The 276,798-nt window shown below is 41.7% G+C and overlaps 2 protein-coding genes, 1 long non-coding RNA gene and 1 pseudogene across 9 annotated transcripts; 1 reads left to right on the forward strand and 3 right to left on the reverse strand.

Moving 5' to 3' along the window:
* Positions 1-33,833: 33,833 nt before the first annotated feature.
* Positions 33,834-34,178, reverse strand: LOC102536771 (probable protein BRICK1 pseudogene; annotated as a pseudogene).
* Positions 34,179-96,226: 62,048 nt separating this feature from the next.
* Positions 96,227-122,623, forward strand: LOC140700254 (uncharacterized). 3 transcript variants are annotated; one of them, XR_012078622.1, is made up of 3 exons: positions 96,227-96,810; positions 100,848-100,933; positions 122,416-122,623. It is a non-coding gene; the product is annotated as an uncharacterized lncRNA (long non-coding RNA). The 3 variants fall into 3 exon arrangements; XR_012078621.1 differs by lacking the exon at positions 122,416-122,623 and adding an exon at positions 116,467-118,160; XR_012078620.1 differs by lacking the exon at positions 122,416-122,623 and adding an exon at positions 104,140-108,373.
* MYRFL (myelin regulatory factor like) lies at positions 109,514-215,781 on the reverse strand. The gene is made up of 25 exons (XM_072973403.1): positions 215,534-215,781; positions 186,985-187,075; positions 173,515-173,582; positions 173,154-173,412; positions 172,226-172,317; positions 165,924-166,074; positions 162,244-162,439; positions 160,043-160,119; positions 158,535-158,645; positions 156,746-156,836; positions 150,094-150,294; positions 143,735-143,843; positions 142,898-143,007; positions 130,689-130,852; positions 129,992-130,055; positions 126,459-126,544; positions 123,851-123,892; positions 123,710-123,762; positions 123,411-123,590; positions 116,252-116,311; positions 115,513-115,600; positions 113,347-113,421; positions 110,712-110,832; positions 110,313-110,387; positions 109,514-110,181 (listed from the first exon to the last, which is right to left on the reverse strand). The coding sequence occupies exons 1-25, from the start codon at positions 215,577-215,579 to the stop codon at positions 110,095-110,097; spliced, it is 2,697 nt and encodes an 898-aa protein (XP_072829504.1). The 5' UTR covers positions 215,580-215,781; the 3' UTR covers positions 109,514-110,094.
* A 10,462-nt stretch (positions 215,782-226,243) lies between these two features.
* RAB3IP (RAB3A interacting protein) lies at positions 226,244-270,372 on the reverse strand. Of its 5 annotated transcripts, none has more exons than XM_072973406.1 (11): positions 270,193-270,372; positions 256,630-256,905; positions 255,066-255,324; positions 243,414-243,509; positions 237,665-237,742; positions 236,816-237,019; positions 233,903-234,031; positions 232,569-232,681; positions 229,014-229,113; positions 228,856-228,925; positions 226,244-226,596 (listed from the first exon to the last, which is right to left on the reverse strand). In XM_072973406.1, the coding sequence occupies exons 2-11, from the start codon at positions 256,878-256,880 to the stop codon at positions 226,514-226,516; spliced, it is 1,383 nt and encodes a 460-aa protein (XP_072829507.1). In that variant the 5' UTR covers positions 256,881-256,905; positions 270,193-270,372; the 3' UTR covers positions 226,244-226,513. The 5 variants fall into 5 exon arrangements, with proteins under 5 accessions (XP_072829507.1, XP_072829506.1, XP_015103242.2 ...); XM_072973405.1 differs by lacking the exon at positions 270,193-270,372 and adding an exon at positions 269,785-270,040; XM_015247756.3 differs by lacking the exon at positions 270,193-270,372 and adding an exon at positions 269,202-269,383.
* Positions 270,373-276,798: the final 6,426 nt, after the last annotated feature.

Genomic DNA, 276,798 nt, shown 5'->3' on the forward strand with positions numbered 1-276,798 from the left:
TTCTCTAATTTGGAACCTGCATTTAGTTACCAGTTTGTTACATAGAAACAAGAGGTCCCTTAGCAGCTCTTAATTTACCTTTAAAAATAGACTTTGAAAATAATTATCTTGCAGATTTTATTTTTGGAGCTTAAATTTGGCATTTTACATTTGCCCCCCGCCCAGTCCCACTCCCTCTCACTCACTCTATTGAACCAATCTTTGCTCACCTTCAAGTGTAAACCAAAAGCCCCCTCAACCACCCAAATCCACAGGACATGTCCAAATAAGAAGAGATAGCTGATAATCACTGAACACACGTGGCACGTACCTTACCAATGGTTGGTTTTCTGTGGATCGTCTCAGTCCTCACAAAGCCTTATGATAAAGACATTATTTATGTGCTCATTTTACTGATGAGGGAACTAAATCTCAGGGAAATTAAATGACTTGCTCAAGATGGTCATAAACTAGTTACTGGAAAAGCTGACATTTCCGCTTAGATCTACCTGATCCTAAAGCCACTGTGCTGCTGTAGTCTATGAGGGCAAAGAAAAAGCCATGCCTGGATAAAAGTCAGTGTTTAGTGCATTCCCATCCACAAGGAGCCCTTTTTGAAAGTAGTGTTTGTTGGGGAAAAGGGTATTCATTAAGGGCTTTCTGTATTGAGGTGGGTGAGATACTTTGAACATTACGGTGTTCCTAGGGAACACTGACCTCTAGAACATCAGAGCTGGCAGCTATACTAAGTATATCTAGCATCACTAAGTATGATCTCGTTTAACTCCTTCAGTTTACAGATAAAAAACAGAGGCCTGGAGAGGTGACATTATAATTTCTTGGCAACAATGAGAGTATGGCCTAGAATCCGCGTTTCTTAATTCTCTCAATCTAGAGCTTTCTGATCGAACCGAGGCTTCTTGGTTTCATAATGTAGATGAATCTGATGAAACAAAATGATTTTGAATGGATGTAGCAGAGCACTGCCTTTCCACGTACTAGGGGATTTTCCCTAGGTTCATTTTTTTTTTAGGCCAAGGCCACATAGTGGCTAATACTTACTTTGAAGGTTTTATTTCTTTCTGATTTTGTCAGCAGAATCATAGGAGATTCAGCCAATTCATATCTCTAAGTTTTAAAATCCCCACGTGCAACTTTTTTTCTGTACCATCTGTCCTATGTGTTGTTTTAATTTATGTGGAACCACATAAGCCAGAAGTTATGTCTGAAATAGTTTCATGTTGCAATGCATGTCCCTTTTCTCCTTTCGGCTCTTTGTTGTAATTTTTAAAATGGAAAAACATGTCAAACACAGAGAGTAACCAAACGAAGCAAAAGTATAAAACACAGTCCTTTCATGTAGTTTAACAGAAAAAGTAGTTTAGAAAATAGAAGGATAAATCAGTGTATATAAATTTATATCTGTTTGAATTCCTATGATTGGGCTCAAGTCTATTTACCTCGGAAGAGTTCATTCTAAATTTTTCCATCATGAAGTTCAGTGCTTCTCTTCAGTCCAGAACTCAAGGCCACTACTGAAGCCACTTTACCTTTGGTTTGGAAGGCACTTTCTCTCCCATTGGTTTTGAGCTTAAGCTTGATCTTGAGCCTCTGAGTTTGACTATTTAAAATAATTAGGTTACAGAAATAACAAAAACATTTCTCATTAGATAGAAATGATGAGAACAGAATGTCCATTTAATTTTATTCTGATAAATCGAGCTGGAATTCCCAGAAGACTGAATAAGAATAGACGGTGAAGGCAGATGTTATCAGACATGTAGACTTATGGAGTAATTCTGTGAAATGTCATTTGACTAAGTACATGATTTGCAAAACTAAGCTCTGTCAGCGCCACACCCAGGACATGAACTATAGTGTGCATTTCAAATAAGCACATGTGAATTTTCTATATTGATGCTTTTTCTTTGAGTTTGCTAAAGGCTTGAGTTATGTTAAATGAAAGGCGGAGAAGGATATCTACATGCTGGGTGATGAGTGAGAGTGATGGATACCTATAATTTATACATCTAGAAATCTAATCTATCATTACTTTTGGAAGAAAAGCATTATATGTATGTGAAAGGAGTGACTATCTTTGTAACTCTCTTGCCTTTAATAATTCTCATAAGTTAAATAAATCTAGTTTCATTTATATTTAGGTATGTAATAAAAAATGAATACTTGCACATTTTTAATTGAAATATATTTGACATATAACGTTGTATAAATTTAAGGAATACTGTATACTGACTTTGATACATTTACATACTGTAATATGATTGCCATTGTATCGATAATTAGCACCGCTATCACTTTACATAATTATCATTTCTTTTTAGTGGCTGGAATAGTTAAGCGCTAGTCTCTTAGCAAGTTTGATGGTTATAATACAATATTGTTGTCTGTATTCACCATGCTGCACATTATTAGATTTCTAGGGCTTTTTAACTCTTCGTTGCAAGTTTGTACCCTTAAATAGTGTGTCCTATCCTGTCACTCCTCACCCCATCCCTTGGTAACCAGCATTTTCCTCTCTGTTTCTACAAGTTTGTTTTTTTTAGATTCCACATATGAGTGAGTCATATAGTATTTGTCTTTCTCGGTCTGACTTACCTCACTTAGCGTAATGTTCTCAGGGAACATCCAGGTTGTCACAAATGGCAGGATGTCCTTCTTTCTCATGACTGAATAATATTCCATTGTGTATATATCCTGCAGCTTCTGAACTATGTATGTATTTGTGGGCACTTAGGTTGTTTTCCTATCCTGGCTATTGCGTATAATGTTGCAGTAAACATGGGAGTACATACATCTCTTAAACATCCTGTTTTCATTTCCTTTAGGTGTATACCCAGAAGTAGAATTGCTGGATTATATGGTACATCTATTTTAAATTTTTTGAGGAATTTCTGTATTGTTTTCCATAATGGCCGAACCAGTTTACATTCCCACTAACAATGTACAAGATTTCGCTTTTCTCCACATCCTCACCAACACTTGTTATCGATTGCCCTTTTTTTTTTTTTATTGTGGAGGGAGGTAATAAGATTTATTTATTTACTTACTTATGTTTATCTATCTATCTATCTATCTATCTATCTATCTATCTATCTATCTATCTAAAGTGGTGATACAGGGGATTGAACCCAGGACCTAGTCCATGCTAAGCAGGCCCTCTACCACTAAGCTATACCCCACCAATTGTCTTCATAATGATAACCATTTAACAGGTGTGAGGTCATATCTCATTGTGATATTGATTTGCATTCCCCTGACAACTAGTGATATTGAGCATCTTTTCATGTACCTGTTAACCATTTGGATGTCTTTGGGAAAATGTCTATTCAGTTCTTCTGCCCATTTTTAAATTGAATTATTTGGGTTTCTGTTATTGAGTTGTATAACTTTGTACATTTTGATATTTAATTTAATATAATTACACAATATTCAAAAATATCCTATATCCTTTGGCACATGACAAAAAAATTTATGCATCCAAAATTCCACATTTTTTATGAGAAACCCTATTGTAGGATGTTGGCTAATGCTCTCCTGTGTGGGGCTTAGATTCATTTATTATCAAATATTTTCTAAATATCCACTATATGCCAGGCACTGGGCTAGGTTCTGGGTATACAATGGTGAATGAGATATACATTACTGTTGCTTCCTGAAGCTTCCAGTCCCATGGGCAAGATAAATAAATAATTACAAACTGCAAAAAGGCTATAAAAGAAACAAACAAGGAGCTCTGGTAGGGGATATCTGGGGTGAAGGAGATAGGCAAGGAAGTCCTCCATGATGAGATGACGTTTAAATGGAATGTATGATGAAGAGAGGTTGGGGGGAGGTGTCGCTTTTGGTTGTGCTACCATTTTTTGAGCCATAGGTCTGAGCTTAATTTTTAAATATATTCTCTAGCATCTCTATAATATGATGCCTGTATTACAGATGAGCAAACCTAGGATTTAGTTACCAAGGCCACAAAGCTAGTAATAAGCTGGAGGGAGGTAGGAGGAAGGAACATAATCCTGGATCTGACTCCAGAGTTCACAGCCTGTGAAACTGTAATTCCATTTCTAGAAAAACTATCATAAAGGAATAATTAGAAATTCAAATACAAATTTAGCTAAAAGGATGAGTCTCTCAACTCATTGTTTTTCAAATTCCCACTAGTCTTTTATTTGGGGGATGAGGAGGGACTTCAGATTGAATTATAGTTTCATTTAATCATGCTCCTTCCATTTTTAAATGATTTCTGTATTAGAGGTAACCATCACAATTCTAGAAAAGATTTAATCAGGTTATACTTGGAAAAAGGCAAAGAAATAGAGAAGGAAGGGAATATATAATGCGAAAAGGCAAGAAGTAACCACAGAGGAGATGGAGTTTAAGTCATTTAGTGTTTTGCCTAAATAAGACAGTGTTTTCTCTCTACTACCTAAAGCTAATGAGAACTCTAGGATTACCTCAAATACAATTTACAGGAGGAATTCTCAGATATTTTTTTCAGGAAGCTTTAACAAAGAGTGTTCACATAGGCACATCTCCAGTATTTCCTTAATTCCATAGATATGTAGAAAATTAAGTAGAAACAGAAAACCTAGGGCAATAGAAAATATAATTGATGACATTTATATAGTTGGGTTTGAAAGTTACTGTACTTCTAATGATCAAGTACTAAATAAAGTAAGCAGAGAGAATATGAACTCTTGGTCAATTAGAATGTTTATCCTAATCCATGAGCTGGTTTGGACCCACCTAGAGTATGGTCCTGTAGAAGTGAGTAATGAAAAAAAAAAAAAAACAGCCAAAAGATTACCCAAAACTTGGAAATAAGGCCAGGAGAAAAAAAAAAAAAAAGGGTGGGCAGCTTATCTTTCAATATAAAGCAGGGGCAAAAGTCAGCCAAGGGATGTGTAGGGAATACACTTACTTCATTCATAGCAACACTTACTATTGATTAAAAGCCTAGACTCAGTGACACAGCTCACTACCTCAGAGGCATTGTCAGGAAGAGATGGTGGTGGAGCCTGGTAGAACAGATAACCCCAGAGATTTATGGCCCATTGGTCATTACCAGTTTATGTCTTAACCCAGCAATCTTCTTCTAATATTTCTTTGTTACATTTCCTATAAATACTCCAGCTTCTTAAATTCTTTTTGAACTTGTCATCACGTCTTACTGGCTCTCCCATTAATTAATGAGTTAAAGAAAATCTGTTACATGTGTTAATTTTATATTTGCTGAGAGTCATGGTTTTACTTTTTGAAAATTATTTTAACATGGAAGATAAAGAGTATGTTCATTGCTCAGTTTTATTGTGTTTTATTGATACTCCGTGAAATGGGGTTATTTGTAATTTGCTATGAGTATTCACTCCTATTATTTGATTTATAATTCACTATGTATATTTATGCCTGTTAAACCTCCACAGAAGTTTTATTCTTTTAAATTAGTGTTTCTGCAAGCAAATCCGCAAAAATTTTTAATTAAGTGAAATATCCAAATTCAATGGACCCAATTAACGTTTGCAGTCAGGACCCTAAATGCCCAGAATATACAAAGTAAGCAGAGGCCAATTTGGTGCTACAGCGAAAGTAGTGCCAACATCATCACAGATCCCTCTGTACCTGATTTCTTCCTTTGCTTCATTCTCCTTTCATCCTCCTGTATATAATTTTCAGAATATTCTGAGACAGGTATTTTAAAGAGCAACTGAGTGGCCCAGTACTTCATATCTGTTTGCATGCCTTTGTTATTTGCTATTCGGTAAGGTGAATGGATACCCACTTGCAAACAGCATCACCTATGCTTGGGTTCTATGCCTACAGTGTTCCCCTGATTTAAAAGAATATAGATTCCAATTTGACATGCAATGCTCATTAATAAATAGCCTTCTCCATTTCCTTCATTGGAAGTTAATGACGGTTAAGATTGCTTTCAATATGAGGAAACTCTTTGATGTGAATAAAGTGGACTGATAACGAAGCATTTGCTTACTGATCACATCTCATTTGTCTACATATATACACACATATGTAATGCAATGCTAATTGACTTAAGGTATTTTGTGTTTGTTATGCTAATGTGCTGTGGAAATAACCTTTAGGAGTCCCAGCCCTAAAGTATCCTGCTTAACAGAAAGTGGTAACTTGAGCTTTGTGGGAGGTGGGTGCTGTGTCAACACCATCAATACTTTTTCACTTTTGTAAAAACAAACAAACAAACAAAGTAGTTGAAATGTAAATGCTCCCACTTTGCCTGATCATTGTCAAGTGATTTCCATTACTCATAGCTGCTATGTATAAACCCGTAGGGAATCGCTGCATTATTGAAAAAGAAACTAGAAGTTTCCTTTGTGTTTTTTTTTGTTTATCTGCTGTACACAAGATAAACCATTGTTAGGTCCTGGATGCTAAAGTTCAAGAAAGGTCTCAACACTTCTCACTGTGTCCTGAAACTTGAAACTTTTCTAAAACAATTATCTTGCTTTGACACCAACTGGAAGTGAAGTGATGTTTGGCGAGTCAGTTGACCTCTCCCTTCAAGGTTTCCTTATCTTGAAGAGGTGGTTATTGAAGGAGGTGATGGGGAGGATTTCTTTTCAGTAAGCATTTTTCAGTCTTTAATCTGAGCCTTCATCTAATGATACCCAGAGATTTATAGGCTATAACTAATTTGTGAATTTTCTTTAAAATAATGACACTTTACATCAGTGTTTACAGTTTACAGATTACTCCCAGAAACAGGTTTGTTCCCTTGTAACTAACAGCTTTTGTTATGTAGTAAGTGCTCAGTGTATGTTGTGAATTAATACATGCTACTACAAATTTTTAAACCCTCCTTGTTCAGGGTTGTCTTTTTTCCAAATATTACAATAATAGATGAGAAAAACATTTGGCCTTTCCTCATTTTCTTGAGACAGAAGCAAAGAGGGAAGGGCACAGCCTTTAAAAGAATGACATCCTTGAGGGTATGACAAAGCTGGTTGGAACCTAGTAGGCCCCGGATGGCAGAATTTTTTTTTTTTTTTTCCTGTGACGCCAAGGACCCTCACTTGGCGGGGCATATCCCGAGGACTCTCTGGAAACCTGGGACGTGACTATCCTCTTGCGTGCCCGATTTTCCTGCAGCATTCTTAATGGAGGTGAGTTAACTGTGTGCATTATAATGGAAGGTAAATATTTTCTTGAGTGATTTGCAATAGGTAAAATGTGGAAAGAGCACTGGATTTGGAGATTATTTCTAGTCTGGCTCTGTAACTCACTCGGACGATTCATATCTCTTATCTGTAAAGTGGGAATAATATCTCATAGTTGTGATATATATGAGAGCACTTTGTCATCTGTGAAGTGATTTACCAGTGTGAGATAGTCTCATTCTTTCATTAACTTATACAACTCTAATACTGTATTAAGATCTCTTAATTCTTTTCCCCCAGGATTGAAATGTAAAACTGGAAAGGTTGATGAACTTATGCTCACAAAACCAAGTCAGAAGGCCAGGGCAGCTATGGCAAGGTTGAAGTTATCCATCAGAAGTGAATGAAACAGAAGGATCAAACTTCCTAATCATTTTGATTACCTGTATAATGATAATAACTGACCAACTAGACATCAGCTAGTCATTCATATCCAGCATAAGATGACCATAACAGATATAATCTTCTCCATTATAGATAATTTAATGGAAAACAGCAACTGTTAACAACACAGGATTAGAAGTAAGGAAACCTGGATTTAGCCTTCTGCTGATGACAAGGAATATGATCTAAAATTAATCACACAATCTTTCTGAGCTCCAGTTTCCACTTCTGTGGAATTACGGTTGGGAATAAATGACTTTCATGTTTCCTTTTCGGCATCATTGCTGATTCCTGTTCCAGGCATGTGCCTTCCAGTGATGGAGCTGAGGTAGATATTTTCTTTTTGTTGCATTTTTATGTCTTCTCAAATTTATCTGGAATGGCATTTTAAACTGCTCTTTATTTTGTGCCTACCTACCATTGCATTTTAGGTTAGCCAAAACATCAGTCTTGGTTTTTATGATTTGAAGTTTGACAGGATGTTTCCAAAGGAAATTTAAATAGACTGATAATTAAATTTATTTTTTCACAATTCAGAGACTGAATTAAGTAGTTTCTTTTAAGAGCACAAATGATTTTCTCAACACAATCCAAATTAATAATAATAAAAATGATTGTACTCTTAGATTATGTATACCTAAGTCATAAAACGGGACTTCTGATTTTATTAAATCAGATCAAATAAGATTCTTCTTCAACAGCACATTATCACTCAAGCTTAAAAATATTTTGAAAGTGGGTAAAGCAATACTCTAAGCTCATTTTTACAGAGAGGAATTCTGCTCGGGAAAACTAAACAAGTACATTACATCCTGACATTAAGAGTGGTAAGGCTGGTGAGCTGTCTTTCAAGGAAACTAGAGAAAATAGTTTCCCTTGAGACATATAAATGTGAATCAGCCTGGTGAGCAATTCATAAATCAACCTTCAATAGCTAATATGAATCAAGACCTCCCTATGATATCACATACTTTGTCACCATTTATTCATTTACCTGTTAACCTTATTTGTCAGTTATAAAGGCCAAATAAGTAAGATGTGAGAACTCAGAGAAATGCCTCAGGACTGTGAAATGTTCTTGAGGTAGGATCAAGCAAGATGGGGGCTAAGCACTGGGTGTCTGCAGCTGGCAACTCTTTGCAGCTTTGTCAGTGTCTGCCACATGGGGTACATTGCTATGGTACCAAATCAGGGCTCTGTGCAGCAAAGAGGAAATGGCTGTTGGTAAAGCAACACTGTCCTCCAGCATACTATCCAGCACTCATATCTGATTGATTTCCTCTGAGCGAGTGCTTGCTCAAGGATGATTTCCAACTTTTACTCCCTTGCTTTTAAGCTCCAGAGCTGCTAGAAAAGAAAAAAAGAAATCCATGCAAAATAGAAAAACAAAACAAAGCTAACACCTTCTTTCACATGAGCATTACTGAGGGAACTGCCATGAACGGTAGAACGCCGAAGAACAGTTTGTAAGGCACTGTTTGAGTTTGTCAAGTTTTAAAACGTTGTGTCTTCCAAAAATAAAGACATAATTTGGGATTAGTCTGGCGTGCACAAAATTGACCTGTCAACTCGCTTGTTTATATCTGTTACGTGTTTTTTTAAAATCCATTTCCTGTCTACCTATATACCTGATTAACTAAAATTTTCCATTCTCTCAGTAAAACTTGCCCATTGAAGCTTACAATGCTGAAGACTCAAGGCTAGGGAGGCTGTTCTCTAGGACACTCTGCACGTCCTCTCTCCCAGTTGTGTAGTACACTTAGCAGGACTCAGTGGTGCTTTTCTAAGCTGTTCGTAATGGTTGTACTCATTACTGTAATAATGTCAATTGAGTATTAGATTACCAAAGAAATACGAATATCAAAATAAAAATGCTGTCTTGTGAGAACTAGGTTGACAAAAAGTAATTCAAGTAGATCATTTGACTAAAGCTAAAACTATAAAACATTTAGAAGAAAACATGGGAGACAATCTTTTTTTTTTTTTTTTGGTTTACAATGTTGTGTTAGTTTCTGCTATACAGCAGTTATTCAGTTATACATATATATGCTTTTTAATATTCTTTTCCATTATGGTTTATTAAAAGATATTGAAGATAATTTCCTGCGCTATACAGTAAGACCTTGTTGTTTATCTGTTTTATATATAGTAGTTTGTACCTGCTAATTCCAAGTTCCTAATTTATCCCTCCTTTCCCCTTCCCCTTTGGTAACCATGTTTGTTTTCTATGTCTGTGAGTCTATTTCTGTTTTATAAATAAGTTCATTTGTATTAAAGTTTAGATTCCACATATAAGTCATATTGTATGATATTTGTCTTTCTCTGTCTGACTTACTTCACTTAGTATGACAATCTCTAGGTCCATCTATGTCACTGCAGATGGCATTTCATTCTTTTTTATGGCTGAATAACATTCCATTTTATATATTTACCACATCTTCTTTACCCATTTTTTCCATCAGTGGACATTTAGGTTGCTTCCATGTCTTGGCTATTGCAAATAGTGCCTCTGTGAATATTGGAGTGCATGTATCTTTTCAGATTAGAGTTTTCTCTGAATATGTGCCCAGGAGTGGGATTGTTGGATCATATGGTAACTCTGTTTTTAGTTTTTTAAGGAACTTCCATACTGTTTTCCCTAGTGGCTGCACCAATTTATATTCCCACCAACAGTGTAGGAGGAATTCACAGGAGACAATCTTTGAGAACTTGGCTTAAGCTAAATTTTTTTAAATGAAACACAAAAAGCACAAACTATAAAAGAAAAAAAATCAATAAAATGGACTTTATTGAAATGAAAACCTTTTGATCTTTGAAAGAAAATGAAAAGGCAAGCCTGAACTGGGAGAAAATATTTGCAACGTATATACTTGATAAAAGACATATCCACAATAATAAATAAGTAGAAGACTATGTAATTCAGTAAGATTATATATCTAATCATAAATAACCTAATTAAAAATGATCAAAATGGTTGAACAAACAAGTAAATTGATGGTGTATGACAGGAGCCAGATTTTTCCCTGTTGCAGAGGGAAGTGATGGAAGAACCAAAAGAGAAGCCTAGAACGAACCCTACGGTACTGGATTAGAGTCGGAGACATCTTATGCATTCACTTAGTACACACACAAATAGATAGATAAGAAACAATGATAGATCTGTATGTATACATGAGTTACTGCTCGCAATAACCTAGTTCTTTCTGCTAAGAGAGCATAGGGGATTTCAAGCGCAGCTGGGCCTCATGAGAACGGGGAAGTGGTCTATACACTCCAGCCTCCTGAGCACTCATCAGGTAGCTTCTCTCCTCTGATGTGCTCTGTGGTCACGTGGTGTCTTGATTCTCTCACCTAATGCTGCAACATCCTCCAATTTTTCTTACAGCTGGCTTTTTCTGCTTATGGAACTCCACGTGCACGATTGCAAATAGCCACATGCTTGAAGTCCACATTACCTAAGAGCTCAGCGCCCACCACCGTCTAACCCATTTAATCTCTCTGCCTCTTAGATCTAGTTCTTCAGGGAGGATATCATTGAGCCGGCTTGGGTCGGCTGTGTCTGGGGAGCACGGTTACTTGTGTAAACACGGCTGCAGGGCAGCAGCTTCATGGGTGTGCAACCTGTGCGACCACGTGGTGTCCTGGGCTCAGAAGGGCTCTGCATACTCGCTTTAACGTGCCACTGTCACTGTCATGAAATTCTTAATTTTTCAAATGAGCGCCTTATAAATGATGTAGCCAGTCCTGTTGCTGGGCTGAGCTGTGGGGCAAGACTTGGTGGCATGGACAGCTTCTCTTATAAGGAGATGCTAGCAGATAGGGAATATTTGGTGTATTTAGAGTCTTGATTTTCAAAACGAGGCTTCTTCCTTCTTTGTAGTCATATCTCTGTTTAGTGCTTCATTCATCTTATCAGGAAGTATCTGTTCCTAATTGGTGCTAAGTTCTGTGCTAGGCATGGAACACACTCGGTGAACAAGACAGATTTAGTTGTTTTCGTCGTGGAACTCAGTATCAAGCCAAGTTTACCCCAGTCCTAGAGTGACTGCCTTATTCAGTTCTTTCTCAAGGAACTGACATTCTGTTGGGAAGGGATCTCTGATGCTTCTGTCCTGAAGCTTCCTGTCTGCTCTGGTCGTAGCTCAGGCAAGTATAACAGAAAGACATGCTGAGACCTCAGTGGCAGAGACTGGTAGGGAAAAGAAGCCAGTAATAGGATTTGTAGATTTGCCAGGATCAGGTCTCCTTTATTGCCCCACTTCAAGCACACTGAGTCCTGGAAGGCTGATAATCAGCAATCCAACATGGCAGGTCCAAGGGGCATAGCAAGCTTGCTTCCAGCTGTCATTGACACCCAAGTTAGTTTTATTCTATAGGAAGTAGGGGTGCAAGGCATCGGGGAGTAGTAAACCTCAGATGGGTAGCAACATTGTGGTCTTTTTAAGTCCTGGATTTATTTTGTATCAAGATCCCTAGCTAACCGCTGGGAATATAAGGAAAGTGCTAGAAGGAGAAATGAGGAGATATGACATTAGTCAAGTATATAGATGCTCAGAAATTAATTAAAAAAAAATAGAAGCCAATGCAGAAGACGTAGAAGACCTTAAGAGAAGGCTGAGCTCCCTGGACTCCCCTCAAATCATGGTCAACACAACACCATGATGATTTTCAGACCCAACGAGCTGCTGATGGTTCCTTGTATTGCTCAGAAGCAGCTCGGGAACCCAGTGCGGCTGAGTCCGCTGGTTGAAGATACCAGGATCTACAACTGATCTAATTTGCTTAAATGCATTAATTTGTGAATATTGTTTAGCTCTGCAGTTATTCACTGCCGAATGTGAATCACCTTTCAAGATACTCATCTACTTCGTGGTATACTTTCCATTTTCTGACAACTTCACTAGAGTATCCTTTATGATCTGTTTCCTGCAGTGAAGCCAACTTGCTGTGGCAGAAACTGCTAACCCTTCTTGCTGAATAAGAGAATGCCTCAATTTGGCTTGATCACATGGCTGCCCAACTTTATTTCTCAGCATCGCCTGCAGCAAGATGCGGCGTATGGAAGATTAAGTTTTGCCGGTGTGATGTGACTGGAAATGCCGTGCGCAACTTCAGCATCATTTCCTTAAGAATAAAGCCGCTTGCCCGGGACTCTTAGTTTCTCTCTTTTCACTGGCTGAATAATGGTTACAACTGCAGCAACGTTCCTGACCTGAAGAGTGGCAGACGCAAGAATCGAGGTCCCAGGATGATGTCACCAAATTGAGCCCACCCACCAGTTTGGGACTGTTAAGTGAGAGAAAAACAACCACTTTTAACCCACTGCTTTTGGGGTCTCTTCCTTACAGTGCTGCAGCCTATGCTCCAATTCACCCATTTGTTGAGGACTGCCGTGTAAGAGGCACTGTGCTCTAAGCGTTTGTACATATTATCTCATTCACTTCTCTCAACCACACTGTCAACACAGATCTAACATCCCTATTTTATAGGTTGCTAAATTGAGGCTCAGAGAAGTTAAGAAACTCACTCAACATTTCACAGCTGCTACATGGCATAAGCCTTCAAATTCAGGGCTGCTGGACTGCGTAGTTCTTGTTTTATCTCCCACATTTTGCTACTGAGCCTTTCAGGAGTTTTGTTTCTCCTGCTAGTGTGGCCTTACAGAAATGTCAGTTGCACTTGGTAAAACACTCCCCTCCCTCTATCCCACTTTCCTCATGGAAAAAGTGGGAGGAAAAAAAAAAAGCAGAGAGTTTAATACACATTACTATTAAAGGTAATAAAACAAGTGGGATGGGCCATTTCCAGTTACCCTGTTTACCCCTTTGATTCTATGTGCACTTTCTTCTTGTAACATTATTAATGAGGTTATAACTCTGTGTACCCAAGGAGCCATTTTCTATAATAAGTTTCCTTTTCTGATTTATAACTGAAGGGAAGCTCTGAGACTGTTAGAAAAATTAACCTTTCAACTATATAAGATTCTTATTGCTTGTGTATATTTTTTAACTACAGGAGAATGTCATCAGTAGATATAAATATAATCTTTACCTACCCGCACAACAGAATGACTGATTAACTGCTTTTTTTTTTAATCTGGGGAAGCCTCAGAAGCAGGAAGGGTACGAGTCAGGTAGACTTGAACTCTGACAAATTCATACTTTACTGTTTAAAGCCAGGAAGTGCTGAGATTAAAAACACACCAATATCGTCAGGAAACAGTTGTGACTGTGTGGGACTGGGAGAGAGGATGTGGTCTAAGTCATATAAATAACAAATATTTGAGCTCACTAATTGTCAGACACTATAGGGACACACAATTTTACTGCATTTCACTTTAGTGTGCCTCCCAGACATTGTGTTTTATTACAAGTCAAAGATTTGTGGCAACCCTGTGTTGAGCAAGTCTATCAGTGTAATTTTCCAACAGCATTTGCTCACTTTGTGTCCCTGTGTCACTGTTTGGTAAGTCTTGTAATATTTCAAACTTTTTCATTATTATTATATTTTGTATGGGGACCTGTGATCAGTGATCTTTGATGTTATTATTGTAATTATTTTGGGGTGCCATGAACTTGATGGTAAAAGACAGTGAACTCAGTACATAAATGTTGTGTGTGTTCTCACTGCTCCACTGACTGACCATTCCCTCCCTTGTCTCTCTCTCTCTCTCTCTCTCTCTGTCTTTGGACCTCCCTATTCCCTGAGACACATCAATATTAAAATTAGACCAATTAATAACCGTACAATATCCTCTAAGTATTCAAATGAAAGGAAGAGTCGCACGTCTCTCACTTTAAAACAAACGCTAGAAAGGACTAAGCGTAGTGAGGAAGGCATGCTGAAAGCAGAGATAGATAAAAAACAAACGAGGCCTCTTGCACCGAACAGTTAGCCAAGCTCTGAGTGCAACAGAACAGTTTTGAAGGAAATTAAAAGTGCTCCTCCAGTGAACACACGAATGATAGGAAAGTAATTGCTGTTAAGGAGAAAGTTTGGTCAGGATAGAAGATCAAACCAGCTACAAAATCCTCCTTAAACCAAAGCCTAATCCAGAGGAAGTAAGACCCTAAGCCCTTCAGTCTGTGAAGGCTAAGAGAGGTGAGGAAACTGCAGAAGAAAAGCATGAAGCCAGCAGATTGATTGGTTCAGGAGGTTTAAGGGAAAAGCCATCTCCATCACGTAAGAGTGCAACATGAAGCCGCCAGTTTTGATGTAGAAGCTGTAGCAAATTATCCAGAGGATCTGGCTCAGATCATTAATGAAGGTGGCTACACTAAGCAACAGATTCTCAGTGTGGAAGAAACAGCCTCCTATTGGAGGATGATGCTATTTAGGGCTTTCACGGAGAAGTCAGAGTCTTTCATGGAGACGTCAGTGAAGCTTCAAAGCTTCAAAGGACAGGCTGACTCTCTTGTTAGGGGCTAATGAGCTGGTGACTTCAGGTTGAAGCCAATGCTCATTTAGCATTTGGAAAATCCTAGGGCCCTTAAGAATTATGAAAAATCTACTCTGCCTGTGCTCTGTCAGTGGACGACAAAGCCTGGATGACAGCACATCTGTTACAACATGGTTTATTAAATCTTTTCAGCCCACTGTTGAGAACTACTGTTCAGAGAGACTTCTTTTAAAATATGACTGGGAAACTGTGTTTCTAGGAATTTATCCATTTCTTTTGAGTTGTCTATTTCACTGGCCTATAGTTGTTTGTAGTAATCTCTTATGATCCATTGCATTTCTGTGACATCAGCCGTAACTTCGCTTTCATTTTTGTTTATTTTGGTTCTCTCCCTTTTTTTCTTGATGGATCTGGCTAAAGGTTTATCAGTGTTGTTTATCTTTTCAAAGAACCAGCTCTTAGCTTTATTAATCTTTTCTATTGTTTTTGTTTTTTTGGTCCCTATTTCATTTATTTCTACTCTGATTTTTATTTTTTCTTTCCTTCTACCAACTTTGAGTTTTATGTGTTTTTCTAGTTCCTTTACCTGTAATTATTTATTTGAGATTTTAAAAAATTTCCTGAAGTAGGTTTATATTATTATAAACTTCCTGCTTACAACTGCCTTTGCTGCATCCAGAGATTGTGAATCATTGTGCTTCCATTTTCATTTGTCTCCAGGTATTTTTAAAATTTCCTCATTTATTTCTTCAGTGACTCCTTGATTGTTTGGCAGCATGTTGTTCAGGCTCCATGTTTTTGTGATTTTTGTAGTTTTCTTTTTTTCTTGTACTTTATTCTAGTCTCATAATACTGTGGTAAGAAAAGATGCTTGATATAATTTCAATTTTCTTAAATTACTGCGACTTGTTTTGTGGCCTAGCATGTGATCTATCCTGGAGAACATTACATATGCATTTTAAAAGAATATATATTCTGCTGTTTTTGGATGAAATGTCCTGTATGTATCTGTTAAAGCCATTTGATATAGTATGTTATTTAAGGCCAGTATTTCTTCATTGATGTTCTGTCTGAGTGAGCTATCCCTTGATGTAAATAGATGTTAAATTCCCTTCCTATTATTGTACTACTTTCAATTTCTCCCTTTATGTTTGTTAATTTTTTTCAATGTATTTATGTGCTTTTATGTTGGGTGCATGTATATTTATAATGACTATATATCCTTATTGAATTGATCCCCTTATGATTACCTAACGTTTTTCTTTGTCTCGTGCTACAGTCTATGTTTTTAATTCTATTTTGTCTGATATAAGTATTGCTACTCCTGCTTTCTTTTTGTTTCCGTTTACATGGAATGCCTTTTTCCTTCTTTTAATTTTTATTCTGTATGTGTCTTTAGATCTCAAGTGAGTAGGTAGCATATAGATGAGTCTTGTTTTTGAATCCATTCTGCCACTCTGTCTTTTGATTGAAGCATTTATTCCATTCGCATTTAAAGTAATTATTGGTAGATATGTACTCATTGCCATTTTGCTGACTGTGTTCAGGTTGTTTGTGTAGGTCTTTTTTATTCTTTTCTTCTTCTTTTGCTCTCTTCCCTTCTGACTTGATGATAATCTTTATTGTTATGTTTTAATGCCTCTTGTTTTTTGTGTATCTGTAATAGGCTTTGGGTTTGTTGTTGCCTTTATCTGTCTGTCTGTCTGTCTGTCTGTCTGTCTATCTATCTAGTTGATGATCTCTTAAGTTAAATGCCTTCTAACCACCCTACATTTATACTTCTTCCCAGTGTTTAATGTTTTTGACACCTTATTTACATCTTTTTGTTTCATGTCTCACTTAACTACTTATTGTAGATATAGACGATTTTACTACTTTGGTTTTTTAACCTTCCTACTATCTCTATAAGTGGTTGATCTATTACCTTTATTGTATGTTTGCCTTTACCTGCTGGTGTGCAGGGCTGTGTCCCAGGACTAATAGGTTAGAAGGAAAATATTTAAATGTTGTTCACCAGTGCCAGTGTGAACAATGCCTGTTGCCACTGTCTCTGTTCCCAAGGGGGTCCTGGTTAGTTCCTGCCTTTCCAAGAGGCTCTCCAAAATCAGTAAGTGGGTCTTATCCAGGCTTCTTTCAAACGACTGCCTCTGTGCTGGGACTCAGAACGTGTGACACTTTGTGCATGACCTTTAGGAGCAGTCTCTGTTACCTATGGTCCTCCAGCTCTCTTCAACACAAACCCCATGGGTTTTCAAAGCCAAATGTTCTGAGGGCTTATTTTCCCAGTCAGGGCTCCTGGTTGAGAGATCCTAGTGTGGGTTCAGACACCTCACTCCCCGGGGAAGACTTTATTTTTGTCATATTCCTCCCATTTGTGGGTCACTTGCCCAAGGATGTAAGTCCTGACTGTACTGCTTCTCTACCCCCTATACTGATCAACTGGTGGTTCCCTCTTTATGTCTTTAGCTGTGGAAACTCTTTTCTGCTAGTCTTCACATCATTCTCATAGATGGTTGCTCTGTAAGTAGTTAGAATTTTCATGTTGTTCGTGGGAGGAGGTGAGTTCAGGGTGTTTTTACTTCTCCATCTTGGCCACCTCTTGTCTTAGTTTTCTTCACAAGTTAAAAATAGCTATTTAGGTAAGATATTCATGGAGGAGAATATGAATCAATACTTTACTCACTTGAAAATTCTCCTTGAAAACTTGAAACTCTCATGTAAATCTCTTGTATTTACCATCTATATCCTCTTTTCTCAAAAGGAACAATAGAAAACACAGAATATTGCTCCCTAATGATAGTTTATGTTAGATGTTTATTTAGTCACTCCTCAGAATGAAAGTTTGTAGTGGGGATTGAGTGCACAGGACTTTCCAACAGAGGAAAACAAAGTCACTTAAGCTCTTTAAATTTTTCATTCACTTCATAGTACATTATTTTTTGTTATCTCTCTCTCTCTGTCTCTCTCACACACACACACACACATATACACAGACACACAACACAGAGAGAAACTAAAATACTCCACAGAGTGTTTTAATAGTAAGATTAAATCTATGTCCTTTTTCTGGTCAGTCCTCTTTCATGTGCATAATTACTTCCAAGGACAAAAAAAAAAAAAAAAGAAGTCTCATCTCAAACATCTGTATATTTAACATATAATCCTCCTGCTAGATTTACTTTGGATTTAGTTCTCAAAGATAGACTCTAATATCTTTAACTGAAGCTTTAAAAAATAGATTTTACATACCCAGCCTCTATTCTGAATTCTAGGGATACCTCCTCACTATGTTTTAAATTTTAACAAGAACTGTCTTATCTTCCAATATCCACTTTAAAAAATATTTTCCATACTCTTTCTGACTGTTATCTGCTTACAAAATATAGAAATGGTTTTTCTAATGTTATTTGCAAAGGAGCGACTTCCTAGGGCTCTCAGTAACTATACTATGTATGCCTCCCCCAAATCCCAAGATAATCCCCTCTGAAGGTCTGACAGACTTTATAGAATTATTATGACATTCAGAGTGCTCTCAGGGCTCTGAGCCACAGAAAGTATTTTTCCAATATTATAATTTATCTGTGATCTTTTGACTGCCATGTCCTCTAAAATACTTAGGAAGACAAAGTCAACATGGCTTATTCTTGAGTACTGTTTTGTTTGTTTGGGAAGACAGTTTTTGAATTTGAGAGGTGAGAGGTGTACACCCACAGTTTCCACTTTGAAAGTGGAAAGTATCGCCTTTTTTCACCAAAGGGATTGATGGCTTCAGATATACCTAGCTTAGCTGATCCTCTGTCACTCTCACAGCAACATCTACGCATTTCCCAGTAATTGGGGCTCCAATATCTAGGTGTATTAGCAGGGTAACCATCACACTCAGGCTCTTAGCTCTGAGTTTAGTTCTGAAGTTGCTTTGTAACCCAGTAACCTCCCAAGTCCCTGAACTGATCTGCTTATCAGGAGAGGTGGAGTGTGTAAGCAGGCCCAGAGAGCAAGCAGAGGAGCCCTAGGCAGCTTTATAGTACTGTCTACTGTAAGCAGACGCATATGGAGTCAAGCCCAATCATTAGCAATTTAATGAGGAACTATCATCTCAGAGCTCAGCATTGGATTTGATGTGGAGGAAACAGGATTCTGATGTGGAGGAGGTAGGAAGTACCATTCCGGAGCTCTGGGCGTTGCCCAAGTCTATATAGAACACTATGAAGGGCGGTGCTGGATGCCATGAAAATCTGGCTTACAAGAGAATAGGAGAGAGGAAAAAGGCACAGAAAAGAGGTGGAAGGGTGTGGAATTCAGATATGTTTGTCTGTCTCACTTTTGCCAAATGGTGGCTCTGTTTCAGAGCTAAACCCGTGAGTAAAGGGCTAGGGAGAAACAAACACTTTGAATTTATTCTCCGCCCCACTTTGAGCCTTGTTTTGAATATTTCTTCTTTGTGGTCACATCTGAATTTTCCTGACTTCTACATGCACAGAAGCTATTTCATGCTGAGAGTTGTTACAAAGCAGATCAGTGAATAAAAAATAAGCCAAAATGTTCGCATTTTAGGTCAAAACATTTTTACTGCTCTGACGAAGTAATTTTCTCCTTACTTAAATGGAACATTTATCTATAAGACATTCCAAAGAGCAGTCTTCCTTGTAGCTACAGATAAAGGATTTCTTTGACTGCTAGCTCTCTACCAAGCCTTTATTAGCAGAGCACAAAGTAATTATATTGTCTGATTGGCTGCTATTATTTGGAAAAAGTAATTATCTAAAAAAAGAGAATATGCAGACAGACTGATTTAATAATTTGTATATCAATTTTTGCCCTTTGGGTGGTTGTTATTAACATATAAATTATCTTATAAAGCATATTCTGAACAATGCATAAACTCTGGAACAATGAGATAAAATTAAAACCAGGTTCAAAAAATCTCCCTCCACACACTAGAATTTCCCGTAATTTAAAACGGAGAAATAACTCAAGATGCTGAAAGCATGTGCAACTGCCTCACTGTGCCGTAGAATTTTGAATCACTTCCAGTAAAAAGCTTTCTTTAATGTTTAGGCATACATCTCTTGCCAAATAGGTCAGCAGAAGGTAGAAAATGCAAGCTTTGGAAGACCTTCCTGCATGTCCAGGCATGCCAAGTCCTGCTCAGCTATTTAATGCTCACACTCCGCTTGTACCTTCAAAGACCAGGGCACAGATTCTGCCAGAAGCCCACTTGAGAATAGTCTTTTTAAATCCACTCTAATAAAGCCTAGGAGTCATTGCAGCAGTTTGTGTCATCTGGTCTCAGAGGTTTTGAAGCCTGGGAAGTGAATCATGCCTAAAAGGCCTAGGATGCAGTAGTGAAGGATATTGTAGTATTTCTAAAAATATTTATACATGGCCATGTGCACGAAATGCTCATTGATTCAGTAATCAATGAAGACATCTTTCTTAATTTTTTTTTTTTACAAGATTCTTCTTTCTGATCAGTGAGACCCTTCTCTACATGTATTTATACTTGGCGGGAAGTCTCAATATATAGAATATGCAATAAACATCTATGATCAATATTCACCACCAAATAGAACAAATATTATTCCCTTCAGATGTTTTTCCTTGTTTAAATAAAGCTTTAAAATCTTTATGTTTTCTTTGTCAAGCCCATTCTCTTCTCTTCCCCGAAGGTCAGCATTATCTGGTGCACGTATCCCGATTATATTTTTGTTTTTGTACTATATTTTTTTTATGTCCCTTAACATAGTTTTGTAATATTCTACATACATGTCTTAACCAAAATTCTTTTAAAAATTAAATTATATTTCTTAAATGTTACTGATAGTACTTAAGTATGGTATTGCTCTTTGCCTATCAATCTCAAGTCGGGTAATCCGAATGCTCTTAATTTTAAAAGTTATCTGAAGGTTTTTTTGAATCTAGGAAGGTAATCATATAGTCTACAAGTAAAAATTTTGCCTCTTCCTTTACAATCCTCATACCTCTTTTTTCTTAAATTATTCCTTTGGTTAGGAAATCCAGTTCAATATTGCAAGCATCCTTATCTTCTTATGTTACTGGAAATGCTTCTAAACTTTTACCATTTAGACTAATATTTGTTGTTAATGTTTGATAGATTCACTTGGGTAGGTAGGAGAAGTTGCCTTTTTGCAATTTTTTGAGGGTTTTTTTTTTCTGCTTCATTGAGAGGAATATATGGCATTTCTCTATTGAATTCTTAATGCAATAAATGTGATTTAATTTGATAGGTTTTTCTGATGTTAAATCATCCTTACCATCCTAATCTTAATCCATTTAGTCATGATTTATATATATCAAATATATATATATCTTTATGTGTATATGTGTATATAGACACGCACATATCTATTCAATATGGCAATTTGGGGACTTTTTAACTTATTAGTTGCATCATTCATTTAACAAATATTAATTGGGTTAATTAATTTGTTAATTACATTTAGGGAAGCAGTCAATAAGCAAGATTAGTAAGTAAAATACGTAATATGTTCATAGTATGTTAGATAATGATTGCTTTAAAAGGAAAGAACAAGGAGAGAAAAGGGATGTGAAATCTGTGCAAAGGGTTGGACTTTAAATTGAGTGTCATAAAGGTCTTCACGAAAGTGTAAATTTGATGATAAGCCTGTCAGAAGCGAGAAGATCTAGCTTTGCAGCTAAGTAGATGAGAAATGGTCTAAGCAGAGGAAGCAGAAATTAAACAGTCCTAAAGTAGGAACATTTCTGACATGCTTGAAAAATAATTTGGTAATTTTTTTCTAGAAAATTGCCAATTTCAGTGAAATTTTCCAATTTATTGGCATAAAATTACTTATATAATGCTTCATTATTTAGAAAAACAATTACATTTGCAATTCCTAATATTGGTTTTTTGTCACTTTTGGGGGGTCGGTCTATCTAGAAATTTATCTATTTCATTATTATTCTCAATATTATTATTACCAATTTTTCTCTGTATATTGGAATTGACAGTTTATACACTGCATCTTAGATGTGCAAAAAAGTCACATCATACTACTTTACCCCAGGGGACAGCCTCCCTCTTACTCTCGTAGAAAGCATTAGTACACTTCCGGATCTCTTCCATGTCCGGCAGACGCTGATAAAAATTCAGACACTGCCTGAACACACCACACTGCCATTTGACTCTCCTGCAACCGAGTGCAGTTGGCGTGAAAGCATTCTACGAAGTAGCCCCCTCAGTGCTCCCACAAAGGCACAAATTACCCTCTTTTGCCATCGCTCGCAACACTTTCACTAACCACCTGCATAAGCTTAGGGTTGCACAAGGCTTGCTGTTAAATCTTAAAGAACCATCAGCGCAAAGGAGAACAGAGATTGAGTCTGACCAGTCAGGGAGAAGGCTGAGCTCTCCTGAGTAAGCTCCTCGCTTGTGTCAGGCCAAGGTGCCATGAGTTACAGATGCCTCAGGACTAGTAGTAAGGACCGAGGGCAATTAGATAAATGGAATGAGATTCTTCAACTAGACTATATTAATCATAGTTTAAATTTTTTTGTATTTTATGATGTTTTGACATTTTGGGGCCTCACTTACAAGGGAGAGACTGTCCCTCCTAGGGTTAGCTAATTCCCAGAGATAAACACTTGTCTGAGAGCACAATCTTCAAATGCATATCAGTCCAATCCAGAGCCCATACCCTCAACTACTTCCTTTACTGGGAGCTACTATTCCCCTGTTTTAATCTTTTCAAAGCGTGGTATCAGGCAACTAGGGGCAGTTGCTAAGCCTCAGAGCCCACCAGAATTATTCAACCCTAGATCTGTCTATCCTGTTTGCCCTGCCTTCCCATTTTTTTCCCCACAAAAAAATACAGTGAAGGCTCTTGCCATGCTTTCCCCTCACTCCCACTGACTCCTCCCTAAGCCTGGTGCTTCCCCGTGTGGCCCTGCTGGCATGCCATGCCTCCTATTTCTAGAATCCGTGAGTATAAACTTCTTCCTTGATAACAGTCATTTCCGTGTCTGCATGTCTCACCACACCTGATTAACAGAAATCCTGAGTACATTTTAAAATGCAAAGGGCCACATGTAGATCATAGGCTTGTGTACCCAATGCCATTAGGATGTGTAAAGTTCCTTTGCAACCAGACACCATCCTAAGAAGGAAGAAATTGGGGAGGAGAGAGAGGATTAGAGTCTTTGAATGGGGATTTAAGCAGTTCATAATCCTAGTCTCACAGAAAGTAAACTCATTTCTGCTCTTTTTAAAAAAATTTTTTTATGGAGGAGAGGGCATGGTAATTTAGGTTTATTTATTTAATTTATTATTATTTTTAAACAGAGGTACTGGAAATTGAACCCAGGACCTTGTGCATGCTAGGCATGCACTCTACCACTGAGCTGTACCCTCCCAAATCACTGCTGCTCTTGATGGAAGATCTTTTGGTCAAACTCTACCATCCCAAGGAGATGGCAACTGATTATGGATGACATTCCTCGAGCTGCTTAGTCCTAGTTTTTAGCACCATTAAATGGCTTCTAAGTTTAGTTATTCTGAGTGAGGAATTTCTGCTTGAATGTTCAGTGCTTTTACCTGCTTGCAAGAACCACAGAGGTAGCATCATATTTTGCTACTGATTATAATTTATTTAACAGAACACCACGGTACAGTGTGGTCAGATTGCCTGAGTTTGAATCTAGGCTCCACCACACAGGCTGTGTGACCTTGGCCAGGTTGCTTAACTTCTCTTCACCATAATTTTCTCACCTATAAAATGAAAATAATTATAATCATGTCTACTTCATGGAGTGGTTGTGAGGGGTAAATAAGCCAATCCAGAGAATTTGTTAGTGTAATGTCTGGCACTTACTGAGCATTCAACAAATGTCCATTTTGATTACAGTGAGAACGTCTTTGTGGAGGGACTCTGCTAAGTGATCCCCTGTTTCCTGTTTTCCCAGCTCCCCAGGTGGTAGTTTTATTAACAGAATGGTGGAGCGGTGCGTGGATCCTCTGACTCTAACACCCATGCTCTTCATCACCATCTCCCTGTGAATGAAGGTTTAAGAGAGGATGAAGCAAAGAAAGAGTTCAGACTTTCTAGCATCAGTTTACTACGTCAGGCATCCAAGAGCGAAAAACAAGAGAACTTAGGAAGCCTTGTGACATTTCTTCTGTTGTCAACAGTGTTGCTGGCATTCAGACCACTCAACCCAAACTGCAGTCTACAAGACATCCCACAGGCCTCTCTGAAAACACTTCAAGAATGTCATGCTTTTTTCTTTTCCACGAAAAAGCCAACATTACTGAAACATTTCATTTTTTGTTTGGAGAAAAGATGTTCTTTGGCATTGAACTATCTCGCATGAGGTTATTTTCTGGAACATCAGACGATCATCGATAGCTAACAAGGCTGGTTTTGCTTAAATGAAAACCAGCATGAAGCAACCAGATGGTTGCATCTAGCCAAGAGCCACAGGACTCATTAAGTTATGGGGTCCCCAGTATCAAAGGGAAAGATTTTTTTTTTAAGCTAGTACTTAACCTAAATGCTAATCTCTTTTAAAAAAGAAAAAGGCAAAGTTGAGGGACAGCAAGTTAAAAAGAGAGAAAGAAAAAAAGGGAGTTCTGGTTATTTGGTATTTAAAGAGCACGCACTACTGAAAAAACAAACTACTCCAATGTCTTCATTTCATAAATAGTGATTAGAAGTAGCACTGCTTAGAGGAATGAAATAGCATTGATAAATATTTTGTAATTGAAGTTTAAACTTTGAGCAGTTGCATTTAATAAGTAATAGTGTGTAAGTCACACTCCAGTAGGGAATGGAAAGTTCCAAAGAGGACCACCAAGCAAAGAAGAATAACATGAAAAAGAGTCTCAAGACAGGAGAGGGCAGGGGATCTCACTTTGGTCCTCCCAGCTCAGGATTCACCTGTCCCTTAACAAGGAAGGATGGGAGCAAATACCACAAGCATCCCATATATTATTTGTAGTTGGTTGTGTTGTGAGTGGTTCTTAGATTCATAGCAGAGAAACAATATGCAGTACAGCATTTGTCCTTTTGTCATCAATATGAAGTCCTGAGTAGAAGACCTCTTTGAGATGTTGTGCATGGAAGGGTAAGAATTCAGTTTGATCATTGCGGTGTGGGCTTGTTACCCACGCAACTTTCTCAAGGGAGAGGAAAAGACAAAGACAGAAGTAAGAAAAAAGAGGAGGAGGGGGAGGGGAGAGAAAGAGAGAGAGACTGAGAAATAAGCCCCAGTGCCCTAAGGCACCCATTGTATGTAATGAATAACTTCTCGCCTTTGCATGTGGAGTCTTCCTAGTTGTTATCTGCCATCATCCTTGGAAGAAAAGAGAAGATAACTTTCAAATCATTTTTTGGTAGACTTTAATTTCCTTGTGCTCGCTACACTGAGAAAGGCTGCTAAAAAATGTTTTCAAAGGAGGCCTTGTCTCATCTGGATGGGTCGTAGATTTCACTGATGTATTGAGATGTGTTAAACTCTTGGTACTGACGCTTCACCCAACGACATTAAAACAGCCTTTAAGATACCGACGTTAGAGCCTAACAGGCATTGATTCAGATTCTAGTTCTGCCACCTCCGATGACTTGATGAGACGATGCGTGTAGAATGGACTTTAGCACACCGTGAACATGCAACACGTTATTATTAATCACTGAGTATCCCCACTGCATAGCTTTCCTCTTGGGGGAGACTGAGAACAGCACAGAACCATTAGACCTGTCTCCTACGGAGCCATCTGGCATTGATTCTTCAGCTGCACATCTAGGGGCAAGCTGCACATCACTAAGGCCATAAAATAAAGGAAGCAGTAATTCTCCTCTGACCATTCAACTGCTAAGATGAAGAGACCTGGAACTTTACATTCTCTAGGATAACACAGAGAAAGCCTTCTAATAGGATACCCTGTTGCTGGTGTCAAGACTGTTAGCTAAGGGGGAAGGGATGTTTTGTATGCTAGAAGGTTTTCCATTATCCATTAGGGTTGTGGTCTCTTTGAGCTCTTGTCATAACCTGCAGCTGTGTTTTATGAAAGAATTAACCCCAGGTAGCTTTTGCAGCAATAAAATAATATTCTGTAGATGGCTTGTTCATTTTCTGCATGTATTTTACTGCTGTGTAAGACATGGGGAGTGAGAAAACGGGAGAGAAAAAGCATGAGGCAAGGCAGAGAGATGTGCAGAGAAGAGGAAGACGTATATATGGCTACTATTCTTTGTCACTTAAACTAAATATGTATTTTCTAAGTCTCTTTTTCAGGCCATAAAAAAAAAGGAGAGCCAAGTTTTATTACTTTTAAAATTAAATACCATGTGCTGCTTTTCTTTCTGGTTATAAATATGCATTATAGACAATATAAAAAGCGTACTGAAAATTATTTTTTTAATGTCCCATAATGCTGTTAACCAGATGTAAATATTTATAGCATTCTGGTGCCTTTCCTTTCTAATATGTTTTCCATGTATATTTTTATGTGGTTCATATTAAATGTGTAAGTTTGTAGCTCTTTTTGTGGGTGTTTTGAGTTATCAAGTACATTTTTCCACATCATTAAAAAATCTTTTAAAGATAAAATGTGATCAATTCGTTCCATACACAAGAATAAACTCTAAATAAATCAGAGATCTAAATGTTAAGAAACGGAGCTGTATAATGTTAGAAGAAAACATAATGACTTTCCATATAGCCTCGGTGGAGGAAGAGCTATCAAAATATGACATCGAATTCAGATGCAATAAAAGAAATCGATAAGTTTGACTACAAGAAGATTAAAAACCTTTTGCATGGCAAAAAAAAGCACCATGAGTAAAGTCAGAGGACAAACAACAAATTGAGAATATCTGTATGTGACATAAATCACAGATAAAGCACTAATTTCCCTAATATGTAAAAACTTTTAAGGATTGCAGAAAAAAGGACCAAAAGTCCTATAGAAAAAAATAGACATGAGATATAAACAGAAAATTTATATTTATACATTTATATATGTGTATATATATATGTCCCTTAAATATACGAAGAAATGTTGAATTTTTATTCATAACAAGAGAAATGGAAATTGAAAAGAAATCGAAATACTACATCCAAACATCAGATTGGCAAAAATTTTAAAGCTTAGTAAGGCTGAGAAGAAGAAACTGGGCACTCTTACACAATGTTGGTGGGAAAGTAAGATGGTACAATCCCTAGAGAAGGGTGTGGTATGATAATAAATTCATTTCTTTTTTGTCTTAGATTCCTGACACAGAGCTCCTAAAACCCTTGGAATTTCTTGAGTGACTGGAGTGTCTTTTGTTACTCACAAGTCCCTGTAGAGCACACCTAAATTTATGCTAATGAAGTAACTTAGTTTGTGGCCTGTGGTTTCAGGGTGAGGCTGGTTACCCAAAAGACCAAGTTATTAGGAGGTAGGGGACTTTCAGCCTCACTTCTGACATTTGGGGAGGGGCGGGAGGAGGGACTGGAGATGAAGTTCTAGAAAAACTCTTGAACAGCGAATTTTGATACGCTTCTGGGTCGGTGAATGTGCTGGGAGGGTGAAGCCCTGGAGAGGACTCAGAAGCTCCATGACCCTCTCCCCATTCCTTGCCTTATGATCTCTTCCATCCGGCCGTTCCTAAGTTGTACCTTTTATATAAATTGGTAAGTGCAAATAAAGTGCTCTCCTGAGTTCATGAGCCATTCTAGCAAATTATCAAACCTGAGGAGGCAGTTGTGAGAACCCCCAATTCATAGCCGGTAGGTCGGAAGGTGGCCCGGGACTTTGAACTAGTATCTGAAATGAAAGTAGTCTTATGGGACTGAGTCCTTAACCTGTGGGGTCTGTGCCACCTGCAGGTAGTTACTGTCAAAACCTAAATGAATTGTTGGACACCCAGGTGGTCTCCGGAGAATCAGGAGATTGGTTGTTGGTGCCAGGGAACACCCCAAGGAGGATATGACAATATCTAACAATACCACATATGCCTGCATCCTTTGACTCAGCAAAACCACTTCTAGGAACTGACCCTGAGGATGATCCCCAGGAATGCGAAAATACATATGCAGAAGGTTACTCTTGGCAACATTATTTGTAATTGCTAAATATTGCAGACCATCTAAATGCTTCAGTATGGGAAATTGGTGGAACAAACTAAGACACATAGTTTCATACAACTATCTATTTTCAAAAGACGAGTATCTCTACTAATCGATTTCTAGGATATGTTATGTACAAAACAGTATCTACAGTGTACTCTTTAACCTTTACTGTAAGAAATGAATAGGAAAACCTCCTACATTTATTTTTTAAAAATTAATTTTGCAAAAATAACAAGAAGGATAAACCAGAAACTAAAATTTGTTGCCTATTAGGAGAGGGGGAAATGGGGTGGGATACGGGAATGAGTAACACTTCTTTGAGTGTATAGTTTTGTATAGTTTTGACTTTTGGAAACATGCTAATGTTATACATTTTAAAAAGTCAAGAATGATGGGGAAAAGCCCCTAAAATTGAATGCAAACAGAAACAAATGAACCAAATGAATTTTAAATGAATAACATAACCAGAGAGACAGGGGCACTGGTGAAAATAGAACAAATTCAAGTTACTTTCGACCAGTGTACTTTTTATTAAAATTACTTACTAATATTGTGATAAGCAGAATTATACGATGGCCCTGAAGATTCCTGCCTTGTGGCATTTAAACTCTATAAAAAGCCCTCCCCTTGAGCATTGTAGGAACCGATGAGAAAATAATAAGGTAGTTGCTCCCTCTTTAGGCTGTGTTATAGGAGCAAGGTGATGGAGAGCTGCTGTTGTGCTATGTGAGACGTCGTCAGAGCCGACGAGGAGAGGAGAGGGCATATGGCAGAGAGCTGCAGGTCATTTCTGGGGAGCTGAAAATGGCCCCCAGTTGGACAACCAGCAAAAATGTAAAGATTTCAGTCTTAAAACTACATTGAACTGAATTCAGCCAATATCAGTGAGTTTGGAAGAGGACCCCAGGCTCTGGATGTGAACCACAGCACACGTGACACCTTGATTTCAGCCTTGGGAGACTATGAGCAGACAACCCAGATGCTCTGTGCTCAGACTTCTAATCTAGAGAACTCTGGGAGAATAAATGGGTATTACTGAATAAGGGAGAAGAGAAAGATCCTTCTTACAGTAAAAGGCTCACCAAAAAATATAGAAAGACTATAGATGAAATGATGAAGTCAGAAAACCTCCATTTTGCAATCATAATAGTAAAAAGTGATTCAGGCAAGCATCTTCGAAGGGAGAAAGGTTTGCTTGTAAATAGGATATTTACAACATCTCAGAGTATTTCCCTACAAATTACGTATTAAGTTCAAAAGGAAAAAAAGTAAACATGGTAATGACTCCTTAACCAAATAATCAAAATAATGTCAACAATAAGGAAAAATTACCTGAAAAGGATGCATCATTATAATGTGGTATTTCAGCCAAAAATGCATAATCTGAATCTAATTATAAGAAAACATTGGAGAGACACAAACTGAGAAACATTCAACAAAATAATCTTTTGTATTCTTCAGAAATATGAATGTCATAAAAGACAAAGAAAGGCTGAAGAATCCTCCATATTTTAAAAATCTAGAGAGATGTGACAACTAAATGCAATATGTCAGCCTAGACTGGGGGAAAAAGCTACTACAGAGGACATTATTGGGACAATGGACAATATTGCTATATGGACCGTAGGTTAGATAAAAAATATTGTATCAATGTTAAATTTCCTGAATTTGATAACCGTACTGTGGTTATGTAAGAGAATGTTCCTGGTCTCAGAAAAGACACTGAAGTTTTAGAGGGTAACAAGGCATGATCAATGCAACCTAGTCTCAAATGGTTCTGGTAGGGAGAAATACTTTATACACACACACAAGCATGCACACAGAATAATAAAGACAAAATGATAAAATTTAGACAAATGTTTAAAATTTTAAAATCTGGGTAAATGGTTTACGAGTGTTCTTTGTCCTATTGTTACAGTTTTTCTGTAAGTTAAAATTGTTTCAAAATAAAAAGTAAAAATCATATTTTTTCAAATTAAAAAGTTTTATATGCCTTTTAAACTGGTTACAAAATACTCCATCTTATGAAGGTACTACAACTTATTAACTTCTTATTTTGCTTCTAGTTTATTATTTGTTTTTAATCATTATAAATTATATTGTGATGAGCATCTTTATTCATAATTCTCTGGTGTATATTCCTAGAAGTTGAATTCCTGGGACAACGCATTGAAACTTTTAAAACCCTGTTGATATATATTGTCAAAACACTTTGGGGAAGCTCCTATACAGTCATTCAGTTATTCCTTTATTTTACTTATCCATTCATACCAATTTATAGTGTTTTACATGCTCATGTCCCTCCTCAACACTGAAAATGAATTTTCTTAATATTTCTAAATGTATAGGCAAATTTTATTATATTTTTGTTATTTTATACATTGTATTAGAAACAAATATTTTAATATGCTTACTAGCCATTTATTTGTTCTAGGAATTTTCTATCTGTGTTTTCTGCCTATTTTTAAGGATGCTGTGTATTGTTTTAAATTGATAAGTGTTATTTCTTTATGTAGACGCTATCTTAACCCTTTGCCAGATTTATTGCAAAGGAGGGATCAATGGCTTAGCTGCTCGACTTTTAACTACACAGCACTGGCTCTTATGTACAAACTCAGTCTTAGCAGGAAACACTGAAGATGCTGGGAGGCTGTAAAAGGCTTCGTACGCAGGGCCAGCTTAGTGAAGAATTAGGTTATAGAGAAAAAAACAAACGTGGGGATAAGGGAGAAACTTCCCAAGGAGATGTAGTTCACAGGTCTAGTTAATTTTATGGCAAGAGGCCGTGGGAACAGCCCCTGGCATACTGGGCTGAAAAAAACTCCCTCCCAAAAGATAGTGCAAGCCCTGTATCTAGGAGACTCCTTTCCTTATCGCATGCTGGTGCCATGCCGCATGTGCGGGCATGGAGAGGCTCTGAATATGCAAAGTGGCAGATTTTATCAGTGATGAAAGTAAGAAGACAGCAGTATCTCAAAGGCCACTCTCTGAGAAAGGAGACAGTTTGCATAGGTAAATTCCACCCTTCACCCCATCTCCTGTCCCAGCAGGTGTGCTGTTTGAGCAGGTAACAGACAACCAAGTCTGCCTGGCATTCTGGTGAGATTGAAGTCAGGGTTCCTTCTAAAGCCTGTTCCACCTCTGATGATACTGCTAAGGGTCTGCTGTGATCTTTGGCCACGTCAAATCCTGGGATTTTTCTTTTCTCTGGCATAATAGCTTTAGGTACTGGGTGTTGACCTTTTTTTTTTAAATTGGGTTCTGGGAGGTTCTGTGTCAGTCCATTATGTCCCGTTTACTCTTTGGGAGGCTCTTGATAAGGGTGTGTCCCACAATAGACTTCCCCAGTCTACTTCTGAAGCCCTGAAGGAAACAGCCCCATCCCAGGAGAGATAGCCGAGGCTGCAGCAAACCAGGAAACATCAGTTCTGTCTCGTTGCAAGTGTTGGGCTGAGCAGAATGCGAAATTAGAGCGGAATTTAGATTCTTTGAACTTTAACTCACAAGAATAAGAGAATCTGATTTCAGACTTCAAATCCTCCAGATCTTTACATCTCTGGATTCTAATATGCAAAGAATTTTAATCTTTAGACTTAATTTTCTCCCCCAGGAATTTGATAGTGGGATGTTAGTTTATATGAGAATATTGGGCACCTCCAAATGGGTATTTAATTACTGGAGTACTTCCAGTTGGCTAATCTCATTGCAAAGTCTCTTCTAGGCTGTGATGGGCAACGTGGCTGGATATAATTTGGAAAAGGAAATAAAATGAGAATCTTCCTCTTATGGTCTCTGAACCAATCAGTTCATGAAAAGTCACAATGCCCAGAAAGAGCTTTACAGGGTTCTCCCCATCTCTTCCTCCCCCTGTACCACAGTCTAGGTTAGGCTATAGTGCAGTAAAAATTGGCCTTAAAAACTCAGTGGTTTAACACGACAGAAGTTTTTTTTTTTTCCTCGCTCATTCTACATGTCTGTGTCGGTCAGTGAGCTCTGCTTGGCAAACTTATTCAGAGACCCAGGCTGATGAAGGCTCCTTCTTAACCTGAACTTCCTTCAGCACCGTGGCCGACGGAAGGCAACGCGGTGAACCCTACACTGGCTTTCACAGCTTCCACCCGACGTGACACACATCCCCTCTGCTTGCGCCTCGTTGACCAGGAAGGCTGCCCTCCAAGAGGTGGGACAGTGCAGTCCTGTCACGCACCCAGGACGAAAGCACTAGACTAGTCAGCAGCCCCCCACAGACGCCATGAAAAACCCACCTGCGAGTCTGGAATGTACCGCTGCTGACTCCTCCCACTTAACTTGTGCCGTTACCTTCAAGAAATTCAATTTCCGAACGGATGTGGAAAGCTAGACACTAATTTGGACAAGAGAATGGTGAATAATAATCTGGACATGGTAAAAAGCATGGCCTGTGGCTACACACCTTTCCTACAGGCAAAGACCCTGAGTTTAATAGCTGGAGACAGTCACAGAGGGGAAATGAAGGATCTTGTCACCTGTGTTCAGGCCAACAGTTTCCTCGGTGTCAGAAAGGAACCCATGTATAGACCTCGGAAAATGGATTCTCCATCCGGTTGCATCAACTTGTGGTTTGTGTATTTCCTCGATTTTCGCAAAAGGTTGATCGCCAGTCTTAGATTTTCGTATTGTTGTTATTGTCTTATTTTTTTCTGTATTGTTTCTTACTATTTTAATGCAGAATTGGTCAAAGTTGCATCAGAAGCCATATAAAAACGTTAACTACTTAATTTTTATAGTGTTGTTCTATGAAGTCTCATAAGGGATTCATTTGTCATTTATGTACTTTATCTTTACTTAACTCTTCTATGGATAAACTGTTGACCTCCCTTGATTTTGATGGGAGAATTTACTTTTTTAAATAAGTAAAAGTTTAATAAGTATAAAATCTAAAACCTCCAAGCTAAACATTTCAGAGAACGCTCTGGCCCTCACTGTTTTCTGTATTTGTTAGCTCGGGTTACTGTGACAAAGTACCAAAAACTGGGTGGCTTAAAGAACAGAAATTTATGTCTCACAGTTCTGGAGGCTGGAAGTCCAAATTCAAGGTGTTAGCAGGGGAGCTTCTTGCTGGGGACTGTTAGAGAAAATCTGTTTTATGCTTCCCGTCTAGCCTCTGGTGGTTGCTGGCAATGTCTGACATTCTTCGTCTTGTAGAAGCCTCATTGCAGTTTCTGAATTAATCTTCACGTGATGCATGTCTGTGTCCAGACTCTCCCTTTTCATAAGGATACTGGTCCTGTTGGATTAGGGACCCACCCTACTCCAGTATGAATTCTTTTTTTTTTTTTTAAAGTTGAGGAGTTTATTAGGGAAATAAGAGAGGCAAAGACACCCCAAATGACAGAAAGAAAACTCTGAAAACTTTTCAAGCCAAGTGGGGGCCTGGACTTGACCTCCCCCAAAGGACAAGAAACTGGTGTGTTAGCAACAACATTCTCTGGCAGCCACCTTGCTGGGGTGTGACGATCTCAGCCAAGACTGCTTCCCATCCCCGGCCAAAGGTGGGGAGGAGACAAAGACTGTAGAATTAATGCAGAGGCGATGAGAGCTGCGAAGAAAGGCTGAGAGAGGGAGAGAGAGAGGTGGGGAGGACCGTGACAGTCTCAGGCTTTTGGCTCTTAGCGCCTCAAATACGTTGACAAGTAGTTCTGCAAAATGTTTCCAAAAAGGTAAAAACGACTAACGTTGTTGCCAAGAGCTCCCCTGGCTCCCTCCCAACGTGCCACCTAAAACAAGAAGAAGCCCTGTTGTTCTGTAAGGAGAGAGGAAGGAGCTGAAGGCTGCTGGGGCTTTTCCTACGTGGGCCTGTGTTCTGTGGAAGCAACTTCCCAGCAGCAATGTGGCACGATTCTAGGCGAGGGTCTCACCTTTCGTCACCCTGGCTTCAATGTACTCTATTCTCCGTTCAAGAGCTGCCAATGTCTCGTTTAGTGTTGCGAGTCTTGAACGGCAAGACGTATCGAACGAGTTGAGAAAGTCTGCGATTTTCTTGATGCTGCTGGTGATGACCTCAATGTACTCCCGGTTCGCCCAGTCCTGGTGAATCTCCCGCTGCACCCGGTCCTCTTGTCCCGCCATGGCTGCTGCCTTCCAGTATGAATTCTTAACTACAGGAGTGCGCCCTTACCTGTGAATGCCTGAAGCCACAAATAGCACCAAACCCTGTCTACCCTGTGTTTTTTCCTATGCACACATACCTGTGATAAAGTTTATAAATTAGGCACAGTAAGAGGTTAACAACAATAGCAGATAATAAAATAGAACAATTATAACAATATACTGTAATGAAAGTTACGTGAATGTGCGCTCTCTCTCAAAATATCTTATACAAGTGTAATGCCTTCTCCATCTTAACTAAGCACCTTTGGTACTGTGGCTGTAACTTTTGCAGTTCGAGGTGCAGCAGCAAAGCTAGCACAAATTTCTTTTCCTTCTTCTTGGTTCATTTTTATAGCAGATCTTAGCAACCTCAGCATACCATTTTTTCTTTCCTTATTAAGTCAAGAACTTTCTCCTTCTCACTTAAAGGAAGCACTTTAGCGCTTCTCTTTGATATATCCAAATTGCCAGCATCACTTAACTTATGCTTTGGAGCCGTTATTAAATAAAATAAGGGTCACTTGAACACAAGGACTGCAGCACCACGACAGTCAATCTTGTAACACAGACAGCTACTAAGTGACTACTGGGCAAGGGACGCTGGACAAAGAGGTGATTTATGTCCTGGGCAGGGCAGAGTGGGGTGGCGTGAGATTTCATCATGCTACTCAGAACCATGTGCAATTTAAAACTTGTGAGTTGTTTATTTCTGAAATTTTCCATGTAATAATTTTGGACCATGGTTTACCGTGAGTGACTAAAACTGCAGGATGTCTCACTGTGGCTAAGGAAGGACTGTTGTAAATACATTTTCAACAACCCTATTTCCAGATAAGGTCACATTCTCAGGTATAGGACATTAACATGTGAATTTGGGGGGATAGAAATTAATCCACAACATTTACTATATAACAAAGATCTCAAAGGATAAAAATACCCCCTACCAATTTCAAATGGCTACATTTCTAAAGTAATGGTAATTGGAAAGGACAAATAGAAAGAATGCGGAGGTAAAAAAGTGAAATGCCTTTCACTGAACTCTTACAGTGTGTCAGTAAATAGGCATTTGAAGCATGTTTTATCATTTAATCTGGTATCGATCGTAGCAAGAAGGTAGGCACAAACGACAAAAACTGTGACTCCGTAACTAAGTTACTTTCCAAGGATCTGGATTAGAAACTGGATTCAGACTTGGTTAAGTCTGACTGCGAAGCCCAGACACTTGCTTCTACTGTCTCCTTGGCGCTCTGCAAAGCCAAAATGTTAATAATGATGATGTAATAATAATCACAACAACAACAACACATGAATATGTTTCATTAAAATAATTGCTTTTTCTAGCATAGAGCAAAACAAGCAAATTAAAATAATCAGTGATATATATCTGACAGGATGATAAACTCAAAGCTTCCATTCTCCCTAACCATTCACAGCAGGGTTTTCCTTCTTACAGTGGAAGAGAAGCTAGTTTCTAAGAGACAGAGGGGAAGGAGAAACGAAAGAACGCGATTCAGTATTTACGAATGCCCAAAATAAAAACGCATTTTTTTTTACATTTGATTTTAAATCTTCAGGCTAATCATGAAGATAGTAGCATCCTGAGAATTTCACGACAGCAATAGCTAACAGTTATTAAAACTTCCCGGGTGCCAAGCACTGTGCCCAATGCTTGTCATGTATTAACTCATTTAAACCTCACAGCAGTCTTGTGGTTTCAGGCTAATATTGTCTCCATTTTACAGGTAATGGAGCAGAGGGACACAGCCCAAGTTCAAAGCCTGGTTTGCAAACATTACGCCCAGATGTTTCTCATTGAATAGAAAAGTTAAACTATAAATGAGAGTTCTGTGTGATCAAAATTCTGTTTTGTAGCCAAATATTTTCTAATGGCGGAATTACAATGATTAGAGCAAGAGGTTTGGAGTCAGTCAGACCTGAATTTGAATACTGGGCCACCTTTCATTAGGTACGTGACCCCAGGCAAGTTGCTCCGCCCTCTTGGTCCTCATTTATCATTTTCAAAAGTGGAGTAACACTACTTTTCCTACGAGGTTATTATGAAAATTAAATGAGATAATATATGCAAAGCACAGTCACTGGAGCATAGGTAATAACTATCAAATTTATGATTATTATTATACATATGCTTTTGAATTATATTCAGTTACATTTCCATATCTTACACAGCTTGTTAACTGGCAACTTCTTACCCTATATAGAAGGGAATTCAAATGCTCCAGGAGAAAGATAGACACCTACTAGAACAAAGAGATTGTTACTTAACTATTTGCTTGAGATCGAAACAGGGCAATAGGCTCAAAGCCACGTTTTGCTGAGAAAGAAATAATTTGTAAATTTCTCTTAGACTTTATTAAGATACTGAAAATTGAGCCCGAATGTCTAAAATGTAAACTTAGTCCTTTGAGCAGGGAAGAGACTTCTGAGATCTCCGTTGGCTGGCTTTCTGTCTAGACTAGATGAGAGCATGACACAGAGGAAGTAGGAATTATAGGAAGACGCATTCCAAAAGGAGATTAAGGAAGTCAGCTAGCAGAGTCCCGTAGCTGCCCTTTCTCGTTAGGACTGGGAGCACCAGAAGCATCTCAAGAAAGCAGGGAGAAGGGAGCACTTTCAGAAGAAACACCCAGAGAGGTTTGGAAGCACCTAGAAACATCAAGGCTTATGGCCAGCTTCTCTGGTCTGGGCATAACGTGGGGAGGCTGTGGGCCCCTGGGAGAAGCCCAGTCTGGGGCTAATTGTCATACCTGCGTGGTATGGGAGCAAGAGCATGGAGGTGGTGGTAAGGGAAGACCAGGTCAACGAGCCTTAGCACTTCTGGGTTCCTGGAGCTCAGGGGTGGCAGATGCATGCAGGAAAGTGAGCCGCAGCACTAAGGAGACGGAGACCAGCAGAAGCCTAGGGTTAGAGTGAAGGGCAAAGACTCCCGCTCTAGAAACTGGTAACAGAAAATACAGATTCCAGTGGTGGGTGCTGGTATGTCTCCTTACAAACTGTGACAGTTCTAGCTACACTTCAGTGACCACCCGGCCAAAGGCAATCCAAACCAGTAAGCGCCCAGCAGCGATCAGCAAGGGCTTTCCAGCTGTCTTTCCTGTAGACCCCTTTCCCCTCAACCACCGTTTTTTTCCCCACTTTCTCTTAGTAGCTGCTTGGAGAGGAGCAAGGAAAAGGAGCAAAACTGAACGGCTAAAAATTTTCCTGAGCCATCCAGGCAGAGATTGTAGAGATTAAACCATAGGCCAGAATGATATCATTGGATTGTACCAAAATATAGCATATTTTCTTTGGCTGCCTGGTGGGTTGGGCTAAGATAAGATACAGGAAATATGAAGTACAGCTCCTTTGCACATCTTGCCTCATGTAACAGCCTTGAGGGATGCTTAAAAATCAGTGCGTAGCGTGTATTTACACCAAGGACTGGTTACAACCCCTACTAAAGTTAGAAATAAAAGTTGTCTTGGCAGGGGTGGGGGTATAGCTCGGTGGCAGAGTGCATGCTTAGCATGCATGAGGTCCTGGGTTCAACCCCCAGTACCTCAACTAAAAAAAAAAAAAAAAGCCTTGAGGGCAGAGTCCTGAACCTATGAGAAAAACAGGGAAGGAATTCAAATTGTCATACAGAAATGTAGAGAGAAAGACCTGGTATGTAGTTTCTGGCATTCAATATAGGCTTTCTGGATATGCAATAAGACAGTGAATTTGAAAATCAGACTTTGGAAATAGTCTACTCAAAGCTAATACCCATGTTGTAAAGGGATGGCATTGAAGGTGGTGGTAGAAGACGGATGAAAGGATGATTCTCTTAAGTCGGCATCTCTGGCAGTACGTGTTGAGACAGAGTTTGGGATGGAAGATGTTCATGATGGATCAGTACCTGTGAAAAAGTGGGGGGGGAGGAAGCAGGATTGGACAGAAGGAGAAATTGATGAGAGTGTGATGAGACCCAGCAGAGCCTCAGCCAACCCCAAGGGAACTGCCCCTTCACGATGTTTTGCAATCTGCTGAATCGGCCAGGTCTTTATATCCCTACCTCACTTAAGGTTGCCCTGAGAAGGGCATGACCTTGGGTGAGATGCCTTTCTATAGCTGAAGCGGGTCCTGAAGGAGCTGTAAGCCAGACACTATCTGCTGACCACTCTCTTAGCTGCCAAGGCAGCAGATCTTTCCTTGAAGGGGGGCCTAGGCAGTGATCCTTATGTGTCCCACATTGAGTTGGAGACAAAGTTCCCAGTTCCCCTTACCTGAAGAATGCTAAAGTACCTGGTAGCCACAAAAAGGCACATTCTGAGTACTGAGAGGGAGGTGATAAAGTCCTGAGATTAAGATGGAGAGGTTGCTGGGTAGATTTGCAGACACTTAGGGCCAGGAGCCTCTTGGTGAATGCCGTTTGAGGAAGCATCTCTTTCCAGCCACTGTACATCTAAGACCAGGAGGATTCTGAGACCAATACAGATGTGAGGACCCCCATCTTACCACCTAAACCACACCTAAATTAGTCCCCACACCCAGACACCACCTTGGAGCAGAGCAAAAGGAGCAACGAAGCATTTAGCATTTACTAGAGTTAACTGACCAGAAACTGAATTCCCTAAAGAGATTTCAAATGACACTGGACCAGACTGAGGTTCCATATTTAGACTAAAACTTGGTTTTCAATTTTCCATTATCTAGCAGGCTGAGAGACCCATCAGGGAGAGAATGTCTAGTTAAGAGGCACTCAAGGAAACCACATCTGTGTGTGGTATGAGGGACATTTTGCATTTGCTGCATCGCCAAAGGAAAGCAAGCACCAGAAGTTCATTCCAGACTAGGAGGACGAAAATGAGGTTGCAGGAGGGGTCAGGACTACATTTTCTGAGAAGATACATTATGCATTTGCTGGGTTTGGTGAGCAGACAGTGTGGTTTTTCATTCTGGCTCACTTCCTATATGAAATTCTGAAATATTAGGGTCTTACTCATCCTCACTGGCCATAAAAATTATATGTTAAACAAACCCAAGATTTAGTAACCTACAAATCACGTCTGACCTTCTGCTTCTGTGACAGCCTACACTGAGCACACACACACACAAAAACGGTTGTAGTTGATCTAGTTGCCTATGAATATTGCAAACACCAAAATCTTTGGCAGCCAGAGACTAAAGAAAATTAAATCCACATAAATCTCTTCATCAGCAAGTAAAAGCCAAAAACGACACAACTGAACTCGGGGATCAAAGGATAACTAGACGTGAGAGGCAGGCCATTGACTGTCAGGAACCCCAGACACAGCTCAGAATCGAAGGACAGAGCTTCAGATGGGAGATGTGCCAGCCCCTTGAGAGGGAAGCCACGGAGGAAACTGTCAAACAAAGCCTGGGGCCACTGTGGTCCTCATTGTGCTGAAACTTACTAAGCCGTTCAAACTGGTCAAAAGCTCAAAATGATCACTTGTACCATGGCCACGAAAGTCTAAGCTCTGGAAGGAGTTTTAGCTCCATTTCCAAATCAGTTTTTCTTTGGAGGATGGAATGGAACCTAGAGGAATTATTGCGTAACATTATCACATGTACTCGTAGATATGCCAATGTATCTTTCCAGCCTCCTTAAAGTGTCTGTAAATGAACCCTCTTTCCTTTTTCCATCTCCCCTAGAGCTCCATCATGTTGCAAATCAGACTTGATTTTTATAATAACAACAACTGACATTTACTGAGCATGCACTATATACGCCAAGCACTTCACTGAGCGATTATAGTCATTTTCAAATTTTAATTCCTCCAGCTCTTCATGTATGACTGAACATTATACTGTACACCAGAAATTGACACAACATTGTGAACTTACTCTATATCTATATCTATATCTATATCTGGTTTGTTTGTTTTGGACTCAGCAAGATAGTAACAGCTATAAGCTGACCTGGAGCCTGTGACAGCTGAAATTAGTTCTGGTTAAAATGAAAATGTAGGGCTTCAGTTAAAATTAATGGTAAAAGCTCTGGATAGATAACTCTCCTTAGACTTGAAACCAATTCCCGCAGTTCTAAGGAAAGTGGACCCTGATAAGGAAGGTACTTCCGACTGCTGGAGCCTAAGCCACCTGCCTGTACCCGCGCTGCAAGGGCAACTGGGAAAGTATCTGTCAATTTCAGCTAATAGAGTGGATGCCAATCTTCGCCTCACAAATTAGAAAAATTACCCAAACATAGGAAGGGGGCTCAGATTCTAGGTAGCCAACAGGAATGTCAGATGCCCATTTTTGCCCCCCATTCCCTTCCCTGTTAACTGATTCTTTGCCTGATACCAACGTTCTCCTTGTAGGTAGAGCCCCGGTCTTTCCTGCTCAACTTCTTTGATAGCTGGCCAAATCAAAAAAACAAAGTCATGCCATACATAACCTTGCAGGTCCGTGCACCATCCCTTGCCTGGCCTCCCTTGGTTTGGCTGGTTCAACAGCTACCCAAGCCCAGAATATAATGATCTGCTTTACCAATATGCAAACCAGCTTGCCACATGGAATCTGAATATTGGAATCACAAGCAGAAACGACCATGTCACATACAGTAATCCAACTCCCCAGTAGAGTTAAGGCTAATTTATTGTGATGTAGGGGACCTGGGTCGCAGCCCTTTTTCTCACATTAACCAAATGTGTGACCTTGAGGACGTGACTTAATTACTTTGTACTTGATTTCCTAATCTTTAAAAAATTATTTTTTCTTTAAAGAAAAGGAAGGAAGGAAGGAGGGAAGGATGGAAGGAAGGAAGAAATAGCCACTGGACTTGGGATAGAGGAAAGAAAACTAACACATGGGAGTGCTGATAATGTATAAGGAATTTCACTTTCAGTCTTTACAAGTCTCCTTGGATGACCTCCTCCCTTCTCATGTCACCATGTACAACCACTCTTCCCATTTTAGTGTGTATCCTGCCGGAGTTTTCCCACGCATGCATGCATTCTGCATGTATCCACAGAAAGCACATAATATGGTTTGTATATGTATGTGTGTGTGCGTGTGTATACTTTTTTGCAGAACATGATGGTTTCACTCTGCAAGTATCTTTGTGCGGCTTGTTTATTCCTTTTAACAACAGGCCTGGGTGATCTAGGTAAGTTAGTGCACAGAGAGCTAACTCATTCCTGTTAGCCACTGCAGAGTATTTCACAGCATAGAGATGCAACTTTATCCATTTCCCTGCTGATGGATATTTAGCTGATTTGCTCTTAGCCCATGTTTTTATTCCCAGCTTCTGCCGATGAGCTCTGTAGCCTCTTTTAGCTCCACAATTCTGTGACACGGAGGAAATGAAATGAGTCTGAGGACGCAATAGGTCACTTCCAAACAATTCATTTATTAGGCAATGAATGAACCCCAAATTGTGAAATATGTATGTTACCATTTAAATAAAAGCCAAAGAGACCAAACAATGGGTCCAAATGGGTCCAGGCAAGGATAATGTCTCTTTGGTAACGAGAGACAAACCAGAGTCAACTTTATATCCACTTAACCATGTGACTCAAAGCTTTGCGTGGGTAGTTTATTCCATAATAGTTGAGGTTTAAGATAATACCATTCAATATACTGGATACTATAGATATTATATTATTTAATCCTAATAATTATCCTTTAGAGAAGACATAATTATCTCCATTTTATTGATGAAACCACTGAGGCTTTGTGAGGCTAAGTAATTTTGCCCAAAGTCACAAACTAGCGACAGGGCCAAGTTTCAAATTCAAATTGCCTGACTCCAAAAGTCTGCCTTCTTTTCACTGTCTGTCATCAATTCCTTGTAACCAGAGTTAACCCAGAAAGATCCGCTGGTAAAGAATGAGTTTTCACCTGATGTAAAACGTGCCAACGCCTCGCCCTGTGCGTGCCTTCTCAGCTCATCTCCCATTTCCTTCCCTGCCCTGGCCCTGAATTACTGACAGTTCCTCCAAACACACTGCTGTGAACTTCTGCACATACTGTCTCTCTTTTCCTGGAACGTGCTTCTACTCTTCGTCCAGGCAACTCCTACTTATCTTTCAGCTCAAGCATCACTTCCTCCAAGAAGCATTTGTTCTAGCATCCCCACCTCACACTTGCCCGAGAATGAGTTAAGTTTTCCTAAGAATCTTTTCTTTCCCAGGTTCTTAGGTTTTTAGGACCTGTGCTTTGTGTTTACTTTCCTTGGAGCGCCTGACAGAACAAATAAATATGTGTTACCTGCCTGCCTCCCTATCCCTGTACCACACAGTGAGCTCTTTGAGAACAGAAACCATGGCTTATTCGTAATTAATCTCTAACTCTGGCACAGTGTATAATATACGATTGCGTTCAATAATTGTTTGAAGACTAAATCTTAGAGTCATAATAAAAATGAACCTGGAAGTGGACGCTCCATCTCCGTATGTGCTGATTGCCCCAAGACGGTCACCTTAGTCTCCCCAATGCCAGCCTGTTGACCTTCCTCACTCCTCACCTCCTGAGCTCGCAGAATTCTTTTCTGCACGTGATAACCCATGAGCTTTGGCAGATGGGATCAGGAAGCCTGGGGTTAGGAAAGCCTGGGAGCCTCGGAGATAAAATCTCTAAAGACAAAGCAGTCCTTCCTTATGTGGAGTCCAGAGTTATTTTATCCACAAAGGATGGAACATTCCTCTGCTCCGCGTGAAGTAGATAAAATAAAATGCTAAGAAAGAAAAGGGAGCTGAATTTTATCGGGGGAAAAAAAATCTATTGTAGAAGAAAAATAATGAAGATCTCCTGGGAAATGTCAAGGAAAATGTATCATTCAGTAGTTTTAAAGAACAGAAATCAAAAGATCCAAAACCAGAATGTGTGAAACATAAACAGATTTTGCAGATGATAAATCGCTCTCCTGTACACATTTTTCTCTTTTCAGTTACAGATCATTTGATGGAAAGAATTTGTTTAGTCCAAGTTTGCCAACATAGTTTTTGTTTTGACAGTTCAGGGAATGTATCAACTTTCTGTAATGATCTTTGAAGCCTCGAGATGTAGGAATTTGGTATTCTAGACACTGTTTAAAAAAGTATTCACAGAACTGGAACTTACAACTTGTGTTAAATAAATATTAGGAAAAAGGAAACAGTAGGTGGTGTCAGAAAGAAATTAACACACAGAAATTAACTCCAGAAAGGGTTGGCATCTCCATCTGATTATTCGATATCATTAGAAGTAATAGATAGTAATAATTATGGTACTTTCTACTGAGGGCTGACTATATGCTAGGCACTGTGCTAAATTCTGGCAACACATTAGGAGCAAAACAGGTATGCCTTGCCCCTGGATAAGTAGATATTAAACAGATAATTGCACAGATAGGTATATAATCATAGAGGTTAGTAAGAAGTGTGTTTTAAAAAAGGAATAATGGGGGAGACCTCCTCTGTGCTGATAATCAGGGGAGACCACTTTGAGGAAATGATATTTAAGCTGGGATATGGAGAATGTGAGAGTCAACTAGGTGAATAGCTGTGGGAAAAGAATTGTAGGCAGAGGCCGAAGAGTATGTTGGCATCTTGACATTGGGAAGAGCTTGGCCTTTCCAAGGAACTGAAAGAAGACTGTCTGTTGTTTTCTTGTTCGTCCTCAGATCAGTTCCTGCCCCCTGGAATGCTGGCATTAATTCCCGGTTCTGCAGGGCCTTTCAGGCTCTCTTGTCTGGTGGGAGACTGGTAGGAGATGAGAAGTTGGGCAAAAGGGAGGAGAGGAATATTTCTACCTCTTTGTTTCTTGTCTTAAGAAAGCAGTGGTGATGTTCTCTCTGTGGCTTTAGAGTCTTTTGGCTTTGGGGACAACGCAGTGATAACTCCTTTCCTTTGTTTTGGGACTAGGATGATTGGCTGGGGACCCAACTTTACAGTTTAATGATACCTCTTCGGGCACAGGGGTGTGGTTATGGTTACAATCACCTAGTTGCTTCCTTCTAGAAGGTAATAAGTTTATAAGAAACAAAAAGGCTAACTCATTGCAGCATTCGCACATGACAACCCCATCCTTCTATCTTCCCACTAAAAGAGAGAAAGAAATACTGTGACCCATTTTTGGAACAGCTTGCAAAGCTATCAGAGTTTTGGTCAGGGCAGCCAAGGTTTTTAACAGTGACTCACATGATCAGAAATCCACATGGAAGCAGCTGTCTGAATTTTTTTTCTTTTCTTTTTTGGCTAATGGTAGCGAGGAGAGAAGTCTACCCTTGCTTAGGAAAGTTGCATGTGACCCACAGTGAGCTGAGGGTATGTTACTTATCCATTTATAGTAGAAGTTATCATTAATGGAGCACTAATTCTGTCCTAGATCTATAATATGATAGATCAACTTTATCCTCGAGACTGTATTATTGTCTCCATTCTGGAGAAGAGAAATTGAAGCTTGAGAATGTTATGAAACTTACTTGAAGGTCAGAGAGATGGTAATTTGATACAAATTCACATCTGTTTGACTTTAAAATCCACAGTCCCACACTACACTATACTGTCTCCTTTTTGTCAATAATCTCATATTAGCTCAGTTTCATGGTGGAATTAAGCCTATAAAGACTATGGCTTGAATTATATTCGGCTTTGAATATCACCAGTAACTGAGCCAAGACTGCTAGCATGTGACTGGTGGCAACGAGGTAGAAGCGAAAAGGCCGTTAGATCCTATTGGTCTGTGCATTTATCGGGGAAGTGAATAGATCTTCAGGATATTTTTGTTGTAGTTGTTGTTTGAAATAAAGATTTCAGCTGTGTTGCACTGGCTCCCAGCCAGTGTTGGATGCCCAAGGTTCATCCTTCTCTGAGTATTATGAGCAAAGCTTTCTTTATCACGGAAGGCACATACGAGAATGTTCGGTACTAACTCCAGCTAACTGCAGTGGTTCTCTGGAGCACTGTGCAAAAATCCCTCTTGGAGTGAGTCAGCAGAAAAGAGCGCCATCTTTGGAGGACTCTGGAGTCCGATGGATACATGGAGAAATTGATAGCTATCATTTCTGCCTTTGCAACCCACTGCTGGTAGTGCAGAATGCCTTCACGCTTTGTTTCTTCCACTGGACTTCAGGCCAGTTCCTCAGACTTTTACAAAACCAGTCTTTATAATACATGATACTGGATGTATGGTTAGGGAAAAATATATTCTTTTTTTTTTCTTTTTGTTCTTGAAACATAAAGCTTGGAAACAGAAAAGAGGGCTGTTTGATCATGTTTGCTGATAGATCACACCCAGGATGAATGTCCTGAATTCACACATGCTGGACCTGGGATAGCATTTTTTTCAGAGAAACTTCCAGAAGCAGGAAGAGGAGCAGATGTGCAGTTGCTCATCTGCCAGTTGGTCTCTGGGACAGACAAACTGATCAACAAGACTGCAGTCTAAGCTTTAGGCTAATAAGCTACGTGCTCAAGATAGAGCAGGTTATCAACTCCGAGGTTCTGAGGGCCTGGGGTCCAAGCCTTGTCGGACTTCCTCCATTCTGCCATCTTGGCATGCACGGCTGGGGCAGTACCAGATCCTCCTTGGCGTGAACAAGAGCTCAGGTTCAGGTCTTGAGTTTCAGATGTCTGTGTGTGGAACCTTGGCCTCCAGTTCTGTTGCTCCACCTCAGTATTCCCTCAGGACATTTGCCAAAGGGTCCCGCCCTGCAGGAAGCCAAGTCTTACTCTGGGAGGCCTGCCGGGGGTAGTCTCTGATAAATTAACCTTTACTTTTTGCTGCAGCATAAGCCTGGGGCCCCTAAGGCCCTTGAGTCCCAGCCGGAATTGAGAGCATCTTGTTAGGATGTTGTGCTGGGTCTTTCCCAACACATCAAGCACTTGTCATCCTATTGATCAAAAGAAATCGATCAAATCAAAGGCCTTCATTTCATGGCTCAGAGTCATTCTCTCCAACCCTTCTTTTGCCTCAGTTATTGCTAGGTTAAGCAAATAGGAGTTTTCCAATGGACTGATCGCTCAGTGCCCTTGAATTCTGTTCCTCTGGTGATTTCGCCCTCCACCCTACCTCAGCCACTCACTCCCACAGCGATACTGTAAATCTCATTATTTATTACCAGCAACGGCCACTCCTTCCTTATCTCAATTTCACATCCCCACCTCTTATCTTTCCAGTTCACTGCCTTTAAAGTTCAACTTTCACCATCCTTGGACCTCATAACGACTTCCAGTCCACTGATCCTGGTACCTTTTTCCTGTCCCTCACTCCCCATTCACATTCCTCCTTCCCCCTCTTAAAATCTGTGGCAACCACTGCCATCATGTCTGTGTCTGCACTGCCCCTTTGCCTCTCCCTCATTTTAACTTGTAAAATCACAACCCTGATTAAATCTAACTTTCCACCTACTTGGTACAGTAAACGGCTGAAGAAAGCCACTCTACCCTTTGATTCGCCCAGTTTAAATTCATAACTACCAACATCAAATGGGCCTAATGCTGCCTGGCAACATCGCTGTGTTTCCCAGGTCTCCTTACCATTCAACTTTCCTAAACGACTATTTTCCACCTTCTCCTTAAACTCTTAATAAACTCCCTCCTCCATCTTTGCCCTCAGATGATAGCCTTCCTTCCTACTTCCCTAAGAAAATTAAAGCGCTCAGAGAGCATTTCTTCAGACCCTTGCTATGCACTGACCCCGTAGTAGCATCTGTACCCTGTACATCACCTTTCTGCCTCTTTCCAGAGATTGCTGTCCGTGCACCTGTTGTGGGCCAGCACCTCCAGTCCCTTTCACACGTACGCAGAGACATCACTCCGATAATTTTCTTCCTCTCTGGATTGCTCCCACAAGATGCTAAACATTATATTATTTTTCTAACTGAAAACAAACAACTCTCTTGGTCCCAGACCCGCCTACAGCTACTGTCCCTTTTCTGTTACTCTGAACAACAAAATTCCTCAAAACAATTGTCTCCACTTGCTCTCTCCAGTTCCCCTCCTTCCCTTCTGTCTTGAATAACCCCCTGCTGTCAGGCTGTTGCCCCCATGACTCCAGTGTAACTGCTCTTATCCACTTTACCAATGGCTTTCACATTATTAAATTTGGTGGACAGCCTCAGGAGCATTTGCCATAATTATTCTCATTCGTCTCCCTGATATACACTCTTCGCTTAACTTCCAGGACATTATGTATTCCTGGTTTTCTTCACACCTCACTGGTAACTTCTTATTTTCCTCCACTGATCCATCTTTTTTCCCCAGACTTCTTAACTTTGGTGGCTCCAGGGCTCAGTCTTTGGGGCAATTCTCTTTTCCATCTACATTTCCATCACATTTCCATCTCATTTACATCTACATTTACCCTGGTGATCTCATCTAGTCTCTGTAAGCTTTGTTAGCGTAGGTCTGGGTTGACCTACACTCTAAGGCTAGTTTAGTCCTTCAAAAAAAGACATCATGGAGTCTCCAGGTATCTACTGAATTCTTCAGGTGTCTCTGCCTCTCTGCCTAGGTTAATTGGAGCTTGAACATCTCCCATCCAAATGCAAGCTCTGATAATTGTTTAGTTTACTCTCCCGTAATTAGGGTTGCCAGGTAAAATATAGTAGGTACATGTTGATACTAAACACTTATATGTTGTTCATCTGAAACTCAAATTTAACTGGGCATCCTATGTTTATACTTGTTAAATCTCACAGCTCTATTGGTATTTGGTTTCTGTCCATCCTTGTGGATTCTTACCTACAAATGCACAACTTAGAATTCTCCCCAGGGGGTCCCTCTGCAGATTTTTGGGGATCTAGTTCTCTAAGTAATTTTTCACCTGCAGTACCCTGTCCTACCAGTTCTGCCATAGCCTCCTTGAACTCCAGCCTCTACCCCTTCAATTCACTGGGAAGACTGTGCTCTGTCTGGGCACCCTCACCCTTTACCACAGTCCAGAAAGGGGGTCTCTGAGCAGAAAGCTGGGAGAATTAACGGGCTCATTTCATTTGTTTTCTTTCTCCCAGGGATTACAGTTCTGGGCTGCCTATTGTCCAACGTCTGAAGACAATTGTTTATTTTGGCGGTGACAGTGTGGTGCCATTTACTCTGTCACGGACAGAAGCAGAAATCCATCCTTTGTCTTTTGAGTTTTCTGGTGTTATTTTTCTTTCTTCGCTGCCTAGAAGTTTAAGAATTTTATAAAAAGTCAACTTTAGCAAACTTTTTGGTTTCCTTTAAAGCTGTGAAAGACCTTTCCCAATAAGTTACTATTAAAATGTCATCCATTTTCTTTTAGTAATTGGTTTACTTTTCTACATTTAAATCTTTGATTTCTCCAAATTTATTTTGGTATAAGGAGTGAAGACCGTATACAGATTTTGTTGTGGTGGTGTTATTTTCAGCTAACTAGTGTAGAAGATTAAAGACACTCAAATTGTGTATTCCGGATGACGGGTGGGTTCTAATTCCCCTCCTCTTGAATCTGATCTGTCTGAGTGATTGCCGTGGCCAGTTGAGAACAGCAGAAATAATGCTTGTCAGTTTCTGGACTTAGCACTTGATGGCAGTGATAACGTCCACCTTAGTTTCTTAGACCGCTACGTTGTCATGTCATTGGCCACCCTGCTGGAGAAGTTGTGTGGAGAAGCCCTGAGGCTGCCTGGAGAGAGAGAGGGGCCCGGAGGAACAGTCTTCTAGCTGTTTCTGCCCAAGTGCCAAGCATGTGAGCAATATTCTCTTGGACATTCTAGACTAGCTCAGCTGCTAACTGAATATCACAAAGTGACACTGCCACCACCATGAGAAGCAAAGTAATCACCCAGCCAGATCCTACCCCAATTCCTGACCCATAAAAAGCATAAGATATAATCAATGGTGTTGTTTTAGCTGCTAGTTTTAGGGTAGTTTGTTACGTAACAGTTATCCAGTTGTACCAACAAGATTTTTGATTAATCTATTTTTTCCTATTCATTTGAATTGTCATCTTTAGCAAACATTAAATTTTCTTTTGGAGGCCTATTTCTCAACTTTCTATTATGTTTCAACGATGTCCTCTTTATTATTCCTTTACCAGGTCCAAAGTGGTTTATTATAGTAGCGTGACAATATAGTTACTATCTGGTAAAGCTAATTCTCCCTCATCTCTCTTATTGTTCAGAATGCCTCTGCCAATTTGTGCATTTTGGGATGAGGTTTTATATAATTTTGAGATGTAACAGAAAGTCTACTCTTAGCAGTTTGATTAGGACTAAATTAAACTTCAATCTAAATTTAGAAAAAAATTAATATGAAATTTAGAGATGATTTTCAGTTTATGAACCTCATTGGTTTAAAAAATTTTATGTCTGTAAGCCCCCTGTATATCCTGGGAAATTCTTACAAGACTATTTTATCACTTTTGCTATCATAAATGGAGATTAATATTCTATAATTTTCCCGTTTGTTATTGTTTGAATGTAGGAAAAGTTGATTTCTATATTAATTAGAAAGTATTCAGTGGCTTAGAGTTCTTGCTTCTTATAATTATACATTTGAAATTTGCGGGTTTTCTATGTATACAGTAATATCATCCATGTAAAATAAGAATTTTGCTTTTCTCTCCAAAAATCAACCTTTTGGGGTTTTATTTCTATACTGTAAGCTCCAGGAGGGCAGAGGTTTTTGCCTCTTTCATGTACTGCTCTCTCTCTCACGGCCATAGGCCTGACATATGGTAGACAGTCAACGCTCATTTGTTCATTAAATTAATACAGTGCAGAAATTGAGAACTGGAGTCAGAGTGCCTGGCTTTGGATGCTGGCTCTACTGCTTGTTGGTATTAATCAAAATTTCAGAAATGGCAACTTAATTAAAATAGAAAGATGTTTAACTGGGGTTTGCTAAGACTGCAGCCTGGGAGACACAGATTCAAGAAACACTTGAGTCGTGTTCCACTGGTCTGCAAAATGGAGGAAGCTTACAAAGGCAAAAAGCTGCAAGGCCACAGCTAGTTACTTAAGTTCTTTGTCAAGAATTATAACTGGAGCTGGTGACGGTGCTTGTTAAGTAAGGATTGGTTGGGGTCTGACTGGTTGCGTAGTTACAGGGGAGACCTTGAGACCATAAAGTTTCAGCTGGCAGGTGTTGTTCTGAATACGCCTGGTGATGTCCTTGGGTCCGGTACAGTGCAAAGAAAGTTCAGGTTCTCAGGGTGCAGGGATGTGTCTGAGAGCAGATCCTCAATGCCGACCAGCTCCATTTTTGTATGTCTGAACTGTGATTACTCCATTATCACGTCAGCTTGTCATCATTTATGTTACTACGTCTGAGTCAACATCCCTGAGTTTCCTTTTTTATCAGTAATTTGGTATTGCAATCGTCTCTGCCTCGTGAAGTTGTGAAGATTAAAAGAATAATCCATAAAAAAATCTTAGTGATATACTTGACACATAGTAGGTTCTTGATATATTTTTATCTTCCCCATTATTTCTCATGTGTAACTACTCTTAGTTGTAGAATACAATAAAATAATAATGATAATGGTAAATCGCCTTTGCATAATTAGGGGTCCTTATAGAATTTCGCCATTAAGCATAGTGTCAGCTGTTAGTTTGAGACAGAGATGTTTAAAATATGTTGAGGAAGATTAGATACACAAAGTCCTATTATTAAGATTTTGATTTAGAATATGTATACGATTTGGTTAAATTATTTACTGAGATAATCATGTTATTTCTTCTTTAACCATTTGATAGAGTATATCACTATAGTTTTTTTTAACTGAAGTATAGTTGGTTTGCAATGTTGTGTCCATTTCCGATGAACAGTATGTTTTTAATGTTGAAAAAGTATGTTGCTTAGGTATTAGGAATCCCAGAGACATTTTCAGGATTAGGGTTTTTTAAAATATGCTTATCACAAAAACACAATTCTATATGCTTCCTTCAAAAGTAATAATCAGTTCTCATGATAACATGATCTTTGAACTGGGTTAATTTGTGGTGCATCTGGGAGAGTTCAGAGCTGGTGCAGATTTGCAGTTCGTATGAAGAACCTGAAATTATCACAACGTTTATCTGAAAGGGGAGCTTTTCAGAGGCAGGACCTTAGACTTTCTGCATTTCCACAACCACAGAACTGGCCGTAGAGTTTACTCTTTGTTTCGGGTATTTCATATACCCTTCTCTGTTTTTTTCGCCCCAACAAGAACAAACTGAATATTTCATTTTGAAAAAAAATCAAAGTTATAAATATTTTGAAAATCCTTTCAAAAATTGTATAGCAACAACATATATTTAATGCATGATGAGTGTGCACTTTATGTTTTGAGAAGTTTTCCGGTTTTATTGAGATATAATTGACATATGACATTGTGTAAGTTTTAGGTGAGCAACATAATGATTTGATACATGTAAATATTGCAAAATGATTGCCACAATGAGTTTGGTTAACATATATCAGCTCACATATTTATACTTTGAAGATCTACTCTTTTAGCTACTTTCAAATACACAATGCAACGTTGTTGTGTATTACACCTCCGAACTTGCCTTATATTCCTGGAAGTTTGTACATTTCGACCACCTTCACATAAATCCATAAGTCCTTCTCTTGTGTAGACCTTTCCTCCTTGGCACTTTTGCCTGCTATGTACTTTACTTTCCAACCCAAACAGCTAGTGTCAGCCTGCCCATCCCATGAAAGCATTCATGGTAAAGGATCAACATTTATAGCATGCAGAGGACTTTAAAACGTCTTCTTGTTTATCTGGGTTCTGGCTGCTGTGGCTCCTGAAAGAAGGAAATCAAACAGCCACATTTCCTCAAATCCCAACCTTTAGTCTGATAAAAGAATTTCCCCCTAAATTGGTGAATTTACTTATTATAAGCAGTCCCATAAAAATCAAATCATATTATTGCACTTTTCATAGATCACCTTTGCCAAAAAGAGGAAACTACATGAAATTGGGACTATCTCAGGAAATTTCCAGTCCTCGAACTGAAGTTTGAAATATGCTTTTTCAATTCATTCTTGGTTTAATTTCCATGTCCATACTGGCCTTTTATACTTTTGACTATGTTGAAATTTTTATTTATACCTTAAATATAGATATTTCCCAGTGCACTTGGATTTGGGATTTCAGACATCCTTTTCATCCCCCATGGACTTCCTTACGTTTATGAGTTTTTTCACCTGGATATAGTGGGTGCTTGGTCTCTTTGTGGATACTTGCCCCGGTTTTTAAAATGTGCATTCCAAGATCCGAGGCGATTGCTCTCCCATATTCCTGAAGCCAGAGCTCCAAACCGGTTAGGAGGTAATTCTGAGGACCAGTACATTATTTCACCAGAACTCCATGTCCTGTGACGGTTACTGCCCATCTGCTAGGGGCATCGAAGCTGTCAGTGTTTTCCCCAGACGATCTGAAGCTACACTCCAGAAAGCAGCAATAAAAGCCAGGTAGTTTATGGGCCTGTATATTTGCTTTGGAAGTGTTCCCCAGTGCTGCATTTCTGGGCTAGTAATTTCCAAACATTTATTTGTTGCTGTAGTATAAGAGTGTCTTCAAATATAATCTTACGTGGTAGCCCAAAAGGTAAACTAGATAAAACGGTGGTTGTTCTGGTTGATGGAGTGGGAGGGCCTGGAGCTCTGTGTGCTCCGTGCTCCTCATCACTTCCTCGCTCGCCTGGAACAGCACCCAAAGGTCTTGGTGGAAGCCCTAGTGTGAAGGTCTCAAGACAGTGAAGTCACAAGTAACAGACCTCAAGTTCAATGGTTCTGTTACTGTATTTTGCTTGGTCTTCACGGTGTTCTTCTTCACTGCATTTTCTTTCCCAACTGCTTTATTTTCAAAATAACCACAATGAACTCTTTCAGCTGCTTAACCTGATATTTACCTCCACACTTCTTAATACTATGTGTTTACTGCCATCTTGGGTTTGTTGGCCTTTACCAGTTACCTATGAATTTCCTACCACGGAAGATGAAGACTAAACTCTTTTTCTTTTCCTCCCCAAATCTTTCCCTCCTATCTTCACAGCATACTTATAACTTTGATGCAATCAATATTTAGCATAGAAACTTATTATGACAACATGCATTTTGTTTGCTTCTGAATCAAGCAGTGTGTTAGTTTTGGTACAACTTTTAATTTTTTTGAAAGTTAATGTTTCATAAATTCATTTGATTCGCTTTTTTTGTACCTTAATTTTTCCACAGAGTCAAACATCTGTTGTCAACTTGACTATATAATTTCTCAAATGCTCAAGCATGCCAGAAAATATCGCTTTCATTTCCCTTTCACTCCCAAGTTCCCCCTCCTGCTCCAGTCTGGGCTGCCTACCCCCAGGTCTGCTGCCCAGCTAATGTGGTGGGCTTCATATCTTCCATATATTTGGGAATCCTGTGTCCTGGGTGACACATATTCTTACTTCTTCATTTATATCCTCTTTTTGCTGGAGCACATGCTCTGATCAGCCTCTTGCGAAATGTTGCAGGGAAGGTAAATACCGAATCTTTGCTATATGAAAATGTCTTATGAGACCCTGACACCCATTATAAGAGTTCTCGCTTGTAAATAATTTTTGATCAGAAATTTTGAGGCCTTCTTTTGCTGTCTTCTGGCTTTATCTCTTCATAAAGGTGTATATTGCTGTATGTCTTTTTTCATTCTCTGCACTGGGTGTTCAGGTGGCCCTTTTAATCTGGAAACTCAAATTCCTTTAGTTCTGAGAGATGCCCTTGTATTGGATGTTTGAGTAAGACATTTTTAAAGTATTAATTGAGTGTCAAAGAGAAAACAGTAACTAAGGACGAGATAGAGGACTGATTAAATTGCCTACAGATAATGACAATGGGTAGAATCAGCAAGTTAAAATATTAATAAATTTCCTGAAGTGGTCCAAACATCACATGCTTTGGCTATTTAATTTTTAAAAAGAATCCATCTGTGGAATTATATATTGTGCTATTAAGGGGCTAACCAACTCTCTCTCGCCTAATTTTCCCAGCCAGAGTAATACTCCTGGACTCTCTTTTCACTGCTTACTTATTCCTTCCCTTAGATGGAAGATCAATTGTGTAATTGGTGGATTTTATGAGTAGGAACTGAGCATGCTCAGCTTTACACATTCTGTTATCTCCCTTTATATGCATCCAGCCTGGACACAAGAGCCATGGATTAACATCCTCTGCCTCATATCTAAGGGCTTATTCCTGTGGGAAGGACTACAATTGTCCATCCTGCTTGATGGGGTGTGAACATTGTCTAATTATGCGGAATGCCTTAGGAAGTCCATTGTAACCACGTACCCTCGCTGCGTTTTCAAGTATCTGTTCAGTAATAAGGTAATGTTCCATCTCCACCTAAGGGGCTATGTCTCTCAATTGGCTCTGAAGTCAGGAGAGGAAAGGAAACGTTCCCTAAAATCCTATGTATGTTACTATGCATAGATATTTAAGTACATATATAATGGTAGAGGATTCCTTAGCCAAAATCATAGTGGTTTAAGGGATTTAAGAACAATTTTGATATTGCTTTGTTTTCCCTTTCTCAGTGACTTTGAAACCCAACACCCACATCATTTTGCAAAACTACCATATATTGTCCCCAGCAACAACTGAGAAAAGCAAAACTTACATTTGCCAGCCTGTTCTTATAGCCTTGTAGAGAGGGTCCTATCAAAGCCAACAGTGACCCTTCTTGATAATCACATAAGGAACATCTGAAGCTGTTCTCGCTGAGATGCATTCCCACAGGATCCAGTTTAATGAAGACATTCGCCTCAGCGCACTTGTGTGGCAGTCACGTATTTCTAAAATAAAATCTGATTTGCTGCTATTAGTCCAGACAGGGCTCAGATCTACCAGCCTTTTCGAAGTCTCACGTTTGTTAGAAAGGTTTATGACTCCATTACCTTTTTAGTTTGGCAAATTTTCCTCTGTTAACAAATATATAGATAATCCCAGCCCTTGCAGATCTGCTGCATGACCAGATCACAAAATGGAAACACTTTTTCTTCAACCCTATTATTTATTCACTGAACAGATACCATGTGTTTAATAGATGTCAAGCACTATGCTAGATACTGGGAGATAAAAGGGTCGTTAAGGGGAAGACTGACATAGAAAATAATTACAGTAATATAGCATAATAAAAGTTGTATAGAGATAGGAGAAGATTGCTTTGGGAACTCAGAGGAGCGGGTGATCTTCTTTGGCCAGAGGAGCCTGAAAAAGATTTCAAAAACAGGCAAATTGTGATATCCTCCTGAGCTCAGCAATCTCACAAGTAAGCTTTCATATCAATCAGATTTTGACCAAAGGGCAATTATATGAACAGATACACTAGTGAAGACTTTTATGAAACTTTGATCATGTTAAATTTATTTATATTAAATATCAGGATAAATATAATTTAAAAAAAGAGTTACTGAAAAAACAGTGGGGAATGGAACTCAGACTAGCTTTTCTGTTCCATTTAATAAGGCGTTTGGTCCCCACAAATGTGACTTGGAAATGACCACAGAAAAAGTAGAAGTTGCTTACTTCTTGGCAATGCAGAAAAATATGATCTGGAAGCAATTTCTTCCAGAACTCCAAGTCTAATTTACATATTTGAATAGAAAAATGAGTTTGTGAGCCATTCTATTTGAAAATAGTGATCAGCTAGTTTACTTAATTAATTTATCCATTTAACATTTATGAAACCCTCTCAACATACTCTAGATGAAATAATGCACTAGATTCAGGCAGTGGTGGAAAAATAAAATTCTCACAGAGATAAGGCCAGTAACATAAATCGATGAATCAGGCTGGCTGTAAAACAATAGAGAGCAGTGAACCCCACTCTGTAAAGTGCAGAGTGCATCCCTCACCCAAAGAAATTAAAATTGAAACTTAAAAAAATAGGCAGGTCAAATAAAACATGCTTGTTAAGCAAAGCTGGCCCTTCAATTACTTTAAGTCTCTTCGATTCAGAGGATTCAAGTACTAATATGACCACCACTATCCAGGGAGCTCCCAGACCACTGGCGGAGAGGCAGCTGTAAATGACTCTACTGCCACCAGGTTTTGTGTTAGGGAGTCGCTTAGCAGTGCTGTGAGAGGACAGTTCATCACCTAGTCAAGGTGGCTGAGCACCGAAATGGGCATTACACAACCGCCCAGTCAGAATTCTACCTGTTACCATGTAAATTACCCCCTGTAAGTATATTTCAAGTTTTCCCCCCAATATTTTCATTTTATTGGCCACAGCTTTATTTCTTTTATTACATATTCTATTATCATTAGCATATACTGAAGATCTACTAATTTTCTGTAATAATTTCAATTGAATAAATTTAGGTTTTTCAGTTAGACAAATAAACATCACACATATGGACCACTTTGCCAACTTCCTTTTCTTCTTCTCCAGTATTCGTACTGGAAGATTTGCACCTTCCTTTTCTTTTTTGATCTAAATGCCTCGGCGGGGGCTTTTAGAACAATAATGATTGAAAAGTTTGATTGTGCCCACCTTTTGGTTGCTCCAGCTTTAACAAGAATTCTTCAGGTATTTTGCAAGGCTTTGGCTTTAAAATATATTTAAGACTAATTTGGAGGGTATATACTCAAAAGAATTGAAAGCAGGGATCCAGGTGGATATTTATACATCAACGTTCATAGCAGCATTATTCACAGTAGCCAAAAGGTAGGAACAACCCAAATGTCCACTGATGGATGGAGGGATAAACAAAATTATTTTGGTGTATAATTATTCAGCCTTAAGAAGGAATGAAATTCTGCCACATGACAAGGTCGATGAACCTTGAAGGCACCATGCTAAGTGAAATAAGTCAGACATAAAACAAATATTGTGTGATTCCACTTATACGAAGTACCTAGAATACTTAAATTCATGGAGACAGAAAGTAGAATGTGGATTACCAGGGGCTAGGAGGAAGGGGAAATGAGAAATTATTGTTTAATGGGTACAGAGTTTCAGTTTGGGAAGACGAACAAGTTCTGGAGATGGATGCTGGTGATAATTGCCCAACAATGAGAAGGTACTTAATGCCATTGACCTGTACACTTAAAATAGTAAATTTTATATTATGTACATTTTACCACACACACACAAAAACAGTTTAAAGTATTTATAGCATTCCTTATATTTGGAGTAGTTAAAATGATGTGAGGATTAAAGTGGTATCTATTCCCTGAAGGTTAAAAACAGTTCACCTGTGAAACACTCTGAGGCTGAATGTCAATTTTTTCTTGACATCTGAAAAAAATTTTTTTTGGATCTGAAGCAATTGTCAATTTTTTTCTGTGGTTATTGGTCTCGTTTCTATCTATTTTTACAAGAAAATGTTGGTAATTTGTATTTTCCTGGGAACAAAACCTATTTTATCTAGGTTTTGTGCTACCAAAGTGTCCCTTATAATTCTTTCAATTGCCCTGGTACATCTTGTTGTTTCTCCATTATCTCTTAGTATTTTGTGTATTGGTGAATTCTGCACGTACTCAGTTAAAAAAAAAAATAGGCTTGCTATTCTCTCTCTCACACACACACACACACCCCAGTTGTGTTCTCCAGTTCTAAAGCTTCCATTTTATTCTTCGTTGTATCTTCTATTTTTATTCTGAAATTTTTTATTTTTTTATTTTATTTTATTTTTTAACATTTTTTATTGATTTATAATCATTTTACAATGTTGTGTCTCGATAAGAAAAAAATAAACAACCCAATCCAAAAATGGGCAGAAGACCTAAACAAGCAACTCTCCAAGGAAGACATACAAATGATCAAAAAGCACATGAAAAAATGCTCAATATCACTAATTATCAGAGAAATGCAAATCAAAACTACAATGAGGTATCACCTCACACCAGTCAGAATGAAATTTTTTATTTTTTAAACTTTGTTTCAGGTATGTTCACAATCGTTTCTTAACGTGTTTTTACGACGGCTGTTTTAAAATCCTATCAGATGACTCCGAAGTCTGCATCGTCTCCTTGTTGGCATTTGTTGATCATCTTTTCTAATTCAAGTTGAGATTCTCCTGGTTCTTTGTAGGGCAGGTGATTTTATTTGTATCCTGGAGTTTACGCTGTTCCCTCTTTAATCTTTGTGCAGGTAGTCATCCTGTTTAGCTGTGCCTTTGCTAGATGTAGACAATTACAACACATTACACTTTTTGAAATGCTATTTTGGCATTTCACTTTTTTGCACAAAGAGACTCTCTGAGAAGCTCCACATAATTTCACAACTTCACTGTCCAGTTTATAACTACAATTTTTTCCTTACTGCTCATATTTAACTTTTATCATCTCTTTGTCCTTTAAGACCTACCAGTGTTTTATTATTTATCTTATCCCACTGAGGGTTGCCCCAGGCCATTTTCACCTCTCCCACCTAGGCTGGCTATGTTCTCAGCAGCTAATTAGAATATAGCTATTGAGGTTTTTAATTCGCAAATCCTTCTGAGATGTGAACTCTTGCAGGGGCTTTTAGGCCCTCTCACCCATAGACAGCCTGGGATTCTAACCTCCTTTCCTGGTCAATCCTTTCCCATAGCCCCACCTTCCTTCCTCCCCTCGGGCCCCTGAGCTGCCTTCCAGAGAGGATATTTGTACCTACACTCAGTTTAACAACAGCTGTTACTAATTAGAGTATTCAGATTGCTTCTTCTAGAAGAGTGTTGTAATGACTTCTAAATATTGGACACAACTTCTCCTTTTGAGCATTGTGAAATTATTCAGCTGGCAAAGCAAGCAGTACAATCAAAGTTAAATCACTTTCTTACCTACACTGAGGCCAGTAAGGCTGAGGGAAAAGAGGAACAGGGAGAGAGACTTAGGACCCCAGACAGTCCATGGAGTGAGAGCCTGAAGACCCATGAAAATCTCCACACCTCAGAGAGATTTGAAGAGTATTAAAAAGTAAGTTAAATGCATACATTCTAGTCAGCAACTGAACACAGCTGGATTCAGTGGGATGTGAAAATGGCCTGGAAGGGTTGTAGGTGGGGAAAAAAATAGTAAAACAATTATAGAACTTGAAAAAAAAAAAAAGGAGAGATGTTAAAAATTCAGGGATAAGAATAGTAAGCAAATGGCCAATGTGTGCTTCCCTAATTTAAAAATGAACCATGAACTAGACTTATTAGTGTGTTCATTTTGCAATTTACACAAATACTGAATTATCATGTTGCACAGCTAAAGCTCATATAATGTTATATGTCCATTATACCTCAATAAAAAAAATTGAGAATCAAAAAAAAAAAAAAGTGAGCAGCAAAGTTAGCCCAGTATGGGCTGGGCTTCTCAGAGAGCCTCTTTGCATTAAAAAATGAAAAAAATGTCCAAACAGGATTTTTTTATAGCATGGCACATTATAATTGTTTACTTTAACACATTAATGCTTTTAAGCATAAAGAAGGAACAGTATGATGGTGACCTTTATGAGAAAATTCTAGATTTTATTAAAAAAAATTCATACTCCGGGTATAATCTCGTTTTCAAGGGTGTGATGAGCATTCTCTCCTTTCAGACCTGACGGCGGAGTCTTTGGACTTGAACGTGTAACCTCAATGGGAGGTGGAGGCCTCTTACGTGGGAACCTTGCGCCAGAGAGGGCCTCCTCCCACCCAGCCGGCCTGGTGAGTAACGCGCTGGGCGGGCGAGGGAGCCTGCTCCCCGCTGATGCTCATGCGGGGACTTGTTCCCACCGCGCTTCCCTCATTAGGCAGATCAGTGGCCTGCGGGTGGCTGGGTGCGTGGGGAACCAGGACTGCTGCCTGGGACCTGGCCTGCTGCCTCACATCTTTTTTTCAGGCTGACGGGAGGGCAGCAGGAATGGCAGGAGAGGGAAATATTTTTCTGGGAGGAGGAAATGAGGTCCCTAAGGAGTGAAGAGAATGAGGCCTCTGCTCTGTACTCGGATGGGTTGCTCTGCTGGGTTTGTGCCTCAGAGATGGACGTGCAATTGCGTGTGTGTGTATGTGTGTGTGTGTGTGTGTGTGTGTGTGTGTGTGGTTCCACTGCAGCGATCCGTGTGTCTCTGTCCATGTGCCTTCAGCTGCTTGTCTGTTCCACAGGGCATCTCAGCGTCTGGCCTCTGCCCAGCCCCCTTCCCGCTCTTCCATCTTGTTTCTGCTATTGTGCATGGATATTTGATTAAAGAGCGCTGAGAAAAAATCCATTTCTTTATCCATCAACCCCCTCAAATTCCTCTGACCGTCTCTGTCCTTCTTATCAAACCTGGTTCCCAGAAGGCCTGATACGCTGGCTTGCACGGAGGAGGCACAGTCCCAAAGTGTTTGCATTTTAAGACGCAACAAAGTATCGTGTCAAACAAAGCAATCTCTAATTGTACAGCTTTCCGTCTCAGGAGAAAGAGAGACTGTCTTTGGAGAAGTTTGCAGGGAGAGATTCCGTGGGTGTTTAGAATTTTAATTTAATAAAGAAATCATCATTTTCTATCTCTAAAAGACAGATTATAAGAATATCTCCACAAAAGAATGTTTGAGGTTTGAAGTGAAATAGGGCCTTTATCTAGCCCTGCACCACACACAAAAGGGCGGGTTTGATAAATGTCTGCCGCTGCTGTTCAGCTCTGCCTGTGCCCCAGGCACTGGGCCAGGCCATGGGGAGCCCACCAAATACAGTAATGACAGAATCGTTCTCCAGACCCCCAGGAGCTCGCCTAAGCAGACAGCATTTGCACTTGGACAGCTTAGTTCTCTCGCCCCAAAAATGTCCTCTGACACATTCCCTCACTTAACTCGCTCATGTTTGCCAGGTGTGTGGCATTTTCTTAAGTCGCCAAGAGACTGGGAGATGCCAAACGACTTGCCCAAGGTCCACGCCCAACCTGGAAAAGAAGTTTTTTTTTTAAGTGAACATGAGTCAGCAGTATATATATCACAGTTAAGTACAGTAATTACAAATAATTGTTACTACAGTACTGTGCTTAGGGCCATGGGAGGGGAGGACCAATGAAACCAAGAGAAAATTTCTCAACCTTTTTGACTCAAAGCGCGCATCTGAGTTAGGCTTCACCACGTGTGGTCCGTGTAAACGTCACACGGTAACAGGAAGTCATCAAAAATCCTTCTGAAAACTGAGATTTTATTCATGCTGTCACATTGGAAGAGCCACGTTCCAATTGCTCTCTCTCTTTGTCCCCTCCTCACCTTCTCTGTGTGTGTGTGTGTGTGTGTGTGTAAGTAGAGGGACACCCAGCATGAATAGTCAGACAGCAAAACGGGCTCCATGTTGCAGTGTATCCTTCATAAAAGCGAGCCCTTCACTAATTGAAGAGCACACCTGTCGTTTTCATTATGATTCTGGCAATAAATTTTAGTGCCTCTGAGAGGTGCTGAAGTGGAATTACATTTCACCTTTCCTGGCACAATAACGAAGGAGGAAGAACTCCGCAGGCACTGACTCTCTCCCGCCTCCCTCCATGTGGGACCTGGGTACCAGAAGCCAGGATCTGATTAAATCACATGGTTTGTTCCTACATATTTCTCGGCTTTTGTTGCTGTTGTGTACGAGATGTATTTTTCTATTTAACGGTTAACTGGTTCTTGCTAAGACATACCACTACATGTTCATGGCTCGTTTTGGCAACCTGAGATGTGATCTTCTCTTAAAGGATTGCTTTATGGCTCAGTCCCCTTGAGGATGGGGAGGTGGACATGATGGAGGAGGAGGCTGCTGGGGGGAAAGCGGCTCTCCAGCGAGGGTAGGGTAGAGGCATCTGGGTCCTCAGTGCGGCGGTGGAGGATCTCTGGGAGCCCAGCCCTGAGCACCACTGGGCTGGGAAGTGGTGGCAGTGAGATCTCCGCTACAGAACCCCTCCAAGCACTCACACATGTAATGTGGTTGGGCATTCCTGGTGGCGTGGCTTCAGGCTCTGTTCTCCCCACTCCCACAAATTCTGTGAACTGCCCAACATCCTTTAATATGCTCCTTTCTTATTTAAACCAAGCCTAGACCCATACCTACGATCTGTGGATTGCTCTGTAGCAGTTAAAAAGAATTTAATAGGTTACACACACTGACATGGAATTCCCAAAGCAATGTTACATAATAAGAGCAGAATGCAGTATCGCCAAACAAAATGGCGTGTTTCTTCATGCAGGTATATATTTGTTAACGTGTAGAGAACCTCTGAGAGACTAGACCCCAGGGGTAATCGTGGCCACCTCTGGGGGAGGGAGTGGGAATGGGGATGAAGATGGGGGAAATAAATGTAGACTTGTGTCTTTTACCCTGTACACGTTTTCTTGAACTTTTTGCGAAGAGAATGCTTTCAAGTGTTAGCGTGTGTGCTCAACACAGCAAAAGAAACAGAAAAAGAAAAAAAATAAAAGGAAACCAGTGGGCCTGAGTGCAGCAAATAGAAAACAGGAATCTTTAGCTCGTTATCAGCTTGATTCCACTGAGCGCATATTATGAGCATCGTACCACGTGCTAAATCCAGCACAGATGAAGGTAAATAGGAGAAGACCCCTGTGCTGGCAGCAAGTCAGACGCGCACACACAGATAAATACTATATGGTGTCGTAAGTGGGAGGAGGGCAATGCAAAGAGGGTTTGGGGGGAGCCCCTGCTATCCCGCCCCAGGAAGCACAAAAGGGGCACAGCAAAGATCTCCTTGAGAAGGTGACACCAGCCTCCAAGAGTAAGATGAAAGAAGAGAAGGAAGAGGGGAAGGTGTAGCTCAGGGGTAGAGTGCCTGCTTAGCATGCACAAGGTCCTGGGTTCAATACTGGGGGGATTCATTCATTTATAAATGAATAAACCTAATTACCTCCTGCCAAAAACAGAACAAAAAAAAAAAAAAAGGAGAGAGAGAGAGAAGGAAGGATTAAGGGTGCGATGGGCATTCTATGAAGTGCAAGCAGCATTCTAAGTCTCCTCCAGCTCATCCTCAGTGAAGCCGTGTGCACCCTCCCCGTGAACAAGACGGCCAAAGCGGACCACATCAGAGGGAAATGTAAGTGACTGGAGGCACAGCAGAGCGTTCAGTCTGAGCCTAAACAGCCTTGGGGTTGCACAGGCAGGTCCCAAGGCTGCCTCGGGGACGGCTGTCTCCATCACTGGGAGTAAGGCAGAAACCAAGAGGCTCCTTTGGGGCAGCACTGTCATTACTACCACCCGCATCTTTTCCAGGCAACATGTGGGCATTAACTAAGAGTTTCCTGTGTTATGAGCTATTTTACAAAGATCACAAGGTCAGGTTGCACAAGCTCTGATGGGTAACCCAGCTAATGATTGTCCTCCCTGCCCTGCACCCCAAACCTGACCTTGTCCCACCTTCTCGGTACTGTCTGCCTCATTTCCTCCTCCTTTCCCTCATGGTTCCTACTCAGGGCCTTCACCGTGCCTTTCAGAGGTCAGGACCTCCCAAAGCCTTCCCTCTAACCCTACTTCCCAGCTTCTATTTGAACGTCTGGACTTTTCCTTTGTCTCAGAAGCCAGTCTTTGACACTACAAGTCTGACTTATCTCGGCCTAGCTAAGTCTTGGAGCCAGTCTGATAAATTCAAGCTTCCAATGTGACGATGGAAGATGATGGCTTGATGAGTTACTCCCTCCACGTAAAAGGTTCATGTTTTGATGAAATCTCCAGGGCAAGCAATCTCTGACCCCAAGGAGGGACACCAGTCTCTGGGAAATTTAATCACCATCTGCTCCCCCTGCCCCACCATCCTGGTCAGAACCAATCACCTGGGCTGTGTACCTGCTGTTCTAGGCCATCCTCTTGTCCAGTCCAGCTGGGTGCCTGCACCATCCCCATCCCAGGGTGCGAACTCCTCGAGGGCAGCCCTCAGCGTGAGCCCCCAGTAGTAGAGCTCAGCCAGAGTCGGCTTCAGCTTGCTCATCCCCCCAGTTTTTGAACTCCAGCTGTGGGCAAGATACTGCCAGTTCTGGGGACAAAAAGAGGGCTCAGTCTGAAGGAGCCAGCCCACTGTGTGCGAAAGCTTCTGCTTCCTGCCTTGAAGGGTTTATGTGCAATGGGAGAGAAGAGATGGTCCAGACATAAATAAACCCACCGCCAGGCCAGACATATATAAATAACCGTGCTGCTCTCATCACAGCAACCACTCAGCTGAGTGAAATACATGGATGAGTTCCAGGTCTCTGGTATTGGAAGCAGAATGGTCATATTCAAATAGAATGGTGTTTTTTTTCTCTTAGTTTTCTACTTTATTATGAAGCATTTTGAACAGTAAAGATACCAATATAGGAAATATCTTTATTCATACCACCTAGATCTAGTGATTATTAAACATTTTGGCATATTTGCTTCATTCCTTTGTTTTGTGTTTTGTTTTGTTTTGTGTGGGGTAATTAGGTTTATTTATTTATTTGTTTGTTTGTTTAATGGAGGTACTGGGGATTGAACCCAGTACCTTCTGCATGCTAAGCATGTACTCTACCACTGAGCTATACCCTCCCCCCTTTTTTAAATTGAAGTATTGTCAGTTACAATGTGTCAACCTCTGGTGCACAACATAATGTCCCAGTCATACATACATATATATATATTCATTTTCATTAAAAGATTATTATAAGATACAGAATATAGTTCCCTGTGCTATACAGAAAAAACTTGTTTTTTATCTGTTTTTTTATATATGGTTGTTAATATTTGCAAATCTTGAACTCCCAAATTTATCCCTTCCCATCCCCTTTCCCCCGATAACCATAAAATTGTTTACTATGTCTGCAAGTCTGTTTCTGTTTTGGAGATGAGTTCATTAGTATACTATTTTTTCTTTTCTTTTTTTTCAGATTCCACATATGAGTCATATCATATGGAATTTTTCTTTCTCTTTCTGACTTACTTCACTTAGTATGATAATCTCCAGGTCCATCCATGTTGCTGCAAATGGCATTATTTTATTCTTTTTTATGGCTGAGTAGTATTCCATTGTATAAATAGTCTCCCATATTAAGAGAGTGCATTGACAAAAATGTCTATGATTTATGTTTCTTAACATAAATTTCAAAATTTAGAAACTATACATCCCAAAGCACAGTTGGATAGAGGCTACGCCAGCACCTCAGAACACTACCATTGCACAAAACAATTCTTCAAAACCAATTTTCAGTTTTTGCAATACTAGCCTATTTCATAGTCATTTGATATTTAAAATAAAAATGGTGAAGCACTTTTTAGTGGTTAGGCACTGTTTTAGGTTCTTTAAATTCGTTCAATCTCTTTACTAAAGTCTTTACTATAGACTTTAGAGGTAGATAATAATTCCAGCCTGAGGCTATGGATGCGGGGCTGTAAATATCCTGCCCAAACTGACCCAGCCAAGAGATGGCAGAGGCAGGATTTCAAACCAAATCTCATGGGGCTCCAGAGCCCAGGGTGTTTTGTGAAGAGAGATGACAGATTTTCACCCTCATAAAAACCCTGTAAGACTCACTGCTGCCTAAAGGGGTAACTTGAATCTAATCAAGAGAAAACAAACCAAATTGAGGGACATCCTTCAAAACAACTGACACATACTCTTCAAAAATGTCAGTGTCACGAAAGACAAGAGCTGAGGAAATGTTCCAGATAAAAGGAGGCTAAAGAGACGTGACAGAGAAATTCAGTGTGTTATACTGGCAGGGAAGGATGTATATAAAAATGTTACTGGGACAACCGGCAAAGTTACACACACAGTGTATTTTAGATGGTAATGTTAAGTCCACGTTAAGTTTCCTGAATTTAATCTTAGTCATTATGATTAGGAAGGAAAATACCCTTTCACTTTGGAGAAACATTTCTTTCATTATTTAGAAGACTGATGACTTTGAACATACCTATTGGCTGCCTTGTAATTCTTTTATGAAGATCCTACTGTTATCTTTGGCCAATTTAAAAATGAGGGTATGGAATGACTAGATTGATTTCAATTTGGTTTCATGTATTTTTTAATGGAATTTATTGCATGTATATTGAGTGGCTCATGGAATCAAGAAAAGAACTGGAACAACCAGGCTGGAGGAAAAAGGACCTGGAATTTGACAATACCATGTTTAGAGATTTGGTGGGTTTCTTCAGTATGAACCCCCCCGTCGTTTAATCATTAACTGTTCTCCATAAGGGCTATAACTACATTCTACCTCATTAAATACCATTTGCACTCTTAGTTTTTTTATTATTATTATTGAAGTCTAATCAGTTACAATGTTGTGTTAGTTTCTGATGCACAGCATAGTGATTCAGTTATATATGTATGTGTGTGTGTATATATATATTCCTTTTCATATTCTTTTTCATTATAGGTTATTACAAGATACTGAATATAGTTTCCTGGGCTAAACAGTAAAAACTTGTTGTTTAACTACTTTATACATAGTAGTTAGTATCTACAAACCCTGAACTCTCAATTTACCCCTCCCCACCCTTCCCCCCTGGTAAGCATAAGTTTGTTTTCTATGTCTGTGAGTCTGTTTCTGTTTGGTAATAAACTCATTTATGTCATTTTTTTAAGATTCCACATGTAAGTGATATCATATGGTATTTTTCTTTCTCTTTCTGACTTGCTTCACTTGGTATGATAATCTCTAGGTCCATCCATGTTGCTGCAGATGGCTTTATTTCATTCCTTTTTATGGCTGAGTAGTATTCCAGTGTGTGTGTGTGTGTGTGTGTGTGTGTGTTTGTGTATACACACACACACATATATACCACATCTTCTTTATCCAACCGTCTGCTGATGGACGTTTACACTCTTAGTTTTTAAACATGACATTTGTGCCTAAATTCAAACTGTCAAGTTATATTAAAAATGCATAAATTTGCTTCTAATTCAAAGCCTACAGACTTCAACTAATTTAGGGGTGAAAGAGAAAATCCCATTATAAAATTACAAATTAAATGGCTGTGGGAGGGAAGGTGAGGAGGACCCACAGGTCCTGTAAATATATCCTTTTGAGACTCACCTTGAGGAAGACTTCTCCACAAGGCCAGACCTGGCCAAGGCCCCTCCTTGGTAGACCAGCAGCACTTGCTTATAACACGTGATTATCTTGTCAGGGGCCATCATGGCTGTCTGTGTCCCCCATGAAATGTACGTGTCGCAAGGAAAAATACTGGGACATACTTCCTTTGAACTTGTGTCTAACCTAACCTAGTGCCTGACATACAGAAGAAAGTCCATAAATATTTAATGAATTAACCTAAATTTCTTTAAAAAAAAAAAAGTTGATGTGCATTTATGCATGTCTCTGTCTCCATATCGAAAAGTCAGGGTCTGAGGACTCCAGTGGCCATCCCGCTCACCGCTTTATTTTAGATGGAATTCTAATAAGCTCGTCTAGTTTCCTGCCTACAGTAAGAACAAAAAATTGGAACGAAAAAGAAGGGAATGTGGTCTGCTTTTAGAAGAGAGCATTCAGAGCAGCAATAAGTAAAACCAGAGCAGAGATGAGAGAAAGAAATTTAGGGGAAATGTGAGTCTGGAGATATTTACTGTAACTGCTGTCTATAAAGACAAAGCTGAATCACCGAGAGATGATCAGATTGTATGCCGTTGTACTGGTTCAGCAGGCAGTGAAATATACGCTGTTTTTAAAAGTGAAAAGAAAAATGTTATGGAACATTTGAATCGGGTTTTTTGGGACGACATGTCATCCCGTCCAAAGTTTAATAGGTGAGGAATGACCGTATATGCTTTTTATTACTTTTTACTGAACTCTCATATGCTCCCTGCTTTTAATTTTAAAGTAGATGCATTAGAACATTTTGTATCTCTCCAGTCCAGAAAGATCCCACCAAAAATGAATTTCTTTTGTGGCCCTCGACCAAGTTTTGTCAGAAATAAAGCATGACTTCCCTCGGGCACCTTTGCAACCTTCCAGAGAAGGGACGAGGAGGGTGAGCGAGCTCCCTCCCCTCCTCCCACACAGGCCTGGGCTGTAAACACTGTGGCAGCCTGCCGGGCAGAGGCAGGGCAGAAATCAGGGCTCTCTAGCCCTCTGTCCTCTTCCTACACTGCTAGCTCCTGGCCTCCCGACTTCCTGAAGGGTGACATTCGGGGTGCAAGCAGCCTTTGTCAGTCTCCACCCTCACAGGAAGTAAACGCCTCGAGTCACTGGGGTAACAGACACGTGGCCGAGGACCAGTTCATCCAAACAGCCTCCCGGGGCTCAGTGGGAGCCCCTGCCCGCGTTTCCAGCACAGCACACCATCACGTCCTTGGCCATGCCTAAGTTCTCAGAGCTCAGTAACAGCTGTCCTGGCCACCCAGTTCCCAATTCCTCTGGCCAGAGGCCTTATACAGAACTCCCTGCCCCTGGCATCCAAGGCTGCCAGCGTTCCAGGACCAGGTGCTGCTGCCCCCAGCCCAGCTGCCCCTGTTGGCTGCTTCACTAACCCCCCTCAGCTCTCAGAGCCCCAAGGGGGAAACGGGGGGCTGACAGGCTCTTTCGGTTCTGCCCAGTTTCTCAGTGCAGGGCCCCACTCTGACGAATCCAACCCCATCCTTCCCAGCCTGTCCACCTCTCTCCTTTGCCAGAGATCCGTGCACCGCGGTCAGGGAGCTGCTGGGCTGTTGCTCAGGCCTTGGGATCAGACTGTGTCACTGAAGACCACGAGGAGAACAGAGAACAAGAAACCATCATGTGTCCCACAGGAGACACCTCCAAATTCTAAGCAGCCCCTTAGGGTTAGAAACACACTAGTGGCCTGTTCGTTAACTTCTCTGGATGTTTTTGAGAACTCCCAACTGTGTGACTAGATACTTGTGTTCTAACCCTGCCCTTTAATAACTACTTTTTAAAACAAAAAATTGACACCACTTAAGCACATCCAAAGCCTGTACGCAGCTTTAGAAATCTAAGCCATTTAATATAATTTTTCCATATTGCTTAACTCAGTGACTTAAAGAGGTAGAAACTAGAATAGAGCTTCGGAAAATATGTTCAGCAGAGGTCCAGCATCTGCTTTACCAGAAAAGAGTTCAGATAAAAGGCAGGATGGCAGATATGAGGTATGAGGAGAGGGAATAAATGGGCAGAAATGGAATATGATGTTAGCTGACGCTACAATTGGAATTGGGAGAAAAGTGCCCTGATGCCTGCTCGTTTCTTCCCCCCACCCTGCCCCACACGCCTTTCTTATCCAGTGCGGCTCTAAGGAGCCTTCTTTAGAATGCAGGCAGCATTAGGCGGGTGCACCTCGGTCCCCTGTGGTCGGGTCATGGCGAGGGCCGAATAAACAGACCAGTACTGGGACTGCTGGGTTGTCACAGCCAGTCACCAAGAGCCCTGTGTGTATGATGACACCCGAGCCCACCTGAAAGAAATGGTGAAGAAGACATTTTCTGTCGGGGCCAGGACACTCATATTAACATTGCAGACAAACAGAAGGGACCAAGGCTGTCCTAATCCCCAGGGATAGAGTCACCCAGAGGGCAGGGGTTCCCTAGGGGAGACTGCAGCTTGAGATTCTCAGAGACTCCCTGTAGAGGAATGCTTCTGAGTGTGACATTACAAGGCACCTGGAAGGATGAAAGCAGGGGTTGCCAGACAACATCATTGTCACCACCTGGAGAATGCTTCCCTGAGAATGAAGAGAGGCCTTGGGAGGCCAATACTGTTGTCCCCATTTTGCAAATGTGGGAAGTAGAGGCATGGCGCAGTTCCCTCACCGTGGTGCACAGATCTCTGGCAAAGGAGAGAGATGAACAGGCTGGGAAGGATGAAGTTGGAATCGTCAGAGTGGGGCCATGCACTGAGAAACTGGACAGAACCCAAAGAGCCTGTCAACCCCCTGTTTTCTCCGTGGGGCTCCGAGAGCTGAGGAGAGTTCGTGAAGGTAGCAGAGAATGAAGCCAGTGGAAACCAAGGTGAGAGACCAACATGGGGCAACCCCCAGGGGTCTTACTGGAAACCCTTATTGTGAGTTATTATAAAACTCTTTTTGGTTAAGCTGGGTTGAGTTGATTTTCTAATCATCTGAAACCAGAATGCACTGACAAACTCAGTCGCTTTTTGACATTATGTATTTCCTCAGTATTTATGTGAGAGGAACCACAGAAAGGAGATTTCATGACTCAGAAATGCTGGAGAACAGTAATCTAGAATAAAGGATTGGTTGGGGTAAGGGACATTGTTTTCATGATATAATTTGTGTTATAAATAATAACGTTAGCTAATTACATCCATTACAATCATGGTACTCTTCTGAATGCCTTCATATATTGCACTTATCTTCCCCCCAAAAACCAAAGAGGTGGGTGCCGATATTATTGTCCCCATTTTGCAGATGCGGAAAATAGAGGCATGGCGAGGCTGAGTACCTTGCCTGAGGCTACACAGCTAGAAAATGGAAGACCAGGGGTTCAAACCCAAGGTGGTCATTCTTTAAACAGAAAGGAATTTGCTGTCATGACTGGTATGTTGGAAATCTTGCTTATCCAAACTGTGATAAATTCTGTGCTTCCTTTGATCTATTGCTTTAGTTTCTCAATAACTGACTCCCTTGGAGAGGCTAGCCACGAAAGAATGCCGAAGGCCAATAAGCAAAAGCCTGCTGAGTTAGATATATTTGTCTGTGTTTTAAGATCGAGAACCATAAACTGTTTCACTCATTCACTTAGAAACTTTGAAGAACAAAGCTTGTGAAACCTGTGGAAAGAGAAAACACAAACAGAGCCTCCGTTCGTGTCCACATTTTGACCATTGATATGAAGAGAAATAGGAGGAAGGAAAAAGAAGGAAACATAAGAAGAGAAAGGGACCAGGGCAGATGAAAAAGATGGGAGGCGATTAAGGCAGCAAGGCAGAGAAGAGCAGACATTAAATAATTGAAAAAGAAAGCGCTCAGCAGCACCTGCAGAGCAGACACACACTGACAAAAGGAGGCCGTCGGAGAGAGACAAGGCCACGGAAAAACAAAATGGTAGCCACGGAAATAGACAGGGCTGGGTTGCAGGTCCCCGAGGACAAGTACTGGGTCTGTTGGCTGCTGTTTTCCCCAGAGCCACGCACAGCACCTGAGACAGACGCTCAAGAAATGTGCTTGACTGGGTACATGTGAAAGGAGACAGAGAAATGCACAGAGGGCAACAGACAGGAAGGAAGTCTGTGTGGTCTTCAGCACAGGGGGACCTGGTTCAGATCTTGGCTTTGTATCCCCAGATTCGTGTGATTTCGGGGAATGTACTCACTACTTTGAATATCTTTGTGTCTCAATATTTTAATATGTCAAAGCAAGACTACGTTCCGGATTTTTAGCTCTATTTTTCCAAGCCTCCCGTCCACACTCTGCTTTGTGTCGCTGGGGCTGTGACTCGGCGGACCACGTTCTGTCTTTGCGAACTGGCTGAAAGGAAGGAGGGATTTGTTCCTCCCCCTGCTTCCTGTCCTGAGCATCACTTCCCGCCCCAAGCCCCTTCACCGCAGCATGAGCAGTTCTTCTCTACAGTGACCACGGAACGCCGTTTGCAGTCTTCCCAGCTCCCAGCAGAGGCCTGAGGTTCGGGTCTGGAGCTGCCTTCTCTACGTTTCTGAGTTTTGATAACTCCTCCCTCTTCCTTTTGTTCCCCCAGCCCCAGGGTGGTAGCTGCTTCCGACAGTTGCTGCCTCCTAGGTACCTTAGCGCCCTCTTTCCCTCCTCTTAGTTGCTAGTTAGCAATTTTATTCCTTGTCAGCAATTCTTCCTAATCCATCTCCTCTGTTTAAATGACTCGTACTGTTTCTGTCTCCTGTCTGGATTCTGATTGAAACAGGATAACAACACTTCATGGAGTTGTGAGGCTCGGTTTGTAAAGTGCTTAGAATACGGCCTGGCTGTCATAAGAACCCAGTAAGTGTCAGCTGTGTGATACAGAGAGCCAGCAGCACATTTAGATAGGAGGTGGCACAGACGGGCTTTCCTGAAGCAACACCTTGACTTTATGACCTTAGAAGGCTGACAGGTGTGCTCTGCCTTGATAAAGCTCCGGGCACAGATAAAATATCCAAGTCAGATATCACATGTCATTGAACCTAAGACACCATTGATTGCCAAACACACCAATTCTGCGTATCACTAAGAAAATAAAAAATCACTACCAATTAGGGGGGATGGTATAGCTCAAGTGGTAGAGCACATGCTTAGCATGTACGAGGTCCTGGGTTCAATCCCCTGAACCTCCTCTAAAAAACATTAAATAAATAAATGAACCTAATTAACCTTCCCCCCAAATCACTACCAATTAAACTATGGTATACCTCAGATCATGAGGCTCATTCTGATATTAGAAATACTAAAATGTGAAAAGAAATGTGGACCTTAGAATTGATGACACATTAGCAGAGTGAGCTCTCTGTATCTGTGGGCACTGCATCCACTGATTCAGCCAATTGTGGATCAAAACTATTTTTTAAAAAATTCTTTGAAAGATTCATAAAGCAAAAATGGCATTTGCTGTGGGCGGGCAACTATATACACAGCATTTACATTGTGTTTACAACTATTCACATACCATTTACATTGTATTAAGTATTATAAGTGATTTAGAGATGACAAAGTAGATGGGGGATGTGCATCGGTTTTATGCAACTTGACTATTTTCTATAAAGGACTTGAGAATTCATGGATTTTGGTATCTGTGGAGGGTCCAGGAGCCAATCCTCTGTGGATAACAAGGGACAACCGTATGTACATCAAAGTGTGGTGAATTTTAGGTAATCCTTGGATGGCTCTAGACTTATTCTTTATCCCTTCTTCTAGACCAACGTTAAAAATACACACACACACTTAGGGAAGGTGAAGAAGAAGAAAAGCAGTCCCTGGCCCTGCATGGGTCCTTATTCGAGGGTCCCTGAGGAAGCCAACAATGGGGAATTGGCCCCAACAAACTAGATTTTCCATTTGATTTAGCCTGCCTGCTTTAACCAGGGGCTTACCTCCCTCACCCAGCAAAGATTTCCAGTTTTCTGAGCAAAATAACCTAGCACGCAAACCACAGACAAATTAGAAGTTTGTTTTCGGCTCAGACTGAGAAGGAAGGAGAAACTGAAGTGGGAAGTGTCCTTGCTTGTTAGCATGACCGGTGGTCGGAGCTAAAATTACCCTGCGTTCAGAACGCTTTGTGGGCCTTTCTGCGTCATGCTTAAGCTTCAGTCCAAGTGTGTTTCTGGAGTATGGTTATAATCAGAAAAACAAGGAATGCAAAAATAACACCTTATGAGTCAATGGATTTCCTTCCCCAAATAAATTCTTTCTATAGCTGGCCCTGCACAGCCCTGATCACACTGGGAAAAGAGCCTGGAATCGAGCCCACATCACACAGATTCAAAACCAACTCCTCAATATAAAGTCACGGACCACATAAAAAGTACTGAATTGTTGGGACGCAGGGAAGGAGTGAGGAAGCAAGAGAGAAGGCTGAGTGTGAAGCTGACAGACAGCCAATCTGAAGAAGAAAGAAGTAAATGAAAGCGCTTCAGACAGTTTTCATCCACCAGACTTGATGTTCTTTACTTTCACAGACTGGTCACGCAGGGGAAGTGCAGTCCTTCTCTTTCCCCGCCTCCATCCTCTGACTTGATCTGAAGGTGGAAAATCACAGTAGAGCCTTGAGCTCTTCTAAAGCTCTGTCCACTCTGCTGGCAACACTTGTTAAAGAACCCTTGCTGTGCTTCTCTGTCTCAACTTTCAAATTTTTTTCCTGGCACGTGTAAAGAAGAAAATTCAGCCCCAACATGCACAGATATTGGAAAGGGGAGGGTGTGGGCTGCATAAAGAGGAAACCCAGCCAGACAGCATGGAAGTGCTTGTCTCATGGAGATAAGATTCTCTCTCAGAATCTTATTGCTGGGAGAATGCAGAGGGGAGGCATGGAGAGGGAGGTAGATGAGTCAGGGCTTGTATGCTGTGTCTTGTTCATCACACATTTACTATGTGATCAGCATTGTGCTGGGCACTGGGAAGCAAAAAGAAACAAGATGATTGTAGCCTCTAGAAGCTCACAGTCTAATCAATGGGTAAACCATCAACTCAATACTTTCCAAAAGTAAAAGCAGATTTGATGAGTCAGGGCCCACAGGGGGTTAATTAAGAGGCAGTCACCCCAGGACCTTTGCACTTGCTATTCTCACTGGCCGGAAACCCTCTCCTGAGATATCTTTGTGGCTCACCACATCAGCCATGCTCAGAACAGGGCCAGCATCAGGGAGACAAGGATAAGATGGGTGAATCTATAGGGTCTGTGGCATCCCTAAGATCCTCCAACCAAAGACCAAAGCTACCAAATCTCTTATCATATTATTCAACAACTTCCTCGCTCACAGCACTTTCTCTCCCCACATGTGTGTCAGCTTTCCTCTGTGCTAAATCTCTCATAGGTGGTCTGTATTTCTGATCATGCCTTCTGAGATAAGCCCCTAACAGAAAGGTAGGTCGAGTCCCCTCTTTTGTGACACAATAAGAATCATGGTCCCTCTGGGTGGTAAGACACGGTTCCCAGAGCTCCAGGCTGCAGGGCAGTAGTGAGGCTCTCAGTGGAGGTCAAGGGCAATGGCATGCTGGTGCTGGCCGGCATGGCTCACAAGAACCAATAGTTAAAGTCTTAAAAATCGTGCCAGCCAGTTGATGACATGTTTGTAGCTTGAAACCAGCCGTGGTATGAGTATTGAGACCACGGAACTTAGCCAACAGGACACATCAGGTGTTCTTTTCCTTCTGTTTGTTTCCTTCTGGTTGTTACGTACACATTTACTAGCACACCATTGCTAAGGATGAACCTTCAGGGTTGCAGGGAACAGCTTTGACCAATGGCTTCTTCAGCACAAACAAGACCAAACTTGTGTAAGGGGACAGACAGCAGTATCCTTCTTGACCCTGAGCAAGGACGAGCATCCTTACATGCTCCATGCTCAACAACTCCCCAAAGCAGGGATTGGCAAACTTTGTAAAAGGACCAGAGAGTCAAGATTTCAGCTTTGCGGGTCATCTGATCACTGCTGCTACTATTCAATTCTGTCTTTTGTAGCACAAGAGCAACCAAAGCCAATACATAGCTGTGGGGTGTGGCTGTGTTCCAACAGACTTTTATTTATGGACACTGAATTTTGAATTTCATATCATTTTCACGTGTCATAAAATATTCTTCTTCTTTTGATCTCCTTTCAATCATTTATAAATGCAAAGTCCATTCTTTGCTCACCAGCTATACAAAATCAGGTGGCGGGCTGGATTTGACCTGTGCGCTGTACTTTGCCTAAATGTACAAAGTATAGCCCGGGGCTGTACTTTGCCTTGAAGCACAGTATACTGACTAGTGTGCAAGAAGAAGAGGTGATGGCGTGTCTCAATGACGAGTAACAACTGTTATTACTGAGTAGTGTATGTACCAAGTGCTAGCCCAAGAGATTTCTATACATTCACTCATTTACTCCTGAAAATGATCCCCAGATAAACACCATTATCAAGGCTTAGGGAAGAAAAATGCCACAGCCACATGTCCCACGGTGGGAACATGGCAGAGCTGGCCAGGATTTAGACTCATTTTTCCCCTCATTTGAAACTTGTAATTTTAACCTATGCCAACCCAGTTTGGAATCCTGGGTCTCGTATTCAGGGAATCGTCTTGAGTGTTGGCTACCAACTCACACATTTACCCTCCTTTGGCCGGTCCCTTGCAACCTGTCCCTTGTTCCTTCTTTCCTCCCCATCCCCTGGCCCTCGAAGCCATCCAGCCATCCAGCAAACTCACCCCAGAAGAACAAGATGGGCAACATCACTTGTAAGTTTATCTTTTTTTTCCAAGAACTCCATAAAATTTGGAAATAGGTTGAGTAACGCTTGTAGTGTATTTCCAAAAATCAAGCTAAAAAGAGGCATCTGGGTCACATAAGGATCGACACAGAGTCCCTGGCTGGACTTCACCCTGAGATTAACACAAGGGCAAGTCCGAGCTAACATTTGGGGAGCTTGGCAGGACAAAGCTAGGAGCTTTGCTTCACACCATTTCAAAAACAAGGCAAAGGAAAATAATTCTTGAGAGGAGAGTGGCTCCTGGCCGGGAAAAAATTATTTAGGGTGTGTGTGTGTTTATGGAAGTAACATTCAGAAATAGGGAAAAAACACAAACTTTAAGGTTAAATTATTCCTAGGAGATTAAATGTCATAATCTGTGTGATTATCTTAACCAGTATAGTAAAAAAAATTCGGAAAAAGCAAATTTAGAATGTTAATGTTGTTAGATCTACAGGTGATATTTCATTATTAACAAATATTTTTAAATGCCTAAAACAAATAGTATGACTGATCAAAAGACAGATTTTTATGTAGAACATAAATAACTGTTTAGCTTGTGTTCTAAGATAAATCAGAGGCATAGTGACTTGGTGCCACTGAGTGGTGTCCTGACAATGATTTTCCAGTTTAGGTTGGCCCTGACCACAGATGATCCTTCTCTTGGCCATTAATTTTACTCAGCTTTGAAATATGCCCAGTCTGTCCTTGCCAGTAAAACTCAGAAATCCAGGCACGCAGTTAAAGGAAAGTTTGGTTCAACTTTGAAGACCAGGATAAACAGTCACTGGCTTATGGAGAAAGCTGATTTGTCTCCTTGAGCAGCCAGCTCTTTAGATAATGAAATGCCACGCCTGCTTAACCTTGCAAAAGGTCAAGCTACTGGTGACAGAGTCCAGGCTTCAAAAGAAGAACCAGATGTCAGAATGGGAATGATCAAGTAGATGGATGGGATCTGGTGCTGGTGAGGATTTGGGGAAACAGGCACACCGTGCACTTTTGGTAGGAGTGGAAATTGGTGCAGCCTTTCTGGAGGAAAATTTGGTGACAGGTGGAAAAGCCTTTTTCACAAGTCTTTGACTTAGAAATCTCACCTCTAGAAATTTACCCCAAGCTAATAGGATGAATGTGTTAGGATGAACAAACAGGATGTTAATTCCTGGAGAGTTTACAGTGTTGATGCATTTGAAATGACCCAAACATAATAGGAATTTGCTTAAATAATTATGGCATATTTACACAGTGAAAACTTTGAAGCCATGAACTAGAATGATATGGATATACAGATGTGAAAAGATAGGCGTTTATGTATATGTTGCCAAGTGGGGAAAAAACTGTGTGTCCCCTGATTCTGTGTGGGGTGTGTGTTTGTGTGAGTGTGCAAGTACACTCTGAACCACACCATTCTTACAGTAATTATTTCTCAGCTTAACGTTAAGCTTTAAATTTCTCTGTACTTTCTGAATTTTCAGGAATGAGCATGTATTATTTTTTTAGGAAAAAGTTTGCATAAGAAAGAATTCTTCTAGGACCAGCTCGTGATGTGTTTGTCTTTTTCTTTTACTTTTAACCCTCTGTCTAGTTAGCAGTTAATTCTGACCCTGCTTTTTTCGTGACATCTGCTGGTTGGTCCTCTACCACGGGCTTCTCAGAGGTTGAGATATCCAAGCCACTTCCATTTATTGATGCAGGCTCTTGGCATATACAATATGCTGTATTTGTGTAGAATATACAAGCTTCACGGTGCAGTCCTGTCATTGGCCACAAGTTTAGAGTGGTAGGAAGTTCTTCCTTCCAACCCCATCAGAGCATCTCTAGGCCGGGGGATGATATCAAATGATGAAATCAAAATGTCCAGAATCAAAATTTGAGGTCTTTGGGGACCCAGCCTTGAGTCACGTGGCCCTCCTGCCCCTCTTGTAGTAGGCTCTCCCTGTGTCCCAGGTGACTGGCTCAGGACACCAGCACCCTCCAGTCTGTGCAGCCCCGACTTGTCCCTCATTCTGGCTTTTCTAGGCTGTGATCTGAGTCTCTGGGATTACAGCTCCCAAAGTATATTCTCAGCGCGCTCCTCGGGGTACCTCAAACCAATGGCTTTTCCACTGGAGAGTCTGGCCTCCGTCAACCCCCCCCCATGTGAGATGCTTGCCTGCCAGTGGCTACACAGTAAGGGTCCAGCCACCTCCTGTGCTGCAGTTTCCCTGTTGCCCGAGGCACCAAAGCTCTAGAAATAGAGATTTAGTCACTGTAGAAGGGCGTCGATGTCAGTGATGGGGAACACAGTGCTGAGCGTACCAAGGAGCCCTGGACACCTGCCCGTGTTCAGAAAAACATTCAGACGCAGATACAGCCCAAGACCACAGCCGCACCAACATGGCATCCAGCTCCAGACTAAAAGCAGGAGGCGTGTCAACATTTCCACATGACGGACTGGGAGACGGGGCCCTGCCCGGATGCCACGTGGGAATGACTGAGCAGGCAAGGCTTCGGCGTCCTCAGCCAGACAGAGATGGATCGCTGGCGGTGACTTCCTGGAGCAGAACCAGCCGAGCCACCTGCAAGGACTTACCTTGTTTTGCCAAATTCCCCTGTAAGCTGGACAGGAGTGGACACGGGGAACTCAGAGTACTCAGGCAGTTACCATGGGGAAAACTGAGCAAGGGAGACCACCATGGAAGGAGGAACAAACTTCTTAAGATCCTCCAAGGGACCTCCGTAAGCCATGTGACCGACAGGTGGCATCAGGAATGGACGCGGCAGAGACAGATCTGACAAGTGATGCCCCAAACAGGGCAAATGCTCTGGAAAAGACTGTTTTTATTTGTTTGCTTTTGAACTTTCTGTTCAATGACATCAATAGTCCATGCAAGGCCTCGCCCTTATTTTACTTATAAATCCATTTATGTGATAAATTACATTATTAAATAATTAAGACATAAGTTAATTTCCGTTTATCCCCCCCCCCATGCCTCTTTCACCACAGGCAGTCATTTTATTGTGTTTAGTGTGGATATTTTTGATTTGTGTGTGTTTCTGCAAAACACATCCTGTTTTGTGTTCATGGATTTTTAACTTACCTAAGTGGTTATGGTAAACATCTCACTCTGTTTCCTACCTTTTCCACTCAACCTTAGCAAGGCTGTATGTTGCGAGTTTCCGTACTGCTGTATGTGTATCTAACCCGTTGTTCCCAACTGCCACCCAACGCCCAATCGCATGCCTCCGCAGCGTTTCACCCGTCTGCTTTCCCAGTGCTAGACAGACACTCACAAACAACAGTGCAACTCACACGGTTGTGTATGTCCTCTACGGACCTGCGGACACCCTCTGCGAGGGCATCCCTGGGTTATGTAGCTGGAGCTGTATTGCTGAAACACTGGATGTGTAGATACTTAATTTGAGTAAATTCTGCAAGGTTGCTTCCCAGAATGGCTGCGCCAGTCTCTACTTGTATTAACACGGTGTAAAAATTCCTCTGTCTCCACATCCGCAGGGCGGGAACCATTGACAAGAGCTAGGTCACCGTATGGAGCCCTTCCCTTTTAGATTATGAACTTGGGGATTTAGGAATTAGTGGAGAAGCATGACATTAATTCAGATTGCTGCAAATAAAACTTGCAGGAGCATGAGTGCTACGAATGAGGCTTTCAGGATGCCGTGGGGAGCCTTACCCAAGCAAGAACGGAAGAGGCACGAGCGAGGGAGTTTTCAGTACTTTATGCTAGCTTCTGGAAAAGTACCTGACACCTGGTTGGCCCTCATTAAATAGCTGCTGAATAAATGACTAAAAGAATAGAAGGTCAAGGTTAAGGTAGCCCCCTTCCCCAAGAACATGATGTTTGGACCAAGCCTTGGAAGGTGAGCAAGGGTTAGTCATGGAAGGTGATGGTGTTGATGGTGGTGGTGGTGGTGGTACCAGGGGCTCTCCCAGGTAGGGAGCTGGGGGTGAGGGGATGATGACAGAACAGTTGAACCCACCTGTGGAAATAACCCTGCCTGCCACCTCAGGCACGTGTGTTCTGAAATGCCAGTCCCTCTTCTCAACAAAGCTGTTGGGACCAAGTTCAGACCTGTGAGCCAGGTCATAGGCAATAAGAAACTTCGCACCACAGGGCAGAAGACAACGTTTCCATATAAGGAACTGGTGAATTTTTTTGCAACGTAGTGAAAGGAGAACAAGTTTGGAATCAGATAGACCCGAATTTAAATTTTCCTTCTCTGTCTCTTGGTAGCTAAGCAAACATGTGCAGGTCACCTAGCCCCCTGCAGTTTCCTGTGAGTAAACAATTGACGTGATGGCACCCATTGTATGGGACTTGGAGGAACTTAACTGGGATATGTTGTATCTATAAGATGCATAATAATAATGGGTATATTATTATAATGATAATATCTAACTATTACTGAACAGTTATTTGCTGAGCTCTTTATGTAAATTCTCTTTTTTTTTTTAATCTGTGGTACCTCCCTCTAGGGTTTTGTGCACACAGAAGCAAGCACTTTGAAAAGTGCTAGATGTTATCACGTAAATATTCCCACTTTACAGATGAGGAAGCTGGGGCTTAGAGAGGTTAAATCATTTGCCCAAATTCACATATCTCATAAGTGACAGAACTCACTAATGTGTCCAGGATCAAACACAATCTGAGCATCATTTATGCCAAGGGTAGTGTTGGCATAGGATGGGTCTCAAAATACATGTTAGCCTCTCTCTTCACCCACCCATCTTCCCAGCCACCTCCCAGCCTTCCTTCCTCCATTTTCCTCCCTTGAGGACTAGTTAGCGGTGAGGAACTCCGTAAAGGTCTTCAAGTGTGGACAGAACTATTAGTGAGGCCATAGGGCATCAAAGTGTTCCTGTGTACACACACACACACGCACACACAGAACTTACAGAGAGTTCTCCCAAGTGGAGGGTGGCCATAGGTGTTGTAACTGATCCTAAACAGGCACAACAAAATGTGTCCAGCTCACCTCTGGGCACCCTGAACCTTTCTGAGAAATAACAGTGGATTTCATAAGGCTTGTTTAAAACTGGGGGTAATTTAAGTTAGGAGATACCAAGTCCCTTTCTCACTTTCCCTTGAAGAAATAGGAAACTTGCATTATGGTGCCTGGCAGTTACCACCTATTTAATTTCTAAAGGGATCCCAAATAGGGCAGAATCTCGGTTGCTGAATTCCAGGTAATCACTGGAATTTTATTTAACACAGAATAAATAAACCCATGGTATGAAGAAGCTCATGTATTCTGGAGAGAGAATAAATCACTTGAAATAGACATATGGGGCCCTGAAACATTCTTTTCTCTCTCTCTCTGCAATTTATCTTCCAAGGAAGATTTCATTTAGATGGAGTAATCTGTTTCCTCAGAGAGTCCAGGAATTCCCTTGGGGTCTCTGGAGGGTCTGGTTGAAGGTACAGTGATTCAGTAACTCAGACCAGATGAAGAGCCAAAAGTTTTCAACCTCCTTTTCCCAGGCTCCCGTCTCTTTCTCTCCCTGTCCCTCAGTTCTTTGGGTTTCTCACCCTGTGATCTCTTCCCAGCACGTGAATTTTCAAGAAGTACACTAAACAGAGATGAAAAGGATTTATTTTACAAGATAGTCTAAATATCTTGGACTTTCAGCCAGGCACAGAAATGACTTCTAGCAGCATGGGAACTTGCAGACCCAGGGAAAGAAAAGAAATTCTCAGACACAATATGGAGTGATTCCGACCAGATCTGTGGAGCCTTCACACATGCTCAGGAAAAGGGCTATGGCTGAATGTCTAACAAAGGCTGCTGCTGGAGGAAAATTGCTGAAAACACTCACACACGGAATGGGAGGAAAGAAGATGGAGGGAAAAAATGTAGATGACTTCAACTGGGTGCAGTTCATGTTAATGAGATGCTAGTCAGGACTTGAGGGAATTGCATGACAAGTTATGAAAATAAAATAAAAAATAAAATAAATCTGTTTTTTCAGGGTAGGTATAAAAACTAAGGAGTTTGTGTTTCATTATGAATAAAAATGTATTTCCAGCTGGGAACAGTTCTTTAGAACAACGTGTAAAATGAATCTTTTCCATCTCTGGTTAGGACATTCCCTTTTCTCCTGAACTGAGGTTCCACAAACAGTGAAAAGTGTTTGTGAGCGAGTGGTGAGAGAGAGAGAGAGAGAGAGTGTGTGTGTGTGTGTTTGTGTGTGTGTGTGTGTGTTGAATTACTATCTAGATAAATGTGCACTACGTGTCATACTGATTTTCTGGTAATTCAGCACTAATTCCTAGCAAGGCATCCTGGGAAATTCCAGACTTATGAATGCTTTTCTGGAAGGTCACCATCAAGATGTGTAGGAATCCAACTGTATTTCAAACAGTCTGTGGATTCTTTTTAAAAATCAGGAAACAGTGCCCCTGAGTTGCTTTTTCTCCTCTTCGAGTAAGCGCCTTTCGTGGAATTGCTAGTATTTTAAGAATTTGACCTAATCCTCAGAATACCTCAATAGGAAATGTGACGAGTGTTACCGCTTACAGTTCTCCAGAGATTAAAGAGAATGCACTTAACTGGTCAGTGATGGAAATGAACATAAACACCGAATTTCATGACTCACAGTTAGAAATCCATGACACCTGGTCATTTTCTTTCTTCTAGAAATCAGAAATAAACTGTGCTTCACTTCACTTCAAAACCTAAGTTTTCTTTAGAAAAAATAAAAAGAAGCTACATTATTAATTTTTCCATTCAGTATCAAATCATTTGATCAATTTAGTGAAGAAAAAAAAATCTCATTCAGCTGGCATTAGATAAATAAAAATAACCTAAATTTGGTTCAGTGAGCTGCAGTGAGAGAAAGATGTGCTGAATAAATTCTTTCCCACAGGGTGACTTCTCCAACTCCATGCATTTTATTTCTGTTCTTTTAAGCTAAAGCTAATGAATATGAGTACTGTGAATACTGCTACTGAAAAAATGGTAATAGTAAAAATAGTAAAAAAAATGGACAGAAGACCCGAATAGACATTTTTCCAAAGAAGACATACAGATGACCAACAGGCACATGAAAAAAATGCTCAGTGTCATTAATTATCAGGAAAATGTAAATTAAAACCACAATGTGATATCACCTCACACTTACCAGAATGGCTGTCATCTAAAAGAACATAAATAAAACATGTTGGTGAGGATGTGGAGAAAAGTGAACCCTAGTACACTGTGGGTGGGAGTGTCACTGTGGAAAATAAGAGGGAGGCTTCTCAAAAAGCTACAAAATAGAACTACACTATGACCTAGCAATTTCACTTCCAGGTATATATTGCCCCCCTCTAAAACCCCAAACATTAATTGGAAAATATATATGCACCCCACTGTTCATAGCAGCATTAATCACAATAGCCAAGGTATGGATGCAACCTGTGTCCATCAACAGATGACTGGATAAAGAAGATGTGGTATGTGTACACACAGTGGAATACTACTCAGCCACAAAAAAGAACGAAACTTTCCCATCTGCAACAACATGGATGGACTTGGAGGGTATTATGCTGAGTGAAATAAGTCAGACAGAGAAAGACATACTGTATGATATCACTTATATGTGGAATCTAAAAAATGAAACTAACTAGTGAGTACAAAAAAGAAACAGACTCATAGATGTGAAGAACAAACTAGTGGTTACCAATGGGGAGAGGGACGAGGGGAGAAGCAAGATAGGGGTAAGGGCTTAAGAAGTACAAACGACTGTGATTAAAACAAATAAACGACTATGGTTAAAACAATAAACGACATGGATATATTGTACAACACAGGGAAGAGAGCCAATATTTCCTAGTAACTATAAATGGGGTATAACCTTAAAAAATTGTGAATCACTGTGTTGTACACCTGTCCCTTATATACTGTTGTACATCAACTAACTATATCTCAATAAAAAATAGTAATAGGGAGCATGAGGATGTGCCCATCTAGGCTTTTTGCCTCTAGAAATGGGTATTATTATTGTTCCCATTTTACAGATGAGGAAATAGGCTTAGAGCGTGTTAAGTAAATTGCCGGACGTCACAGGCTAGTAATAGTGGGAGAGCAGTGTCCACGCCCATGGCTCTGCCAAGTTCCCATCTTTTTGGCAGACTCCAAAGCTGATCATCTGCTAACCCTTCCCTATAATGAAACTGTTCATCAAAATAGGACCCCTCCCATGCTTCTCTGCACATCAGTAAGAACTTTAGCAGAATGTCAGCCATCAGGGAAGGGACTTGCTCTGTTTTGATCATAACCACATCCGTGCTTAGTAGATGTTCCAGAATCAGGGCCCCTCCACACGTGGTTAACCTTCTGTAGTCGCCACCTTGAAATGCTTAATAATCTTACCTTTGAATTTGTGTTTTGTGGGTGAAGTCTAGGGAGACAACGAAACTGGGGCAGGACACTTGGCATCTGGACTCACATGTGAACACACCTCCAGTGCCACCTGTGCACCTCCTTGCTTCCTTGGGGTCTTGGCTGCCCACTCTCCACCCTTCCTGCCCTGGGTGGTGACTGGTTACGTGGTGGGGGTGAGCGGAGCCCTCTGACTCAGGCCAGGGTCTAAGCGTGGCATGGAAGGGTCCAGGCTGGGTGTGAGTGCCTGTGGTGTCTCCATCAGGGGCTTGGGAGCAGGCTGTCTCCCCCGGACCAGCAGCCCCACGGTACATTCTGGGGGCGACTCCCATGGCAAGCCTCTCGTCCACACCTGATCCAGGTGCCAAGTGCAAGTTGGTGTGGAGGTTACAGGACCTTGGAGGACTTACCTGTCCCCACCCAGGGCACGACACGTCAGGCACCATGCCGCCCAGCACGTCTTGGATTGGGACCCTACCTCCTGTGAGCATGCCCATTTTCCCAAGAGCACCCCTGTGCCCGAGGGAGCACGCGTTCAAAGGCAAAATTAAATTAAATACACGTTAAATTAAAAACACCATGACAGATCAGGAGAGAAACCACCAAAGAGGGGAAAGTTTAATGGGCTGGTGCCTTTAACGGGCATGTTTCCCTGCGTTTTGAATGGGGCCACACATTTTCATTTTGCAAAAGGCCCCACAGATTATGCCACTGGTCCTGTCAATAATCATGTATTAGGTTAATGACTTGGACTCTTGGAGATCAAAACTTTCCAGTCTCAAAGGGAAAAGGCATTAAGAGCCAGAAACAGTAGCATCTCGCACTGGGAAGTTTGCCTTCAGATGATATTGTCAAGGTAAAATGGATAAGAAAATTTTATACACCCGAGAACTTCCTGACAACCTCAGCTGGAAGGGGCCACTCAGGGACATCCAGGTGACGTCTTCCACATGAGAACTGTAGCTTCAGTGGACACATTTACTTGTAAATGTTTACTATTTCGCCAATAGAGGTTTTAAGTCAGTTCAGTCGCTTCTTGGTGTGGCTGTGCCATTTTCTGGTTTGAGCCCATTTCCCTCGCCTCCCTCCTGTCCCCACGTGGCTGCGTTCACACCGTCTGTCACGCTCCCGCACGTGAGGCCTGGCCCCTGAAACACTTGTGTGCGCGTCTCTCCTGTCTCGACTATCACGCAGGGAAAGATCCATCCTGTTCCCTTTTAGGGCTGAAATTCTGTGAATCTGATACTGAAGAGAGTTGATAATTACCATGACGTCTCCGAGAGGAGTAATTATTATAGAATGTGATATTTTTACATTTTTATCTCCCTTACTGGACTAGGGACCTTTTTTTTTTTTTTTTAAGGACACGGTGTAGTCATAGTAGCCTGACTGTTGAAACAAATTAGCCTCAACAATCAGTGGCTTAATGCAATAATGTGTGTTTGGTTTTGGCTTTTTTTGCACTCAGGGCAGAGTTGAGCATGATTTACTCCACACAGCCATTCAGGGTCCCGGGTTCTTCCATCTGGTCATTTCTTTATTCTCTGGGCTCATCGGAATCCGAGTTTAGCAGTATTTGGCTGGCAGGTGGGGAAAACAGCGCCCCCTAAGGGATTATGAGAAAAGTGTTTAGGTGTCAGGCCCGGAAGGACCAGGAAGAGAAAGAAACAGGGTCTGGTGCTGCCCTGGGCTTGTGTTTGCTATTACGGTGAAGTTCTTGTGCTGTTTTCTTTGTATACATGATGCTTGGCACCTCGCAAGTATTCAGTAAATATTTTCCAGTTGAAGAAAGTAAACGAGGTGGGGTTAAATAGGAGGGGTGCATTCCTATAGCAAAAGGTAAGTTCTGATCTGGGTAAATTTAGACAGAGGAGGTATTCCGTATAAAATAAGCTGCAAGGATGTATTGTTCAACACGGGGAATATAGCCAATATTTTATAATAACTATAAATGGAGTGTAAACTTTAAAAACGGGGAATCACTATAGTGTACATTTGTAACATTTAATATTGAACATCAGCTATTCTGCAATAAGAACAGAATAAAATGAGAGGAGGGTGCTATTTAAAGAAAATGAGAATTCAGAGTTGACTGGAACTGTTGATTTGTGTTTGTCCTCGGGTCCAATGACTAAGTGAAAGCTGTGTGTACAGAGTTAGACTCTTCTACCCCATTTGCTTTTCCTCTTTTAGTGATTGCTTTTTCTGCTATTAGATTCCTTGCTGCTCCAAAGAATATGCCAAAGGTTTTCCAAATTCTGATCCTGTCCTTTTCTGTGGTGTCATCGATTGCCTTAAAAACACTTGCGCTCTGCAAGACACTAGTGGCTCAGCAGAGCATAATAAACTTCAACTTGGCTTTAGGACAAAGCAAATGCCACACAGATATACACTTCAATGACGTAGCTTTCCTGAAACGAGCAGGACCCTAAGCGGCGGGGGACAATACAAACGCAGTACCTTTGCTGTAGTAGCAGAAACTCGTCTTCATTCACAAGCTCAGGTGTGCCGGAATTACTCCCTCTGCATTTCCCCAGGCCCTTTAAATCAATGTCATTTTCTCCTCTGAGTGCTCGTCCTATCTGTCTGGTGCAAAGTTTCATTTTGGGCATCACTGGAGCCTGAAACTACTTCCGAGATAAGACCAGAAAGCAGGAGAATTCTTGGGACCCAGAACCAGGAGACGGTCCTCTAATTTTAGTTTATCCCAGCTCCCCCTGAGCTCCTTTTTGCTCAAACCAAAGCCCGGATGCTCTCGGCTCCCCTGTGACGCCTGTGCATCGTGCATGTTTTCCTGTGCTGAACGCCTCAGTGGTCCAGCCTCCCAAAGACACTATGTGGCCATCTCATGCGAAGTCTTGCCTACGTGGAGGTGTTCAGGGAGTTGAGGCTGGGAGTTGCTGGTGGTGAGGAAGACAATCAACGACTATTAGTCAGGTTTGGTGTTGCTGCCTTGATTGGTGCTAAGGCACCGTCAGTTTCCCCCGAATTGCTTTTGCAACATCCGTGCAAATGTCACTGTGGTGACTGCGCACAGGCAGACATCAGCTAAATTGGTCTTGCTAAGGAGTAGTTTAGGGAGACAAATTTCGTAGTACCTAAGAATCTAAGTTCCCAGAACGGTAGAAGAAGTCTGAGTCTAAGCTGTGTGATATTGAAGCAGGGAAAGCCAGTGTTGACTGGGGTAGGGTAAGTCCAAGCTCCGTATAAGCAAGGAGCCTGAAGATCCTTTGACCCAACACCCAAACTTGGATTCCTCCAGCTCGGTTCTCCCACTTGCCTTTTCTGCTCCATTTCGTTCACCCGTCACAAGAATGATAATTATGTAGTTATATTACATTATAATTACCTAATCTAATTTTAGTTGTCAGCTCTGAACACGAAAGTAGCAGGAACAGACTTCAGAAGCTCAGACATTGCTTTCTTTACCCACAAAATAATCGTGGTCACTTCATAAGGACTCAAGCTTGCATTTCGCAAGGATGTTGGATGCCGAACATTACCAAACGTTTAAAAGCCTCACTAAGAAATTAGATTTCACACGTTGGCTCACTTGGTAATAGTAATGAAAACAACAATATCTCGTACCTGTAGCAAGACAATGATACACCAGCCAGTTTGGTCATCATCACAGCTCAGTGTAATAGGGAGAAAATAGCTTATTATTAATCCCATTTTGTGGAAGGGTAGACTGAAAAATGATGTGATCTGCCCACCGCCATCTGTTTATTCAGTGGCAGAAATGGAACCACAGTCCAGGCCATTGTCTAAAAGCCTTTAATCCTTTCTGTTCTCTGTTTAGATGCATTTTGAGTCTATTAAATTGTATTGTCTTTATTTTCCCATTAGCTCAAGGACAACATCTTAGCCGAACATCTGGATTTAATATTCTTTCCACAAACTCTTTAGAGTCTGTTCATTTGGATAAAGGGTTTTGTCAACAGCTAACCCTTCAGACTGCCTCTCAGGAAAACAAAGACAAGACAGTACAGACCTTTTTTTTTTTTTTTTTAAGTAGCCAAGGAATCTAAGTTATGTTGTGTTTCTGCGGAATGAATCACCTGCAGTCAAGACAGACCACTGGAGCAACCTCTATGTCGTTAAGCACTGGCCATTTCCAGATTCAGAAAGGAGAAGGAGTCAGTCACTGAGATTGTGTGTTCATGTCATAACCCTGATCAGGCATCAATAGAACAGAGAAGGTTTCAGGAGGTCTGGGATTTCAACGTGTTTTCAGGGCCAGGCAAAGATCTGAAGTCTGAACATCGTGGGAAGACCAAGAGAAGCTGTCTCCTGATGGAGGAGGAGGGTGGAGGGCAATGCACGGAGTCACATGTAGGTCTACCAGCAGGCGCTGTTCACGGGGCCAGGAGAGCAAGCTGGGCAGCACGACAGTGAAATGGCTTGAGCCACGATCTCTGACTTGAGCCCCTTACATTTACTTGGGAAGGTATGACGCAGCAAGTCGGTGTTACAGCCAGGACTGCAACCTGGGCAGTCCGGCTCCGGACTTCCAGGCACTTAATGGCCCCTGGCATAATTGGTAAGGGCGTTAAGGGAGGTGGTAATTGAGTACCACCCCGGAGCAGGAAGAGGGAGAGAGGCAGGCAGATGCCCTTCTGCCTGCAGGGAATAAGGAAGGTGTCATTGAGAGGTACGTTTGGACTGGGCTTGGGTCCCAGGAAAATTCTGATAGATGGAGAATAGAATGCGAACGATGGGAAAACCCCACCTGAAATGGGGTTTTGGCGTACATGTCTGAAACATCGAGGGAGACTTCTGGCTCTGAGCTCAGCTGGATCAGGGCTCTCTTGCAGCACTGTAAGGGAGGAAAAGGAAACTTTTTCCTCTACCCTCCTAGGTTCTCCAGCTGGAGCCCTACAAATTAGACTGACAAAAACAGATTAACAAGAGAAAAATAGAGTGTGTTAATATGTGCAGTGTGCATACGCTTGGCGAAACTCAGTGATGAGTAACTCAAAGGGGTGATTAGAACTTGGGGCTCATACAGCATCTTAACAAAGAGCAATACATTTGTGGAGAAGTGACAAGACAAGGGAAAAGGCTTTAGACTTCCAAGGGCAGCAAACTCCGGGCAGGAAAATATAGGAAAACTAATGGAAGAAGGTGTGTTTGTGCAGGTCCAGCTCAGTGCCAACTTTTCATCTTTTTCATAGCCATAAAACTTCCCCAGAAGAGGAGATTTATGGCAGTCCTCATTTCTCAGAAGTTTCTGCTTTTTAGCCAGATAAGGGAAGCTCCAAGAAGGCTTCTTTCTGCATCTGTTGATGTTCATTTTCCTCCAACTCAAAATAATCCTTATGCCAGAATGGCATATTCGGGGATAGCATATGTCCCCACAGCATCTTCAGGTCCTGAGTTCTTACTCTCTCTTAGCTCTGTTTTTGGCCATGTTGCCCCCCAGGCAGACCCTCTCCTCCCAGCAGCAAGAGGATTGCAGCAGACCGTCTCCAGGACTGCATTCTTAACCACTGCATCAGACTTCCTCTTGTGTAAAAGAGCCTAGAATTTATCCTGAGAAGAGAAGGTTTTGTGTGGAAATAATAAGTCAATTGTCTGTATGTTTCTGTACCCCAACATGAGAATATCTGTATTCAGTAGTCTGAATCTACCTTCATACTTGCTCCAGCCTTAAGCTACTCTGGACTATGTGAGTGTGTAGGTGGGACTCCAAGAGGGGACACATTCAGAGCCATTCGATGGGAAACCAAATGACCTGTCCATGCATTCTGGAGGTCCTCTAGTAGCAAGGCAGACCAAGTAATCAAGACTTGTGATAAACTTGCAGGCAAACAATAGAGCCAATTGCTGGAGAATTGAGTTTGATGAGTTGAAGTTAGGCTTTGAGAATTTCCATTTGTGGAGTTCAAACAAACAAACAAAACCCTGTGCATGGCAGGATTCTGTAACTAGCTTCCATTTGCTCATTTTATACGCACTGATTATGCAAGAAAGCCAGGTTAGTCCACCCTGAAGATTTTTTAATGGCCAATTAACTTGGTTTTCTCCAGTTGCGTAGTAGTTTTCGTCTCATCTGCAGAGAGGGGCACCACTCTACCGAAATGTTCTCATCCCACAAACAGGGAGCCACTTAAATGCACGCGGATTCCACCAAGCACCAAAGACACGGTTTCTGACCCTCAGTAGGGGCAAACCAGGGAGGAAGGAATGACTGGTCACTGTGGAATCACGGTTGAGAGTCAGTTCAGAGGCTGAATTCAGAATTTCAGAACATGCCTTCCTTCTGACTGTCGTCTGGCATTAGATGATGAATTCCTTTAAACGATGACAAAACAGAGTCCAGGGCCCAGCTCCTGAGCAAACAATTTTCTCCCTCATCTAGTAGTTAGAACTGGGATTTATTTGCAATCCTGGCTGTTTCAGGATCTCTGCTGCTGCTGTGTCCACAGAGAGTTTCAGGGAGGGTGATGGCCGAGGGTGCTGGTTCTGGATTCACAAGGCCTGGGATGATTTCCAATTCCACCACATAACCAGCTGTACCAGTATGGCAAGTATCTTACCTTCCTAAACCTCCATTTACCCAAATATAAAACGGAGACTACAACAGTACCACGTTTATCAGGTCATTAAATAATATAAAAGGGATAAGACCACAGCACCTCAGGTATGCCATGTTGGCATAAGGATTACTTTGAGCTGAAGGCAACTGAGAAGCAGACAGCTTTGTCCTAAGCCCAGGGCATAAATTTCCCTTTGTGAAGGTGGCCCCCTGCCCAACACTCTCATACCAAGAGGGTGACTCTTAATCACTGGAGACAACTCTAGACTCTTAGCCCTGAGATGGCACCAAAGGGAATCTGTCTTATAAACTTGACTTAAATGAGCAACACTTATCTTCCATTCGTTTTCTCACCTTCCCACAGGTCACCACTCCTGGAAGCTCAAATCCTTTTCCTTTTGTTTTGTCATGTCTCGGCATTTATCACTCTTTGTTAAAATGGTGTATAAGCCTCCAGGTTTGACTGCCTCTTTGGAGTTTTTACTTCATTTCTGTAAGACCTCCTCTGGTCGTAGGAAATAAATCTTTTTCTCCTCTTGCTAATCTGTCTTTTATCCACTTCTTTTCCAGAGTCTCAGCCTCTGAACCTAAGAGGGTAGAGGAAAAGGTGTTTTTCTCCTCCTCGATATCACATAATCATAAAGTTTTATCCCCTAGAATGGTACATGCTCTCAGTTCATATGGGTGGTTTCTTCTTGCTCAGGGAATACACAACACTGGAAGTTACAAACATTATCCTTGATTCATTTCTGGCCAATTCTACTTTTTTCCTAAAGGTGGCCTCTAAATTAGCTTCAGCAGCCTGTGCAGCAAGTTATCATTATCTTTTCCATAACATTATTCATGTTTAACATTTATTGGGACTTACATACAGCCATCCAGGGATTCCAACACCACTTGCTGAAGAGACTGTCTTTACTCCACTGCATATTCTTGCCTCCTTAGTCAAAGATTCATGAAGCTAGAACACTCCCTCACACCATACACAAAAATAAACTCAAAATGGCTTAAAGGCTTAAACATAAGACAAGACACTATAAGCCTCTTAGAAGAAAACATAGGCAAACCATTCTCTGACATACATCTCAGCAATGTTCTCCCAGGGCTGTCCACCCAGGCAACAGAAATAAAATCAAAAATAAACAAATGGACCCTAATTAAACTTACAAGCTTTTGCACAGCAAAGGACAAACAAAAGGACAGCCTATGGAATGGGAGAAAATATTTGCAAAAGATGAGACTGACAAGGGCTTAATTTCCAGAATATATAAACAGCTCAGACAACTTAATAATAAAAAAACAAACAACCCAATCCAAAACTGGGCAGAAGATGTAAACAAGCAATTCTCCAATGAAGACATACAAATGGCCAAGAGGCACATGAAAAAATGCTCAATGACGTTTACTGGGAGCTTAGCGTGTGCTGAGCCACCAGTGAAAGGCAAGCCCTGTCACTGTCCCGATTTACAGATGAGGAAACCAAGACTCAAGAGATGCGAAACAGCTTCTTCAAGGTTGCATGGCCTGCATGGCTAATTAGTATGTTATACCACCTCCCTAGTGATGGAGTAAAGACAGAAAGCAGAAGGAAAGATAAGAAAGGAGGCAAAGGAAAAAACTCTATAGAAATGCTCTCTTGTTGAACTATGCCCTTGCATTTGGTTAGTACTTAAATATTTGCTAAATGAATGATTGACGTGAAATAAAATTACATGAACAGCCAATGAGGCCAGTCCTTCTCCTGGCTCTTCAGCTATATCAATAGTATGAGAAAGGGCCACCCCGAACGTTGTCAATATTGATTGCCATCCATTTATCTTTAAGGCATCGTCTATCAGGCAATCACATGAAATTACTCTGTGTGTCACATTATGTTTACATCTTTCGCCCCCTGTAATCTAGATGATAGACCAGCTGGCTGAGTAGATTAAAATCCTCTTCTGCTCCACTCTTAATGCAGCTCTGTGATTTCATTCTATAAGCAAGGTTGGATGGAGTGTTTATGAAAACGCAGTGAAATCTCTTGGAACAAAATGTGATCGCTTTTGCAGTCATTCTGCCCCAAAGCACATTTATAAGCCAGTAAGTTCCATGTTGTTCCTTTGAAATTCTTGTTTCCATCAGCCACGCACAGAGCTCTGGAAGATGAGATTATTTGAATAACTACTTGAAAGTCATCTGCTGACACTCTGTGCTGATTTTCCCTGGGCCTAGCGGTTCGAGTTTATTCAGATTAAAGATTTCCATTAGCGATTAAGTACAGCCTTCCGTCCCTGACCTTGAAATGAAAAGAGATGAGGCTGTGACCCTGGGCCGCGTTTCTACATAGGTCAGAATTCAGTCTGATTGCCTGCGGGACCTCTCTATGTTACTAGAGAGCCCACGTTTACACTGTGGTAGGATTTCACTATAACCGGCAGCAAAAGATCTCAGGAAACCCTTCCTAGACAACTCCATGCCGAAGATCGCCTCTTGCCTTTGTTTATATTGCTCTCTCTTCTTGCCGACTGAGGAACCTTAGGCCATCGTGAGGCGTCACATTTTCGCTGCTCAGTGAAGTTGGGCAGAAGCCAGAGGGAATCAATGCAGAGAAACACGCTGTCAGAAGAGGTGCTGGTCCTCGAGAGATCTGTCAACCACAAGATCCGGCAAATTCTGCTCGCTGGGCTCACAAAGCAAGGGGAGGGTGTGTTTGAGGAAAAAATGTCCCAACAGCCGCAGGAAACTGAGCCCAGGAGACAGCAACAGTAAAGACAAACGTTTACAGAAAATATAACCATGCTCCTAGGCTCAGCAATCAATGGCATTTCCATTCAGAATAATGGAAACACAGACTCTGAATGGTTATTCAGCTTTGATATCAACACGCTGCAGGATGGGGTAGAAGGTAAGAAGGCTAGAATCCTTGGACACTTTATAGCCTAACACTGATGAAAGAGAGCAGCAGATGCGTATTATTTAGGGAAAAAAAAAAAAAGAACCCAGTTCAAGAATAAAGAGCTTAAAGAATAGAAAATCGTTGCCTCTGGAGAGTGAAATGGGTGTGCGTGAGAGAACCCTAGCTTCAGCGATAAATTGAGTTCCACTCAACTTCTGAAATCACCTTCATGTACTACTGTGATAAAACAACATTTAAAAAAATTAAACACTGTTCAGTTCCTTAAATCGGCACATTGGGAAGTCAGCACTACGAGCTTCTCACTCCCCGGCCACAGCAGCACCCCGCCTGCACGCTCCACGCTGGGGAGCCCTTGGCACCGTGCAACCTGAAAACCGCGTAACTGGGGCGGCGGGTTCCCCTGGGCGGACGTGACCATGGAGGTCTGTTTTCAGCATTTCTTGGGTTTCTGCACACACAGGCGTCACAGACAGGCGATCGTGGATAGTTTTGTTGAAGGAGGAATTATTTGGTAACATTGAAATAGTTTGCAATAAGAGACAAATATTTGCAACAAGAGGCTTAGTTGTTAAGGGAAGGTGGCCCTTTCAATTGCCACCTGTGACCGTAAATTTGCATTCTAAGTGCAGGGGAAAACGAACTAGTGAAATGTGAACCGACTTCTGGTTTGAAGAGATGGGTAACAGCTCCCCTGCGGGAGCTGATAAAATTCCTCTCTTGAATTCGGTTGCACTTCTTCGTTGTTTCTTTGCACATACCCCGTTTCACAGAAGTAATGAAAGATTTTTATTTCTCTCTGTGCTTATTCCTTAGTTACATACCAGAGGCCTTACCTGAAACTGGAACACCTGGGGAGAGGCTGTTCCAAACAAAAAGACCAAAGCTCAGAGCCAGAGATTCCCTGATGACAAAGGCTTTTAAAGCCAGTGAAACAGAGAACTGTGTAAAACGGCCGAAGGGTCAGCTGCAAGCAGGTGCCCTGCCCTCCAGCCCGGGGTAGCCGATTCCTTACCGTCCATGGGGAGAGAGACACAGCTAGCACTAACTGCAGCCAGGTAAACGATGCCGATTCTCAACCCAACAGTCTGGGGGTGGGGTTGGGAAGTTAGGCCTGGGCTGCAGGAGCACACCTGACCTGCATGCCAGGCCTCCCCATGGCTTAGCTCGGGGTGGAGGGGCAGTTGTTCAGTCCACGCTCCCAGTCTCCTCCACGTCAGGAGGACAGATAGGGATGGAAGATACAGTTCGCTGGGTACTGCAGTCACTCTGCTCGTGGAACTTATATCAAAGAACCAACGCAGCCCCTGGGTGGCAGAGGGTGCGGGGGAACATTCACATTCCTCACCACAGAGCAGAAATCAGTTGGTCTGTGTTCAGTTATCACCTCCACTCCTTCCCCTCTTATAACATCAGTCTAGTCATCGCTAGTAAATGTCTGCTATGAAGCAAAAGCTCCGTAATTGTTAGCAAATGTTGGAGTCACTGAAGCTCTGGGGGCCTCTGTGGCTCTATATTAAAAAGAAGGAGGTTGATGTCTTGGTCATAATGTTGCCTGCTGTTATTTATTGAGCAATTACTATGCGCTGGGCACGTTGCGAGTCAATTAAATCTTTTAGTCGGCACAAAAACCGTATCTCCTTTAACATACAAGGAAATCGAAGCTGAGAGAGGTTAAGTAACTGGCTGAAAGTTTATTACCCGGTCAGACGCAGAACCAGGATTCAAAACTTCAAAGCCTATGCGTCTACCCACTTTGCTTTTGTCAGCATCTAGCTTACATTATTACCACGAGCATTCTCGTTTTGCCAATTATCATCGATGGGAAGCCATTTAATCTCTTCTTCCAATTGTATGAATACCGCCCACGTTAACTTCTCACAGATTCTCAATGTATCCGTCAGTACTTAAACCTCCAAACACCGCCGAAGCCAAACACGAGAAATCAGGAATTTTGTACCTACCTGTGGATAGAGTATAAAGTGGGGACGGATAGCAAGTGAGTTGGATGACAGAATCACCAACCCAAACACGCCAACGGGCGTCACTACGGAGCAGACCTAACAGGACACAAGGACTGGGCACACGCAGCTGGGCACCACAGGGCCAGCGCTCTGAAATGGACAGACCGGACATGCAACGTCCCTGAGCGACGGCCCGGGCGAGAGCGGATACGTGCAGACGAGCTCCCATCGGGCGGGAAGGAAAGCACAGGACTTGGACTTAGAGGACCGAATGGGGGTCTTTCTGGCTGTGCAACCCAGGGCAAGTCTGTTTTCCTCACTGAACCACCTGCCTCCCCTTCTGCAGAGTCGGGATGTGTCGAGGACCTCACGGGCTTGTGCTGAGGATTGAAGGGCATGACAAGAAAAGTATCTGGCATACTCTAAAGGCCTGCTGCTCAGAGTGACTCCGCCCACCAGCCGCTCCAGCATCGCTCAGGAGTTTGTGAGAAAGGCTGAGCTCAGGCCTCACCCCAGACCTACGAGTCAGGTTTCAACAGGAGCCCCATGTGAGTCACATGCACATTAAATTTGAGGAGCCCTGCTCCGAGGCAGTGAGTGCATGCAGCCTGTTGTTATGTGGGGCTCTGCTTTCCTTACATGTGCTGCCAATGAAATACGAGATGGCTGAAGTGACAGGACTGGGCCTTCTCAAAGGTTTCAACACCCTCCTTCCCTGGGTCCTGATGAGGGTGCCAGGAGTGGGGCCACAGTCACCACCGTGTGGCCAAGCAGCTTATTCCTGGAGAGCAGTTCCGCTGGCTCTGGAAGGGACCACCTGAGAGAGGCACTGCCTTGTAAAATCCTTGGCCCTTTTTGGGCTGGGAGAACCAATAAACCGCAAACCTGCGTATGCAAAGCTCTCTCAGCCCCGGGAAAGGTTGTTAAATACGAGTCTGGGCATGAGTAGCAGTCAAATTGGAGTTGAAGTGGGTTTTAATCTTTCCTGCTCGGAGTCCCCGAGAGCAGCAGCTACAGGAAGGAACTCAGGCTGGGAGGGCTCCGTGCCCTCAGTGCCTCCTGTTACGTCCTTGTTGTGCATGGAGACATGTGACAGGGGCTTCACGGATGCCTGCCAAACTGGGTTGACTGTCTATCAGCTTCCTAACCGGAAGAAGATCTTTAATACAACCATGAACCTGCCAGGACAAGAGAGGCTGGATGGATAGTAAGGTAAGAACTCCTTGACATCTGGCTAATTAGGGGGTTCAGGACATGCTCCCCCGAAACACAGCACCTTGGGATATTGAATATTTTAAACTGAAGGAGTTTCTGGAAAAACAGGTCTTGTTAAGTCTCCCCCAGTTGGCTACGCTGACCTGACACTCTTTGACCTACCATATTTCTACACGACTGTCCGCTCTTCATCAAAACCAGCATAAAAATACTCAGGTGTTCATTGCCTTATGCAAGCCCCCGTATCATGTAAAATTTATACAAAATACATTTGTTCACTTTTTTCCGCTTTACCTGTCTTTGTCGGTTTAATTTTCAGACCCAGCCAGGGACCCCAAAAGTGTCAAGGAAAACTGTTTTTCCCTCCCTTTCAGTAGCTTAACTCCGTTTTATGTGTATAAATGCACCTATGTCAGTGTTCCTTCCTTTCACCCCTGTTATCTTTTCCTCCATCTTCCATTCCGCTGGTCAAAGATTAACCAAGTGAACACATGCATTTTAATAACCTGTCAAAATGTCATAATGGAAACAGGACGATTCCATTTGTAAATCACTACTGACAAAAAAAAAAAATTCTTTGCATTTCAAACATGTTTCAAATAGATGTCCTCAACTTGGTTTGTTTGAGATATACTCTGTTCCAGAAAGTCTGTAACTAAGACGTGAATGACAAACTAAAACACATTAATGATTAGTGCACAGACTTAAACAACTGTGCATTGTTCCAAAACTTCAAGGGTCAGAGAACTGTGCCGTGCAGAAATGCGCCAGGGAGGGGACCGTCTCCCAGGTGGAGAAAGAGACTATCCCAGGTGGGATGATGTCTTGCTCAGGAGTCCTGCTAGTCTGAATTGTTTGTTTTTGCTCTTGCTGCAAAAGAAAGTGAAGCAAGTGCATGGAAGGGCCAGTCTTGCCCTCTCCTCGGGCACCGATTATGTGGCGTCAGGCTTAGAGTTGTCTGGGAGGACGTGGTTGTCAAGATAACTTCCGGGTGCAGAGAGTGGGAGCTTAGGTAGAGCTGTGTGTGTCCGGGGATCCATCTGCTCTTTCAGGAAGGTACATGAATTGATCTCACTCTCCCTCAGAAGCAGGAATATGTAAAGTACTACTCGAGAACAGTGCAAAGTTTGTCAGAAGGTGCCCATTTATTTACATTTTGTTATGAATCTATATTCACCTATGAGTCAAGCATCTCTGGCCGTGGGGTGAGTCCCCAGGGTCTTTTAAATGAGAGACAAAGGGGCTCGTTCTAGGGGAAGCAAGTACAGATCCACAAGTTTGGTTCTAGGACAGAAAGCAGCCCACTCAGAAGTGTTTTAATGAAGTCATCCCCTGATCCAAGTGATTCAATCAAGGCTGACTCCTTGGAAGAGGAGGCTGCCCCCTCCGCCAAAAGCTGCCTCAAGCACAGGTTTCATAAAGGACAAATGGTGGCAGACAGAGCTCTCGGCACAGGCTTGGCAGAGGCTGTCAAGGGGCAGAGGCTGATGGCCAGTGGTCTCGTCGGCCTCGGTGGGTGAGCCACAGACCTTGGCAGTGGTAGTGACAAGGATAACTCACCAAGGAGCCACAAAAGAGAAAAGGAGAGTGGCAGCTGTTACATCACAATCAAGGATGAATGACATACCCTTGGAGACTCGGAGAACTAGTTAAGGTAGAATTTAACCAGGGTGGGACCAGGGGTGGGGATGGGGTAGGGGCGGTGTGTCCAGCACAGCAGGTTGCAGCAGAGACAGAGAAATACAATGAACTTTTGCTTCCCTCTCCCCAGCCCAAGACTGGAGGGATGTGGGAACAAAGCATAGAGTAAGTTTGTAGAAGTATGAGCTGTAAATCTGAGACTCAGCCATCCGTGCTCACAGAAGGCCCAGAGGGGGTCCTTTTAGCAAGACACCACCATTCAGTTGGCCGCGCTTACTACTCCAGCTTACAAATCATACCTTTCATTGTCATTGTTGGATTCGCTTTTATTTTTAATCCTCTCTTCTCCTCCAGACACGATGGCACTGCTTATTTCTGGTAAAATAGTATACGCCAATTCTAGCACAGCTAAAATTAATAATAAAACAATGAATTTAATAAAAATGGATAGTACAGAAAAGATAATACTATAGTACTATCGTTTGAAGGGAAAAAAAAAATCAAATTTTCAAGCCACCTCGGCTACTGGCAAAGCTTGTGCAACTGATAAGCCACACAGATGCCCGGAGCTCCGGGTCTACTGGTCTTCAACTGTATTTTCCATTGAACTTTTCCCAATAGAATTCTCACCCCTGCTCACTTCTTCATTAATGGCCAGCAGTGCGTTATCCAAGATCCATAGTTACGTGCAATGGGATGATAATCATTTCTATCTCTCAGAAATGTTAGGGATCATATGAGACAGAGAGGTTGTACTGAGGATAGTTACCATTTCTTTCCCTCCCACGTCCCCTGCTTAGAGAATCTATCCACCCCTAACCCCAGCCTAAAAGGGCAGCCCTGCAAGCCACACGGCCCTCTTGCCTGGCCCCAGCGGATTCAGTGCCAGGGGAACAGCTGAGCCCGGCTGGACCAGTCAGATTCCCTTTCGCAGAAATTTGAAATTTGAGAGCCTGAGTCATTTTGCCCTGGAGAACGAAGCTGGAAGGTGATGGAGTCTTGGGGTCTGAGACTACATTTGGGGGTAGACATGATGGGTGGTAGCAAATGCATGGACGGAGAAGCTGGTCTGCAGAAAGAATGAAGTGGCCTTTCAGAGAGAAACAGGTGAGACATTGTGTATTCCCCCAAAGAGAAGGACAGATGGTGCGAGAAACTTCTAGCAACTGTCTAGTTTTCGGAAAGCTCAGCTCAAACGTACTCCCTACATTTGGTGTGTAATTCCTCTACATTCTGATATAACAAACTCACTGTTCTATACTTACTTTAAGGAAATTTTTGTTGTTTGCAAAAAAAAAAAAAGAGCAGAGAAATATGTGTAAGATCATAAAATGGAAACACCATAAAAAAAGGAGATTAGTTTTGTCCTTGATTGTTGCCTAGAACATAAGGAAAACTAGGGAAAGGAGGCCGCCAGCCAAGAGCAGCTCCGGGTCCATCCTCCCACCCCTGAAGGTGACCAACACTTCATAAATAAGGCACCAGGCTCTGGAGTTAGCTGATAGAACACCCTGTGTAGAAAAATGTTCAGCAATTCTCTGTAAGGGCTGGTGGTCATCACAGCTCTTTCGGCTCTGTGGCAGAATCCACATTTAACCCAGCTAAAGCAAGGCGGAAATGCATTAGATCACCTCATTGCCAAGTCAGTGGGAGGGGGCGGACGGGAGGGGAGCAGACACCAGGCGTGGGAATCTGTCCTCCTCTCTCGGCTCCACTCTCCTTTGCGTTAGCTGCATTCCCAGGCACGCAGTCCACCCGGAGGATAAGACGGCCCAGCAACTCCAGGCCCTCTCCCACCGGCTCAAGGACGCCCACGGAGTCTCGCTCTGTGCTCACAATTCCAGCCAAACTCCCAGGGATGGTTCTGATGGGCTTGACCGGGTCACGTGCTCACACTCAGCCAATCACTGTTGACGAGGGGATGCGCTATTTTCCTTGCTCAGGCCTGGTTCTCCTCTGGAGTGAGGGAGGGAAGGTGGGAGTGGTACCGCCTCACTTGATTCATGGGGATTGAGAGCTGGGCAAGATGGTCTCCAAAAGACAATCAGCAGGTGCTGTCACCAAAATAAGAAGGATGGCGTCCCGGGAGAACTTTTAAGGGATACCATGAGCCTCGGCCCCTGAGACTTAAAAATGAGAAGTAAGCTTTCTTTAGCAAGGAGAACGTCTTTATTTGAAAATGGGCAGAGTGACCAAGAGACTTGCGGGTGCATGCTTCACACAGCCCAGCCCTTGCCCGCTGCACAAATATTTATCAAGCCCCTACCGTGGAGAGACGGCAGTACCTGCCGATGAGTCAGTCCCTGTCCTGGGCTCAGCCGCCCCACCCCGTCTCACTGCCAGTTCCCTGAGTCATCCCAGGACTCACCCAACGTGTTTTGTCTTTCCCACAGGTTCCTTGAATCCCCTGGGACAGATGGGCAGCCTTGGAGCTGAGAAAAGGAAGGAGTGTCTCAGAAGGAGGAGTGCCTGCCTTCCTGTAAGCAAAGCTGCAGGGGAGCTGGCGCAAGTGGGTAGGGGGTGGTCGCTCATTATTCACCTTGCAGTTCCTGGTGCATTTAAAATCAGATGCTTTCTTATACAAAATTCATTCATATGTAATTTCTCTCTTTTTCCCTTTTTTCTGTTTAAACACACACACACACACACACACACGCACGCACACGCACACGCACACACACACAAAACACTTAGCATCCTTCTAGATCCAAATAGCTCAGATGTCTCGTCCTGCTTGGAGTCTTCCCTTTCCCCACCTACTGGGAGTGGCAGGCTTTACCACCCGTCCCCGCCCTCTCCCAGCCCAGTATCAGTGTCACAGTTACAGCGCATCTCATACTGGGTGATGGCTAACGGTGTGGCCGTCGGGCTAGTCCACCAGACAGCGGATGCTTCAGGATGGTGAGGAAAGAGGCCGTTGGTCTCTGGTGCCCTAGGACCGAATTCAGAGTCCGGCACATAGACAGTCCTCCACACGATGTGTGAGTGAGTGAACGAGCGAGCACGTGAAAATGAACAGTTACACTCAGGGGTTGGGTGTGTGAAAGATCATCTATATAGGAGTGTGCTCTTAGAGGTAAATGGCCCTCCACGGCGTAACTGAGAACCTTCTCCTTCTTAACATAATCTTGGATAGCTTCTCTCCAGGAGATAATTCCAGAGACGAATTCTGAGAGCCAAGAAGAACCACCTTAAAAGGAAACGTTTTTCAGTAACAATATAGGATGGGAAGGTCGAGATCTTACAGCTCACTTCGGGGAAGACTACAGCAGCGTGACTACTGTCCTAACGCAGTCAATGTTTGGGTACAATGTGAGACCCTCATTACATGCTTTACAGTTAACCTGCAATTGACTTGGATACTTACGCAGTTGTGCTGTACAGAATAAAAGGCAGCAGTATAAAAGTGATGAATAATAAACCATAACTGACCATCAGGGTCTGGAAACCTCTAACAGACAATAAGCCATTTGACTTTCTCATTTCTATTGGAAGTCGTTGAGGGATGTTTGAAATGTGCTTGGAGAAGAAGATAATAACATTCCATTATTCCAAATAATAGCACACACAACAAAAGCTCACAGTGAAAGAGAAGAGTTCAAATCCGCTTTAGTAGGTCATCTTGCCATACTCCCTGGTAAATAAGAGGAAATTCTTCTATTTACCCACCTTTCATTTAATAAATATTGATCAGACATCTAGTGTGTCCTACACGGTTCCCAGGTGAAGGAGATGGTGGATGGAAATACGAAGAACGCCCTAGAGGCACTGAAACTCACTAAAAGAAAGGAGAATTTCTGACTCCTTATTTGCTTGTTCAAAACAGTGTCTTCCCAAGGACCATCCTTAATGATTCTTGTATTCGAACACCTGCCACTTCGCAAAGAGGTTTCACGTAAATATCCACAGTAGTGTCCACAGTTACCCTTAGTGTAGGCAGGACGATTATGGATACAGTTTTGCAACCGGGAAAGTGAAATAAAATATCCAAGATAACACCAGTGGCAACTTTTGGGGCCAGGGCCAGGACCAGGATCAAGTTTCCTGGCTCTGAGTCTAGTTCTTTTTCCAGTTATTCTACATTTAAATAGGAGGTCAGACTGGTACCGCTAAAAATAGCTTGAGAACTCAACTCTGGCAAAGACATGTTATCAAGAGTCTTTCTAAAATGTCATCTCATTTCTATTTGTATGGGGCCATGAAGAAACTGAAGGATTGAGATTGTGATCTTTGGCATCCATCCCTTCTTCCAATACTATGTCTTTAAGAATTGACAGACTTTCCCCAATAACAGAATCCAGCCGAGAAAAGATGGGGCCGTACGCAGAACACTTGTTGGTGAATTGGAAGTCTCTGAAGCTGAGTTTCTGCAAGCTTTAAACAACCACTCATCAAAAATGCACTAGATTTTAAATCCTTGGATGCTTCTTAAGAGCTCAACTGGCTCTTTAGAATCAGGCACAAAAATCAATGACATATGTCCTTGAAGAAATGAAAACCAAAACACTTTTAGCTTTGCCAAGTGGTTTTTCCTGAAGTGTTCCTCATAGTGAGGTTGGTATTTAGCATTCTTAAGTAAGCTGTTAGAGCCTGGTGCAATATAAATAGATTTAACTTAGTGGCTGGTGACAGGGGATTCTGCTCATGCCTGTCCCACTGCCCCCTCTCCATTCTGTTTATGACTAAATGGATGCTAACAAATCCTACCAGCCTTCCAGACCTGACCAGACACTTACCAGAGTTCTTAACATGTTAGTGCCTTTTGGTGGGCCTTTTTCTGTGTTGGTGGTCTCTTGCAAACTTCTAAGAGTTGTGAAGGAAAGAAAAAAATTCCAAAGGGTAAGTAATGGAATGCTATGGACTGATCTGTCTCACTATTGAATTGGTATGCTTGTTACTGAACTGAACTTGGCTCTGTTCACCTGACGTGCGGCAAAGCCAAGCTACTGACACCGGGTTGTGGTGAAGGGAAGTGCAGCATTTATTGCAGGGCACCAAGCGAGGAGAACAGGCAGCTCATGCGCAAAAGACTCAAACTCCCTAATGGCTTTTATGGGAGGGTTTTTAAAGACAGTGCAAGGGAGAGGGCTGCAGGGTGCTTGATCAACTTATGTACTCTGATTGGTTGATGGTGAGGTAGTACAGTAATATTTTGGGAATCTCAGCCATCAACTCTGGTTCCAAATGGTCTGGGTCTACGTGCTGGTGGTCAGCATACAGTTAAGTTCTTCCCCGTTTTGGGGGTTTTGCTATCTGCAAAGCAGCTCAAGAATATGGCTCAGGATACAATCTATGGAGAAACTAAAGGTCCTTGACTTTGTTTTTGACTGAATTATTATTTTGCGTTGCTTGACTGTTTTCCTTTATTTCTGCATTTTCTCATTTCTCTGATTAAATTTGCTCTTTGGAAGGCCTAGGAGGCTAAAGCTTTTCTACAAACAAGAGGTGGGGTTATAGGCGTGGCCTTTCCCCAGGAAGGCCCCCACAAGGTCCTACTTGGTTTTATGTTGAAGCCTAATTCCCAGCGTGATGGTATTTGGAGATCTGGTTTGGGGGAGGCAATTAGGTTTAGACAAGGTCATGAATATAGGACCCTCATGATGGAATTAGTGCCCTTATAAAAAGAGACACCAAAGAACTTGATTTTTCTATCTCTCTCCCCTCCCTACGTGTACACGCACTAAGGGAAGATCATGTGAGGACACGGCGAGAAGGCAGCCCAAGGATAGAGCCCTTACCAGACCCTGCACCTGCTGGCACCTTGATCCTAGACTATCTAGTCTCCAGAACTGTGAGAGATAAATTCCTGTTGTTTAAGCCACCCAGCCTGAAATTTTGTATGGCAGCCTGAGCTGAACAAGATATGGAGTATAGTGGAAGTGGGTTAGCTTTAAGACCAGGAGACCTGGCTCACCTCTTATCCTTGCTTAACCTCTTTGTGCCTCAGTCTCCTTATCTGTAGAATGGGGAGGTATGAATCACTCCCCTCACTGTCAACATCACAAAGTTCTTGTCAGAATCCAGTGAAAGGAGGTTTGTGAAATTGCCTTGAAGACTGCCAACAGAATAGCTTTTTTTTTTCTTTTGAATACCTTTAGTTTCATAACTCAAATGAGGTGCTGTTAGGAATCTGCCACTGAAGTTGAAATCCAAAAATTATATAGGAAAAATAAATAAGAATGAAAATGGAAAAAGAGGTAGATTAAGAGCACTCTAAAATGTTTTTATTTTTTAAATGCTAGAAGTTTGAACCCATGCATGCTAATTGTTTTAGGTGAAAATTTATGGTTTGGTTGTTTAAAAAAAAATCTGACATAGCTTGTTTGAACTCCTGTATCAGAACTCAAGAAAAATTATTGTAATTCTGTTTGTTATATTATATGATTATTTCATATTTCATAGTATTTATATTATGTAGTATTCTACATGCTACATTCTACATTTGGAGGCTCATTAAATTGATGCGCAGACCTGCACTCATCTCATGTTCTCACACATGGCAACTTGGGGCAGCATTGTGATATTTTAGCCCAGCTGTTGTGGATTTCATTTCTTACTTTTTTAAAAAATAATTTTGTCTATTTTGGAACAGATTTAGATTTATTAAAAAATTGTGAAACTAGTGCACGGGGTTCCCATAAACCCCACATTTAGTTTCCCTATTATCAGTGTTCTAACATTAATCTGGTGTATCTGTCACAGTAAATGAACCAGTATTGACATATTATCACTAACTAAAGTCCATACTTTATTCAACTCTCCTTAGTTTGTATCTAAGATCATTTATTTTTTTTAATTTTATTTTTATTTTTATTTTTTTCATTTTGGGGGAAGGTAATTGGGTTTTTATTTATTTAACTTATTTTAATGGAGGTACTGGGGATTGAACCCAGGACCTTTTGCATACTAAGCAGACACTCTACCACTGAGATGTACCCTCCCCTCTAATGTTATTTCTTGGTTCCAGGGTCCCATCTAGGATTCCTCATGACCTTTAGTTATCATGTCTTTTTTTTTCCTTTTTTTCCACTGACATACAGTCAGTTTACAATGTTGTGTTAATTTCTGGCATACACCACAGTGATTCATTTATACATATACATTCCTTTTCATATTCTTTTTCATTATAGGCCACTACAAGGTATTGAATACAGTTCCCTGTACCAAACACTAGGATCTTGTTGTTTGTCTATTTTTTATGTAGTAGTTAGTATCTGCAAACCCCTAACTCCCCATTCATCCCTCCACCCCTCACCTTTCCCGCCTGGTAACCACAAGTTTATTTTCTATGTCTGTCTGTTTCTGTTTTGTAAATAAGTTTATTTGTCTCATTTTTTTAAGATTCTGCATATAAGTGAAATTACATGGTATTTTTCTTTCTCTTTCTGGCTTACTTCACTTAGTATGACAGTCTCCAGGTCCATCCATGTTGCTGCAAATGCATTGTTTTATTATTTTTATGGCAGAGTAGTATTCCATTGTATAAATATACTACATCTTCTTATCCAATCATTTGTCAATGGACATTTAGGTTGTTTCCATGCCACAGCTATTGTAAATAGTGCTGCTATGAAAATTGGGGTGCATGTGTCTTTTCAAATCAGAGTTTTCTCCAGATATATGCCCAGGAGTGGGATTGCTGGATCATATGGTAAGCCTATTTTTAGTTTTTCAAGAAATCTCCATTCTTTTTTCCATAATGGCTGCACCAAACTACATTCCCACCAGCACTGTAGGAGGGTTCCCTTTTCTCCACACCCTCTCCAGGATTTATCATTTGTGAACTTTTTAATATCATGCCTTCTTAAGCTCCTCTTGGCTGTGACCATTTCCCAGACTTCCTTTGTTTCTGATAACCTTGTTTGGTTAGCCCTGTCAAGTTCTTTGTCAAGTGCCCCTCCGTTGGGATTTGTCTGATGTTCTGCTCATGATTAGACTGGGTTTATAAGCTTCTGAGAGGAATAGTCTTACAGACACGTGAATTAATCACTTGAATTTGGAGATATTCCAATAGAGTCAGATAATTCTCTGGCATAAGGAAGAGTCTTTTGGCTGAAGCAGCATGGTCCACAGTGGACATCTAACAACTGGAGAGGTGCTGTAAATACAAGAGAAAAGCACAGCAAAGTCTATTCTCCTAATAGGCTTAACTGATCCCAAGATGCCAGATTGCCACAAATCTGTTCACTATCTTAAATCCTTTCATTCTGAAGGCTTTCAACACATCTCCTGTAGTAAGTTTTCTGTGGGGAAAGGACCTTCCATTTTTTGATGGAATTCAATGGGAAAATGGTATTCATTTTACAGAAGTCCCTTTATAGGCAACATTGCTCAGTTACATTAGGTATCTGAAACCCCCATGTTATCCTGAACATAAGTGAGTGAATAAGAACGTGGGATTTATGTGCTGAAAAAAGAACTCATATAACTTTGCTGCTGACAAGCATGCCTTTACCAGTAGAGGAGTCAGATTCCTGGAGTCTCTCCCACACCAAGCACCTGGGATGTTATTTTTAAAATGGAGTTGCAGCTACAGTATCTAGACCTGGGTCATGCTGGGACGGGCTAATACTACGGTTTGGAGAACAAGTTTGAATTTGAATCTAAGAAATTGGAAGAATCCCAAATTCCCAAGAATTAACTACCATATTTAATTTTCCACAAAGGCTATGCTGTTAGCAAAAGGGGAAAACGATTTTCCAGACATAGAAAAAAATATAAATATTATGTAATGCACATGCATATGCTCCATCTGCAGCTGGGTTTTCACAGTTGACAGAATGCCTCCCTGAACGTCTGCGTGTTCAGTTACTCAATCCCTTTATAATCCCACTGTGATCTCTACAATGATGCTCTTCCATGCAACAATGACAGCTTATATTTATTTACAGCCTATCTGTGCTTTATATATTTTATCTCACTTAATCCTATCTGTTGCAGATACTCACCGGCCTCTTCTATAAATGAGGAAATCGAGGCTGAGAGAAGTTAGGTAACTTAACCAAGGACAAAGAGTCAGGATTCAGGACTAAGGCAAGGACTGTTTGGCTCCAAATTCTCAGCTCCTACTGGGTTACACTACCTTTGTGTCTGTAAGTTTATTTCAAAACATCTTCTGTGTAAGCAAGGTGCATGTCTTTTATTAATAGTTCTCATGATTTTCCTCCACATGGCACGTGTTTAATACTATTTGAAAATAAAGGGAAAGGGATGTATCATTGCTACTGATTATCACTGTCAAGTTCAAAAGAATCCAATTGTCTCATCCTAATTGACTCATAGGCTAAAAAGGATTCTGCGACCCCAATTCCACTGTGTGTGTGTGTGTCGGGAGGGTCTTACCCCCGTACTACCAAATAATTCTCAGACGCTAGCTGGGTGTCTGACAAGTCAGCTCAACTCTGATACTCTCTACCAGGAAATAGGTACAAACTCTACAGGCTGGGGGCTCAGCCCTATAGGACGGCCACCCACCACCTCACATGCCAATCGCAAGCCCGGGTTATTGCCTGTGCTTCTGAGCTACCAGCTATAGACTGGAGGTTCCCCTGACCCCATTCCTTGGGTTCCGTTCATTTGCTAGAGTGGCTCACAGAACTCAGAGAAACAGTTTACTCACTAGATTATGGGTTTATTATAAAAGAATATAACTCAGGAATAGCCAGATGGAAGAGATACTTAGGGCAAGATACCGGGAAAGGGTGCAGAACCTCCGTGTTCTCTCTGATGGCCACCAGTCTCCCAGAACTGCCACATGTTCACCAACCCACTTGCTCTCTGAACTCTGTCCTTTCGGCTTTTTTTAGAGGCTTCATTACATAGGCATGATTGAGTAAATCGTTGGCCACTGGTGACTGACTGAAATCAACCCCCAGCACCTCTTCCCTCCCCAGAGATCACGGGTGGGACTGAAACTCCAAATCCTAATCACGTAGTTGGTTGTCCTGGCAACCAGTCCCCAACCTTTGGTGCCAACCACTGTCACCTCATTGATATAACAAAAGGCACTTTTATTTCTCTCAGCACTTAGGGAATTCCAAAAGCTCCTAAAAACAAATATACATTTCTTACTGTAAATTACAGCATCACACATGCCAACGATAAGATAAGGGAAGGCCAGCCATTCAACAGCCCTGCTATGAGGCTTGAGCTGGGGCGGCTTGGCTCTCCATGTCCTAACATATAGTGTATCAATAAAAAATCTGAGCTATAGGATGGCCAACAGCTCAGAAGATGATCGCCATTGAAAAGATACTAACTCACAGTTCCTAAGAGGAGGGGACATGCCTGCCTTGGGGCACCACACTGGGAAACACCAGGGTTGGTCAGGAGGGAGAGGGAGAGGAAGGAACCATGGGCAAAAGCTTTTACTGTGGTTTCCGCGGGAGGAATGGGTGAGGCAGGGGAAACAGACTTAGGACTGGCCAGCGTGAGGGATGTCAGCAGGCTCTGGGATGTGGGGGCTGCCCCGAATTTTCTGGTACATGGCCCTGGGGCAGTTAGGGCAGGTGGATAGTGGCACCGAGTACAAGAACTTGATAAAGGAGGTGGCTTGGCTGAGAGCTATGGATCGGTTGGTTTGTATTTGAATAGCACTCATGCGCAGGTTGTTCCCTATCTCTGGGAACTGGCAGACCCTGGGAGCTGGAGTCTCACCAGAGTCAGCGAGACCCCAGGATGTCAAATATCAGAACAGAGAAAATGAAAGATAGAGTTGGTACACTCCAGCTAGAGGATTTCTGGCCCTTCTAAGTTGGGAAAGACATACAAATCTACCCATTAGCCAGGTAGACATATCCAAAGCTAAGTCGGCTGTAAACAATGGAGATGAGTCTTAATGCCCTGTAAGAGGACCCCTTACGTGCAGAGGAAGAAGACGACAACCACCACAGAACAACAGAATCAGAGCGATGGCACCTGCAAGGTCAGATGCAACTCTCTGAGCCCAGGCTGTCTGGGTACCTTAAAGGGCTGGTCGCAAGCTAGTGCCTCCCCAGAGCACACAGAAAGTTTAGCATCCATCAGACATCACACAGTAGAATTGCAGCTATTTTTCTTAAATCCAATTTATTAGCAAGCTGCATTCCACACTAGTGTGCACAGTGCACAAGCATGCACATGCACACACACACACACACACACACTCATAGCAATAGTTTGCCTAAATGTGAGCTCGGACACCACCCCCCACCCCCCAAACACACACCGTATCACACATTCTCAAGAGTCTATATTTGGTGGATCCAAGTTGATATGGCTGAAACGGACCTTTATGTTTTTCTCCAAAGCTTTGCGGTACATTAAGACAAAGTAAAGTTAAATAGACCTGTCCGTTTTGACCTCCCCGCCTCCTTCATCACAGAAGCAGTATTTTCAGATCTGACAGCGCTGTTTACTCCAGGAAATCTTTTCCTCATAGTCACGGCAAAAATCAAACACCAGGTTATCTCAAGTTCCAGCAAACACTTTATTTTCCTCATTAACGTCTCAAAACTGTTGGAAGCCAAAGCCTGTGAAAAGTTTGCCCAAAAAAGGTGCATGTTCTACAAAGAAAGAAAGAAGTTGTAAGAGGACGTGAGTTTCCGTTAACCATATTTGAGTATTTTTCTTTGGTCAAGTCCCCCAACAAACTTGAATAAATTAGGCACAATGTCGATAGAAGTAAAAGAAGTAGTCTGTGAAGAATATCCCGGCAAAATAAGGGTCCGTGGAGCAGTCAGCCAAGTCCTGTCAGAACAGGGGGCAAGAGAGAGAGAGAACGATTAATGCAAAAATTAACTGCAGTTAGTTACCTATCTATCTATTTAATCGTCCATTTCTTTCTCACTGGAGAGAGAGAGAAAAAAAAAAGAGCTTACCGGTGCAGCTACCCGGAAATGGTATGAGCTGTCAAAGAGTGGGGCGACAGGGAGGTTCCAGATGTGCTGATATCCCTAAATCATGAAGGAAAGGGAGACCCGTTTCATCACTGCGTTTTACACTCAGCTGGAAGGAGTGCAGGCTGCAGCAGCCCCTTGACGGCTGCAGGAGAGGGATCTATGACAACGGCTTTTGACGGCATCGCTGGAAGAGTCTGCAGCTTCAGAAGGACTCACAGGAGAAGCTGAGCAAAGCCCTGAGGCCAGGGCCAGCCAAGGGAGACGCGGGCATGTGGCTCATGGCATCCGTCTCTTAGGGAGGAACAGAGGATGTGCCACCACGGTAGACACACGTCTTCTGGAACGGGGACAGAATGCCACGGGGCTGGAAAACATTACCTGTGTCATCTCCTGGGAGACTTCTTGGTGGCTTTGCACCCCTTTGGCTTCCCCTTGACTCTGGAAACACACATTTCCAAGGGTGAACGTGCACTGGAAGACTATCAGGGGCTCCGTGGTGCTTCAAGGGACAAAGGAAAGAAAGGGCGAATGGAAAAGCAGTTGCCAGCTCCCGCTGGGCTCCACCCCAGCAAGAGGAGGGGCTCATGGAAACATACCAGGACATTCACGCAAAGTTCCAAATCGGCACGTCATTACACAAAGCTTGCTGATGCCAGTATACTAGCTAACATCTCATTATAACGGAGAGGAACCCCATCTCAGATAGCTATTGTTATGGACTGAATGTTTGCGTCCCTTCCAAATTCATGTGTTGAAATCCTAACCCCTGATGTGGTGGTGTTAGGGGGTAGGGCATTTGGGAAGTGACTAAGTGATGAGGGTGGAGCCCTCATGAGTGAGACTGTACCCTTATAAAAGGCACTCCAGAGCGCTCTCTCACCCCTTCTGCTGCGTGAGGACAGAGAAGACAGCTACCTATGAACCAGGAAGTAGGCTCTCACCAGACACTGAATCGGCCAGTGCCTTCATCTCAGACTTCCCACCCTCCAGAACTGTGAGCGATGGACGTGCGTGGTTTAAGCCACTCAAGTCTCCAGCATTCTTGTCATAGCAGCCTGAACTGACTACAACTAAAACTGAGATAACAGTTGATAGTCTCCCAACACCTAATCTCATGACTTAAATCACCTCAACATCAGAACTTCTTATCTCCATGGATTTAAAAATAATTCTTGGATCCATCCCTTCTCTTTTCACTGGCAACTGAATTTGCATCCATCTGGAGTTTCCGGGATTTCAAATTCTGCAAACTCCTGGTCTGGGTAGGTTATTGTTCAAATCAGGGAGGCAAACAACATGGGTAGGGATGTGGGGGTGGGCCCCAGTCGGAATTAGAGTGGGAGGTCTTTCAGAAAGAGCTGTTCTTCTCTGGAGGTTGACCCAAGAATCACCATCAAGAGGGTGAGATCCATCCGTCTTCGAAAACAATCTTTTCACGCAAGTGGGAAAACCTACACTCTCAGCTGGGTTTGAGTGTTACTTTAAGATGACCCAGGTTAGAAAAAAATGGTTCTTAAACTAAAAAACTTGATTTAGTAGCTCAAGATGACCTTCTGACACTTCAGGGGATATATCACTTCAACTTATTTCCCCCCATGGAAGCAGGGAACAAATAAAGAAATGCTGTTCTGGGTCTCTCCAGGAGTGCTAGAGAATAGTACATTTAGCTTTTCTCTGGCTTGAAATATGGTGGGTTCTGAGTCACGAAATTTTCCCTGCTTGAAATAAACCTTTCCAAGGCAAGCAGTTGGCTTGTGTCATTAGCTCACGGTAGAAGCAAGGTTGAGGAGAGAAGGGGCATGTGGTCTGAGTGAAATAGAGGACGAGGCACAGCAGGGGGAAATGATGGAGGAGGAATAACAGAGCTGGGGAAGCAGAGGGAGAGAGGGGAGGAGGAGGAAAGGGAAAGAGACGGAGGGGCGGGGAGAAGAGAGGAAGTGTGGAAGGGACCAAGGAGAGACCAAAATCAAGATACACAAAATAAACACCATCTATCTTCATGGTGAGTAGCTCATTGCATAACTGCTGCGAAAGCCTTAAAGTACCATAATTATTTAAGATATCTGATAAAGTGGATTAAATCTGAGCTTTGCAGTTTTGGAGGAAAGGCAGTCCTGATCACAGCTACCATGTATGGAGTGCCTGCTGTGTGCCGGGAGGGGCAGTGTTCTTACTGATCGCATCTCACTTGCGGAGGCAGGAAAGTGATGGGCTGATCTGAAGCCCAGCTCCACCACTACCTCGCTGGGAGTTTCGGGACCGGCTTTGTGACCTCGCTAAACCTTAGTGTTCCCATCTGAAAAATGTAAACTAGGGAGAAAGATACCAACCTCAGAGGGCTGTTGTGAGGATGTATGACCCGGTAGTGAAGGGTAGGGAGTCTGGCAGACAGCTTGTGCTCAGCAAAGCGTAGTTACTAATTTCACCGTTGTTGCCAGTGATTCCCACTGCAGCCCTCCTTGTTGTGGTTTAATGTCAAAGTCATTGCATAGATGAATCAACAGTAGCTCAGAAAGGGTAAGTGGTTTCTCCAAGATGACGGAATTAGTAAATGACAGAGACGAAGGTGGAACCCTGGTCTACCCATCTCCACACTATGACTCCTTTTCTGAACTCCCCTGGGTATTCAGAAGAGGGTGGTGATGCAGTAGCCTTTGCTCCCAGGCGCTCACAAAAATGTGCAGCACTCCCATCCAGGGGCCAGGCTGTTCCTTTAGTTCCCACCCCAATTCAGGGGCAGTTGGCAGCCTGCAAGCATCAAACCCAAGGTCACTCCCACTTCACAGGCGTGAGTATATGGCCCAGATCCCTTCCATTCTGCGGGGCGAGCCCAGAAGGTCCCAGCCTTCATTTGGAAAACCTGTCCCTCCAGCCGGACCACCTCTCAGCCCAACCATCATTAGTTATCTGAGAACTTCCACTTCCTAACATACTGATCGATTGTGAAGGAAATTCAGGCTTACTATTCCAATAATGATAAAACCGGGATTGTTCTTTACAGCTATGCACTTACTTGATTTCCAGAGAGAATTTGACATTGGTGGGTGTGTACTTATTAACAGGAATATAGTAATTGTAATTTCCAGACCTAATTATGGAAAAAAAATAAAACCATAAATCAAAATATGGAGGAAAGGGTTCCAGAGGCTTTTTGCTCCTCATTGTATACTATGTAAATGGTGAGATATTCGATAATAAATAATAGACACAGAAAATCAAGTTTAACATGGGTATAGTTTCATGTTTTTCAGAGACATACCTGTCAAATGACTCTTTCAGATCTTACTATACATAAAAGAGCCCACGAAGATTTATGGTTTATTAGAACACACAGAAGAAATGATGGAAAGTCACATCACAGGCCAAATGGACAAAACTAAACGCACAGAAAGTGACTTCAGTTCCCCTTAAGGAGATACAGATTTCAGAAGACAAATGAGGTCAAAGGCCTCAAACTCACAATCCTTCTGGAAAGGAGAACTGGAAATAATAAATACCAGCTTTTCTACTGTAAATCATTCCCTTTTAGGCAACATTAGTAGGAAATATCATGCACTTTCAGAACTTGAATCAACTAAAATTATTATAGTCCTAATTACCATTGAGTAATGGAGAAAATTGCAAGACAGAAATGCTTATACAGACGCCTCCCGCCTTCCCCTTTAAGAGAGATACTTGAGGGAAAGGTGGGGGGTGGGGGCAGTTCCTTTGATTCATATTGAAATGAAAACTCCAGCAAAAAGGCATATGGTATCTAACCCAAGTTCCTATGACTTGGCCATTCCTTGAATTATATGGAGAAATAACTTAAAATTAGATAAATGGGGAAAAGAGTCAGTCATTTTAAATTCTCTTGAATGAATACTAAACTGAGTTGTTACAAATGAAAGTGCAGGAGAGGGTAATAGCTCAGTGGTAGGGCGCATGCTTAGCATGCACGAGGTCCTGGGTTCAACCCCCAGTACCTCCATTTAAAAAAAAAAGAATGAGAAAGCAGAAACAAAAGAAACAGATCTGAATTGGGAGATCAGGAGGGCTTTGTCCCACCGGAGAAAGATTAGGTGAGTGGAGTTCATTTCCCACTATGTGCTTCCCGACATAGTGTGCGTCCCAGCACCCCAAATCCTTAGTAAGTGTCCTCATCTTACAGATGAGACACTGGTACTCAGGGAGAAGAAACATCTTATCGAAATACTGGATTTGAACCGACATCACCTCACCCTCCTGCACGATGTCACTACCACACCAATCAGTGCCTCTCTCTGATTTTTTCAAGATTAGTCTCAGGCTCCTTCATGGCAAAATGGTGATAAAGATGACCAACCTCAAGGGATTTTGTGAGAATTCAATGAGATAATGAATGAAAAAGTCATAAACAAATTGTGAAGCACCATGCAGGTTATTTTCAAAACTCAAGACCATCAACCTGGAAGCCTAAGCTTTATCAGGCTGAAAAAGACATAAGGCTGAGAATCCATAGGATTTGTGACATTATTTCAAAACACAGAGCCCTGCCTCTAACCTGCAGGCTTAAACGTCAGCAGGCTTAACTAAACCAGTAAATACGTATCAAATAAAGCAAGGTAATTCTCCATTCTTAAAGCCTGCAACTTGCATATCGTGTTGGCTGAAGCTTCTGAGCTTGCCCTCCGTGCTTCTAGATGCATCCTTACCTTGGTGCAGGGGACGCACCAGAGATGGACATTGCTGATCACTTCGGCACTACCTAGACTTTTTCCTCTAAACCAAAAAGGCTAAGAGAAACTCTATTTTTCCAGCAATTAAAATAATGATATCCTTTGTTATTAAACTATAGAAATGTCAGCTCATTCATAGCTTGGAGCCATCGGTAATAATGCCTTTCTTGCCAATAAGATGAACTAGTAACCTCTGCAAAGCTGCCTGCCCTCTAAGCCTTTGGTTTGGACCTGCCCATGAAACCGGGAGACTACAATCTTCACAGCCGTGGTTTATTGACATTTGCTAACACCAACCGTTTTATTTATGACTCCCTCGTCCACCACCACCACAACGTAGCAAATGCATTTTCACTTAAGGAGCCGAGGAAGCACACATTGATTTTTACCATGTAGCTTTAGCTTTCATTCCAGTCTCGAAAACCCAGAGCCCTGAGTAAATTCCAGGAGCAATCGGGAGATAACAGGGGGGGCTTACCCACCCGCACTGGAGACTTCTACTGCAAAACCGACGATCTATTGTTTGCTGGATTTCCATGATCTGAATAGAACTGATGGTTGTATCAATCCCTGAATTGAGAGGAAATAAATAAAATAAACTCCTCTGCAGAGGAAAAGAGCATTGTGCCCCAGTACCATCTCCAAATTGCAGGTTGTGAAATAAGTTTCCTAGATAAACAGGTTCTATTTTCATTCAAATGGCAAAAAGAGAGAGAGAGCGAAGAAAGGGGAGAAAGCTTTTTTGGTTGTTACAGTAAATTTTAAGAAAACTAAAAAAAATAAAATAAAAAATATAAAAATCCAGCTCCAATAACATCCAAAAGAATTTCTAGATTGTGGAAGTCTTATTACACTGAAATTTATTAGAAACGGAGAATGCAATGTGACATGCAATCTGGCCAATAAAGCAAGCTTTAAAAAAAAAATCAGAAAACAGAAAACTAACTAAAAATTTATCAGGAAAATAGACGAAGTGGGCAGGAAGTTCAAATACATTATTAAAATCCACGGAGATCAACCACAAATGTCTAGCAGTGAGCGACCACCTCCAAGGCCTCCCTCATGGTGAGGCTGGCATCAGTTATGAAAACACACTCCCCTGGGTGTTCGCGGATTTTAAAGTGTGGCCTCCGTCCCTGCGCCTCCCTCAGCCATGCTTTTGCAGCTTGTTGTCACTCTGCCGGACTCCACAAAGCCAAAGTCACTGATACGTAAACTTACAGTCACTCCCCCAGTCAAGGCTGCCTTGCGTCTCTGCTGCCACGAACGATGTGCTCCTGTCTCCTGAAGACAGAAAAAGCCCGTCAGTCCTGAAGCTGGTTCAGGATGAATAGAAACCCAGCGTGTGCCCCAATTTCTCCTTTCCATTGAATGTTTCCCCTACCTTTCTCCCTCCCACCTTTCAACTCATCACATCCCTACCTCATTTCTTACAGATCCAGTTTATTCTCACGCTTCTCCAAGGAACCACCTGCTTGGGGCTGAACTGATTCCTCTTATGTATGAAGTCCTAACCGTTAGTACCTCAGAATGTGACTGTGTTCGGAGATGGGCCTTCAGCGAGACAATTAAATTAAAATGAGGCTGTTAGGGTGTCTAACAGGTCTAGTCCAATCTGACTGGCATTTTTATAAGAAGAGGAGATTAGGACACCAAAGAGGCCCGCGGGCCTGGTGGAAAGAACTTGCAAGGACACAGAGAGAAGGTGGCCATCTTTGAACCACCGAGTGAGACCTCGAGAAACCAGACCTGTTAACACCTTAATCTCAGACCTTAAGCCTCCAGAACTGGGAGAAAATAAATTTCCATTGTTTAAGTCACCTAGTCTGTGGCATTTGGTTAGGACAACCCCAGCCGACTAAGACATCACCCCGGACTAGGACGCTGTAGCTCACAGCTCCCTCCGTCACCACTGAATCCCATAGGAGGTGATCAGTCAGTGACATCACTATACCAAAGGGATATTTCTGTATTGTGACCCAACCTTTCATGTATTTTTGCCCCTTCTCGACACCTCCAGAATAGGGAACCTCTCTTCATGTTCTTTGAACCATCTATAACTCCAAGCATAATGTGATCCACACAGGAAAAAAAGCAAGTTTAAGATAAAAATTGAGCTGCAACCACCTGAAGAGACGAATCACATCCCTGGTGTGGGACCAGAGCCTGCTCGTGGGGAAGGAAACCAGGGCAGTGCTTATGATCCATCAGAGCCGAAAAGCCATTTTAAAAGCAATTTTGGAAAGCTCACCATTCGGATGATTGTTAAGGCTGTGAAATCAAATGTATCTTTTCTGAAGTGGATAGTAAAAGCAATCATCAAGTGAGTTGCTAAGCAAACCTGACAAACCTAAAAAAAGGATTTTAAAGTTTTTGCATTTTTTTAATTTGCAGATTTTTTTCAAGTATATGTGTTCTTGATTACATTCCTTCATTGGCACTGAACAATATCTGTATTTTTCAATAAGTTTTGGGAAAAACACAAATTCATCAACGTCACTTAGCAAGAGACGGAAGTTAATACAATATGTGCTGCTTTCATGGGAAGGAAAAAGAGGTACACTCTAAAACAAGTTTCTGGTCAAGCTTCTGTACGAAAGTTCAGGACAGAAAGCAAAGCAACAGGGCTCACTACTTGGGGGCAAGCACCCCAAAGTATCTCTGTCCTGGTTAGTGCTTCTCACACTCAGTGGAAGAGCTGGTTTACTTGTCCAGTCACCTAGCTGAGCTTCTGGGAGACTGACTATTGTTCACTCTTATATCCCCACATAAGGTGAGGTCAACCTCAACTGTAGTGCTCAGTATATATTTGTAAAAGGATGGAAGGAGGAGCGTTAGGGAAAGAAGGAAGAGCAGCAGGAAAGCCAATTGTGTATCTTCTAGAAAAATGTTTGCTCTTACACACTCAAAGGGGAAATCCCTAGGGATGGGAGCAGAGGGATGCTGGGAATGGATGTGGGACATGGGGCTTCTTTATCCCAATAGCCAACAAGAGTGAGACAGAACTTAAAGGCAAGGCAAGTTTCCCAAGACTTGGAGGAAATGCTCTCTTCCAAGAAGAAATGGACCTTGATAAAGGAGGATTTTCTAGAAATTGAATATTTATTTGTCTTTACAAATAAATATACGTGCTGTCTAACAGGCCTCCGGATTTCTTGGGGTCCAGCTATTCAAATAATAATCTTCAAGCACACATCTCCTGCTATGAGTTCTGCTTAAGACTGCTTCCATAGAAGGCTATATTACAAGGCAAATGAGGTATAAAGAGAAGGGGAAACCAGACTTCCCTCTCCCTCCTGTCTGTTTTCTTTCCTTACCTTTTGTTCTACTTTCCTGCTGAGTTTGCAGGAAAAGAGCTCATTATAAATTCTGGCAATAGAACTACAGAGTTGCCTTACTTCTGCAGAGGTGTGTTTTCAGGTTCCCGCAGACATAGAACCCTATAATAGGACTTAGCGTCTAAATGGAATAAAGTCTTCTTAACAGTATAAAAAAGTGAAGTTGCAGAAACATAATCTTACAGCTTAGAATTCTGAAAATGGTTTTCAAAAGCAGAATTGCAAATAACAAATTTGAAATCTCCTGTAAAACACCTTCACTTTGTCACTTCTCTGAAGCAGTAGTATGCAGTTCCGAAAAGCTGGTTATTGGAAAACCACACATTCTCCTGTAGTCCTATAGGGGGTGGCTCTCATTTTACAAATGCCTTCCAGCAATATTCCCTATAAACTTAATATACATTCCCAATGGTTTTCATCGTAAAGTTGGAGACATATTTCACAATCAGCAGATGAGATCTCCCAATAAACTAAATTAGAAACTTCTGGAAAGGAAAGATTTAAGATGGAGTCCAACCAAAGCATATCCTGTCGTGGTATAATGTGTATATTGCGCTACTTGTAAAACTGTGCTGATGGCTGAGTCCCAATACAGCATCTTAAATACCTTTTTCTTTCCTGATTGAAACATACCCAGGCCAAGAAAAAGTCAACGAGCCCAACCAATTGGTGACTGAGTCCTTTAACACAGGGAAACATTTTCTTTTGGTCATTGGCTCTTCTCAGAGTTCTGGTCTCCAAAACAAAGTGAGCTTTTGTTTTGTGAATTTTAAAAAATCTTTACCAAATCTCTTAAAATCCATAGAATTCCATTAATTTTTTTCTCACATGCTCCTTAACTTTGTAACATCTAACTCTGCTGCCATTTTAAATCTTTATTGGTTCCACAGATTAAAATATAATCCATCACACTCAGTTGGTTCCTCAGAGCAGAAGCTGAATATTCTGAAATATCCACTTTCCATTTCCTGTTAGTCTTACTCAAACCTTTTATTAAGTGTGGGAGAGAGGACAAACTTTCTGAAAGACACTTCCTGCAATCAACTCAGGCCCAAAGGAAGAATAATGACTTGAGCTCAGCATGACACAAAAATGCTGATTTCCCTTCACTTATTTTACTAGTAGGCTTAATCCTCAGGACAGAAGCTCATAAATGTGTTCTGGGACTGGGTAAACTATTAAATATTACTCCACATTCCACTGAGAGTTGTTCTAAGGGTTTTTTTTTAATTAATTACAAAATTTTTTATTCCTTAACTTGTAACTAATCTTCAATGCCTCAGAAACATCTGGTTGAAAAGAATATTTGCCTTGCTTTCAACTCCTTTGGATATAGGAACCCTGATGTTCCTGGTGCCCTGGACAGAGGGGAAAGATGAAGCAGCAGCAGAAGAGAAGTGCTTTCCTCAGACCCCTGGGAATATCCCACACTGGGGGTAGTTCAATGGCTTCAGACAAAGGGGAGGGGCAGAGAGTGCTGAAAGGGCTTTCTAGAACTGTAAGTGGAAACTTGCTGCATCTTCCAGAGTTGAGCCCAGGTACATGCACACATCAGCCCAAATAAATGAAGGCAGAATGGTCAATGGGAAGGAACCAAGAACAGGGAGCCTGGGGACCCAGATTTTAACTTCAACTTTGCTCATAATTCACTGCAGGATCTTAAGCAAGGTCCTGAGCCTCTGTTTCATCAGCTGTAAAATGGGTAAACTGGCATAAATCAGGGGTTCTCCTGACCTGGAGACTTTGGAACCTCAGATGATTGCATGAAGGAGTCTGTGGTGTTGGCTGTGAACTTGAAAAGTAACATCTCTCCCATAGATTTGTACCACTTTTCAAATGCTGCTGTTGGATTAACAAAAATAATTCAGTTAAAAGCTTAGCTGAATTTAGAGTCACATCCTTCCTCGATACCTTCTCTGTCAAATCATTGTCAAAGTATAATGGATTAATAACCTCAGGGTCAAAGGTCAAGGTGACACTGATGTCTGTGTTCTGTGACATTCTCTGCTTCTAAATCCCCCAAAGTGGTGAAGTTTCCTGAAGGTGATAGTAAATGGAACATCTAAGACCTTCCCATTTCTTCTCCAATTGAACGAGGGAAGGGGGAACAACTTTCCCTGTGTGTCAGAGAGCCTGGGAAAGCAGAACCTAAGTTCCACTTTGAGCCAGAGAAGCCGATGCGTGTAGGAGGGCACAGCCAGGCACCTTGCAGCAGACTTTCTTTCTTTGGGAGTCTCCTCCGTGCCTCCCATAGTTACAGAACATAAGATGAACAGACACTTGTTGTCCCAGGGAACAGAGCTGCCAAACTTCATCTGGTTTGATAAGCTCTTCCTAATGTGAAGAGAGCTGGTTGCTATAGGAGTGCACTTGCTCAAGGGTCAAAAAATTTTTTTGAAAACAAAGATCGGGCCAGTCTCCAACCTCTGCCTTTTCAGGATCCATGGCTATCCATCTCACCTCTGTGTCTCATCTGAGGACTGCTCTCAGAAAAGGACACCAAGCGTCCCCAAGGTGGACCCCCAAAGTTAGGAAAGGGTTTACCAGCCATGAGGTTCCATGCTCTTTAAACAAAGGATGATGGTTCTGGGGGATGTTTGTTACAATAATGGATTTTTCCGTATTTAAAACTATTGAGGACATGATGACTGAAACGAATTCTTTCCTTCAGATCGAACTTCTATCCTCACCCTATAGAGATGCATCTGTTCCCAAGTTCAATCAAAAATTGCTTTCTTGAGGAAAACAATACAAGCATTGCCTCCTACAGGTGTGGGGAAAACTCTCTGTGCCTCAGGTTCCTCACTGGAAATAAATGGGGATAAACACAGTGTAAGAGAGCAGGACCCAGTGGCCCCCCTACCCCTGCCTCTTGTTTACAGAAAAGCTGGTTCCCCAAGCCTCCGGGAGTCACAGAAGAACAGGTTCAAGCAGTTCATTAGGACAAGCCTGCAGGCACTGGGGGACGGCAATGACTCTGGCCACCTACCTCAACTATTGACTGAGATTATTCCTTCATTTCCTTTTAAAACTTTCATGGCTGAACAGAATCTTATGGAAAAAAAAAATTCTGAGTGGGGATGCTGGGTCCACTAGATTGCAGGCATTCTGATTAAAAGCAACTTTCCTTTTTGTTACCAAGGCTGTTGCCCCCAGGGTCATACCCTTGCCCCCTCCCTGGAATAGAAACCAATTATTCTATCAGGAGGCAGATGCAGAGAAGAAGTAGGAACTGGTTAGAACCCACCCAGTCCAAGATGGTGGAGGACTGGACTTCTAGGGGAACCTGAGCCTCATTCTGTGCTCATTGTAATGTATTAGCCTGCTAAGTGACACACCCACCGGCGCCATGACAGTTGACGGTTGCCAGGACAACAACCGGAAAAGTCCATACAAGGACTGAAAAACTCTTAACAAGGCCTGATTGGCTCCATCACACCTGAACAAGGACATGGTGGCAGGAGCTTCCTGTAAAAGTCCACGTGGCCTGACTCAGGCCAGAGCTGTCCCTGCCGCCCATCTTGGCTGATGGCTCCCCGCTCGAGTGCCTCTTTCTTACTTGAGCATCTTCCTTCCTTCTCCCTTTCTGAGTAATAAAGCGGCTGTTTCCTTCGCCCCTCTGTTGTGCGAATTCTTTCACAGCCGGTGGCAAGTACCCACACTTTGGTGGGCCTCCTAATTTAGGGGTCCTTCTATCCGCTGACAACAGTGACTATCTTTTAAGCTTGTGAGGACAAGATAACTTACTCGTGTAGCCCACTTAGGACAGGACCTTGCCTGCAGTAGTAGTATTTCATTACATGGTGGTGGTGATGACGATGATTTGTAGAAGTTATTTACTCAAGCCTCAAATATGAAATTACATCAAAAGGAAAAAGGAATTACATTGCTTCCCCAAACTCTGACCACTGACCATGGACTACGTGTCATTAGTCATCAGGGCTGCTCGCAAATATTCTGGTTCATCTTCTTCCAGGCAAGTCTGAGGTCTGTACTTTGCCAAACGTTTTTAAATTAGATGTGACCAATGTCATTTGTTTTGGCCAGGACAGCATAAGCAGAAGTGACGTGTGTTCCAGCCCAGTGGAAGCTGTAAGAGCCGGTGCACCATTGGCCCTGTTCTCTTACCACTGTGACAGAGATTGTGGAAACAATTAACTGAGAAAGAGTCTCCATCAGCTGAGTCCTGAAGTCTGATAAACAAGAGCCATTTTTTCATCCACATTTGACGCATAGAGAGTCGAATACATTTTTTTGCCACATTAAGCCGCTGTGATCTGGGAGTTGCTGTTACCACACATGCTAATAGAGAAGCCACTGATATGCATATATTGTTACATTAGCATCATTAGCATCGTTTTAGACATTTGTTAACATGTGTGTACACAGAAGGAAATTTCTAAAAATGATAATAACTTAGTATACATTTGGATGTAAAGCATCCGATCTTACAGAGATCATTACGCTTTTAGCCCTTGATCAAGCTTCCATAATTTTTTTAACATGAAAATTCTGTTATAAAAGGCACTAGTGTGTGTGTGTGTGCGTGTGTGTGCGCGTGCGCATGCGTGCGTGAGCGTTCCTAAGAAGAGGAAGAAGAAGGTATTCTGAAAGCGGAATGCCAACTTCGTGTTTTTCACTGACTTCAAGCTTGCCCTAAACTCATGAGAGTCCCCAGAGCCTTTTACATTTTGCCCTAGTTGGTTTGGGCAGAGAGCCCAGATGCTACATCATTTTTTAAGTTCTAAGTGAGCCAAAACACCTACCCATCCACACATAATTACTTCACTGTGTTACTCTTACTGTCTTGATTGGCAACAAGCAAAATGAGACCCTTTCACTTGAATCAACCAAAACTTCAGCCCTGTGTGGGGAACTCAATATTATAAATGATTGCAATTGTGGGTATCTGTGTTTTTAAAGATCCTGCCGCCCCACACAGAGGAGAGTGGAAGCCTGAACAGACTACCCAAGTGGATGCTGACAAGGGGAGAAAACCTCGGGTTCCAAGCACTAGCTGTTTCTCATTGAAGGTTCTTTACCTGCCCGCAGCCTCTGGTGGGGCTGCTTCTCCTCCGACTGTCTTTGCACAGGACTGGAGAGGAGTCTTCCTGTTCCCCAGATCGGGCAGCAGTAAGTCTCCAGACACGGCAGGATCTCACAGAAAGTGATTTCTGGTACTTGGAAGGAGGGTTGTGAGGTTGCAACAGATGCATTCGGTGCTGCAAAGCATTGGGCAGAGGGGAGGGGCGTGACAAGGTGGACCCGAAAGGCTGGTTCTTCTCTTGACGGTTCGCAGGAAACCCGGGCTGGCTGGAGGGTGAGAATGTGAAGGCCTTACCCGAGGGGGAGGCTGTGGGTGGCAGCTCCGGCTCCTGAGAGCTTGTCACGTTGCTGGAGAAGGAGGAGGAGGAGGAAGTCATTAATGAAGGAGGACATCAAGAATTCCTCTCCCCAAAGGAAAACAGGAAGGAGTTCTCACCTGGAAGGGAGACCCGGGGTACATCGGTCTTGATCTTTTAAGCTAAGTATGTAAAGGGAGACGATCGTCAAGGCACTGTTCGAAAAATAACAAAAGAGCGTGTTAGGTGACAGACTGGACTCTAGTTAGAACTCACACAGCCAGCCAGACAGAGATGTCCTCTCCCAGGCCACAGAGATTGGGGGCGGGGGGTGGCCCTGGCGACAGGAGCACCGTGGAAACCAGCACACTCTGCTCTCTGCCTGGGGAGAGAAAGTCCCAGTCTTCCTGGAGCTCAGAGGCTCCAGGCGTATTTGGAGCTGATGGATTTTTCCACAGAGCAGCCCCCAGTGCCTGCAAGCCGTCTCAGAAGCAGCTGTCATGAGTGGAAGATCACAGGAGGAAGTGTGTGAGTCTCTGGAGGCAGCCCTCTGCTCCTTGCAGGAAAAAGTCAGAGCCAAGTTCACATCCCCCGCCCCGGCCGAGGGCGCCCGCGCTGGGAGATGAAAGGCCGCCCGGGTTTAGTCAGAGGTGGGACCAACCCCACTGGGCCGCTTCTGACGTCTTCCTGCTGCCTGTCTTCCCAGAGCACACCGCACCAAATCGGACAGAGGGAGGAAAAGGGCAGTAAAGCATCCACTTCCACACTACATGACTTCAAAATAATGAGTATATCTTTTCCCCCAGTTATCAGAACTTACAGATGCAAATGGAAGCCTTCCGGACAGGTTCTGAGCTTTGGGAAGCTAGTCCCAGTAATGCTCATACATCCAGACACTCAGCGTTCTCTTTGTGGGGTGTCTTTAGAGCTCTTTCTACAACCCCGCTGTGTGCTGGGGCAGACCTGGGAGGATATAGCTTGACCTCTTGCCGGCTCAACATCACACCTGGTTCCCTAGACGTGGTTCCTCATTATGTGGCTCCTTCCGCATCAAAGGTAGTGGAATTACCATCATGAAATATACACAAAGAAATGTGCCACACGTTCGAATTCCACTCACAAAGAAAGAATTCCCAGAGCGTTCTCAGTAGGAGCTGGTCACTGCCCAGTGGGCACATCCCTGCCCGGGATGAGTGGGGCCGAGCCCCAAAGATGCCGTCAGACACGATCTGTTGCGTCGCCCTGGCAACCGCTTGCTGTGGTCCAGTCTCCCTTACTCTGTTCTCCCACGTGCCCCCCTCTCTATCTCCCTATTACTAATACTTAAATACTCTTTCTGGTTTGTCTCTGCCATGTGCTTCAATGCATGGCCTGGGCAACCTCCAAGATCATAGAATGAAATGGACATCTGCTTCCTTCTTTGGGGTTTTGACCCTTCTCAGGTACACCACAGCCCAGAAAGAAGGTAATAGGCCTAACACCTCCCATTTCTGGTCTTAGACGTCAACAACACTGGAATTCACAACATCTAATAAGCACATTTAAAAAGAAATCTTTTTATGTCAAAATCAGACTTCTGATAAGCTTTCCATCAGGTTTTCATGGGAATCTGAGTCTTCAGAGAAGGCTAAGCATGTCTGCAAAAGCAGAAGCTCACGTTCTCCTGAGTTGGGAATCCCAGCCCAAGGCATGCTCACCTAGGAAAGTGAGAAAAGTACACGGGCTTCTAATGGGAAATCTGTGTAGTGGTGTCACCTACCCGGGGTGCCTCCCACAGTGCGCAGTAGCAAGAGAAAAGTTAAAATGCTGAGGGAGGAGCAGGGTGCAGAGAGGCTCACACTGTCTCCTATAGTGAAGAAGCTGCTTTAGATCAAGGAGCTGGAAGCATCCTTGGAACCGCCCCTTACTGTGCCTCCAAGGATAACTGTCTCCCCTGAGCCACGGCCCAGAAGCAAGTCCCTTCCTACACTAACAAAGAATTTCTGGAGGGACAGATAAATGCCCCTTTCACCATTGGGTCGTCAGACTGAAAGCAAGAAGGCATGGAGGACACAGGAAGGATGACCAGGGCTCAGAGGATGAGCTGCCGTCACAGCTGCAGCACGAGCCTGAAGACCAGCGGCCAGAGGCCTGAGAAAGTCTCCCCATCCCCGTAAGGGACGGACCCCTCCCTGCAGAGGAGGCCTGGTGATGGACAGCAGGTGATGTCCTTACTGTACTGTTTGCTTTAACTGCCTAGTACATTTGCCTACGACTTCACCTTGTTGCATGTCCTGGGGTAATCTCCTGGTCCCTTTTGGTATAAAATCCAGAAGAATCCTAATAAATATGCATGTCCAGGGGAAAGTGGATCGTACCTAACTGCTTACTCACTCCTTCCCCACAAGCGGACAGGAAGGAGAACACAGAATTTAAGATCAAAGTTATTTGCAAGACTGAAAAAGATACACACACCCTCACAGGCACACACAAGCACACACGAAGGGCACAGTGAGCTGGTGAAAGACATTAGTTGATTAGAAAAAAAGATCACCCTTCGTCTCGTATCTAAGAGCAAAAAGTCCATGCTTCTTTTCTAGTAAATGAACGGCTCCCTCGTCACTGAGCAAAATCAAAGGTCAATGCCTGGTTTAAAGGGCTCCTTGTCTTCAAAGTAAATAGAAAGTCAGTCCCCGGTTCACGTGTGAGAAAAGGAAGATGGGAAGGGAAAAAGAGCTCGACATAGCACAGCACTGATGTTTTTCTTACCAAAAGGCCATCACAGCAATGAGCGTTATAACCAAGGTCTGGAAAACCCAGTTGGGACATGACTGGTTTTTTCCTGAAAAATAAACCTATAAAAAGATTCAGCAATGAGAAATGATAAATCAGTGACGCCCACTTTGAGAAGGACGCTTGAAGACCCAGCCCTGGGGGATCTTTGCTGCTGCCTTCACCCTACCGTCTGCCTCTCTGAAAACGAAGTTCTTTCAAAGCTTACCCCAAGTTCCCGCCTTCCCTTGACCAGCCTATGCTCCCTTCTCCCTGACGTCCTGCAGGATACTCTCGAGAAGCAAAAGGTCTTCAAGACATGGTGTTCCAAATGCCAATGGAAACATTTCAGGCATCAGGACAAGCCTTAGAAAATTATGGCAGGAAATGCTATTAAATACTCCTTAAATCATACACATTGTAATCCCATTCTGACACTTTTTTTTTTTGGAGGACAGTTAGGGCTTGTGTCTTGTTTATGTTTATACCCATTCAACAAATGCTCATTAAACACTATTATGCGCAACACTATAGGGGATGTGAAAACAATCCAGTTACACTCTCTAGGAAGTGGCTGAGACGAGCCTTTAGGACTGGTACCCACTGCCGTAAAAACTTGCCTATGAGGAATGAGCCAAGAACGACAGCATAGACACAGCCGTGCAACGGGTGAGGGAGCCGGCTGCAGAGACAGGAGCGGTTTTCTGCCCACTTTAAATACAGTGCTCCCTAAACATGAGTTTTCCTACCGATGCGATAGAGTGTTATGTTTGCTCCCTCCTGGGAGTACGGGGTCGGAAGGGAATTGGAGGATGGTGGTAGTTATGAAATCGTTTAAATTGGTCTTCAAATGTCTTGGGCTGTTTATCTGCCTACAGAAATGTCCTTCAGTGTAATAGTGGGGGGTGGGCGTATTAACCATACCCTTTTCAACAAGTACCCAACCCTTCAGAGCTATTATAACTGAGTCATCCGTAAGTGCAAATGGAAGCCACTCTGAATACCAAGGAGTGGGTGGTTTCTCCCACTTCCGCATCTCGCTGCAACTGTTCTGAGGTTGCCCTAATAGCGCGCTGTACAAAGAAGAAACTCAATGAAATTTGCTGAACCGATTAGAATTAAATAGTATTAATCTCAGGATAAGAGCTCCCCCCTCCAGCCTACTCCCCCGAGCGGCCAGATTATTTTAAATCCCCGTGCTTTTGCTCAAAACCCTTTGCCCTCGTATAGGACAATGACCTAAGACCTGTGGTCAGACTTGGAGTCATGTCATCTAAATGTCATTGACCCTCATTTCCTTGTCAACAAAATAGGCAGGATAAAACAATACCTGCCTACCTTTCAGAGTTATTCGGTGGACCTCCCTCAAGAGCACACAGCTAGTGAGTCACCGAGCCAGGATTTGAACCCAAAATCATTTGGCTCCAGAATCTGTGCTCTTAACCCCAATGCTATGCTGCCTCCCTTCTTCTGTCTGTAAGGAAGAGAGACGCTGCACAACTGAGAAGTTACTGTCATTATTCGAAAGGTCTTCATGGCCGTACCAAATGAACTCTAACCCAGTGATCCAGACACTGAGCCTCACCTCTGCGTTCAGCCTTATCTTCCACTCTCCTCCCTAACAAACTCCCACCTAGTCCTTCGATGAAGCCAGTGCCAGCTCCCCGCCCTTGGCCTGTGTCTCTGCACCTGAAACCTCTCCTGCGGCTGCTGTCACCAGCGAGCCAAAGCTTTACGCCTCCCTGAAGACCCGGCCCCCACGGTACCCCCGCAGCACCAGGAGCTCCTGCCACATCCATCGCATCCGGGTACCACTGTTCTTTGTTCTTTGTGTTTTCTTCTGATCTTCCCTGGCTACCTAAAAATTCCTTAGAAGAGGCCACTTCTGACTCCCACGGGCCTAAGACAGTGACTGCGAGAGATCTCTGAGCTGAACGGGAGCTCTTTAAGGTCTGTGTGAGTCCCTGACTCTGTGTCCATGCCCCAACGCCCCACCAGAATCACGCACCCCAGACAGTAAACCTCTTCATGTTTTTGATGTAGACTGTGAGCCTTCAGGTAATGGTTTCAGCCTGGGCTCTCCATTCCTACATTTATTTGACAAGTATTTCTTGAGTACCTACTACGTGACACACCCTCCAGACACAGACTGAGGAAGGTAGACAGGGCCCATTCTCATGTACATTCTAGTTAATATTCTGAGAGAACTGCAAAATAAAGAGATTCTTTGGGTGCAAGATGGGCTACTGAGTTTGCACATGAACCAAAATGTACCAATCAGGGCCTCCACGGATATGGATGCAGTGCCCTCCCTCCCACTGCAAACTTACTAGTACAAAGAGCATCTTCCTGACACATTATTTTTGATGTTTTGTTCTCCTTTTTCCCCCTTAAGAGAGGCACGAGGGACTGAAACCATGTACACCTTGTGTGCACCAAGCATGCGCTCTACCACTGAGCTGTACCCTCCACCCCAATTTTTGGTGTTTCGTGTTTACTGAGCAGCCTGTATGTCCTGGGTGTTGTGCTAAGGGCTTTAGCTCATCCACTCCTATCAGCAATCTTTGTAGGGTAGATACTGTTATTATCCGCTTCCCAATTCAATTGAGTAAACTTGCTTAAGAACACATCTACATACATATTTTATCCACGTATCTATGTTTATTGGTATACCAAGAAGCTTGCCCGCAGTGTAACATTTTAGCAGGTTTTAGTAGAACGTTAAACCCTTTCTGCATCCTCTTAGACTAGTTCAGTGATGCACAGCATGAGGGGGAGAGAGTAAACTGGGACAGTGGCCCCAACATCAGGTCAACCCTGAACAGGATGTAGATTAAGGTCATAAGGCTCTTCCTCTGGGAAGGGCCCCCTTCGGAGAACTAGTGGGTCAGAGGGAGCAGCCTGCCGTCTATGAATTGTGGCGGGGAGAGCATTGCAGCTTCTCCCGCACTGACACTTGTCTGCAATGGAGAGGGTACCCTTTAAGTTAATTAATGATTAGCCTTCACTTTTTACTGTAAATGTTGTCCGACTTGATGAAATTCTCTATTCATTAATAAGGCTGTCACATCTTACCCTTTGCAAGCAAGTCAATACCTATTCTCCATTTGCATATATAGCAGGAAAGATCAAAGAGGAAGGAGAGATCTGAGGATTAACTCAGATCCCTTTGGGATCTTCTGAAGCCAAAGATAAGGGACTAAGTCGAGTCAAGGGGTCCATACAGATCTTGCAGCCGAGGGTCACATGCATATGACAGTTAACGGATTTCACCAGATGGGGACCAGGTAAGCAAAAACTGGCAGAACAATATTTCTGAAATGAACGTGTTCTGTATCTCTAAAGTTCTCTTTGAAAAGCCAGTTAGTATCTATTAAAGGGATAATATTTAAATGCCTGAAATGCATAAGGATGCAACTGGGGAACCCATCAACTAATAGATGAAGAAAAAAATGCTTGATCAATTTTCCTAAAGACTTTTAAAAACAGAAAATATCATCTCTCTTTATTATAAATTGAAGCCTATTTACCTTGCTGGGTTTTTTGGGAATGGTCCTTCTTGGAGAAGATGAGCTAAGAGCTCTGCTAAATTTGCTTTAAGAAAAGAGAGAAGGAAAAAATTTAATTATTATCCAAATGCCTCTGCAGGGGTTATATGAAAAAGGCCCAAGCTGTCACTAACACAGCAGTATGACTTTTTTTGTAATACGGTGGTAATTTGAAAAAGAAAAAAAATCAAGGCAAGTGAGAGTTCTTTTTGTGGAAAAGAACCTTAGTCAGTATAAATAATTGCACTAAATGTTACATTTCCCCTTTTCTCAAGATTATACTCCAGAAAATGTGCATTTACCTCCTTAAGTAATAAAAAAAAAAAAGACAGAGTAAGGTTTTTATCCCCCTGAAGACCAAATACGGTTTACTAAATTTAGAAATGGCCACCTGTCGTCTTTAAAGGCAAGGCTACCCTTTTGTTAAAATGTAACACTTCCTATAATAACTGCCCTTACACAGATGCATTTTGCTTTGTTTCCTTTTTCAAAGCAGCAACAGAAAAACATAAGAAAATTATCACGTAAAGCAACCGTGTTCCAAAATGTTCTAAAATAAGACCAGGGACTTAATTATCAGAAAGTAATGGTCGCTGCTTGGCAGAACAGACCATTCAGATTGATGTAGTTACAGAAAGACTGCACTCTCTCCTTTGTCCCAGGGGCGAGCCTGGGGTACCTGATTGAGCTTGCTTCGCTGGCGGAGGACTTCCAACTACTGAGCCGCTTCAGCTGGGCCAGCTTTCTGTTCCATATTTCTAACTCTTCTATTCTTTCTTCAAGGTTGTTGGTTAGTTTGCACAGCTGCTTCACTGCACCTACATTTTCCATAAAGATCTGGTCCTAAAAATGAAAATGGTACAGAGCACATAAATTTATAGTTTGAGACCACCAGGGAACTGTCCACAGCCCATTCAAAGACGGTTGGAACACACCATTGAAAATGGCTTTATACACACACACACAAGCGCGTGCGCGCGCACACACATAACCTCAAGTTCATTCAAGATAAATCTGGAGGCTTGAAACTTAAAGCGGTCTTGCTGGACTGTGTAGTAAAACTACTTGGGTTCAATTTGCTATAAAATGGAAATATGTCCTTGTAATCCAAGAGAGAGAACAGAGCTGAAGGACGCTGTCAAGTTTGGAATCCAGAGATTTATTTTCAACGGCCATTATGCTATATTTAAAGCTTGTAAAAGGAAAGTCCGAACAGGCTTCTGGATGTTGATTTGTGTGTATATCACTAAATCCTCACAAGGAGTGACTCCTGTTCTGCCTGGTAAAATGTGCATCAAATTGCTCGGGTGAAGGAGGGAAGAATGAAGACCTGGGCTTTTCTCTGAGTTCTGCCCCCTCGCAGATGTGAGACCCCAGGTGAAATATAAGAACTGCTCTGAGCTTCAGTTTCTTCATCTATAAATACGAGGACAACTCTTGAGGTGTTAATTTCTGTCTTAACATCCCAGGAGCTATTAGATGCAATTTATATTTTAGCTTGAACAAAATTTAAAACAACAACGACACTTAATTCCTTCTATTCAGAAAAAGTTGCTGACACATCAGAAAGAGCAAGAAAGAGGAGACCAACCAAAACAAGAGTGCGCCAGCTGTCCCTCCTCCACCCACACACTTCAGCTGTCACCGGGACGTGCGTGCCTGTCTCTTAGCCATAACAAGACCCCTGGAGAGCTCTCATCAGCCACCGCCATCCCGTGACCACGCCTCCTTTCCTCTCTCTGTTCACAAGTCCAGAAGGCCATGGCACTCTTTGGGGTTCACAGAGGCTGGTCCACTGTTGTAAAGTGATGAGCCTGAGGCCCAAAGAGAAAGACTGTTCTGTGGTTGGAGATCAAAGTCAGGGCTGTGTCACTTTGCGATTCTCATCATGCAAAACGAAGCTTTACGGGTTTCAAACACTGTAAAGCAGTCACTCGGAAAGGACTCAAAAGCTGAACATTACAGATTTGAGGCTTAGTTCATGCAGTTTAAAGGCATATGCACACTGGTGTAAAACACACTGGCAACGGTAAGTCTATAGTCAGTGTAAGGATGCGCTAATGCTGTAATAGGATGGTGTGGAGATCACTTAACTCTAGAATAAAGGTTAAAGGACAAAAGTATTAAAAATAACTATAGCTACAATAATCTGTTAACGGTACACACAAATGCACATAGAACATATACATATATATATAAAGGAACATTATTAGCCATAATAAAGAAGGAAATTCTGCCATTTGTGACAACATGGATGCCCTCAAGGGCATGATGCTAAGTGAGAAAAGTGAGACAGAAAGACAAGAATTATATGATATCACTTATACATGGAAACTGTAAAAGCTGAACTCATAGAAACAGACTAGATTGGTGGTTGCCAGAGGCCGAGATGGTGGGGGAATGAGGAAATGTTGCTCAAAAGATGAGAACTCTGTTTTAAGATGAGTAAGTTCTGGGAACCTAACTGCAGCATGATGACTACAGTTAACAAGACTATATTATATACTTGAAAGTCAGTAAGAGAGTAAATCTAAAATGTCCTCACCACACACACACACACACACACAAAATGTAAATATATGAGGTGATAGTGTGTCAAGCCTATTGTAATAATCATTTCACAATATATATGTGTATCAAATCATCATGTTGACCACCTTAAACTTACATAACGCTGTATGTCAACTCTATCTCAGCAACGCTAACAAGAAAAATTCAGCTGTGAACGAGGATAATTTATAAGTTTGGACATGAGTTGGTAACTGTGGAATCTGAGTGAAGTGTATGCATGTGTTTCATTGTTATTCCCTCTGTTTTTGTATATGTTTGAAATGTTTTATTTAAATGTTAAAAGGAAATAAAACAAAAAGCAAAAATATCTTCTGACAAAAGCACTCCTAAGTCTTCTAATTCTGGTATAGATTTTCCTTCCCTTCTAAACTTGTTAATAAAAATAAGACAGAAATCATGAAGATAAGAAAAACATTCTATGATTCTAAACCGTAGTCAATGTCATATGATGATTTACTGTGTTTAGGAGAAAATCTTATAGTATAGTTACATCTGTAATATTTCCAGTGGGTCACATGGCCAGTTGATGTCCACTCAGCAGTCCGACCCAGATTCCCAGCCACCATCTCTGACTCCTGTCCCCACAGGCAGTCCATCACCCCGGGCCGTCAGTTCAACATCCTAATCTCCTGAACCTACCTACTTCTCTCCATCATCAGTGGCACTACCATACCTAAGCATCTTTTTTATTTTGCTTGGCAACTGGCTTTTTTAAATTCTTCTCCCTCCTCTTTTTGACCTTTGCTTGATACATTAATTTGTGATTTAGCTCAAACCAAAGCAGACCATAGAGAGTGATGTTAAAGTCCCTTCTAAGCCACGACAGTAAGTTCCTCCTGCCACGTCTCCCATAGGACTTCAATGCTGCCTCATGAGATATGAGCGATGGCTGTGATTGTCCGGTGACTTGTCAGTAATGAGGAAAAGCCAGCTCTGATTTCTCCAACTCAGATTTGCCAGTGCCATGCATCTGCCAGGTGGATCCACCAGGCAGGAGGATAATTCATGTGTTTTCCTATTTAAGAGGAAATAAATAAAGGTGGACGGGGAATTTACTGCCACCTTCTTGATTGTAATCATGACCCTGACTTTATGGATCCAATGGAAAATTACAAGAAAAATAAATTTCTAGGACATTTTATGGGGATTGACTCTTATTAAAATACTTCTGACTTCTGTCCTCTATCATCATGGTGAAGTGAGTACCAGTATGTTCAAAACCACAACCTAGAATTTTCTGAAAATGTCCTTTTCTATGCAAATGGTAAGGGCTTTATGAGTTCATTTTAACCACAAATGTGCACCGAGATGCCTGAGGAATTTTTTCTAAATATCCAAGTTGCATGTAGAGGTCCGTGTTCATTAGGACAGAGAAGGGCACAAGGCTGGGTAATTTTGAAAAGCTTCCCCATCTGATGCCCCTGTTCATTAAGAATTATTTTGTAATTGAACCTAATTTGATTACTCAGCTCTGTCCAGTTATGATTAACCATTTTATTTTATTTTTTAAAGTGTATTTATCCTTTATTTCTTTTCTTTTCTTTCTTTTTTTTTTTTTTAATGGAGGTACTGGGGATTGAACCCAGGACTTTGTGCATGCTAAGCATCCACTCTAACACTGAGCTGTGCCCATTCTGTCCCAGTTACTATTAACCATCTTAAATGGGACCCACTACCTCAGCTGAAATGTAACTTTACAATCTTGATCTAAAAATGTTGGAACCAGTGTGCTACCCATAACTGCTCGTTAGGCTGGGGCCGGGGGCGGTGGCAACTGCTTCACATCACAAAAAAATCTTTCACCCACTGTTGAAAAGGCTTGCATTGGGGTCAGGGTATATACGGACAGCAGGAGCATTTCTTTCTTTCTTTTTCTTAACTCAAGTGTAGTTGATTTACAACGTTGTGTTAGTTTCAGGTGTACAGCAAAGTGATTCAATTATACACACACACACACACACACACACACACATACTCTTTTTCAGATTCTTTTCCACTCTAGGTTATTACACGATATTGACTGTAGTTCCCTGTGCTGAACAGTAGGTCCTTGTTGTTTATCTATTTTATATACAGTAGTGTGTATCTGTTAATCTCAAACTCCTAATTTATCCCTCCCTTTCCCCTTTGGTAACTATAGTCTGTTTTCTCTGTCTGCCAGTCTATTTCTGGTTTGTAAATAAGTTCATTTGTATCCATATTTTCTGAAAGGACACGCAGGGCAACTTGGCAAGTACGTGTGCCAGGAAAACCAGGGGAGGGGCTAGTGAAACCAGAGACATTACCCAGCGTAGAGTCTGCCTCTTGTTTAAGCCTCGTTTCACCACAGCTCCCCTCACACCCTGCGCTGTAAGCGCACTGGACCTTTGGCCATTCTCTGAACATATCACACATTCCCTAGTCTCTGGAACCAGCATAGGCTGCTCCCTCCGCCTAAACCAGCTGTCTTCCCTCTCCTCCCACCTTCCCTTCACTTGGTGTCATATTTATCAGAGTTGTAAACCCCTGGAGGCAGGGCTGCCTCCTGTCCACAGTGGACTCTCCGGCACAGGGCAGTCACTCAGGACACATCTGATGAAAAAAATGAGTGAATATCCTTAGGGTGGTGATTCACCCCATGAGGCATGGAGATGTCGTAGCCCTGCTCTCCAGTGAAACTGAACTTGCAGTTTATTCTTTTACCCAAGAGTTCTCTCAAAAAACAAGTCTACGTTCCCAATTTTTTTTTTCCATGTTAGGAAGTGCCCATGGAAACTCAGGTGAATTAAGCAAAGAAACACTCATGGTTTAACACCCTTAGTGCAATGGGCTAGGGGCTCACTGGGAACCAGCCACGTGGCTTCCGCTCTGGTTATAGCCTTCCTGTTCGGGGAGAGGACTGGCTCAGGAAACAGATGAACATCCTTTCAGTGGCCCCCCGAGGAAACACGCTGACTCTGCAGAATGCAGTTTGCAAGGTCCTGGGTCCCTCACGGGAGTGACGATAAACGAGCCCCAGCCCTGGGAGGCAGCCAGGCAGCAGGCTTGATCTCTCTTCTCTTTGGGAACAACAGCTTGTCCTCCGTCTGGAAACACTGAGAAGTTAAAACAGGCTCTTCTTTCTTTCCCAGCGAGAGTCACAGATGCCCGTGGCATCCCATGTTGCATGGACCGATGTTTTTATAATAAACCCATGGGAATAAAGCAGCCTGTAATTGACTACTATGACAATGATTATCAAAGGGAGAAATACTGTCTTGTAGCCAGTGGGTGTGCCTGGCAATTGTTTAGGCTTTGGATAAATTCAGCTTTAGATCTTTGTCCAAGAGTTTACTTTGTGGACAGCTCACCAGGCCTTGACATAGATTTAAAAGAAAAAAAAAAAAAAAAGAATCCTCAAACCAGAAAAGCACGCAGCTGAGATGGTGTGGAAGCTTAGAATTCAGCAGAACTTCCAACTGGCCCCTGGAGGAGACGGTTCCCTCCCATATGTATTTCTGTTTAAGAGTAATTTACTGTGGAAGGGCTTGGGTCCTCTGACTGAGACAAGTTTCCAGCTGAACTAGCACATGGCACAGTTCGTTGTCATTCTCCGATTTCTTGGCTTCCCCGGGTGACCAATGAGCTCCTTTTGAGGGCAGTGTCTTGTGACTCCCCAGGGCCCACTTAGCATCAGATGCCTGCAGCTCCATATTCAATTAATGAACAGAATCAATAGTTCATTATCAAGCGTCTATGATGTGCCAAGCACTGTCCTATGTGCAGGGAGAAAACGCTTAGATCAGGGAGACCGGCTCTCTGCCCTCATAAAGCATGTTTTCTAGGGGGAAAGTGGCCAAAGACAGGTAAACCACAAGTAAATAATACAGTTTTAAGTTGTAATTAGCACTGGCAGGGAAGCCATTGAAACGGAAAATAACTGTCACTATCTTAAGCCATTGGTATAGACTGGGTCTATTTTGGCTTAATTTTGAGAGCCCTGAGGGGAAAGATAAGATGGTAGCACCAAGTGGAAAGGTATATTCTCATCCTGAAAAAGATAAACTGGGCCAAACAATTCACAGAAGGAGAAATCTAAATAGTTAATATAAGAAAGAGATGTGCGACCTTATTATTCATCAAAGAAAGGTAAATTAAAGCAGTAAGATACCACTTTACCCCAACTGGAGTTGAAAAATTTAGAAAGTCTGATAACGTCCATTTGTGGATGAGGGTATAGAGAAGCAGCCAGTCTCAGGAGCGGTTGTTACGAGTTGGAAATGACCGGTGATTGGTATCTCAAAGAATTACAGCTTTGTGTGTCCTCTACCCCACGCCTGGTGTCTGTCCCAGAGAAAACCACCCACAGAGGCGCAAGGGGACCTGGGTGAGAATGTTCATCCCTGCAGAGCTGTGGTCAACACAGTTGGAAGAGTCCATCACTGGAGGAGAATGGAAGGACACATGGCCAAGGACGCCACACATCAGACAGTGAGCAGATGTAGATAATTCAAAGAAATTTAAAACACATGCAAGAACCAACCCTAAGAATAGTCCAGAAAGCCTGCCCATCCAGGGATGTATATGAAACACATTAGCGTGGCTGCCATTGCTGTAGGGGGTTGGACGGAGGAGGAAATGAGGATGCAGAGGAGAAAAATGTAATAAAGGAAAAACAGTAAAATGGGGAGCGTAGTGCCTCCACACTAAAGTTCCAATGACAACGACAGAAGAGAGAAGTCTGGTGGGAGGAAGGTGTAGCTCAGTGGTAGAGCGCATTCCTAGCATGCACAAGGGCCTGGGTTCAACCCCCAGGACCAGCCCGAGCTCAGCAGCTTTGTGAACAAAGGCCAGCAAACCCCTTTATCCCCCCAGGGAGGAGGCTGTTGTGACCTGGCCCCCCAGACCTCATGGATAAAGTTAGCATCGATCAGAAAGGGGCTGACGTATCCTTAAACTTGTATCTGATGCCGAAGTTCACACTCTCGAGCCAGTGTGCGAGATCCGATGGGTGGATATTCTCATCGTCGAGATCAGAAGAGATGTGGGGAAGGCTCATTTTCCTCCCCTCTCATCCAGCCCCTCCGCATTTCCCTACTGGGCCTCTCGGCTCACATGGCTTTTGGACCCAGTGTTTGCCCACGATCTCCTCCGACCTTCACCCAACCCTTCAGCCTTCTTGGGGCCTCTCCTTCCCCTAAAGGCCCTTGCTGAAAGGGGTCCGCTGCTTCCGGGCTCTGCTCCTCATTCCACGTGAGCTGGCAAGCCTGCAGGGCCAGGCAGGTGACAGGAGACAGGTGTGAAGGCACCAGAGTCCCTCTCAGGGGTGGGGGGGAGGTTGGGGGGCAGGTCTTCAGCACCACGTCCCCACATCTGGTATTTCGAGGGAACCAGAAATCCAAAATTTGTGTGAAGATCTTACTTTTAAAAGCAGGCAACACATTTGAAAAATTTTCAAACACCATGGGGGAAAAAGAAGTCTGCAGGCTGGACTTTTCCACAGGCTTCTAATCCGTGACCTGGGTCCACATAGCCTTTTCCTTGTTAATTAGTATCTTCACCCCTGCTTCTGCAGCTCCCCCTCCACCCCCAGCTGCTGTCTCCTGGCCCGCGCTCCCAGCCACCTCTAGACACTGCCAACTGAACGTTCAGCTTACTTCTCAGACTCAAGATTGAGCTCATCTTTTCCCCCTGGAAACCACTTCTCCTGCAGACTCCCTTATGTTGGTGGAACCACGTGTCCCCCTTCCACCGAGGTTCAAAAGCCCAGGCGTTGACATAAAAGTCTTGTGGAGAACTCATGAGGTGTCAGGTCCTGTCCTAAGCACCACAGGATTGACCCTGGCCCCGGGAAGCTCACAGTCCAGTGGAGGAGGCGGAGACTAGGAACAGAAGGACAACACACTCCGAGGAACACCCTAGAAGATGTCTCTCCAGAGGCGTAAGGCAGTGTAGACGGGAGCGATCCAGGCATCACAGAATTCAGTCATTCATTCAACCAACCTATGTTGAGTTTCTACAGAACTCTAAGCCCTGGGGTTCACGCCACTAGTACAGTATCGGAGACATAATTTTGAAAAAATAGAGATGGTTTCTGCTCTCACACAGCTCCCCGGGGAAACTGGCAAAGAACAAAGAGGCAAATAAGAAGGTTTCAGTTAGGGACAGACGCCTCCAGGCTGCTGTGAGCGAGTTTGCAGCGCATCCCCGGCGCGGAGGCCCAGCCGGGGGCGGGGGGGGGGGTGGCTGCACCAGCCGGAGGGAGCACCTTTTTCTAATTACTGCAGAGCATACTCCACCCTCGCAGTGGCCCTGAATCTCACAAGCCAAGTGAGAACGAGCGCTGCGGAGACCCCTTGAGAGGAGGTGGTCAGGGAAGGGCTTGGCGCTGAGATCCGTGTGATGAGATCATGTGAAGGGCAGAGAGCGCTCAGCGGAACAGCTCCCAGGCAGAAACAAACTCTGAGCGTGAGGAACAGAAAACAGGGCGCCGGGGGAGGGGCGAGGAACAGGACGTGCTGGGGGTGCGGCTCCATCCTATTCTGAAGGTCTCAGTTTATCGGGGAGGTGTTTTGGGGGGTTGGGCGGGCGTGTGAGTGTTAGGAAATGAGTTGGGAAGAGAAGATTCCATCCAGATTGTGGAGGGTTCTCATAGTAAGCCAGCGAAGAGCCAAAACTGGGGAAGGGAGGCTCTAGGATCAGAGGTTCGTTTTTAAAGATGATTCTGCTGGCAGCTAGCAGGTTAGTTGGGAAGTTGTTACAACAGAGAGGGAGAAAAAGAATAAAGAAGGGAGATGATCTACAGGAGCTGGGGCTGCGGATGAGAAAAGGGACGCCCTCCTCCCCTCTGCCACGCCCCTGTCTCCAAGGTCCACCACCCCTCGCCCTTCCCTCATCTCTCAGTCTCCTCCTTGCTTTCCATCCAAGAGCTGCTGCCTAGTCCCCAGACACCCTCTCCCCTCCTCTGGACTGCCGGGGCACTTTACCCCTGCATCCCATGGCCTTTGACATCTCCCGTCGTAGCTTAGAGCTTATTCCTTGTGGACCGTCACATCACCCCGCTTAGACCGTCAGCACCTTGAGGACAGGAGCTGAGTGTTATTCATCTTTGCATGATTCAGATAGACAGGTTTTTGCCACATTATGATTGAAGGAAAATTAGAATCAATGAGCAAAAAGCAGCCACATACTAAGTTGTGGCTGGGTGGCTTGTGACGTGCGGTCTTAAACACACGCACACGGATTATTCAAGGATGAGCGATTCCAAAGACAAACCTCATCTTTATAGAGACTCAGTTGTGAAATTTGTTAAGGTAGTTCCTACATTTAATGTGTGCATTTTTCTTATACCAAATACACCTAATAATTGTAATGCTCAAGAAAGCTAACCACCTGTTCCCCAATAATCACAGGAACAAATTTTTAAAGATTCCGAGTAAACAGATGGATGAATGAGCCAAAAGGCAGAACCCTGGTGGTCTCACACAGGAGGAGACTAAGGTCCCGATTCTCAGGCCCCTTGCAAGCTCTCAGTATCAGCCCCGAGCCCTCTCTCTCCATCTCCCACCGCTGAGCTTTCACTGGGCCATGTGAACCATGAAAACTTTGAGGAGAAGAAGCAAATTGCTCCAGATAAGAGATTTATCTTGCAAGGTCAACACTCCTGTTAAGAAGAGAAAGAGAAGTGGATTGACACCAGCTTTGGCCAACATCACTCATCTCCGGCTTTGCCTGGTTGCATGGACAGCCTGTAAAGGTCCAGCCATTCTCTTTTCCATTTCGGCATCAAACTGCAAAGTACATGCAGAAATGAGACAGCAATCGTGGAGGGCAGCATTTCAACGTGTCCGTGTTCCAGTCTGCATTTTGGCTTCAGCGACAATTTCTCTATAAAAATAGAGGCATTTGGGGGAAGAGACATGGAGCCCAGAGGGAGAGACTGTGTCTCAGCTGGATCTCCGCCTGTTACTATCGCACAGGCAGGAGGCCCAGGGAGTCCCAACAAATGTCTTGCAAACAAACAGCCCTGGACGTGGCAATCAAGGCCGCCACGGCGCCCATGTAAATGGGAGGAGTCCAGGAAAGCAAGAGGCTGTCTGTGCATCCTTCTTCTGGAACAACCAACAAAGAGCGTAGGACCACAGGGGGCCACATTCCCTGCGCTCTTAATGAGAAAGAATAAAGGACATTCTGGGGAACACTTGTCACGCAGAGGAGGGCTACTCCTCCGTGCTGAGGATTAAGCACGTCTATGCTCAGAAGTGAGCCAAGGAAGAAAGCCAGGCAGCAGAGTGTGCAGGTGTCCATCCACTCTTGGTGTTATGGACTCACTCAGTGACCGAGGCCTTAGTGATGTCACCGTGGGTTGTATCAAGGTCCTGTTCCTAAGAGAATCGCCCCTTTTCCACTCTGGACCCGTTTTGCTTATTTATAAACTCAGTGCCCCCTTGGCATGGATTGCTCGTTGGGTGATGAACGAACCTGGCTGCCTGGAACAGGAATGCCCCCCCCCACCGCTTCCCCAGCCCTCTGGGCTTGGCTTTCTAGGAATGAACTTGGGGTATATCTCCCCCTGGGGAAGTGGGAGGATGCTGACCCTCCGAACTCCTGTTGTGAAGCATCCTGACTATCTCTGTTCAGCTCATCTGGGAATGGGGAAATCCTGGGCCAGAGGGAGAACTTACTATTTTGCTGAACAGTGACAGTCAGAAGGCCCTGGGCAGGCGTCATCTACACAGGAAGCATAAAGACCTCTTTCCTGAGTGCTCTCGGGGAGAGCCGCAGCCAGAGGCGAAACCCCAGGAGCCCCCCGCTTGGCAGCCTGGCGACACGCTCCCAAGTCTGAGGCTGACACGGTCCCTGAGGCTGACGGCTGTCTTCTCTCACCCCAGGAAGTTTACGAAAATGCAGGGGAGTGAGGGTGACTATCTTACAAATACCTCTGAGTATATTTTATATTTAGGTAAATATAAAAGAGTTTATGTTTTAAGTAAATTATATGAAAAATAAAGTATTTTATTAAGAAAAATCCATTCCTGATAATACACTTCTGAAGGGTAGTGAGAGCCTAGGCCTGAGAGACACCAAAGAATTTCTTCTATCACAGATGGGGTCCCGGGAAGCAGAAGGCAGTAACTTGGCTTGTGCCCCTCGGCGCCCGCAGCCCAGGGCTGAGCAGGCCACCGGGATGTCATTGTCTGAGTATCTGTTGCCCAAGAGCTTGTAGGTAGAAGAATGTGGAAGGGCCTGGCCTGAGAACATCCCCTCTACTTGCTGCTCGATGGGTGTCCTGCTGACCAGCAGGACTGGCCATACTGGCTTCACCTCGAGGCTGGTTCAAATCGCAAGGTCCCAGGTCTCACTCCTTTGTTGCTAAACCAGAATCTGCATTTGAACAGTTCCCCGCCACTGATTTGTGTTCACTTTGAAGTTGGGGAAGCACTGCCTCCATGAACCGACAAATTAGACATTAGTCTCCACTCAAACGTCTCTCCCGACTCCTGCAAAATCCCCGTGTCAGTCAGCCTTCCCTCTGGCATCCGATATAATAACACATCGTAAAGCTAATCGGCCTGAGAGGGAATCTGCAGACCTTGCAAGAGATACAGGATCTCACAGAATTAACAGACGTGGTCTCGGAGAACCGCTCCAATCACAACCAAAGTAATCGGCCAGCGGGGAAATGGCAGACTTAGGCCCTCAACCATCGCAGAGGGGCTCCTCTGCGGGGATGGTGACAGTCCTTCAAAAGAGGGTGATTTGAATATCAAAGAATTCAGACAGGCCCTTGGGAAAAAGCGATAAGGCTCATGAATATCTTTGCCAAAATGACCCACTTTAGACTGTGCTGTGAAAGTCAAACATACAGTTTTGTTGAAAAACTCTGCTCCAAAAAAAAAAAAAAATCAACACTTCAGTCTTCAATCCTTCTAATGAGGAGTGCATTGTTTTCATTATAACTTAAATGATATCATGTGAGACAAATAACACTTTCATAAGTTTTAGTTCCGTTTTTCAGGACAAAGTCTAATCAGAGCTTGCTTTGTTACTATTTCTCACGATGCGCGGTCCCTGTTAGAAGCGCGCACCTGCTGGGTGGACGTTCCCAGGGCCGGTGTTGCTCCAGCAACAAGACCTGCTGGACTCAAATGCTCCGTTTTCCTTTCTCCCTTATGAGACTTCTTTTTGGTACCTGTGACCAGTGTGGGATAATCAGTACCAACTTACTCCACAGCTCAGGGACGGACTCTTTTTTCTGTCCTGTTTCCTGGTTGGATGTTCAGCGCTTTGCGAAGCCACTGAAGGGGGTTTGCCTGGGAGTGGGGGAGCCCCAGGGGCAGGGATCTACTCAGGGGTTACCTTATCAACCATGAGGAAGTTCTCCAACGTCTCTCCGTTTTCACAGGTGACGTCGCCAACCTCTCTGACGGCTCTGGGAAGGATCTCTTGCACCTCCTGGGCGATCATTCCTAGACACAAACATGCCAACAGGTTTCATCACGAAAAGACCTTTCTGGAGCACATCCTCCCAGGCCCACCTTGGAATGGAATACTGACAGCCACGCAGGTTGTCTTTGCAAATAGATGCTCACCTCTCCTCAGCGTTTGCTCTGATCTACAATGCATTTGAAGCAAAGGAGGGACTCGGAGCTAAGGACCACTATGAGATTCAAAGTGGGAGCGTCGTATTCTCTACTCTTTCTGGAGACTCTGAGCCAAGTGTTGGAAAGGGTACCTAAATTCCCTGTACATAGATGTAAGGCTGGGGCATTAGCCTGACTTTCTTGCTTTTTCTGCAGGAGGATCCTGCACCCTAAATGGTCCTTTTTCCATTTCCAGACTGGCGCATAAACACCGCCTACGGCTTCTCTGACTGAGAACCACTTACCCTGCCACCTTCTGTCTCCATCACCCCGCTGCCCCGCGAGGCCCCTCAACCCTCATCCCACGAGCAAGAGGAGACTCCAGGGAAAAGAAACAATATGTTCAAAATACTCCACCAGTACCTGGGGGTGCAGGAGTGGGGGTGTTGAGTTAAGATGACACAAGACATTCCTCTAACCTTTTCTGTTCTGGTGATGATGTCATTCCCGGGGGACACGTTAGACCGGCAGGATGTTGTCAGGTGCCATAGCGACGAAGAGGGAATTGGCACTTTAAGAGCTGACAACGCGAAATTAAGAAGGCTGTGTGTACCTGTTTGGTGGGCGGCGTTGATTCCCATGGCAGACGCGAATTCAGGCTTGTAGTCGTATTCAACAATCCGCATCTGGGCTATTCTTCTCAGCTGTTCATTCGTGTCAACCTAATTTAATCAAAGAAGAGCCGATTTCACCCACTTAGCTGTTTGCCATTCCAATCAAGGCCCGGGGTGCCCCAGAGAGAGAAAGTTGGTGATGGGACCTTGCCCAAATGATTTTAAGGGAAATTTATGTTTTTCTCCTTTGAGAAGCAAAAGTTTTAAGGTCCATGTTGGTGACTTCCATCCCTGACTTAGAAACTGAACCAGAGTTCTTAGAGCTAAATTACAGGGCAAAATCTCCCTCGTCCTCTCCTCTGGCCTCACCTCTGGCCTCCGAGAGGCGAATGTTCACCTCGGAGAGAAACAGTCACTGTCCAAGAGGGCAAGGGTGCATTTCCAAAGGAGCACACAAACACCCCACAGATACAGGATGACCTTGTGTTTATAAGTCAAAAGCACAGTGCTTGGTGGGAGGGTATAGCTCAGTGGTAGAGCGCATGCTTAGCATGGACGGGGTCCTGGGTTCAATCCCCAGTACCTCCACTATGACAAGTAAGTAAATAAATGAACCTGATTACTTACTCCCAAAGACAAATAAAAAATACGCTTTTTAAAGAAGTGTAGTGCTTAGTTCAAGTAATGACCTTTGACGAATGGGTATTTCCTGTATCACTGAATTACTTACAGACATCTTGCTGGAGAAAATTTCTTCTAGTGGCAGTTTGCAAGCCCAGATTACCCACCTGCTGGCCCCTCAAAGTCCAGGCTTCCTTCCTACAGGTGGCTTTTTCCCCGGACCACCCTGTCAGACCACCCTCTGCTCTTAAAGGTAGTGAAAAGCCCTCCCAGCTGTCCCTGCAAATTCCTTTAACAAATTTCACTGGGTCCCAGCAAAAGGATAACAGCAAAGACAAGATAGTGAATTTTTCCTAGAACTAAATGTGTTGATGCAAAGGATTCAAAGGATTCCCCTTTAATTTATTTTTTTAAAAATGAATTCAGGGTAATACAGCAGGATCGATTTTTTTTTTGATGACCTTATTCAACAAGCAAAAAGTTGGTAGCTCTATGTGGGTCCCTAAATTTTTTTTTTTTAGAATGTAACTGCAATATGAAACCAGTGGTCTCTTGGCAGTTATGCCGCCTGGACATTCATCCGTGTGTTAGAGTAACCAGAGATGCTTTTTTGTTGTTGGTTGCCTTAGCCCTTAACTCCTCCCTGGACCCACTCTGCCAGGGGAGCTGGAAGGTCCCTCCAATGTTATTAAAGGCTCTCTGTCCTTCACCAGTTTGGCTGGTGGTCAAAGGTTGTGTCTTGGTGCCTAACCGGCTAAATGGACTAGCTTTATTAGGTGCTGGTCGGGGAGTCTAATATTGAGAGCGCTGCTGTTCTGATAATTGCTGTTATCAAAAGCTTGGTTCAATGAATTCATTCATCGCTTGATCTGACATTTACCAATCACCTTCAACACAGCAGGCACTACACTAAGTATTGGGACTTCAAGATGATTGCCTTTCTAAAGTTCATGGTCTGGACGAGAAAACAGACTCACACGCTATTATGATGTGAGAGATGCAGGGTGATGATGGAATTATGAACAGAGAATCATGGCAGCTCCAAGGAGGAACCTACAATATTCTCAGGGAAGGACGAAAGAAGGCTTCCTAGGGGTGGTGAAGCCCCACCGAGACCTTGGCTCATTTCAGTTCTCAAACACGCCCATCCCCTTCACTGCAAGACCCTTGCTCCTGGCATTTCCTGGCCTCAGAAGCTCTTCTGTCCCCTCCTCTACCTTCACCTCCCCCAGGTTAAAACATCCCTTCACCGGAGACGCATTCCTTGGCCTCCAGGACAAGGAAGGCCTTACGTGCTAGTAACTCCCGTTCTTTTCCTTCACAGCACTAGTCCAAGTTGGCCCCAGACAGCTAGTGAGTCCCTTTGATCATCCTCTAGTATATCTATTATTGTCTTTTCCTAGAGACTGTTCACCCCAGAAGGGTGAGGACATATTTGAGGCCATGATTTTCTGTTCATCTCCCCATCACCAGTTTCTAGCACAACTCCTGGCATGTAGTAGATGCTTAACTAATATTTATTAAATGCATTAATAACTTTCTGATAGGAGTTAGTCAAAGAAAGATGTAAGGTAGGGAGAGGGGTGTAAAGAGGAAAACAAAGACAGGGATGCTGGGCAGAAAGAAGAGCAGGTCCCGAGGCAGCAGCTCCCCTCAATGATGTCGGCACGAGGTTGGTATGACTTGATGGTAAAGAACAAGGGCAGAGCAGGGAGGGCCCTGGGCCCACAGGAGGCGGGCACAGTCACAGTCTCACACTGACTTGTCTCTGTGAGCTCCTTCATTCATTCAGCAAATACTTAGCTGCTCTGTGCCAGGCACTGGAAATTCAGTAAGTATTTTTCATCTGAAGCTTAAATTTTAACAGAAGTTCCATTCCTGAAGATGAGGACTGTGTCCCGTTCATCTTAGGACCTGCACGGTGTCCGCCAGCTAATAGACACCCAAACTATGAATGAAAGAAAGGAGGTAGTGAAATGGCAGGGGGTCAGTCAGGAGCCAGGCTGGGCTGACCTTGCACCAGCCAGGCCCTGCCCTGTTCCCCACTCCCCACACCCTTGGGAATCCTGGACTTTCTTGGCCTGCTTCTCATCATCCCCTTGGGTCCTGCATGAGGCCCATCAGAGACCAGTGCAGAGGCCAAGTCAGCTCCTTTGCTGCAGAGAGAAATCAGGGGAGGGTGTGTCCTCGCTGCGACCATCCAACCTACATGGCGGCCAAATGACCCCTGCTGTCTAAGTTGGACCCTTCCCTGCAGTTCCCCACCTAAGACATATTCCTAGACATAGCAATTTGGTTCAATAGCGCTGTTACCATTCTATTTCAGACAGATTTTTGGCCAAAGAAAATTTTGAGGGCTGGCTTGGGGACTTAAACACCTTCTACAATAATCTTTTCCTAAGAAAATGCTCTTGTGATTTGTAATGCTGGATCACAGACTTGCCGAAGCTAAATATAAACAGACTGTATTCCATATTCCCCATGGCACGTACGTCTGGCCCCAGGAAAGCCCTTGAGGCGAGGGCCATGCCTCTTGAAATCCTCTACGAAGACGTGTACAAAGGCCACTGCTCAGCACCATGCCTGGCTCATCCACGTGTGCTGAGTAAGAGGCTGGAATCTGAATTTGGGTGTCTGATTTGATCAGAGGTTTTGGAAAGTTCTGACTGTGAACGCAAGTGGCCTTCTCTGTCCTGCTGCCTCACATCCAAGGTTTCTATATCACTAACTCAAGGATCGCACCGCAGGGAAGACATTCCAGTCCGTGGACTCCAGGTCTTCAGGGAGGGAGATCTCATTAGCCGAGATCCACAGCCGGGACGATCAGCCTCCCCTCAGGAGCCCCCGGGGGTGGCACTGGCTCCCCCTGATGAGGCACTTCTGTATCTGGCTCGCGGTCCTGAAGGGAGACTGGCTGAACTAGCACAGTGTGGGTGCGGCTGGGAGAAATCATCCCGGAGCTGTTCACCTTAACTGATTTTTTTCCCCCTGGCTTTTCTTTTTCACTCCTTTGCTGCCTGGTGTTCAGCCTTCACCAGAGAATTTGGCTGATGCATTCAGCGTTCACCTTCCTCTTTTATTTAGTTTTTTTTTTTTTTTTTGCATTGACATTGGTGTTCTTCACGCCCCTCGGGTTTTCAGCACACGCTTTCCGCCTTGATTTTGTCAGTTTCCGTTCTAAGAGCTGCATCTCCATCTCCAGGCCGCCATCACTCAGTGAACGCCACGGCTGGGTAACGGAGGTGGTTCTTCTCTGAAGCTGAACTTGTTTTCCAGTGCCTCGGTGTCTCAGGTTTCTGTCACAGCTGCTTTCTCTTCTCTGTGTCTGGGACGTGCATCCAGAAGAGCCCCCGGGATCTCCACCAGTCCCCCAACCCAGCACACTCATGTGCTTAATATCCGCCAAGCCGCCCCCACTGCCCCGAGTGAGGAGGCTCTGAGCCTATGTTCACCCTCCCATCTCAGGACCAGGGGACATGCTTGGCATCTACAGCTGTTTCACATCAGCTGATCCAGAAACCATCCAAGGTTACTGTGCATCCTTAAAGAACGGGAAACCGCCCCTGGTCCCATGCTTGCAATCAGATCAACCAAAGTTTCGCTTCCCAGCACATTTGGAAGAACAGCCTTCTGTTCAAAAGTTAGGGAAACTGAGTCAGGATGAGGCGAAGGTGACGTTCACACACCTGTGAGCACCGTCAGTGACATCACCGTCACCTCTCCTGTCTGTAATAAATGGCCAGTGGAACAGACAAGGTTTCTAGAAACATGTACTTCATACATGTGGGTAGACTTATGCAGGACTAATATATTAATACGAAATAATGTAACTGATGAAGTATATATAATTTGCATTTTTTACAATAGTAGTAAAATCCATTTGCTTAGCCTCCTGCAGCTAAAAAATTCCTTCCTCTATATGAGATTAGAAAGAGCCCTAACATGAGTGAAATGAATATGGGTGTTCCCTGTTTGCAGAATAGTAAACAGATAGACCGTGTCTGGACCAAAGTCCCTGGGAGAGTGGGTCCCAGAATCAGGACAAAAACCTCTAGCCTTCAAACCAGAGACTGGCTTCTTTTTACTCCCTCCTGCTGCTGGAAGTCAGAGGGGGACACAGGAATGCCACATGTAGAGACTGGATTGGGTGACACTTCACTTCATGGATGGAGAAGGCTTCCTAGTGGGACTGAAGAAATTCTAGGGGAGTTTGTTATTTTTTTTCCTTCTCTTTTTTGTTTTTATTTGATGGCTGGACTGGGGATTGAACCCAGGACCTCATGCATGCTGAGCATACGCTCTACCACTGAGTTATCCCCGCCCGCCAGGGAAGCTTGTTATTTTAAGACGATATATGTCCTTCAAACCAAGGAGCACCATTTGAAGACGTCTGGTGAATGAAGTTCTGGGAAAGCCCAGTGGTAGCGGGAGGGGCTCCTCTATTTACATTGAGATGAGGCTTGGTGGGGAGTGGTACAGCCAACTGCAAGCATGTCTGAGTTGGTGCGATCTGAAACGCAGACAGGTTATCTCTTTCTCAAAGGCAAAGGCACAAAATCTAAGACTGGTATCTAGAAACGTTATGTGAGAACCTTCTAGCCCTGAGAGCTCCCGTCCGGCTAGTAGGTCACAGCTGCTCTGATGTGAACCACGTAGCCTTGCAGTCAGTGTAAAAGTCTACAATTACAACCATTCTTTGCAATCCTCTCAGCCAACGAGGACATTCCTGGGCTGGTTTAGAAAAGCCAGTGCAGATTTGCACTGGGAAAGGAATGCACTCTGGAGGAATGGCCAATGATTTACAGATTAGGTGTCCTCTTAACTAAGAAAGAACAAGGAAAGGAGGTTTAAAAACACCATTCTGCCACCACCTCAAAAATGTTTACAGGAGAAGCAGAGGTGGGGGCGTGGGGAGGTGTTAGAAGCATCGAGAAGGAAACAAACGGTGGAAACAGGAGTGACCTGGCACCTTAGTCCTAATCCCGTGGGTCTTCACAGCAGCTCTGACTTTCCAAGAAGATTCTGTAGTTATTTTCTCAACAGGTTAAAAATTGTAAAAGATTCAGAGGGGTCAGGCAGAGAGGCACCATTTCCATCTTAGAGATAAAGACATTGAGCTTGGGCGAGGTTGAGCATTTTATCCAGGCAACAAGCTAACAAGCAGCGCCCTGATTTCTAAGCCTGATTCTGATTTCCACTAGGCACCCCTGGAACCTGGAGCAGTGGGACCTAGAAGGTGGAGAAAGGTGTGGAGTTGAGGGGACCCTCAACTGACTGGCTGACGGGGCTGGCGCCCGGGACTCTGGGAGGAAGGGGCTGGAGAGGTCCAGGAGAAATGCAGGCAGGACCTGGACCAGGCCAGCGCCCGGAAGATGATCAGGGAGATGGAAGTTTGGAGATGGAAAGGAAAAGGACGCCCCAGGAGCTGACAGTTCGTGGATGGAAAGGCAATGGCCTGTGAAAAAGAACTCAGAGACTTCCCGCTTGTGAAGCCAGCGCTTTGCCACCATGGCCCACTGCTCCCGGCAGGGAGATCCATCCTCTGGGGCAGGAGCTGCTTGACGGTTTCAGCAGAGATGCCTAATGGCTCCAACCCTCACAACTGCTAAGCAGCGTGTTCGTCTCACACCAGCAGGTGACACAGAGGGATGCCTGGGCCAGGCGTGTCAGAGCCCAGGAGGGCCCGGACACCTGACTCAGGTGTCAGAGGAGGTGTTGAGGCCGGCCCCATGCTCACCTCCTGGACGTTCTCTTTTGCCCGGCTGTCAGACGGATGCATAATTGTCCCCATCACTTTCACGTTGCCACAGACAACCAGGGCTTCGTCTGGTGCGTCTGTGTTTATGCCCACTCGACTGTGGCAAACCACAGATTCTGGAACTTGTCCTCGCTGCCATAAGGCATCAGTGTCATTTTCAAATTGCCCAGGGTTGGAGGCCTGGAAAAAATAGATACATATATCACAATAAAAGTTACAGAAGCAGGAACAGACGATGGCATTGTTCCCCAGAGTAAAGGAAAAGAGAAGGTTGGCTAAGCCTTTCACTTGAGAATCACACGTTGGGTGGGACGTTCTGACATATCTAAATAACTGTGTCCCCAGGGGAGCCAGGGAGGATCCCCTCACTGCCCTGCCCACCACGAGCAGGAGCTCTGGGTGTCACTGTTCGCAGCGCCAGTCCCTATCTGGAATGGTGAATGTGTCAGTTACCCTAGGTGGACGATTAGGAAGAAGAAAACTAAAAGGACTATCTCTTGAGGGATAATAATAATGACTTAAAACCAGAATATTACATCAGAAAATATTACAAGTTTATTAAAGCTGGGATAAACTAAAGAAAATTACCCTGAATTTAGCTAGCCCTCTTATAGTTTCAAAACACTTTCATGTTTATGATTCCTTATACAATTGACAAGGGAATGACAATGTCGATATATTTCATGCAGCAGATGATGCTGGAGGAAGAGCTGTAACAGCTGCATTTGCTTTGTGCCAATCCTCACTCCAATTCTGTGAGATTGGACCATTAACCTTCTTTTACTGATACTAAGACTCTGAAAGGATAAACAATTTGCCCAAGGTCATAAGGCTCCTAAGTTCTGCAGCTGCAAATATACTTCCTTTGATTATTAAGTAATGATTCTAACTTTGACTTTTGTGGTGTTGCCTAGAAGTAACTCTGGCCAAACGCAATCTTCAAAGACAAGCCAAGTAAAACCAAATTTTACTGTTAGATAAAATTTTTTTGTCTAAGAGTTTTCCACTGTGACTGCTCCCCTCCTCCTCGCTTCCCTGTAGCCACTGAATCTATTTCCACATGAAGTGAATTCATGGAAATCCTCAAAATTAATTTGTTTTTCAAATTATGACCTAACCTTCTCTACCTACTCTCTTGGTATTATTTGACGGTTTTTACCATGTGCATGTGTGCCAATTTAAAATAACAATGAAAAGAAATCTCAAAATTTAGTTCTAAGTTTGGCTTCAGTTAAAAGAACTTTTAGGTGTCTTCAACTTCCTATTTCATTCCCACCTGCCTGAGCCCTGAGCTGCTTGGAAGACTCAACCATTGACACTGGATAGACAAAAGCAGGGAAAGAATACAAAGTAACAACTTTGAATATTATTTTGTGTGAATTCACTCCAACAAAGAGCCTTTCTGCAAGGATCCTAGAGCCCCCTGGGTTGTGAATGGCAAATTGGCTTTGACTCAAATCCTTTTATAGCGAGCAATCAGCTACATCCAAAGGTATGCCGTATAAAATGTTGATGTATTTTGCTCTCCTCTGAACATAATGAGCCACTTCAAGGAGATAAAATAGGACAGTGATGGATTTTCTTTTTCTTAATGAGCTTTGGGGTAATTATTATCCTGTTGGTAACTTGACAGCACTGGAGAAGCAGATATAAGTAGAATCAGTTTGGGGGAACAGTTGCCACAATCTCCCCTGGTTTTCATCGTATGAAAACTCAGATCCCTAAACATGTTCAGATCATTTTGGAAAGGGCCGCAGATCTACAATATTTTAAATGTATAGTTTTAAAGAGAAATCCTCATCAGTAGTGGGAAATGTAATTATAAAATCTGTGAACTTATTTCCCTTCTCTGGTATCCAGGATCTTAATGTGCCAAAGCAAACTGAAATGGAATCACAGAAAAATATTCTGGAATCACAAAGTTGTGTTCACATGTGGCCCAACAGTTTCAATGATATCAAACACCCAAATGAATTAAAGTTTCTAAAATATTTTTATTATTTATCTCACAGCCTCATACATCGAGGGTAGACGCGAACATTTTAGTCTATGTTGTGACACGAACTGGCTGTGTGACTTTCGGGAAATCACTTAACCTTTCTGTACCAGTTTTCTCCTCTGAAGAATAAAGAAGACATTGGTCTTCTTTACCTATCTCATGGGGTTGTGGGAGTTGATTTAAATCATGTATGCATGAACACTTTGTAAAAATGAGGATGGATGGTCCCAAATTCATCCCAACAAATTCTGCTGTGCATAGTAACCACTGTTCAGCCTGTAATCAATTAATCTGCTCTCCTCAGCAACACGTCTACAGAGCTGCACAATTCCAGGGGAGCACCCTTCACAAAGAACACAATGTAAGTGGCACCCCCTGCAGGTGCCTGGAAGAGGAAACATCACTAGTAGTCATTTGAGGCCATTTAAGTTTGGGGTGGAAAGCTGTGATTTCTTCGCTTTACCATTGTTTGGGCTTCTAACGCAGCAGCCAAAGAGCGTAATAGGAAAGCTTGAGCTGAGGAAGGCAGTCCGTAAGATACCCATTTTTGTGTCTTTTGAAAGGGCTATGGAAAATGGGCCTAAAAATGCTCTTTACTGGTGCTACTCAAAGTGTGATCCTCAGGCCAGCAGTAAACAGCATCTCCAGGAGGTTTGTGAGAAATTCAGAGTCTCGGGCATCTCCAACCTACTCGGCCAAAAACTGTGGAGGTGGGACCCAGGAATCCGTGTCTTTAGAAGCTCTCCAGGGGATTCTTATTCTCGATAAAGTTTAAGAACTATTTCTCCATGCCATGCACTACTTCCACACTACTGTGAAAGGGGTCATGAGTTACCCCTGACATAGCTAATAGATGGTTCTGTTGAATTCCAACTGCAGAGGGAAACAGAGATTGCTCCTCACACTGATTCCTCCTTTTGAGTAAATAAAAATTCAGCTGAACTCCAGAAGAAGGGTGTGTGTGTGTGTGTAGCTCGAGTGTCTGTTGAGGGCGCGAAGGGAGGTTTGTGGTCAGAAATGGGCAAGAGCCAGTGAAAACAGAGGTGGTACCTGGAATGACTCTGCTCTCCCCCCATCCCTCATCATCCTTGCAAATGCACTGACTCTCCCGACCCTGGGTGTGCGATTGAAGAGCAGTAAAGGAAGACCTTGGGGGGACATGCCCATTTCTGTTCTTCTGGAAAAGGAACTGGAATAATTTATTAGTTTTCGAAACTAGGAAACCCCGGCGTGTCTTTGAAAGGCAGACAAAGGTAATCATCCTTCCTGCTTGCAACACAGTGCTTCAAACCAGGTTTAATTATGCGTTTTAGAAGAAAAGTAGAGCTGAAAGAAAGCCTCATCATTAACAAGGAGAATCTGAAGGAAGTCTGCTAGGGAGTGCTCCCCAAAACAAAGTCCTGGGAAATAAATCCGTTCTTTGACGTCAAACTTAATTTCCATTAAATTGGCCAATTTACAGTATGGGACCATGCTATATTTCCAAAGCTGTTTTGATTGACAGCCCAGATGAACAATTGCTGGGTCCTGCTGACCATTCTTTCTCCAAGGAGAATTCTGAATGCATGGTCTCCTGAATCCCTCCTGTGGCCTGAAACTCATCCAGTCCAACCTTCATACGGTCACCCTTATGTTAATTTCCACTATGGGGAGAAAGGACTCTTAGGTCTCAAAATGAATGGATCTGCCAAATGCAATTTGCAGATCTCTATGTGATGTGGTCAGGTCTTATAATGTCTTCAGTTGCCAAATTTTTCTTCCTTCACCCTGGAGCTCATACTAACAAACTCAGGCCATAGCCTAAGATGGCCCATTTGGCTTTTTCGTAGAACGTAGGCTGCTCTGCCCTCTGCTCAACCCATGATGCAAAGTCCTGATTAGTGCCCTCTAGAACCTCATGGGCAGGAAATGCATTCTGGGGACGATTCTAAAACTCACTGATTCAGACAATGATGCCATTTCTTCCCCACCCCTCCTTTTATTTATTTATTTATTTATTTATTTATTTATTTATTTATTTAAACACCTGTATTGTGGCATGATTCCTGCACAATAAACTACACCTATTTCAGATGTACAATTTGACGAATTTTTAATAGTGCCATTTCTTGAATTCAGTTTTTCTTTTGGTTAGTTTCAACATTACATGACTAAACAAATTCAAAAGTCTGCATTCCACAAAAAAAAAAGATACTAACTAATATATATAAAATAGATAAACAACAAGTTCATACAATATCTTGTAACAACTTATGGTAAAAGAGAATACGAAAATGAATATCTGTATGTTCATGTATGACTGAAGCACTGTGCTGTGCACCAGAAACTAACACAACATTGTAAACTGACTAGACTTCAATTAAAATATATATATATATATATATACATATACAAAAAAGGTCTGCGTTCACTTTCATGCTGCGTTTTGAGGTTAGAATGAAATAATACCAATAAGAACTTCCAGTTTGAGGGGGAGATATTTTTACCATTATTTTTCCTCTCCTTGTTAGGGTGACCCTGTGTGACCCAGCACATTGTAGTACAGGGCATCCTCTTTAACCAAAAATTATGACTAGAAGAAAGCCACTGAGTCTGGCATACCATCATTTTTTTCAAATAAAAACTTAGTGGGTACTATGACACCCAATCCATATAATTTATAATTTATTATAAATTAAGTATAATTTATTTATTTTTTTAGTGTTCATACTGAATATGAGTTGCAGAAACTTTCAGCTTGTCAAAATCATCATTACGAGCTGAATTAGCATCGTGCTTTGGAGATGAGAGGGCGGGCGCCCATTAACGGAGCGCTCCCATAACAGAATGTTGGGCGATGTGGTCTCTCTCACGTTGCTGCTGTGCGGACTCACTTGGCAGCCCAAGTATAGCTTTGCAGGGATGGTCAGCAGGAAATGGAGAAACCTCAACACCAGGTAAACTATTCAGAGTATGCAGGTGACGGGCAGACTGCCTGACTCGAGCATGAATTCCATAGCTCAGAGCCTCACCTTCACGATACCCAATCTGTGCTAACTCTGAAAAGAAAGGCGTTGTCTGTCTGTATTTCTTCCCGTGAGGAATCAGAAACAATAAGCAACCTGGGTTTCCAGACTGGATTTTAAATCAAATTGATAAATACAAAATAGATAAACAACAAGGACCTCCTCTATGGCACAGGGAACTATATTCAATATCTTGTAATAACCTATAATGCAAAAGAAGCTGAAAAAGAATATATGTGTGTGTGTGTGTGTGTATAACTGAATCACTTTGCTGTACACCTGAAACTAACACATGGTAAATCAACGATACTTCAATTAAAAAAGTTTTTTTAAATAAAATAAATTAAAACTAAATCAGATTTATACTAGTGCAGCATAGTCATCCCAGATTACATCAGGTGAGGTGTCAAAAATCACCCACCTTTGCCCAAGAGGAGTCTGTTTCGCCACAGCTCAGATGGGGCCCTACGAAAGCCCAGCCTGGGGCGTGCACGCTGGCAGGCACAGCGCCGGCCCTCACCCTGGGACGCCTGAACACGTTAGTGTGTTACCTCATTTCCATCATTACTTTATTTCCATTAAAACTTTGAGACACAGTTTCAGGAGTTCCAATCATAGATGGCTTATTATTTTTCACTGACGAAAAGAATTACACAGAAGGCCCTTTGTTTCAGAACAGCTCACAGCCAGCGAGGGAAGACTCACCTCCCCGCATGGGCAGCTCTTGTCTGTCCCCAGGCCCAAGTTTAACAGCCACGGCAGCGGACATGCCTGTCGTAAACCGTGTCCCCTACTGGGGTTTGCGTGTCCCCCTGAGCCACTTCAAAGACCCATGACAACACAGAGCCCGCCCACCCACAGGGCTGCCAGGCCGGTGGCTACCTGTTACCTCATGTCCCTGGCATTCGCTGCGGTGGCCAGCCTGGCCTCACACAGCTGCAGCTGCCGGCAGCTTTCTGTTTGTGTGGCTGCCAGGACTCCTGCCCACAGCTGTGGCCAATCATTCATTCAGCAAGCCGTGCTGAGCCATTACTATGTGCTAGGCAGCGGCCCAGATGTCCCTCGGGTCACCAGTCACTTTGGGGCATGGAATGAATGCCTCCCTACCACTTTCTCTCCCCTGCGGGCTTCGGGGTCGGAGGAACCTGGGTTAAAACCAAGCTTTGTGCTCACCGATGACTCTCTCCCTCTTAAATCTCAATTCCTCTGGTGTAAAGAATGCAGTGTAATTGTGAAACAAAGTAACTGGATGTCGTATAGAAATTATTTAGCCCAGTGCCTAGAACATACTGTAAAAACCAGCACTGCTGACATTTGGGGAGGGTAATTCTTTGCTGTGGGGGGCTGTCCTGTGCATTGTCAGGCGCTGGCATCCCTGGCCTTTACCCACTTGACGCCAACAGCACCCCCAGTTGTGACAACCAAGACATTTGCCAAGTACCCCTTGGGAGACAAAAGTTCTAGTGGTTGAGAACCAGTGTAAAAAGTCCCTATTATTATTATTATTATTTTATCATCGGGGGCCACTGAGAAAATGCATTCTTCATGCATGCCATTGAATATGCAAAGTCTACTTCCGGGGGGAGAAAGCACGTGGGATCCAGAAAAGTCAGAGAACTGAGCTTACCCTGACAATGATCCGTTCAGAGATGTGGGCAGACAACAGGTAGAACTGGTCTTGGTTAGCAGCATACAGTCCAACCACCAACATGAAGTACCTAATACAGAAACAGCAGGGCAGTGGCAACACGTCAGGAAACAGAGACACAATCTGTGCATTCAGACACCACCCAACAGTTAATCAATAGTGAGTTTATCCAGGTGGGTTTGGGCTTTACAGATTTCATACTTAAAGATTTTCTCTTCTGCTCTAAGTTGCCACCCCTGTGAAACCAGAGAGGAGTTGATTCACGCGCTCTTGTTCTGGGTCTACCCTTTGCCCAGCTGGAGGGACCTGTGAGCTGGGTTGCAGGCCCAAAGCAGCCTTCACTGGGCAGACACCCTGCTGGGGGCCCGGGCTCGGCCCACCTGGGCTGGCTGGGGGCAGGCCTCGCCCTGCTGCATTCCTGGGCCCTCAGCACAGCACTGCTCACTCACTTGCACAACAAAAAGCCACCTTAGAGGTCCCTTTGTCCAGAACCACCCAAGCCACACATCCTAGACCAGCAGGGCTGACCCAGGCACACAGGCTCCTTCCCCCCCTGATCTTCACTTGGCCACGGAACCCGGACCTCTCACATTCTCCAGTGATGACTTCAGTCAAAGGCCAGAACCCTCCCTTCCAATTGTAATCAAGGCAGCCTTCATCACTGTCATTTAAATGGCCTCTTTATGTGTACCACTGATGAGACATTTTTAAGATTAGACCATTTCTGGGAAGTCAAAATAAAAATTATCTCTATTAGAAAAGCTTTTGCTTTAAGAACCACATGAAAAATAATTCAGCAGCTTTTCCTGTAACACTCTAAATTCTCAAATCCCGGGAGAGCAACAGTTCTACCTTGTATCAAAGAAATCAGTAATAGTAACAACAGATGTGATGATGATTTTTATTATTAGCTATCACCTACTGAATGCTCGAAGTGTGTCATGCACTGGGCTAAGCAGTTTATCTACATTAGTTCGCTTAGAATCCCAAAACAACCTTACTGGAGCAGGATATGGGTATTGCCCCCATTTTACAGAACAGAAAAATGAGTCTCAGAGAGGTTGAGTTCTGTGCTCAAGGTCACCCAGCTGCTAAATAACAGGATCAAATATTCAAACTCAGTACTGTCAGACTCCAAAACTTACGTTCTAAAATCAGTGGTTCTTAAACTTGGGCACGCATCCAGTCACCTGGGGGTTTGTAAAAAGAGAGATTGGTGGCCCCCACTTCATATTTTTGATTCAGTAGGTTTTCAGGGAGGCCCGACAACTTGCATTTCTAATAAGTGTCTAGGTGATGTTACCTCTGCTGGTCCTGGGTCCACAGTATGAGAACCACAGGTGTAAATCATTAATGCAAATTTATTTGATTTTTTTTTATCAAAAAAGGCTACGGCAGAGCTCCAGGACTCAGGCCATGAAACTAGTGACCAGCACAGAGAATTTGAGAAATACAGTCAATCCTCAACCCTTGGGAGCAATGAGACATGAACAGGTGGTCCCTCAATGAGAATCATAGAGGAAGACAAGTGGACGTGGGGCTGGGCGGGAGAGCAGGCATCGCGGGGTGTGAGGAAGGAAGAAGAAAGATGCCTAAGGGTAAACGAAATGTGTCCTTAAACAGGAAGAGTCAGAGAAGGGAGGAGAGTGGCTGAGGGAGGCCCAAATCTCCCAGCAGGCCAGCCCGGGGCTCAGAGGGGCCCCTGGAGGGGACGGGGCCGTCCGGTGGAGCAGCCGGCCAGCCCGGGGCACACCCACGACGCCAGTACCTCTGGTCAGGGTTTGGCTTTCCCTTCTTCCTCATGTTATTTGCTGTGGTTTCGCTGAAGTGTAACCGGCCCAGCGTTACTTTGGTGACCTGGTCAGCAAGCAGGTCGACTCTAAAACAAACAGCAAGAAATACCGAGACTAAGAGAACAGAGTTTTTGATCATATATAACTCATTCTTAGATTCTTGGGTCTGTTCAGTACTCTCATTCTCATCACACCGTGAAAGACACTGATTTTTAATAAACCGTCCACAGCATGGTCAGGAACGGCTGCCACGGGATAATTCTTGCATGGTAAGAAGGGTTCATTCAGCTCAAGCCCGGAGCTTCTGACTCACAACGGCTGGATGCTCCTGTCCAACGTACAGGTTCTTTGACCTCCACGACAGGAGGAAAGACACGTTGCATTTGTGCCTCTGGCACTGTTGCTTTAGCCCTCACCGCCCGACTGACGCAGTTTCTCTAGGTTCCTCGTGAGCTCCTTGGCACCCCCTTCCTGCATCTGCCCTCTCCTGGCCTGGTTGTGGGAGGCAGCTCGCCAGCTCCTGAGGAAGACCGCGCACAGCCTGCCCAGCCGGGGAGAAGCGATGCCCCAGGCCAGTTCAGTGCCGTGTGCACATGTGCACTTCAGGCTGAGCTCTCGCCTGGTCTGTCCCGGGTGTAGGACCATCTATCAATATTGCTTTAAAAAATAAGTAAAATGAACTGTAAGCACAGCATGGATCCAGAACCTTGGAATCAATTTAATTGGCATCATGCTGATTTAAATGAAAAATTAAAAGAAAGATCTAACCATAATCTATCTTAAGAAACCGAAGTTGTTAGCGAGGTTGTCAGTAATAAATGATTATAAAAATAATGGTGACTTTAAAATGGAGCTTTTATTTTATTTTATTTTATTTTTGGAGGGGGTGGCACTTAGGTTTATTTATTTAATTCTTTTTATAATGAAGGTACTGGGGATTGAACCCAGCACCTCGTGCGTGCTAAGCATGCACTCTACCAGTTGAGCTGTGCCCTCCCCCTAAAATGGAGCTTTTAAAAAGGATTTTTTTTTTGCAATTATTTCAATGTATTTTACCTTTACTTTTGTTGATAAGCATGTGTTCAGAATATTAACATATTACTACTGATTAAGTACAGTACAATTTCTACAGTGGAATTCATTTTATTTTATTTTTAAATTTCAGTTTTTTTTTATTGAAGTTAGTTGGTTTACATGTTTCAGGTGTTCAGCAAAGTAATTCAGTTATACATAAATATATGTATTCTTTTTCAGATTCTTTTCCAGTGTAGGTTATTACTAAATATTGAATATAGTTCCCTGTGCTAGACAGTAGGTCCTTGTTGTTTATCTATCTTATATACAGTAGTGTGAATCTGTTAATCCCAAATTCCAAATTTATCCTTCCCTGCTCCCAGAATTTATTTTAAATAAGCAACATACATCAGGCAAGAGGGCTTCTTCCCAAAACATTCACAAAGAAATTTAGAAAAAAATTTCTTACTTAACAGGATTGAAGATCTTTTTGCTTCTGTCTGCTTGGGACTGTTCAATAGCAATTATTTGATTGGTGGCTTCTACCTGTGTAGAACAGCAAAAAAAAGTAATTACTAACAAGTAACTTATTTATTAGTTAAAATGCTCAATAGTAAATAATTTTCAAGTGTTTAAAAATTTTCCCAAGTCATCAAGTTAGGCACTTGGCAGGAAGGACAAGTCACTGAAAGGATGTTTCAGACAACAGCCCTGACCTTAAAGCGGTGTGTCATTGGTGAGAAATGAAACAAACATCTGTAAAACTAAATAAAGAAAACACAAGACCACAGAGGGTTTCAGGTGAACAGTGACTATAGAGTGGGCTAGTAAAACAAAAGAGCAAGGAACCTCGAAGGACACATGCACTCACTCACTCATTCATTCATTCATCCTATAAATACTTGCTGAGCACCTGCTGTGCACCAAGCATTAGAGATGAGAAGAAGGCAAAATTAACAGAAATCCCAGCCCTTGCAGAGCTTAAAAGAAGAGCTCACAGCAAACAATACAAATAAATGAAATATAGGAAATGACATTCATTCAGTAGTTGCTACAAACTCTTCTGGTTATCACTGAATAGTGGCAAGGGCGTGCTGAGATCTGCCCTACCAAATATGGCCTGTAAGTATTTGCATAGTAACAACCTTTCTGGACAGCAATTGGGCAACCTACATCAGGGGTTTCAATAATGCTCACTGATTCGATGTATAAATTCCTCTTCTGGAATTTATCCTCATGCAAAGATGGGTATTCGTGGATGTTCACTGCAGTGTTATTAGCAACAATAAATAATTGGAAAAAGAAACAAAATTTACAATAATACAGGAATTAATGTGGTATTTCGATAAAATGGAAAATAGTATCATTTCTGTAAACAATATTTTATAGAATCTTTAATGATATCATATAATTCCATTTTCACAACATAATATTAACAATTTGAGATTAATTTTAATAACAAAAATATGAGGCAAAATTAGGCTATCAGATAGTGGATCCCAAATATGAATGAATTTTTTCTCTTCTTCACTCTTTTCTAATATGTTCCATAATGTTCACCATGGACTCATGTTACTCCCATAATCAGAAAAATATGTTTTATTATTGTTTGTTTTATTTTGGTTTGGTTTGGATTGGTTTTGTTTAGGAGTTTGGTTGAGAGCAAGAGCAGCTCATGTGTTCAGCAGTCGAGCCCCACTTTGGTAGACTTAGTGGCTGGGCCAAGGTTTCCTGATGTAGATAATGGATGTTTCTCACCCTAAGGAGCTGGATCTCAGGTAGCAATTAAAAAATACCTGTTGACCACTCACAAGTCATCCTACCTGCATTCTATCATTTACCACCTTGGGTGAACTGTGTAACTTTACTGGGCCTCAATTTCCCCTCTGTTAAATTGGAAAAGAAGAGGCATTGACTAGATTAGTGGTTCCTTGGCTTTTTTAAAGTTAGAGGTTCCTTTGAGAATTTGGTGAGCACTGTGAATCTTCTGCATATCAAAATGCACCAGTGTCAAAAATAATCAAATCATTACATTCAGTAAAAGAAATGCAAGATGTATACATTAAAAATGTCAAAACTGTGGTTTGAATTGATGTTTCTGAATTGAGGCTGAAGAAATTGGCAGCTTCCATTTCCTATGTCTTGAAACATTTATTCTTAGACCCCATCCACCATGCTGTGAGGAAGCACAAGCTGTCCCACAGAGAGGTCCACAGGAGGGAGAGCCAAGCTTCAAGCTCAGCTTCAGCCCCCTCTGAGCTCCTGGCTGATGGCCAGAACAAATCTTGGAGACTAGATCCAGGCCCAGAGGAGCTGCCCCAGCTCATGGCTCCTGAACAGAGGTGAGCTGTCAGAGCCAAGCCCTGACCCAGTCGCAGATCTGTGACCCAAACCTATGACTGTTATTATTTTTAAGTTGCTCAGTTTGGGGACTGGTTGTTACGCAGCAACAGATAACTGGAACACTTAGTAAATGTTGGCTGAATTAAATTAAACTGGGGGGGGATGGTATAGCTCAGTGGTAGAGTGCGTGCTTAGCATGCATAAGGTCCTGAGTTCAATCCCCAGTACCTCCATCAATCAATCAATCAATCAATCAATCAACCTAATTACCTCCCCACCCCATCCCAAAAAGAATAGTCAAATTAAAGTGAACTGAAGAAGACTTACCTTAACCCCAAAAGCTTTCAAGTAAAACATTTCTATTGGCTTTAGGCCCAACTGGGTTTTGACAAACTTTGGACTTCCCCAGACTTGGATATGGATGGTTAGCTGAAAATGGTTCTTCTTTTGGCAAACAAAGGCTTCATCTGCCGGCGAAAAATTAAATCCTTTGTCTGTGACAACTCGATAGCCGATATCGGGTCTGTGAAACGTGGAATCAAGCAGCCGGTTTTACAAATATCTTCTACACATTTTCCTTCATTAATGATATTAATTGTACAAACATTCCAAGAAAATGTATTGTGGAAAGTCCCTTTTGGTGTATTTAATCAATCAGTTTTGTTCATTTTTATCAGGGAAATGAAAGTACCATTTCAAAATGCAGCGGGCCCCCTCGCAGGTTTTTATCTTCACCAAGAAGATGTACAATTCTTGCCAAATGGAAGCATCATTTCCTCTGCCTGCCTTTTCTCTTTATGCTTCCTAGACTTCTAATTTGACTTCATCATAAAACAGAGAGACAGGTAAGAAGCTGAGAAGTCATCACATTCCTCAGACTTATGAAATATCTGGGCTAGAACTCATCTCTTTTCCTCCTTTAAAAAAAAAACTCTAAATTTCATCAGTAACACCACACTCAAATAGTCATTCAGATGAATGAATATTCAGCCTTTTGGTAGTCACATGAAGAAAAATAGACTGGTCAGAATTACCAGGAATACTTTCAAGCCAGATTAACCAGAAACAGTCAGACTACTGATTGAACACGTGTTTTCACTGGAGTGTGGTCATTTCCTTTTTGTCCTCCTGATCTGAAATAGCACTGAATACCCACGATGCTGGCTACTTTCACAGAAAAAAAATGGGATGATGGTGGGGCGGCTAGCCAGACTCCTGCTTCATTTGTTTTATCAAACCATTTTCAATAGCAATACTTTGTGTATTGCATGTTCCATGAAATGCTTTTAAATGTTAATAAAAATAAAACATACCTAGACGTGTAACATTATCAAGTAGAGAAGAGAATATAAAGTCGAAAGCGCCTTTGGTGAGTTTTTCTAAATATTTTGTAGATATGGAGCATGATTTTTAGTGCATCAAGATTCCTGAATGTGGGTTTTTCCTCAGGAAAAGAAGTTTCTTCCTAGGACAACACACAGAGGAGGCGGGTCCTGGCCGCTTTGCCAGCTCCCTGCTACCGTGTGGATCTGTGCTTTCTGGGATCTCGACTCGGATGGCTGCCATGTAACAAACAACGGAGAGTTTCTAAATTATCCTCTAATTTCAGAGACAGAAAATATCAATGAGGCTCTTGGGGAAACAGCGTTTATGTTCTCTGCAAGTTACGCACCTCCCTTCTGGACCAAGTCACTAGGGCATAGATTACCCTCAAGTAGCTGCTCAAAACCTCCAAAATCACAGTGCCCGCCAGTGGCAACAGAAAAATCCAGTGAGTGAAGGATTTGATAAAGACCGCATGTCTTATGCCATCTGGGAACTCTATATTGACTCAGATTTCTAGAACGAATCTGCTAATTTGCTTGTGTAAGGGCCAGGATGGACTGAACTGTATAGATTTCACTATAGAAAGTAATAAGAACTGTCTTGGTTTGAGAACAAAGGGAAATATCTTTTCGCGATCTTCCATGTTTCACTGTCAAAAAACTGAAGAAAGAAGGCAAGGTTTGCAGCTCAGATCTGACCATTGGCCTGAAATTGAAGGACAGCTGTAAGCAGAAGCTGAATCAACCCACAACAATTACACAGCTGAAGATTTTTCTGAATCTTAAACACAAGTCTCTGGTTGTAGAAATTATTCTATTTACCTACGAGTAGCAATTCTGTTTTTGATATCAAAAGTTAATTATAAAGTCAACTAAACTGGCTTTTTTTACAGCTCCTTTTAACACAGATTCTAAATACCATCCCCCCCCTAAAAAAGATTTAATAAATTTTTAATCCCCTAACTTTATTGCTTTTAGGTTATTTAAGAAAGTAATATTACTGTCACAAGTCAGACATCATAATCTAAGAAGAGACAAGTGATTTTCTGTCTCAATAATATGAGCAGTGAAATCAAGAAGGCCTGAATTCTAATCCAGTTGAGTATTGTCTTCCTGGTTTTAATTAAGAAAAGTGAATTATGGCTAAGCATTCAAAATAAATCTACCTCTGCACCTTTGAGTTGATACCATTTCTGTTCTTTTTTTCCAGATCAGTGGAGCATAGATTGGCTGTTCAAATAAACTTAAAAAAGTAAAAAATAAAACTACTCTAGCACAGGGAAATATACACAAAATGTTATGGTAAACCACAGAGAAAAAAATGTGACAATGAGTGTGTATATGTCCATGAATGACTGAAAAATTGTGCTGAACACTGGAATTTGACACAACACTGTAAAATGATTATGAATCAATAAAAAATGTAAAAAAAATAAAATAAAACTACTCAAATAAGAAGAGAGGTAACAGTTACCTTGAAAACTTCATAAACTCAGATGCATAAAGACTAGGAAGCATTCAAGGCTTCAATTAAAATACTGTGCATATGTGTAACAGGTTCATACCTTGGTGCTCATTCTTAGGGTTGAATACAGAACACTCCCCAAAAAATCAAGACGGCTAAGACTCAAAACCGAGACCTAGGGACCCTTCCCTTCTTTTTCTACTGCCCACAGTGGCAAAGATAGAAGCTGTGACATTTCAATGATACAATTAGCAGTTTGCGTCTTTCTGCCTCTTGTCAAATACACCAACTCCCAAAGGCTGTTGAAACTCCTTAGATTTGTTCTAAGGAAAACATTTCTTCTTTCTAGTTCATCCAACATAAAAGTCCTGGTGATTAGTTTTGCTCTTAAAGAAGCTATATTTAGGTTTGGAAAATGCCATGAAACCCCTCAAGTTTGTAGCCTGGCATTTCCCATTTCATATTCTATTTATTAATGGAAAATCCTATTCTTTAAACATTAGTACATTTTAGTGTTTTAAGAAGGCATTTATAGTCCATGAAAATTCTGGAAGAGTTGGGTAGGTAAATTATATACTGAAGGATAAAAAGAAGGCTTACAGGATGTTTAAGAGCAATGATGTGTAAGCCCACATTTATTTCTTGAAACTATAATGTCACAAGAATAGTATGCAAATTTTCCAGTTTATGGCTATTTTACACAGTTTGATTTCAGTCTCAATATAAAGCCACCATCAATTACTATGAAAGCCACTATGTCTACCACAGGCTCCACTGACAATAAACTGATAATACTGATTCTCAGCATAGATTTTGGGGGAGCTAACAATTTAATGTGCCCCCCCCCAAAAAAGTGTGCTATGGAATTTTTAACTGCAGGATTCGATGTTAGTGATTTGGGACATCGCCATTTTCCAGCGTTTAGTTTAAACCAGGCATGTGAACTCAGAAAGGCTCCCTCCCCCTCCATCATTTAGTGGGTAAATTGTGAGTTAGAATTACAAGTCTAGATTCCTGAAGGCCAGAAACCAACGTCCCAACTATTCATTAGTTAAAATGCAAAAGGCAAGGAAGAAGACACACCTTCCCACTGACCCATCCCATTGGCTCAGGGCTGGCATCAAAGCCCAGATTCTTGGATTTAGTCTGGAGAGTCAGCACCGCCTTTCTCCCCTCTCTCCAGCCAACCACGCCAGGGGGGGTCTAAGGCCACTTACAGTTTTTCGTATTGACCATTTACTAAACTATGCCAAGGAACACTTCGGTATGGCTGCCACTTCAGAGCAGGCGAGCACTGGTCCGCAAGCATCACGTTCTGTCTCTCACTGTCACGGTCTTGCACTTCGTTGCTGTGACTCCTGCTTGTCACTGTGAAGAAACAGGTATGTCAGATCCTTCCTCCAAGGCTGTTTGTCCTAGACGCACAGACAGCCGCGTGGAGCTAATGCACAGGCCATGTGACCGCGTGAGGAGTGACACGTGTGGGAGGCAGGGGGCACGTGGCTAGCCTTGCTTCCTCATCTGTAAAGTGAGGAGCGTGGGGTCAGTGATTTCCAAGGTGCCATGGTGAGCGCTTGTTAGAAATTTTGCCCTCGGGACCCACTTCCAGTCTGTGTGGTTTGAGTGAAGGCCAATTCCAGTCCCAGGGAGGGGAGCGGACCCAGGCTTGATCCATCAAACTATAGAATTTGCATCAGTAATTGCACCAGGTAGACACATGGCCTAATTCAACCCAAGCAGAGTGGATCTCAGCACTTTAGGGCAGATGGGTTCAAAGATGTTGACTCTTTTCCATGAGGTGTGAACCTGTAAGACACATCCCTAAAAGCTGCTGGCGCCACTTTGGGACATGAGGGGAAAGCCTGCCTGGGGACGAAGCCAGCACAGCAGAAGGCACAGCTGAGAATGAAGGGCACCCGGTCCTGATGGCATGTTTTGAGTTCTGGGATCCAGTCTTAAATGTTAGGTTACTGGACCCCATAGACGCCCTAGTTTTGTTGTTGTGGTTGGTTGTTTTGTGATTAAGGCAGCTTGAGGGTTTTTTGGGTTTTGTCTTTGGCTTCTTTGTTTTTGTTGATCGTAACCAATACATTCTAATCTGTTACAGGTCCCTTGTGGCACCAAGATTCTGTGGTCCAACTTGCTTTTTGAACTTAGACGAGTTATTTATTCACTTAGCGTCTTACTTCCCTCAACGGCAAAACAGAAATTATAACAGGTGTCCCGCCCATCTTGCAATGTTACACAAGCAGAGAGAATATCACAGTGAAAGAACTTTCAAAAGCTAAAACGAAGACAAAATAACAGAAAATATCTCGTTAGAATGTAGTATTAACTACGTGAAATTGCTACGTGAGTGTATCAAAAATGGTCAGATAACAGCAATTTTACATGTACAAGCTACTCTTTTTGCATAATCCTTGCAAGTTGTTTGTCATTTTTTAAATTGTGGTTGTTCTACAATGTTGTGTTGGTTTCTGGTGTACTGCACAGCCATTCAGCTGTATATATATCTATAATGTGTATAAATATATTCCTTTTCACATTCTTTTTCATTCGGCAGCACATATACTAAAGTTGGAACAATACAGAGATTAGCATGGCCCCTGAGCACGTTGTCTGTCTTAATTTGAATATGACTCCCAACTGGATGATTCAACCACAGGTAATTTTTATGTAAATTCTACTCGGCTGTTTGCTGCTTCCCTTTTCTGTTAACGCCCCTTGCATCACTCATGCCTGACACCAGGAGTAAAAGGGAAACGGTGAGTGTTCACAAGCTCAGGTGCCGGCTGTGGGCAACAATACAGAACACATTGCATCTTCTAATAGAGCGGGCACTTAGCCCACAGCTTGGAGCCGCAGGGGCACGTGGCTGGGTTTTCTTGCACTCATCCAGCTTCCTTTCTTTTTACTTTTATAGAGGACTTCTTAAAATAAATAAATAGCAGAGCTGCTTCAGGTTGCTTTGGATCCCAAACGTCACAGAAATTGTGTTTTTCCCTTGGGATATTGCTATTACATGCCACCTAAGCAAAACATCTGTTTCTTTTTTTGGTTTTTGTAAACAATCACTTAGGAAAAGTTTCCCAAAAGCCTGAACATCTTTTTCCCAGCTAAGAATGCAGGTGGTCACAACGCCAGGAGCTCTATGGCCTTCATGCCTCCAAAAGTTACCTGGCCTAAAACCTTCTCAAACCAGCCTCCCCATGGTCTGCCTTGTTCAAATCAACTTCAGAGAAAGGAAGAAACTAGCCCTTCCATCCTTCCTTCCATTGGAGGAGGGAGGATAAAGGAAGTTCAAGAGCTTGGCGTTTTAGAACCAGATGGAACCGGGTTTGAATCGCAACTCAATGTTTATTGGCTCTGCGATCTTAGGAAAATGGATGGATGTCTCTAGGCTTCAGTTTCTTCATCTACAAAATGCAAGTAACAATGTGATGCCTCCCGGGATTGTTGGAGGAATGCAAAGAGCCATATCTGTAAGGGCTTCGCACAGTGTCTGCCACCAGTAAGTTTAAACACTGGTGCCTTTGGTTAGTACTAGTGGCACCGTCATTACCAAATGTACTTGTTTCTATCAGGTGACTCAGTTGTTCCCAAGAAGCCTTGGCAAATACTTCTGTTCTTGGCCTCCATTGTAACTCTATCTGATGTGAAATAATTAACGTCATGGGCCTGAGTGAACACCAGGTAACTCGGGCCCCTTCCCACTCAAGGATGGTTGTAAGGTCAAGGTACCGGGGAGCCAGCCTGAGGCCAGCTCCACTCCTCCAGGTGCTGGGAGGGAGGGTGGGCAGTGGGCAGGGGGCACTGTCCTCGAGGATAACGGTATTTCCTGCCCTTTCCCATCACAGCAGCAAGGGGCTCAGGGCAGCCACTCCAACAGGACTAACATAGTCGGTGCTTCCCTGGGAGCTGGCTCTCAGCTGACGAGTCCCAGGAATGGGAGTCTGGGACCACAAGCCCGCACTAAACTTCCAGGCACAAGCCTGAGCCCAATACTGGGACTTATTATTGTAAATATGAATACTGCTAATAATATCTACGACCCTTGTGGCTTTCTGCACCACAGGCACTGTCCCAGACTCTTGACATAATTTCTCATCAACTCATTAACTCATCCTCAAGGTAAATATCGCTTTTTTTTAATGAACTTTCTGTACTAAAGTATAATATATACGAAGGCGGGTACACAGACTATTAGTATATGATTTTTTATAAAATGCATTATACTGGGTAACTACCACTAGATCAAGAAATAGGACACCTTTGGCACTCTAGAAGACACACTCATGCCCTTTTCCAGTTACTACTTTCTCCTGCCCAAGAGTAATCACTGTCTGCAATCTAACACCATACGGGAGTTTATAGAAATGATATGATATGATGTGTACTCTCATGTGTTGGCTTATTTTGTCCAACATTATGTTTATGAGATTCACTTATTATTGTTGCAGAGGGTAGTAGTTTGTTCTTTTTCGTTGCTGTATAGTACTCCATGGCATGAATATTCTACAATTTATCCTTGATGGCCATTTGGGTTATTTTCAGTTTGTGGTTATTATAACTAACGTTGCTGTGAATATTTGTGGGATGTCTTTTGGTGGGCACATATACACTCCTAGGAGGAAAATCACTGGGTCCTTGAATACGTTTTAGCAGATGCAGCCAATCAGATATACAAAGTGGTTATGACATAAAGATTCCTAATCTCATTTAACAAATGGGGAAACTGGGGTTCAACGACCTGAAATAACTTATCCAGGGTCACAGCTGTTATGTGGAAGAGACAGGATTCAAACCTTCTCTTCTGTTATGTTATACTGAGGATTTCTTGAGAAAATGTAACAGAAGAGAGAAGCAGAAGTGTGAAGGCAGCCAACTGCCCAAGTCCCAGCTTTTTGGAGAAAACTCACAGCTTGCACTTGAATGTCTTTCGCTATTTTCTTAACATTGCTTTAAAAAATGTCTTGGAAATGGGTGAAGTAAAAATTATGATTTTCATTTGATAATCAAAAAAAGTCAGGCTTGACAAGCCCCTGATTGCTGGAGAAGTGAGACAGATGTTTCTCCTGACTCTACAGTGTGAATTCAGCTCATCGACCTCTCACTGTGGGCTAAAGGCCACAATTCTGGAAAACCCTTGTGCATTTGAAGCTCAAACCATATGTCACCTCTTATATTTGGAGTTTGGATCAGGTGGGACCAGGAACCCTCTCATATTTGAGGTCCAGATCATGTGGGGCCAGGAACCAGCTGGCAGGAGCCTGCCCAGCAACAGCCTTCTCTCTGGGCAAGATTTCACATCTGCCCCCAATTAAGCCAGTCATTTTACACCGTGAGCCCTATGGAGAGGCATCTTGGAACCCTTGACCAAAATGAATTGCTTGGAAGAGCATCACCAGAAAATCTCACTGCTTGATTTAGAACATCTTCCCCCATTTAAAATCCTGCCCATAAGACTAGTTTCCTCCTTCCTCCACCCCTGTGCCATTTCCCCGGGACCTCTGTAAAACCCTGGGCTTCTGCAACATCAAATGAGTCCTCCACTGGAAAACTTTTGCTGAAAACATGGCATTTGGATTAACAGATTTTTTTTTTTTAATTCCCCTGGGAACCCACTCATGTTCACTCTGGAACTGCTGTCTGGAGCCAATTATCTTTAGACAGTTTTTCAGTGACCTTTAAATAAGATTTATACAAGGGATAGGGGGAGGGTATAGCTCTGTGGTAGGGGGCGGGCTTAGCATGCGCGAGGTCCTGGGTTCAGTCCCCAGTACCTCCATTTAAAAAAATGTTTTTAAATAAATGAACAAAGGATGCAAGGTTTCCTATCTGTTGGGACATTTCAGTTACTCTTTCATGGCTGTTCTCAGTGAAAAATCAATGCCCTCTCTAGGGACAGGCTGCAGAAAATCATCACAGGGTGGAGCTTAACTCTGAAATGGCCAGGAGGATTCACGCAGCAATCGGGTTTGATGAGAAAACCCTTGGAAGCTTTGGATGACTCGCCTGGTACTCTCAGTGAGCTGGTGCATCTGTGGGAGAGTGAACAGATGGTCCTCTCATCTGGCTAGAAATTTACTCAGCCTTTTGTGTTTGAGAAGCATAATGAAGCTACAGGCAGGATGCAAGGATCCCTGAAGAAATTAGGGTAACCATGCATTGGAAGGTGGATGGAGAGCTCTATATTATCCAGAAACAAGGCTTTAATTAGCATTTTGTGTTTCTAGGGTTGAATAAGAAAAATCAAGCAGCTGCTGGCCATGGGGGAATCCATGCAGAAGCCAAGAAGGCAGTAGAGGTTTGGTTTATACGATGGCTGGATGCCCATGCAGTTCAGCCCCACGGCACTCCCAGAGGGTGACAATGTGTGGTACGTGGCCAAGTGAAGTCATCGTCCACCAAAGGGCCCCCGCAGCCCATGCCGGAGCTGAGGCCAGATGTCTCTGAAGGGACCAGCAGGCTCCACGGGGCACAGAGGACCAGGTCTTATTTTGTGGTTGTGAAAGCCACAGGCGGCAACCCTAGGAGGGGAAAAGCCATGGACTCCCGCTCTCTGAGCATATAAACCCCTGGAGCGTGGGGACAAGAGCGGGAAGGGGACCCCAAGAGGGAAGTTGCGGACTTCTTGCGAAGCTGATGCATGGGAATGAAGGACATGTGACTTGGTACCCTGAATGCGGGGCACCGTTCACACTGCCCACACTGAGCATTTACAGTGGCTGATGGAACAGGCGTGGAATACTGTTATCCTTTTCCCTAGTAAGTGCCATGGCGTTTGCCCTGAAAGTTTGGAGGTTCAAGGCTTCAGGCTCAAAAACTCCCATTTGTTCTCAGCCTTATCAGGTCTCCAAGCTCAAAACATGGTGTGTAACATGATACATAAGACAAAGAACGAGGTGGGCCGACTGTTTGGGCATTGTATGATTCTGCCGAAAGACTTCTCAAAATGATTTTACAAAATGTCAAAGATCTATGGGGGACCTGCTCCTTTAAAGCAAGTGCTGGAGGAGCTCAGCTGTCTACCTTCCTGCTCCACCAGAGAAATCCTCTAAAGTCCTGCTTCTCTGAGCACCTTCCATGAGCCAGCAGCCTCGGCATGGCCTGGGAGCTTGCTGGGAATGCGGAATCTCAGACCCTACCTGAGTCAGAATCTGCATGTTACCAAGAAGGATTGCGCTGAATGAAGCAGTGAGCGCGCCAGCAGACTCTTGCAGGGGCTCCCACACTGCATGGCTTCCCAGGCCTGGAGCCCAGGTGCTCTCAGACACAGGGCCCCTAAAACTGGAAGGACCAGCATTTCATCTCTGCCAGAGAGAAAATGGTAGCTCTTCCCAGGAGCATCTCTACAACCCCACCGAAGACTGCATGAAACATTATGTCAAGAGGGAAGAAATAACTCCCAGAGCCTGTCACTGCCTTTCCTCTAGAGAGAACATAATTTTGTAGGGCACCTCCCAGGCTGGTAAATAACCTTGACCGAATGGCAGCAACGGGCCCCGGGTTGGCTCACTTGGTCTGGAGTGATGCGCCCACACTTGACCGTCCCCGGCATCCTCCAGCGTCTGTGTGCACTTTCTCTTCTTGGTGGATGGCAATGAGGCTCTAAAATCAAGAACCCAAAATAAAGTTAGGATTTTTCTTTGTTCTCCTTGTCCTATTAAATCAAATTTAACTTCCCAGGTCTCAGCTCCTGGCCTTCTTGAAACTAATTCTAATTAGTTAAGGTTCCTTGAGCCCTGCAAGTCTGCAGTAAAAACCAGGTCAATGCAATGGAGTAGATACGGCAAGCTCCCATTCCATGAGCCCTCCTGGTCTGAAACTTAGCTTTTCAGTCTCCGATGGACCTGGGATTCACCTGCTTGAAAAATAAACTGACAACATTTCCAAAAGCAGAAGACTCATTGAGACAGAGAAGACAGTTAAGATACTTAAAATACAGGTGTACACTTGACACCTGAAAATGTTCTTCACGTGGAATCTTATCACAGTTTTTGATGGCCTTTGCCCTTTTTTGCCATCCTCTAGATCCAGAAGGAGGAATGAAAGAGAGGAAGAAGAGAGGGAGGGAAAAAGGGAAGAAAGAGAAGGAAAGATTATCAATGAAGACAATTGAAAAAAAAGACGATTGACAGTTTTCAGAGAACTCATTCACACATTGCTTGAGTAGTCTCGCTGAGGCTGGGCATGCAAACAGTGCCTTCTCCATCACTCAGAATCTCCCTGTACATTTCTGACATTTTAGCTTGCCAGTGAATGAGGACCTTGGGTTTCGTGGGTTGTTAATCAAGAGATGGTCTGAAGCCAAGGGCCCTGGGTGTCTGATACATGTCTCAACACTGCCATCTCCTGGAGAGGACTCCACTGTTCACTCTTCACCTGCACCGCTGGGGAGGGGGGCTGCTCTGAGGTCTTTCATAACTAAACATCTTGCCCTTTACCCAGGACTGTGGCACAGAGGGTGCTGATGATAAGAACAACCAATCTCCAGGTGGGAGGACACAGGTTGGTCCAGGGGGGTCACGAGATGACTGGTGTCTGGGTAGCAGTTGTGAAAGCCGCCGTGGGTATGGCCAGAGGCACTGGTTCCGGACGAGCTGGGGGGCAGGTGTGCAGGCAGCATCGCAGGTGCAGCTGCGGCGTGCAGGAAAGCAGCCGTGGTTCTCCCGGCTGCGGGCGTCAGAGCCGGGCAGCACGCACCTGGGGGAACACTCAGGTGAGAAAGGCCTCTCTCCCACCACGCACAGTCCCAAAGAACAGGAGCAGAGCAAGCAGTGCAGGAGGGAGGCGCATCGCACTCACCTTTGACCTGTGGAGGAGAGCAGGAGTCTGACGCAGAATAGGGTGGGGTATCTGGAAGCTGGCCTTGCCTGAGGATTAGAGACAAGCGTTGCTTTTTTGTTGTAACCCATTCTATCGTTCCGTTGTTGTCACAGACAGGAAGCAGCCCTCTGTGTACAGCACCCCCGGAGAGGGTTCTGGGTGTTCCCAGGGGGGCCAAAGCCCACCAGACCCCGCCCAGGGACGCGTTGAGTGGGCTCTGAGTCAAATAGGCCTGGGTTGGAGTCCCAGTTCTTCCACTTCCTAACTGTTTATCCATGAACAAGTACTTAATCTCTCCAGGCCTCCGTTCCTCACCCACAAAATGGGAATAATCATTATGCCTTCCTAAGCATCACAGTGAAAATTAAATGAGATACTGGGTATAAAGCGCATAACATACATCTCCAAACGCCGTGATGCTCAGTAAAGTTTAACTAACATTATTGTTGCTTCTTCACTTTCTCAAAGCACTAACACCGGAGAGATGGTCGGGTGATAGCACTGTAAAATGCCACCACTAAAGCACTGGTTTTCCATCTGTGCTCCCGAAGATCCTGGAAAGAGCTCAGGTGTTTCACAAAAGAAAAAATTTTAAATGCCTGGGGGGATAATTTTGTAACTTTTTTCTGTTTTATATATTGAGATGCAAGTAAAATTTCATTTTAAAAAATGAGTGCCACCACTTTTAAAAAGGGTGTAAATTTCTGTTAAAAAAAAAAAAAACCCCAACATTTTCTGTTTGAAGTTTCTTACAGCTCAGGAAATCTGTGATTTTAAGCTCAATATAAGCACCACCATCCTCCACTTGTTTCTCTTGCTGGAGAGTGAGCGATCATGTTTTTCTTGGTTGATTAAGATTTCAACCTCATCCAGTGAAGAGAGGAGTCTGTTTTTATTATTTACTAGAAAAGGTATGTTTCCGCCACAGGTTGATCCTTTATAGTTTATTCACTTTTTATTAATAAGGGAAGAGAGAACACACATTTACCTTCCTCCAAAAATTCCACCCAAATGAAAGACAAGACCTAAAGAGGCATAAACACAGAAGGACAGAGAGCATGTTGTGCAGAGACCGCAACAGACTGTATTTCGATAACACTGTGGCAGACAGAAGTAGGGTGGATGCTAACTGATTCAGCAGAAGGGAATAGCAAAAACAAGACTGCCTGCGAGTGGTGGAGGGGACGTAGGAGCCAACAAGACATTATCCAACTTGTATACAACTCCAGAAAAGCCCAAGATATTGGCATTACCAGCAGCCTCTGAATTCAGGGGTAAGGTGGAACCAAAAGCGAAAGATGGATTGAAAGTGTGATTAGGGAACAGGTGAACCCTTACATCAGCCTCCCCAGTCGGTACAGCCAGGCCACGTCCTCCTTCATCTCAACAGAAATTGGAAAGCTTTACTCTCTGGAGAGTTGGATCCAGGGAGACTATGGAGCTACTGGGCTAAAAATAGAAGGATTCATTAAAAGTCTAAAAGCTGAACCCTGAGACCCTTCTTCAACTCAGCTTTGCAGGCATCCAAGCTGACTTCCCATAGTAAGAAAGTGAAGGATTATTCCCTAAAAACAAAAAATTGGATGTCCTTGGGAGAAAAATGATATTTGGGAGTCACCTAAGGAAATGAAATGGCCAGCCCCTGCTGGGTCACTCTGCAATGAAACTCATTCTTTGAGAATAACGACTTGCCACAGAATTTCTTAAACAGGAACCAATAGTGAAGGACCAGACATTTTCAGAGAGCGTTTGCCATTAAAGACAGAACAGACAACCAGGTACATGAGGAATGCAAAGAATCACATAGAGCTCCTCTATGTCTGTAAGACTGGGGCGCTCCTACCAGACCTGACCTTCCCACGGATAAAACCATCAACTCTGGAAAATTTTTTAAAAAATTATATATATATATATATATATATATATATATATATATATATATATATACTTCAAGATACTGGAAAGTAGACAAAAGTAAGAAGATTCTGAAGGTGCACTGACACTTGGAAGAAGGTAGTGGCATGGGGTGAGTTATCTATTTACAGCTTTTAGCCTTGGGGCCAACTGAAATCAGAACCGCAGAATAGTTAAAACTCCAACAGAAACCCACAATCTTTCAGACCTAAAGAACCAGAGGACAGAGTCTCGGGCAAACATAGCTACTGAAAGTGAAAGGGAAGCCTTGGGAATGGGAGGCAGAGAAGGGGAAACTCCAAACTCTGTGTATAAACTCCAGCCAAGTGTGTGGCTCAATCCTGAGCCATCCATCAATGTGTGGGGCTGACCGCACACATGCAGTTACAGAGGAATAAGAAATAGAAGGGATTTTTTTTTTTAAAGACAAATAATAAAATGGCAGAATTAAATGAAGTATCAACAAGTACATTAAATGTTAGCGGGCTTTCCTGACCACCAGTCTAACATGGTAGCCCCCTCCCACCCGTCACTTTCTACTCCCCTACCTGACGCTTACTTTCCTTCGTCTTACTGATGACTTTATACTGTGTGTCATTGTCTTTCTCTTCCCTCTAGAGTCGCATGACAACAATGGAGCACCAAGAGTGAAGGGATGGGAGCAGCTGTCCCCAGGAGCGGGCGATAAGGAAACGCATTGTTTGCTGAGAATTTAAAAACAATACTTAAACCCACAAAAAGTCAATCTGCTTTTTGTCTTTATCAACACCAACACAAAGAAAAACGCCTGGGTGCCCTGCCAGGGCAGACCGCTTTCTACCCCATGGCCCTCGGTAAACTGTTAGCCGGGACTTCTGTTCTGGATTATTGTTGTACCCCATTACTTAGTTATAAAAATAGTTGGTACTGAAAGTATTTGCTCCAATTTTTCGTGGGTGTGATTCATGTTCTCCCATGTGGACATTCACTTAAAAGCATGTCTTAATACTCTGTGTGTGTGTGTGTGTGTGTGTCCTGCACAGTGCCCGGTGGTGAGCACCCAGTAGGCACTCAATAAAAACTTGATCAACTTGGTTAGGGTTTGTACCCACCACCCGGGAAGCTGGGATGGGGAAGAGCCTTGGCAGAAATGTTGTCAGTGGACAAAGTAGCCCAAGAAAATCATTTCATGACAGGGCAGTGGAAGCAAGAAAAGCAAAATGCCACCCCTCCCCGTTAGCCCTATCTTGGCAAACTGTAAGGACCCTGACACCTCACCACTCTCCTCTGCTGCTTTAGAAACAGACAACCTTCGTGGAGGACCTGCTCTGGTCCAGGCACTGGGCTAAGCCTTTGCATTGTTGCCTCATCTCTTCCTGCTACCACCGTAGGAAAAGGTACTGCTCTTCGCCCTGGTCCTCAGGCAATGGAACTAAGGCTTGATGAGGATAAGTAATTTACCCGAGATTATTCATTTGGCCAATAGTCAAGCTGGAGTCAAAGGATTTATCACCAGAGTTTATGCTCGAAAGAACACAATTTTTTTTCCAATACAGATATTTAAATATCCCAATCAAATAAATTACTAGAGGTTATTTCATTTCCTACAAATATCTTTAGAACCGAGAAGTCACTGATCATGTTTTATCCCAGAATTTTGTATAGCTTTTCTCCTCCAGCATCAGTGTGAACCCAGAAATCAAACCGGTCAATGAACTCAGCCTTTTACAAGCTCATCTCATAGAATTACATGGATTACCTCACTCCCTTTCACAACATCACAATAAAGAGTTTATCAGCCCCACTCGACGGCGGCAGAACTAAAACATGCAGCTGGTCATTGACTCCTAACTCATTTTGCCATCCAGACCCAATATACCAAGTCCTAAGTGAAACCCAGAATATGAGGTACTTGAGCTCCACCATTAGGATGAGATGAAATGAAACCTGGAGTTGATTCCTCATGGACCTAATGTCTCTAGGGTCCCCTTCTATGAAGTCACCCATTCAAACTTGTGGTTAAGAGCCACGTCAATTCCCTCAGCTAGTTCCTCTTAACATCAGCGGACTTCAAGGTCAGCCCAAAGCTCAGTCGGCTCTCTGCTTCCACTGAACACACTCAGAACTGTGTGTTCTTGGTTTGGGTCTGGGGAGGGATGGGGAAAGAGGCATGCTCCTGTGACCTACAGCGGAGCTTCTCCAACTGTAATGTCCATGTGAATCCCATGGGGATCTTGTTAAAAATGCAGATTCTGATTTAGCCTTTGGTGGGCAGGGTCTGAGATGCTACATTCCCAGCTCCCAGGTGATGCTGAAGTTGCTGCAACCTGGCTCTCACTTTGAGTAAAAGAAGGAAGCAGGTGAAGCTCTGAGTATTTTTTGAAGGAAACAAAAGATTGTCTTGCAGATTTACTGGTCATTTTTCCAGAGCCTTCCTTCCTCTACACACACACGCGCGCGTGCGCATGCTCACGCGCGCGCTTCTTGTCCTTTTTCACTGCAACCTTCAGGAATTTATGCTGTCTCCTAAATCTCTAGCCTACTACCCTCCAAGCAGCACTCCTTACCTGGACATGTTCCAATATGTCCAACCACCACAGCTCACTTGTATGCCTAGTAGATAACTGGCTGGCTGACCTAGGGAATCAGAGAGAGACTTCAAGCCTGCTCCCTCTCCTCCTGGACAGACAGCTGCCCTGGACTCCACCACACAAGGCAATACAGGATTAAGGGCAATTTTCAGAAAGCTTCCCATCCTGACAGAACTGCCCCCAGATCAACATACCAATTAGATTCATCCAGAAAGATGAGAATGTCCGGAGCAGCATATCCCATTGCTTATACATGAGTACATGCCTCCCCAGAGGGGTCCAAGGCCAAACAAGTTTGAATAACACTGTGTACCATTTCCCTTCCCCATTTGCATATTAACACATCAAAGGCTCTGAGAAGTCCTGCAGTAAAGAAATTCATTTCATTTTGTTTAAGCCAGTGAGCCACAAGCTTGTTATTTATCATGAAACTTTTATTTTTTTTCCCCCACAGCATCTCATGGGACCAGTTTCCCCATAGAGCATTTAGAGACATCTGTTTTACAAAGCCAATAATTTCATTTTTAAATATATTTGAAATTTGAAAATCTGCCTCTGAGATTCAAGTTTACTCCCAGAAATTTTACAGCCTAGTGGTTATATATATATATATATATATATATATATATATATATATATACACATATATAGATTCATATTCTTTTCCATTATGGTGTATTATAGAATATTGAATATAGTTCCCTGTGCTATACAGCAGGACCTTGTTGTTTAGTTTATATATAGTAGTTTGTATTTGCTAATCCCAAACTCCTAGTTTTTCTGTCCCCTACCCTCTGTGGTAACTATAAGTCTGTTTTCTGTGTCTGTGAGTCTGTTTCTGTTTCATAAATAAATTCATTTGTGTTGTATTTCAGATTCCACATGTAAGTGATATATGGTATTTGTCTTTCTCTTTTTGACTTACTTCACTTAGTATGATAATCTCTAGGTCCATCCATGTTGCTGCAAATGGCATTACTTTATTCTTTTTATGGCTGAGTAGTATTCCAGTGTGTGCGTGTGTGTGTGTGTGTGTGTGTGTGTGTGTGTGTGTGTACACACACCACATCTTCTTTATCCATTCATCTGTTGATGGACATTCAGGCTACTTCTGTGTATTGGCTATTGTAAATAGTGCTGCTATAAGCATTGTGGGTGCATGTATCTTTTCAAATAGAGTTTTCTGTGGATATATGCCCAGGAGTGGGGTCGCTGAATCTATTTTTAGTTTTTAGTTTTTTAAGGAACTTCCATACTGTTCTCCATAGTGGCTACACCAACTTACCTACCCACCAACAGTGTAAAAGGGTTCCCTTTTCTCCACAACCTCTTCAGCATTTGTTATTTGTAGACTTTTTATTGATGACCATTCTGACCAGTGCGAGGTGGTACCTCATTATAGTTTCAATTTGCGTCGCTGTAATAATTAACGATGTAGAGCATCTTTTCATGTGCCTATTGGCCATCCAGATGTCTTCTTTGGAGAAATGTCTATTTAGGTCTGCCCATTTTTTGATTGGGTTGTTTGTTTTTTTGTTGTTGAGTTGTATGAGTTGTTTGTATATTTTGGAAATCAAGAGCTTGTCAGTTTCATACTTTGCAAATATTTTCTCCCAGTCTGTAGGTTGTCTTTTCATTTTGCTTATCATTTCCTTTGCGGTGCAAAAGCTTGTAAGTTTGATTCGGTCCCATTTGTTTATTTTTGCTTTTATTTCTTTTGCCTTGGGAGACTGACCTAAGAAAAACATTGAATTATGTCAGGGAATAGTTTGCCTATGTTCTCTTCTAGGAGTTTGATGACATGTTTTATATTTAAGTCTCTAAGTCACTTTGAGTTTATTTTTGTGTATGGTATGATGGTGTGTTATAACTTCATTGATTTTCATGCCACTGTCCAGCTTTCCCAGCACCACATGTTGAAGAGACTATCATTTCTCCATTGTATATTCTTGCCTTTTTTGTTGACAATTAATTGGCCATAGGTGTGTGGGTTTATTCCTGGGCACTCTATTCTGTTCCATTGATGTTTCTTTTTTTTTGCCAAGACCATACTCTTTTGATTACTGTAGCTTTGTAGTATTGTCTGAAGTCTTGGAGGGTTATGCCTCCAGCTTTGTTCTTTTTCTTCAATATTGCTTTGGCAATTCTGGGTCTTTTGTGATTCCATATAAATTTTAGGATTATTTGTTCTTGTTCTGTGAAAAATGTCATGGATAATTTAATAGGGATCGCATTAAATATGTAGATTGCTTTGGGTGGTATGGCCATTTTAACAATAATAATTCTTCCAATTGAAGATCGTGATTCCCATTTCTTTCCATTTCTTCCCATTACCATTTCTTCCCATTTCTTTGAATCACATTCAATTTCCTTTATCAATGTTTCATAGTTCTCAGCATATAAGTCTTTTACCTCTTTGGTCAGGTTTATTCCTAACTATTTTATTTTTTGATGCAGTCTAAAAAGGGCTTGTCTTTTTACTTCCCCTTTCTGTTATTTCATTGTTAATGTAAAGAAATGCAACAGATTTCTGTATGTTAATGTTGTATCCTGCTACTTTGTTGAATCCGTTTATCAGTCTAGTAGTTTTCATGTGGCGTTGTTAGGGTTTTCTATATATTGTATTATGTCATCTGCATATAATGACAATTTTACCTCTTCTCTTCCTGGTTTCTTAAATTGCTCAAAGTGTTGTCATTGACATTTTTTTTTTTAAGGCACAAGCCACGGGCAATATAGTAGAGGAGAAGTAACTCAGGGTTTGTAGTAAATTCATATTAGAATCCCAGCTCTGCTACTTATTAGCTGTGAGCCCAGGCAAGAAAAACTGCATCCCAGGGCTATGTCAGGAATGCAACTAACCTGCGAATAAAGAGCCTTGTATTTAGAAACACTCAACACTTGGAGTATTTGAATAGGTTGTATATAGATGTAATGACCATTGAACCAGTCCAACAACTCCATGGTCATGGATGGGACCTGTTTCCACTTCTCAGATCTCTCTCTCTCTCTTAGATCTTTATTGCAGCTCCACTTAACTGCATGCACCTGAGCAGTTTTTATCAAGCAATGGCATGTTATCTGATCATAAGACTTCCCTTTAACGGGCATGAACTCTGACAATCTTTGCAAACTATGGTTCAGGATCCATTCTGAGTCACACCTTTTGGCAGATAACTTTAGACACATTTAACAAATTTCCTTGAGAGTCACATTCCTCTAAAACATCTTCTAAAATATAAATTACTCTAAAAGCTGCATATAGAAGAAAAGGCAGGTGTTCTAGAGCCAGGCACATTGTAATCCCAGCTTTGCCACTTATTGACCTATGAAGAGTTACTTAACCTCCTCATACCTCAGCTTCCTCATCTGTAAAATATGGATAATACTGTGCCAATTTGGCACAGTTGTTAAGCGAATGAAAAGTGTGAAATCAAATATGTAATTAAATACGTGAATATGTAAAGTGCAAAGAACAATACCTAACACTTGGTAAATGCTCAGCAATATTAACTCCCTCTACTTCACTTACAAACCCCACCCACCCACCCCCAAATGTAGAAAGTGAATCTGACTGGGCACAAACCATGTGGGAATCTCAATAGCAATCATCTGTGAAGAGATATTTCTAGTCTTGTAGGAAGGAAAATTATTATCCTGGAGACTAAAACCATATGACAGATTTCCGACCTCCCAGGTGGAAAGACAGCTCTTTGAATAAAACTTGTTCACTTTTCCCTACAAACAGCTAAAGTTCATTCTTCTAGTTATAAAAGTGATCCAGATAATTAAACAGAACCCCGATGGAACCAGCTCTACCTCCTTTTTAGGAAAAGCCATGTAGTGGAAAGAAATCAGACAGCTTCTGGCAGGTTGTTTCCAGGCCAGAGATGGTAAGGATATATTCATTGTCCATCCTTCTTACAGGAATCATGGCAGCTGTGTGGATGGATTGAGAGGAATGTGAATGCAGGCACACAGGGAGTTAGTGTCTGGGTTAAACCAATGCAGTGCCTGGAGCAGAACAGCCAGCTCAGAGTGTGGGCTTAGATATGTGGGAATCCACCAGTGTGTGTGTGTGTGTGTGTGTGTGTGTGTGTGCACGTGTGCATGTATGTGTGCATATTTGACTAGTTTGCAAAATGTTGATCCTCCCTTCTTCCCACAGTCACTTTGGCAAGGGTGTTTTCGTTGGCAAAGAGCAACAAGAGCCAGGTACCAGAAATATCTGCAAATAGGTTTCCCTGTTACTATTGGGATTTAGGTCTGGTTTCACTCTCCGTCATAGGGGAGAGGTGGAAGGGCATTTACAGGAGTGTCAAAGTGGGCTTAATAACAGAATGGAGATGACAAAGAAGGGTCAGTGAACTTAAAGACAAATCAACAGAAATTATCCAACATAAACAACTGAGAGAAAAAAAGATTGAAAAAATCAGGGACCTGTGTACAAAGTCAGAGGTCTAACATTTGTTTCATTGGAGTCCTAGACAGAGGAAAGAAAGACATTAGTACAGAAACATAAATGTGAAGAAATAACAGTTAAAAACTTCCTAAATGTAGTGGTAAATATAAATTTACAGATTCAAAAAGTTGAGCAAATCCCACACAGTATAATCTTAAAGAAAACCATGCCCATACCCAGCCACATTATAATAAAATTGCTGAGAGCCAAAGATGAAATAATATCTTACAAGTGGAGAAAAATGACATATTACATACAAGGGAACAATGATTTAAATAACTGCCTATTTCCCATTAGAAACCATGGAGGTCAGAAGACAGAAGACAGTGCTGATACAAAAAGAACTTAACTGAGAACCCTAAATCCACAATCATTCTTGAGGACTTTACAGTCCCCACAGTAACAGATAAAAGAAGTAGACAAAAACCAGCAAGGCTATAGAAAACCTGAACAACAATGTCAACTAAGTTGACCTAATTAGTATTTAGAGAGCATTTGACCCAACAACAGCAGAATGCACATTCTTTTCAAGTGCACATGGAACATTCACCAAGATAGACCATATCTTGGGTCATAAAGCAAACCTTAACAAATTTAAAAGAATTAGAATTATATAGAGTATGTTCTCTGTCCATAATGGAATTAAACTTGGAATCAGTAACAGAAAAACATATGGAAAATTTCCAAATATTTGGAAATTAAACAACCCAATTCCAACAACCCATAAGTTAAAGATCATGTCTCAAGAAAAATTAGAAGATATTTTGAGCTGAAGAAAAATTAAAATATAATATATCAAAAACTGAGGAAGGCAGCTAAAGCCATACAGAGAGGGAAATGTATGGCATTGAATGATTAAATTAGAAAACAAAGAATGGTCTCAAATCAAGAACTGAGCTTCCACCTCAAGAAACTAAAAACAGAAGAGTGAACTAAACCCAAAGTAAGAAGAAGGAAACAATGAGTAGAAATCAATGAAACTTAAAACAAACGCAATAGAGAAAATCAGTGAAACCAAGTCACTTATTTGAAAAGATCAACAAAACTGATAAATGTCTAAACAGACTGATCAAAAAGAGAGAGAAAAGAAATTACCAATATATGAAACAGATGAGAAGACATCAATACAGACTCCTCAGAGTCTGAAAAAAGGGTAGTAAATACTATGAACAGCTCTGTGCCCATAAGGTTGACAATGAAATGAATCAATTCCTTGGGGAAAAAATAAGCCACCAAAACTCATTCAAGAAAAAGGAGATAACATAAATAGTTCTGAATTTATTTGATGAATTTACTTCATATTTAAGGTCTTCCAACAAAGAAAGCTATAGGCACAGAAGCTTTCACTGGTTAATTCTATCAAACATTAAAGAAAAAAAAAATCCAATTCCACACAATCTCACCCCAAGAATTTAAGAGGAGGAAACACTTCCCAGCTAATTTTAGAAGTCTATAATTATCCTGATACCAAAGCCAGAAATATATTACATAAGAAAAGAAAACTGGGGACCACAGATGCAAAATCCTCAATGTAATTTTAGCAAATTGAATTCAGCAATACATAAAAAGATAATACTTCAAAACTAACTGAGGTTTATCCAGGAATACAAGGTTGGTTCAATATTCAAAAATTGAGCAAAGTAATCTACCATATTAATGGCAGGGGAAACAAACATCTGATTGTATTAATAAATATAGAAATAACATTTGACAAAATTCAAAATACATTCATGATAAAAATTGTCAGCAAACTAGGAGTAGAAGAGAATCTCCTTGAGCTAACCAAAGGCATTGTAAAAAGCTTACGGCTACAATATACTTAGTAATAAAAAACTAAACAATTACCCTCTAAGATCAGAAACAAGGCAAGGATGTCTGATCTCTCTACTTCCCTACTCAACATTAAAGCCAAAGTCCTACCGAGGTTAATAAGGCAAGAAAAAGTATTCAAAGGAATGTAGTTTTGAAAGAAAGGCATATAACTGTCCCAATTTGCAGAAGACATGATTGTCAAGATATAAAATTCCAAGAAATCTACAAAAAAAAGCTCTTAATAAATGGTTTCATTAAGATTGCTGGGCCAAAGCCCAAAATACAAAAATCAATAATAGTTCTATACATTGGCAATGAATAATTAGAATCTAAAATTTGAAAAAAAATTAAAAACCACTATTATTTACAATAACTCAAAGAAAACCATGAAATATTTAGGTATAGATCTAAACAAAATATACACAAGATTTTTATGATAAACCTATAAAACACTGATGAAAGAAAGCGAAGAAGGTCTAAATAAATGGAGAGACACACTATGTTCATGAATTGGAAGACCCAATTTTGTTAAGATGTCAGTTTTCCCCAAATGGATCTCTAAACTAAATAACAGTCTTAATCTACATCCCAACAGGATTATATAGATATAAACAAGCTGGTTTTAATATTTTTGTGGGAAGTCAAAGGAACTAGAATAACTAAAACAATTTTGAAAAAGAAGACAAATTTGGAGAACTTACACTATATGGTTTTAAGACTTGTGATAAAGGTACAGTAATCAAGATAAGATAATATGGTACTGGCAAAATAGTAGATACGTAGATTAATGGAATAGAATAAAGTGTCTAGGTAGAGATCCACACAAATACGGTAAACTGACTTCTTACAACAGTGTAAAGACGATTCGATGGAGAAAGGTTATTCAAGAAAGGATTCCGAAGTAACTGGACATCTACACACAAAGAAATTCATCTCAACCCATATCTCAAAGCTTAAAATTAACTCAAAATGGATAATAGACCTAAATATAAAACTGAAACTTTTAGAGGAAAACAGGAGAAAGTCTTTGGGAACTTAAATTAGGCAATGTCTATATTTCTTAGATATAAAGCACAAACTATGTAAGAATGTTTTGATCTATTAGACATCATCAAAATTTAAAGCTTTTGCTCTGGGAAAGACATAGTTAAGAGAATGAAACATAAATTACAGACTGGGAGGAAGTATTCATGAATCCCATATCCAACAAAGATCTTATATCCAGAATATTTAAAGATTTTTCTAAACTCAAATATAAGAGAACTCTAATTTTTTTTAATGGGCAAAAAGTTTGAACAAACACTTGACAAGGGAAAATGTATGAATGGCAAACAAGTACATGAAACGATGCTCAACATCATTCATTGATTGGAAGATGCAGATTAAAGCAAAATGAGATACCACTATAAATCTATTAGAATGACTATAATAAAATACTTTAAAACTGACCATTCCAACAACTGGTGATGAAGAGAAGTAATTGGCTGTCTCATACACTGTAGTGGTAATGCAAAATGGCATGGCCACTCTAGAAAATTTGGCGATTTTTATAAAGTTAGGCTTCCACTTACAACGTGACCCAGCAGACTTTATCCAAGGCATTACCCTAGAGAAATTAAAACTCCTGATCACACACACACACACAAAAAGCCTGTGTATGACTATTTATGGAAGCTATTCATAATTACCCCAAACTGGAAATAATCAAAATTTCCTTGATTGTTTGGAAAACACTGTTACAATGATCCAAAGGGCTTTTTCTCATCAATAAAAAGGCATGAACAAAAATATTATGCTTAATGAGAGAAGCCAGTCTCATGATGTTATAGATCATCTGGCTTCATTTATGTGCCATTTCAGAAAAAACAAAACTACAAGATAGAGAAAAAATCACTGGTCACCAGAGGTTAGGAATGTGTGGTGGGTCTGACAACAAAGTGGAAATGTAGGGGAAGTGTTTCAGATGAGGGAATTGCTGTGTGTGGTAATGGTGGTTTTAGTTATACGACTCTAAGAATTTGTCAAAACTCACAAAACCACACACAACTAAAAAAATAGAATTGTATTGTACGTATATTTTTTAAAAAGAAAGCTATCATGGCTGTACGAATATCAGAAAATAAGAACAGAAATTAATGACATGGAAAAATGATTATGAATATAATTTAACCAAAAGCTGGTTCTTTACAAGGTTAAGAAAACTGACAAACCTCTTGCCAGACTGATCAAAGGAAAAAAAAAAAAGACACGAATTACTGATACCAAGAACAAAAGGATTCTCACTATAGATTCTACAAACATTAAAAAGATAGTAAGGATATATAATGAACAACTTTATGCTAGTAAATTCAACAGCTTAGATGGGATGGACAAATACATTGAAAGACATAAACTGTCTAAGCTGATAACTACTCACTGATAAGCTGAATAGCCCCATGTCTATTAAGGATATTCATTTGGAAGGTGAGGACCTTCTTGCAATAAAAACAAAACAAAAACTGAAAAACAAACGAAAAATTTCAGGTCTAGCTGACTTCACTGGTGAAATCTGCCAAAGATTTATAGAAGAAATAATACCAACTCTACTCAAGCTCTTCCGGAAAACAGAAAAAGGGAAAGCATTTCTCAGTGCATTTAATTATTTCATAATTTTTAAAACACCAAATGGAGAGCAGTGCTCTCATTACTTACAAGGCCCCCAAGTCGAAATCATTGCCCAAGAATTCCTCCAGCAGACTTGTATCCAGGGTAGGGTTTCCCAGAGTGCCACTGGCCCCTTGAGCTGCAAAGGCAAATTGAAAATCTTGAGACTTACAAAGATTTCAGAACGGCTAATGGCTAATGGCTAAAAACATTGACATGCTTGCACACAAGAATTTCAAAGCAACTAAATGGCATAAAGCATTTATTGAAGTGTGACCTTCCTTCCATTCAAATATTTCCTCTAGAAATCTTTTTAGATGTCACCCACCTCTAGCAGCCTTCCCTGACTGTCCGAGGCGGGTTTAGGTGCCCCTGTTGGCACCCTGGGCTTTGCCTTATACATTGTTATAATTCTTGCTGTTGTGTTTGTTTCTCTATCTAAAGTCTTCAAGGGCAGGTACTGTGTCTTTCTTATTGTATTCATAAGGTACAAAAAAGGCAGAAATTAACATTTATTGACTGGCTTGCTGGCTGGCTGGCTGGCTGGCTGGCTGGATGAATTGATTGGTTTGTTGGTTGGACAGATTATTTCCAGTTAAATTCAATAAGAAGTCTAATATCTTGCTTCACATTTTTGTTAGACTTCCCAAAATGTAACAATAGTTCTGTCCTTTTTCTCGGTTTACAAAATGAAAATAAGCTTTTTGATTTCTTTATGATCATAATAAAGATGTTAGGATTTTAACAGAATATAAAATAGAAAAATATATTATAAAGAAGACAAAATCATCTTTCTTAGCAGATAACACAATTCTATGCCTAACAAACTTAAGAGAACCAACTGACAATTAGAAATGATCAGGAAAAATTCAATAAAGTAGATGGTTAAAATTAAATTTAAAAACTAATTATTTTCCTATGTACAAAAAATAACCAGTCAACTATTCAGATAAATATAATGGAAAAAAAGAAGATTTCATTCAAAAATAACAAGAAGCATAAGGTAGCTAGACATATGTTTAGGGACAATATATTTTTGTAAAAAGCTGAAAAACTCTAGGAAAGGTCAAGAGAAGAGGTTTTTCAGAAATGGAAAGACCTTCATTGTTCTTAAACTGAAAGATTCAATAGACGTTATTTAGGATGTCTGCCAAACCCACATCATCATTTTCTGAGTAATTTCCCCGTATAAAATTAGTCTCCAGCAACCTTTGCAGGCACTTGAATCAGGGAGAACAAATCCATTGGTTGGCCAGTAACCAATGCAATTATTTCTCCCAAGAGTTTTGAAATATTAGACTTTAAAGCTGGTGGTTGAGATCAAGTCATGTCATGGCTAAGGCAGAGGATGAGAGTGGAAGTCTAAATATTTCTGCCAGGTGTTCACCCAGGTCCTTCTTGCTTTTTTACCCTTACTGAGGCTGGTCGTTCTTTTACTCCAATTTCATGACCAAGTCTTGTTTATATCCCATAAACCCTTTTGAATTGGTTTGTGTGTTACCTGAAATCAAACAATCCTCAAGTAAAGTGTTTTGAAATTCTTCTGGAAGGATAAATACATAAAAATGACCAGGAAAATTTTGGAGGAGGGGGTAAGTAAGTACTGAGAAACACACAAATGAACACATCAAAGGAACACAAATGAATCCAGGATATATCAAGAATTATATATATTGTGCATTGCTATAAATATAAATATAAATGTATGTGTATACACACACACACACACACACACACACTAAGCCTATCTTTTGATACTAGTGAGGAAAGATTAATTAGTCACTAATGAATGTTGTGGGGAAAATTGGTTATACATTTGGGAGAAGAAAATCTGGGTCATTTCCCTGCCTCCACACTAAAATCGCAGATAGAGCAGAGATTTCAACATAAATAAATGAAACCATAGAAAGAAAACATCAGTGACTACTCTTATGATCTTAAAAAGAGGGTTTTTCCAAGCATGGCATGAAAACCAAAAACTATAAAGAGAAAAAAAATGTGATAAAATTTCACTTTATACATTTTTTGAAAGGGAAAGAATTTTTAACATTTTATTTTGAAATAATTTCTAACCTAAAGAGATGCTAGAAGAATACAAAGGAACTCACACACACCCTTCACTCATATTCATTAATTATTAACATGGTGCTATATTTGCCTTATTATTTTCTCTCGCTCCTCCACAGACACACACACACACACACACACACACACTCAAACACGTGTATACACACCCACCTATACAAACCATTCTGAACCATTTGAGAACAAGTTGCCTTTATCCCTAAATACTTCAGTATATATTCCTAGGTACAAAAATATTTTCTTCACAACCACAATTCAATTATCAATGTCAGGAAACTTAACATTGACATAGATTTATTATACAATCCACATTCCATATTCAGATTTAGCAATTGTCCCAATAATGTCATTTATAGCCTTTTTCTTCTGGTTTAGAATTTAATCCAGTGTTACAGAATGCATTGAGTTGTTATGCCTCTTTAGATTTTTTTGAAGGTATAGGCTAATTGTTTTATAGAATGTCCCTCAATTTTAGTGTGTCTAATATTCTCTCAAGGTTAAAGTCAAGTTTTATATGCTTGTCAAGAATATTACACAAATGATATTGTGTCCTTCTTAGTGCCTTATATCAAGAGGATCGTAACATCGCATTATTACTGAAGTTAATGTTCATCCCCGGGTTAAGGTACCATGTGCCAGCTTTCTTCACTATAATGTTACTGCTGTTCTTTTTGTGACTTGCAGCAAGATAATTTGAGATTATGCAAATATTTTTTCCTCATTAAATTTCACCTAAATAGTTTTAGCATCCATTGATGATCATAAGCATTTTAATCCCATGAAAAAAGTTAAAAAGACAAACTGAGAAATATTTTTAATATACATGAAAAAGTAAATATCCATAACATCCAAAATTTTCTTTCAGATCAGTAAGGTAATAGCTACATCCCAAAAGAAGACAGTAAGACTTTAAAAGGAAGTTCATGAAATAAGAGCTCAAACTGGCTAATAAATGCACAAATACGTTAAACTTTACCTAGAAACAGAATTTAAAATATGAGAAAAGTATCTCTTTGCCTACCAAATTGGCATACATTCAAGGAATTAATAAAATCCACTGTTAATGATGATGAAAATAAGATGACTCTCTTATGGACTGCTGATAGAAGTATATATTAAATAATCTCTCTGAAAAGTTTAGCATATGTTTCCAAAAAAACTTAGTATGTATATACATTTAGATCCAGAAATTCTACTTAATACACTTACGATAATACACTTACTATAATAACAGAAAATTGAGAATAAATGACTATTAATTGACATGTATTCAATGAAATACTATGCAGCTATTTAATAAATTCAACGTTTCAAGAGAAAGTGGGTTGCACAATTGTATACCTACTCAATGTGTTTTCAAATATAAACACAACAGACAGACAATTCCAAAATTTAAAAGTTCCAAGTATAAAGCTCCCATGATTCTCTCTTGAAAATAACTCCTTGAAACTAAACAAACAAACAAAAATTTTATGGGGGGAGGGTTTAGCTCAGTGGCAGATCACATGCTTAGCCTGCACGAGATTCTGGATTCAATCCCCAATACTTCCATCAAAATAAATAAATAAACTAATTACCTCCCCTGCCAAAATTTTTTTAAAATAAACTAAAAAAATAAAAAAGAAAGAACTCCTTGACAGTGAAATTCAGCCAAACAAAAAATGATTCAAAAGAAAAACTCAGAAATATAGAAATTAAAGGGGGAAACAGCGATGAACAGTGACTTCAGATACATACAGGATTTAAACGGATTATCTGAGGCCATTACAGCCGCAGATCAAAATGTAAAAGTAATAAACCCCAAAAAAAGAAGAAATGTCAGCAACAACAATTGGAAGGTGGAGAGAGGAAAATGGGAAGAGGTGGGATATCAATCACCTTATTATTCAAATCTCTGAGTCCACTTCACTACCCTAAACCTGAACCACTTAGTGAAAAAATAACTATCTCAACTTTGTAGTGACTTTTAAATCCCCTTTCTTAATCTCGGAAGAATCCTTTAGAACTAATATCTCTAAGAGTAAAGAAACAATTATTTAAATTCTACAATCCCCTCAGCTTCCCTTAAACTTCTTCTTAACCTATTAAATTCAACCAAGTTAATATTATATTAAATAGTGCATTGAGATAAGATCTATTTATTACAAAATTATTTCTATCATCTAATTATCCATTCTTCCATCTGTAGATATTCACAGAGATGAAGAAATAATATTCCACCATTATTGACACTAGTTAGAGGGTAGGATTTAGAGTGATTTATCATTCTTAAAAAATCCTAATTAGATACGCTTTGGAAAATGATTTTGTACAACTTTGCACCATTCTGAATAAAATCATTTTCTAAAACAAGTAAGAAATCAAAATGCTACAACAGATTCAAAAGTAAAGAGAAAGTCTAAACTGACCAATAGCCCTGGAGTAAATAGAGAAATTTTCCACTCATAACCATCACCTTATCCTTGCATAAAAGATAAAGGTCCCAATGGCATCATGGGCTGTGCTTCTAAAGCTTTAACAACATAATTCCTCTGTCATTTTCACAATTCTGGAACATAGAGAAAGAAGGAAAGCATCCAAATTCTCTTTATGAAGCCCGCATAAAACTGATGCCAAAAGCCGACAGAGATGAGATGTATAAAGAAAAACTACAGACTAATGTCATTTGTGAATATTATGCCAAAATCCTAAATAAGGTGTTATCAAATAGAAATTAACATTTCTGTTAAGAGAAAAATTCATCAAGAAATAAAAGGATGATTCAGTACTAGAATTCATCTATCAAAAGTAAAATAGTATTTGACCTCAACTGATGCCAAAAAGCACTTAACCTTCAATGCTGATTCCAAGAAAAACATGCTTAAAATCACATATATTCATCCACATACATATAGAATATATCGCTCTCAAATACATATATGTGATAGAAAACTTACATTAAATAACAGTGTCATGGTCTATGGTTAAAAAAATTAGAACAAAATCCATGAATGTTAGAAATAAGTATTTTTATTACCAGCTATTACACAGTAACAGTGTCAACACCCCTAAATTAATCTATAAATTTAAAACATCCAGAATAAAAAATTTTTAAACAGCAAAATGATTCTAAAGTGTATCTCAAAGAATAATAATGTAAAAATGCACAGGAAAATAAAAAACATTAAAGTAAATAAAGGGTATTTAGCAACCATATATACAAAAGTAACATAAATTTCTCAATGCAGCAACAGACAGACCAGTCTTTTGAACAGAAGAGAGTCCAGAAATGAACCCAATATAAATTACAGGGATTTAGTTTATGGTAAATGCATCAATTTCATGTCAATGAAAACAAGATAGGTTATAAACTAAACTCTCACTTCTACATGAAAATGAATTCCTAGATATTTGAAGATTTTAAATTACCACAATATTACTAGAAGAAAACAGGGACGTACGTTTGTATATTTTGGAAGGATGAGACATCTAACCATGACACGGATACCAAAAAACATGCAGAAGTCTCTAAATTTGGCCTCATAAAATTGAAATTTTTTAGGCTATGTAAAAAACAAGGTTGAAAGCAAGTACAAACTCTAAATTTTTGGATTAATGATTTTCAAGTCAAAATCTCTTTTCTTGGGCAGCTCTTGTTTGTTTCATTTATTATTTGTTTGTTTGTTTATATTGAAGTATAGTTGATTTACAATGTTATGTTAGTTACCTATATCCTTCTTTAGAAAAGGTTCATGAGGGAAATTTCAAAATTTCAAAATTATTCATTGCTGTAACCTCATCACCTAGCCCTTTTCCTGACTCACAGCTGATATTCAAAACAGACATACTGACAATGGAATACTACTCAGCCATAAAGAAGAATAAAATAATGCTATTTGCAGAAACATGCATGGACCTGGAGATTGTCATTCCAAGTGAAGTGGGCCAGAAAGAGAAAGAAAAATGCCATATGATATCACTTATATGTGGAATCTTAAAAAAAAGAACACAAATGAACTACTTATTGTTTGTGACTTGGATGACTGATTTCTTGAATATGTGTAAGCACTTTGACTGTCCTTTATGATTGGATTGCTGCATTCTGTTGATTCTTGTTTTGTGGTTGCTTTGTTCCTTTGGTGACTATGTAAGTTTAGAGGGCTAAAGCTCTAAGCTGTTCTTGGAAACAGTGAACAGTACATAGATTTAAAAAAAATGTGCAATATATTGTATATATGTATTTACATGCAATATATTATATATGTGCAGTCAAATTTTAACAACTCTATCTAATAAAACTGAAAAATGGAACAACAAAAAACAGAAAAGACATATTGAACAAATGAATGTCTTCATTAGCAAGGACTAGACTGAGGATCCTTGAACAAAGAGGTGACCTGAAGGAGGCATGCTCTCTATTCTGTGTACCTTCCTTTATTTTCTCTGAAATTCCTGGGAGAATCTATTAGCACCCCAGCAACAAAGGGGGCTTGAAATCTGAAGCCAGCTTCCTTCAGAGCCCAGCGCTAGGAGTAAACGTCTGTCTCACCAGGGCAGTTTGAGTGGCATGAGAACTTCCTTCCCCAGTGACTCCAGCATTGTTGGTCCTGATCACCACCGACTTCAGCAGTCGCAATCTGGAAGCCAACTCCAAGGGTTAAACCAAGGTAAGCAGTTTATTTGTGCTCCGCGCAGAGGGGAGCCAGTTTTTCTGTGCTCAACTGTTCTCTGAGAAGCTGTAGATAAACAAAGGCACCCAAACCCATCATGAGAAGGGTTTGAAGGGCACTGCGTGGTGGGGATGTTATCCAAGGCAAATCCCCATCTCCACTGAACGTGGTGCACTTTGATGTGTCAAATGCTTTGCTTTTCTAGAGGATTATAATATTTGCATCTGCAGATTCTGAAACAACTGGTATTTTTTTGGCTTTTGCCAACCAAAACGGTTTTTTTCTTTCATCTTGATGAAATATGAAGTAGATGGTAGATAATTTAATGCTCTCATTAATGAACTTTGTGGGGAGGTTTCCTAGGCATAATTTAAAGACTACACTTTAGCTGTCTGTCTCCCACATCCATATCCTTCATGTGATCCAGTGCCTTGGATTCTTCCCAGGGAAAAGGTACCTTCACACCACATCACTGCACTAGTTATAGGAGGTATAGGAGGACCATTTTTATCTTTAGCTTCGGGCTTACTATCTCATCCAAAGGCCTTAAAATAACATTTAAAAAATCTTGAGTACCTCCAAATGGGAAACATTGAAGGGTGCCAGAAACAGGTGGGAGAGAGGGAGGAAGAAAGAGAAGAGAAAGGGAAGAGAAGAGAGATCACCACCTCCATCCAGGGGCATGACCTAAGAGGGAAATGAATGGAAGAGATTCCTAGAGGTTGAGATGGTCAGAAATGACCCCACAGTGGAGTTCCACCTTGAGCTAGACTTTGAAGAAAGACTAGAACGGAAATAAGCAGGAGGAGACTCATTCATTCTTCCATTGATTCAGCCAATATCTACTAAGCACCTACTATGTGCTAAACATCATACAAGGTTCTGAGGACACCATCGTGAAAAAAAATGAACAAGAGCCCCTCAGGAGGCTTGAATTCTCATGGAGGGAAAGGTAGCAACAGTGGGGAAGGAGATGCATGACATATGAGAAATAATAAATAAACAGGATCTTTTCGGTGGTGATGAAGGTGGAACAGAGTGGCACTACCGACTGTGGGGAAACAGCTCTTTTCAACATGGAGGCCTTTCTCGGGAAGGAGCCAGCCATGCTGAGGTCAAGGGCAGAGCACGCCAGGCAAGAGCCTGGGGCTGGTCTGTGGTCAGGTTTTTGAAGAACAAATCCCGTGGGGCCAGAGCCCAGGGGCACACGGAAGAGGGTAGGAGAGCTGGTCAGAGCCATGAGAAGCCTTTGAAAAGTGAAACTAATATGCTTTACACTTTTGAAAGGTCACTCTGGTTGCTTTGTGGGAAAAAAACTACAAGGGGACAGGAAGACAAGAAGAGAGGTCAATTCAAACACTATTGCGGTGGCCCGGGGACACTCAGAGGCAGTTTGCAGTTCTTACTCTGGGCCGAGCAAATGGAGAAGCACTCATAACAGCCCTAAGAGACGCACATTAGTATTGTCCCCGGGGTACAGAGACGTGAAGACACAGGTTAACTAGCTTGCGCAGGGTCACCGAGCTAGTAAGGGACACGCCGGGAAGCCAGCCAGGCCTGGCCTGGTTCCTGAGTGCGCTCCCATCCCATCCCCATCACTACCACCCCCATCCTGTGTCTCCCTCGTCCCCACCAATGCCAGACACCTGCAGAAAAGACACTTGCCTCTACAGCTTCACTGTGCTTTGGTCAAGCCAATTGCTAAGAGAAACAGATGGAGGAAAAGATCTGTCTAGTTTCCCAGTGAAACCCCTGCTGGTGTCCCATCTGGAGCTTCATACAGCATCCTCCCCGCCACACACACACACAACTCCCCAGGCAGAAGTAGGGGGTGGTCAGTAGATTCTAAGACCTAATCGATGTGCCTCTTGCTTTGCATCATCCACCTCCCCCAACCCCACCCCCAGGTAGAAATAAGACAGTCCACAGCCCCCAGATCCTGCCCAGGTGGCTTGTCCAAACCCCTTAGCAAACAAGGACAGATGAGCCCCCCGCAGTAGCCGGCTTTCTCTAGGACTCCGAATTCGCAGCTGTGCTTTCCAGACCCAGAGGAAATTACTCAACAAGATAAATCCGCAGCGTCAGATAAAATTGTTTTCAGGAGGCTTTACACACACAGGGCAACTCTCAGATGGCTCTTAAAATAAATCAAAATGCTTTTAAAAATAATCATTTCACTCTAAACGTCTTCAACACTGATTTATAAACCCTAAACTGCAAAGAGTGTGTCCTTGGGCATCCCACCCCTTCCAGGCGGGCTGAGTTTCAAACCTTGGTGTCCCCGCTTTCTGCGTTTCCCTCTGTGGCCAGAAGGGCTGTCGCAGTCCTGCTCACAAAAGCAAAAGCTGCCCAGGCCTCCAGGCAGCGCCAGAAAACCAGCCCCTCCACTGCTCTCGGAAAGGGAGCACCCTAGTTCTCTGCCTCTTCTTCCAGGCTCAGTGACAGCTGCAGGATGTTCACCTGTCCTGCTGCCCTTGGCGTTGGGCACAAGAAAAAGCACATGGTTATGAGGCTCAACCCACTGGGAACACCACAGGTAAATCTAAGTTGCCTCCACAAGACCCACTAATAGACATACGCATGCTTTTGGGGAAACAGGTTTTCTCCAAAGGTATAAATAGGGGGTGAAGGACAAGGACATCCTTTCCCACTTCCCACCCATCTGCCTTGTTATATAAAGACCCTTCTTGTTTCCACCCAGTGGACTCCTTTCCACGTCACTTCTCCCAACCCAGATGCCCTGTTCCTCCTTCATCTACTCTTTCACACTGTGTCCTATAGCCATGCTGCCCGCAGTATTCAGACAACTGGCAGGATGACACAATTTGTCTGTTACAACAACTCTAGGGGGTTTTGGTGGGGGGAGGTAGGGGGAGAACCATCCAAAATTCATTCTCCAACAGACAGACAGCCTCAGCAGGTAAAACTGCAGGGGTTTCTCCATGGACCATCCATTCGTTATTAGCTTAACACGTGAGAAAGCCTCCGGTGTGTTTCTGTAATGATATCCACTTCACCGTGTAAACAGGTACTATTACTGTGTTCACATGATTCCAGAGAGAAAGACACAATTTGGTTAAAAAAAAAAAACTGGATCCTAAAGTCAGATGCAATTACTAAGAGACAAACTTTTGATAACAGTCTTTGGGCCCCTCTTCCACACAGGGGGGCAAAGATGTCTCCATCCAGAAATGTGGGTCTTTCTGTTTCCTTCCTGGTTAAATTGTTAAAGTAACGCTTCACTGTCTGCTTTATATTACATATACAATAAGGAGAATAAGAAAAAAAATAATCACAAAAAGATCTTGAATGTCCCAGCTGCTCCCACCAATATATCAACTCTTAGGTTTAAGATGGGTTTTTTAAAAGATTCTAAAAAGCAACAGTGCATGTCCCCCTCCCTTGCCATGATTGCCCTTTGGAGTTAAAAATAAGAGAGTTTCCCTCTGATGTACTGGTGTCCATGAGGAACTGGAGCAGAAGTGTTCATGGATATTCCAAAACAGAATGAAGGAGGAAGGTGGGAAGAGGAGACCATGGAGGAGAGGAGGAGAAATCAGACACGCTCAGTTGCTAAGGATACTTTGGTCTTGAACATCCACTGAAAATAAAACTGGATTTAAAAGATACATGCACCCCAATGTTCATAGCAGCACTATTTACAACAGCCTAGACATGGAAAGAACCTAAATATCCATTGACAGATGACTGGATAAGGAAGTTGTAGTATATATATATATATACAATGGAATACTATTCAGCCATTAGAAAGAATAAAATAATGCCATTTGCAGCAACATGGGTGAACCTGGAGATCGTCATTCTAAGTGAAGCCAGAAAGAAAAAGAAAAATACCACATGATATCACTTATATGTGGAATCTAAAAAAAAAAAAAAGGCAGACAAACTTATTTACAAAACAAAGAGACTCACAGACATAGAAAACAAATTTATGATTACCAGTGGGGAAGGGAGTAAGAAGAGATAAATTTGGAGTTCGAGATTTGCAGATACTAACTAATATATATAAAATAGATAAACAACAAGTTCATACTGTATAGCACAGGGAACTATATTCAATATCTTGTAGTAACTTATGGTGAAAAAGAATATGAAAACAAATATATGTATGTTCATGTATGACTGAAGAATTATGCTGTACACCAGAAACTGATAGAGCATTGTAAACTGACTATACTTCAATAAAAATATATTTTAAAAAAACTAGATTTAAAATCTAATATTGGTGCTAAGAACCACGGCCAGCTCAGTTGGTGAGTAAAGATGACGTTTTCCCAGAGATGTTTCCAGTCATTAAGGGACTAATAACGTTTCACTCATTTATTTGACATTTACTGAGCGTCCACTATGTGCCCAGGAATAGAGTTGGGGATGCACGCACAGTCTAGCAAGGGGATGGGAAGCTGAGCCACAGGGGCATAGTGTGGTCAGTGCTAGGCTGGAAGCCAGCCTGGCTGCTGTGGGAAGCCAGGGACTTCCTGCAGGTGACACTGGAGAGGAATTGGTGGGGGGTGGTATTAGGTTTATTTATTTTTATTTTAATTATTTTTAATGGAGGTACTGGGGATTGAATCCAGGACCTCGTGCATGCTAAGTGTACACCCTGAGCTATACTCTCCCCCAACAAGGAAAGGAATTTTTGAGGATAAGTAGAAGGTGATTAAAAAAAAAAAAAACATTCTGGGAACAGAAAGGAGTAGGTGCAAATGAATCAGGAGCAGGACTCCCCGGGAAACGCGCAGGTGGTCCGGCCAGAGCTGGGACGCAGGTGAGGAACACGGCAGAGACAGAGTGGCGCCCTTCCTGGACCCCCACCGCGGGCTGTGTGCGCTTTATTTCAGCCACGGTGGCAATGACACGTGGTGTGTCTGTTTCTCTACTCAAGTCTCAGCCCCTCTGGGGGTAGAAACTGCTTCTTTTTGTACAGATCCTACACAATCAGAACAAGGCCTAGAATGGGGTAGTCGCTCGATAAATATTGCATTTCCTGCATGAGTAATAGCATTAAAATGTGTAAATGTGATTATGAACGGTGGAAGGTGTATCTAGAGAAACCGGCAGAAACCAGGTCATGGGTAAGGACTTTGTCTGGAAGGTTACAAAGACATTGAAAATTTTTCATCAGAGGGGTGACATGACCAGGTTTATACTTTTGAAAGGTCATTCTGCCTGCTGTTGGAAGTGAAGCTGGGCGAGACTAGAGCAAAGAGACTGCTCAAGGACATGAGGACACGCGCCTTCCCTCACTAACTCACCCAACACACCGCACACAGTCACAGAGCACCTGCAGTGGACCAGGCACTGTGCCAAGTGCTAGAGACACAGACACAGGAGACTTCGTAGTTAAGGGTCCTGGTTCTACAATCGGGCCTGAGGTCAAATCGGCCTAAGACATATATCCCAGCTGTGCAACCTTGAGCAAATTACCTAGCCTCTCTGTGCTTCGGTTTCCTTATCTATAGAATGAAGACAGTAAGAGCATTTACCACAAAGAGTTGCAAGGATTAAATGAGATAATGTACAGAAGGTGCTTTGCATAGTTCCCAGCTCGATAAATTCTACCCTTTGTCCTAACCATCGGTTTCTGTGCCCAAGAAGTTCATAAACCAGTGCGAAAGACTGACATAAAGCTATACCATAGCAGCTCCGTGTGACACTGAGTGTGCAGGGCATTATGGGTCACCTCAGTGACTTCACAGCAGCAGAAGGGTGCCAGGCAAAGCTTCCGGGAACAGGGTCCATGAGGCTGGAACTGTCAGCAGACCGCGGGGCCTTGAATGCCATGCAGCCCTGATCTGGTGCCCTGGAGGTGTGGTCGGGAAAGTGAAAGCTTGAGCAGCAGGGTGCTGGTGCCGGCTCATGGCAGCTTGTGCAACTCTCTTCCCGACTCCACAGTGTCTTCATGTTAGTAACTTGAGATCGGCCATGCTGGGAGGATGTACACCATGGAAACTGGCAACACTGTAAATTGAGAATTTTTTCCCCAAAGATTTGGTTGTTGAACATGTACCGGCACACCCCTGGATGTGAGTTGTATATTTGAGAGGAGACTCCCACTGGACTTGGTTACTGATTGGATTCGCCCAGCTCTGTGTTGGTGGCTGGGTGCGGGGTGGTATCGGTGCCTTGAGAGAGGAAATATGAGAGAGTTGGGTGAGGAGCCCGGAAAGAGCTGGAGGGGTTCATGTGCCCCAGGTCATGTCACATCAGTCCTGTGTTTGCACTCTTGGAGAGAGAGGGGAGCAGAGGGCACTGCCCCAGGAAGCACCCCACCTAGTGACCTGGAATCCCGGGAGACTCCCCAGGCTACTCTGTACAAGTAGTCCCACATTGGTCCAGGGAAAGCTCATCAGTTCTTTCAAGCACAATTTACAGGACCCATCATTGGAATCAGTGACCACATTAAAAGACTGTCTCTAGACTTTAACGTGATATGAATCACCTGAAATGTATGTGCCCGATAACCAAAAGATAAAGTGAAAATTAACCCTGATTCAACTCGAGTAAATAAATAGTTCAAGCACATTGTGTAACAGGATGGCAACACCCACATGGCTTTTCTGTAACTGTCACAGATGCAAAATTCTAGAAAGGATGGCTGACAACTTGGCCGCTGGCCTCTGAGAACAACAGAAGACATCCAGGAGCCTGCGTGTGCCCGCCAAGAACTAGCCCTGTGGATGGCCCTCATTTCCTTTCCCACTCAGCTGCCTGACTAGCAGATTAAGAGACTGTGCGTGGAAAATGTATATTTTGATTTCAGTTAGACACTTAACAAAATTGTTAATCCACGCATCCAATAATAAATGCTCAATGAAGAGTGTGTGCTCGGCGCTGGGGATGCAAGAGTGAGCAACAGCCAATCTTTCCCTCAAGCCAGGGGAGGGGGCACAGACAGTAAAAAGGCAGGACTAATAGGGCAGGTCCAAGGAGCCATGTAGGAGGGGCTTCCAATCCCAGCAGTGGGGGGGACAGTCAAGGATGGCTCCACTTGTAGCTAAGATGGAGAAGGTAGAGGAACTTACATTAGAATTGGGTGATTGCTTTTATATCTGGAAGAACAGCTCTACCCCAAAATGCTAACCTGGAGAAAAATCCTAAAATCAGTATATAGTGACTCTACTCTCATCCTCCTCAATGAGGGTGCTTGTGACTTGGGTAAGTATAAGGACAGCAAACCCGCCCTAAACGCAGAGGGCCTAAGGGAGGTGACCCAGGCACAACATGGCATGAGAGTCAGTCACATCTCGGTGGCCGGACGGATGGCTGATTCCGACACGATGAAATTGAGTGGGTCAAGCATTCAGTTTTGCATTGGCTTTTTCAAATTATGTAAATATGAGATGAGGAAGCTTGGCTTATGAGTAAATAGGTGATAAAGACATCCGTCTTTCAGTTGCATCATCATAAGGAAGTACTGGGAAGACAAAGAAACTAATGTAGGGTTATAATAATAAAACCACTGAGGGCAGAACTGGGGTGGTGAGGTCCCTGTTCCTCTAGGCACAGGTCCAATCTTGATGACTTGGGCCCCAAAGAGGGATGTCGAAAAATAGTAGGGTGTCTGGAGGAGATCCAACAGAGTGGGAAAGAGTCACAAATCAAGCTACCTGAGAGATGGTCAGTGGAGGAGGAGGAGGAGGAAGAGGAGAAGGAGAGGAGGAGGAAGACCTGATAAATTCATTGAACACACTTCATGTGCCGATACTGCGCTAAGAATTCTACATTTACCTTCTCATTTAATCTGAACAACAGTTTTATCCTATCAGATAGGTACTAGCATTGTTCCCATTTTTGAGAAGAGCAAATGGTTCCAGCAATGCTATAACACAAGTGTCTTCTACTATAACGTGACAAACCTGTTCCTGAGCAACCTTGCTTTCTGCAAAAGCACGCAAAATTAGGAAAGAATGTTGGGTTGGAGCGAACTAGTCAGTAAACCAATCGCTAAACTTAAGGAAGATCAGTTTCATCAAAGTAGGAAGTTAGGGGAAGGCTTAAAAGATAGGACCTTGCTGGCTGTGTTCTGTCTGGAGAGGGGCTGGGCAGCGAGCAGCCAGTCTGCGGGCGATGACATCATGACCAGAGTTAAGCGAGGGACAGGAAGATGAGAGGGAGGAGGTTTTTCCCAAAGATCTACCATGTTTCCTGAAGTATTTTTTTGGCATCTAGCCCTACAGTATGGAAGCCAACGAGTCAAGACATGTCTTTACCCACTTTTCCCTCCGCGAAGGCAAAGAGGTAAGTGGATGGAAAGAATGTTGGGCTTAGAAGGAGAAGACAAAAGTTTTGCCACCAGCCCTGCGATTTTAGACACATCTGTCAACTTCTTTCAGGATTCATTTCTCTCATCATAAAATGCCTTCCTGTCAGGGCTGCATGAGTTGATGGAAGCAGAAGAGTTTGTAAAATATTAAACTCTATGAACAAGCATAATACAAACGGGAGAGTAAGATGGAAACTTCAAAGATGGGTTTGGAAAGAACTGGCAACATAAGGACCTGTAAAAATTGGTGGCTGTGTATGGATTTTTGGGTTTTGTTTCCAATATTTTCATAAGCAGCCAGCTCTGATGTCCTCACTGCTGTGAAAGATCAGCTCAGATCTCCATACCGAAGGCTGCTTCTCCCAGGGGAGGGGAGAGATCTGTGTCTTTGTTTTATCCCTATGCAGATAAAAATAAAGAAATGGTAGTTCTCCAAAGGCTTCTTAAGGCACAACACTCCTTGAGATGCGTGGATAACAGATTTTAAAGGGTCCATCTTCTGATCAACCGGAATTAGCCTAGTCATGCTAACAGCCAGCTCCTACTCTTTAATATTCACACACAAAAATCGTTCCAAGGACATTTACTCTCAGCAGAAGACCCTTGAGTAGTCGTTACCCTGTAGAATTTATAAGAAATAGTTTGTGCGTATCATTTCTGCCTCTTGCTGCATAGAAAACATCATATGTGACTTGATAGATTTGTTCCAAAGCAACAAGCTTCCCTAACCCACAAAGGAAGAAAAAAGAGGACCACTGTATCTACATTTTGCATCTGTAGAATTCTACCGCACACGGAGAAGGCGGATGGGAAAGGAGGGGTAAAATTCCAATCGAGATATCTGTTTTTGTACTGTTTTAATATGCATGAATAGAAAAATAGTCATGCAAATTAAAAAAAAAACTGTTTCCATATGTGCTTTTATAAGCTTTTAAAAATACAGACTGTAATATTAACTGCTTGCTCATTTTGTTGTACAATCTTAAATAATAATATATTCTTTCAATTCTTCTTGGATTATCCACAGACAAAAACAGCAGAAGTAATTAAAAGCTTTGATACTGTTCAGAGAAGTGGAGAATTTAGTTTAGTTAAGAGCCTCAAGGCTAGCATCCCAAACCTTGCCCATGCGTGGTCAAATGACCTGCTGGAGGTCAGTGGTTACCAAGGTCATCTATTTTAGTATTCAGTTCATTCATCTTCAATATTTGCCATCAGATAAGAGAACATTTTTCATACGTATTTTATACCACCCCAACCTTTCCCAAAAGACAACTGGCAGGTCAGAGGGCAGTTCTCTTACAAGCAGAGCATCACAGAACAGTGGTAAAATGAAACAAGTTCTCTCCTTAAGCTGAATTTGCAACGTCCCAGCTTCGGAACTTCTAATAGATTTCCTATAAGATTAGCACAAATGCTTTAGACTATTCAAGAAGAGACCATGATCACAACGTATTCCTTCCAGCTTTGATTCTGTCCCCAAACCAGAAACGCCCACTAGCCCTTGGAAGTACGGTATTCAGTTTCACTGTTCGTTATTTTCCAAAAAACGTTGATTTCAAGACCAGCGTGGGAAAGCTGAACCTTTTGCAACAGAAGGAAATACTCAGTACTTTGTCCTTTGTTGCTTGGCAACTAAAGGCTATAAATGGATTTTATGATTATAAAGGCCCTGGAATTAATGTGAACATGTAAAAGTTGTAATAATTCCCGGGAGACAGGAGTGTTTCTTTGAAAAAGAAATGTATGGAGATATATATGCGGCTTGTACTCATTCTTGTTTCAAAATAAATAATGCAAGCAATTTTGTTCCTTCACACTTGCTAATGTTGCACTAAAAATCAATAGCTATCATTTATTCCATCATTTCAAGATTTTTTCATTAATCCTTACAACTGTAAGAAATAGGTCTTATTACTCCCATTTTACAGATGGGTTTTGAATTCTCTCCACCCCCAGTTGGCATCTCTGCCATGTTTCCTGGTAAACACCTCTCCCTTCCCATAATAAAGAGTCCCTTTTAGGGGAAACAGAGTTATGACACATAGGAGGAGATCACTGCCATGGGTCACAGACCCAAGACTAATCTACATTAAAAACATTTTTGAGGAGCTGGGACCTCTGTGCCCCACCCTGAGTGGATTCTGATACTAAAATGTATGTAAGAAAAAAAAAAAGCACAAACCTTTGTAAATGCAATAAAGGCCCCGTCTTTCTATCAGAAGTTTGGGTCAAGAATCTCACTCATCTAACACAGATTGAACAAACGTTTCTTTTTTAGTAGCTGCTACATTCAAGACACTAGATGATGAGACAAAGGAAGGTCCTCACCTGGAGGGTGAGGTGTCTCCTGTGGGAGGCAGACACGTAAACACACACACTAACCCTCAGGGTGAAGGCTGCACATCCAAAGGTATAAACACGTGTTGGAGAAGCGTGGAGAATTTTGTTTCTAACTTTGCCCAGGGATGAAGAAGTAGGCAAGTGCGTACTGGGCAGGAGGCACAAAGACCCGGTGTTATTAAAAAGCGCTTTTAAGAAACCATGAAAATCTCAGTGTAGCTGGGGTACAGAAACAGTAATAACAATGCTGATGATGACGAAGATGAACACAGTCATCAATTACTGTTCCATCTCATGCATGTTGAATCATTTAACCTTCACAATAACTCTATTAGGTATGAGTATCCAATTTTATGCATACAGAACTGAGGCACAGAGAGATTAAGTAACGTGCCTAAGATCACACAGCTAGCAAGGGGTAGAGTCAAGATTGGAACTCTGGCCCAGGAACATGCTCTTAACCACTACACCAAACAGCCTCTCACAACTGTGAGGATGGGGGAGCCCCAGAAATAAGGATGCTGGAACGTGACATCAGGACCATATGCTAAGCTCAGTCAATGGACATTCAACAGAAATGTTTAAGTCATGGCATTCATATGAGCCACTAGTGAAGTGGAAGGTGGCCAGCACAGGGAGACCAGTCAGGAGGCTCTTGCCAGAGATGAGCATCCAAACAAAGGCGAGGCTGTGGCTGAAAGGCATTTCTAGGGTTGAAGCAACAGAGTTTGGTAAATGATTAGCTCTAGAGTGTGGGAGGAGTCGGGGAGGGTGACACCCGGTTTCTGATTTGGGAGGTTTGCTGGAGAGTGAAAGGAGTGCAGGAGGCAGCAAAGACTGGAGTCAGGGAGGGGAAGGGTAATAAGATCCCCCTTGAATGTACCGATTTGGGGAAATCCGAACGTACGTTAAACATCTGTGAATTCAATGGGGCTTGGGAGATCCTGATCCCTGTGAGTAAATGAGGCCATTCAGGGTGAGCTTTTGGTGCCCAAATAAAACAGTTTCCAAAACAGGACCCCGGGGCAGAGAAGGAGGAGGGTGAACTAGTGAACGCTCCTGAGAGGAAACAGAAAGGCTGGATGAGAATCAGAGGTGAAGATGCCCGGGGAGCAGATGGAGTTTCCAAGAGTAAACAGTGGGTGATGATGACAGATCCCAGAGAGGACGCCAGGAGGAGGAGGGCAGGCCACCTTTCACACAATCTCATCATTAGGAGAAAATTTGGAAAGGTTAAGTGAAGTTGGGGCAGAAGCCAGAGATGTGGTTGAAAAGTGATGGGAGGTGAAGAATGAAGAGAGTGGATATTTCTCAGAGTTTGGTGATGACAGGGAAGAGAAAGATAAGTCAGTGTTTGGAAGGAGCGGTGGAATCAAGGGAACAGATCTGAATGCCCTGCTGACCACCGATAGCTTAATCTCACTGCTGTTCCCCCAAGAAGTTCTATTAATCTCTCCTTTCCCCTGTACACATCAATTTTTAAGGACTCCTTTACTGTAACCTGTTTCCAGAGTCTTTTTAGAAGCAGGCTAGGCATAGATAACCAACAGATGTTGACCCACTATGAGGGGCTTCCTTCTATCAAACTGGGCACCGGCTGGAACCCCAGAAGCATCTCTTCATGTGCCGCTGATGTGGTCCCCAGGGGAAAAAGTAAGAGCCCACTTGTCCTGGTCAGGCCAGCTTCTCAGGGAGAAGTCATCTGCTTTTCTACATCTACCATTAAAACGGAGAAGAGACTTTTAAGAATTTGCTCCCTTTTGGGTTGCAGTATAGTTTCGGTGTAAATGTTTACTGATTTGCTGTTACAGCCCAGACTATAAAGATGAAACAGGATTTTTTTCATCACTGCCTTTAATCTTGCTATCAAAGCTCCCTTTCCCATCCCTTAACGGCATTTTGAGTAGAATCTATACATTTCCAGACTCTTTGATTCTTAAAGCACGCTCCAGTCCAGAATCCCCCATTTGATTCAGAGCACACCCTCCCCCTGTGTGGTTGCCCCAGGCTTTGGCTCCTCCGGGAGGGGCAGGCAAGAGAAGCAGCTAACAGCCTGGGACCAGAGCAGAGTTTCTCACCCCTTCTGGGTCACAGACCTCACTGGTCATCTCATGAAAGCTATGGAGCCTTTCTCTATAAATCCGTGCCTACACATAAACACATTTCCACCCCCTTTCAGAGGGTTCAAGTCCTCCCTGCATCTTTTCCCTAGCTAAGGACTTGGAGTAACATTTTTAAGTAAAAGAATAATAATAATAATTAATAATAATAATAATAATAATAATAATAATAATAATAATATCAGGTAGCAGTAATAGTGACAGGCTGCTGACTGATTTTTTTAAAACTTCCTAGCAAATAATTTGGCAATACCAAAGATCAAATTTTTAAAAATACTATATGCCGACAATTCTATTTTGGCAACTTCCATATAAAGTAAATAACTAAGAGTTTGGGGGAAATTTTTGTAACAGTACATATATTGCAGGGAAAACTCTAGAAACAAGACTAAATGTCCAATAATGGTTCAATTATGGAACATCTCAAATAGAGGTTCTTTGACGTATTCTTGGAGCCTGAAGACGGGAGCAGTGTTCTCCTTGCTCTCCATTCCCGTTTCCTCTTCCTCTCTTCACAAGCTTGGGTTCATTTGGTGCACAGGCCAAAGGACCAGGCCACTCCCGGTAATAATTGCACCCACCAGCCTCTTGGTCGCTATTTCTTTCACACTGAACATTCAGCCTGGGGTACCTCTTTCTCTCTCTCTAACACCGCTGTTGCCATCACTGCTGGTTGTGTCGACATCCACCCAATCATATCGCAGCCTCTCACCTATTACTACCTTTTCTCCACCCCACCGCAGCCACCTCCTCTCATGACCTTCTCCTAAACCCTGGCATCACCAATCGCTGCACCATCCTCCGAAATCTGTTTCAAGTATCGTTTTCTCTGACCAATGTATACTTTCTGCTCACTGACACTCACACCTCTAGTCTGATAACTTCGTCTGCTGGTCCTCTGTTCATGCACCTTATTCCCATTTTCCCACACCTCCTCATGCCTTTCCACTCCTACTGTCTTCCTTGTCCAGCTTAGATTCCAGAGTCAATCCCTCTAATTACTCCCTTGCAAAGACCTGTAACTCTCTTCTCTTCTTTCCATCTATGGAACACACCTGGGAAGATCTCAGCGTTAGTTAAACCCAATTCTTCACCCACTCCAAGCCTACGTCAAGTGGCTGAGTGTTGCTGAGAAAATCATACAAGGGTAACGACCAACCTCACTTAATTAACTACAAATCTCAAGTGGACATGGCGCTGACCGTCAACCCTACTATTTCCCAGCAGATTTGCTTCCTACTCTCTGTAATGAGTTGGAAAACAGCCCCCCAAAAGGTACAACCACCCAGAACCTATGAGTGTGAACTTGGGAAAAGGGTCTTGGCAGATATAATAAAGTTAAGGATTTCAAGATGAGATCTTCCTGGGTTAGGCTACCCTAAATGCAATGATGAGAGCCCTTGTAAGAGAAGAGATGGGGAGAAGGGACCCATGGAGGAGAAGGTGATGTGAAGATGGAGGCAGAGATGAGAGGGATACGTGTACAAGTCGAGGAACACCAAGGACCACCGGCACCATCGGGAGCTAGGAGAGAGACATGGAGTGAAGCCTTCAGAGCCCGAGTGGCCTTGCCAACACCTTGATTTCAGACCTCTGATCTCCAGAACTGTGATAGAACAAATTTCTGTGGTTTTAAGGCACCAAGTTCATGATAATTTTTTATGTCAGCCCTAGGAAACTAATACACTCACTAAGAAGATCATTTCATAACTTATTCTCCCTCCTAAAGCCCTTCAACAGTCGCCTACCACAGGTTTAAGCAGGAGGAATCTGTCTCAGGTTCCCATCCTGAAACCTACCACGCTACCTGCACCTGTTTCAGAGACTCCTCCTTTCCTCTCCTGCAAGACAGCAAGTGTTCCTGCTGCCCAAGGGCACGCTCTCTCCACCCCATCCTCACCACCTTCTCAAGGTTCTCCTCCCACGATTACCCCCCTACCTTTCTGCACCAAACACTTATTCCTCTAAAATGAATCATTCCCATCTGCACATCATGCTTTAGTATCCCCCGTCTTAAAAAGAAAATTATCATATACAAACCCTCTTTCCTCCACACTTCCTCCGGCTACTGCCCCATTTTTCTCTTCCTGGCACAACAGAGCTTCTCAAAAGCATGATCCATATTAGCTGCTCACTTTCCATCCTCTCTTCAACCCCACTGACTGTGCTTTCTTCCCCTACTGCATGGAAACCACTTGTCAAGGTCACCCACAATCTTCCTTCCCAAATTCTATGCTCCATTATCTGGCATTTCAGTAATACTGAAAACATTAGACCACACCCTCTTCAAAACTCTATTCTTTCTTAGCTTAACACCACACTCTCCTGGCTCTCCTCCCACCTCATTTAACATTCCTTTGCTGGTTGCTCTCACTTGGATCCCCAAATCTTATCATGGGTCCCTCGAGTCTGTCTCCCTTCTTGGTGACCTCATCTAGTTTCAGGGCTTTGAATATCGACCATATGCTGATGACTCCCAAATTGCTATCTACAGCCCAGATCCCTTACTTGGTTTCCAGGTTCAAACATCCAATTGCCTCCTGATCATTTCTGCCTGTTCTCCTGCTTAAAACTCTCCACTGGTTTCCTATCACACTAAGAATAAAAACCCAAACTCTGACATCATCTCCTACCACCCTCCCCATTGTCACTCAGCACTGTCCTCTGCCCCTTCCAGAGCACCCCCGCCCCACTCCGACCACACCCCTGAGCGCCCCAAGCTCAGGGACTTCACACTGGTGTTCCCTTTGCCTGGCAAGTTCTACGTATGGATGGTGGATGATGTCTGGTGAGTGACTTGCCCCCAGGCATTGTTCAGGTCTGAGCTCCAATGTCTCCTCCTCAGAAGCCTTTCCTGATTGCTTTAGCTTAAGTAACCCACTCTCCCCTGCTACCCTCATCAGTCTCTCGCTGCACCATCATCTGGTTTTATTTTCTTCATAGTTAATAACTACCTGAAATCATCTTATTTATTTGCTTATCTCTTGATTGTTTTTTTTTCCCCTTCAGCTAGAAGAGGAGCTGCTTTAGGGTGCTGAAACCCCTAAACTCACCACTGAATCCCTGGCCATCAGGGCAGCATCTGGTTCGTTTCAATTGGCTGATGAAATAAATGAAAGAAAAGGATAAATGATGACCTTGCAGCCACTTACTACCTGGATGACCCTCAAGCAAGTTTCTTAAACCTCTGTCAGCCTCATGTTTTTCGTGGGAGGATAAAAATCCCTCAAAGGGCTGCTTAGATGCTAAATGGAGAAAACGATCATAAAGTAATGAGAATAATAACGGCTAACATTTACTGAGCCCCTGTGCCGGGCACAGCACTTTACAAGCACACTGTGAGATAATGCAGTTATCCCCATTTTGCACAAAAGAAAACTAACACCTGCAGAAGTTTACTTATGCCTCATCCCAGAGACAGTGAAAGGCAGAGCCAGGATTCCTAGAAATCAGCCAAACCTACTCTTAGAGAAGGTAACCTTCTTGACTCATTGGATCAAAACCAGTTCCTGTTCTATGTTAAATGCAAAATTCTGTAGAGGTGTAAGGCGTCATCAGATTCTTTGCCATTTGTACCTTCTGTGCAAGCTCAGGTTTTATAGGGACAGAAGGACGAGGGCATAAGGATGCCGGTTATGTGAGAGGGCGAGAAAGCAATGGTCCCAAAGTAAAAGAAAGACAAAGATGGAGAGCCTGAGAGGAGGCCAAAAATAACCTTCACCTGCAACGCAGCCATGCCCAGGGCCAGCCCTCTACACTGCGTCCATCTGCTCAGAGTTCTGATTCCAATCACAGAGTTCAGAGGCATCAACCGGTCAGGGTTGGTTTCACTTTTGGAGAAGCCCTGCGCAGGCACCGCTTAAGATATTTATGACTTTAATTCTGGTAGCAGTAGAATCTGACGCTCTCTACCAACTGGCAGCACTTTGTCTTAATTGCCTCTGTTTATTCACCAAAACTTTCCGCTACTGGGCAAGCTTTTCTTCTTCCCATGTTTGAACTTACTGGGTTCTCTGAACCTAGAATTCAAACTGTTGAAAAGAATTGTCTGTGCACTGTCGTTCAGTCTTTTATTCTATCAATATTACTGGGTGGCTACTGGGGTGGACATCATACAGGCAGGCACGTTTCCAAGCTGCATCTCTCGCACACAGTCCTGCCCACGCTTCCTTGGGGCCGGCTTGGATGCATTCCCTGTGGGTCTGTCCCTTCAGTCACTGCTTTTCTGCCCCAGAACCTTCAGCATTTTCTTCATTTTCCTAAAAACTTGGGACCTCCATAATGCTCCTGTCCTCATGGGCAGAAGATGTTTTTGCCCATCGTGCGTCCCTACCACCTTATTTTAAATAAACATCAAAAATCTCGAGCAGAGGGAGGAGGGCAGACAGTATTTTGAAGCTTGCGTGGCAGCAGCTTCCGGAAGGGACCATTCGTCCCCTTGGATCTCGGGAGCTGTCCTGTGGGTCCTGGCCGCCCGCGGCTTCTGGTTCTGGAAGCTGCCCCTCAGCCCCCAAATTTGAACGGGTGGGTGGAAGTTTCTTCAGCTGGTTTCCCTCTTGTGCTTTCCCACGTGACCTACACTCAGTACTGCTGGCCCTTCGTGTCCGCAGGTTCCACATCTGTGGATTTCAACCAACCGGGGATGGAAAATGTTCAGGGGAAAAAAAAAATCCCAGAAAGTTCTAAAAAGCAGAACTTGGTTTTGCCCCATGCTGGCAACTATTCGCATAGCATCCGCATGGTATTAGGCATTATAAATGATCTAGAGGCGACTTAAAGTATCCCAGAGGATCCCACATGTTAACATGCAAATACTTCTGCCATGTCATATAAGGGACTTGAGCATTTGTGGACTTTGCTATCAGAGGAGTCCTGGAGCCAGTCCCCCTGGCTACCGAGGGACAGCTGTATGTAGCTTTTCCCACTCTGCTCAATTAGGGCAGGAGTCTCCCCTTTTGCTGTCGTGATAAAGCCAACAAGCGTTTGTGAACCTACTTCAGGACATTACGAACAGGATGAGCAAAACAGTTTCTCACCAACTTAGAAAATTTCCTCTTAAAGATAAAATATAATGAACAAGAAAATGTTCTTCTCTAATCAGTTTTCATAAATAGTCCTAAAAAGCTGGGAAATCAAAGATGAATGCTCTGACATCACAGTAGTCCAAAAGAAACACTCGTGAAGAAACAAACTAAGAACGTGAGGTCACAGCTGTCACAAACAGGTGACGTAAACTGAGGAATGGGATTTACTGTACTTCGTTTCCTGTCCCTTTTCCACCAGGTTGGTTGATGTAAGAATTAAATGAGATAATGAATGTAAAGTGAACGGAACAGTGCTTGACGCATGGTAAATGCACAGTAAATGCTATTAATCTGGTTCAAACTTAAGATAAAACATAGTCCAAGAAAACGAACTTAAAACATGGCATGTGTTAAAGGATGTACATTTTTATAAAGATAAAATCATAATTTATACAGATATAAGATGAATACTTGTCAAAGATTTTTATTTACTTAATGAGGGAAGCAGGAAGATGTTACCACTGGTTCAAGGAGAATTCAAACAGTTGTTGAAGTAAGTAAGAGGGGTAAATAGATTACATACATACATACATACACACACACACAGACATAGACACATAGATCTATGTAGGTATATAGATATAGACAGATAAGTAGACAGATCATCTTTATCTGAATATACCATGGGATGAATTTACAAATAAATGGGAAACTGGGTTTTACTGGAACTATTGATCCCCCTAAGGACATCATTAATTCACCTATCGATCGATAGACAAAAATCACTGCATTGCTATCAGTTATCTACAACTTACAGAGTTTCAAAATAGCTCTAAGACAATGAATAGGGAAAAAATTCTATAGAATGTGGTAGCCCAGATGATATGATCCAGGCATAGTTTCCTATAGAGGACACACCTAGTAATCTTTTTTTTTAAATCCACGTCAATGCCTTTTCCTATTTTTCTTTACACAGAAAAGAAACTCTTTAACGGAAGAGTTTTTCCATTATTTACGATGACCTGATTATGACATAATGCATTCCAATTTTGAAGCACTTAGATAATAAAGTTTCAGGAGGAAAATTAAAATCTCTATATTCCTCCCACTAAGAGCTAACTACTGTTAATATCTGCAGTGTGTTCTCCCAGTTGTTCCTATGTATATATGTGTGCATGTGTGTATATATAGTAACTGTTTTCAGATCAGTTTTAATAAACTTTGTTCTAGAAAATATATATATTTTCAACTGTATCATATATACCAGTTTGTAACCCATTTTCTCCCTTTATATCATGAACATTTTTCCTTATCACCATCTTTTTTTAATAGCTGCAAAATATTCAATTATATGGAAGAACCATAACTTATTTAACTAATCCACCTCTATTAGAAATTTAAGTTGTTACCAATTTTCAGTTATTATAAATAAAATAGGGTGCCTCCCTTCTGACAGCCTTTCTCTTGCAGCGGTATCAGCTTTGCTGAAAAAGCCAAACATTTCACATGGTCTCTGAGTCTCCAGTGGATGGTGGGATTCCCAGGGAACCTGATCCATCCCTTCTACGTTAGCGAACGGCCCTACCTGTAGCATCAGTGGCAGCTGGGGATCTGAATAGAGTGAGAATTGCCAGCGACCTGAAAACACCTTTGTTCTTGTCATTTTCCTGCGACACATCATAAAGATTTAGGCACTTCTGAAGGTTTAAAACAAAAACTAAGGTCAGCATGAGCTTTGACATTCAAGGCCATTTAATTCACGATACTATTGTCAGTCCAGATACTTCTTAATACTAAAGTGTTCGTAAGAAAAAAATATATTATTTAGGATTTAGTTTCTAGAATGAAGCATCTGAAGAAACAATGAAACAAATAGCTTTCCGGTGGGTAATCAATTGTGAAAACTTTTCTTGCTTTTCAGACCTTGATTTTTTAATATAAGTCTGCATTTAATTGGAACTGGTCCCCCTTGTGAAAATATATCTAGTTTTACTGTGTTCATTCTAAGGAGTATTTGAGAAAGGAAATCATAATCTAAAGGAAACACTTCAAAACCCTCCAAGCTACTGTTTAAAAGAGGAGGTTGTTGGACTTGGCACACAGTCAGTGATCGATGTTTGCTGAATAAGTAATAAAAAATTGACAACCAGCTGTGCGATTTTCAGGGGGAGGGGAATCACTTAAGCTAGTACTTCCGTTTTTTTATTTCCAACGCTTACCACCTTTTCCACCTATTAATTCAAAGACAATGTAAGAAAAACACTGTTTTATACTCTTTCCATGGAGAAATTACTCCTTTCTAATGAATAAGATTTCAAAAGGAGCTACAGCGTTCAGTTTGGGCTAAGAAAGAACCTATAATAATAATCATAATGATCATAATCAGATTTTGTAACAAGCTAAAGAGAGGACTGAGGATTTGTGGAAACAACATTCCCAAAGACCTCTGAAAATAGCATAAACAAAGACAGCACAGGGAACCAGGAGGTATAATAGTGCTTCTGTAGCACAGAAGGTAGACAAGATGAACCTTTCAGGTCTTCTCCAGCTCTGGAAAGAAATCAGGGTGACTTTGTGCCTTTATAAGATGAATTGGTGGTTTCTCTAAAATAAAGCTCTCATAACTGTAGCTTGGAGCTTGCTACCTACAGCTCAAATGAAAGTTACACAGGATATAAACTCAGGCAACAACAATCGAGCAACTGGTGTGCCTACTGTGTGAGCCAGGTGGACACACTGCCTTGGGCACTGTTGGACGTGAACACGATGGGATGGATCACACAGCTGAAATAACACAGTTGTTCTCTTGGTCGTATATTTCCTCCTTGCCACATCTGGCAAAGACCGAGCCACAGAACACTTTGTAATGTGCTAATTTCTTCTGTGTCCTTATTTTTTTTATTTTTTTAAGATTTTACTTATAAGTGATATCATATGGCATTTTTCTTTCTCTTTCCTGTCCACTTCACTTAGAATGACCGTCTTCAGGTCCACTTTATTTTTTTAAATGGAGGTACTGGGAATTGAACCCAGGACCCTGGGCTTGCAAGGCATGTGCTCTACCACTGAGCTATACCCACCCCCCTGTGCTAATTCCTTCTGATAGTGACCTAGAATCTCACTGTTTCTTTGCTACAAACACTCTTTAGTGTTCGGCACTGTTTGGCGTGGGGTCGATTCCATCCAACCTTTAAATGTCTACTATTTGCCAGGCACTTTACTAATCACAAGAAACGCCAAAAGCGCTTTCTCAGCATGCTGCTAACTGCCCTCTGGATTCTGTCAGCGAGCAGGTCTGCCCTCGATTCCTCTTATACCCTCCTGGGAAATACCTCGAGATGTGCAAAAGCTCCGGCCACATTTCCCTTCCCTTGGAAGCCTGACCTGGAGTCTCCCAATGGCTCCCCTAAAAGGTGTCACGAGAAGGCAAGCCCTTCCTGACATTTTCAACATGCTCACCATTAGAATATAAACCCAACTAAATATGAGAAACGCTACTGCCATCTCAGGTTTTTAGAAAAAAGGAAAATCTATGGAAACACATCCCATAGTAAGCCTCTCCCTTGGAGAAAAAGATACTTTATCTCACAAACAAATCATCATTCAATAGGGACACATTTGTAAAGCATTATGATGAACAAAGATGGGAATGGGGGAAGAGGGGCTCCTTTGCTGTTCGGCTGTTTTGTATTTAATTATCCTAAGAGAAAAACTGTCTTAAGTAAACTTACATTTTTCTTGTGCTATGTTCAATAATTTTAGAGATAAGGAAAGTCTAGTTTTATGGAACAGAGAGGATTATAAAAAAAATTAAATCTAGCACAGGAAAGGGATAAATAGTAACATAGGCATGCTGGCCTCTTGATTCTCTTAACAACCAAGCTGTAAGAAAGAAATTCTGAATTTTTTAAAATCACCTTTATACCATGATTTTTTGCTATAAACATGGCAATGAAACCTGTGCTTCTGACTTCAAGACAGTTAGTATGATAGCATTTCTTTCAAGGCCAAGGTTAAGTGAATTCCCGAAAGGTGAGACAGTTGCAGCGAGCAATGCCATTTCTCCGATGTTGGAAATGGGCCTCTTACCTTCAAAGAACTGCTGCAGGGCCTCGTTTTCGCCCACCACATCCATGGTGCCGTGGTCCTGGTAACGCTTCCTCCAAGAGCCAGGCTTATCCGACTTCCGGAAGTAAGTGCAGTCCTCTGGGCTGGAAGCCTACGAGTGGTCTTGAAAAATCTGCATTTTGTTTTTACTGGAGTGAAGCGTACCTTCAGCCATCGAGTCGCGCCCAGAAAGATGGTCAAGTTTTCGAAAGTAATTATAAAACCAGAAGGATATGCGACTCTGCAGAAGGAAGATTCATGAGGAGGGAAGTGGCAGCAAATCTATCTATCTTACTACAGGGAACTGTTTCTGCTCTGCCTTTCGCCTTTGTTTTAAGGACCTTTGTCCTTGGTGACACATGTAATTACATAAATGGGCAATAAATACATAGTCTTATCTCCTATTTGTCCTTTTACACCAATATATGTATATCTCTGCCTCCATCAACCAGATCGATTTTGCTAGAACCAAGCAGGAGATACAGGGTTGTTTTTTTTTTTTTTTTCACCTAGAGAAACAGGGCCAATCAATATAACCACTTCCAGAGATACCTAGAATAGCAGGTCATCTCAACAGGCTCGTGATAATGAAAAGCTAAGATATGTTAAATATTTCTGAATCTACTCACCGTGAAAACTTGCATTCCTAGATACACACCTCGTCCGTAGGAGAAGTCCCTCTAACGAGCAAGAAAACTGACCCAACAATTCTTACAACCACGTGTACGGTTCACCCCTAGCTGGTTTCACTCCTAAATACAACGTCATACCCAAGTAAATGTTTTGTTTTCACTGCTTAGCTGGTAACTTACCTAGTAATAGCCTAAGAAGAATATAATTCGGAAATTAAACCAGTCCTTTAGGCTTCTTCCTTTTCCTTCTCCAACTTTTTATTTCAAAACAATTTTTAACCTCCAGAAAAACTGAAAGAAGAGTACCATGAAACACCCATACGTTCTTCATTTAGATTTATTAATGGCTGTTTTTCCCACTCTTGCTTTTTGTCTCTTGATCGATATACTTTTTTTGGCTGAGCCGTCTGAAAATAAGTTGCCGACATCCTGACATTACACTTAGAAATAACTCTGTGTACATCTTCTAACAAATAAGGGCGTTTTTCCATGTAAGTCACAATATTATTGTTACTATACCCAAGAGATGTAATATTAGTTTAATACTAATATCTTATATATAATTTCCATCACTGTGCCAAAAAAATCTTTTATGACTCTTGTCTTCTTATCAACGATCTAATGAATGTTCATGCATTGTCTTTGGTTATGTCTTTCTTAAAATGTAGAGCACTCGCCTTGTCATTTTGATTGGCTGGTTTTTTATAACATGGACACTTGTTTAACAGTCCTGGAACACTGTCTTATAGAATGTTCCACATTCTGAATTCATCTGCTTGTTTCATTATTGTTAGAATTAGCGCGGGTGATGTGCCACGCTTCCTGACAAGAATTTTAAAACTTCACACATAAAAATTGTTAAAACAAGAAAATTAATTTTACCCTGGGGAACAAAAGCAGCAGCTTGGAGTCCTATTTTGAAGGTTACATTGGGCCCCAAATCTTTCAGGACAAGTCATCAAGTTGCTTCAGGAAATGGATTTTCTATTTGTTTCGGTTCAACGTGTGCTAAACTCTCTGCTGGGTGAAGGAAATAAAAGATGTGTGCATTATGGTCCCTGCCTTCACAGGCTCAAAGGTAGGTTATGAGAAAAGCACAAGTAGCAATAACTCAGGTCGGACGTGGATAAGCGCTGGGGTAAACATCCTAAGAGAATACAAGAAGGAAAGATTAATTTCATCTGGGAGGTTCTGGAAAGGTGTCACAAAGAGCTGGGATCTGAAGAGACATAAACATGGACATATCTTTAAAAACACGAGCAGTGGCTCGGAGGGGAGAAAACACATGAACAGAGACAGGAGTCACGGGGTCTGCACATTAGAGGGAGCAGTAACAGGTACGACGAAACAGGCTGAGAAGGACTTGGGTAGATTTTGAATGTTAGGCTAAATCTAAATTTGATTCCATGCATGTTCGTTCTAAGTATATCTATTGATGATTTATGTTTGGGAGGTTGTGGTGCCTGATGTGTTTAAATCTAATTCAGAAAGACAGCTCTGTTAGAATGTGGTTGGTTGGGGCAGTTTTGGAAGTTACACCAGCTGAGACGCCACGGAGGCACCCAGATCGGCAGTAAGAAAGCCTGAAGATGCTACAGAACCAAGAAGAGTTTGCTACTGATGGATATGGGGAGCAAGGGAGAAATCAAATGTGATTTTTAAAGGGGATTTCTGCACCTTTGGGGGCAGTATGAATTAAGATGTCTAAAACATGTAGCCCATGGCTAAACTCCAAGAGAAGCTCCCAGCCAAGTTTTCTGGAAGCCATTGGAAGTGAAGTCACCACACTATATCCATTGCCAAATGATGACTCTGGCTCCGGTCCAACAGTTCACCCAGAGACTTCACATGGTCAGCAGCAGAGTAATGAGTGACAGGAAGGAAGAAATTAGATTCCAGCTAATAAGCCGAGAGACAAAGGTTAGAACTGGAGTCCCAAGCTCAAATAATTATACGGCCAGGCAGATAAGTGAGTAAAATAGGTCAAAATAAGCAAAAACCAACCAGGCAAGCATATTGATAACTGATAACTGACCCTTAGCCGTGGTGTCAGGGAGACAGTCAGGGGTGGCGGGGCAGAGAGCAAACCAGCTAAGGGCGGAGCCACCCAGCAGGTGGAGTCTCTCAGGTTCCTTCACGTGCTGCCACTCCAGCGTGTGGGCTCAGCGCTGTTGAAAGCGCCAACTCTAAAAGAGAAACTGGAAATTCAGATTTTAGTTTTAAATCTCATTTTTTAAATGTTGCCACCGATCTGTTCAAAAACAAATAGGCAAACAAAAAACAATAAACCAAAAAACATTGTCCGGGGCAAACAGCACACATGTGAAAACAATTCCATCTTCAGGTTCTAACATCCGGGTTAGAGGCTAAATTACAACCACCAACAGGGCTTGAAGGAGGCAAAGAGGATGTATAAGAAAGTTGTTGGAAGGGCTAGAAAATAGATCTGTATTAATTAATGAGTCCAGGGCACACAGCTGAGCACAATGCAGCTGGTGGCATCTGGCATTTAAGTGGAAATTTCTCCCTCTCAGTGAACAACAAATATGACCCGTATTTCCTTGATTATGGTCTTTCCATCTCTAACATTTTCCAATTCTATTGGGCATCCTATTTTGCACAAGTTGGGTGAAGATTCATTCTTCCGAAGAGCAATCTAATGAAGCTGTCATTTGGATTTGTTTCGGTGCTAATGTTTCCTGAAAACACCAACAGATGACTAGGTCAGATCCGAGCTGCTGTGGTTACATCTGGGCAGGTAATGATGGGAACCTCGCCTCTCCTAGACTGTCCCTAAGACCTGCAGCTCCAGAATTCTCGTATTCATCCCACAGCCCTTCCTCTTGAGGTTCAAGGGTTCGTGCACCTGGACTTCCTTGATAGCTGAGGGGTTTCTGTTCTTCTTTCTACATCAGCAAGCTGGCTGCTCTTCTCTGATTTTTTTTTTCTCATTTTAAAAAGATTCATGAGTTGTTTTCCAAGCTGATTTTTATTGTTATTTTTTTGTAAACAATCACCAGTATGGAAATTTGACGATTTACTGTTGAGTTTGGGTTTTTTTTTCCCCTAAGTGTGATGGGAGGCCAGGAGAGGACATTAAGCAAGGACGTGACATTCTGATTTTTGTTTTCAAAAGATCATGCTGGCTGCTGTGTCCGTAACTGTAGAGGGGCAGGAGTGGAAGCAAGGATAAGAGATTATCACAGGAGTCCTGGTGGAAGACGATGATGGCTTGGAACGAGTGGAGGTGTGGACACGGAGAGGAGTGGATGGATCCAAGATATGTTTTAGAAAGAGTTGATGGGACTTGCTAATGGGTTGGACTGGGGTAGTGGTGACAGAAAGAGAGGAATCAAGAAGAAGCTCTAGATTGTTGCTTTAGCAACTGGGCAAGTGTTCAGTCATGTCAGATTTGAGATGCCCATTTGAAATTCAAGTGGATTAGCCTGAGTAGAAAAGATGGCTACAAGAGACTGGAGCTAGAGAAGGGAGAATGCCAGGGTTGGCGATGCAGAGTCATGAGCAATAGTTATACAGACAGCTTTTTTTTTTTCATTTTTAAAAAAATTTTAAATTTTTTGAGTTTTTAAAGCCATAGGCCTAGATGAGATGATCTAAAGACTATTTAGATAAAGACAAAGAGCCCAGGGCAAAAATCTGGGAATTCCAGTATTTAACAGCTGAGCTGAGAAACAGCCAGCTAGAGCTTGACCGGAGCTGTCACAGAAAACCCCAAATTTCCAACTATGGCTTGCAAAGACCTACACGGTCTGACCCTGCCTCTCTTACCACTCACCCACCACCAGCTGCACACTAGGTCTCCTGGCCATTTTTTCGTTTCTTCCTCGGTGTTTTGCACCAGCCTTAAAACGCTCTCCTGCTCGCCTCCCTTCTCAAGACTGGGTCTCAGCAGAGCCCCACTTAAAAATGTCACGTCCTAAATGTGGCCTTTCCTCACCACCCAATGTGAAGTAGTCATTCATTCCCTCGCTAGCTCACTAGCCCATGTTAACTGTCTAGGGAGGACTTGTCCCATCTTTTCGCCTTTGTCGCCCTACCCTGAGTGCTCCATGGGAACTGGGACCTCACTGGTCTCATCACTGCTGTACCTCCAGCACCTACAACAGCTCCTGCCACATACGAGACTCTCAAATACGTGTGAATGCATGGATGGGTTTAGTGTGGAGGAATTCTCTCATGCTCGAAGTTCTGCACACAAATCACAGATACTACTGGATCTTTATTTGTCCACATATCAAAGGTGAGAAAGTTGGCTGTCTGCTAAGATTGTACTGCATTCCATGAAGAAAAGGGGAAAATATTTTCTAGCACCAAAGTTAAATACAAATACAAATTCACACTGCTTGGGACTCTTTGTTTTAAACATTGTGCCTTATAAGGAAAAAACATAGGGAAGAAGACAATGAAGAAAACCCCTGAAAAACCAAAGCTTCTGAGTAAAAGCAGACCTGTTTTAGACTCTGGAGGCATAAAACAAAAGCACACAGGACGCACATGGTTGGGGGGGGGCAGTGGGAAGGTAGGTGCTTGTAAGTTCTTTTAAGGACCAAGACCCTGGGTTCAGAAAACTAGTCTTTGTTTTCCTCAGTGTAGATGCTCAGTGGAATGCTGTGGGTTGTCAGAGCTGGGAGGGACCACGGAGAACACCTGACCCAGCCTTTATGGAGGAGTCCAGAGAGGGGTGGCCACACCCTTAACTCCCAGTTTCTGGGGACTCAGGCCTGAGCCAGGATGTAGGTCTCCTGAGCAACCTGGGCCAGGTTCTCTCCCCAGCTCTGAACCGAGTGATAGAAACGTATCACAAAGCCTTGCCCTCTTTTTTCAGAATCGGTAATCTGGGCAATTAAGTTCTGTCTAGAAGTACTCTTATGCACCTAAATTACTCAGCAGCCTAGCTCTTCCTTCTCCCCTGCCTTGTCATTCCAACTGGCTCCTCTGTCCTCCCCTAGTATCCTTCTCCGGCTTTTCCTCTCTGTCACGGTCACTCAGGGTTCAGTGCCGTACCCCTCTGATTCGAGGACCCCTAAAGCTCTCATCTGATCCCGCAGCTAACTACTCCCAAACTTATCTCCAGGCCTGACCTTAGCACTGAATTTAGACCCGTATCTCCAATACCTACTTAACACCTCCACTTCCATGCTTAGTGGGCATCTCAGTGTGCCAAACATGACATTCTCGCCCCTATTCCACCATATGCAATTTGCCCCATGCCAGATCTCCCCAGCTCAATAAACTTCAGCAATAGCTAAAGCCAAAAACCTAGGATTCAGTACTGCTTTCTCTTCGTCTCTCCCAATTCATCAGCAGGTCCTGTCATCCCTTTTACTTTCCACTTTTATGTAATTGGCCTAATCATAATCCTTGGTTCGTAATACACCTCCAAAGGTCTGTGCATGAATCTATTCATTCATTTGTCCATACATTTACTTCTAATGACAAATGAACCCACCACCCAACCCAGGGCCTAGAACAGTAACCATGACCCACTCATGTATTTGCTGCTCCGCCCCCCTTACCCCGCCGCACCCAGAAGTAACCCTATCCTGAACTTTGTGGTTCTTACTACCTTGTGGTTTTTAATTAATAGTTTTGTCCCATATATATGTATGCCTAAGCAATTTTCTGTTTTAGTAGTTTTCAAACGTTATGAGAAAAGTATTTGCCACGTGCAGTCTTCTGAGAGTTTTGCTTTTTCATTCAATCTATGTTGAGATGCTACACTCCATGTGAGCACACACTTGACCCTCCTGTAGAGGGACTTTGGATTTTTTTTCCAGAACTTTCTTATATATGTGTACTCTGGGGCACTTTGTACAAGTACTTCTCTTGAAATATATGCCAAAAAGTGGAATTGCTGGGCCATGGGTAACAAATGTTCAACTTTTAAAATAAATGGTTTTTCAGTAAATCCTCCGGTTGGCATTCCCATCAGCAGTATCTGAGCGACCCTACTCGCTGAAATTCTCTTCAAAACTTGACTGTGTTGTGCCTTTTCATTTTTGCCAGCTGGATGAATTTAAACATGTCACTGAGGTCTTGATTCAGTTTCTCTGATTATTAACAGAAATGAAGGCCTCTTCGTATGTTTACTGGCCTGAATGCACTTCCAATTCCGTGGAAAATCTATTTCAGTCTTTTGCCCATTTTCCTGTTAGGTTTTTGTTGTTGTTGATTTGTAGAATTTCTGTATATATTCTTGATGCTAATCTATCATTGGTTATGAGCTTTGCGAGTTTCTTCTTATAGTTTGTAGTTCGGCTTTAATGTGCCTAAATTAACCATTTATAACAAAGCATAACTATTTCCTTTTATGGTCTCTCCCTTCCAGTTCAAGAATTCTTCCTAAAGCAGGATCAGGAAGATATTCACCTACATTTTTGAAATATATTTCACCTGTAACTTTAAATCTATTTTCAACATCAAAAGTTCTGAAGTTTCAGGACACTTAAAACAGTTGTTTTGTGTATGATGCGAGGAAGAGATTCAGTTTCCTATTTTCCTTTTTTTCGGTCAGCTCTACCTAGTTAGTAGTCCTTTCTGTTGGCTCTCTATTCTATTCCACTGGCCATTTTGCCTATTTCTGCACTAATAACACACTGTTTAATACTTCAGCCTGATAAAAAAAAAAAGTCCTTCTCATAGGATAAATTATCTCTTTTTCTTCAGAAGTGCCTTGATCTTCCTTCATCCTTCACTGTGTCACATAAATTTCTATCATTTTGTGAATTTAAGGAGAAATGCTGGGATTTAGCTTGGAGATGCACTAAATTTATGTATCAATTTGAAAATAAATAACATTTTTAATATTCTTTTTACCCATGAAGATAGGATCAGTCTAGTCCTCTTCAATGTCTTTCAGTAAAGTTTTGTAACTTTCTGTACACAGGTCTGGCACATCTTTGGTTAGGTTACTAAGCACTTTAGAATTGTTTGCAATTGTATGATGTCTTTTTGAAATTCTATTTTCTAATTGAGGTTGGTGTATGTAACTCACAATTACATATTGATCCTTTATTTATAGCCACCTTACAAATAATTTGATGGCAGACTTTAAAAAATTTTCTATGTAGACAATCACATTATCTGCAAATACTTTCTCCTTTCCAATCATTATACCTTTATTTTTCTCATCGTGCTGCACAGGCTAACATTTATAAGGCAATTTTGAATAAAAGTGAGGACAGGGGTCTTTATTCTACTGTTCATTTCCAAAGGAATGCTTCTAACATTCCCCTCTTAGGATAGTGTGCATTAGAGGATTTTTGAAGATATCCTTTACGTAGTTGAAAAGTACTCTTTGATTTACAGATTACTAAAACTTGTTATTATTGAGCATTTTAATCAAATGTTCTTCTGCATCTGTTGATCACATGGCTTTTCACTTTTGTTCTGTAAATGCAGCAAGCATTTATAAATTTTCTAGTATGCTATCTTTGTATTCCTGGAATAAATGCCACTTGCTCAGTGTATTACATTGTTTGCCTTTGTGACATTCTTACGACAAAATGTGTCTATAATCTCTCTCTCTTGTGTTGTCCCAATCTGGTTTTAGTATCAAGGTTATATTGGTTTCTGACATAGGAGACATGCTTCTTCTATTCTCTAGAAGAACTTAAATAAGATTAGAACACCCATTCTTTAAAGTTTGGTAAAACCATCTAGGCTTACAAGGAAGTTTTCTTCGTGAGAAAATCCCTAACTCCTTCCTTTCCTTTAATAGTGGTGGTGCAGCTCAGGCTTCTGAATTCTTCTTAATCAAAATACAACATCTTTTTCTAGGAATTTCCCCTCTTGCGTAAATTTTGCAGCTTACTGGCATGTTGCTCATAACATCCATCTGTTAGTGTCTGCAGTGACATACACCTTTTCATTCCCACTATGGTTTATCTGTGTGTTTTTTGTTGCTGTTTTTCCTCCAGGATAAACTTGCCATCTTTTCAAAGGGAGTAACTTTGACGATCCTCTGCTGCATTCGTTTTCTACTTCTGCTCCTACCTCCCTCATCTTGTTCTTCTGTAATTTCTTTAATTGGACACTTAGATCATTTTAAAAATAAGGATTTAAAGCTATCCATTTTCCCCTGAAGAACTGCTTTCCCTGCATCCTTAAACATTCTGGTATTTATTCGTTAGCTCTTAGTATTTTTAAATTCCTTCATTTCTATTGTTTCTATCTTCTCATTGTCTTTTTGGTGCAATCAATTTTCAGCATCATGTAGAATCCATTTCTACTCTTAATAAAGCTTTTGTCTTAATGTCTGATTTGTCTGATAATAGTATAACCACGCTAGCTTTCTTTAGGTATTTTCCTATCTTTTTTTCCATTCTTTTATTTCAACCTTTCTATGTCCTTATGCTGTAATATATCTTTTAATTCAATTTGACTATCTTTTTACTGGTGAATTTCTCTCACCATCTTACTTTTTATTTTCATATAATACTATTTGTTTCTCTACTTGGTTTTTTTTTTTTTTTTTTTTGGTCTTTCACTTTTAACTGGTATCTCCATCTTTCCTCTACCAAGATAAGAACTTTAATATATCCTCATGCTCTCTGGTCTTCTCCCATTTCCACTGTGTTGATATTGCAAACATTTTTAGCTACAGATTGCTATGGATATACTTTTTAAAAAAATTCTGTAGTCTTACTTTTTATTTATTCAAGTTATCAACAAACTTTCCCTAAGTATCTAATCATTTTTCTTCCCCAATTCATAGCATCTTCTGAATTCGTTTCTCTTTATTTTAGTATTTCCTCCAGAAGTGTTTTTAATTTGCATCTTTGTGTGGAAAATCTTCTGAAGCTTTGAAAGACTGAGAGCATGTTTCTCATGCCCTCACATTAGCATAACTATCAGGACATAAAATTCTAGCTTCAAATTTCTGTGCAACTTCAGATCCTTGAGCCGGACATGGTACTGATGGTTTCTACGATACCACTCTCAAATATTCTCTTGTCTGTGGGCTCCCATCCATCCTGGTGATTGAGTCTTCTACAGGTAAAGCTGACCAAATCTTTGAGACAGGATGGAAAACAATACCGTCCTCAAGAAACCAGATCTCTCCCACATGCCTGCTGTGAATATACATTGGTTCAACTTTTCTAGAAGGCAATTTGGCAATGCAGATCACATATTTTAAAATATACATATACCTTGCTTGTCCCAACAACGTTACTGTTAGGCAACTATATGAAGGAAATAACTCAACGATGTTCAGAGAAGTGCGCACAAGGATTCTCATCACAGCATTATGGCACAAAAAAAGCTTAAACCACCTAACCCCCAAACGCAGTTAGTTAAATTATGGTAACATCCTATAATCAAAACCTTATGGTGATTTATATTTGTGGAATATTTAATATTCAAGCAAAAAAGTCTACTTTTGTTTCAGAAATATACATATGTAGGTAGGAAATTATCCGAAAGCCTGTTCTTCAAATATAGTAAGAGTAGCTTTCTCTAGACGGAGAGACTACAGTGGCTTCTCATTTCTTCTTTTTGCTTTTCTGTACTTACTGAATTTCTACCAGGGAACTATTCACTTTTATAAATAGCATTAATAAATAGTTTCTCCTTTGCATGCATTACTCTTTCAGCCCACACCCCTTCAAATTCCCTTGAGCACACATCAAACTCCTAATTTATCTTTACATCCTTTCAGTGCCTACTACAGTGCTCAACGTATACAAAGTTTAAGTGTATCACATCAAGAATGCACCTCTAGGATAAAATGTGACTGTCCTCTATTATATTTAGTGAATCGCTATAATAAAAGGATTCTTTAAATTACAGAGAACAGAATGATTAAAACAGTAACTTTCTTTTCAGAAGCAGAAATCTTTCTTTAAAGAAAATCTTCTGAAGCCAAACATACAAAACAAAAATTGAGCCATTCTACTGGGGGACAGAAACTGATCCTGTCCACTCAGCCTTCTTCCTCATCCCGCAAAGGCTGCTGTGCAGTTTGAAAACTACAATTCAATACATTCAGCTGACCCTTTATGCCATGTCAGAGCTAGAAAAGAAAGCGAAAACACACTCAACCTAACATTTATTTATTTAGCTTTTTTTGCAACTATAAATTACAATCACTAGTACACCTGTAATTCTTTATAATGTGTTCTACTAAAGAATAAGCAAACACAGCATAGGTCAGTTTAAAAGAAATCACAGTACTTCTTAGTGTAATTTGCAAAAGAGGGAAGAAGTCTTGGACCCACTCCTTGGAAATAAATATCAAGTAACCATAAAAATATCCAGCCGTTTTCCAGGTATTCAGGGAGGTTCATGCACGGTCCCAGGCAGAGCATCAGAGTTCTTCTTTGAAATATCCCAGCTTTGCCAATGACATCTCTTTTCTCAACTGCATCACTTCCCAGAACATCTGATCAACTATACAAACAGAAAAGAGAAATACATAAATCATAAAATGCCATCCTGATTATTTTTAATCTCTTTCACTGAAAATTTAAGATTAGCTGAAATGCCAGTAGGGCATTTCCTAATGACGTACCTAACACACAGACATTCCATCACTATTTCACATTAACGTTTTCTTGTATTTGTGAGCATCCCAGTTTTATCAATGAATAAGCAGTATTTACTGATTTTCCACAGCAGTTTGTTAGACAGATCAATGACTACTGGTTTAGCCCAAAGGAAGCAGGCATCTCAGTGTCCTGAGCAAATGGCAACGCTGCTGCCTACCTGAGGGACCGTGCTCAGCGCTCGATTACACAAGAGTTATTTCTGACTTAACGGACTTCTTGCTCTAACTTTGCTACATATTGGCCCTTTCACTCTTCACTAAAACTAACAGAGTAAATGGGGGGGGGGGAGCAAGAGACAGTCCAGAGAACTTAGCAGCATTCTTTGTAATAACAGGGAAAGGTTTTGTGTATGGCTCAATTAGACATAAAAATACATGCAGAGGATGAGCTGTAAATTTCAATTATCTTTGCTTTTGTTAAGTCCCTTCTATAAACGGGAAAAAGTTGGTACTACATTTCAGATAATAAAAGGTCTTCCTCTGACGTATCAGATTAGACTGATTTAGATCAGTGGTCCTCAGTCAGGGAGACTGCATCCCCAGGTGTGCGTCTGGCAATGTCTGGATGCATTTCTCATTACCAGCGTCTATTGAGTAAAACAGAGGGATGCTGTTCAACAGCCTCCAATGCACAAGGTAGCCTCCTACAATGAAGCATTATCCAGCTTAAAATGTTAAGCACAGTCCTGAGGCCGAGAAAGCCTGCTTTAGATTCAGCCGCCCTAAATCCTTTTCAGCACAAGGCACAGATAATAAACAGATTTTAAAGTTAATAATAATTTATTACAAACCCACCCAGTATACAATGTGTACCAAACACTGTGAAGTGAAAGAGTAAGAGAAACCAGAGAACATTCCACTTTTACTGCCATCCGCCCCACCATCACTCATGACACGTTCTCCCTATTTTCATAAAGCAGATAACCTTTCACTCTTCTCTACAAAAATGTCTTTTTTTTAACAAGAATATACTTGACAACTTAACACAAATCATCTGTTCTCCATCTTAAGTCATATTATCCACCGACAGACATTCAAAAAGATTTCAATTTTATTAAAGTCATAAAAAGTACTGTGCAGTGTAAAACTGCTTTTATGCGATGCAGCCTTTTGAAATTCAGCATTAACTAATGACAGGTTTCACCCCTATTCTCTTAGGCATTAAAACTGAATTAAATGGGATTCTAAACAAATGTGACTGTTTTCAACATCCCAGAGACTGAAAAAAGCTAAAACTAATTTTTTTATCAACATGACTAATTTTTCCGAAGGATTAAGGTTTACGTGGCTCAAAGACAGTAGGTCTCTATTTGTTTTTAAGTATAAGAAAATTTGCAGTGTCTGAAAAAAATACAAACAAGAAAACTTCCCACAACTTCAAATACAAAACCTGCACAGACCTGTCCCTAGCCCAGTGTCCGCTATTTCTGTTTTTAAACAATATGTACTAGAAAAAAAACAAAACCCCTGCTTTGGCGCTGTCAGGCCATATTAGTTTTTATGCCTGGTATTTCAGACATCTGGCTGTAAAACTGTAAGTAACCAAGAAAGTCTATGTTGAAAACACTGCAGCACTTAACACTAGGCTGACTCTCCCGGACAGACCATCTGCACACTTCTGATTTACAATACAGGCATCTTTATTCTGTTCAGAATTACCCGCCTGACTGCTTTATTATTTCACATACGAAAGCAGAAAATGCAGAAAAAAATGTATTGTTAGCTCCTTGTGGGTTCCACTAATTAGAATAAATCTGACCACTTCTGGAGCTTGCTCATTTTTATTTCTTGAGGAGTAAATTCAATGAGATTTTTACTCGTCTCACATTTACCATCTGATTTATCACATATCCCTTACAAGTTAAAACTGATCCTGCTTAAAACTCAAAATTAAGAGTAAAATGAGGCAAATATAAAGATTAAATACAACATGTTTTAAAAGAGGCATTTGTTTCCAAATTCTTCACACATTTTATTAGACCTATAAAAGAGATCCAATATAAATGTACCAATAATAAAGTTAACTCAAGCATTTCTACTAGGTGCTATACTTTTTACTGGACTTTCATGCAAGTATTTTATAATGAATTAAGAACACTCACCATCCTGCTGTTTCACGAGTCCTTGCTGAATATATCGAATGTATGTGAAAAAGTTACATACAGAAGTGATCTAGGTCAAAAAGAATAAAAAATGTTAAAATAGTCAAATGTCTCGTATCAAAGTGAGCTTTATTAAAATCTGTGGTTAAGTTACTTACCCTGTATCTGCAAAAAGGAGAAATATAATAATAGTTGCTTGAGTCCCCTAATTTAATTCTGTGTTTACAGGACTTACTCTGACCTGTGAGAGCACATTTTCTGTAAAATAAGGATAAATTTTAGTTTTTTTTTAAATTAAAAGCATTCTGCCCCTACCTTCTGGACGAGTTGTATATTCATTAAGACAACAAATATTTGAAAACTTACTATGTACTAGGCACTCTGTGAGGCTAGGCGATAGTGATGAGAAGGGCAAAGTCCCCACCCTTTGGGGCTTACATTCTAGAATCAGCTTCCTGGCACAGCATTAACCATGGTTCTAAAAATAGAAGCTCCAGGTTTAATGTATGTCCTATCCTGGAGCAAATTTACAAATGAGTAATCAGCGGCAGGGCAGGTTCAGTTTTCCAACAGGACTTCAAGTACTCTCTCAGCTGGAGAAAACTTAAAGATGACTGTTCAAGTCTCAAACCATGTTACTGACAGCTTGCAGGGTGACAGCTGCGGACGGGGCAATTTTTGGTGTGCAGGTTGGTGTGTATGCATTTAATGTGGTGCCTAGGCCGGGTAAATACAGAGGGATGAGCTACCTTACACGTACACTGAGTCCTAGTCACACAAAGCACACACTGCTTGCAGACACAGCACCCTTTCTATCTGCATACTACAACATCTCAAATTTGGTGTCAGGGCTTTCTGGCTGGGATTAGGCTGAAAGCCTCTTGAGAGCAGGGAACGTCTTTTATTCACCTTTAAATGCCTGGCACCAACCCTGTTGGTTAAGTGACAGGCCATCTGTCACCCCACTGCTCAACAGGATGAAGCTGACTTGTCTATCAGGCTGGACTCCCAGCAGCCCAGGTGTCACCTTTCTACACTAGAAGCTAGGCTGAATGTAACTACCACTCCTTGTCAATGCAAAATCAGTGTAGCTCTAAGTAAAGTGGAGTGGCCAACAGCATTTTACATGACATTATGAATTATGATAAAAATATATTAAATCAACATTAATTTTCAGCTATACTCACCAGAAATATGATACCAATGTGCCTCCGTCTTAAGCAAACACATGGAGAATGTGTATTTAAAAGAGGATCATTTTGGAAGTTGCCATTCAAAGGACAAAGTCATTCTTACCTTTTCAAAGAGATTCTGCCTCATTGTTCCTTTATTAGAACACTCCTCTAATGGTCTGTAATAGTACTTAAAAGCGCTAACTACCAGCTTGGGGAGGATGGGTGATCAAGAAATTTAAGGCACACGTGTAAAGTCCTTGGAACTATGCTGTTTTAAGGCATACTTTACACAAGAGGAAAAACTACCATCAAACTAATAAAAATCACCTTTTCATTGCTCTTCTGCAAACAGACACATACCTGGTTGTCTACCATTTTTCTAATTTTGAAAGGACTCAGGTAAAGTGGTTTTAAGTATCAACTTTTAAAATAATCGAAAAGTGCTTAGGTTATCTCATTTTTAAAGCCAATATATTTTTATTTGAGCTAGAACTCAACGCTAAGTCTTCTTAACTATAATTTCAATGGTTTTTTGTTTGTTTGTTCTGGGAGAAAGTAATTAGGTATTTATTTATTTCGACGGAGGTACTGGGGACTGAACCCAGGACCTTGTGCATGCTAGGCACATGCTCTACTACTCAGCTGTACCCTCCTCTAATTCCAGTTCTGTTTTTTTGTTTTTTTAACATGCTACATGACCTCAGTATCTCTTAACAGCTCTGGTCCCAAGATTTTAAATCCTTGATGTCCTTTTCACTTAGGGATGTCAACAATCAATCATCTCTAACTCCTTTTTATTTAACCATTCCCTCAACCAAGTCTAATCATCTCATTTTTTTTTCCTAAGACTGATCACATCTTTCCTCCTAACACACTCAGCATCCTCTGAACACACACCTTTCTTGCTCCCAGGCCTTCAGTCATACGGACCGTTCTCTATCTCCCCAGTTTCACCTGTGTTTCAAAAGCCCAGATCGAATCAAACCCCTCCAAGAACCGTCCCTGATCATCACCGGTGGAACGATCTCGTCTTCCACAAAATTCTCAGAGCACTGTGCCGTTCATTTAGTGACTATCTTGATAACCTCGTCCACGAGAGCCTTGGTCAAGGGGCCACACGGCACATTTCACAGAAGAGGACAATGTCTTCCTTTAGTTTTCCCCACACAATATGCACTACGAACACCTTGGCTCCTGGCCCCATTCCCACAAGCACAACAACATCCTTAACTATATAAATTGTTCCCTAAACCTGACCTGTATAACTGTTTTACTAAAAAACTGTAAAAATCTACTTAAACTGAGATCCTCATTTGTTATCATTTGATGTTGTTTGCACGTTTAACAGGTGTGATATATAATGCAAGCACAAATTTAAAACTCTACAGTAAAACCTGCTGAATTTAAAATGAAGTATAACACAGGACTGAAAAGTACAAAAACTGCCATCACTACTGACCAGGGCAAGAACACCCAGGCATCTGCTGAAGGTCAGAATTGAGAAATGTGAATCCCTTCCCCAAAATTCAGGGGCACAGGTGTGGCACAAGGGGTGTAAAACAGGACACTGCTCTGGTGCGTGTGTGGCTCACAGAGCAAACACAGGACTGAGCACCCTCCACAAACGGCTGCTAAACCAGCACTGTGTGTTCCTGCTGAGAGCGTAACGTGCCCGACAGGAAGCAGGAAGGACCACACAACTCCGACGTCTGGCTTTGACAGACCTCACGATTAATCTCAACCAGCCGTTTCCTCTTCTGCCTTCCCAGTGGCCCTGATGGGAGTCAACTGTTGCTTGCTCTGAGCTCTCCTGGGCTCTCCGCTGATCTAGTTCTCAGCCACCAAAACACACGGCTTCCTCAAAACCGTTCCAAGTCACTTTTTAAACAGCTGTGCCAAAGGTTTTATGTACTGTTGGTTTCAGTCTTTCCTCCTCCCAATACTGGCTGGAAAAATGCCTGCCTTGCTATGAAATGTGGCCGTCACCTCTGAAGGCTTACATTTGCCAAATCTCTCTCACACACGGAAGACAGAACTGTTCATTTACCAAAGTTGGAAAGTTTATAGTGAGAGTATGAAAGGAGAGGAACAACCAAGTCTTGTGGGGACCCTGTTTTCACACTTGCTAAGATCGGCTCTAATTCACCGTCTTCTCAGACTATTTTTGATGACAACCCTTGGGAAGGAATACTTTACACAAAGACCCAGAACACACAGCTATACGTATACATAAAACAAACAAAAATTTTGCTTATGACCCACTAAAGACACTTCATAATTGACTAACAAATTACAACACGTGGTTTTAAAAACAGTTTCTAGCACCTGGTCTACCTGGATCCCTAACATTTATGTGTATGTTTGTAATGAAAAGGGCTCCCCACTGATGCTGAATTTGAAATCCCCACGCTGCCTGGGGACTGGTCTTTGGGCTGCACGGACCCTGACAAGAAATTTACCCACATTTAAAACTAGAAAAAATTAAATAACTGCAACACATAAAAATTTTTTAAACAAGGTATGGTTTTGAAAACATACTTTGGTCCTCCACATTCAACTGCAGATGCCTTCACAAATCGAACAGGTTGTAAGCCCACTGGTTCGATGCTTAGAGTGTTGTTTTCCACAGCCTCCAGAACAGCTGAAGCCAACTGGAAAAAAAAAAAAAAAAGGATTAGATGCTATGCTGGCAGAAAAATATAAAAATTCTATTCTATAGTAAACTGATTTTAAAAATTATTTTTCCCCAAGTTACACAAGGCTTGCCTCAGCCAACAAAAAAGGAACCATATAATCTTGGTTTGAATATCTTTATAATTCAAATATTGTTATGGAAGGCAATTCAGTTATAGCTCAGTAACTTCTCATTATCTGGAAGGGGATTAAAGGTATTAATTCCAGACCACTCCCTACCCACAACCTACATCCACTGTTGATATCACTTCAAAACGAATATCCTAATGCTTTATTTTGCTTAACTTACGCATTATTTTTAATACTGATCGTTCAGAATACAAAAGTTTATGCTAATTGTAGCTACATATTTTCTGGCCTTGTATTCATGTGCACAAGCATCTACAAAAGCATTAACTGAATTATCAAGCGTCACATTTCCAGGCGGAGAGGGCAACGACTGATGGAACAGGCAGACTTCACTCTGGCAAGACGGCTCACGGGAGCAGCCTACCCACAGCCAGGTCCACGGCCACGAGGGCTGACGTGCTCCCACACCAAGAGCATTTTCCTGTTCGTCCTAACTTCTCCTTACAAGTAATGCTACCATTAAATCCCCTAAAGACGTAATGTAAGACTCTTAGGATCAGCTTTCCTAAACAGGGTATTTGCAGACAAACCTTCCACGTGCAAGAAGATTAAAACTATGACCTTCCATTTGTATAGTGCCTTGTAGTACTTTTTTTTAAGTTTTTATATCGACAATTCACTTAATTTTATCTTCTTAATAACAACCCTGTGACACAGAGGCAAGGAAGACTTTTTTCCCCCTGTTTTAAAGATGAAAAACTAAATATGACTTTTTTTTTTTTAATCACTGCCCAACACCTCAGAGCACACAGGACTTCCCCTTCACCCACCCGGGACTAAGAAGAAAGAGGCCCCACCCTCATGCTTGTTCAACACTTCACTCCAACGCAGTACACACTGCAGTGTGAGTGATCTTCTGTTCAAATAAGGAAAGAGGTTCAGGGAGGGAATGGCAAGAAATTATTATGATCCTAACATGGAATGGAGAAAATGGTAAACTATGACAGATTGTAACATCTTATTTAAGTAAGAGATATTAAAATATGTAACTGATTTAGTAAAGGTATGGAAACAACTTAATGCATTTCTATCAAATTTTTTTTAATTACCTCACTTTTTGAGAAGGTTAAACACGGAAAGATATCTTCCTGATAGATTTTGTCTAAGAAAGGACATGTTCTGTCCATTGTGGGCTCATCCTTCCAAGATCTGAATTCATTATACAGAGATAAGTCAGCCTGACAAATCAAAAGAAAACATAACTTTTTAAAAAGTACAAACATAAAATCACTTCATAAAACCAAAACCTAATTGAAACACTACTGAAAAAGAAATATTCTTTATTTAAAATAATAATTCAGCCATTCTTAGTTATAACATATGGCAGCAATTTTTCTTTGTAAAACAGTCCAAACTCCCAAATGACTAATTAGCTCTTTTCAGTGTACCGCTGTGGTGTCCAAGGATGCTAACACTCTCCACCCCACCAAAAAATTGCTGGAGCTCTTCTTAAGACACATGTGCACACTGTTCTGAGTATAAAAAATGACAAGTCTTCTGAAAATAATCAAAAAGTATTGTGTGGCCAAGTTAATTAAATAAAGTGTCTGAATAAATGGAGACTGACTAAATTGTGAAACCTAGTTTGGGGCCAGAAATAACACTAATTGTTCTGCTATTACCTGAAGGCATTTCCAAAAGAATTTTCAAAATGTTTACTGTACATAAGCAGCAAGACTAAAAAGCAGCAAACAGCCTCCTAAATTGACTGTCTTAAAATATAACATTTATTTAATTTTTTTTTGGCATCTCAACATCCATTATTTACCATCTGAATTATCAACAATAACCCAGGCTGGCATCTGCCTTCTTATTCACTCTTCCAGTTGTCCCTCCTCTTCCCCACCTCCCCCAACTTTAATAAATTTTCCCCAAGTTTTCTTCTCTACAGATTCCCTCAGCCCAGCTAACTACTAGCTGTCAACACACAGGCTGCACCCATCCCCAGCCACCGAAACACAGAGCAGGGTCCCTCATCCTCCTGCAGCTCTCAGTCACTCTTGTCCAGAAGCATTGGACACACTGTAAATGGAGCACTGACTGCGGCCACGGCCTCCAGGACAGCTCGACCAAGCGTGCAGGTCGTCTATGTGAACGTAACAGAAGCCTGACTGTATCTGAGTTTTCCTAACACTTTGCTTTACGGTGTACAATAGCACTCTCATTGTGAATTGTTTTCATCCCAATCCGTAAATTCCTTGAGTCAAAGCTAAAGGCAAAAGGGTAAAAATATTAGCAGATGAGTAATACTTACATTTTCAAATTCATTTTCTTTGTAAAATCTACTCTTTAATGGATTTAACCCCAAAGCAGATAAGCAGTGCTTTAAGTAAAGAGTCTCGTTTAAAGGCAGTAATTTAAATGATTTATTAAGAGCTGACTCTGCATCAGGAACTACCGTAAGCACTTCATAAACATTTAATCCTCAAAGCTGAGCAGATAAATATTATAATCTCCATTTACAGATAAGGAAACTAGGGTTCAGAGAAATAAAACAACTTGACCAAAGTTACAGAGCAAGAAACCAACCGAAGTTCACATCTGAGTGACTTGATCTCCAAGTCTCGCCTGTGTGTGCGTGCACACGTGTTCTAAACGCTTTCAGAAGACGTGTTGTAAATGTCATGACAGGATGCCCCCATCATATTTTCTCCAGAAACATGGACATTTTCACTTTTTTCCCAATTGTTTTATCTTTCTCTAAGACTTACACAGGTAAAATGTATGTTTCGTTTGTCTAATGAAACATTTTGACAAGTTTTTCACAAAACATTAGAATAAAAGATATATCTGGAAAGCAGAAAGTTATTATGTTGAAGTTACATGCTGCCTATTCATATTTTAAGAAATTTCATAAACTAAAAACAAAACTTTAAAATTTTCCATGAGAAAACATTCAAATTTTCTTAGTGTAAACAAAAGGGGAAAAAAGTACATAATTATACACACTGAGAAACCACAGCAAAAATAAAAGTTTTACCAAGCAATTTATAATGTTATCTAAATCAAAAGAAATTAGAACTAAAGTTATGCCTTAAAAGTTTCTCAAACATTTAACAGAAACCAATGTGAATTTTAGGTTTTGTTACATTCAGATTTGATCAAGTATTGAACTTCTCTCTCACTGGCATCTTTTTTTTTTATTATTAATAACTAAACAAAATGCAATTCTTTAAAACAAGTAACAGCCTTGGTCATTCAATTTAATAAACTCCTGGCTTCCATGCAAAAATCTGAATAGGCACACACAGCTTCTTAAAGATTAATGATGGACCTGACTTTGACAAGGTAAAATACAGCTTTTCAGAAAAAATGGGATAGGACTTTTCCGTGAATTTCTTCTGATCAATCCCCTTGGAAGTGTTTCCTCATCACATATAAGTAAAATAAATATTTTACAGTTATTCAAGTCTTACTTAAAACAGTTCAAAATACTTCCATATGATGTTATCTTCATAACGTATCTTTTAAAATGATATGGCTACCATTAGTTCCATTTGTTGTTGTTGCTTAACTATGCAAATTCTAGGACTACCTTACTGATAAAAAATTCTGCTTCTCCCAGAATTTAAGTAAAAGCAATGTGCCATTCTTCAAGAAAATCACCTTATTTTCATGCATTTCTTATATTCCTATTTCACTAGAACACTCTAGCAACAAATTGTGACCAGCCAGATCATTAAAGCTACCCACTCTCCTTTATACAACACATGACAGTTAGCTCCCTAAAGGCAATAGCGAGATTAAGAAACTTACCAAGTTTCCAGCAGGTCCTCCAAGGTCAGCCAGGTAGAGAAGTGAACAGAGGCAGCCCTGAAAGCAGCCAGCTCTAGATAAAGCCTCCCCCATCTTAATACTGCATAATTTGCACTAAAACTTTTGCTGACAAAAATCATTACCGACACCTCAGTGATGAGAATAAGTATCAACAGAGTCAGAGGGGACAGTCCTGGACGAGTTACCTCTTTGCAGTCCTTTACAATTGGCTGAATCACACTGAGGTCCTGGTGGCTGCCACTCATGGCGCTGCTCGTACTTTTATTCCTCGTATGCCCCTTTTTAAAGTGTGCCTTTCCGCCCGGCAGAGGCTCCTGCGTAGGTGATGTTGGAGAAGTGGACAATACAAGCGTCTTCAATGCAGCTACTTCGGCTTGAAGGACATCAATCTTGAAAAGAAATCAACACAGTCGCATAAACCAAGTACGCTTCATGACAGATGCAGCTAAATGTTAGCAGTCTGGTCAAAACACTTTCCTTCCAAAAAGATGAAATATAAGTTTAATTTGTATTTCCTGTGGAGTAATAAAAGGAAAGTAAAACCAAGTTTCTGATGTTTCCATATGGTTTGGACTGAGCTGCTATTCACAATGTCAAATGAAATTTTAAAAATTGCCCAAATGTCTAACATTTCACTCATGTCAATTTTCAAAATCTTCAAAATGTATTAAAAAATAGTTTATGATTAGTTGCAGTTCCTATCTAAAATAGTAAATTCTAGTAACATTTTGGTAGCTTCTTTAAGTGAAATAATAAATATTAACTTTAAAATGTGATTATATAATCCTTTTGATAATACATGTAATTCACAAGACTTTAAATCATTTGCTTCTAATATAAATGGACACCAGATGCTCACTATTAATTAAGTCTCTGTGGTAGCTACTTTCTTCTTTATAGTTTCCTGGAGTTTTAAAAATTTTCTACAATAAGCACTACTTTTACAATCAGACCAAGTCCGATACAAGGTATATTTAAGACAGTAATCACTCACTTCGTTACATTTTATACTATTATAAGCAGCAAAAACTTACTTTTCCTTGTGCTTCTTTTAGCTGTTTTTCTGCTGTTGCCTGCTTGACATTTGCTTCTCTCACCATCTTATGAGCTTCCTGAAAAAGTGAACATCTCAAATTCTGGAAACAAAGTATTTAGTGTTTGTTTTCAAAAAATCTTTCAACGGGTGTTCTTGAATGAGGCAAAGATAGACCAACAAAGTTTTGCCTAAAATTAAATCTTCAATGTCAACTACTGCAACAGCAATTGTCATTAGACAGACCAACTGACAGGAATGAGGAATAGGTACCTTCTTTTAGTACCTTGTACCACTGAGGCAGCCAAGCTGAGTCTGATCGCTCTGATCAATGCTACTGTAACGACTGTAAGTGCGATGAAGGAAAACACATGACCCTCATGTCAAACAGAACTTTTTTATACTTAGGTTTTTATAATTTTATCACTATATATATATATATACATATTCATCTTTTTACTCACAGCAAAGACATACAAAAGGGACAGGTAAAAATATTAACACACCAATAATGTTGCAGTTTATAGGAATGACAGCGGAGAAGCCTTAGAGTTTCCAATAAAAAAATGCACAAAATGATATGATGATTTTGTGCAGAGCAATCTAAAAAGGGAAATCAGAGTTTCTCCTTTAATAAGACCTTAATTTTTAGTACCATAAATACAAAAAACTCTAGGTATTTAATTTCCCTTTATGCATCAAACATTATTCATGACATCTCTTCATGAGGTGCTGCTCCAGGCGCTGGTAGTACACTGGGAAAAGAGACCAGGCCATCGCTCTTAAGGAGCTTACGTTCTGATTATGTTCTAATAGTCTGATAAAAATATCTGAGTACAAGTTCTAGATTTTGTTCTAAGCCCAACATGAAGCTTCATGGTTTTCTAAGGAAGAGAGTGACATGATCTTACTTATATTTTAAAAAAAATTACTCTGCTGTATGGAATAGTCCCTATAAAGATTAAGGAGGAACTACAACTGCCTATAGATTGCTCGAGATAATCCCCTGGGATGTAAGAACATACATTCTAGAACTTCAGTTTCCAGTTCATGGGAAGGAAGGGAGTTAGGGAAGGAGGAAGGAAGGAAATCAGCTTCAAAGAGATTTACTGGTTTGACACTGGCACCCTCACCAGGTCTGCCGACGGCTCGGTGGAGGGTGGAAGTTCTGCATGGTGGCTCTCCCGCTGTCCGTTTGCTCTTAGAGTACTGTAATGAACTGCAGTTTGTATGTGCCCATGAATGTGAAACTACAGATTATATTAAAGTAAGAGCTCTCCTGTCAATGCTTTCCAATAAGATGAGATTAACTCTGAGAATATTCCACGCTCAATTATGCTGGTTTTCTTATGTCAAAGTCTGTAAGCGTTATCCAATTTAATAATGAGGTGAGCATTTTTCTTCTAAAAGTGACAAATGTTTCAGATTTGCTGAATTTTTCTGTATTAAATGGCTGTCAATAAAGCAGTATTTGACAAATATATTCAAAATAATAAACGTATCTAATCTGACCCTTCAAGACAAGTTCCATTTTAACTATAAATGCAGAAGTAACTTGTGCTATGGAGGGGATATTTGTTCAAATGTTTGGAAATGGATTCTGCTTTCCTTAATAGTGAACTAGTACAACTTGGAACAAACTTTTTATGGAGAATAATGTTTAAAAGCTGGACGTATCTTTTTTTAAAAGTGTTTGAAGGCAATAGAGAGCTAACAAAATAGTGAAGAATCGGAAGACCAAGATCCAGGAGAACAGGTGGAAGCCAGGAAAGGGGGCTGGGATTTGGGGTGACCCTTCCCCACTAGAGATACACGAGGGACACAGTGACAAGGGATGACATACGTGTAACTGGAGTCCCAAAAGGAAAGAAAAGAGCTAGAATGAGGCAGCAGCAGTATCTGATACTCCATAGGATTTTGCAAATTGACAAAAGACATCAAAAGGTATATTCAAATAAAGTCTGAAAACTTTTCTATCACTCTGTCACCTGAAACTGAAAAACATAAACATCATCTACACCAGCGGTCAGTAAACTTTCTAAAGAGGCCAGGGAGTAAGTGGTTCGGGCTCTGTGAGCCACGGGTTCTCCGGCGCAGCTGGCCCGCCTGCTGCTGGGGTAGGAGCAGCCACAGACCGCACCCCAGCGAGGCAGCCGCTCCCACAAAAAAGCAGGCGCCCTGAGACATGAGCTGAAGACAGTTTACATGTGTCACAAAACAGTTCTTTTGATATTTTTCCCCCTCTTACCACTTGGAAATGTAAAAACCAATCTTGGCTCACTAGGCTGTACGAAAGCAGATACAGGCCAGCTCCGCCCTGCAGGCTGCAGTAGGCAGACCCCTGAGCTCTGCAAACATTCACGTCTATGTACTTACAAACCCTGAAAACAGAATTTTTCTCCTATCTGGTTAGCAGTGATTCAAATGAAGGGTTTTCTTTTGTTTGTTCGTGTCTTTAAAAAATGATTTTTATTCAACATCTTCTGATTCATTTTCAAAAGCAATGTGTTGGTATTAGAGAAGACAGAAATTCACTAGAGAATGTTCTGGAAAAACCTCATAACTGGCAATATGACTAGAAATTCAGTACAGTGATTTATCACAGGAAAAGAAGTACTTGTTCCTTTCGGATCAGTGAGTTATCAGCAGCATTACATCTAAATTTTAAAAATGGGATTTAGACCAGACCTTCATCTGAATCATAAATTTAAAACAAGATTTCAAAAACAAGGTAACATATTCAATCACACTCCTCTCATGAAATACATATACATACATATATATGTCTTAGTAAGAATAAAATATTTCTGTACTATTATAAAGAAATTTAAGCACTTTTATTATCTCACTCCTTTTAAAACTTTTATGTTTTGTAATGTATGCGAAACATTGCAATGTGTGTTCGTGGATGTGTACCATTTATAACCAAGCACATACATATGCTCTTAGAACAGTGCCTAATACATAGGGAATGCTCACGAAACATCAGGTATCTTTACCGTAATGAAGGTCCATGTTCAAATTTCTCTCCGTAGCTTGAGACAAACGGAAGTGCCATTTATGACATTCACAGTACTTAACGCAAGATCGAGGTCATGAATCTGGGCCCCAGCGTAGTTTCTTACTCTAATTATGCCTCATTTTCTTCACAGATAAAATAATAATTTGTACTCCACGTGCCTTACAGCACCATTGAGAGAAAACTAAGTGTATCATGGATACTTACTAAAACTGGCTGAAAAAATATAAAAATATCTTAAGACTGCATCTTTTTTTTTTCCATGTTAAATGTAGACTACTTTGTAAAGCATTCTTTCAACAGACTTCATTGTATATTATCTCAAAATCTAAAATGCTACAAGAAAATATATATATATACACACACACATATATAAAACTTTTGAGTCTTGCTAAGTATTTGATAACTTTTAGGACTCAACTTTGCTGAAGGATAATTATATTCAAGATTAATCATCATACATAATAAATTCTAATTTGAGTTTACATGTTAAGTTTACCAAAATTGTGCAAACTGAGCTTATTCAGAATAATACATAACTCTTAAAAAACTATACACACATACACATACAATGCAAGTAAAAACATCTTTTGGTAAGACAATGGTAAACTGAGATCACGAAGGCACAATTGAGACCACAGAAAAACTTCCCGCACTTTTTTCTAAATTCTTAAGTAACTGGTTTGGGTACAACTTTCTTCATTACTAAAAGCATCTGTAATCAATGTAGTTTCCTTCCCAGAAAGTATACACAGTTAAGGGTATTAGTCATCGTTAGGTTAGAGGTAAGTTAGGGACCCAAAAACTTTTGTCTTTTAGATGACTTTTTCATTCACTGCATTTCTGGTACTTCACGTCCTGCTGGAATGGGAAAAGCTTGTCTTCCTCCTACATCATGTAACAGAACGTCCATTTAAGTGCCGAGGGGAGGAGCTAAGTGGGGCTAAAAATCAACTTGCTTTCTTATCTACTATCCATGTATCATTACACTGTTTTCTTCTAGCCAGATATGACTGGAGGAAAAGTCTTATGTTTCTGCATCCCCCCTACATAGACAAATGTGGCACGTTACACAGCTCCTGTGCCAGAACTGTAACTGCCCACTACTGCTACGCTTGCCTTCACCTTCCTCTCACCTCCGATAACCAGCTAACTAAACAAAGAGCTTTTAAATGTTCATGAAGGAAAATGATCCCCAAAAAGAGGAGAGCGCAAAGGGGTGTGGAGCAGAGGGGCACGGAAAGCCCACGTCTGAAGACGCCCACGGCAGCACTACTTGTAATGATAAAAACCATGGAATATACACTTGATAGATTATTATTATCATTACACTGACTGTGTAGTAACATGAAAAGATGTTATTTAAAGAAAAAGTACAAAATATATTAGGATTGCAACTATGTAAATACCCATACCTAAAACAGAAAAAGATGCTGCATATACAAAAAAAAAAAAAACAACGGTGAAGAAATTTTTCGCCCAAAAAACTTTTTTTCCCATTAAACTATTTAAGGACAAAATTTTAGGGGAAAAAAAGAAAATACTGGTAAACTGGTGAGACATCAGTCATTCTAGTAACACAATGCTTTTGATATGGAACTTCTTAAGGCTAAAGGCTAAAGGCCTTATAACCTAAAGGAGGCATCCTATGGCGGTGGTTCTTAACCAAGGAAATACTATCCCCTCCTCCCACCCAGACATATTTAAAAGTTGTCAAAATGATGAGGGAGTATTACTAGAATTTTCTGGGCAAACTCAAGTGTGATGGTTCATTTTGTGTATCAACTTGACTGGGCCACGGGTGCCCAGATATTTTAGTCAAACATTCTGGATGTTTCTGTGAAGATGTTTCTGGGTGAGACTAACATGTGAACTGGTAAGCTGAGAAAAGCAGACTGCCCTCCACACTGTGGGTGGGCCTCAGCCGAAGGCCTGAATAGAACAAAAAGGCTCATCCCCACGGAGTAAGAGAAAATTCTTCCTGCCTTCAGACTCAAACTGAAACATCAGCTCTTCCGGGGTCTCAAGCCTGTCAGCCTTAAGATCTCTCAGCTCTCCTGGTTCTCAGGCCTGTGGACTCGAGCCTGGAACTGCACCATCATCCCTCCTGGGTCTCCAGGCTGCCAGCTCAGCCTCCAAATCTTGGGACTTGCCAACCGTTATAACTGCATGAATCAATTCCTTATACGTCTCTTTCTACATACATGTAGATGTACACATGTATATACACACATCCTATTGGTTCTGTTTCTTGGAAACCTCTACTACACCAAGGATGCTAAGTGTCCTACATCACTGGCATCCCTACTGAGAAACACTGCTTGAGCTGGGTAGGAATTTTGGTCCTGTGGCTGAAGATTATATGATTCCGTCACAAAGATGGCAAACCCTTGACGTCGCCTTCTGATAGGGGATGATTTGAGGAGCGTTAGAGGGCACACATCTTTAAGTTACTCTAAAGCAGCCCCTAAACAGCTGGTAAAATCAAAATTAAGATTTACCTCCTTTCTTTCCGCATATGCATTTTTTAAACCACCTGATTCTGGTTTTCCTTCCTTCACATCACTTTAAATTGTAGACTCTACATTTCTTACATAGTTTATTTTTTTCAGAGAACTTACAAATATGCATGAAGCTAAGCATATCTTTTTCAAGAGTCCCTCAAAAGAACAAGTCTATCAATATACAAAAATCAAGACGTTGCTCTTGGCCAAGATGTAAACAGACCAACCTCAAACAGACTAGCTGTGAGCTCCTCCAATTCCTGTCCAAGTTGATCTCGTACTTTAGAGAGCCTCTCACACTCTTCATCTTTTAACTTCAGTTCCTATGAGAAATCGATCATTTTATTTTTGGTTTCCAAAGTTTGAAGTCAGGTTCAGCAGACTACATAATCTTTACTAATGAAATCACAAAATACAAACACTGTCCCTCCTACAATATTCACACAACGTGCTTATTTAGCACTTGCCATGTGGAAACAATCCAGCAAATCTAAACTTACAAATAATTCCAACTCACATATTAAATTTTCATGTTTCTTTCATAAATATCCAAGGATTCAGTATAATTATCTATTACATGTGAAAACAAACAAGTAACTTCATTCTTTTTTCCTTTTCTCTGAGCAAGAAATTTAATCATGCTTATTCATTTCAGTAAAAGTCCTGCGAGGTTTTTTTCATGTTTACATTAAAACCTGTTTACCTCCAGGCAACTTCATGTACCATACTGTAATTAGTCTAAAATTCCCATTAGGAGACTATGCTCATTTAATATCGCAACCAGAGGTAAAAAATGTGTATTTACATTTAAAATCAAGAAGAATATTAATGACAAAAATCCTACATTTATACACAACTCCTCAATAGGACACAGATGCTAAAAATTCTTTTAAGATGTTAAAATATGCAATTTTATACATTGCTCTAAATTAATCCATCACCCTTAGAGATAAAAAAATCCAAGCTCCCTATCTATTGGTCACAAATACACTAATAAAATAATGAGTTAGCTGTGCTGTAATTGTGAAAGCATAGTTTTTGAATTCTGCAACAACCCCTGAAAACCAAATATACAGAGTCCAGTGACTACATCTTCAACAAAACCAGGTAGAAGAGAAGCCCATAAGCTGTAGAAAACGTGGCCACGCTGCCCAGACGCCAGGCCCACAGCCTCAGAACCCCCAGAGCAGTACAAATAAGCCGAAAGAGGAGGATTCTGCCCTTGGTAAAAACTGGGAGGAAAAAAATCTGAGAACAAATGGAGAGAAAGGGAAAGGTTTTCACAGGCACCAAGTTGCAGACGAGTGCAAAAACCTTATGTATAGCGGAGTGAACAGCAGAGGGAGGCTCTGAACTCTCAGGGATCTCAAAGCACCCAGCAGAGAGCCCTTTCCAGAAGGGCCGAGCCCCACCTTAAGGGGAAAACTCTTGGATTATAAAGCCAAATTGCAGAGCAGGAATAATGGGGAGAGAGAGAGAGAGAGAAGGTTCAGATATTAAAGGAGGGGTGGCAAGGTTCCAAAGGAAACAAATCACCAAAAGTATTATTAGAAAAAAATAAGTATGTTATGATGTAATGCTACAAGCCTAAAGCTCAGAGACACTGGGCTAATGGAGAAAACCTCCTGCTTTCATGGTTCTGTTGTTACTAATTATTGCCCTCTCTTTTCAGCTTAAAGAAGTCCCTTTAACCTTTCCTGTAAGGCTGGTATAGCGGGGATTAACTTCTCTAGCTTTCACCTGTCTGGGAAACTACCCCTCCTTCAACGCTGAATGACTGTCTTGCTGGGCAGAGTATTTTTGGTTGGAAGGTTTTTCCTTTCAGCACTGTGAATGTGTCAGGCCAGTCCCTGCTGGCCTGCGGTTTTGCTGAAAGACCTGCTGAGAGTCTTAACTGGGAGTGGGGTGGGTTGGCGGTGGTCCCCTTGTATGTAACAAGTTGTTTTTCACTTGCTGATATTTTGATTATACTGTGCCTTGGTGTGTGTCTCTCTGAGTTCAGCTTTTTGGGAATTCTATGGGCTTCCTGGACCTGGATGCCTGCTTCTTTTCCCAGGTTGAGGAAGTTTTCAGCCATTATTTCTTGAGAGACTTCGCCGCCCCTTCTTCTGGGACCCAAATACTGTGACGCAGTTCCGCAAGGCCCTTAAGTTATCTTCACTTTTTGTCACATTTCTTTTTGCTGCTCTGTTTGCTGAGTCCCACTGCCCTGTCTTCCAGATCACTGATCCTTTCTTCTTCATCTAGTCTGTTGTTGAGCCCTCCAGTATATTTTTCAGTTGTTACTACATTTTTTGGCTCTGTGATTCTGTTTGGTACTTTCTTATATTTTCTGTCTCTTTGTTGAAATTCTCACTGTGTTCATCCATTCTTCTCCCGGCTGTGGTGAGACCATTATTCTGAACTCTTTATCAGGTAAATTACTTACCTGTTTTTTGTTACGTTTACACTTTTTTTCTGGGGTTTTATCTTGTTCTTTCATTTGGAACGTATTTCTCTGTTTCCTAATTTCGCTTGACTCTCCGTGTTAGCTTCCATGTATTATGCAAAACTCCCTCTCCCAGTCTCAAAGGCGTGGCCTCGTGTTAAAGATGAGCCCTACTGCTCAAGTCCTAGCTCTTGGCTGCCGCTTGGACCTTTGTGACTGTCCAAGCACCCTGGTTTACCCTTGACAGGTCCCAGCTGTTGAGTTTGCACCGAGACCTGTCAGTGTTCCAAAGGGAGGGATCTCAGTCAGCACCTAGTTTCAGGCTGATGAGAAACCAGACCCTCGAGCAGCAGCTTTCAAAGTATGAAAATACAGACAGCCCCTCGGGAACACAATCTAAAGCCCTGCTGGCCTCTGGACCAGGTGATCCGAGGTGTCCCGTTGGCAACGGTCACAAAAATCAGGGCTCCGGACAAGTGTATAAGCTCCTTTCTGGGAGGCACCAGCAACCCGTAGTGAGGCCAAGGGAGAGAGCAAAGACGGCATCCCCTGCCCTGCGTTCCCTGCGCGCACCCCGTGCCCTTTAAACGTGTGGTAAACCTCAAGCCTGCCCCTCAGGCGGAAGCCTCAGGACAAGTAAACAGGATGGTTCACAGGAAGACTGGGACTGCGTTTCAGTCCGCCGTCTACGCCGTGCCCCGGGGGTGGTAGTCTGCCTAGAACTGTCTCTCTGATTGCTTCAGTTCTGTGGGGCCCAAAAACACAGCCTCCAGAGCCAGGCATCCAAGGGGCACCCCGTGTGGACTGTGTGTGCCCACTGGCTGCCGTGGGGCTGGGACGTGCCCGCCTGCTTCAGTGAGGCTGTGGGAGAACACAGGCATGGAGGACCCCGGCAAGGCGGGGGCACAGCGCAGCACCCCCACCCCCAGGGAGAGCCCCAACAGATGCCGTAAGGTCAGCAGATGAATCTCCCTCACACACGGTCTAGGCACTTCCCACACTGCTGCGTTTGCACTGGGTCTCAGGGCAAGTCAGTCCGTGTGTGAGCCTTTTCAGAGTGAAATGTCGGTTCCTTGCAGGCTTTTTCCTGGAAATAAGCCCCACTGGGTTTCAAAGCCAGACGTTTGGGGCTCATCTTCCCACTGCAGGTTCCCAGGGCCCAGGGGCCCAGGGCACTCTCATTTCTTTTTTTCCTTTTCTCTCTTTTTTTTTTTTTAGGATTTTTCCCCCTTTAATATAAACGTATAACCACAGTGGTCCGTTGTACAAATACAAAATACGCAGGGTGTAGACCCCTCGCCCCTCAGCGAGCAGCTCTGTGCCTGTGGGACCGTTCCTGACCGCGGGCCCGCTGCACCAGGGCTGGGCTTTCCAGCGAGCCTGCGCCTCAGCCTCTCCTATCCATTTTTTCATATGCTTATTTGCCACCTGTGTATCTTTGATGGGGTGTCTGTTCAGATCTTTTGCACATTTTAAAATCAGGTTATTTGTTTTCTTACCGCTGAGTTTTGAGAATTCTTTGCGTATCTTGGTTAATAGTCCTTTATCAAACATCTTTTACAGATATTTCCTTCCGGTCTGTGGCTTGTCTTTTCACTCTTGTGGCATCCTCATCTTTTAGTTGTGGTTCTACAGTGAACACCATTTGCTTTTCACTCCTAATCCTTAATGTTAAAGCTGCTTCCGTTTTTTTTCTTGATTATCTGAAACTCATTCTCTGCTTGATTACTCAGGCAGACACATGGGGGAAATACTTTCTGAAGTTTTACAGGTTTATAACTCCTTGTCTCTGGTCTTAACTTGAGGATACTATGGCTGGGTATGCAATCCTCAGCTTGCAGTTTTTTCATTTAAGTATCTTAAAAAATGACCATTGTTTTCCAGCATAAAATGCTGTTGAGATTTGATAGCTGTTGATTTTCTTTCACTTGTGGTTTACCTACCTTTGTGTTTAACCGCTTTACTATGCTAGCTTCACATGCCTTTTGTCTGCTTTTCACAGTTAAATGAATTGGATTTCCCCGGATTATTAGGAAGAGGGTCCTGGGAAGGAGCAGGATGAACCAGGATGGCTCTCGCAGTTCTAGGTTCCAGAGCTTTCCCTTTTGTTGTTATTGGGTATCTGTGTGGCCACTTCTGTCTCTCAGAGGTAAGCTTTGCTCAAGGTTTTCTCGAGGCGGCGATTGAAGAGAGTGGCATTGGAAGGTCCCGAACCCCCTCTTACTACACGATCAAGCAATCACACTCCTTGGTATTTACCCAAAGGAGCTGAACTTATATTCACACAGAAACCTGCACACAGATGTTTAAACATTCATAACTGCCAAATCTTGGAAGCAACCCAACTTTCAGTAAGTGAATGAATAAATAAGCTGTGGTACATCCAAACAATGAAATATTATTCAGCGCTGAAAGGAAATGTGCTACCAAGCCACGAAAAGCCATGGAGGAAAATGAATGCATGCCTAAATAAGAAAATCCAGTTTGCAAAGGCTACACACTTTACGGCTCCAACTACATGACATTCTGAAACAGTGAAAATCATGGAGACAGTGAAAAGATCAGCGGGCTGCCAGGGACTGAAGGCTAGGAAGAGGTGAGCAGGTAGAGCAGAGGATTTTTAGGACAGTGAAACTATTCCACATGATCCTACAATGATAGACACATGTCATTATAAATTTGTCAAAATCCATCAGATGTACATCACCAAGAGTGAACCCTAAAGTAAACACTGAAGTAAATGGTGGACAATAGCATGTCAGTTTACATCCATCAATTGACAAATGTACCTTTCTGGGGTGAGATGCTGAGAGCAGGAGAGGCTCTGCATATGTGGGGAAAGGGGGTGTATGTGAACTCGGATTTCCCTCTCAACTCTGCTGTAAACCTAAAATTGCTCTAAAAAATCTATTTTTCAAATGGGGATAAAGCTGACAAAACAGTTATGGTAAATGGCATAAGCTTTTAAAAAACGTAAAAATAACACAGAGAAAAAAATAGGAGAAAGATGAAACTAAATTCACTAAAATTCTTAAATATTAACTGGGAACAAAGGGATACAACATGAGGCTCACACATCAACTGGTATAAGGGAGTGGGTACAGCTCAGTGGTAGAGAGCATGCTTAGCACACACGAGGTTCAATCCCCGGTACTTCCATTGAAAAAAAAAAAGAAAAGAAAAAAAAGAAGGATATGGTATGTTATGCTTCATCTAAGTAGAAAGTAAAATTCATCAATTTATTTTTTTTAATCAACTGGTATAAACCTAAACATGTATAACATCAAATTAAAACTTGTAACTAAAATTAAATGTTAGAAGAAAAGGAAAGAAACAGTTACTAGATACTTTATTGTACTGCTTATGCTGGGAACAAAGTCAGTTTCTAAAGAAGAGCTAAGATATAGAAGTTCTTTGATTAAAGGTAACAACTAGAATGGAAATCAAACCTTCCAAAATACCAAAAAGGAGAAAAAGGGGGCACAAAGAAAACAGAGCACATAGTGAAAAGGTCTGTGTGTGTACAGAGTAGACATGGGAAAGTTACACGGCAGAAACAAGCCCAAATGTAGCACACTTACCAATAAAAATAAATGTGTGCAACTCACTAATCAAAAGAAAATGATTTTCAGAGTGGCTTAAAAAGCAAAATGCATCTCTATGCTCTAGACAAGAGACACACCTAACACAAAGTGACTCAGACAGATTAACAAGACAGGCAGAAGTGTACTGAAAAATATAATCCAAATAAAAACAAAATAGAGACTTCAATCTTGATTCAGACTAGGCCAAATTCAGGGCAAAAGTCATTAAAGAAGATAAAGGGAATTTCATAATGCTAAAGACTACGATGTAAAGTGGAAACTCAAAAATACTCGCAAACACAAAATACAAAAGGAGACCTAAACATATAGCAAGAAAGACATTTTATGTTTTTGGATAGAAAGACATCATAAGATGCCAGTTTTCCCTGAGTTAATTTATAAATCTACACATGCATAAATTTAATACCAGATTCTTCTGAACTCTAAAATTTCACGATTTTACACTTACAAATGAAAACTAGGTCAATTCATTAAACATTTCCTACTATGCAGGTGCTATGGTTGTCCCTCAGGCTACAAAACCAAGTAAGATCCCGTCCCCTTGAGAAGCTTCCAATCCTTAAGGCAATACTTATGTCATTCATGAAGGCATAATTCTTGAATAGCCTCTTACCATCTACCAAAGTGCCAAAAACCTCACCCTGAGACTGAAGACCGTCTGTAGTATGTTCTCAGGTCCCCTTCTCAAGAGATACTGCCCGTGATCCATACTTTAAAACTAGAGTTAAACTGGTCTGATTCCTTCTTGTTTCATTACCTACCCTGACCCCATCCACCTGGACTGATCCTTTCCCTGTATGTCTGACTACTTCATCTCTATGCTTCTAGGTCCAACTCAGTCTACCCACAAAGTCAAATTCGTATTCCATGTGAGTATTTTTCAGAATGTCATTTGTACTTCTCATTATCAGTATTTTATACGATAACGCAGCTATTCAAAATTCACTCCTTCAACAAACATTAATTTTGTCTTAACAATGCATCAGGCATTCATCTAAGTACTGGAAACAGAAAAGGAATGAGATCCAGTCCATGCTTTCCACAAAGTCACAGTCCAATGAGGGTAGCAAATCTTTAAACAGATTCACAAGGTAAACTTGGTAAGGGCTACAGTAGTGATGTGTACATACTAGAAGAAGTAGGATTTTGCCAAATGGAGAGACTGAAACAGCGTGTTCTATAGTAGCTGAAGGTGGGGAGGGGTGGCTGCCAGTTAGAGAATGCCAGAAAATTAGGTTTATGGCCAGTCCTGAAAAGCCTTGGCTAAGAAAGTGAGACTGACTTTAAAGGCAACAGAAGTCATTGAATGATTTTACACCGGATAGTGACAATCAGATTTACATTTCAAAACGGTAACCTGAACAGTGTGACTAGGTTTAAAAAACTAAAATTAAAAAGAGAGTGGAGACAGGGAAAACAGCTGATTACTGCAGTGCTTTAGATACAGACTTGGAGTGGTAGGACTAGAGAAAAGAAACTCGGGAGAGACTTAAAACAGAGTATCAGACTACGGCCAAGTGTATTCCATCAAGTTCAAGATTCACTACTTTCAAGATAAACATTTTATACCTCAAGAAAGAAAAACTGCTGGCAATGAAACTATGATCTGATGGGGTTTTTCTTCACTTAGAATTTTCCTTTTATACTTTATAGGAAGAACTCTTTTAAACTGATGGAGACGGATTGTTATCAGATGTCGTCCTCTGTTGCACCTTTCTTTTTGTTCTGATGTCATATAGCGTGGTCCTTTTGCAAGATACTTCACCAAGTAATTAAGAGCAACACAGCACCTGACTCCCATAACTCAACTAAATTAAAACCAGGACTAGCCGTAAGCAAGTTCACAAACAAGCAGTGACAACTGTCATGGCTGTTGCCTAGTTCAGAGCAATTTTAAAACTCGTACTGATTTCAGAGAGGATAAAATGGGGGAAAGTGTACAAGTCAGAATCAATGAAACACTACTGTGTATACATGTCTGTTCTCCCCAGCTAGAACACATCTTACGAGTAGGGTCAAATCTAATTTATTTTTCCCCCTACAGGTCCTAATACAATGCTGTGAGTACTCTGGTTACTCAAGAAATGTTTGTTTATAAAACAACACAATAAATTATAAACATCCTTGGCCACAGTTAGTAGGGCCATGCTAAACGTGGATTTGGTTCAGGTATGTGTTTTTGAATGACGTTCTCTGGCTGTAAGCTAGTCCACTGGATTTTATTTTCCAAGTCACTTCATTCTCTTTTAAGGAAGAATAACTAAAAGTTCAAAGTAACACCTTATACCAGCAGGTCTCATACTTCAGTGAGTATAAGAATCAACAGGGTAGTTTATTGAAAATGCATATCCTCAAGCCTCAATACAATAATTTTGTTTCAACAGAATCTGAGGTAGACTCCAGGAATCTACATTTTAAAAAAGATGTTCTAAAACCCAACTTCTGCCTCGGAATTCCACCAAAAACTGTTGTTCTTCAGCAATGGCCTATACGAGGCCAAACAAGTGAAGGACCACAACCATCTCTGGCAGCCCTGCACCTGGAAATCAGTCATCACGTGGTTGCTCCCCCTGCACACAGCATGGACCTGTCACTGGGAAGTGGCTGCCCACCAAGGACTACTGTGATAAAAAACATGTTGTATAGGACTAAATAAAGTATTAGATATTGAAGGAAAAAAAGAGCAGTGACATTGAAGACACAGCAAGAGAAATTATCCAAATGAAACACAGGGAAAAACAAAGAATAGAACAGAATAAAAATAAAATAAACAGAGCACCAGTGAGCCGTGGGACAACTTTAGGCAATCTAATGTACGTGTAACAGACGTCCCAAAGGAGAGGAGAGGTACAGGGGGCATGATGTTTCTTGACAAATAATGGCCCAAATTTCCCAAATCCTATGAAAACATACAACCTACAGACTCAAGAAGCTCAACAAATCCCACGCTCAAGAAACCTGAAGAAAACTACACCAAAGCACACCATAGTCCAATCGCTTACAGCCAGCGATAAAAAAGAATATCACATCACATGCAGAGAACCAAAGGTAACACCTGACTTCTTGTGAGAAACGGTGCAAGCTAGAAGACACCAGAGCAACATCTCTGAGGTACTAAAAGAAAAAACTGTCAACCTAAACTTCTTTACCCAATGAAAATACCTTTCAAAAGCAAAGGTGAGGAAAAGACTTTTTAAGATATACAAAGCTTAAAAAAATTTATCAGCAGCAAACACATACAACAAACTTGCTAAAGAATGTCCTTCAAGTAGAAGGAAAATGGTATGAGACGGCACTCTGGATCCACGTGAAGGACTGCAAGCACTAGAAATGGTTAACTACGTGGGTAAATGTAAGGGTTCTTATTATTTAAGTCCCTTTAAAAAATAACCAATTAGTCAAAGAAAAAAATAATCGAAATGTATTGTGGATTTTAAAGCATATGAAGAAGTAATATGTACGAAAATCACAGGACAAAGATTGAAAGGAAAAACAGACTGTACAGCTGACCCCTGAACAACGTGGGTTTGAACTGCACAGGTCCACTTACATGTGGTTTTTCTTTCAACAAATACGTATTACACTACCATGCAATCCATGGATGGTTGAATCCACAGATGCAGAACCATTAATACCAAGGGCTGACTGTAAAGTTATATGCAAATTTTCAACTGCATGGAGGTCAGTGCCCCTAACCCATGTTGTTCAAGGGGTCAACTGTGTACTTCTGTAAAGTCCTACACTGTATGTGATGTGGTATAGTACCATTAGAAGGTAGAGTGGCAAAGATGCATACTATAAACCCTAAAGCAATCACTAAATGAGCATAACAAAGAATAAGCTAAAGGAGGTAAGATGAAATTATAAAAAATATATGGAATTAATCTGAAAGAAGACATAAGAGGAGGAAAAAAGGGAAAAAGAAACAGAAGAAACTAATAGAAAACAAACAGTAAGATGGCAGATTTAAACCAACTGTATCACATTAAATGCAAAGTCTAACATAAACACACCAATTAGAAGGGAAGAAGTTACTAGAAAGGATAAAAAAGCAAGATCTAACGATACGCTGCCTACAAGAAAACCCACTTTAAATAGGAAGACAAAAATAGGTTGAGTAGAAAAAAAGTAATTTTCTGACTGCTCTTTAAAAGAATGAGAACAATGAGAATGATTGCTGACATAACTCTGATTCACAAGTTGCCATGATTCAGGAAATATTCTCATATTCAACAGTCCTTTTTTAGCCTTTAGCTCTAACTCTTAATACTATCTTGTACTCTTCATAATAAAATTCACTGTATGTGTGTCCACATGTCATTATCACTTCAATTACCTCAACAGTATCTCTAAATAAAACTAAAGATTTCAAAATAAATTCCCAACTTGAGCTAAGAAATTAGCAGTGTATTCTAATCATTAAGTAACCACAATGTATTCCCGAAGATGTGCACATATGTTGGATATTTACTCCTATATAAACAGTGATTTCATTTAATACTTTGTATTAAGACAACCGAGTCTGAGCCAGATGGCAGAAGCCAAAGATAACCGCATCTCACCACATCCCCTACCTCTGGGAAAAGATTGAAGAGGCTATTGGTTTTTCTTTCTGATAAAAGCCACTTACCAAAAATGTTTTAATATATCTGCATGGCTGTTTAACCACTAGCCATTCACTGAAGCATTTATAAAGAGACATATATGCCAGGCATTGTACTGTATTGTGCTAGGCACTGGGGATACAAAAATCAACATTATGTTCTTAAGAGTCAAGTCTGGTAGAGAAGGGGCAGGAATATACGTGAAATGTCTTAAGATGCTGGAAATCATACCACAGAATGTTTGTTCATCTTCTCAGTCTTCTAAATATGAACTGGTCCGTTTCACCTAACTTGTGAACGTTTATATACACAGAGTCGTTTGTACTCGTCCTTTATGATACTTTTGATGTCTGCAGGGTCTGTCGTGGGATCCCCCATTTCATTCCTGCTATTCATAATCTGTGTCTTCTGTCCTTTTTCCTTCGTCAGTCTTGTCAGAGGTTTGTCAATTTTATTGATCTTTTTAAAAACCAGCACTCTGTTTCATTCATTTTCTCTAGTTTTTCTGTTGTCAATTTCATTGACTTCTGCTCTCATCTTTATTGTTTCCTTCCTTCTGCTTGCTCTCGGCTGTATTTTGCTCTTCTTTTTCTAGGTTCTTAAAGTGGGAGATTAAATTGTTGATTTGAGACTTTTCCTTTTTCCTAATGTATGAATATTTAGTGCTACAAATTTCCCTTTGAAATTTAATTACAGACTCAGAAAAAGAGTAAGAGGTAGCCAGAAATTTGGGAATAAATAGCAGGAATTTTAAAGATAACCAAGTGGGAAAAAGAACTAACTACTAGGAAAAGAAAGTTCTCCAAGTAAAGAAAATATTCAAACCTAGCTGAAAGACAAAGCACTGTTACTAAAACAATTCCTCAAAATATAATGACCTGGACTGAATGACTTCGGGTAAATAACCACAAAGTCAACCACATACACTGAGGAAAGAACCCACACGTGGAACACAGCTCACCAAATGTGCACTAAAGAGAATGCAAGACAGGGAACAGGCAATGCAGGGGGCACGGGAAGAGCTGCAGGATCTCTTTTCTCCAGGTGGCAGTCTTGGTTGAGCCTCTTGACACTCAGACAATTTCACAGATCAGTAAATGCTGCCCAACAGCAGCTGAGACCGCGTATATGCAAAGGGTAAGTGTAGAAATGTAACGATTTCACCTGAGTTGCCCACTCCGCCATGGAAAAATATTAATTTTGACTGTAACTTATGGAAGAACCAAATATCTTTTTGCTTACCCTCTGAGCTTTTGCAAGTTCTTCTTTTAATCTTTCGTAGCCCTTTTCTCGGACTTCCAAAACAGACGGGCTTCGTAAGCGGGACAGACTATCAGTACTCAGCCCAAAGATATCATCACTGCTCTCACAAGCCTCGGTTACAGTAGCACCCTGTAAAAACTCCCTCTCTGCCTTACAGTTGTCCTTTCTGGTGGTTAATTTCATTAACCCAGCTGTGACTCCAGAGGTAGAACAAGGTGCTGGGTCTGTAACATGGATGCTGTAAAGGAAAGTTCAGAAACCATCAGCATGTGATCAAATTTAACGGGCATTAACACACACATCTGTAACTGCATTACCCAGTCTGTTCACCACTATATCTAATTAATAACGTGTCCTAACTGACACTTTGCTATTCTTCTGAAACACTGTAAATCAACTATACTTCAATAAAAAAGAGATTTTCGAATAAAAAAGAACAGAATTATCTCCAGAGAAAACAAAGAACTGCTTAAGAAAGGAAATCTAACCATATGTCATTGTATGGTTCATCTGTGAATAATCTGTGAATAAAATATGTATAGTAATGTAAAAAAATAGTTCTCTGTTCTTAAAATTAGAATCAATGAAATTAAACTCAAAAGACATACATTTAAAACATCCTCAAAGGGAGAACTTTCCATTTATGCTGATGGTATTTCATCTTGTTAGTATCAAATATATTTTCTCAGCCTTTTGAAATGTTTTCTAATCTTGGCAGTGGTAGGGAAGGTTGTGGTACTGATGAAACAAAATTAGCCATATGAGGAAAATGGTTGAAGTTAAATGACATAGGGGTACATAGGGGCTTATTCTGCCATCCTGTAATTTTTGCACATGCATGAAATTTTCCAAAATAAAAATTAAAAAAAAAACATTACCCACATAGTATCTTTTTGTTTATGCTTAAGCCTTAGCCATCTCATCTAATCAAAACAAAAACAAAAAAAAAAAAAAAAAGAAAAAGACAGCATGTCCTGAGACAAAGTAACCACATTTCAAGTCCTTCATAGTCACATGTGGCTAATGGCTAGCATATTAGACGGCCCAGAAACAGAGTATCTTCATCACCCCAGAAAGTTCTGTTTGACAGTGTAACTCTAGAACAAGGGTCTGCAAACTAAATGCAGGATAAATCTAGCCTGCCACCTGTTAAGGCCCACAAGCCACGAATGATTTTTACATTTTCAAATGGCTGAAAAAATCAAAATAATATTTTGTGGTACAGAAAACCACATGAAATTCAAAATTCAGTGTCCATATACAAGGTTTTATTGGAGCTTATTCATTTATGTACTGTCTACGGCCGCTTTCACACTTTAACAGCCGAGCCCAGCAATACAACAGAGAATGCACAGCCCACAAAGCTTGAAATACTTACTATTAGGCCCTTAACACAAGAAGTCTGCGACCCCTGCTCTTGATCACTAACATGTATTGCTCTTCTTGGACAATCTTATATTATTCAAATTTTCTAAAATAATTAAATGTAAACTCTATTTGTTTAATACAATACTCAAGAATAAGCATTTTGAAGATCTCCTACCTGATACCGGATATTTCAGCACAATTTAAACGTCTGGGGGATGAATAGACAGGTTGCGTCGGCAGGTCGGAAACATCTAAGGCGTTGGCCTGGATAGGGGCGGGGCATAGCGCTGAGGGGTGGGGCCGGTAGATAACACTGGGAGAGGTAGTCTGCTCCTGAGTTCCCGGTTCATACACACCAAGGAGGTCCGGAGAAGTAGGTGAAGCAAGGTTTACTTCATGGAAGCCTTCCAAGGGGTCATTAGCCATAGCAAAAGCCTCATCATAGGATGACCTATGTTAAAACAAAAAGCAGGTGATTATTTGAGATAGTGACATTTAAAATTACGATGTATAATTTATAAAATGTGCTTAACAGTCCATTATAAAGTATAAACTTACAATACAAGAGACAGCAAAAGAAAAAAGACTATAATCATCTAACATTTATCAAGTGACCTCAGAGCATAAATACTACCAAAGACAATCTGATCTGGAACAAACCTGACAGTGATAGCTCACAGTGTCACAGCGAGTAATTAATAAATAACAGTGAGGAATGAATGAAAATTTGCTTGATATTTTTAACTTTGCTCTCATATGAGACTTTGGTTAGAATGAGTAGAAGAGGCAGTGAAGACAGACAGACATACACACTTAGAATGAGGTAGACCTAAGTTCAGCTAACTGTTCTGCTCTGCCTCACACTGGCTATGTGACTTTGGATGAGAGTTTTTTCTTTTTTCTTCTGAAGTAATTTCAAATTTACATAAGAGTTGCAGAACTCTTAAATATTTCACCCAGATTTCAAAACTGTTCACATTTTAGAACCAGTTGAGAGTAGGCTTCAGGCATGATGCCCATTACCCCTTAATACTATATATATTATACATAATATATATAACCCTAAGTACAAGGACATCGCCAATCTAACCACAAATCCATCACCAAAATCAGAAAGTTAACACTGATCACTATGACCAACTAAATGACTCAAATTCCACTGCTTGTCCTAATGATGTTCTTTATAAGCCCAGGATCTACCCCAGATCATGCATCACACTTCTCTAAGCCTCTGGTTTCTCCTCTAACAGGATGAGAATGGGGATAACAACATCCCCTCCCACCTCGAAGCTGCCGTGAGGACGAGGAAGACGATGCGTGTGAAGTACTTAGTGGTGAACTGAGTATCTGCAGAATATGGCCTCAATAAACATCTGCTATCAGGGTTGGCCACTAACAGTAACAACTATGCTTCAGCTTCTCCGTAAGTAGAGAATGTTTCACATAACTACACAATCACATCACAAAGTTTACACGAGAACTAAAGAGTGCACTACTCAAGATTTTCACTTGAAAAATACAAAAGAAATCTTATAAGCCTTTACTGATGTCCCACTGTCTACAGAATGAATTCTAAACTTGTTATCCTGAAAACCAAGGTCTTCTGTAACCTGATGCCAACCTCTCTTTGCAATTTTTTCTTTCCTACAACAGTACTTTGAGAATTGTGACTAACACCTTCCCAGAACTTCCAAAAATTCCCAAACACAAGCACCAATGTAGCACATAATTTCATCAGAAAATACAATAAAAACCTTTTCATCATAAAATAAAAACCTGCATTTGTTAAACTGACTGAAAAATTTTACTCTCTCATACTTTAATTATTTTTAATTTTTCGGGGTGGGTAGGTCATTAGGTTTATCTATTTACTTACTCCTTTTGGTGGAGGCACTGGGGATTGAATCCACGACCTGGAGCATGCTAGGCATGCACTCTACCCCAGAGCTATACCCTCCCCGCTCTCTCATACTCTTAATAAAAAGCGTTAAAAAATAAGACAAATAGGTGTACACCCAAAACTAACACAACAATGTAAATCAACTGTACTTCAGTAAATAAATAAATGTAAATATCCTTTAAAAAAGAAATTTAAAAAATTTAAGTAGGGAACAACAAAAGACTGCAGTAAGGCTGGGAAAGAAGAGCATTGACAAAATATTTATACATTCTCTCACAATTACAGAATTACAAAATTATACATCTCAGACCTTCAAGGACATTCAGTCAGCCCTCTGGATCCATAGATAGCACATCCTCAGACAGAAAAAAAAATTCCAGAAAATTCCAAAAAGCAGAACTTGAATTTGCCACACACTGGCAACTACTGACACAGAATTTACACTGTATTAGGTATTATAAGATTATAAGAGATGACTGAAAGTATGCAGGGGATATGCATAGGTCACATGCAAATACTACGCCATTTTATATGAGGGACTTGAGCATCCAGGGATTTTGGAATTGGCGGGGGTGGGTCCTGGAACTAGTGCCCCCTGGAGACCGAGGGAAGAAAATATATGGACAATCAAAACTGTAAGTATTAAATCCACAAATGCCAAATTTTAAATCCAATGAATGTTTTCTTTATTGTAGCAAACAGTAATTTCAGTCCTCATAATGAGACTAATCCTTGCTTTTTCACCCAATATACTCTCTACGCTAAAAAAAAGGTTGTATTAAGAAGGAACTTAAAGTGTTTCACACTCAATTATAATTTATTATTTTTTCCAAAATAACATTTTTCATTCCTTACTCATAATACACACACATATACACCAAAGCAAACATCTAACCCTGGATATTTCATTTTCACTTGAAAATAGTTTACTGATCAATTCACTTTATCGCAGAAATGAGGTTTTCGTTAAACACTGACATGTTATCAGAAATTATGGTACTTCCTTTTTTCTCTCCCGTATACTTCTATTTCACCTCTCTATACCTGAGAGGTTCACGGAATCACAGTGTAAAAACATCTGCATTTCTGGAAATGTAAAATGGTACAAATCCTCTGGAGGAAAATTTCATAGTATCTAACAAAATGACCTGTTCACTGAATCTGTGACCCAGTATGCCCACGTACAGGGCTTTACTCAAAGATAAATGGGCAAAATAAAAAAGAAAAGATACATGCATAAGGCCAACAGCATCAGCAAAAGACTGAGTGAACTAACATAGGAACGTCCTCCTAACGAAGCACTATACAGCCATTAAAAATAAATGAGTAATATCTACATACTGCTATGAAGTGATCCTCAGGATATGCTGGCAAGTTAAAACACAAGTAACTGTATATAGTAAGCCACCTTTTACCCAGGAAGGGAGAAAATACAAGTTTATTCATATGTATATATAATATATATTCATATGCACTTGTATTTTAGAAATGGAAGGATAAAACAAAAACTAATTTAAAAAGCTACCTTTAAGAAAAGGGGAAAAGGAGAAAGGCATAAAAGCTAGACTTTCCCAAGTGCACTCTGCTTTGTAGACTTAAATCTGAACTTGAAACCATGTATATGATAAAACAAAATTAGATTAAAAAATATAAATCTGACTGTGAATTGCGATGGTAGTTTAATCACATCAAAAAGAACTATTTCAGGTGATTTTAAAATACAGTAATAAAGCTGTATGTCCCTAGTGGAACATACCCTAAGGACAAAAGGAAGTTTAAAAAAATCATACACTATTTTCAGTAATCATGTTAGTAGTAACGTTGATATTGCTATTCTGAAACTATAATATAGGGTAAGATTAAACAAGTTATGTTCATATCATTCGAAACTAAGATTTTCAGCATCTGAGAGAAGAGATACCAATATAAAATCAAGGAATTTAAAACTCTGAAGTCCTAAATTTGAATCAGAAACATAAGGAAAACATTTTCAATTTAAAAAAATGCCCGCCTTTATCCACTGAAAATGTGTAACACCAGGAACCAACTCAGGAGCAATGAGTACCCCTCGTGCTCAGAGTAATACCATTTCCTATAAAAGAACAAGGGCTCCTCGGAGAAACGGCGGATTCCAGGCCCGGGGCAGTACCGTACAAAAGGGCCCGGGAACATCTTGGGACACCAGGAAGCCAGAAAGCTATCAAAGCCTCCTGGAGTGGTATCAAAGGACTCCCATGAACCAAAGATGGGACAGTCTGAACATCAGAAAGGATAATATCTGTAAGGAACAAACCAAAAGCAGTTTTAAACCCATGAGTGCATAATTATGCTAAAAGTAAAACAAAAACAAAATCTCACTGGTCCTTTTTGATCAGTGCTATGGAACCAATTCACTACTTCAAAAACTGGTAAAATGAAGGAAAGCACCTAATATTTCTCCTGACACTCCTACACACCAGAGAACTAAACAGTTCATGAGAAAAAGTTCCTCTTTTCTAAGAGCCCCACTTAACAAATGTAACTCTGCAGTCCTAATGAAATAATGAGTCGAGGCAACATTCATCGATAACTATTAAGACCTTCAGGTAAAAATCTACCTGGGGAAATGTACAGTTAATGGGTCAGAATGGCAGACCCTCAACGCACTGACGACATCGTATCACAAAAAGGGAGAAAATAAGACACTGAGAAAATTACGTGGCAGAACAGGAAATGAATAGTACCACCAAGCATGAAGCATTCTTGCCCCTCTTTAAAAAAAAATAAAAAGACCCCAATCCAATCAAGCCTCTGGGTCATCATCAGTTTATAGAAAATACAGAGGCTGGAGGAACATATTAAAAATAGCACCATATGGATGAAAAGAGCAAAATCTAGACTTTGGGAAACTATTGGATAAACCATCTGTTTTTTTCAACAAAATAAAATGGGGGAAAAGAGGGAATTTATAAAGAGACTTAAGAGACATAAAGAAATATAATGTGCAGATCTTGGCCGCATTCTTACTTGAATTTACCTACTGTAAAAACATATTATGAGACCACCAAGGGAACTGGAACAGTAGCTATCACTGGTATTATCATGACTTACTGTCCATCCTTAGGGATAATAATAGCATCATGGTCACATAAAAAATTTCTTGCCTTTTAGAGACACACTGAAGTATTTACAGACGAAATAAGATTACCTGGGCAGGTAGGGTATAGCTCAGTGGTAGAGTATATGCCTAGCATGCACGAGGGTCCTGGGTTCAATCCCCAGTACCTCCATTAAATAAATAAGTAAGCCTGATTACCTCCCCCCACCACAAATAAATAAATGAAAAAAATTTAAAAAAAAAGATTACTTGGATTTGCTTCAAAAGAATCCAGGCATAGGAGGGAAGAGGGGGCTGGCCATCCAATTACCAGTCCCAGTCGCACAGTATTAGGGCTGTTTCTCCCATGATAACAGCTAATATTCACTGGGCACCTACCTGACATCAGGTACAGTTCCAGTGCACGCAGAGGGGAGGAAACTTCAGGTTAGGGCAGCCAGGATTAAAACCTGTGTTTGTCAGACTCCAGAGTCGGAGCTCTGAACCACCACCCCACACTACCAAAGAACTGCTTTGTCATTCCACTGTTAGATCGTTTGAGCAAAAACGTCTGAGCAACTCCGTAAGTTGAATTAAAGCCCATCATCCTTGTAACATCCACCCTATTTTTCCTATAAACTTAATATTTCAACTATTCTTCCAAAAAGTACTTATGGAGAGTCTACTATGTGCCAGGCTCTGGGGAAAGAAGGCGGTAAGTCATCTCTGCTCCCAAAGAGTACCCATACAGTAGGAGGCACTGCCAATGAGAGGCAACGAGGGTGTAGTGAACGCCACAGAATATGCAAAGAGTACTGAGAGACCACACAGGAGGGGCAAATAAATCAAACAGAAAGGACTCCCAGAGAATGTCAAGCCAAAGAAAAGACCCAAAGCAGCAGCAGGAAATGAGAACGACAAAGACCTTGAATTAGCTGTCCAGGCATGTCTTAAGATGTGAAAGCTAAGCATTTATGGAAAATACAAATATTCCATAAACTGGAGCACAGGCTATGAACGTAAGACACAAACCTCAAAGAGAGGTAGGTTTGAATCCTGTTTCTGACAAATCAGCGGGCCAGTGTGTGCTTACATCCTCTCCCCTGGAAATCTGTCCCTGGAATTTCTTCCTCACAGGATGAGAATTCAAAGAGAAATTCAAGTAAGTAGCACTTTGCGGAGCAGTCTGAGCAGTGCCTCCACCTACAATGTTTTCATTCTGGGGGATACATTTAAACATATTTAAATTCCAATCACTCCTGAAAAGGAGATTATTTTAAGATTAAGTGTAGTCCCTTTTTCAAGCATGTGAAATTTCCATAAAATGTAACTTAGCTAGTAATGAGCTGCCAGTCACACTGATCTGAAAATCTCTGGCTCTTTCAAATAGTGCATGGAAGCTTTAAGATTTATTCTGTATTCAAAGATCTTATGTTAATAAAATAAACTGCTATTTTTAAGGAGTAGTACTCTTTGTATTAAGTAATGGATAATTCAAAAAACTAGTTTCAAGTGGAGATTATCTCAATTCATAAACCAAACTTGTCAAGGATCATTACAAATGTGTGAAAAAGATGGCAGCATTAAATTCTTATGGGTGAGTTACCAACACAGCTTGGCTGGCTTTATTATTACTCAGCTTTAATAAAGCTGATTTCCAATTTAAAAACAAAAGTTGATCAAAACAATTTGCTTCTGATTCCTTGCATGCATTTCATTTGACTTCTTTCCAGAAGTCAGCATTATCACAGCAAAATAGCAGCCAATACTACTGAAAGTTAATTATGTGTCAGTTAACTATGTGTTGCTAAGAACTTCATCTGTTTTACTCATTTAATGAATGCTTAGAAAAATCTTAATAATTTATATACTTACTAAATACATTTTATCCATATATTAGTATAAAATAAGTGTATTTAATAAATTTTTATCAATTACATTTATTGTAGTTGGAACGGAAGGATGAATGCCAGCTTCAACTCCTCAGGGCAAATCCTGGTACTAAGTTATAAGAACACAGGTAAGAAAATGAACTAAAGAGATGGCATATTGCCTATTAGGAGCCACTAAATGCTCACCTTGTGGGTTGTGGGGATAAGAGGAGGGAGAAGAGAACGTTTCAAGGAGAAGTAAAATATTACATTTTAAATGCTGACTAAGAGTCCAGCAGATGGGCTAGGCCAGGAAATAAGATAGGACAGTCAGGGAATTGACAGTTTGGCACTAATGAAACAACAAAACAGAGAGTGACAGAAAATCAGGCTGGAGAGGCAGGTATGTGACAGATCATCAAAAGTTTCATTTAACACAGAAAATGTTGCTTAGTGTTTATCCTGAAGAGATACTCAGATCTACATTTTAGGAAGTACAGACGTCCTGTGATGTCATTAGAAAAATGACTTCCAAGGCAATGAGGACTTTAACTATAGAGAGGAGACTAGAGACAACTGGTTAAGAGGTTACTGTCACAGGCTAGGCCTGAGATTATGAAGGTCTGATCTAGTGCTAAGGTCACGTACTGGCAATGAGGGGCCAGAGGCATATGCATATACATGAAAAAATATTCAGAACACTAGCTTCATTTAGATGTCTACATACACACATACATTATGTATATTACTCCAGTTTTTCTTCACAGCATCTCTTAGCTCTATTTTACAGATATAGAAACTGAGGCTCAGTGAGACTCATTAATTCTGTCAAGGTCAGTCAATAAAAAACAGAGCTAGGATGCAACCCCTAGTGTGTCTGACTCTAACATTTGACTCTACTACATCTAAGAATCACTTAAAAGGAAAAACTGATTGGGGGTCAGGAGTACAACTCGAATAAAGGTTAGATCAAGACAGGATCTCGAAGGCAGTCTTGGCCGACCAACTGAACAATCCAAACAGAAGAATCCTATTTAATCTCTGAACACTTAACTTTTAGGAATAAAAAACTAGAGTTTCTTTAATGCGCTGCTACTGAAATGAGCATTTGCTATTACTTTGTGTTCTTTCTTTTTCCCTTTATTTTCTTTGCTATCATTTCCCTATCTATTTTACTGCTATGCTGGGATTTTAAATACTTATTCAGCCCCTTACACTTCCTTGGGGGGGGGGGGAACAGCACATAAATAAAAATAAACAGAAGCCTGATTTTACCACAGTGGTCTTATGGTGCACTGAAAAAAACGTGGATATTTAATACTGAGGAATTAGTGTTAATTTTTTAAAGCATGTAGTGTTGTAACTAACTGCCCCCATCTTATAGAAATGCATAGAGATATTTATGGATGAAATTATACAATGCCTGGAATTTGCTCAAAATAATACAGGAGGGGGAGTAACACAGGGGAGGAGATGAGGTGGGACTGACCACTGCTGACGGATGGGCTGGGTGATGGGAAACTTGAGATACATCGTACTTTTGTATCTATTTATTTGAAATTCTCCATAATTAACAAGCTTTAAGATTTATTCAAATACTATATAAAGGAAGAAAAAAACAAAACAAAAAGGTGTATATATAAAAAATCATTTTCTCATTAAGTTTTTTTATCATTATAAAGTTGGTTTTCCAAACTAACATTTTGGTTGTAACAAAAAAAATTCACACTTACATTTTAAGAAGTAGTCTGTGTTCATAAGTGTGAATTTAATTAATAACTCAAGAGAAAAAATAGTTAGATGGTCAGTCAAGCTATACAACCTCCCTACTCTTATAAAAACAGACCACAAAATAATTTCCATTTACTAATTCCACAGGACTGTACAACCTGACATATTAAGAGATGTTAGCTATGGGAAACTTAAGGGACCCTTTTTTCAGAAAATTCTCAGAACTTACTAGGTTACTAATAGTGTATTTAATTACAAAATCTTGAAATGAAAACATAAAAAATTACTTTTTTCAAGTTTCTTTCTCTTAAAAATGGAGGCCTCCTTATTTTATGTATGTAAGAATGCACGTCAAGTAGCCATTCAAGAGGCACTGAAGTATGTACTGACTGGATAAATAAACAGTAAGAGTCTTTAGAGAGGGAATGAACGGCAGAGCTGTGAAGAGTGGAGACAGTGATTCCAGACTACCTTTGTTCAAAAAATAGAGATAAACTAAATCTAAGGATCCTGAGAGAGCAGCAAGACTGGAGAAACTGGAGGTTTTAAAGTTTGGGGAAACCTGAGCATTTGATCAAACGAGCTTCAGAAAACCTCCTTTCTAGTTCGGACTGTCATCAACCGGTCAAGTCAGTTTCTCTGAGCTTCAGTTTCAACACCTATAACGGTGGTGATATTATCTCCCCGCCTACATAGGAGGAAATCAAATGGCTTAAGTATCGATGTAAAAAGGTGCTGTAGCGCGTAAGGCACAACACAGATGTACAATACCTGCAAAGATCTAAGAGGGAGTGAATGATGGGAAAACAAAAAGAGCACATGAGGGGGTTTGTCTTACAAACCAGAAGGGATTCTTACTTATGGGAGATAAAAGGTAACAAAGGTGAAAACAAGTCTTCCAGAGGCACACGGTTCAAACAGAATTCTCTTCCCACAGGAAATTAATTAATGCACATTCACTTACTGTTTTTTGAACTTACTTTGGTTGTTCTTTTGCACTGTATCCTGCTCTGTCAACCAGGTGCCCACAAACACATACTCAGTACTATTATCCGGACACATCGAATGACAATTCACTTGTTCAGTTGGTCCTCGGCAATCACGTGTGCGCTCCTTTGCGCTCCCAGGGTGCTCTCACATTCCTGCACAGTTTCCTTCTACTACCTTGTCAGCTCAAACACTTCTATGTAGAATTTCATCAACTTCCATTATGCTTCTACTTACAACCTTGTTAACTATAAGCAACAGATCTCTCAAACTTGAACTATTTCCATAACTTTCACTCTCTTTCCTCTGATCTGCGTAATCTTAGCTTATGGCTACAGCTATATTAATTCCGTGTTGCTGATATCCTAAAACCAATCAAGATTATCTTTTCACTTTTTCTAACCATGATTATATACAATTTAAGCTTATGAAATCACCTCATTTGGGTGTAAGTTGAAGGGGAAACATGGAGATGGTAAGTTAATGTACCTGTTGTAAGTAACCCTCCCTTCCTTAGTCCCCTCAACTCTCACTCTGAACACTGGTTTCTGTTTCTCCTGCTCCCCCAATTTCAATCCATACTAATGTTATTCCACTGACCAGCCGTCACCAAACACAGCACAGTACCTCCTGGGTTCCAGACCCAATGCTAAGCTATAAAACGGGGTAAAATCAGCTTAAGCCCTGTGCTCAAAGCACGTATACACTCGCGGAAGAGACCTCATTGTCACCAAACATTTACAAATACAATGTAAATATCGAATAAATACCAAAACAGAAGCATGGACTTGGTGCTTGGAAAGCATAAAAGAGAGGAAAAAAAAAAAAAGTACTGTCTGGCAAAGGTAAGGTCAGCAGTACAGAAAAAGAGGAATGAGCTAGAAAGGAGTTTTCAAAAGCTGAGGTATTTTATTTTTAGGATATCGGGTGTACTTAAGTAATTAAATTTAGTAACTGATTTACTACCCTTTGCTGAACTACATCCTAACGAAAAATACACAGGGCAAAGGGTTAGTCTGAAAAGCTGTATCCCCTCACAATGGCCTCACAGCCTCCCCTCAACACATAAACATCTCTACCAACCACTCGCCCTTCCTCCCTCCCTGCTCTCCAGCTGTGCTAGCGCTCTGTCTTACTGGCATTCATTAAAATTACGACAGCCGCCACATATGGATGTAAAAGTGCCTTCTAAATTTTGAAGAACTTACAAAAGCTAATTGGGAATGATTATATGGCCTACCTTCCACACTCCTTGTAAAGTCTCTCCTTTAACTCCCACCGTGACTTGCCGAGTAGATGCTCGATGAATATTTGATTTAAAAATCTCTGAAGATGCATTAAGAATTACTTATTACACCAATATTAAGTATCTCATAAAAGCTAAATTAAAACCAATTCCTCAGCATTACCACCTACACAAGAGGAAGCAGGAGAGTGTAGTGGTTACGCGTAGGGACATCAAAGACAAACTGCCTGACTTCTAATCCAGTCCCCTCACTTAATTAGCTGTGTGACCCTAAGCAACCTCTCAGTGCCTCAACCGTCTCAATTATAAAATGGGATGATTTCCTACCTCCTCGGTCACTGTGAGAGTAAACGAGCTAGCACAGGGCTCAGCCCTGAACCTGACACACCATAAAGCTCCAGACCCCACAGTGGTGGCATCACTATCATGAGAAGACATGGGTATTTTTTATCCAGAAATACAAACGATACAAACACCCTTCATCTGAGTGTCTTCTCATGGTCACAGAGCTCTTCCGCAGAAGGTGTAGCCCAGGAATGGAAGGACAAGCCCGTTAGGAGATCCATCCCGGGCTGTCACGCTCACTGTTTAATCCTGGTTCTGCCATTCGTCAGCCACAGGACCACCGACAACTGAGCAGCCAAAGGCAGGTGGTTTCACCTCTCTGTGCCTCAGTTTCCTAATCTGTAAAACACAATACCACCACCTGTAAACCAGGAAGGTCCCCAAAATTAGAGGAGTCAAGGGACCTGAAGCGACAAAGCACAGTGCACGCACATTGATGAGCCAATATTTGTTCCTCTCCCCCACCTCCCACATGGAGAATCTCACTTCATTCTCATCCCAGTATGAAGTTCATATTAGGCTGAGCCAAATTAAAAACAGCTGAGTACTGGCAAATTCGTATGGTTCAACCTAATACTGTATCCATTTACAAACGGAGAAAGGAAGCTCAGAGGTTAAATGATATGCTCCAGGTCACATGCACAGCAAGTACTGGAGCTAAAACGTTAAAAAGCAGATTAATTTTTCATTAAAATTGGTTCAGTGAGTCCTGCTCAGAAAGGGGGGGAGGTATGCTAACTATAATAACACATGTAAAACTACCATAACCTACGAGTTTCTGTTCTGCCGTATCAAAAAACAAGGTGATGACACAGATTTCTAAGAATGTTTCAATTTTAAAAATTATTTGTAGAGGGTCTATGTGTATACTGCGGGGGCTGAAGGTTTAGTAAAAATCAGAGAAAAATAATATTAAAGGAAGCATGTACCTAACTACACTAATTCAAGAAGTACAACTGGATCTAATTACAAACCCCACTAATCAGAAACTTCACAAAGCAGCTGAACATCAAACAGCCGTCCTGGTGAAAAGTTAGAGGTACTCAATACAGGGGAGATGTCTGCCAAACACACAAGGTAGAGTTATATTAAATGTATCCACTCTGGTTTACAAAGGTACGCACTAATATCTAACATTACGGTAGTGGAAAAAGAAAAAAATGAAAAGGCTTTTCTGCTAGAAGTAAGAAATACACTATTATAATAATTAAAATTGTATAACTGCTAAGTTTATTTCTATAAATTCCACAAGGGCTTTAGGATTAGATCACATAAACCATATTTAGGATACAATAGCTATCCAAACATGAGGAGTCCTATCAAAATGCACGATACTAGTAAATAAATAACAAATGTTAAGAGAACAAGGCCCCATAAAACTGGTGAAATATTTAACAGAATCAAATATTTACTACGATTGGTCTACAAATCCATTCTGCCTCTTTTCTCCATTCTGTCTCTTTTCTCCTTGATATGTCATTCACCATTTTTTTTCTTTAAAATGCAATGAACAACAAAATAAGGATGAGGATAATGAACAGAAACCGGGTCTTGCAATAGATACACAACAGTTTTGTTTTAATCCTCTTACCCGCCTCTCCTCCAATTATGTAATCATTCCACCGCGAAAGATTACCCGGCTTTCTCTATCCTGCAAGGAAGGAGTTGGAGGGGAAACAGAAGAGTGCGAAACAGGTAGCTTCGGAATTTGCTCCATTTCCACGAAACTAAACTGTCTGCCTCTTCAGAATCAGTATTATTAACTCAGCGTTCTTAATGTTCAAGACTTTACCCTTCAGCCATTACAAATTTGGGTTTTGTTGGTTTTTTTTTTTATCTCATAACAACCGGCAACTCTTCACGTGCTGCAGATTCCACCTACCACCACCCCTTCCAGAGTCCATTAAGCTCGCTTTTCCCTGGGCGGCCGGAGCGAAGGGCGGCGTAATTACAATTACGCCCGTGCAGCTCGTCCCAACTCCCCGAAACAGAAGTCAGGCTGAACCGAGCTGCCTCCAAGGCGCGACTCCGGGCGCTGGCTCCTGCCCCCCCGGCTCCGCCGGCACCCCCCGACGGTGACCCCCACGCCTCGGTGTGGAGCCCCGCTCCAAGCCCACTGCCGCGCCCTGTCCAGCTCCGGCGGCGCCGGGTCCCCGACTTGCTCGGGAACTCACTTCAGACCCCGCTCCGCGACCCCGGGCCCGCGCCCCGCCGGCAGGTAACCGGGCGTCCGGCTCTGCGCCTCCGGCGCTCGGGACGGCGCAGTTAATGAGTAACGCGCCCGGGCCCAGGGGACGCGGGAGGAGCCGCCAACGCCCCCCAGCCGCCCCAGGGGGGCGCCCCGAGGCGCCGAGGCGCCGAGGCCCGGCCGCCGCCGCCTCGGCCGGGCTCCCGGAGCCCGCGAGCTCAGGCAGGGGAGCGCGCTCGCCGGGTCCCCCCGCACGCGCGCGCGCGCCGCCCTCCGCCGCACCTGCACCTGCCGCGGCCGCCCCTCCAGGCCGGCTCGCAGGAGGCGGGCGCGCGGGCGCCAAGGGGGGCGGTGCTCGGCGCCCGGGGCCTCTCCCTCCCGCGGCCGCACTCACCTGACGAACCCACCGCGGCTGCCGCCCGCGCTCAGGGGCGCTCGCACAGCCGCACAGAGCGCGCCCCGAGGCAGCGAAAGGCGGAGGAGGTCGGCGGGCGGACGCCCCTCCACTCCGCCGCGGCGGGTGCTCTGCGAGGGGAGCCGCCGAGGGAGCGCGGGACTGCGCCTGCGCCGGGAGCCGGGCCGAGAGCCGGGAGCGGGCCGGCCCCGCGGAGGGAAGACGGGGGCGGGGCGGGCGTGGGGCCGGAGGGGCCGACGCGCTCCCGCGCCCCCTGGCGCCGGGCGGGGCTCTTCGCAGGTGCCCGGCGGGGGCCCCAGGTGCCTCTGCGGGCGGTTTCCCTGGGAACCAGCGCGAGCCGGCGCGGAGCCTTGTTACCCTGCGCTCCACAGGCGGTCTCGGGTTCACTTCGAGTCTGTTGGGCTCCCCAGGAGTCGGACAAGGAACCTCCGATGTGAACTGAGGACCTCTAGAACCAGCCTGAGCCTCGGCGTCCATGTGTACCTTACAACGTTTGTGCGTGTGTGTGTATGTGTGTGGGGGGGGGGGTCTCTCGGGGATGGATGGAAGGAGGAGTCTGATGGAACCTGGATCCCAGCATTCCAGCAGCTGCTGGAGCATTCGAGAATGTCGTTTCTGTACCTGCCTTCTCTCGTCTTTTGTGTCAACTCTTTTATGACACTTCCACCCAGGAAGTGGGTCTTCCAGAGAGGAAAAGTGATAATACAAACCAAGCTCCCGAAAATCTGATCAAAAAGAGGCAGACACATCATAGTGTGTGTCTCTGATAAGAGATGCATGCAATTTATGTGATTATATATATTGAATAGGACCAGCACTCTGTACATTGATCTTACCAATTAGAGGCAGTAAAGAAGAGTAGGTTATGTGTCTGCTATAGTATAGAAATCAGACAGAATTCCTGGGTTTGAGTCTGGCACCTGCTAGCTGTGTCAGTGCCCTCGGGTGAGTTGATCCCTAATAATCCTAGTAAATGAGGATAATAAGACTACCTACCTAAGCCATTAAGAGATAAATGGTTTAATACATGTAAAATATTTAGTCTACTTCTTGACACAGTGCCTCATGAATATTACCTATTATTAATAACATTATTATTATTACCATCCACCTAGAATCCAAACAGAAACCTAGAAAGTCATTACTCTTTTATACTCCACCTCCATTATATCTCCTGTCCATTCTAATTCCCCCCAAATTCTAGATCTATCCCATCTCTTATTCACTGCGACTAGACATGTCCTTCCACCATGTCATTCATTCATCAAACATTTATCGTGCTCTATCCATGTGCCTATTGGTTGACATGGGACCAGAGAAACCATTACACACAATCTCCATCATCCAAGGATTCAAACATAGTGAAGAAGACAAATATGTCAGTAACAACTAAGTGCAATGAATAAACTCAACATACAGCAGACTACCTTGTGTTTTCCAGTCCTGCCATACTCATGTGTTGTCCTCACGTGTGCTGCTCCTTTTTCTTGTTATGCCCTGACCCTCCGCCTTTTCCTTCCCTAGCTCATTCTTGCTAATCCTTCATTATTCTGTCTGGGCATCAACTCCATTGTGAGCCTTCCCTGATCCTGGCCACCCAGCCCTGTTCCACCCCAGTGTGGGCCAGTGCCCCTCACTGTGCTCCCGTAGCACTATCTCATTCTAGCACTGATCACATTGAATGGTAATTGTGGTTTAGCCCATTTTCCTATGAAGTTTTTGAGAGTAGGCACAAGGCCTGACATGTAGGAGGGACTGGCTTCTCCAGCTGCAGACTGAGTGAATGACATACATCCAGATACACTGTCTTGGTATATACATGTTTAGAGGACAGGTCCTATGCTGGGTTCTACGTCGTGCATCTGCAGGAAATAGTAAGCAATAGCTATGTGCCTGAGTCCCATGTTGGTCCATTTGCAAATCACCTGTCACCCACAAGGCTCTTTGGAACGGGCTTAGAGGTGCCTCTTCTCACAGACTTAACCCGCTAACACAGTTTGAGAATGAGAAGAGCTATCTGAGTCATTACCAGTCATGCTTCCTCGCAGCACAGAGACCAAAATACACTACAGAATGGTAGACATTCAGAATCTCAGCCTGCAAAATACATAAAGTGCTGTGACATCCCAAATTAGATTGCTCACCTGTATACTAAAGGGACAGACACTTCACGCACTTAAAAAACGTGAGGATGGATTTTATAGTGTGCTCAAATTTGCCTTCTTTCTCTTTCACTGAAAGATAAGTTATATAATTGATGTCAAATACCACACATCAAATAATATATTTCTTAATTTTCAAACTTCCCTATCCATACCTGGGGCCAGAAAACAAAGGAAATGAGTGCAACTATCTAAAAATGTGTAACTGAACAAATCATTCTAAGGCTGTTAGCCTTAGCTTCAACTTTTATTGCTTGTTTGCCTCTGTTTTGTCTTTCAAGTTCAGAAAACGTTGTATATTTTCATGGTACTTTCCAGTTTCAAACTGACTCCAGATTAATGATCACACAAGTCCTTTACCAAAAAAAAAAAAACAAAAACAAAACAATTTGACATAGGTGGAGGTAGTGTCTCTTCATCTTTACAGAGGGGGATCTTGGACCACCAGAGTTAGGGCCCTGGTCTTCAGAATGCAGGGTAATATCATACAAACAAATGAAGTTAAAACTCTTTTAAAAGCATGCTGGACTTTGTGACCAGCAGTATGGCAGACTAGAGATTGGCTGATTCCCCCACCAAAAGCAACTCAAAGTGCTAGATTAAACATATAAAACATCTTATCAAATAGTAAGCTGACAAGAACATAAGAAACCCTCAGGGCAGAACTAGGTAAAAGCAAGAACACAGGCAGTAAATGATAACAATGCAAAAATCAAACACACAAAAAAGCTGGCTAGGGAAAAATGTACCAAAAATAGTCTGTTATTTCCTTGGCTAGCAAAATAGTTGTGGGCCAGGGCTTGCGTCCCATAAAAATTTGCTTTCACAACTGCCATTAAAGCAGAGCTATCTCTAAAGTGTCTTTCATGAGATCAAGTAAGGACAACTCCGCATTTCGGACCCTTTTTTCTGATGTGGGAATAAGCAACTGAACAAACCAGAGGCCTGAGAGAAGGGGCTGACAGAAGGGCTTAGACTCCGAGATACATGATTCCCTGCAAGAAAGTTGCTTTAACAAGCCATCTACATATAAGGAAATGTTTTGAGAATTGGCCTCGGATCAGGTTTGTATCACAGACACATAAATGGCCGTTCATTAAACAAATGTTTATTTTTTGCTTCTCTATACGTAAATCATCTGCAGTAAGAGGGAAGGGAGGAGAGATGAGACAATGACATGATCTCCTAGCTTTCCCTCAATGTTTCAGTCCCAGGTTCCAGTCTATTCCCACGTCTTCCTTCATCCCTGCTCGTAGGTGCTGGGAGACATCCTTGTATCCTTAAAATAATTACCCCGTTTTGCTTGACTTCGAAAGCATTCCTGTTATTGGTCACCAGAAAAGTTTCCTAAATAATATATTTTCATGGAAAGATTGGTTTCTGTTGCAGCTACAAACTCAAAATAACAGTAGTGTAAACAAAATAGTGTATTCCTCTCATGTAACTGTAGGCAGTGCAGAGTTGATATGGTGGCTTTCTGATCAACAGGGACACAGGCTCCTTACATCATGTGGCTTCACCATCCTGAAGATGCACCTTCTACCATCAGGTAGGCTGCTCAAGCTCCAGCCATCACATCCTTATTCCAGCTAGCAGAAAGACGACTTGCAGATGTTGTATACATCACTGCACTTACATCTTATTGGTCAGAACTTAACTACAAGTGACGGTCAAACATGTAATCTCTGTTGAGTGGCCACATGCCCAGCTAGATATCAACGGTTCTAATAATAAAGAAGAAGAGAACAGATATTGGAGACAAGCAGCAGTATCTGGCTCATCATCCGATGTCAGACTTAGGATGAGAGAAATGGGGTGCTGGGGCAGAACATACAAATAGAGGAAAACATGTGGGTGAGCAATGCACCTGGGACAAGTGCAGGCAGAGAGGGAAGCCTGGAAATATATGTGAGAGCCAGACTGTGGAAGATCTTCAATGCCAGACTGAAGAACATGGAATTTGGGAGTCAGAAGAGAGTTCCTGAAAGATTTTGGGCTGGAGAGTAAAATGATCAAACCAGTGCTGTAGTAATGAGGTGGCCATGCCTAGAAAGTATGTGGGTGGCGGGGGGTGGGGGGGAGATGGCTCAGGCAAGGAGATTAAATAGGAGGTTGCTATGAGCTAGTGAGTGCCTACACTGCAGCAAAACCAGGAAAAGGGAAATATTTCAAGGAATGAATTTGTCACATGCAGCAAGTTATGAGAAAGAAGGGTTCTCTCTCATGTTCAGCATCCATTACACCTTTTCAAGATCAGCACAATGATTTTATCTGGGGAAATACCCTTCCACCATGTTCAGTCCACTAACTCAAATGGAACTTCAAGGGTGAGCATGTGACCCAGGCAGTCGGAGAATCGTCCTGGTCTCTGTGATTAGTTCATGATAAGCAAATGATTCAAGCAGGGCCAATTAAAATCCAGTCTGGGACTCTGGGAAACTTCCTCTCTGTGAGGATTGCTGAGAAGATCAAATGTAAGCCTGAGGCTGCTGGCAGCGATCTTGCCACCGAAAGGAGAACATGCCTAAGGATGAAGCTAACAGGCAGAAGGCAAATCTGAGAGATAAGAAAACCAGGCATGGTTCCTGGATCCAGCTGTCACTGAAGCCGGAGACCCTGAACATTTTAGTTATATGAGCCAGTAATTTTCTCTTTGCTTCAGCCAATTTGTGTTGAGTTTTCTGCCACTTACAAATGAATATACAGAAATAAAGGCTAGCACGATAATTCCAAGCTTTCAAAACAGTCCCATCTACCTTTGTCGTACATCGTCTTAAAAGATTTGGCTCCGATAAATTTTATCTGTTCCAAAAAATCAAATCTACATTCAAAGAGACGATGTTTGATATAATGGGGAATGTTCACAACCATGCTATGAAAGTTCTGAAAATAATTACAGTCATAAAATATTGGAGCTAGAGGAGAGCTTTAAGTCATCTCCCCTCACCACCGATTTTCACAAGTGAGGAAACAGATTCAGAAAGATGAGGCGATTCAAAACAGGACATCTAAGAAACGCTTTCAAATACATTTGCAGCAAATGTAATATATACAGACAACATCCTGAAGCAGCTGTTTTGAAAGGACAATATTGGCTTTGAAAGTATGGGAGTGCCAGCAATAGTCACCACATTCTTGCGAGGATAGATGGTCGTTCTGCACAATGTTGCTGTGACTCACGCTATTATACAATTAAGAGAAACCAACCATGCCATGCCGACCATTAATAATTGGACCTGCATCGCTGCCTGAGCCAAAAGCAACCCTGGGTGGTGAGATTGGATGTGAGGAAGGTCAGCCTTCAATAACAGGGGTCCCAACAGGGATCCTCCATCCTGTTGAGTGAAATAAACCCAGTCAATTCCCTTCTCTTTGCACATATGAATTTGAAAATAAGCGTACACAGGGAGAGTGATTATTCAAGCTCAACTAAGTGATTATTCAAGCTCAAATCAGGATAAACTATCCTTTACAAGTCCTATTAGTCATCCTCATTATAGGAATACTGGGAACCCACATGTCCTGTAATATCTCATAATCCCTACGCCTTCACAGTAATCCTTTTGGGCATCTCTTCCCTTATTTACTGAGTGTCCCTTACTTGCCAAGTGCTGATTTAGATCCTGGAGATATGACAGAGAATAAGACACTGTCCTGGCCTTTATGGCTCTTGCATTCTAGCAGAGACAGTCAATACCGGAATAGATACATAATAATATGTGAAGTAGTGAGGCACGCTATGAAGAAAAATAAAGTAGAATTCATTACTTCATGAGAACTTTTTCACATGGCCAAGCATGGCTATGAGGCTGGGAAATGGAGTCGTTACATGGAAAGTCATCTGCCCGAGAATGCAGAACTAGTGGTCTGCCACAAAGAATACTGGGGGTCGGAAGAGGAGAGAAGTTACAGGCACTGTGTCTAACACATCCATAAATTAATAAATAATCTACCATATGGTTACGTTGACCCTAAGGGAACTTTCCTGGTTGGTCTCATAAACTATAGGTAACTTGAATTTCTTGGGTCACTTCGGGGACATCTGAGACTTTTTTCTATTAAACTTTGCTCTATTTTGATGTCGCCATTCATCAGTATTTATTGGATATCATTTGTGTGCTAAATGCCACTCAATTGAACAGAGCACAAAGTATTTCTGAGATAGGAAAAAAAAAAAGTTTCTCCATTCTCCAAAGAAAACATCCCTGTCTCAGTCCCTTCTCTGTGCTACTTATGTTAGCTCAGCCACTCTTATTTATAAAAGCAGTATCTTTTCTATTACATATACCAAAAGACCTCATACAAATGCCGGTGCCCTTGTGGACTGGTCAGTTAATTCTATTGAGTGGCTGTCGTTGGTGAACCACCAGCATCAGAATCACGTGAGGTGTTTGTTTAGCGCAGGCCCTACTCTCAGAAATTA

This window comes from Vicugna pacos, chromosome 12 (genome assembly GCF_048564905.1).
Source record: "Vicugna pacos chromosome 12, VicPac4, whole genome shotgun sequence".
NCBI classification, from domain to species: domain Eukaryota; kingdom Metazoa; phylum Chordata; class Mammalia; order Artiodactyla; family Camelidae; genus Vicugna; species Vicugna pacos.

What these genes read in the sequence shown, in the direction of transcription:
- MYRFL (XM_072973403.1), bottom strand. Translation starts at nt 215,579, where the DNA reads ATGGATGTGGTGGGCGAAAACGAGGCCCTGCAGCAGTTCTTTGAAG. An exon ending in ACCCCGGGTCTCCCTTCCAG is followed by an intron (nt 123,763 to 123,850) that starts GTGAGAACTCCT and finishes CTCCTTCTCCAG; the next exon opens with CAACGTGACAAGCTCTCAGG. An exon ending in TCTCCCAGGAGATGACACAG is followed by an intron (nt 110,388 to 110,711) that starts GTAATGTTTTCC and finishes TTCATGATTTAG; the next exon opens with GGATATCAGCACATCTGGAA.
- RAB3IP (XM_072973406.1), bottom strand. Translation starts at nt 256,880, where the DNA reads ATGGCTAATGACCCCTTGGAAGGCTTCCATGAAGTAAACCTTGCTTCA. An exon ending in TCACAGCTAGTCTGTTTGAG is followed by an intron (nt 237,743 to 243,413) that starts GTTGGTCTGTTT and finishes TCACTTTTTCAG; the next exon opens with GAAGCTCATAAGATGGTGAG. An exon ending in TAAAAGAAGCACAAGGAAAA is followed by an intron (nt 237,020 to 237,664) that starts GTAAGTTTTTGC and finishes TTTCTTTTCAAG; the next exon opens with ATTGATGTCCTTCAAGCCGA.